Here is a 206,107-nt window from a genome sequence, read left to right on the forward strand (position 1 = left end):
ATGATGCATTCGCTTGCTTGCGCACCAGAGCAGACACCTTGGCCGTTCGTGGGCCACCCCCACCCACACAGCCCACTGGCTGCTCTGTCCTGTTCCCATTTCAAACCAGATGGTACCATCTCTGGTTGCTCAGCCACCGCCGTCCAAGGGCCTGGCGGCCCCGACTGTACCCACAGCGCCCGGCCTCGGGCTCTGCCTCCACAGTAAAGGTTATGGGACCCAAACTTCCTGCAGCTCCGCTGGCACGAAGTACTCCACTGTCGCAGGTATGCTCCCCATTCAGCTGCGTGGGCGTCTGGGCTGTGCCACTGTGGGGCGTAACTGCCCCATCCTTTACGCATCCAGCTATCGGGTGGGGGTCTGTGCCACCCAGGAGCGGAGGCCGTCATGCTCAGTCGCCAACAAGGGGCCGCCGGTTGCTTTTCAACCAGCAGGTATCACACCCAGCTCCCTTCTGTAACTGAGACCAAAACCGTCTGGGCTGTCACACTTGTCCTGACCTTTGCCGAAAGCCCCACCCAGACCCATCTTGAGTGACACATACGTGGAGCTCAAACGGTCGCCCAGGTCAAACACCTGCAAGGCTTGGGCCACCCTGTTGGTACATTTCGCAGCACAAAACTCATCTCTGCCCCGTGGTCCAGTCCCACGTTGCCCCCTTTCATGTCAGGGCACAGGATGGTCCCAACAACCGGGCTGAAAGGGGAATAAATGCCCTCCGCTCCCCTTGGAGTCCCCAGGACACTCTCAGGTCTCCCCCGGGGTTGGCCCGTATCTTATCCACAGCAGCCTCAGGATAAGCCTTGTCTTACCTGACCAGACAACTGCTCAGACTTGACCGACGATCCAGGCCCCTGCAAGTTGGCTTCATCGATTGCCAGCCCCGTGACTTCAGATGTGTTGCCCCGCTTCACACCAGCCATCCAGGTGAGTTACAAGGGCTCTGAGCCGTCCGTATGACACCCATCTCTTCTAGCTCAGCTGCAGTCCCCGTAATTTCCTCCTGGCCTCCAGAGAGAGTACTCTTTTGTGGTGTGCCTGCCTCGGAACTGGCAGCTGCCCAGGGGGAGGCTTAGCAAGTCCCCGCACCACTGCCTTCACCACACGTGCCCAGAGGCCCAGTTCCCCCACTGGAGTCTGTAACCATAGCCCTCAAAGCCCATCTACCCCTAGGTTACACTCTGGGATTGGGGACCCACAAACCCTGTGTTCCCTCGGTGTCACTCATCCGATTCCTAAGATAATTTTTTTTCTTTTTAGGGCCACACCCTCGGCACATGGAGGTTCCCAGGCTAGGGGTCCAATCAGAGCTACAGCTGCTGGCCTGCACCTCAGTCACCACAATGTGGGATCCAAGCCTTGTCTGCAAACTACCCCACAGATCACGGCAACGCCAGATCCTTAACCCACTGAGCGAGGCCAGGGCTCGAACCTGCGTCCTCACGGCTGCTGGTCAGATTCGTTTCCTCTGAGCCAGGATAGGAACTCCCCTAAAGGTAACTTTATATCATGCACTTTAATGCTGAGGCCACCACATCCATCTATATACAATCTGGGACCTTGGAATTTCTCCAGGCTGCCACGAGGAGCGGGTATAGCGAACTCCACATATGGCCACAGGTCCCCATCTGTCTCCTGCAGACGGGCACCTCCGCCTTGCTGCTGACTCTCCTGCGGCTGCTGCCACAATAAGGGATGCAAATCCAGTAACCTCCGCCTTTGCCCTGTTCAAAGATAAACAGGGTGTCCTCCCCCTGCGGGACTGTGGACACCAAACGGCCCTCCAAGCGATCCGCTCGTGCCCAACCTTTTGACTCCTTAATCCCCTCTTCGGGCGTGGCCATGCGCCGGCACTGCCATGAAGTTCTGATCTTCCTGGAGCTGCTGCCATAATTCTAGTGACTCTGCATTAGGCGTGCCATCTCTCTTGGTTCGATCCACCCCTGCCCCCGCGGGGTCTCTCCACATTTGGGTGCGGGTGGCTCACAGGCTTGTTCTTCCTCATGAAGGGGGTCCCAGCCTATCCAGTAACCACAGGAATCCCCTTCCCCTGGCGCCTGCTCTCGGCCTCGTCCCAAATCGTGGTGATTACTTCATCTCTCCTTCCCCCCACACGTGGAGCCGAAACGACTGTTCAAGACTCAAAAGATGCTGAGGGGCACTCTGCAGCACAAGGGCCCTCATTCCTGCTGCAAAACACTCATCAGACTCGTGAGTATTAACAGTAAACATAGCTTGTCGCAGTTTAAGTTCTCGTAACACCTGCCAATCCGGCATACCTTTGCCACTTAACACTTTTGGGTACCCCTCCCCTGCCCACACAGTCCGCACGACTGCTACCACCCAGTCCAGCAGGGAATGGCCACCTTGGCCTTGCTGCTGACTCTCCTGCGGCTGCTGCCACAATAAGGGATGCAGGGTCACCAAAGCCAACTTTTCAATTTCCTGGGCAGAATAATACCATCCACCCTTCGATCCCACAGTCTCAATAATCAGGCAGCCAGTGGTTCACCTGGCTGTTGGCGAAACTGTTTGCCCAGGTCCACAAGCGCTACCTGAGTGTAAGGGCGTAAGCGGTGAATTCTGTCGTCTGTGGGGGCTCAGCAGCATGACCCCCTGGGGCCATTGGCGGCTGTTGCTTCACCTTCTGAGTCACTACAGACTCAGCGGGGGTAGGAGCTTCCTCTTCCTCATCCGAAGGCTCTCTCATCTCAGTGGGGGTGGACGGGTCCTCTTGGGATCAGCACCCCTCCTGTCAAGTTTCCAAACTCTTGCTGAGGACAACCACTTCCTCCTGCAACTCTCATGCCCAGCAGATTCACTCAGCGTGGCCTCTGACTCTGCCTTCAGGGCTGTAAGGAACACCCACCCACAGCCCCGGCGGCCCAGCAGGCACTCTGCTTTTCCAAAGCCCACCCTGCAGGACTTCCTCTGTCTATACAGGGGACCGGTCCATCTCGGGCTATTCCCAGGAGGGCGCCCAGGCAGAGAAGAGGCTGGCCACCCAGGACCACATACTCTTGGGCAACCACCCTTCCACTCCTCCCAAAGGGCCCGAAGTCTCCATACCCCACTGTGGCGAATCCTGCCCACTACACCAATAGTATTGCAGTCGCTCGAGACCAGGCAGGTGCAGCCTGGATTCGGGCGACCTAGAAAAGGGCCCAGGCGCTGCAGGTTGGTCAGACATCCCTTTATTGGCATCGAAAAGCAGCACCAGCGGGGGCACGGAAAGTCCCTCTTACATCCCCCTACACAAAGCCGGTATTTGCCAAGACGTCATCGAAGGGGCAGCAGGCATCACATTCTACTGCGCATGCACCTGCATAGTCACTTTCAGGGAACACTTGGCTCCTTCGTCCCTCGCCGGGGCAATATGGCGGCTAGGAGAAAAGGGCCCGATTTCCTCCATTTTCCCTACAGATGGGCTCAGGGAAGCGTGACCCAGGAAGCCCTCAGGGCCATGCCGTGTCCTTAGCACAACGTGGTAGCAGGTCCCCACCCGCACTCCGCGGTGGCTACACGGAGCTGCCCCACCCGCCCCAGGCGGCGCTGGGCGGCAGGACTACAACTCCCACAAGACGCCGCGCTCCCCGCGGCCGCCCTCACGCGGGGCCGCCGAATCACGTGACCGCCGCCTGTCACGTGGCCCCCGGCGCGGGTCACGAGAACAAACACTGTCGCGGAGCTTCCCGGCCGCTGCTCTTGTGGTGGGACATGGCCAACGTCTCCAAGAAGGTGTCGTGGTCGGGCCGCGACCTGGACGACGACGAGGCGGCGCCGCTGCTGCGGAGGCCGGCGCTATCCGGGGCGCCGGCCGGGGAGGCCACGCCGCTGCTGAACGGGGCCGCGCCGGCGGCTGCTCGTGCGGTGAGCCCGGGGATAGGCGGGCGGGGTAGGGGCCGCGCCGCAGTCGCCGGTGTCGGGAGCGAAAATGTGCTCTGCAGTGCGGGGGACGGAGGCGGAAGCGAGCTCCGGGTTCCGCCTGGCAAACGGCAGGGAACCGGGGCCTTGGGGTTCTGGAGTCCTGGGAGACGTGCCGGGTGACTCGCGTGGTGGAGGAGCCGGCCCATTGCCCTCGGTGTTAACGAGTGCGGGAGAGCCCATTCGAAGCTCATTTATTTTCTCACAGTTTGCTCCGAAGTGGACTTAAAGGGAAAGTATATCTTCTTCTCAGGTGACTCCTCTTTTTTTTTTTTTTTTAAAGTCTTTGATAAACACATTAGTAGCTGTTTTTGTTTGTTTTTTCGAACCACCAGGAGATTTTAAGAGCTTAGGTTGCAAGGTTTGCTTTTGCTGTGAGAACCGGGGGACTCCGTATGTTCCTGTCTTTGCATGGAGCGGTAGAGGTCTTCCGGCAGTCTTAGGAATGACAAGTATGTGCACTGGTTCCCTCAGTTCAATGGGACTGAGCCCGAGGCCAGACACAGAAAGACAAGTCCCAGGAGTTGAAATGTGTTGTGCCTGGAAGTTTGTCTCAAGTGAATTTCCGGGTGTTGTGTTAACTTTGAGTTAATGGATTTTTTTCTGCTGGCTGCTTGGTTTTATTCTGTTTTGTAATTTTTTTTTCCTATCTTAGATCTGTCCTTTAAATGTTTGTAGAATGTTAAATGAGGAAGGGAACAAGCATTGGGCCTTTTTTCTAGAATTTATTTTAGGTTTCCTCAGTCCCCCAGAAATGCATCAGTGAAGGTCAGTCTGCTCTTTGAGGAGTTCCAGCTGTGGCTCAGTGGAAATGAATCTGACTAGTGTCCATGAAGATGTGGGTTCGATCTCTGACCCTGCTCAGGGGGTTAAGAATTTGGCATTGCTGTCAGTGTGGTGTAGGTTGCAGACAAGGCTTGGATCCCAAGTTGCTGTGGCTGTGGCATAGCTTGCAGCTGCAGCTTGGATTCAACCTCTGGCCTGGAAACTTGCATCCATATGCCATGGGTGCTGCAAAAAAAAAAAGTTTGAAAATGGTTTTAAGGGTTGACAGGTAAAGAGATTGGAGATTTTTGAGGCTGAACTGATTTACCTTGAGGCTGAATGTGCTCAGTTTCCCACTTCTCTTTGCTGATGGACACAGGGGCTGACTTTTTTTGGAGAGAGGCTGTCCATCTCTTTCCTTAAAACTCATTCCAGGAGTTCCCATCGTGGCACAGTGGTTAACGAATCCGACTAGGAATCATGAGGTTGCAGGTTCAATCCCTGGCCTTGTTCAGTGGGTAGGACCTGGCATTGCCGTGAGCTGTGGTGTAGGTCGCAGATGCGGCTCGGATCATGCGTTGCTGTGGCTGTGGTGTAGGCCAGCGGCTACAGCTCCAATTAGATCCCTAACCTGGGAATTTCCATATGCCTCAGGAGAGGCCCTAGGAAAGGCAGAAAAACAAGAACAAACAAAAAATCTCCTTCCTGTTAAAAAATTTTGCAAGCTTTTCTTTTACTGTTTAATTTGCTTTTAATGACAACTGATCAGCTCTTCTTAAACAATTAAAAAATAATTTTTTTTAAGGCCACCCCTGCAGCATTTGGAAGCTCCCTGGCTAGGGGTCGAATCCTAGCTGCAGCTGCCGACCTACGCCACAGCCACTGCAATGTGGAATCCAAGCCGCGTCTGTGACCTCCGCCACACGTCTCAGCAGTGCCAGATCCTTAACCTACTGAGTGAGGCTGGGGATCTAACGTGCATCCTCATGGACACTAGGCAGGATCTTAACCTGCTAAGCCACAACAAGAACTCCTAAAAAAAAGAATCTATTGAGTGCCCAGCTATGTGCGGTTTGCCTGGGACACAGGTGCATGACACAGCTTCCTTCCAGGCTTGTGGAAAAACAGGCCCAGGGCTCTGTGGGGCTTGCCTGCAGGTCTCCAAAGGCAGGCGAGGTCACCCTGGGTCCTGTTTTGAAGAGTGCCTGATTCTCGGGTGGGCGGCCAGAGGAGAAAAGATAGAGGATGTGCCCAGGAAGTAAACCCGGAGTGGGGAGTGGAGCCTGGGCAGAGAGCTGGGATCGACCTCCGGGGGTTGCTGCGGGCGTCGAATTTGGCTTCATCCCCTGGAGAACCCTGCGGGGAGCTAGAGGGCCCAGCCTTCAAGGCGCCTCCGTCCGCCTAGTGCAGAGTGGGGGGGAAGGGGGCACCGGGGCCTTGCTGCTGGGAGCTGAGCTCTGGACTAGCCGGGGGACGTGCTTCCTCACCTGCAAAAACGCTAACACACCTACGGGGCCAAGCAGGCGCCTCTCACAATGCTGGTAAATGTCACTCACTCTCAGTGGGATGGTCTTCCCCGCGGCTCTTCCTCTGGCTCCTCCACCTCGGTGGAGTTCCTCGCAGGGAGGGTCTGCCTTGAACCAGTAGGGGGGCCAGGTGGGGCGTCAGGTTGTGGTAGCCGATGGCTCGTCAGCTGCTCTCAGCCCAGGGCCAGCCACCTTGCATGAGTGTCCTGGGGCTCTAGCGTGAGCGCTGGTCCTCATCCTTTGGGGTTTGCCACAGGGCCCCCAGAGTTGGAGGGTTGCTGAGGAGGCTGCTCTGGGCAGGGTGGGGTGGCCCGAGCTCAGTCCCCACCTGTGTGGAGCTGGGCGCTCAGAGCCACCTGCGGCTTCCTCTTCCCTGTCCCCGGCCCCGGCCTGTCCTGGGTGTGGGGTGAGGGTGGGTTGGGCCATCAGGTGATGCCTGTCTGGCCCTGGGACAAGGAGAGGGTGAGATCAGCCAGCAAGTCATGGTCATGTGGATGAGCAGTGGGAAGTGGAGGATCTGAGGCTGCAGAGGGAAATCTGAGCCAGAAACAGTGGCCCTGGGGGCAGGGGTGGGTATGGACAGTGTTGGTAAACGCAGGTCACTTTCAGGGCCCTCAGCTTCTAGCAGCTCCGCCCGAGACACCCAGAGGGGCAGGAGCCTCAGGTTAGTATTTTTTTTTTTTTTGTCTTTTGTCTTTTGTTGTTGTTGCTATTTCTTGGGCCACTCCTGCGGCATATGGAGGTTCCCAGGCTAGGGGTTGAATCGGAGCTGTGGCCACCAGCCTACGCCAGAGCCACAGCAATGCGGGATCCGAACTGCGTCTGCAACCTACACCACAGCTCACGGCAACACCGGATCGTTAACCCACTGAGCAAGAGCAGGGACCGAACCCGCAACCTCATGGTTCCTAGTCGGATTCGTTAACCACTGCATCACGACGGGAACTCCCAGGTTAGTATTTTGAATTGGTTCGGGGGATCTTGCTTCTCTGGGAAGTGGGGTGTCCTGCCCTGGAACCTGGGTTTGCAGGGGGGCAGGGGTGTCAGGCACAGGTCATTACCATCCCCGGGTTCCTTGAGCTCTGCTCCATGTAAGGGAGCCCCTGTCCCTTGTAGGCAGCTGCCAGCATCAGGCAGCCCTGCAGTGTGTCCCTGCACGGCCCCCCTCCACCTACCCCAGCCCACTTTGGAGAACCCCGAGGGCTCCCCTCAGGCCCTTAGTAGCACCTGCCCAGGGCAGTGTGGGTGGCTCACGGTCTGTGGGGGGGGGGGAGGAGAAGACCCAGGCAGAGCCAGGCGGGGTGGAGAGGTGGGGGCAGGGTGGTCTCAGACCCAGTCAGAGGGTCCTGGGAAGCTTCCAGCAGAGGCCGCAGTGCTCAGGAAGTTGAGGCATCAGTGGGGCTGTTTTTGGCCGCCCCCGTACATCTCGCCCCGCTTTGGTTAGGCCTCAGCCTGGTGCTGCCTCTCCCCCTGGGCTGCAGGGGCTGGGCGCTGGGCTGGGGTTGAGCATGCAGCAGAGAGAGGGGGTGGCGAACTGCCTTTAAATTGTTTGTAAAACTTGTTTTCCCGGTGGTGAAAGTATGTAGCACAGTTACCTTCTTACCTGGTCTGCAGGTGCACCCAGCAGCATTACGGCCATTCGCACTGTTGTGCAGGCGTCACCACCATCACCTCCAGAGCTTTCTTTCTCTTTTCTTTTTTTTTTTTTTTTTTTTTTTGGCTTTTTAGGGCCACATGGAGGTTCCCAGGCTAGGGGTCGAATCGGAGCTGTAGCCGCCAGCCTGCGCCAGAGCCACAGCAACGTGAGATCCAGGCCGCAGCTGCAACCTACACCACAGCTCACGGCAACGCTGAAGCCTTAACCTACTGAGCGAGGCCAGGCTAGTTCCTTAAACACTGAGTCACGACAGGAACTTCTCTTTCAGTTCTTTTGAAAGCATGCAGATTTCACCTGGGCTGCTCTGTGCATCAGTAGAGGAACTACGAGTACGTAATATGCGTTGAGGAAAACAGGCGGACAACGCTAAATAAATCTCTAAACTTATAGTGAATGGTTTTTTCTGTCACAAGCGATAGTTCCTTAAAGACTCCCCTAAAAGCAGGAGAGAGACGACGAAACATGAAGGTCCTGGAGGGGCAGGGCCCAGGCCCGTCTCAGGGGTGCAGACCGCCTGCACCCCGGCGCCCCCTCCTCAGGCCCAGGGCATGGTTGAGCCTGGCCAGAGACTGTTTAGATGCCCAAGGAGCCACTTGTGGGGCTGACTGGGGCTCTGGGTGCCAGGCGCGGGGTGACTGACTCCTGCCATCGGTCAGCGGAACATAAGATAAAAATGCCAGGCCAGGAGTTCCCATCGTGGCTCAGTGGTTAATGAATCCGAGTAGGAACCATGAGGTTTCGGGTTCGATCCCTGGCCTTGCTAGTGGGTTAAGGATCTGGCGTTGCCGTGAGCTGTGGTGTAGGTTGCAGACGCAGCTCGGATCCCATGTTGCTGTGGCTCTAGCGTAGGCCGGGGGCCACAGCTCCAATTCGACCCCTAGCCTGGGAACCTTCATATGCCGCGGGAGTGGCCCAAGAAATGGCAAAAAGGAAAAAAAAAAAAAAAAGCCAGGCCAGGGAGTTCCCACTGTGGCTCAGTGGTAACAAACTCGACTGGGACTCATGAGGATGTGAGTTCAATCCCTGGTGTCTGCTCTGTGGGTTGAGGATCTGGTGTTGCCATGAGCTGTGGCATAGGTCGCAGACGGGGCTTGGATGCCGCGTTGCTGTGTCTGTGGTGTAGGCTGGCAGCGGCAGCTCCAATTCAACCCCTCGCCTGGGAGCTTCCATGTGCCAGGGGCGCGGCCCTAAAAAGACCAAAAAAAAAAAGGCCCAGGCCACCTCCACCGTGGCCTCTCGTGTGCCATGCCGGGTGGCAGATCGCTTTTCTGCGTTTCACAATCGCACTTTCACTTCTGCCCGTCTTTGCACCTCGTCTCCCCTGTGGGACGTCCCTGGAGCGCCTGCCGCGTGGCTGTGGCCGGGCTGGTGGCGCGCGCTTCTGAGTCCTGTGCGTCCGAGGGCGGAGACTGCAGGCCGCTCCAGGGCCAGGTTCACTGGAACCGGGGGCCTTCCGGTCCCGCGCAGTGGCCAGTGGGCCAGGCTTTCCTGCCTGTGCGTGGGGCCTGTCTCAGCAGGTTCTGGGGGTGGTTTCTGGAAGAAACACAACTGTCTCTCCACCACTGCGCGTACTGATGTTTCTCGTGCCAACGGCGAGAAGAGCACCGTCTCGCAGGGGGAGCTGTGTGATGGTCCAGGGAGCTCACGCCTCGAAAGGTCCCCAGGCATGGGGCGCGTGGTGACCCACAGGGTCTGTCCACCCCTGACCTGGGCCCTGGGCGGGGGGCTCGTGTGGAAGGAGGGCCTGTGCAGCGGGGGTCAAGTTGTGATGCAAGAGGGGAGTCAGACACACGTGCTCGGGGCCCGTGGGGCGGGCAGAGGCGGCAGTGATGTGAGGGTCGCCCCCCCACCGAGGGTGCAAGAGGCAGGCGGGTCTCCCTGCCCCTGGGGTGCTCGGGCTGCCCTCTCCTCAGCCTTGGGCTCCCTTGTTGGGAGCCGCAGAGGCCGCAGCCCTGGGAGACGAGGCCGCCCCTCAAGTGGCTTGCGGGGCATCAGCAGCAGCAGCCTGGCGCCCCCGCTTCTGCCCCCGTTCCTGCCCCACTTTGGCTGGTGCCCGGCTGCACCTGCGTTTCAGGGCGCACCGGCTCCTGTCTTGCCAGCGCGTGTGCCCGCTCACGGGACCACAGGCCTTGTGCATCTGAAACACACACAGGGGGCATGCCTGGGGGTCTGTCCGCCGTGGTTGACCGACGCCTGGGCCCAGGAGCCCGGCTCGGCTTTGGAAAGGTCCTGCCTGGGGAGAGGAGGCAGGCCTGACTGTCCTGCGACCAGTCCCTGCCTCCGCCCCTCGGGGTCAAGGAGGGGACAGAGGGGCTCCTGGCAGAGGGGTCCCGTGGCACTGGGTCTCAAGGACACAGGCATGGTCATCCCTCAGCGCTGGGCTCTGTCTCCCATCTGAGTGGCCGCAGAAGGGGTCGGGGGAGGGAGGTGGCCTGGGCCTCCTGTCCAGAGGCCGGACTTCTGTGCTCCCGGAGGCCATGGCGCCTGTGGGCTGATGGCCCCGTGGCGCGGCCTGAGATTCCTCTTCTGCTTCCAGTCGCCCCACGTGGTCCTTCCTCGGCTGGGACAGATGAGCAACGTGGAGCTGGACGACGAGCTTCTGGACCCTGTGAGTGCTGCTCCTTCTGTCCCATGAGCGGGAGGCTGGGGCCGTGGGGGCACCGGAGGGAGGGCTGCCCAGGACGTGTCCCCGAGGTGGAGCCTGGTGCGTGTCCGGCCAGGAACGATGAGTGAGCTGCTGGGGGCGGCGGCGGCTTGGACAGCGGTGGCTCTTCTCCTGCCCCTGGGCTGGAGCCGAGCTGTCTCCAAGCTGTCAGGGAAGCCTGAAACCTTCTCCCAGACTCACTACTGCCCTGCTCCCTGGGGGCAGCTTGTGGCCCCTCCTGTGAGTCCCTAGTGGCTGCCGGTGCTCTGTGCCCTTCACGTGCCAGTGGCCATTGACATATTTTGCATCTTCTTGGAGGAACTTTATCCAGATCCTGCGCATGTTCTGTAATCAGGTTGTTTGTGCTTTTGTCTTTTATTTATTTTTTTTTTGTGGCCACATTCACGGCATATGGAGGTTTCCGGGCCGAGGATTGAATCCCAGCTGCAGCTGCGACCTATACCACAGCTGTGGCAGCGCCAGATCCTTAGCCCACTGAGCCAAATGAGAAGTCCATACTGGGAGTTCCCATTGTGGCTGAGCTGGTATCCATGAGGATGCGGGTTCAATCCCTGGCCTCACTCAGCAGGTTAAGGCTCTGGCATTGCAGTGAGCTGTGGTGTAGGTCACAGATGCAGCTCGGATTTGCATGGCTGTGGTGTAGGCTGGCAGCTACGGCTCTGAGTTGACCTAAAAAAGGACTAAAAAAAGAGCACTCCGTACTTTCGCGGTTTCTTCTAAGAGCTCCGTGATGTAGATCTTGTACCCGTTTTTCACTCGTTTCGTTTATGGTGTGAGATGGGGTGCAGCTTCCGTCCCTTGCACGTGGATATGCAGCTTTCCAGGCCAGACCGCGCTTTCCACATTGAATGGTCTGGGCCCCCCTGTCATCACAGGTCCGCTTCTGAGCTCTCAGCTGGCATCTGTCCACCTCTCGGTTGGTCGTGTCTGGGCTGTTCGGTCTTGATGACTAGCTCTGTCATAAGCTTTTTGTTTTTTGAGGGTTTTTGTTTTGGTTTGGTTTTGCTTTTTTAGGGCCCCACTTGTGGCATATGGAGGTTCCCAGGCTCGGGGTCAAATCGGAGCTGTAGCTGAGGCCTACACCACAGCCACAGCCACGCCAGATCCTTAACCCACCGAGGGAGGCCAGAGGTGGAGCCCATGTCCTCACGGATACTCATTGGATTCTTAACCCACTGAGCCACGATGGGAAGTCCTGCAGTGAGTCTGGAAAGTTGGATGCCGAGCGTCCAGCTCTGTTCTCCTTTCTCGAGGAGGTTCAGCCGCTTGAAGTCCTTGTGTGCTGCCCGCCAGGCCCAGCCCATCACTGTCCTCGGACATCCCCGCTGGCATCTGCGTGGGCAGCACTGCGTCTTAGCATCACGCCTTCGACCTGTCAGTCCAGGGTGGCTTTCCATTGATTTAGGTCTCGAGTTTTCTTCCACCACATGTTGTAATTCTTAGCACTGGTTTTTTTTTTTTTTTTTGACCACACCCACTGCACACAAACGCCCCGGGCCAGGGATCCCACCTGCGCCACAGCAGTGACTTGAGCCACAGAGGTGATGACGCTGGATATTAACCTGCTGAGCCACCAGGGCGCTCCACACGTCTTGGGTCACATCTATCTTAGGAATAAGTTATTTCCTATATATTTTATTTTGAATGCTATTGTAAGTACAAGTTTTTAAATTTGGAGTTCCCGTCATGGCGCAGTGGTTAACGAATCCCACTAGGAACCATGAGGTTGCGGGTTCGATCCCTGCCCTTGCTCAGTAGGTTAACGATCCGGCATTGCCGTGAGCTGTGGTGTAGATTGCAGACGCGGCTCGGATCCTGCGTTGCTGTGGCTCTGGCGTAGGCTGGTGGCCACAGCTCCGATTAGACCCCTAGCCTGGGAACCTCCATATGCCGCGGGAGCGGCCAAAGAAGTAGCAAAAAAAAGACAAAGAAAAAAAAATCTTTAAATTTCACTTCCAATCGTTCAGGGCACGGAGCTGCGTTCCGTTCTTGTAGCGGGTCTCGCAGGCTCTAACCTCACTGAGTTTGTTCACAATGATGTCTTCTGTGCCCCTCGGGGGCGTTTCTGTCCTACAAGACCACGCCACTGGCAAAGAAGAGCCTCACGCCTTTCTTTCCGGCCTGGGTCCCTTTGGCTCTTTCCTCTTGCCTGACTGCCTGGTAGAGGCTCCCCGACGGCACTGAGCAGAGAGGCCGGAGGCTCCTGGGCCTCGGTCCTCACTCAGAGGATGCGCCTCGTCCCTCGCTGCTGAGCGTCAGGCTCCCTGTGGTTTTTTCGCGGGGCCCCAATCACGTCGAGGAGGCTCTCTCCGTGGCTGTGTGCTGAACGTTTAATCGCCAAGGGCCGAACGTTGTCGGACGCTTGTTCCGTGTCTGTTGAGGTCTTTGTGTGCCTTCTCTTTCTGTGGAAGCGGCATCCAGCTGCTTCTGTTGTAACACCGGCTCATCCTGACTGTCCAGACACCGCTCGAGGGGACGCGCTCCTTCTGACGCCAAGCGCCCAGCGTCCGTGCAGACCCACAGGCCCGGGGCTCTGTCCCGCGAGACACCCCCCCCACCTCGGTCCCGGCGTCCCCTGTGCTTCTGAGCAACCAGCTGTCCATCAGGGCTCCCCCGGGCCCTCCTCTGGTTCCACACCTTTGCCAGAGCACTCGGAGGGCTCCGAGAGGCTTCGCCTGTGTTTACGGTTCATCGTGAAGGCCGCCCCTCCAGAGCAGCCCAATGGTGGAGATGCCCGGGAGGCACCCGCCCCGGTCTCCTGCGTGTTCACAGCCAGAGGCTCCCTGAACCACCACCACCCCCACCCCCCCCCCCCCCCCCGTCTGGGGCTGGTGTGGAGGCTGCATCCCAGGCATGGCCCACTGAGTCCTTGGCCCTGGGAGGTTAGCCGCGTCTCCAGCCCCTCCCCATCCTGGCACAGACGCACTGGTACCCAGGATACGCGGAGCCTGGACGCAGCACAGAACATCCTTCCCATCTCACCCCACGGGCCCGCGCTGGCTGGTGCTCAGGTGTCAGTCCCGCCCTGCGTTCCGGGGCTAAAGCCCCTGGGTGCGGTGCTGCGGGACCTGACCTGCCGGCGTCCCCCGGGGGCTCGCATCTGTCGTTTCCTGCCTTGTGCCTGGTCCCACTTCCGTCGCAGGAGAGTCCCTACCTCGAGGGCTCTCGCTGGTGCTGGGTGGTCAGGCTGCTGCTTCCTCCGCAGGACGTGGACCCCCCGCACCCATTCCCCAAGGAGATCCCGCACAATGAGAAGCTGCTGTCCCTCAAGTACGAGGTGGGCCCCCCTCACCACCACCCCCACACACACACCAGCCTGAGCCCGGGGTCGGGGTCGGTCACCGTTGGGTCTGGTGCCCGTTCTGCAGAGCCTGGACTACGACAACAGTGAGAACCAGCTATTCCTGGAGGAGGAGCGGCGGATCAACCACACGGTGAGCCCGGCGGGTGGGCTCTGCTCTGCGTCTCTGGCCCCCTCCGCCTCCGGGCTCGGGTCGGGCTCGTGTCCTGAGTGGGAGCGGGCCAGCGCGGGCCCTGGACCCAGGGGGCCGAGGGCGGCACTGTGCGTGGCAGTGGCCGGTGCGTGACGGCTGCCCCCGCAGGCCTTCCGCACGGTGGAGGTCAAGCGGTGGGTCATTTGCGCCATGATTGGCATCCTCACGGGCCTCGTGGCCTGCTTCATCGACGTCGTGGTGGAGAAGCTGGCCGGCCTCAAGTACCGGCTCATCAAGGACAGTATCCTTCTGTGCCCCGTGCTCGCCTGGGCCCGGCCTTCGGGGATGGGTGGGGGCTGCGTGTCCAGGGCGTGGGCCGGGAGGTGTCCCTGCGAAGCCCAGGGAGCGCTCTGTCCCAGAGGCGGCGGCCCGCTGGGGAGCGGCACCCAGGGTGACACCGCACCACACTGCGTGGCCCTTAATGAGCCGCAGACATCGACAAGTTCACGGAGCGGGGCGGGCTGTCCTTCTCCCTGCTGCTGTGGGCCACGCTGAACTCCGCCTTCGTGCTCCTGGGCTCTGTGATCGTCGCCTTCATAGAGGTGGGCGGGCACCCCCACCCCCGACCCCGACCCCCCACCCCCAGGGCATCCGCCAGGGAGACCCACGGACTAGGCTGCAGTGAGGTCCTGCCCCGTGCCCAGCGGTTCAGCCAGAGCCGAACACAGGCGGGCCCCGCCTCCCCGGCCCTGGCGGCCGCTCCCCTCTGCCAGCTGGGCCCCCCACGCCCTCGGGCAGGGCAGCCCTGGGGTCCAGGGGGAGGAACCCCTCCTGGGGCATTGGAGGGAAGAAGGGGCAGTGTGCAGAAGCTTCACGCTGGGGCAGCCCGGTGCCCCCCGAGAGTGCTCGCCCCTCAGCAGGGGTATGCCCTGGGCCCCCACCCTGTGTCCCAGGGACTCTGGGCCTTTTCCCTCCCCCCCACCTGCAGCCCTTGCTCCCCTGAGTGGTTGCTCCTGGGACTTGTGGGGCTGGCACTATGTGGTGCGTCTCCCTGGCTCTGACAGTGGCTCACCCGGCCGGGGGCTCAGTGCTGTTGCCTCTCCTTCCAGCCGGTCGCCGCTGGCAGCGGGATCCCGCAAATCAAGTGTTTCCTCAACGGGGTGAAGATCCCCCATGTGGTCCGGCTCAAGGTGAGGCGCCAGGGCTCGGCCGGGGCTGCTTCGCCGGGTGAGCAGCGGTTCTCCCCCGCCTCCCCCAGACCCGGCTCTTTGCTGCTCACGAGCCTGCGGTGGACGTGCAGGCAGCCTTGACGGGAAGTTTCTGTGGCAGGTGGTAAAACGCCAAGGTGCTTACAGGTGTCTTACGTCAGGACTGTAGGTTGACTGGTGTGTTTTAAATTCCACTTGGATATAAATCTTTTTTTTTTTTGTTTTTTTTTGGTTTTTTTTTGCCTTTTCTAGGGCCGCTCCTGCGGCATATGGAGGTTCCCAGGCTAGGGGTCGAATCGGAGCTGTAGCCACCGACCTACACCAGAGCCACAGCAACGCCTGACCCTTAACCCACTGAGCAAGGTCAGGGATAGAACCTGTAACCTTATGGTTCCTAGTCGGATTCATTAACGACCAAGCCACAATGGAAATTCCCTGGATATAAATGTTTCTGAATGAGAGCAGCTGTGCTGAGTCATGAGTTTTCTTTCTGTAGAACTTTCCTTAATCCTGTTGTGTTTGATCTTCTGGAAACACACGGATTCTGAGGGGGTCAGGGAGGCAGCTTTCCTCCCATGGCCATTTTGGGCCTATGGTCGGCGCCCTGGCCTGGGGTTTGCAGGAGGCGTCTCTCCTTGCCCGTCTGGGGAGGGGGACCCTCGGGTCAGGGCTGCGGAGGTGCCGCTGAAGGAGCCAGGAACGTGAGGACTGAGGGGCGGCTGCCGCTTCTGTGTCCGTGTGCGCGGCTGCCGGGCCCGCGAGTCTGAGCAGGCTAGAGAGCACAGCCGCCCGCGCGCCCCAGCGTGTGCACCGTGGGCGGCCAGGCGGCTCGCCGTCGGCCTCCCTTCCCTGTGCAGTGTGTCGCTCGGGTCCCTGGACGGCACGTGGCCTTCAGTGCGCCGGGGGGCGTCTTCCTTTGTGTTCCAGACCCTGGTGATCAAGGTGTCCGGCGTGATCCTGTCCGTGGCGGGAGGACTGGCCGTGGGGAAGGTGAGGGCGCGGCCCGGCCTGCCCGGCGTCCCGTGCCTTTGGGGCGGGTTGGTGGTCCTGGAGCCCCGCTGAGCGCAGCCTCCTCTGCCTCCCAGGAAGGGCCCATGATTCACTCGGGCTCCGTGATCGCAGCTGGCATCTCCCAGGGCAGGTCGACGTCTCTGAAGCGAGATTTCAAGGTGGGTCCTCCCTGGGCCGTGTGCCCATGAGGTCGTGGCCGCCCAGGGCCAGGTGCCCCCACGCTTCCTCCTCCAGCCCTCTCCCCTCGGCCTCTGAGCGTCCCCGGCGTCCACTGCAGGGTGTCCTCGCTGTTCTGTGTGGCGTGTGTTTCTGAATGGAAGCGACCTGTAGCTCTGTGGTCTCGAGAGAGGCCGGGAAGGGCATGCGTCCGTCTGGCCCAGCATCGCCCTGAGCCACTGCTGACGTTGGGCTGCAGGGCTGTGTGCCTGCATCCGGCTTTCACCTCCACCCGCCCTCCCTCCCGGGCCCACCTCCACCCTTCCCGAGAGCAGGGCCTGGAGGCGCTGGCTGAGACCCTCTCATCTGCCCGGTTCAGATCTTCGAGTACTTCCGCAGAGACACAGAGAAGCGGGACTTCGTCTCAGCGGGAGCTGCGGCCGGAGTGTCTGCTGCGTTTGGGGCCCCCGTGGGTGAGGAGGAACCCCTGCCGCGTCTGAGAGCCGCCCGGCTGCCCGGCTGGGCGGGGCAGGGGCTGGGGAGGGGATGGGGTCGTCTTGGACTTCCTGGACCCAGGGAGCCGGCTGGGGCCGGGGGTGGGCCTCCGAGGGCCCGATGGCTGCCTCTGACGGGGCAAGGCACCCTGGGGTCTGGGCCTGGGTGGCACTGCAGGGCTGGCCACTGCTCTTCCAGGTGGGGTCCTCTTCAGCTTGGAGGAGGGCGCGTCCTTCTGGAACCAGTTCCTCACGTGGAGAATCGTAAGTTTCCAGCCAGGCAGCTGCAGCTCTGCGCATCTGTGGTCGGTGGACGCCCGGCTGCTGGCCCACCTGGTGGGCTCTGCACCTGGGCCTCCTGTGCAGCCGGGTCCCTGGTGTCCCTTCCTCTGAGCCGTGGGCCCTGTTCTCCTCCGTCCTCACCCGGACCCCAGGACCCCACACCTCCCCCCCAGCCTGGCCACAAGTCTTTGGCCTTCCTGCCCGCGCCTCCCCCGCGCTGGCCCGGGCCCAGCAGGTGCCATGTCCCCGCTGGGACGCCGGCGACACCAGTTTCTCTCCGCCCGCAGTTCTTTGCCTCCATGATCTCCACCTTCACGCTCAACTTCGTCCTGAGTATTTACCACGGGAACATGTGGGACCTCTCCAGCCCCGGCCTCATCAACTTCGGAAGATTTGACACCGAGGTGAGCCCCTCGCGCTCCTTCCTTTTCCGAGCAGGGCCAAGGCTGTTCCCTCAGGGTTCAGCCTGGGCATCGCAGCTTCGGAAGAGTTCTGCCTCCTGCCTGCAGGCTAGAGCCCTTGTCTGCCATCTCCAGGGGCCGGGGTGCCCGGGGAGGGCCGTGGGGTGACCCGGCCGTGGGGTGTCTCGGGCATCTGCGGTGCTACCGAGACTGGTGGCCAGAATCCTGGCAGCAGCTTTGCGGGGGCACGTGGGCGCAGGTGGCGTCTCTGGGAAGCCCTGGGTTCGCGCTGCCGTGGCTGGGACTGCACAGGGGAGCCGTTCCGGAGGCCCCACTCTCATCTGGGCCTGGCAGCACTGTTGGTGGGGGGAACGCGGGTCACGGGCCGTCTCTCTCACTCGTGGCCCCTCACTGCTTGTGGCCAAACGTGGGCTGTTGCTGCTGCCTGGGGGAGGAGCCGGGACAGCCGGGGCGCAGAGCCTGCCCGGCCCGCAGGCTCGAGGGCTTCTCCTCAGGACGTGCGCTCTCCTCCGCCCGCAGACCATGGTCTACACCATCCATGAGATTCCCATCTTCATCGCCATGGGCGTGGTGGGTAAGGGCGCCCGTGGGACCCAGGCCCAGCCCCGCTCCTGCGGCCGGAGGAGCACGGCCTCACTCCTGCTGGCCGTTCCAGGGGAGGCGGGGAGGGAGCCCGACCCCAGGGACTGGCACTGGGCCTCTGGTGGGAGAGGGCCGCTAGGGACACTGAAGGGCCAGGCTGCGTTCCTCACTCTGACGCCCCCGGGAGGTGAGCATCTGCCCGCCAGGCGTGTGCACGGCCGGCAGCCGCACCTCTGCTCCCAGTCCCCCCACGTGCCCCCCGCCCCCGCAGGTGGTATTCTGGGAGCCGTGTTCAACGCCTTGAATTACTGGCTGACCATGTTTCGGATCAGGTGAGCAGTCTGTTTAGGGTGCCAAGTGAGTAGGGGTGGCCGTGCAGGGCCCCTGAAAATGGTCCTGTCGTGGGCTCTGCACCCACGGGGCCGTGTGGAAGGCACGTGCCAAGCGCCCCCTCCACCGTGGTGTGGGGGGGGACAGACCTGTGCTATGGAGACGGTGGGACCAGCTGGGAGGGACCCGGAGAGCGGCTGTATCACGACCCGGGTGGAGGGCCCTGGCTTCTCACGCCCCTTCGGCCTGGCTTGCCCGGGGCGTCTTGCCCCAGCCTCTTCGGCCTGGCACAAGTCCTCCTGCCATCGTCAGAGCACCCTGGCTCTCTGAAAGCTTGGGGTTGCGTCTCGGCCTTTTTCTACTTGTCCTCTTGCACCAACGCAGATGCCGTTGGGGAGCGTCCCAGAGACCCTCTGAGTGTCCAGAGCCTGGGTGGTGGACCATTAAGTGAGCTCTGCCAGCCTCCCGATGGGTCCCGGGTGGCCCTCCTGGGTCCCCACCATGGCTGGTGGCGCCGCCCTCACTGCCCCACAGCTCAGTCCCCCCTGCCTCTGCTCCAGGTACATCCACAGGCCCTGCCTGCAGGTGATCGAGGCCATGCTGGTGGCCGCCGTCACAGCCACAGTCGCCTTCGTGCTGATTTACTCGTCCCGTGACTGCCAGCCCCTGCAGGGGAGCTCCGTGTCCTATCCCCTCCAGGTGGGCAGCCCAGGGCAGGGGCAGGCACGGGCATTGTGGGGGCCAGGGGTCTCGTCTGTCTTCCTGGAGGAGCGCCCCACAAAGTCTGGCAGGGGGCTGCAGGGGTGGGGCTTGGCCTGCGGGAGGGACCCATGTGCACGGGCTCACCACAGCGCCAGCATCTGTCAGTGACGAGCAGGTGGCTCAGTGGGGTCGGTCCACTCGGCGGGGTGGGTTTACTCGGCACGGAGAGGGCTGAAGCTCTGGCAGGTGCTCAGGGCGCGGTGGGCAGCTCTGCCCGAGAGAAGCATCCAGGACAGGCTTGCCCACAGACAGGAGCAGGTGGGTGGTTGGCGGGGTGGAGTGTGGGCCTGGGGCCCTGGGCTGACCTGTGCCGCTGTGCTTGGAGCCCCTGCTCTGGTCCAGGCCTCCAGGGGCCACGGTCTTGCTGTCCTGGGGGCCAGGCCTGCGGTGCTGGGGGGGCACAGACCTTTGCCTGTAGAGTGTGGGGGGGTGCTCGCCACGTGGGGTGGCAGGTTACCACGCGTCCCAGGGGCAGATGGGCCGTCCAGTCTCTGAAGCCTTGGCCGTGCGGGGTCTGGTGCGGTCTTGCCTCGGTTCGAGGGCAGTAGCTGACCCCAGTGCCGTGTGGCCATGTCTGGTGCTGCCCGGGCTGGGCTGCTGCGGCCCACCACCTGTTCCGTCTCCTGGCCTTGCAGCTTTTCTGCGCGGACGGCGAGTACAACTCCATGGCCGCGGCCTTCTTCAACACCCCGGAGAAGAGCGTGGTCAGCCTCTTCCATGACCCCCCTGGTGCGTGCCTGTGCTCCAAGCTCTGTGCTGTTGGCCCCCTGTCCCCGCTGGCTGTCCCTGTGACCGACCCACAGACACCGGCCCCGGGCCTGGCTGCTGGCTAAGTGCACAGAGGGCAGGAGTCGCCACCCGGCCGCAGGGCTGGGGTGTGCGAGCGTGGGGGCTGGCGGCCAGTACCCCGGAGGGCCCAGCCAGGCTCCCACGCCGTCTCCTCCTTTTCCTGGAGGCTGCCGTGTCATCGGACAGTCTCATTTGCCAGGATGAGTTTTCCTTCTGGGGCTGCTGGCCGGGGTCGCTCCGGGTCAGAAGCAGACTGCTGACTCCCACGGCATGGCCACCGCCTCACCCGCCCACACGTTCTAGCAAAAGTCAGGCTCTGGACGCAGACCTGCCCCCACGTCACCTGTCTCCATGCCAGAGGGGGCCTGAGGCACTCAGCCCGGTGCCACAGCCGTGCACACCCACGGGAGCCAGGGTGGCTGCTCTGAGCCGTGGCCGCCTTGCTGTCTGCGGGCCCCTGCCTCGTCCCCAGTTGGTTCCTGCCACAGACACCACCTCTGGGAACTGCTGATCCTCCTGTGTGCGTGCGTGCGTGCATGTGGAGCAGGAGTTGGCAAAGTTTAACAGACTTAAACATGAGGCAGAGCCCTTCCTGAGACGCACCCAGCGGCCGTGCGGCATCACCAGGCCTCTGGGTGGGGGGGCGCTCGTTCTGGGCTTTGATGGACGTCTTCCTGAGTTTGGAGTCACCGGGTGCTCGGCTGTGGCCGAGGTTCCTCCGGTTCCCTCCCCTGAGCCCTGGTGGTGCAGCCCTCTGCACACGCCTTCCCTCAGCCCCGGTCCCCGCTCCGTCCCCAGCTCCCCTCTGCCCCTCCTGCAGAGCCACCGTGCTCACACCTCCAGGGGCTGGGCCTCTGAGCCTGGCACCTGGCCTCTGAGGCCAGGGAGGCCGGGGATCGGGCTGGGGCCCAGAGGCCGTGACCGGCCGCAGGGCGGGCAGCCTGCCCAGGGCTGAGCCGTGTGGCTGGCCCCCTCTTCGCAGGCTCCTACAACCCCATGACGCTCGGCCTCTTCACGCTGGTCTACTTCTTCCTGGCCTGCTGGACCTACGGGCTCACGGTGTCGGCCGGCGTCTTCATCCCGTCCCTACTCATTGGGGCCGCCTGGGGCCGCCTCTTCGGCATCTCCCTGTCCTACATCACTGGGGCCGCGGTGCGTGCGGGGCCGTGGGGCCCAGGCAGGGTCGGGAGGGAGGGGCTGTGCCCGCTGCCGCCTGGGGCCTGAGGGCCGGAGCAGGAGTCGGGGTGCAATCCCAGACCCAGGGCCGCTGCTGCCTCCCAGCTTCCCCCTTCCACCTGCCTCAGTGGCGGCTTTATTTTTGTTTTGAGAATTTTCTGTGTCTTGGTTGTTCAGACAATACTTTAAAAAGCTGCAGGAGGAGTTCCTTGGTGGCCTCGCGGTTGAGGATTTGGTGTGTCACTGTCGTAGCCCCCGAACTTCGGGGAGCGCGGCCAAAGGGGCAGAGGCTGTGGGAGGCTCGCCGGCTCCCCGCCCCCCAGGCTCCGGCTCGTGTGCCTCCCAGGTTTTTCCGTGTCCTTTTCTAGTCCTTGGGTTTGGGGGGCTCTTTAAAGTGGAGATAAGCCTCCCGGACCCTGAAGCCGGGGTCGGTCAGAATGTGCACAGTTCGGTGGCTCTGCAGCACGTGCACAGGCCTGGGCAGCACCGCCCTTGTCTAGTTCTGGCCTGTTTTCAACAGCCCCTCGAAGAGGTCTGTCCACAGCCCCTGGCGGCCCCTGATCTGCCCTCTGCCCCCATGGAGGTGCCTCTTCCGCTCGGGGCAGATTCTTGGGGTCATGTCATGTGGCCCTTTGTGTCTGGTTCTGCCCGAGCAGTGGTGTTTTCAGGGCTCAGCCGCGTGGTAGCCCGAGGTGGATCGTTGCTCCTCTCCTGCCCGCGTGCAGTCCCTGAGCTGGGCACAGCGGGGTCTCTAGAGCTCAGCCACTGAAGCCTCAGGCTAGTTGAGTGTCAAGTGAGGGATTGGCCCCTGGGCCCGGTGGTGTGGGCGTCCCGGCTGTTTGGGGAGGGTCCTCCCCGCAGCTCTACCTCTTCCTTCCCCGCAGATCTGGGCAGACCCCGGCAAGTACGCCCTCATGGGAGCGGCTGCCCAGCTGGGTGAGTGTCGGCTTTCCGGGGCATCCGGGGCGGGTCACTGTCGTCCCGTCCCGTCCCCCGGTGCCACCTGGAGGGATGGTCCCAGGAGTGCTTGGGGACCACCGGCAGGGGACACAGGAGGGGCCCACGCAGCCGCCTGCAGAGGCTCGAGCCCCAGCACCCCCCCCACAGGCGGCATCGTGCGGATGACGCTGAGCCTGACGGTCATCATGATGGAGGCCACCAGCAACGTGACCTACGGCTTCCCCATCATGCTGGTGCTCATGACCGCCAAGATCGTGGGCGACGTCTTCATTGAGGTGCGGCCTCGGGAGGGGAGGGGGCGGGGACGGAGCGGGGCCGGCCCCGCCCCCTATCGCATGGCGTCGCCCTGCCCTCTCCGCAGGGCCTGTACGACATGCACATCCAGCTGCAGAGCGTGCCCTTCCTGCACTGGGAGGCCCCCGTCACCTCGCACTCGCTCACCGCCAGGTACCCCCGCAAGCCGGGCCGGGGTGACCTGGGGACGTCGCCCACAGCTGATTCTCCCGGGGCAGGGGTGGGGGTCGGGGTCTGTGGCTCCCGGGCCCTGGTCTGTAGACATCCTGCCCCCGACCCCTTCCCACCTGCGGAGCCTCGCTTGGGGCCGCGTGTCCGGAGCCCCCGCCCGCGGCGGTCACAGCGTGGCTCCCGCACAGGGAGGTGATGAGCGCGCCGGTCACCTGCCTGCGGAGGAGGGAGAAGGTGGGCGTCATCGTGGACGTGCTGAGCAGCTCGGCCTCCAACCACAACGGCTTCCCCGTGGTGGACGGCGCCGATGCCGCGCAGGTACCAACGTGGGAGCCCTGCTTTGGGGTCGGGGTTCCTGGGCTGCCCGGCTCTGCAGGGTCCGCGTGAGCACTGTCCTCTGGCCACGTGCCGGACACACCCACGTGTCCCGTGGTCACGCCCCAAACCGCGCCGCCCGCCGAGGCAGCGGTTTGGCCGGAACGTCCCAACACACCTGCACAGTGCCTGTCACTGCGGCTCCCGGCTCCTGTCACTGTGCGGAATGAGCTTTCTCAGGGCTGGGCCTGCTGCTCGCCCCTCGCAGGGGCTGGGACCTCCAGGCGCCTCAGCCCCTGTCCAGGGGTCCTTGCCCACTGCCCTCTCCGGGTGTTGGGGCTCTTGAGCTTGCACAGCCCAGGCGCCTGTGGTGGGGCCGGTGCCCATGTGGCGCCTGCCATGCAGTGTCACCCTGGCGCCACCGCCCAGCCCCCTGACCCGCCCGGGTCTCTGGCGCCTGCGAACGCTCTTTCCCTCGTCTTTCCCGCAGCCGCCGCGGCTCCAGGGCTTGATCCTGCGTTCCCAGCTTATCGTCCTGCTGAAGCACAAGGTAGGTTCTCGGGGCTGCTGGGACGCCGGGGACGCCGGGGTAGGGGTGGTGCTGGGCTCTGGACAGCCGCCCGCTGCCCGCAGGTGTTCGTGGAGCGCTCCAGCATGGGCCTGGTGCGGCGCCGGCTGCGGCTGAAGGACTTCCGCGACGCCTACCCGCGCTTCCCCCCAATCCAGTCCATCCACGTGTCGCAGGACGAGCGCGAGTGCACCATGGACCTGTCCGAGTTCATGAACCCCTCGCCCTACACGGTGCCCCAGGTGCGCAGGCGCGGGGGTCGGGGGTGGGGGCCCTCCGCAGCGGGGCTGTGCCTGGGCGGCGGTGCTCCACCAGCGGGTCAGGCTGCCCCTACCTTTCAGGAAGCGTCCCTGCCGCGCGTGTTCAAGCTCTTCCGGGCCCTGGGACTCCGGCACCTCGTGGTGGTGGACAACCGCAATCAGGTGAGCCGCGGGAGCTCCCAGACTGCACCGCCAGGGCAGGGGTGCCCCCCAGAGGCCGGGCTGCTGGATCTCGTGACGTGCCCTTGCTCCTGCAGGTGGTCGGACTGGTGACCAGGAAGGACCTGGCCAGGTACCGGCTCGGGAAGGGGGGCCTGGAGGAACTCTCTCTGGCTCAGACATGAGGCCCTGGCCTCAGCACCTCTTCTGGGCGCCCGCCTCGCTCCCCAGGCGGCAGCGGATCCAGTGTTCTCCAGATCTTGGGGACGGCCCGGCCTGCCCTCTGACACCCATGGGTTCCTGGCATTCATGGTGCCCTTCCCCCCAAGCCCCTTGGATGCCACGCGCCAGGCTCCCGTTTTCTCACTACCAGGAGTCAGTTGTGCAGCTTCTGCTCTCTCCTGGGGAGTGTGTCTGCACGTGTGCACGCCTTGCACGTGTGTTTAGCAGCTGGCGTGCTGGGCCCTGTGGGTCCGAGTCCATGGCCCCCTGCGCAGGGCGCGTAGCCTTGGAGGACCATGCTTTGAGGACCACCAGCTGGAGCCGGGGTGACTGGAGGCAGAGACACGAGCCGGATTGGGAGCCGGACTGCCTGGAGGACAGACCCCAGACTCAGCACGTGCACCCCGGGCCCCCCCTGCGGGGTGGTAGGGCTCTGCATTGGGGTCCCAGCCAAGGGGCAGAGCTGGGACTCTCCCATGGGTCTGGACCCTGCGTCCAGCCACACTGTCCACACCCCAGGGAGGCGGGGCTTCCCGCACATGGTTGTGCTCAGGGTCCCCCGACCCCGAGGGCTGATCTGGGGCAGCTCTTCTTCCAGTGTTGGGGCAGGTGGTTTTGGGGATGAACTGGGGAGGCCAGAGCAGGGGTCCACTCCTTCCAGGCTGGGTCATGGGGGAATCTTGTTTTCTAAAGTGACTCCTGTCGCCATTCTGTTGCTCTGACAAGGGACACGATGCCTTTGCAGTGGTTGGGCGCTACACCTCGGTTTTAGCCCTTTTTGAGGGGGTGGGCCTCCACTCCCTGGTGGGGAGCTCTCCGCGGGGGGCGCCAGGGGCCAAGTGTGGGGTCTGAATGGGAGAAATAAAGGAATTGTACCCAGACTGCTGGTGCCAGTGTCCTTGTTCCACCCGCAAGGCCACCGTTGGGCATCCTGGGATTCACGGGCCGGGGGCCCTTTCGTGTGCAGCGCAGGGAGGGGGCACGGGCAAGAGGCTTGGGGACCCACAGGAGGGGAAGTCTCTGGGCCCCCTCACCTGGCAGAAGGCAGGCCCCGAGCACCACGTCTTGTGTGGATGTCGGCTCCGAGGCTCCTGACCCACTGGACTCCGTCTCTGTGGGGGGCAATGCGTTGCCTCTGAGACGTTCACCTTGTCACCCCGTGGGCGGGTCTGGGTGACAGTGGAAGGCAGGTCCTCCCAGGCTGGACGAGGGGCCCAAGTGTCCACGCCATCCTTGGCCTCCGGCTCTTAGCGGTGACCGTGGGTTGAGGGCCTGCGTCAGGAAAGTTGCAGCTCCCTCTGGCCTCCTCTTACCTTCTCAATGGGGCTGCCGGGAGGTCGGAGTCACCAGTGCACCTGCTCTGTGGCACTGCCGGGCCGGCCCCATGGTCCCTGCCCTCGAGGCCCGGCTGTGGGACTGGCTGTCTTTGGGGTCGGGGGGTGTTCTGGGCTCTCGTACCAGAGGCCTGGCAGTTGCTCTAGGGCCTTCCTCTCCTCCCACCCAGGCCAGGCTGGGGGTCTCCCAACCTTGACCCGTAGCCCAGCAGCCACTGCCCCACCCCACCCCACCGCCGACTGGCTGAATTGGTACCCTCTCAGATCCTTCCAGAAATGGGCAGTTGGGGAGGTCCTGCCAGAATGAGGACGCTGAGGACTCAGGTTCCACTGGCAGTTGGGCCGTGAAGTCAGGAGGTTCTGCTGCAGCAGAGAAGGTTCCAGAAGAGCGTCCACGGTCTATCTCCCTTGGTTTTGTCCTGGAAGGAGACGTGAGGGCAGGAGCTGCTGCTTCATGCCCCCCAGGCTCCCCCAGGCCTCCAGCTCTGACTTTCCTGCCTCCCTCTATCCCCCCACCACCCTGCTCCCCTGTTACTCTGGGCCCCAACTCTGGGCAGCCACCGGGTGCTGGGCCCAGGGCCTCTTGGCAGCAGCAAAAGCCACAGGCGGGCTGTTTGAGGTGAGCTGAGGCCGGAGCTGGGGGCACCGTCCAGGGAGGGGCCTGCACGGGCGTGTGGATCACGTGGGACAGCTCCGTCTCCTGACCCCAGGTCCCCTTAGAGCCCCGGCACTCCCTCTGGCAGGTGCTGTGCCCTCTATTGCCCGATGCTGTGTGTCATCGGTCAGGGGCCTGGACCTCTCTGAGCCTGAGCTTCCCGCGTGGACAGCGAGAGCAGAACTCCCCCTGGGCCTCGCCGTGTCACCCAGTGAGGTGAGCTTGGCGGTCACGCTCACAGGGACCTGGGTCGCCATTTCCCTGGGCTTCATCTGGGGGCGGCCCCCCTCCTGTTGGCCCTGAAGGTGAACCCCAAGGTACTTGGAGAGCTGGCAGCCAACGACCCCCCGTCAGGGGCCTCACCCCCATGCCAGCTGAGCGCCGTCTGTCCTGAGGACCTGGGGCTTCTCCTGGCGGGGGCGCTGTCCAGCCCCGAGCCCTCGAGTCTGGAGGAGGTGGCTGAGAGGTGCGAGTCCAGCGGCCTAACATCCACCGCCTCCGTCCCGGAGCAGCTCGCACCTGAGCACCCGCAGCAGCTGGAGCAGTGGTGAGCCCCTGGGGAGCAGGCGTGGGGAGCCTCGCCTCAGCGCCCCGCACGCGTGGCCGACGCGGCCTGCTCCTCGCCCCTCAGGGTGGTGGACCTGCAGGCCGAGGTGGCGTCCTTGTGGGGACACAAGGCCCACTGTGAGCGAGCGACGCTGCGCCTGCTGCAGGAGCTGTTGCAGGTGCGAGCTCGCCTGCAGCTGCAGGATGCAGAGTTGGAGAGGCTGCGGCATGAGGTGCGGCAGGCGGCTCAGGCCCCCGAGAAGGAAGCCCTCCAGGTGGGGCACCGTCCCCTGGTGTCAGGGCAGCTTTTCCTGGACCCTGAGCCCCACTCGGCCCCTGCCGCCCAAGCCGAGAGCCTCGGCCCTCCCTGGGGCCCGGCTCCATGTGCGCAGGTCGAGCTGGGAGGGCCTCCGCCGGCCTGTCCGCAGCCCACATCCTCCGCCTTACAGTTCCCCAGCCTGCAGCACCAGAACCAGATGCAGGCCCTGGACAGGAGGTACCCACTCTCGAGGCGCAGGCCTAGCAGGAGGGAGAGGGGCTTGGGAAAGCAGCGGCTGATGCCAGGCTAGCCTGGGCATCAGCTCTGGGCTTTTGTTTCTTCCGACGTGGTGTCTGGCCCTGTAAGCAAACACACCCACAGCCGGACTCAGAAAGGTCTGGTTGCTGGGGTCTGGCAGCCTGTGAGCCTGGGGAAGGGGTTGGGGGCTTGCTGCTGGGCCCCATGGCCAGGCCTCTCCCTGAAGGCTGCCCAGCCCCGCTCCTAGCCACCAGGAGGGGGGCCGCGCAGGCCCCAGGCAGAAGCAGCTCTTGTGTACCAGGCTGGTGGAGGTCCGGGAGGCCCTGACCCACATCAGGAGGAAGCAGGCGCTCCAGGACTCTGAACGGAAGGCTGCTGAGCAGGAGGCCGGCCTCAGGTGGGCCCCTTGGGGTGGGGGGCTCTCTCTGACCCACTGAGTGGCGGGGGCAAGGGGGAGTCACCAAGGCAGGGCAGGCGTCCCCCTGGCCTCAGTGCCAAGCTGCTGATTGACGGCAGATCTCAGACGCAAGCCTGGGCCTCGCTCCCTTCCCCACTGGTCACCCCCACGGGAGAAGCAGCTCTCGGGGCCGAGCAAGGACACGGAGTTGGCTTCTGGCCTCTGTATGTTTACCCAGGCGGGGGTGTGCCCTCTGGTTCTGCGCCCCCAGTTGAGGCCCTGACCTGCATGGACTCTTGGCGTCCAGGCCCACCAGCCTCCCTCCGGCTGGCTGGGCTGCTGTGACCTGCAGGCATTGCCCTTAGGTTGGCCGAGCTGACTGAGAGACTGAAGCAGGAGGCACGGGAGTGGGAGGTGGCCTGCAGGGCCTTGCAGAAGAGCCAGGAGGCAGCTGGCCAGAGGGTGGACGTTGAGGTGGCCAGAATGCAGGTACCTGGGAGGCGGGTCGGGCCAAGGCAGGGCCCTGATGTCTGGGCATAAGTACCCTGATGCTCCCCAGCCCACGGGTCCTCCATTGGCAGGTTCTTCCCTCAGCCCAGCTCTCTTGTTTTTTTGTGTTTTTTTGTTTGTTTATTTGTTTGCCTTTTAGGGCTGCACCTGCGACACATGGAAGTTCCCAGGCTAGGGGTCGAATTGAAACTGCAGCTGCCAACCTACACCACAGCCACAGCAACGTGGGATCCGAGCCTTGTCTGCAACCAACACCACAGCTGGATCCTTAACTCGAATCTGCGTCCTCATGGATCCTAGTCGGGTTTGTTAACTGCCGAGCCACAAAGGGAACTCCCTCAGCTCTCGTTTTGTTTCTGTCTACGTGTTTGGACCCGGGGGCCAACCCAGGTCCTGTGCTGTGTCCTGCGGGTGTTGAGATGAGCTGATGTCTTAGGCAGTTTGTGTCTCCTCCTCGGGCACACGAGTCACACTGCCGTGCTCTGTGGCCACAGGTGACCACAGTGCCACATGGAACACGACCTCCATCACCCGGTCCTTAGCACTGGTGCTGTGTTGGCTCTGCTCCCCCACCCCGCCCCGCCCCCTGGGTGACCAGCACCCAGATGGAGAAATAGGCCCCTCCCTCAGCACGTCGTGCTTCAGTGCTTCCCTCCCCAAAGACGAAGCCCCCTAGTGGCCCTGCTCCCCGCCGTGTGTGCGGGCCCAGAGGGTGGGGAGGTGGGGGTGGGGGGATCCCCTCCGGACCAGCCCCTTCAGCTCTGCAAATAGAGGCCAGGGACTGCGCCGTGTCCCCAGCTGCCGCTGCCCACATGGCTCAGCTGCCCGGCTCCCGCGGCCCCTGCCACCCTGTGGGAAGTCACTGTCTTGGTGCCATCAAGAGGCAGGAGCTCCAGGAGGCGCTGAGCCCAGGGATTCCTGACGCCCCCGGGGCCGGGTCCACGCCCTGCAGCCGCTGCAGGGTTTGCGAACAAAGCTTTATCGGCTCATGGCCGTCTGTGTACTGTCGTCCCCAGCTGCCTCTGCGCTGGAGCCGCAGAGCCGAGGGCGATGACAGAGACCCTGTGGCCCGTGAACCCCAAACACCTGCTGTCCTCCGGTTCTTGACAGAAACAGGTGGCCAGGCCCTGCTCCGGGTCACTGTGCGTGGGGCAGGGGGCCCCGCAAGGACTCCAGGCTCACATGCTGCTGGGCTGGTGCCTCTTGCTGGAGCCCTGCTGGCCCCTGGGCGTGTGAGGAAGGCAGACAGGCGGGCTGGCCAGGCCCCGACGCCTCACCTTGACCCTGGGTGCAGCCGGAAGGAGCTGGGGGGAGGGGAGGGCTCTCCCGCCCGGGCCTGGAAGACGAGGCAAACTGAGCAGGCACATGTGTACGCAGACGGGCCACCCTGGGGCAGCTCTGGGCAGGGGTGGGGTCTGCTGGCCGCTTCGCCACCTCCCCTGAAGGTGTCTGCGGCCACTCAGGACCTCGAGGGTCCTGGCCCCGTGGAGCTTATCCTTGGGGCCCTTTGCAGCCCTCGTGCCTGGCCCTCTGGGAAGACGGGTGGCCCCTGCCTGCCCTGCCTTCCTTCCTAAGGAGGGAGTCACGGCCTGGCTTTGCAGGGGACACGGGACCAGGGCCCCTCCGAGCGAGGTGCCGGGCAGAAGACCAGCACATCGCGATGGCGCAGTGGGTGACGGGGACCCCCACGCCCGCAGGCACAGATGACCAAGCTCGGCGAGGAGATGAGCCTCCGCTTCCTCAAGAGGGAGGCCAAGCTGTGCGGCTTCCTGCAGAAGAGCTTCCTGGCCCTGGAGAAGGTGGGCACCAGCGGGTGTGGGGTGGCGCTCCCAGTGCTTGGCTCACATGGACACGGGTGGGGTCTCCGCAGAGGATGAAGGCCTCAGACAGCGCACGGCTGCGGGCAGAGAGCAGCCTGCGGCAGGAGCTGGAGAGCAGGTGGCAGCAGCTCCACGAGCGGGACGAGGAGCGCATGCAGGCCTTGCGGGGGCATTGCCAGGTACACAGAGTGGCAGGGCCGGCGGCGGGGGGGGCTCTGGGCCCGAGCTGGGGCAGGTCTCAGGCCGCCTCTGCCCGGCAGCAGGAAGAATGCCACCTTCTGGAGCAGTGCCGGGGCCTGGACAAGGCTGTGGTCCAGCTGACCGAGTTCGTGCAGCAGAACCAGGCGTCACTGAACCGAGTCCTGCTGGCCGAGCAGAAGGCCTGGTGGGTACCCGAGTGGGGCCTCAGACGGGGTGAAGGGAAGGCCCTGGCCCCCTGCCCCCGGCATCCTGAGCCCAGCAGGGCACCCTGGGGCAGAGAAGCTGCTCTTTAATGGGGGTTCCGCCCCTCCCCCAGCCTGTCAGTGGGTGGACGCAGCTCCATCTCAGGGACCCCTAAGGTCACCACTTATCCTGTCCTCCCCGGGGCCTCCTGGAAGGTTCTGAAGCCGGAAGCCAGGCTCCCTACCCTGGCCCAGTGCTGACGAGTGGGCCAGCGTTGGCGGAGGGCTAGTATCTCTCAGTGTCACCAACCCCCAGGGCTGCCAAGGGACACCTGGAGAACAGCCGGGCTGGGGAGCTGGCCGCCTACCTGCAGGAGAACCTGGCGGCCACCCAGATGGCCGGTGAGCTGGCCCAGCGAGAGATACGCAGTGCCCTGGAGCTGGTGAGGCGGCGGCCGCGGTCAGATCTCCTTGCGGGCCCCCTGCCCCGATGCAGGCAGCACACTCAGCCTGGCCCTCCGCAGCTCCAGGAGAAGAGCCAGGCTCTGGAGGTGTCCGTGACTGAGCTGGTCAGGCAGGTGAAGGACATGAGTGACCACTTCCTGGCCCTGAGCTGGAGGCTGGACCTGCAGGAGCAGACACTGAGCCTCAAGCTGCAGGAGGTGACGTGATGGGGCTGCCAGGGGAAGGGCATGCCTGGATGCGAGGGGTCCCGGCACCCGTCTTGCCAGCCCAGCAACTGTGCACAAGGCCCAGGGCAGCCCCGAGCCCAGAGCCCTCCTGCTGGGGGCGGGCGGCCCAGGGTCAGAGGCGGAGTGTCAACCACACAGCGGCTCCCTGGAGAGCGGGCATATCCCATACCACTGGCCCTTGCAAGGTGTGTCATCCCGCCAAGCACGAGTTCAGGGCTGTACGGTCACAGTCGTTTCTAGAGCCTCTCCATCCCCTGAAGGGGACCCTGGGCGTTCGCTGTCACGCCCCTCCCCAGAGCTGCTGTCTGTCCCTGGACGTGCCTGCTCTGGACGTTTCCTATAAACAGACTCGTCCACCGCAGCCGCTGTCACTGCATATCGCGGTTCGAGGCACCTCCACGTGGTGCCTCGTGTCACGGACGCCTTCCTCTTGCAGCTGCCGTGTGTTTCACCGTGTGGGGGGACCACAGCTTATCTGCTTGTCCCCCGACGGGCACTGGGCTGCTGCACTTTGGATGCCCTTGTGCTGCTGTGAACACATGTGTACGGCAGGGCCGGGTCCCCAGGGCCTGTCCCACGTCCCCCCTGCTACACGTGTGGGCAGGCTGCCAGTTCTGTGTCCCTGTCCATAACGATTCAAGGTCAGTGGGGGCGGGCCTGAGAAGGGAGTCAGGCCAGGCCTTCTTCTCCGGGATGCAGTTTTTTCTGTTCAGCCTGGCGGCCCTGCCCAGGAAGACTGGGGCCCCAAAGGGTGCCGGCCAGGCCATCTGGAGCTGTGTCCACTCCGTGTGGACGTGCTCACGGTTCAGCGGGGCCCGTGCCCTCCAGAAGCTCTGCTGTGTGGTGGTGGCCATCTGGGGTGCGACTCTGGCTCCAGCAGACAGGTCTGTCTGCCTGCCACCTCCCTCTCTGGGCGGGCTCCGGCCCTCACCGCGTGTCCACGCCTCAGGCACACAGTGAGTGGGAAGCCGCAGAGCAGAGATCGCGGGCAGACCTGGCGCAGTGGCGAGAGGAGGCCGAGGCGCACCTGCAGGAGGTGCAGGAGAAAGTGGACAGCCTGCCGCGGCAGGTGGGTGCTGGCTGGGCGGCCTCCCCTCCCCCGCTGGGCCGGCTCTGAACCCTCCCCCCCCGCCACCCACCTGCCCCTCCTTCCAGATAGAGGCCGTTTCCGACAAGTGTGTCCTTCACAAGAGCGACTCAGACCTCAAGATCTCTGCTGAGGCCAAAGCCAGGTGAGGCCCCCAGCTCCCGTCTCAGCTTGGCAGCGCCGACAGGAGCTGAGCTGGTCCCACCCAGGATGGCACTGCCATCTCAGAGCCCCCTTGCTGCGTCACACAGCTTCCTGACAGTGGTTCCCTGCCACGCCCCGTGCCTGTGGCAGCCGACCCCTCCCCAGCCCGGGCCTGGCCTCTGCAGGGGGCAGCCTTCCCTCTGTCACCTGCTGGGGGTCCCGCGGTCCCCACCGTGGTGGGGTGGCAAGGCCCATGCTCCGCCTGGGCCCCCTCCCCATCCCCGTCCCGCCCCCGGGACCTCCCCAGAGCCCAGCAGCCTCGGCCTCCTGTGCACACAGAGAGTTCGAGGTCGAGGCTGTGCGGCAGGAGCTGGCCGGTCTACTGTCCTCCGTGCAGCTGCTCAGAGGGGGCAACCCAGGGCGGAAGATCGCCGAGATCCAGGGCAAGCTGGCCACGGTACCCTGGGCCCCACCGCCGGCGCGTGCCGTGGGGTGGGGGGGTGTCTGGCTCAGATGGGGCGGCTCCTTCCGAGGGGCCCAGGCCTGCCTCCCAAGAAGCTCGGGTCCAGGGCACCCAAATGGCGGTGGGCGGGTCAGGCTCACAGCACGGCCATCCCACTGGGTGGCTCTGCGTGTCTCTGCAGGTGCCAAACGCTGGGGTGGCTCTGCAGGCACAGGGGGAGGAGCGCCCTGAGCTCTGGCGGGGCCCACCCTGTCCTCAGGCCGAGTGAGTGACACGCCCAGCTCCCCCCAGACGGGGGGTGGGGCGGGGAGGATCTGCGTGTTGCAGGCCGGCTCAAACAGAGTGATTGGGTTGGGGGCTGCCCCCCAGGGCTGAAGGCGCTGCTTTCCAAGCCCACAAACCCGGGCCGCGTTTAGTTTCAGAATCAAATGATGAAATTGGAAAATAGCATCCAGGACAACAAGACTATCCAGAACCTCAAGTTTAATACCGAAACCAAGCTGGTGAGCTCCCCCCACCCCCGGCCCCACGGGCGGGCCGCCCTCCTCTCTGACTCCCAGCACCCCCCGCCTCTCCCCGCCTGGCTACCCCCCCAGCTTTGGGGGCTGCCCGGCCATCTGTCCATCTGCGCGTGTGGTCCAGGCAGCATTTCCCGCTCGATGGGGCCCCAGTTTGGCCCGCGGGAGATGGATGCCATAGGCCGTCCCTCCCCTTCTGGTCCTGCGTCCTCAGCGCACGGAGGAGGTGGCTGCCCTGCGGGAGAGCATGATGCGCCTATGGAGCAAGGGTGGCCCCTGGGCCCTGACGCTGGGCAGCAGGCGGGTGCTCATGTCCCTGGTGAGGCAGCAGTTCTTCATCAAGGACGTGGCCCCCAGCGAGGGGCTGCCCCTGAACCGCTGGGGCGTGTACCAGGCTGTGAGGTGGGTAGCAGCAGCCGCCAGGCCCGGGCCCAGGGCTGGGGGAGGCCCCGAGGGCCGGGGGGCGGAGGGGGTCCAGGGCCTGAGCCGTATCTCCGGGCAGGTGGCTGCGGTGGAAGGCGATGCTCATGAACCTGGCGGCCCGGCGGAGGCCAAAGGCGGTCGGGGAGAAGCCCACTGGCCGGAAGCCCACCCAGCCACTCTCCTCCCTGGCCCCCTCCTGGAAATAAACAGCCGCCCCGTGCCTGTCAGAGTCCAGAGTCCCCCCATCCGGGGGCCAGCAGGCTTTGGGCTGCAATGTGCCAAGAGGACCCTTCCCCGGACTCCCCGAACCCCTGCTCCTGCCCTAGGCCCACCGCACCTGGGAGGTGGCAGAGGCAGCAGCTTTCCTGCCTTGAGGCAGGAGCCACCAGCGCCCCTGCTCCTGCCCTCCAGGAAAGCCTTGGCCCCCATAGCAGCTGTAGCTGGTCCTGCCACCTGCCACGGGCGCCACAGGAGGGGCCACCCTGCACCCGACAGGCAGTGCCGAGGGCTTCCCTTTGCTCTGACTGGAATCATGGGGGCTGCTCTGGGGAAATGGGGCTCCCCAGAGGGGGACACAGCATGTAGGCCTCCTGAGCCCACCACCTCTGAGGGGCCACAGCCCCTGCCCTGTCCTCCTCTTATGGCCAGAGCTTCTGGGCGGCCCTACCGGACCCCACCCAACCCCTGATCCTAGAGGTCCCACCTGAGCTGGTTGGTCCCCTGGTGGCCACCTTTCAGGACAGCACTTGAGAGTCCGGTCACCCTCTGTTCACCCCCCTGACCCTCGCTGGGCCGCTAGGCCTCAGCCAGCTGCACCCCATCCAGGGCCTGGGTCCCCCCGCCCGGCAGCTCGGGGCCGGCCTCTGCCGACCAGCTGGCCAGCAGGTCGCTGAAGTCGGGTGTGCCAGGGTGCAGCAGGCCCAGGGGGCTGGGCACCGGCTCCTTCCAGAAGGAGGGGGGCAGCTTCCTCTGGGTCATGGGGGTGATGTGGCCGTACTTCCGCTCCAGGGTTAGTCGGCGGCCCGCCACCGCCCGGGGCCCCGAGTACTGCCGCAGCCCGTAGTCGAAGAGCTCCGCCAGGGGCCCCAGCGGCTGTGCCCTGCTCCCACCGAGGCCCAGCCTGCACACCTGCCCCTCGGGGCCCCCAGGCGAGCAGACCCCAGGCTCAGTGGCCTCATCGTGGTCTGGGGGCTCGCCCTGGGCCGCGTGCACTGGGTCTGCGCAGGAGAGCTCCCTGGCTGAGCTGCTGGCCAGGTGGCCGTCCGCGTAGATGTCACAGCCATCTGGGTCCTGCCCCCGGCCCTTGCGGCCGAAGTACCGCTGGATATCGCCACTGATGAGCTCGGAGAACCGCAGCAGCTGCAGCGGCATCTCCGTGCTGCTGGGGTCCAGTGGGGCCGCTTCTGGGGCGGCTGTGGCCCATCCTGAGCTCCGGGAGGCCGGGCTGTGGCCCTCTGGCCCCTCGGCCTCCAGCTCCTCGTCCTCCTCCTCCTCCCCCTCGTCGTCCTCCTCCTCCTCCCCCTCGTCGTCCTCCTCCTCCGACGTGTCTGGAGGCACGGGGTCTGAAGGCAGGAAGGGCCCGTGGGATGCCAGAGGCAGCCGGAAGTCAGAGAGAGGCCGGATCACGCCCGCGGCCATCTCCTCCAAGTCCCGAGTGGTCGGGGCCTCTGGGGCGACAGGCACGGCTGCAGGACAAGACGAGAGGGGACAGGCTTGTGGTCAGGGCCCGCAGCCCTCCTAGGGGGATGGGTCACTGCGGGCTCGAGGGCCGTTTGTGCCTGGGGAGGGCGCTCAGCTCAGAGGCACTGGAAGGAGGCAGGCGGTGGCACCGGGCGGGTGGGCGGGGCAGGATCTGGGGGGGCTGCCGGGTGCCCTGTCCTGTAAGGAGGGCGGTCGGCAGGGGCAGGAAGGGTGGCTGACAGGTCAGTGCTGTTGGAGAGAGAAACGCCAGGAGAGAGGAGCAGGGGAGGTCGCGAGGGGCCTGGTCCAGGCCCTGGGGTGCCTGTGGGTTTGGGGTCCCAGAGAGCAGAGCGCGTGTCGGCTGCGGCTCTTGATAGCCAGGCTCGCTGGCACGGCGTCTGCCCAGGTGCCAGCAGGGGAGCCCCTTGGCCCCCGCATGAGTGTCTGTGGCTGGCAGGGTCCCTGAAGATGGCCACGCTGGGCCCGACTCTGTCCCCTGTGGCTTTGAGGAGCCTCACGGAGCCGTGGGGGTGAGCTCAGGGGAGGTGAGTCGTTTCTGCGTCCCAATTCTCATAAATGCAGCCCAAGTCCCAGGCTTCTGTGGGCTCCCTGTCGGGGGATTGAGGTCACGCTGGAGCGTCCCTAACCTGGGGCTGGGCTGGGGCTGATGGGACTGGGAGCGGGAGTTTGGGGGAGTTTCGGGGTGGAGCTGGCTCTCTCCTTGATTGATTCTGAACATGGGAGCCCCCAGCCCCCGGCGGCGCCTGGCTCCTCCACAGCAGGGAGGCAGGTGGGCTAACCCATTGGCAGAGCCCTGGGCAGGGAGGCAAGTGGGGGGTGAGGCAGGGCAGGAGGTTCAGAGAGAAAGAGGGGGCGCCCAGCTTGCCGGAAAACCACTCCCTGTCATGGGGGGAGGGGCCCCTCTTTCCCACCAGGGTGGCCCCAGCTCTGGGCTGCGGGTATGGCCACCATGGGGAGCCAAGGCTCAGGCGGCGACCTTCCGCTGGCTCACGCCTTCCGGGAAACCCGCCTCAGTGGCCCGTCCAGGCTCGGCCCTGCTGGTGACCCCTCCCGGTGGGCGGGTGGTCCCCAAAGACCACCTGGGCAGAGGGGCCCACAGCCTTCCCAGGAGGGGAAGAGGCCAGACTTCTGCGGCCAGCACCCTCCCCAGCCGCCCGGCTCCTACCTGCCAAGGCTGCAGCTCCCGCTGGGCGGGCCCGCCTCCACCTGGGCTCAAGCATTTATAGCCCAACGCCGAGGCTGGCCGGGCTGGCAAATATTTGGTGACTGCATTGTCATCGCAGACTGGGCAAATAGAGCCCGTTTGCTTTAGCGCCCGGCAACCAGGGCCCCGCGGGGGGAGCCTCGGCCTGCCCGGGGACCGTGGAGTGTTTGCCGCTCGCCCAGCTGCCTCACAGCCGGGGCCGAGGGCCCTTATCTGCGTCGCTGATGGGGGCCCGGACCAAGCTTTGTCAAATGGGCGGAAAATTAAATTTCATGCTATTTTGACTTCTGGAGTAGCCTTCTCTAGAGCACCCCCTGCTTGGGCAGCGCCCAGGGCGACCGGCTCCGGGCAAGCCGCAGGGCCTGCGAAGGCCGAGGCCCGTGCCTGCCAGGTGGGGCGCTTGGGCAGGTGGGCCCCTCCTGCCCCCCTCCCCCGTCCCAAGCTGTAGGTGCCTTTGCAACACATCCAGCCGGAGCTCTGCTGCCCCACCTGCTCCTGGGCTGCGTCCCCATCCCCAGGCTGAGCCACATCCCCCTTCTCTGGCTCCTTGTTTTGGCTCCTGTGCCTTCCTCGGAGGGGCTTCGCAGCCCCTCGGCCCCGTGGATCCTGCCTGGGTGCGTCCTCGCCCAGCCCCTCTGCCAGTCGCCACACCCCGCTGGCTGGTGACAGGGAGGGACCCTCTCTCTGGTCTGGAGGCCTGCAGCCCAAGCCAAGGGGCCCTCGGGGTTGGCTCATGCCGGAGGCTCTAGCGGGAAACCCACCCCTGGGCCTCTCTCCCGGCGTCCGGGGTCGCCCACAGTCCTTGGCACCTGGACGTGCAGGTGCGCCCCTCCAGCCTCTGCCCCTGTCATCCCACGTGGTTGTTCCTGTGTTCATGTTTCCGTCTTCCCAGGACACCTGTCCTTGCTGGAGGGCCCTCCCCTCCCCAGTCCAGTCCAGCCTCATCTTAACTTGGTCACACCTGTTAGGAAGAAGTGGCTCTGCTTCCACGTGAGGCTCTGCTCTGTGGATGCGAGTTTGGCGGACACCGTTTGGCCTCGTTGTCCACCAGACATGGCCCTTGCGGGTGCGGCTCCCAGGGAGCAGCCCCTGGTGCAGGCTGGGGGGACCCCCCAGGGCCACCAGGGCTGTGGGCCAGGATCTGAGGACAGGACAGCTTTGTGTGTTGCGGGCCCCGGGGCCCCGCGGTCCCTCTGGGTTCTGGATCGCCCTTCCAGCTGTGGAGGCTCCAAAAAGGTCGCAGAGGCCCCACGCACCCACACACACCCCCACACACACACCCTGGGTGCTTCCCCCTCAGCTTCAGGCTCCAGCACCCACTTTGGGGGTATGGCAGCACCCCGTTCCCCAGGGGGTGTGGGCAGACCCAGTCTTTCCAGCCCCTGGGCCTGCAGGGTGGCTCTGCCCCCGCTGAGCACGGCCAGTCGCTTCTTGGGCATGTGGAGGGCCCAACGGCTGCACCAGGACCCCTGGCTTTGGGGGAGGGGCAAGAAATGAAAAGTTCTGCCCCCCCAAACGGAAGCTGCCCCAGGCCAGGCTGGGAACCTGCCCTGAGCTGCTGATGTCTCACCACCAGGCTGTGTGCCTGAGGCAGGACCCAGGAGAGCGGTGGCCAGGGGCAGAGTGTGTGACACGCCAGGCCTCCCCGCCTATGGTTACGGCACCACTACAGCCCCTTCCCAGGGGAGGGGTGTCTGTCCGGCCTCCGTCCCGTGAGCCCAGTCCTTCCCCCGGAGCCTGACGTCAGGCCTGGCCACAGCTCTGCACCGACCCAGCACAGCTCAGCCGTCAGCCCAGACCGAGGGAGGCCGGAGTTGGGGTCCCAGCTGCCCCCCGCCACCAGCTGGGACCTCAGAACCCCTCTCTGTCCAGATTCAACCTTGCCCCCTGCGGGCCTGGGAGTACCCACCTGCGTTTCCCCCCCCACCCCAGTACCCAGAGCTGGACCTCAGCCGCTGCCCTGCCTGCTGCCGGGGCTGGGGCCGGGGAAGGGGCTGGAGACAGGCCGGGCCATGGTCAACTCCGCCTTGCCAGAGGCCGAGGCCTGGGAGGGCGCATGGCTGGGTCTCCAGCCGTCCCCCGTGCCGGGCCCCTGGCTGGACGGTCCCAGCTGGCGTGGCCGGAGGAGGGCTTCCTGGAGCACACGACACGGCAGGTGTTGCCCGGCTGAGCTGCAGGAAGCAAAGCTGTTCCAGCAGAGAGGACAGCCTGAAAGGACCCAGGTCGCAAGGAGCTGGCACCCTGGGATCGAGGGAGTGAGAATCGCTTGATGTCACCTCACCTGGCACAGGGGCCAGCGCGGGTGACGGGGAGGGACCCTGAGGTGCGTCGTGGTCCTAGACTACCTGTCTACGGTGTCTCAGAGGGAAGCAGTTGGTCCGGCGGGGAGGGGACGCGGCGCCAGCAGCAGCTGCTCACGGAAGGGCTGGAAGGGGCCGCAGGCCGGACCTAGAGCAGCCACCAGAATCGGAAAACAAGGGTGCTCTGCCCTGGAGCCTCCAGAGCCCAGCCCTGCACACACCTTGGTTTCAGGCCAGGAGACCGCCTGGGGCCTCGGAACGCCAGGGCTGCAGGATGAATCGGTGTTGTTTTAAGCCACTGGGCGCGTGCTCACTGTGTCAGCGGTGATGGAATACCAGGAAGCATCAGCTGGAAGGTGGAGTGGGTGGCCGGCAGGACCTCCAGGCCTGGCCCAGAGCACCGACCCTCCTTCTGGCCATAGGGAGCCAAGTAGGCCCGGGGCTCAGCTCTTCCCGGCATCGCTGGGGTGGAGTCTCGGGGTGAGGGTGGGGCTTTGATGGGGAGGAGGGCCTGGCGTGGTTATCACCCCCAATCCCACTTTTCCAACCCAGCCTCCGCCTCAAGCCCCAGTCAGGGGAACAGGGGCCATGGCAGGAGCTTAAGGTCCAAGGGGCCCAGCGAGCTGTCCATTAGTGCCAGCTGCGGGGAGACCGCCCAGGCAGCCGGACCCTTGACCTTCTCTGCTGGCATAATCCTGGAGAGCTTCTCGGCCTGACCAGAGGCAAGGAGGAAGCCTCGGTCCTGGACAGGGTTCTCGTACAGCGGAGAAGCCAGAGCAGACAGGTGTCTGGGGAGATGACAAAGGAGACCTGTGGTGGGAGACTGCTGCTACGGCACCAGTCCCAGCAGTCAACGATGGGGCCCAACAAGGCACAGGTGAGGAGGTGAGGGCAGGCGACAAGCATGAGAGGGACTGGAGAGGCGGGTCTGGGGGCTTGGTAGAGGTGTCTCCTGAGTCAGAGCCACACTTGAGCCAGACCAGGGAGGCTGAACTCCAGGTTTTGTTCCTGGTGAGGCCGGCTTGGGGTATGGCAGCCTGGCAGGCCCTGGGTCAGTGCTGAGATGCATGTTTCCAGAATCACTGCCTGCACATGTCCAGCTGGTGTTGGGTGGCCAGCCAGGGCCAAGCCGCTGACATGGGTGTCCCAAGCTCCCTGCACCCGTGGGGGGCCCCCGGGTGGGGCTGGGAGCTGTGCCACCTGGAATGTCAGTCTCGGGGCCTGAGCATATTCCCAGCATCTGCTCCCGTTGTGGGCCACATAGGGCCTTCAGAGCTCTGTGCCCACCCTGGAGCACCTGCTCCACCCCTACCCCTGCTCTCAGGCCTTGGCCCCCAGGAGGAAGGCTCTGTCCTGCCCGAGGTGGAGGACCTGGCTGTCCCCTGCACCCCATATTGATCTTCCCAGGGAAAATCAATAGCTCCAATATGTCAGCTCTCAAGTGGCCTACAGTAAATTACTCCTGCCATCAGGCACACAAGGGCTGCAGCCTCCCTCCCATTAGCGGGACATTAGAGCTTGTGTGAGGTTTCTCTGTGTGCTTTGAGATAATGAGGGCTGAGGTGTTGGTTTATGCCTGGGGGCGGGGGGGGGCCTTGGACAGGAGCATGCATCGCCAGCGGAGCTGGGCACCTGTCACCCAGCGCCCAGCCAGCCCCGGACACATCTGGTTGGGGCTTCTCCCCCTCTAGGCCCCGCCGCGTGGGAGAGTCAAGAGACCACAGCATTTGGGGCTGTCGTCGCCTCTGGTCAGCCGCCGCCACCGCCTGTGTCACTGGACAGCTGGGTTTAAGCACAGGGGAACCACAGCTCGGAATCTCAGCACGGGTCTCAGCAGGCGAACGGTAGAAAGGGCTCTGGTTGGTGGAGGTCCCGTCATGGCTCAGTGGTTAACAAACACGACTAGCATCCGGGAGGGCGAGGGTTTGATCCCCGGCTTCGCTCAGTGGGTTAAGGATCTGGTGTTGCCGTGAGCTGTGGTGTAGGTTGCAGACGTAGCTCGGATCCCATGTTCCTGTGGCTGTGGTGGAGGCCAGCAGCTACAGCTCCGACTCAGCCCCAGGCCTGGGAACCTCCATGTGCCACGGGTACAGCCCTAAAGAAAACAAAAGAAAAACAAAAAAAAAAAAAAAAAGAGAGAGAAGACAGGGCTGCGGTTCTGCGGGTGTTGGGTGAGGGCTCTGCTTTGGGTTGGGCGTCTGTCGTTCCCCTGGGGCTGCTGTAATGAAGGACCCCTAATGGGTGGTTTAAAACAACGCTGCCTCCTCCAGCTCAGGAGAGGAGAGTCTGCTCCTGGCCTTTCTCCCGGCTCCCGGCGAAGCCGGCTGCCCCCGCCGGCCCTCAGCCTGCGGCTGCGTCGCTCCAGTCTCTGCTGCCTCGTCACATTGCCCCTCTGCTGCGTGTCTCCGGGCCTTTTCTCTTCTCATAAGGACTCTAGGCCCTGGGCTTAGGGCCCGCCCCATCGAGCATGACATCGCTTCAACCCGTTACAGCCGCAGAACTTAGATGCCAATGGGGTCACGGGCTGAGGCTCCAGCGGGACGTGAAGTTAGGGAACACCGTTCAACCCAGTGCAGCATCCTAACACATCTTATCCAGAAGGAGGCAAGAAAAAGGGAAGCTCCAGCTGTGGCTGGTAAAGGACCAGGGTCCCTCCCCTCAGCCAGGATGGGGTACTTGGTCTTTGTTGAGGTTTGGGCCGTGTCAGATGCGATTATGGAAGGTGGTGTTTTGTCTTGAGCTGTCATGGTCACAGAGACCAGCCTATGGTCTCTGGTCCCACACTGCTGTTCCCTGAGATGGATGACGCCCCACGGGAGAACAGCAGGCCAGCTCCCGGACACCAGCGCCTGCTGTCCTCTCAGATGCCTCAGGATCCAGGTCCTGGCATCGGGCCTTCACCTAGAATGGGGACCAGTGGCAGCAGGAGCTGGGGACAGAGGGGGACATGTGGATGTGCTCATTCCCTCTTGTGGGTCTGCGTGCTCCTCCCAGGCTCTGGCCCCGGCGCAGCCCTGGGGACCCCATGGGCGGAGGGCATCCGCCACTGCCTCTGGATGGAAACACATTTCCACGCCACCCCCTCAGTCTTCATGCTGTCCCAGGTTCCTGCCAACGGCTTCCCAGCTATAGCAGCTGGCCTGGAAGCAGCCCCCAGCACACAACGCCCATTATTTCACAGCCAAGGACGGCCTGGCTCTAGAGATGCCCTCCAGGACGTCCTGTTTCTGTCACCCACCCAAGGCAGTCATCAAGACTGGGACAGGTTTAGGTGCCCTTGGAGGCTGTCCTGGCCAGGATGGAAGTCCCAGCCACTCTCCTTGACCCCCAGCTCTGCACCCACTCTGCTGTCCCAGGGTGGCTCCCAGATGCCCTGGAGCATACCAACCAAGTGGCTGCATTAGCTGCAGTCGGCAGCTCCACCCCTAACCTCAGGGCTCTTTGATCTCCACCTCCTCCAGGAAGCCCTACAGACTGCACACCAGAGTGATGGTGGCCCATTCTCCCCACACTTAGCACCCCCTCCTCCCACCCACAGCAGGTGCTCCTGGGGTTCCCGGTGGCTGAACTGGTTTGCCCGTGATTCTGGGTGGGGTTCTGGCATGGAAAAGGTGGGGTGGGGCCCAGTGAGAAAGGAGGATATGGGCACACAGGTGCCTCTGTTGACACAGCAGCTCAACACAGTTCTGGGTTTGGATCGGAGCCTCCGCCGGGCATCCGGGGTGGAGCAGGGAGGTCTCCCAGATGTTGCTGAGCTGGGAACCCTCCAGCCTGCCACCTTTGCTCACCTGTCTCTAGAGTTTCTGGGGGGCGAAGAATAGTGCCCATGGCTGGTGCTTCTCCCGCCACAAAGCAGGCGCAGGAGATCCTCCAGAGGCAGAGGTGCTGACCAGGGCGGCTGCACGTTACAGCTGCAACTAAACAGGCTCCCTCGTCATCTGGCTCTGCAAGAATGAGGTAGCTGAACTTCAGCGCCCCTGAGAGCAGTTCGGGGCGGAGATCAGGAACAGGGCACCCTGTGCTCTGGGAAAAACTGGCAGAACGGGCCTTCAGAGAGTTGGGTGTTTTCCGGAGATTTTATGAGTCCAGTTTCTTTCATCTCCTCATATCCAGAGGAGCACTGAGCTCATTAACTGAGACAACTGGGCCTCCAGACAAGCCGCGACCTCCTGCCAAGAATATATGCACTGACCACATATGCACTGACCTTCCTGATGCCTCTTTGGGGCACTTCCTCACCCGTCTCATTTTGCCAGAAATAAAACTTAACTCAATGCTCCCATTGTGTGTGTGTGTGTGTGTGTGTGTTTGCTGCCGACACAGTTCACAAGGTGGCCTTGTTATCTGATTTTGTCACTAAGTCACCCCCCCCAACACATCTCCACAGTCTGCTGGTGCCTGGCTCCTATGTGGTCTTCAGACAGGACGGCTCGGCAAAGCCAGGGCCAGTGTGCTTTGACGGCAGAGGCAGCAGCTTCGCTATGAAGAGACCTGGGGAACCCGGTAGACAGAGGCCCTGGACAGCCCGACTCCCGAAGTGGACGGGAAGTTTCCCCAGGAGCACGCGGCAGCCTCTGTGCACAGAGATGACGGCGTGCTAGGCGCTGCACACCTGGTTACGTTGGCCTCCCGGAGAGGGAGCTGTGTCCCACTTTCTGCCAGCTTCGCGGAAGCCGCGGGTGTGCCCTGCCGCGGTGGGTTTGGGATCTCGGCCCTGCGACTGAGCAGTGCGCGGAAAAGCCTGTCCCGCAAGCAGGGCAGTTTGTGTGCGCAGTTTGTGTTTCTGTGCGCAGCACAGAGCAACGAAGAGCGCCCGCGGCCACGGGACAGGGGTCATCAGTCGAGAGAACGAGATCTCTGTGGCTGAAAGTCCAAGGAAGAGAGCAAAACGGAAAGGAGTCGTCGAGGGGCTGCGTCTGTACGGCGGGTGGGGTGCGGAGTGTCAGCTCAGAGCGCCGATCTTGGGTGAGCGCAGCCGACCAGGAAACCCGCTCTGAGGCGAGCTCATCGGACCACCGCGCCAGCGCCCGATCCCCGCCCGCGGCCTCAAGCCTGGCTTCGAAGCCCAAGGGCCGGACCACTTGCTCCGTTTCGGGCCGATGGTGAACTACATTTCCCGGCAGGCGCGCGCGGCCGGCCGGGGGCGGGCCTGTGGCGGAAGAGGCCTCCGGAGGAGGCGGGTCATTTCCGTTGCGCGCGTGGGCCCCACGTTCTGTAGTCGTGAGCGGAGGCCCGGAAAGGCGCCCAGCTTCCGGCTTCGCGCGACGGAAGTGACGCAAACGCGGCGCGCGGCGGCGCCGAGTGTGGACCTGGGTTGCGATGAGCTGTGTCCGTTGTGGGCCGGCGACCGGGTGAGCTCCGCGCGGTCTCAGCGGGACCCAGGGCGGTAGCGGCGGGCGGGCGCGCTCACGGCTTTCTTTCTTCCAGGGCCCTCCGGGCACTGAGGCTGATCCGCTGGACTTCGCGAAGCCTGCATCAGCCCCCTGGTGGCCGGGCTCGAGAGCAGCCCGCGCTCGAAGGCGAGGAGGAGGACGACCCTGACCGTCCTCTTCAGTTTTCCTCCAGCGAAGCCAACCCGTTCCGGTGGACAGTGCAGCACTCCCTGGGAAAGGAGCAGCAGCGGCCCTGGTGGAGAGTGCTGCCCTTCAGCCTGTCAGTCATGGCTCTGATCATCTGGTGCTTCTTTAGGCAGGAGACCAGTGCGGACGGGTGGTTGAGACAGATATTGCAAGAAGAGGTGCCAGAGCCCGGAGATCGTTCTGAAGAGCGTTGCGACCTCGGTGGCCCACGGGGCGAGAACTTAACGGCGCGCCAGCAGTGAGGGAACCGGCATTCGCCTTTAGGCTTTGACGCGACAGAACCGGTCGCGTTTAACCGTTTCTGCCCTGGCTATGCGGGTTCCCAGACCGAAGGGCTTGAATGTCGTGCCTGGTCATGCTGACCCCTTGCAGGCAGAGAAGATTGGCTGCAGATCGCTCCCAGCTCCTGCCTGATGCTTGATGCCCGTCGAATACGCCCAAAGACATTACAGGTCCATAGGAAAAAGGTTGTGGTTGCAGCGTGTGCTGTTGGATTTGCGGTGTCTTTGCACAACATTATCATGTTTCCAGAGCCATGCTGGCGACACTTGTAGTCCAGTTGAACTTGCTTTCTGAGGCAGAATCACTGGCAGAAGGGTTTAAACCTGTTTATTTTACACTGGACTGTGACGTGTGTAAACTGATGTTAGTTTAACAAACTAACAATAAATTTTAACGTGGGAATGTGGAATTAAGCCAGTCCCCTCCCCCCGTTTTTCCGCATTCCTTAAAAAAAAGGAGCCCTCTAGTCTTTTCAGTTCCGTTGTCTGTCTTTGCATGCAGGAAGAGGAACTGAGGAAATACATGCAGGTGATGGAATACATTATCAAACAGTACCAAGAATAATGGGCTTTCTCAGATCTCTGCAAATTTTTATTTTTAGCAAAGCAACAAATTTCTGAGTACAGTAAAATTGACACATATTTCTCTTGACAAATTTCAGGCAATGTTTTTTCAGGGTATTTAAATGATATGTTTCTCAAGTGCTGCTTCGTAGGAAACCTGCTTAATTCTGAACTAAATGCAAGGTGCATAAAGGGAGGACTTGACTTAAGCTTCCAGTGAAACATCTTTTCTTGACACGTCTTTGGTGCCAAAGTTAACTGAAAATTTCTCCCCCTTGACTATTTGAAGGCCGCCAGCCATATGGCAATGTTCTGGTTCTCACAAGGCCTCTGTTGAAGTGCTCTAAGTGTCTGGCCTGCCTGGGTAAATTTTTTTTTTTTTTTTTTTTTTTTTTTTTTGTCTTTTTTTGCCATTTCTTGGGCTGCTCCCGCGGCATATGGAGTTTCCCAGGCTAGGGGTCTAATTGGAGCTGCAGCCTCCGGCCTACGCCAGAGCCACAGCAACATGGGATCCGAGCCATGTCTGCAACCTACACCACAGCTCACGGCAACTCCGGATCCCCAACCCACTGAGCAAGGGCAGGGACTGAACCCGAAACCTCATGGTTCCTAGTCGGATTCATTAACCACTGTGCCACGACAAGGAACTCCTGCCTGGGTAAATTATACTTGTCAGGGAGGTGGGGCTGAGATAAGTATATTCATTTTTTAAAGACGGAGAGACCAAGATTCGGAAAGATGGCTCTAATCCTAGCTCAGGCCACATGGTCAGTCCCAGTGGCAGCAGAGAAGTAAGATGTCCTTTCTCTGGCCTGGCCAGGTTTTGATCTGTTTGGTTGTGAACCGTTTTTTTGGAGCAGCAGTCATTCAAACCCAGATCCTTGCTTTATTCTCACTAGCTCCTGCAGGGAATAAAAAGAGTAAGAATTTTTTTTTTTTTTTTTTTTTTTTTTTTGCTTTTTTAGGGCCACACATGTAGCATATGGAAATTGCCAGGCTAGGGGTCGAATCGGAGCTGCAGCTGCTGGCCTATGTCACAGCCACAGCAATGCAGGATCCGAGCCTACACCCCACCTCATGGCAGTTACTGATACTTAACCCACTGAGCGAGGCCAGGGATTGAACCCACGTCCTCATGGTTACTAGTTGGGTTCATTACTGCTGAGCCACAACAGGAACTCTGAATTTTTGTTTTAATTAACTTTCAGGGAGTTCCTGCTGTGGCTCAGCAGATTGAGAACATGACATAGTGTCCGTGAGGATGCCAGTCGGATCCCTGGCCTTGCTCAAGGGGTTAAGGATCCGGCGTTGTCTGAGCTGTGCCATGGGGTAGGTCGCAGACACAGCTCAGATCCTGCATTGCTGTGGCGCAGTCCGGCAGCTGTCGTTCCAATTTGACCCTTAGCCTGGGAGCCTCCATATGCCGCGGGTGCGGCCCTTAATAAAAAGACAAAAAACGAGAAACTTTCATGTGACCAAAGCCATGTGATTTATCTGAACAAGTTAGACCCTAATTAGCAAAAGGAAGAGAATTAGAAACACTAATAATTCCACCACCTAGAGGTAATTGCTGTGAACTCTTTGTTGGGCAGGAGGAGCAAGTTATCCTTTATTTTTTATTCTTTTTAGGCCACACCCGCTTCATAGGGAGGTTCCCAGGCTAGGGGTCGAATCGGAGCTACAGCTGCCGGCCTACACCGCAGCCACAGCAACGCAGGATCTGAGCCGCGTCGGCAATCTACACCCCACCTCATGGCAGTTTCTGATCCTTAACCCACTGAGCGAGGCCTCGGATGGAACCCACAACCTCCGGGTTCCTAGTCGGATTTGCTTCTGCTGCATCATGACGGGAATTCCTACATCCTGACAGTTTTAAGATCAGTTTATTCCGCCTCCAAAGAAGCATTTTCCGGCTTGATTTTCTTCAAAAATATTGTAGTGACTTTTTGCCATCTTAATTTCCAGGCTTAAATGTAATGTGTGTAAAGCTAATTCATTTAGACAGTGAACAGAAGGTAGTCAGTCATCCCACCAGCAAGTGGTAGCTTTTGTTATTTTACTGTGTTACATGTACTGGAAAGTAACTCCGGTACTTGGGAACAAATGTATGGAACTGCTCTATCTTTGTTTTGTCACTTCACGTCTTTCACGCCCTGAGCAATCGTCAGAAGGACTGTCATTCATTCTCTTTCAGGTGCTCTTCACTTTTTTGCTAGTTGATAAGTCTTTCCTTCCTTCCTTTCTCCCTTTCTCTCTCTCTCTCTCTCTTTCTTGCAGCTGCACCCACAGCATATGGAGGTTCCCAGGCCAGGGGTTGAATTGGAGCTGCAGCTGCCAGGCTGCACCACAGCCACAGCAACTCGGGATCCGAGCTGTGTCTTCGACCTACACCACAGCTCACAGCAATGCTGGCTTCTTCACCCACTGAGCGAGGCCAGGCATTGAACCTGAATCCTCATGGGTACTAGTCAGGTTTATTACCACTGAGCCACAATGGGAACTCCTAACTGATAATTATATTTGTACATAAATCTTGGTCTGAATCTTTAAGGTGGGAGTTTCTAGAAATGTAACACATTATTTTCTGTAAAGGTCAGTACCCTTTCCACCTCCCAGCCACACTTCCTTCAAGGGTTTGTCTTGCTGCAGGTCACCGGCATTGGGGTTGCTCCTCAGATAAAAAAAAGTTGACCCAATCCATGGGCTCTTCCTTGTTTTCATCCGCATTTAAAGAGAATTACTGGAGTTCCCCGGTGCAGCAGGTTAAGGATCTGATGTTTTCACTTCTGTAGCTCAGGTGCAGCTGTGGCTGGGGTTTGATCCCCGGCCCAGGAACTTCCACCTGCCAGCGGTTGTGGCAGAAAAAAAAAGTTACCAGCTAGGTTGAACACTTAAAAGGATGTCTCCTATGCTGAGTGTTTACCACATAATGTACTCTGGACCTGAATTCTCTTTCCTGAAATGCACACCCTGCTTCCTCCTCCAGGGCCAGCAGAGCTGGAGCCCTGTTTGTGAGGCTTTGCGGCCTCCTGCCTCCCTCAGTTTCCACCCTCTGCATCCCACCCCCTCCACCCCCGCGGTGTTGGTGACAGGTGTGTCTCCCTTGCCTGCGAGCCTCTTTCTTGGATCCTTTTTGGTTCTATTGATACAAAATTCACATATTTTTCAATTCTCTCATTGAAAGTATACAGCTGAAAATTTTTAGTATATTTGCGGGAGGGGGGGTTAACCATTATCGTAGTCTAATTTTAGGACATGTTCGTAACTCCTAAACGACATCCAGGAGCAGTCAGGCTCCCTTTTCCCCCACCTTTCCCACTCCCAGCCCTAAGCAATTGGAGCCGTTCTCTCCCGTCTCAGCACCCAGCCCGGGGGGTCAGAGTCGTCAACGAGTGAAGGCGAGTGTAGCAGCCTGGGTGCGTTTCCTCTCCTCCCGCTTGCTCCATCTTCTCCCCCAGATCCGCGTCGCGTAGGGCGCTGCCGACTCGTGTAGAGCGCGCGGGGCAGCCGTGGTGGGGTGAAGGCGGCAGCGGGGCGGGGGGCCGAGCAGGTGCGGCGTGGGCCGTGAACGTGGATGCCTGCGGGCCGGTGCGTGTGGGGGCCACCGGCCGAGCCGGCGGGCTTGGGGCGTGGCGGAGCCCGGGGTGCGCGCACCCCTCCAGCGAGCGCCAGGTGCTGCAAGGCTCGCGGTGCCACCCTCTCCGCGCTGGGCGCCGGATGGGGGCGTGGTGCGAGGGCGTGGCGTGGCGGGAGGGCGTGGCTGTCCGGGCGGGGGGCGCGGGTGGGCTCCGCGCGGGGGGAGATCCGGAGGGGCGGGGGCGGGCCCGCGTGGCGCATGCGCGCTGCATTGTTTTGACTGAAAATGCCGTCGGTTTCGAAAGCGGCGGCGGCGGCGCTGAGCGGGTCCCCCCCGCAGACCGAGAAGCCGACCCACTACAGGTCAGTGCCCCAGCCGGCCGCCGCGGAGGCGGGGGCGAGGCGGGGGGGACAGCTCCGCGCGCCCCCGGCCCGCGCGCCCGCGCCCCCGCACCCCTGGGCCTGGGAGCCGCCGCCGGGTGCGGCCTGGGGCCTCGCGCCGCCCCCCGCCTCGCTCTCCCCGCCTCTCTGGTCTCACCTGCGGCCCCTTGGCCCGCCAGCCTCTCATGCTCCGCGCTGCGCCTGGGCTCTAGGCGGGTGGACTGCCATCCTACTCGGCTGCTGCCACATTTGGACAGGAGGCGGCGCCCAGGGTCTAGGGTGGCAGCTGGGCTTGGGGGCGGGGAACTGGGTCGGGGGTCTAGACGTCTGGGTTCGGGTAGGAGAAGAGCGCCTGGGGTCGTGGTCGGGGACCGCCGAGAATGCGCCTGTGGTCGGAAGTGGGGGACCCCGACTGGAGTTGGGGAGGAGGGCAGCCTCCGCCTGGGGTCGGAAATAGTACCGGGGCTTGGGGCAGCGGCTCTCCTAGAATCCCCGTATCGCACCTGAAGTTGGGGGCCGCGTTTGTGGTCTGGATGGGGGGCTGCGCATGGGGTCTGGGGGGTCGCACCTGCGGTCCGGGAAACTCTCCTGGGATGTGTGTGTGTGTGGGGGGGGGTGGCCGCCTGGAATCGTCTGGAGTGAGTGTAATGCCTGAGCTGCGCCTGGAGCCAGGAGTCCGTGTCTGGGTTCTGTGGGGTCTCACCTGAGGTCAGGGACCGTGCCTGGGATTGGCGAACCATGTCTGGGATCTGAGGAACGCGCCTGGGTTCAGGGGGCGGGGGGGGAGGGGGAGGCGGAAGATCGCACCTGAGGTCGGAATCACACCTGGGCAGCTGCGCCCGGGGTCGGGGGCCGTGCTTAGGATGGAGGATGGGGCTGGGCACCTAGGGTCGGGGATGGGACATCTTCCCTGGGATCCGAGGAACGAGCCTGGCCGGTGGGGGTGGGGGGTGGGGGGTGGGGAGGAGGGCGGCAGCGCGAGGGGTCGCGCCTGGGGTCCGGGCCCGCGGGCGCGCGGCGTCCGATCGCTGCCCACGAGTTCCCGGGCCGCCCGCCGGCGGCGGCGGCGGCGGAAGCGACCCGAACGCTGTTTGTCTTTTTAGGTATCTAAAGGAGTTTAGGACAGAGCAGTGCTCCCTGTTTGTGCAGCACAAGTGCGCCCAGCACAGGCCATTTACCTGTTTCCATTGGCATTTCCTAAATCAGCGTCGGCGCAGACCGCTCCGCAGGCGCGACGGCACCTTCAACTACAGCCCGGACGTGTACTGCTCCAAGTACGACGAGGCCAGCGGCGTGTGCCCTGACGGCGACGCGTGAGTGTGCGCGCGCGTAAGCTTGGAGGGCAGCGCCGGCTGCCCACACCTGGGCGGGCGGCAGGCTTGGGCTTTTCAGCACCTGGCACCTGCAGGGCCCTGTCGTCCCTGTGAGTTTTTCCGAGAACCACTGGTCTTGGGGGGCGCGGGGGGTGGGGGGACACATATCCCTGGTTCTCGGCCACTGCAGGAAGGACTGCCAGCGGATGCTGGATCAACCTGGCACGGTGCGAAACGATTCTGCCCCACCTTCTCTGCTTTTCTTGCATTAGAACCAACCCTTAGGAGATACACCTTCTGGGTTTAGGACCATTTTGTAGGCATCACCTGTTTTTTGGAGAGCGCCTGTGGGAATGTTTGCTCACATTATGCAAATACTTCTGGAAAGTTTCTTTTCTTACTGTTGATATGTTTAATTTTTAAGAAAAAAAGCGATAGGAAAGTTATTTACAGGCTATCATTTGTATCACCCTTTTAAAGTTTATGAAATGAAGGTTTTGTGGAGTTCCTGTCGTGGCTCAGTGGTTAACGAATCCGACTAGGAACCAAGAGGTTGTGGATTCCATCCCTGGCCTTTCCCAGTGGGTTAAGGATCCGGCGTTGCCATGAGCTGTGGTGTAGGTCGCAGACGCTGCCCGGATCCCACGTTGCTGTGGCTCTGGTGTAGGCCAGCGGCCACAGCTCCGATTCAACCCCTAGCCTGGGAACCTCCACGTGCCACAGGAGCGGCCCAAGAAATGGCAAAAAAAAAAAAAAAAAGAAAGAAAGAAAGAAAGAAATCAAGGTTTTGTTTTGGTTGATTTTTTTTTTTTAGCAAGTTTCCTGATGGTGTGAGGAACAGATGTCTTCATTTTGAAATATGTGGACGGGGAAAACAGGGGAAGCGCCAGGCGGATGGTATGTTCCTATAACCAGCAGAAATTGGTGGCAGGAACTGCTTTTTTCCAGTGGGCCCTTTGAGATGGGGAGGGCCCATTCCTTCCCACCTGGAGGTGAGGTGGCATCGGCTGTGCCCCAGGGCCCTCTGGATAGAGCGACTCATTCAGTTTCTGCTCCGTTCTGGGTCTGATGGGGGCTGCGGTGCTTCTGGTCTTCAAACCCTGATCCTCTGAGGGGAGGCGGTTCTTCAGGTGTGGCCCCTTGTGAGCCCAGCTTTCGCACGGCAGCACGGGGAGCCCCCTGTGAGTCTGTTCTTCGTTTTTGGAAATGCTTAAGCTAGGGAGTAAGCTTTTGATCTCCAGTGACCATCTTCTAAGCATTAGACACTTCCTGAAGGGTTTTTAGTTGAACACCAGAAAGTTACAGGTGTTGTGAAGGCAGCCTGGAGCCTGCAGCAATATTGTAGCCAGGTCTGCTTAGGTTAAGATGATGTGATGGTTTTGTGAAGTTTCGAAGTGGCATTGTTTGCAGTTCCTGTTGGGGCTCAGTGGTAACAAACCAAGCTAGTATCCATGAGGACACGGATTCAATCCCTGGGCCTGCTCCGTAGGTTAAGGATCCGGCATTGCTGTGGCTGTGGTGTAGGCTGGTGGCTACAGCTCCAAGTCAACCCATAGCCTGGGAACCTCCATATGCCGTGGGTGCAGCCCTAAAAAACAAAAACAAAAGAAATGGCATCATTTAATTGCTTCTTGAGCAGCTGTTTCTTGCAAGAGGTCTTCAGAAGAGAGAGGTTTTGGTCTAGCTGAGGCCTGGCCTCTGGCACCTCACTTCCCTTGGCCATGTCAGTCTCCTCCCTGAATCTTAAGTCCTGAGTTGCACCCCCCTGGGGGGGGGCACTGCTGACATCCTGGGGCAGGGATCTGTCACCTGGATATCTGACCCCATTCCAGAGTCCAGGATGGGGGACTAATTGGCAGAATTCATTGGTGATGCTTTTAATGCATGAAAAGAAAGTATGTCGTAACAGCTGTGTAGGGTTCCAGAGTCTGAATGTTCTGGTACTGACTCACCCTCATTGTGGGGGGTCCCCGTGGGATGAAGAGTGACACCTGCCTGTCATTTTATACTGGGCTCAAACATTAAGCGACATTGCAACTTCTTACTATAAAACATTAACATGTGGCCTAAATAGCATGCAGGTTATGACTGAGACGATTGGGACAAAGATGTTGCTTAATACTCTGTTTTGGATGCAGCCCATGCACCCGTACATGCAGCATGAAGGTACACGAGTCTCATTAAAGATTTTTTTGTGTGTGGAGTTCCCGATGTGGCACAGTGAAAACAAATACGGCTAGTATCCGTGAGGATGCGAGTTCGATCTCTGGCCTCGCTCAGCGTGTCCGGGATCCAGCATTACTGTGACCTGTGGTGTAGGTCGCAGACACAGCTCGGATCCAGTGTTGCTGTGGCTGTGGTGGAGGCCGGCAGCTGTAGCTCCGATTTGACCCCTAGCCTGGGAACCTCCATAGGCTGAGGGTGCGGCCCTAAAGAGCCAAAAAAAAAAAAAAAAAAAGATTTTTTGTGTGTGACTTTTACTGAGTATATAAGATGACTTGCTTCAGGCCTGTAGAACAGGCCAGACATCTCCCCAGGAATCTCTCCTTCGTAATGATTGCTCATTCCATAGGAGATGGATTTTCTGAGTTTGTCCTGTTGAATTTCATATTCTGGCTCATGCGGGGTTGCCATGGAATCTGTAAATAGATACTAACTTTTAGAGCAAGGAAAGGGGCTTCCTTTTATTTCAGTTCATGGGTTCTCCAAAGGTCTGTTTTGGTCATATATTGCTTTTTAGGGCCACACCTGTGGCACATGGAGGTTCCCAGCTAGAGGTTGAATCAGAGCTGTAGCCAGTGGCCTACACCACAACCACAGCAATGCCAGATCCAAGCTGTGTCTGCGACCTACACCACAGCTCATGGCAATGTCAGATCCTCAACCCACTGAGCGAGGCCAGGGATCGAACCCACAACCTCATGCTTCCTACTCAGATTCGTTTCCACTGCGCCATGCCGGGAACTCCCCAACCTATCATTTTGAATCATGAAATGTCAAAGAGCAAAGACCCTTCAGCCAAAGTCCTATGATGTTAAGCCTCCAAGGATATTCTGGGAACTTAATGGGCACAGGGTGGGGCTGAGCCATTGCGGGGGAGACCTCGGAGAGTGTTGGCACCCCGATGTCAACTCCTGTCCTAGACAGGTGGTCATTCTCCCCCCTTGCTGTCACCCTGCTCCTGGAGCCCTCTCCCCTGCTGTCACCTTCATTGGCTGGCAATCACTTTCCTCCCCCAGTGTCATACCCCTACTGTCATCCCGTTTCATTGGCAGGTAGTGGGTCATCCTTCTCTCACTGTCACCCTGCCAGTGACCCCTACCATTTGTCACCGCCACCCGCTGTGGGTGCTCAAGCTGTCAGCCCCACTATCATCCCCACCTCCCCATGAGTAACCCCCACCCCGCGTCATCCCCTTTCCCCCGCAGGCAGTCACCTTTCACCTCTGTCACCCCTCCTTCCGTGGCCCCTCCCCCGCCGTCACCCTTGCAGGCGGGCACCCTGTGGGCAGGAGGGCCCCCTCAGCCCAGGTGCTCCGCGGTCCTCCCTCCCGCGGCTCCCTTTGTTCTGGCGGACACGCCCCTTCCCCAGCGAGGGCTGCGATTGGCCGTCCGCGTCACGTGCGCCCCGCCCCGCCCCCGTGGGAACTGGCCTCCCCGCGCTGCCACCGACCCGCCTGGGTCTGCTGCTCTCAACTCGCCCTCCGCGGTGCCCCCGCTGGGAAGGCGCCTCCGAGCTTGAGGTCGGGCCCAGCCCCACCGGGTCGGTGTTTCCCACCTCGCGGATCACGTCTCAGGTATTTCATAGGCTGGGGCTTCGAGGAGAGCGTCGCTTGGCCAGAGGTTTCTTGGGTCCCGCCTCGTCCCGAAATCTGCACTGAGAGTGGCGTGCGGTGTGGACGGCTCCAGGCCCCGAGCGGGTCCCGCTCTCAGCGGGTCTTCACACCTGGAACCTAGGTGTGGTTGACACCTCCCACTAACTGGAGAACACGTGTGCGTTGTGTGCCCGGTGGTCAGGTGTTTACAGAGGTTGGTTCCGAGGCCCCCTTAAGGGTCTCAAGGCCCCTAGGGGAGCATTTTCCTTGAGAGAGGGTTGCGGCAGCCCCAGCTCTGGGGGGTACAGACGGACCATCCTTTTTCCTGATAACCTTCTTTCTGCCGTAGTCAGGCAACCCCTGGGGTGGCCCTTCAGACCCACGTTTTCTAGGTTTTTCTCAGACGCAGGCTTGGCCCATTGCTGTGTTACAACCCGACCGGTTGGCGCTAGGGATCTGCCTGGTTCATAGCGTTCCCTGCCATGTTTCACCCGGCAGGCCTGGCACCTCTCCGCACAGATCCCTCTTTCCTCACAGCACCTGGTGCCTCTGGGGTCCTGGGCCCAATGTCTCCTGGGCGGAAGATGTGTGTGTGTGTGGTGGGGAGCACTTTCCACCTGAATCTGGCACTGTGGGAACTTGCCGGCTTAGAGAAACTTGTGTGTCTGTCCTAGGCGTGGTGTGCCTGCCGTGTCACACTCATCCTTGGTCTGACCTGGCGGTGAGAGGTGCTCATAAGAGGTGCTCGTGCAATGTTTGATTTTAAAAAGTCGGTGTCCCAGGACCTGAGGCGTAGGTGAAAGTCTGCTCAGCTGAGGAGAGTTACAGCCTGTTGCTGTTTACACTGGTATTGGGTGAACTCTGCTTGGGCCTTGGGCGGAGGTGAAAGCCAATGGCCCGCCCAGACCTCGGAGCGTTGTGGTGGTGAGGAGTCAAGGGCTACTTGCAATCGAGAGGAAAACACAGGTTTTTTTGGTTCACAAGTCAGCGCCCTTAGGGGAATTGCAAGCAGGTGCCTCAGAGCTACAAGGGGGCGGGACGGAACAGGACTGGGAGCAGCTGTTAGCACTGGGCGTGCTAAGGCTCTGGAGAGGCTGGCAGGGAGACAGGTTCCTGGGAGAGGGTGGAAGCTTTGCAGGCACAGAGGAGAGAGCTGGGCTTGGTGTCGGGCCATGGTCCCTGGTAGGGAGTAATGAGGGGGTTGCTGACCTGGCTGGCACGCCCTTGGAAGCCAGAGGCTGGGAGGGGGTGTACAGATGGGCGGGGTCCACCTGCACCCCCCCCACCCCCCACCCTGTCCTTAGCGGAGGAGGAGGGGGCTCAAGCTTCTCCCCTCAGGCCCCCCCTTTTGGCGCCCCCACCCCTGAGCCACCCCTCCCCCAGTTGTCCGCGGCACACAGACCTTCCTTTTCCGTCTTTCTGTTGCCACTCATTTCCCATACCCACCTCAGTATGCTCGATTCTGGTGCAGTTCACACCTCCGTTATTTGAGTGCTATGTTCTGGTCCCCACCTATGCCCGAGCTCCTTGAGGCTCTGGAGAGAGTCGTGTTGTACCCCAATGTCCCTCTAAAGCCAGGGGTTCTCCTGGTGCAGCCCCCAGACCACAGTAGCAGCAGCAGCAGCAGCGGCATCCCCTGGGAACTTGCCGGCCCTTTAGATCCCAGGTTCCTGCTGGGAGCAGCGGGATCAGACTGTGCGGGGTTGGCAGGCGCTCCAGGCGGCTCTGGCCTGACTCGTTTGCAAACATTGACGCGTAGTGAGTCTGCATTTGTGGGTCCACTTTTGTTTTGGGTGTGTTGCGACAGGGAAGGGGACAATTTCTGGTTCTCCTGGAGACTGAGATGGCAGCCCTGAGCCCCGGCCTGGTCCCTTGTACCCCTTGCCTGTTCCAGCACTTGCAGAGCACGGCGGCGACCTGTGCGGGCTGTGTGCCACTGCCTCACACCATCCATGGAGCCCTAGTTGGGTGACTAAAGGTCGTGGATGGATTTGAGAACCTCGGGTGACACCCTGAATTTGTCGGGCTGCAGAAGGAGTCTCCCCGGGTCACGTTACAGGTGCTGTAGCATCAGTGATCCCACTGGTCAGCGGCACAGTGACCCTGGGGGCGGATGAGTGAACTCCTGTGGCGGGAAAGCTTCTGCCTGCCGGGCTGGGTTGACCCCTCAGGACGCCCCCTCCCCGCCAGGGCCTCTGCCCTGCCCTGAGGAGGGTCCCGGCGCTGCCACTGTGTTTTCTCTGGGGTTTTCCCTTTTGCCTCTTAGATGTTCTTAGAAGCAGCCATTTTCATTAAACATTCCCCAGTATCTTAAGCTCAGTTCATTGCTTTTCAGTCGTGTGACAAGCAGGAGGTGACATGCCCCGAGTGGAATAATAGCCCCCATTCGGTGCTCAGTGCTGGGGAGAGGGGGCCCATAACCTTGGCTGTGCTCTGGTTGCCGTGGCGACGGTACTGGCAAGGAGACAAAATGATGCTTAGCGCTGACCCCAGAGTCCTAGGGAGTGTCCGGAAATGGGGGGAGTGAGGCAGCCCCTCTGTTCACTCCCTGGAGCTTCTGGGGTGCCGGCAACCTCTGCCACACCCTGCAGCTGGCGCCTCAGCGGTGCTTGGGGTCCCATAGCACCTTTGCAGGGTGTCTTCTGCGTATAAACCTGTAGACACTGCTCCAGCTCTGGTGTGTGGGCCCCCTCTCCCCAGACTCTGGGATTCTTTTGCTTCACTTACAGTAGCTGTATGAGTATTTCTGAAGATCGGAATGGTTTTTTTAAAAATGGTTACTTTCCTATTAGCTTAAGTCCTATTATTTTTTTATTGCAAAACGATGTAACATTAGGAGCTCCCACTGTGGAGCAGTGGGTTAAGGATCTGATTGTTCAGGATGCTGCAGAGATATGGGTTTGATTCCCCGCTCGGAGCAATGGGTTAAAAGCTTTGGCCTTGTGGCAGCTGTGGCACAGGTCACAGCTGCAGCTCGGATTTGATCCCTGGCCTGGGAACGTCCACATGCTGCAGGTGCAGCCATTAAAAAAAAAAAAAAAAAGCCTGGCATTAAATTTGTCATCTTAGCTTTTTTCGGTGCACAGCTTAGTGGCCTTTGGTCCATTCACATTTTTGTGCAGCCATCACCCCCCCCACACACTTTACCATCCTCAGACCAAAACTCTGTCCCCAAGAAACAGCAGTGCCTTCCGTCCTTTTTTTTTGTTTTGTTTTTTGTTTTTTGTCCTTTTTAGGGCCGCATCCTTGGCATATGGAGGTTCCCAGGCTGGGGGTCGAATCGGAGCTGTAGCCGCAGGCCTGCACCGCAGCCACGGCAACACGGGATCCGAGCCGAGTCTGCGACCTTACACCACAGCTCACGGCAACGCCAGATCCTTAACCCACTGAGCGAGGCCAGGGATCGAACCTGCAACCTCATGGTTCCTAGTTGGATTCATTTCTGCTGTGCTGTGGTGGGAACTCCCTCCTCCCATAATTTCTGATGTGAACAGAGTGTATTCTTGTCCCCACTTGCGACGTAAACTGCAGGTGCCATGCTCCCTCTTCTTAGCGCGTTCCCCGCTCCTAGCTCAGGCCCCATAGACCGCCGCCGTCCTGCCGGCTGCACTGAGCTCGCCTGGGGTTCATTCCGCACCTCGGTGTCTCCGGCCATTGGCGGTTGTGGGTTACCTCTTTGGGACCCTCTGCCTTTGGGGATGGCGGGCAGAGGGTAAGAGCACCGTCCTCTGGGCGGTCCTGCGGCGGCGCTGCTTCCCGGAGACCCGTTTGCACCCCGCTTGCGCAGGTGGGCCTCCCCGTGTGTGGTCATCAGAGCACGGGAGCGCCTCTCACGCTGGAGAGCCTTTGCACTTTCTCTTTTGTAGATGCGTTATTTCTGTGCACACCGGTCTCTCTCTTTCTCTGGGTTTTTATTTATTTACTTACTTTTTGTCTTTTTAGGGCCGCAGCCGCAGCATATGGAGGTTCCCAGGCTAGGGGTTGAATCGGAGCTGTAGCTGCTGCGCCATAAGGCAACTCCCTCCGTGTTTTTATTTAATCAGCGACATCAATGTGTATTATTTATGTGAAAAGCCGGGGAGGGTTCCTTGTTCTAGATGGGGCTCCCTGGCCTGTGCTCGACAACAGCCACCTGGCACCTGTCTGGGTCATATACCGGTGCTTGTGGGAGGCGCAGGGCAGTGCTTGGATGGAAGGGAAACATGGAATGCGGCCCTGGAGGGAGGGGCTGGAAGCAGGGCTGCCTCTGTGCCTAACACAGTGAGCGCCCCATGCAGGTGCTTGCCCGGCCCACGCACACGGCCTGGAGAGGTTCCTCAGAGCTTCTCTTTGGGAACAGGAAGCAAACCGCTGAAGCCGACAGCTCAGGTCTGGGCACGCGGAGCTCTGCCTGCACACGGCATCCCTTTCCTGCGATACAGTTGTGACTGTATGTTTTTCCTTTTTTCACCAAGTGGGAAGCAAGTTTCCTAGAACCTGCTTTTTCCGATCTTTGGCAATTGGCAGTGACAGCTGGGGTTGCAGTGGGCCGTTTGCACGAAGGTTCTTGCGGGCATTGCTGCGTTTCCAGTTCTTGCCACTCACAAGGGGCACTTGTTCCCTGTGTGTCCGTGTGAGAGGCCCCCGGGGCGGCTGCGTTCGGTCCTCTTGATCTGGATGCTGTGCCTCAGCCGAGGGTTTGGGAAATGGCACAGGCTGTCCAGGTGTGACTTGACACGCTTTCCTGTAAGTGGTGCTATTTCAGGGCAACAGAGAGACCGCCTCGATCCTCCGTCTCCACTGGGCTCTGTTGAAAGTTGCGACACCTGGAGTTCCCGTCGTGGCGCAGTGGAAACTAATCCGACGAGGAACCATGAGGTTGCGGGTTGGGTCCCTGGCCTTGCTCAGTGAGTTAAGTATCCGGCATTGCCGTGAGCTGTGGTGTAGGTCACAGATGTGGCTCGGATCCTGAGTTGCTCTGGCTGTGGTGTAGGCTGGCAGGTGTAGCTCCGATTAGACCCCTAGCCGGGGAATCTCCATATCCCGCGGGTGCGACCCTAAGAAGACAGAAGACAAAAAAGTTGTGACGCCATCTATAAAACTTGCCATTTTAGGAGTTTCCTTCATGGCTCAGCAGATTAAGAACCTGACTAGTATCCATGACGATGCAGGATCAACCCTTCGCCTCCATCAGTGGGTTAAGGATCCAGCATTGCTGCAAATGACAGTGTAGGTCGCAGATGCGGCTCAGATTCTGCGTGGCGGTGGCTGTGGCCGGGAGCTGCAGCTCTGATTCAGCCACGAGCCTGGGCACTTCCATATGCTGCACCTGTGGCCATAAAACTAACAAGAGCAATTTGCCATTTTAACTTTTTTTTTTTCCCCACGGCCACACGGGGGGCGGGCTGCCGGGCCCACTGTGGGCTTGGCTTTTGCCTGGTTGGCTCCAGGGGCCCCGGGCACTTGCCCGGACGTGACCTCCTCTCTGTTGCCCTCATAGCCCGCGCACCCTGGAGCTCCCTGGGCCAAGCGGCCCGCGCTCCAGGCCTCTGTTCCGTCACCTCGCCTGGTGGCCTTCAGGCTGGGTGGCGCCTCAGCCATCCTTTCTTTCACTCTCAGTCTTATCCTCTCAGCTGCCCCCGGAGGTGCTCCAGCCTGTGGACACCAGGGGCAGTGGGCCTCTCCCAGATCCCACACAGGGCCCCCTGCAGTCGCTGGGCGAAGGGCCTCCATCTCAGATCTGAGACTGGCAGCCTTGGGCCCCGCGGGGCTGCTCGGAGGCCGTGGCACATCCCCTCCCATCCTCCCCTGTCTGTGGCTCTTGTCTGGTGGGACTGGCCTTGATGGGGGCTCCGTCCCTGCCGCCTCTGCAGCTGCCACCTACCGGCAGCGTGAGCCCCTTCTCAGAGCGCCGAGTGTGATTGTCCTGGGAGCACGTGGCTCTGGGCCTTGGCGCTGCCCGTGTGTTGCTGCTCCGTCCACCCCTCCCTTGTCTGCTCCCCACCCCGCCGTCCTGTCTCTCCGCCGCAGCCGCCGCATCCAGGCCCCCGCCCCCCGGGGGTCCCGAGAGCCTGTGGGCAGGGGTGGCACAGGTGGCCCGCCCCCGATCTGATGGGGGCTTTGGTTTCCACTTTGGGATCCTGGTGGTGTGTTTTCCGGCCCCCTGTCCGTGAGGGGTTGTCAGGGCTCTGAGTCCGGGCGGGGGGAGGGTCCGGGGCAGGGGCGAGTCTCGGTCCGGTGCTGCTCATCCTCCACCCAGAGCACAGGGACGGGGACGAGACCTCCCTAGCTGGGTGTGGGTTGACCCCATGGTGGCCCTGAGGCCCAGACCGTGTGTATCACCCTATCTGCGCAGGTGTCCGTACCTGCACCGGACGACGGGGGACACGGAGCGCAAGTACCACCTGCGCTACTACAAAACGGGCACCTGCATCCACGAGACGGACGCCCGGGGCCACTGCGTGCGGAACGGGCTGCACTGCGCCTTCGCCCACGGCCCCTTGGATCTGCGGCCGCCCGTGTGCGACATCAGGTGAGCGGGTATCCCGGCGGAGCCTGCTCCCCTCCCCAGTTGCAGGGGTTGCCCGCCCCCCTCCCCGGGTCGCGGGGATCGCCCGCCCAAGCAGCTGTTTCCCGGCCCTGATTTTGCTCTGAGGAGAGAGTCACCCGTTTCCTTCCTCCTGGCTCGGGTGCGAGGGGGCTGGGTGCCCGCCAGGCCTCACGGAACACACTCGGCTCTGGGACCGCTGGGGTTTGGGCCAAGGCCGTTGTCCCAGGACGTGCGGGTGGGGGTGGGAGTGCGGCGGAGGCCCTGGGCCCTCATCCAGGTGGCTCCCTGAAGTGACAGAAGCCAGGGGTTGTCCCCGCTCTGGGGGCCGGGCCGCCGCCGTAACCGCGAGCTGTTTGGTTGCAGGGAGCTGCAGGCCCAGGAGGCCCTACAGAACGGCCAGCTCGGCACTGGGGATGGCGTCCCTGACCTGCAGCCCGGGGTCCTGGCCAGCCAGGCCCTGATGGAGAAGATCCTGGGCGAGGACCCCCGGTGGCAAGGTAACCCCGCGGCCGTCTGTGTGGGCAAAATGCCTGCTTTACAGGTCAGGTGGGAAGGCGAGGCTGCTTCAGCCTCGGCCCCTCCAGTCGTCAGGGGCCAGCCAGGGTCCGAACGGGGCGTCTGGTCCCCTGGCTGCTCTGGGAAGGGGGCTGCGAGGCTGGCACAGCTCCTGCCAGGGCGTCGGGTCCCAGAGCCCAACTGGCATCACCAGCTGGTGCCTGCCCTGCGGCCTCCACCTGGCCTCCATGAGACTTATCAGAAACGGGAGTCCCTGGGCCCGTGTCCCTGACCCGTGTCCCCAGCAGCTTCCGCAGACGGAGGCTCTGGGCGTTGAGCATTTTCCCTGTAAAGTCCTGGGGACACCCACACACCTGTGGAGGCCTGTGCAGCGCCGGCTTTGCAGCCCTCGCTCCCCACACACGGTCCCATCGTGTTGGTCCCCCGCCTCCCCAGCCTCCGGCTGGCCTGTCCCTGGGTATTTGCTGAGGGTGGAGCACGTTCAAGAACAGCCCTCCAGGTGGTGCTGTCGCGATGTCTCCTCCACCCGCCTGGCTCTCCCGTGCCTGGATGTGCTTCAGGGCTGAGGTCTGCTCAGCAGGGGGGGTCCCCGCAGGAGTTTTCTTCTGCTCGCCCCCCACTTGCCCGCCCCCCCCATGTCCTCCCTGGGTCGGGGATGAATTGAGAAAGTGGCTGCCCAGGCTGGCTGGGCCTCAGGACCAGCTCCCGTCGCGTCTGGGGGCGGAGGGCCTGGCCCACGTGCATTTGGGGGGGCCACCGTGCCCTGGCACTGTCCCCTTTTGGGGTGTCCCTCTGGGCAGAAGCTCTGCACAGAGGACGGGCAGAGCCCACAGCTCCCTGCCTGCCAGCACCTCCGCCCAGGTTTATCCTGCTGGGAAGCTCCCCTCTCTGGTCAGCCCCTCGGCCTCCCTGGTCTGGGACCCGGGCCCCACGTGGGGGCTCCGGTTCGTGGGCAGGTGAGTGAGGATCCCCTCGTCGGCGCTGGGCTGAGCTTGAGAAGGGGAAGGGGAGGAGGCTCGCTGGGGATCCGGGATCTGTCCAGCATTTGGTGTGGGTCCTGCCTCGTCCCATTCTCGGTAAAGCCAGTGGCGCTGACCTCTCTTCCGACTCAGAAGAGTTGCTCCAGACTGTTGCTTCCACATGTCCATGTTTTTTAGCTTCTTCTTTTTTTTTTTTTTTTTTTTTTTTTTTTGGTTTTTAGGGCCGCACCTGCAGCATATGGAGGTTCCCAGGCTAGGGGGTGGATCAGAGCTGCAGCCGCCAGTCGACACCACAGCTCACAGCAACACAGGATTTGAGCGGCGTCTGTCCTACACCACAGCTCACGGCCATGCCGGATCCTTACTTAACCCACTGAGCGAGGCCGGGGACGGAACCTGCGTCCTCAGGGATACTGGTCAGATTCGTTTCCGCTGCTCCCCAGCAGGGCCTCCCGGGAACAGTTCCGGCTGATGTGACATTTGTTGCCATTGACCCAGGACTGATGCGTGGCCTTTGACTAAGGGCACAGCTTGCAGCAGGGGTCCCCTTTGTCCCACGTTCTCCAGGTTTGGGACCCCCCGTTATGCTGCTGCCCTGAGGCCCTCCGTGCTCGGCTGCTCGTCCCTCCGCAGCCCTGGCCACCACCCATCTTTCACCCCATCATCGTCATGTCATGAGCCGGGGTCACAGGGCATAGCCTTTGCACTTGCTGCTCTGTGTCCAGGGTCCCCACGTCATTTCGGGCCTTGGTAGCGGCTTTCTGCTCATTGCTGGATGATATCCCACGTCTTGGTGGACCTGCTCATCCGTCACTGCTGACGGGCACCCTGGAGCCCCCGTGTCACTTCTTCGTGGTTCACGTCACGCAGCGCAGGGCCTCGTGTCTGTTGGGAACCTTCAGTCAGTCCTTGGGAACAGATGTCTCACAATTTTTGGCGTTCCTGTGTGGCTCAGCGGGTTAAGGACCAGACTAGGATCACTGAGGATGTGGGTTCGATTCCTGGCCTCGCTCACCAGGTTAAGGATCTGCTGTTGCTGTGGCTGTGGTGTAGACCGGCAGTTGCAGCTCCGTCCTCTAGCCTGGGAACTTCTGTATGTCATGGGTGCAGCCCTAAAAAGGAAAAAAAAGAAAAATGTTAAAGTCACTTTCAGGGCCTATTTTTATTTCAGTTATGGCTTTTTTTTTTTTTTTTTTTTGTCTTTTTAGCTATTTCTTGGGCCACTCCCGCGGCATATGGAGGCTCCCAGGCTAGGGGTCGAATCGGAGCTGTAGCCATTCGCCTACGCCACAGCCACAACAACACGGGATCTGAGCCACGTCTGCAACCTACACCACAGCTCACGGCAACGCCGGATCGTTAACCCACTGAGCAAGGGCAGGGATTGAACCCGCAACCTCATGGTTCCTAGTCGGATTCATTAACCACTGCGCCACGACGGGAACTCCAGTTATGGCTTTTTAAAGCTTAACCAGGACTTCACTTTATTTGGAGGTAATCTTTAACATGCTTTAGTCTGGATTTCTATTTTTTTTTTATGGGCCACACCTGCAGCATATGGAGGGTCAGAGCTGTAGCTGTTGCCCTGCACCACAGCCACAGCCATGTGGGATCTGAGCTGCACTTTCGACCTACTCCACAGCTCACAGCAACACTGGATCGCCAACCCACCAAGGAAGGCCAGGGATCGAACTCACGCCCCTAGGAATACCATTCAAGTTCATTACCACCGAGCCACAATGGGAACACCCTGGATTTCTATTAATATGGGATAATCTTAGGATCAGGATGGCTGATATACAATCTAGCCTAATTAGTTAATGCGGCTTACTCAGACTTTTTTATGGCTTCATTTTGTTTTGTTGTGCTGTGGTTTCTAGGGCCACACTCATGGCATATGGAGGTTCCCAGGCTAGGGGTTGAATCAGAGCTGCAGCTGCTGGCCTGTACCACAGCCACAGCAACACAGGATCTGAGCTGCGTCTTTGCCACAGCTCACGGCAACGCCGGATCCTTAACCCACTGAGCGAGGCCAGGGATCGAACCTGTGTCTTCATGGTACTAGTCAGGTTCGCTAACCACTGAGCCACAACGGGAGCACCTGTCTTGTAACCTTTGACCTTGTTTACATATCTCTTTACATTTATCCCCAGTCTGGCCAGAGTTAGTGACACGCGTGAGGCAGGTTTAATTAATACTGGTGCAGAGTGTCCCTCGCTTGGCCAGGAGATAGTCACAAGCTAGCCTCTTGTCAAGACAGTATTTTCTGCTGAGTCCAGAGAAGGATGGGGGTCCTTGGAAGGCAGCCCTCGTGTTTGTGGACACGTCCGCAAGGGCCCCTGTGAGATTTTGTGCAGTCATTTCACGGTGTGCAGAACCTCCCCGAGGGGCTGCCGGTCCAGGAGCAGTCCCTACTCCTGCCAGAACGCACCTTCTTGCCCTCTTATCTCAGGACTGGTGAGAGTATGAAGGTTCATGCTTGGGTTCCTAGAACTCAACCAGCCGGGCCTGCCTCGTGCACGAATCGAGCAGTGTCTAAGCGATGGCAGCCTAGACCCCATCCTGGCGGAGTCAGGGCTGCTCCGATGGGCCCTCGGCCATCCCTGGGCTCCAAAGGAGCAGGTTTCCAGAAGGAGCACATGCCTGGTGCCCTTCCCAGGAGCTGAAGCACCCTCGTAAGAGGCCAGCCCGAGAGGGGGTGCCCTCGAGTGTGGGGGGGAAGCGCATCTGCATAGTGGGGGTCGCTGGGGCATTCTTGACTGGTGGCTTTTCCCCAGGCCTCAGGAGGCTGTACGCCAGACCTCAGACAAGCCGCGTCTCCCCTTCCCAGTAAGTGCGTCTCTTGTCTGGGCCCTGCATGTATTCAGGGCGGGGGCAGCAGTGGGTGAGGTTTCTGAGGAGTCGGTGCTGGGGCACCTTAACGGCGGGGTCACGGAGGAAGCATGGATCGGAGCCCCGAGCAGCCGCACGGTGTCGTTACCTGTTTCCTGCTTTGGCAGAGGCTTTTGAGGGGGCAGCAGCAGTGAGATGGGTCAGAGAGATGGCACTTCGCTGTCACTGCTTCATCCTCACCGCAGGTGTCAGTGCGAGGGGGGAGGTCTGGGGGGGACGGAACGTGAACGTTGAGAGTTTGTGCAGTAATTGCCAGGGCTGAGCTTAGCAGACCTGGGAGCCAAGGTGAGAGTGGGGTTGGCCTTTTTCGGGGGAAAAGTGTAGAATACCTTGAATCCACAGGCATCATGGTGGGGGTGGGGGGACCAGCGCAGGGACAGAGTCTGTCCACGGGCTGTAACCCGGAGAAATTTATGAGAGCGTGGACGCCCCATTCTGCATGGGGAGCTGCAAAAGATGGAGCAGAGAATAGACGTGACGGCCACTCCTCCCTGTGTCAACGTCCAGCCTGGACGGACGAGGTGTTTGCCAGAGGAGGACGTGGCCGAACGGCAGGAGCCGAGGAGGGCAGCGGCAGCGCCAAGGCCGGATGCGGCGCCTCCCACCGCGTTCCTACCCCTTGGCATGTGCCTCCTTTGGAAGAGCATCACGAGGGTTGGGACAGGTCCCACAGCGTTGGTGTGGGTGGTTCAGCACGTAGCTGACGTCATCAGCCTGGGACGGTGGCCCTGGAGGTGTTCCCTGTGATTTCAGGGCATGACGAGTGGTCACGGTGACTCGGCAAGAGCCTGTCCACTCGGCATCTCACTGGCCTGGCTGATCTCCAGCCTCTCAGGCTTTCACGGACGCCCAGTTCCTGGGGCAGAGAGTCCGGGCAGCCGTGGCAGAAGCGGGGGTGGTCCCGGGTGGCTGCGTGTGTAAAGCTTTGCTGGTTGTCCCCACTGTATGGCGTATTTCCCGTCCCTAAGGCGGGTCGTGGCGCGGGTGCCCCAGGAGGGTGCTTCCCACGCAGGGTCTCGCGTGGGCGCGCCGTGGTCTTCCTCGAGGGATGGGTCACATCTGCGCATGGGTGCACGGGGAGATCCCGCGTCGGTGAAAGTCTCCGTGTGGTTTGGTTTAACTTTACTGGAGTGTGGTTGACCCGCCACGTGGTGTCAGCGTCAGGTGGACAGCAGCCTGAATCGGTTGTGTGTGTGTGTGTGTGTGTGTGTGTCGCTAGGTAAGCGGGTAGAGACCCGCCCCTTCCCCCCGGAGGTCATCAGGGCTGTTGCCTCGTTCCCTGTGCTCTGCAGCAGAGCCTCGCCTGTTCTGTACCTGCTGGTGTGTCTGCTGATCCCATCCCCCTACCCCCGCCCCGTGGTCCCCCGCTTGGTAACTGTAAGTTTGATTTCAAAATCTTTGAGATTGAGACTGTTTCTGTTTTATAAATAAAGTTTTGCATCTTTTTTTTAATTATTATTTTTTAAAATTTCGGTCTTTTTTCTTTTTTTTTTTTTTTTGGTCTTTTTAGAGCCACCCCCGTGGCATATGGAGGTTCCCAGGCTAGAGGTCTAATCAGAGCTACAGCTGCCAGTCTACACCACAGCCACAGCAGCGCCAGATCTGAGCCGCCCATGGGAACACCGGATCCTTAACCCACTGAACGAGACCAGGGATCAAGCCTGCGTCCTCATGGATGCTTGTCGGGTTCCTTAACCGCTGCACCACAGTGGGAACTCCAGGGCAGGTTTTAAATCCCTGGGGCATAACCATCAGTACTGTCATTACTTCCTCACGTTGTGCGGGGTCCTGCCGTTCATGCGCAAAAATGCATCGGGATTCCGGGGCTCAGGGGTGCTCGAAAGCAAGCCTCTTTCAAGTCCAACACTGAGTGACGGGTCCTCGCGGGAGGATAGAGGCTAATGTGTCGGGTGCTCCGGAGTGAATCTCCTCCATGGCTTCGCTCATGGCCCAGAGGTGGTCGCTGTTGGCAGCAGGGGAGGAGGGGTGCAGGGAGACGGGCAGGGTCTTAAGAAGCCCTTGCGTGAGGACACTTGGGGGCCGGCTAGGGTGTTTTTGCTTAAGGGGAATTTTTTTTTTGAAATGTCAGTTATTAGGGGCAGGTCACAGCTTGACTATGCCTTTGCCTGTGGTGTCGTGGGTCCCTACTGAGAAATTAAACGTCTTAAGTTTCACTAGGCTATGAGTCAGGGCAAGGGAGTCTCGCCTATTTTGATGGATTGTAGCTCCCGACTCGTACGGTAAGTCCTTCCTAGGAGGGCAGTGGGGCATCCAGCACATGGAAGAGCGAGATGGCATCCTTCATTTCAGAGCGCACTCAGGGACTCAAATTGCGTCCCCTTCCACTCCCGTACACGGCATAGGTTTACCTTCGGTCATTCCCCTCGGCAGGTGTTCAAGACTGAGTCGGTGCCCCTGTGTTGACTAGAGAGTAAACCTTTTTACTTCCCAGCATCAGGGTCGGCTAAGGTTCCTCCTACGAGCCCCTGGGCCCCTTCAGTCTTCTTTTTTGTCATTTTAGGGCCGCACTCACAGCACATGGAGGTTCCCAGGCTAGGGGTTCAGTCGGAGCTGTAGCTGCCGGCCTGCACCACAGCCACAGCAACGCGGAATCCAGGCCGAATCTGTGACCTACACCACAGCTCATGGCAACGCCGGATCCTTAACCCACTGAGCGAGGCCAGGGATCGAACCTGTGTCTTCATGGTTCCTAGCCGGGTTCGTTAACGACTGAGCCACGACGGGAACTCCCCCTTCAGTCTTCTTCTTTCATGTGACAACCAGTGAGGATGTGGTGACGAATTGCCCCAGGTTTCAAAGACCTCGTCGCAGTGGAGAGAAAGGCTGAAAGCCGTCATAGCGCACACCACAAGAAGGGGCGCTCCCGGCAGGTAGGATGCCCCAGACGTCTTCGAGGACGCTAAGGGGCCCTCCTTCCGTCCCTGGTACTGAGTCTGCCCGTTACATAGATCAGAGGACGTCAGGGTTCCCATGTGGTGGCAGGGTGCCCGCTCCAGGGGGGAATAGCCTGTGATTCTGGAGAGCTGGTACCGCACGTCACCATGGGCGTGCTCGGGACTAGTCCCCAAAGGAGGCACGCCAAGGGGTGGGGGTGGGAGAGTCGGGGGGGCAAGGGCATCAGGTGGGATGGCAGTGAAACGGAGGGAGCAGCAGGCACGGCAGAGTGAGGGAGTGGGGGAGGGCTCGGGAATCTTGGGTGACCTGTCGGGGGGACGCCACTCACAGCAGAGGGTGGAAATGAAGACAACCCTTGGCTTGAGATTCCAAGACAAGGAGAGAGGTTAGAAGCAGACTCACGGGGCTCCCGTTGTGGCTCAGTGGTCAGTGAGCCAAGACAAGGAGAGAGGTTAGAAGTAGATTCACGGAGCTCCTGTCGTGGCTCAGTGGTTAATGAACCCGACTAGGAACCATGAGGTTGTGGGTTCGATTCCTGGCCTCGCTCAGTGGGTTAAGGATCTGGCGTTGCCGTGAGTTGTGGTGTAGGCTGCAGATGTGGCTCGGATCTGGCATTGCTGTGGCTGTGGCATAGCCTGGCCGCTGTAGCTCCGATTGGACCCCTAGCCTGGAAACCTCCACATGCCGTGGGAGCGGCCCTAGAAAAGACAAAAAAAAAAAAAAAAAAAACAACTCCCTTTTTTGGAGGCCCTTTTGTTTGGCAGAGCACGTGAAAAGCAGAACACAGGGCATCTTGTCCCTTTATTTTCAGATGCTCACACTAGGCCTCCTCCTGCAAAATGGCATTAGAATGGAGAGTGCCAGAAGTTGGCTGACTTTCCCTGTCTACAAACTGCGGCCGTGGTCAGGCGGGTCAGGCAGTGCTGCAAGAGAAAACCCGCTGTGAGCCCGCGCGTGGCTGTTTTCACTTAGAGACGATGCTCCTTCAAGGAGGGTGGGCCAGGGTGGAGGCGTGATCACACCCACCGGGAAGACGTCACTTCACTCAGTTTCCGGCTCCTGCGTGGCCCCTCCCAGGGCTGGTGGTGGTGCAGACCCCACAGTTTTAGCCCACACCACGCGGTCTCGGTGCTTCCACCTAGACGTGGCTAAGTCTGGGGGGGAGGGATGTGCAGTCTAAGAGAACCTTAGTTCTAAGGGCTCCTCCTCAGTCAGCGAGTCTGTGTCCAGGATCCCCCAGGAGGCTGTAGGAGACGGCTGGGGGTGTGTGTGCTTTTCCGCAGGCGGCCCCTGGACAGAGGCTAAGGGGGCAGTGGGAGGTCGGGGCTCTCCAGCCAGATCAGTAACTCAGAGAGCCTCCACGGCAGCCACGGAGATGTGCTCAGGACGGGTTGGCTCATACTCGGGTGCAGGTGAGCAGGGAGGTCACACGCCCATTTGGCATGTGTTCAGGTCACTGTGCACTCAGCTACAAGGACGCCAACAGTCAGGGTGACTTGGAGGTCCGTTTCTTCTCTCCCCAGCAGGTAAAGTAATTTTCCTGAAATCTGGGGTGGAAAAAGGCGGGGTGGGGGTGGGCAGGTGGACTTGAACCTTGAGCATGGGATGCTTGAGAATAGAATTTTGGTCGCGGGCAGTGCTCGTCCTTGTGCTCTCCCTCTGGACAGTCCCCTCAAACTTCTGTCTTCCTTTTCCATCTGAGACTCTCCCTCTGAACCGACCACTGACCAAACACAGGCCATGGGAATGAGGGGCGGCCCGAGGTCCAGGCAGTTGGATAGACTGTCGAGAGTTCTAGCAGCCTTTGGCGTTCCCGTCGTGGCTCAGTGGTTAACAATTCTGACTGGCATCCATGAGGACATAGGTTAGATCCCTGGCCTCGCTCAGTGGGTTAAGGATCCAGTGTTGCCGTGAGCTGTGCTGTAGGTGGCAGTTGTGGCTCAGATCCCGCATTGCCGTGGCTGTGGCTGTGGTGCAGGCCAGTGGCTACAGCTCCAATTTGACTCTGAGCCTGGGAACCTCCATGTGCCGCAGATGCGGCCCTAAAAAGCAAAAAAAATCAAATGCGTTCCAGCAGCCTTTGGAATCTGCAGAGGCAGAGATCTGAACTCCGACACAGTTGACTGGATATTGTGCGTGCCGTGTTCCAGAGTCAGGCGGGCACAGTGTGTGGCATCGAGCACTGGCCCAGATGGTCCTGAGTGGACACGCCCATGGAGAGGTTCCGTCCCAGACACCTGCCACTTGCGGGTTTTGTGAAACGTTCTTTTTCTTTTCTCTGAGCCTCTCCCTTCTTTCGTGCACAGATGAGGGAAAATTAGGAGGGCAGGAGTTCTGGAGTTCCCATTATGGAAACGAATCCAACTAAGAACCACGAGGTTGCAGGTTCGATCCTTGGCCTCACTCAGTGGGTTAAGGATCTGGCGTTGCTGTGGCTGTGGCATAGGCCGGCAGCGGTAGCTCCCATTAGACCCCTCACCTGGGAACCTCCATGTGCCGCAGGTGCGGCCCTAAAAAGACAAAAAGACGGAAAAATAAAAGAGGAGGGAGGCTCATTTGGAGTGGGTTTGGCTCACTGACCAAGAAGAGTGGTGAAGGATAGGGAGGAGTGATGCCGTGGCCGACGGTGAGAGAGAAACACACCCCCTCTGGAAGGCGCCTCCTTGTCAGCATTCAGGGGCACAGCCCAGGGCAGCCCCAGGCTTGGTGCGGAGGCAGGAGGCAGGGCGACCACTCTGACTTGTCGTTAGAGAGAACGGCCACCAGAGGGCGCTGAAGCGCCAGCCAAGCCTGGCAGCCTCCTGCCTTTGGCGGGCACTTCTGGGCTCAGAGATGGGGTTCCGGATGGGGGTGGTGGAGCCCCCAGCAGGTTTCCAGACAGGAGGGGTAGGTGCCAGGCGGCCGCTGACCCCCCAGTCCACACCCACCCGGTCAAAGGGATACGTTGCTCCCTGCCCACCTGCGTCACTGTCTGGGAGCTCAGCAGCCCACAGTCCCACCGTTGGACAGGCCTTCGGGGGTCTGACTGCCGCTGGCCTCTCCAGAAGCAAAAATCAGAATCCCTAAGCAAGTCGCGGGCTTGAGCTTCAGGTTTGCACGGCCTTTGGCCTCAGGCGAGCTGGGCTGCTGGTCGTGAACGGAGGATCTGAAGGCTGCGCCCATCCCGGTGGCCAGTCTCTTGAGGGACCTCGGAAAACCTCCCCCGTCTCCTTGCATTGGTGTCTCTCGGTCCTTTCGTGCACCCCCGAGAGGAGCCTCTTAACCTAAAGCCGGGTGGCGTAAAACCAGGGCCGGGAGGTGGCGTTTGAGGGCGGCTGGTGTTGGGCATCATTGAAAGTCGGGGTGTTTTCTGGTGATTGACCTGAAGGTGGGTGGCAGATAGGGTGCCGGGAGGGGTGAGGGGAGGCTCCGAGAGAGAATCACCCCCCACCCCAAAGCTCTCAGCTCTTTCTCAGAGACAGAGAGGTGGGAACTGAGGACCCAGGGGCTGGCGAGCTGTGCACACAGAGCAGCCACCTCTGGGGGCAGAAGGACGGGGTTTGAAATGTCCACAGAGCTCTGAGCCACGGGGGGTGAGGAGCCCTGCCACGGCCCACCTGCTGCTTGGGCTTGGCGCGTCCAGGGCCAGAGACAGAGGGGAGGTGGGCACTGGTGCAACGTCCAGGGAGGTGCCCAGTGAGTCGGCGTGAGTGGCAGGTCGCTTCTGACTCTCAGGCCCCAACGGCCTCTCCTGAGGGCGGCTGCAGTGTTGTATGTTCTCGATGAGGGGTCGCATCCCTGCTGACTATGGAGCCCAGAGACCACACGATCTGGCAGGTTGGCTGGGGTCTCGAATGCCTTTGGATCCTCCAGCGGTATAACCTGGGAGGGAAAGGCCTCGGCATCTGTCTGGAGGCAGACTTTTGTCGGGGGTGGCGTGAGCAGAGCAGTGCGTGGGCACCGAGCGGCGTGGGCATGCGTGGCCCCAGTGTTGGTGGCTGTGCTCATCCCCGGGTCCAGCTCTGGAATTTCTTCCCAGGTCTCCCTTGCATTCGCCATTCGCTGAAATGGGGTCTTGTGGCTCGAGGCGAGCAGCCGCATCTCCAGCTGGAGACCTGAACTGAAGCGGGGTCGGCTGCGGGCCGGAGTCGTTGCTTGGGGGTGGGGAGAGAGCCCCAGGGGACTCGGAGCGAGAGACACAGCCCTCTGGAAGGCGGCACGTGGCGGTTCTCGGAGGGGGAGGAGGATGGACGCGGGCGGCCAGGTGCGCCCTGCAAGGGCGGTCCATCCATGGGTTTGCTCGGTAGGAGGCAGGGCTCTGAGTCATCATTAGAGAGCATGGCCGCCAGCGGGCACGCAGAGCGCCAGTGGGCACGCAGAGCGCCAGCAGCCCGGCAGCCGATGGGGACTGGTTCATCCCAGCTCAGTGGTGGGGTTCAAGATGGGGCCGGTGGATTACCCCAGACATGCCCAGCGAGCAGGGGTAGGTTAGGGTTCGGCTCCGACTCTCCAGTCGAAATGGACAGTTGGGGCTCAGCAGTTTAAGACCCCAACTAGTATCCATGAGGATGCGGGTTCGATCCCTGGCCTCGCTCAGTCGGTCGGGGATCCCACATGGCTGTGGCTGTGGTGTAGGCTGGCGGCGGCAGCTCCAATTGGACCCCTAGCCTGGGAACCTCCATATGCCGCGGGTGCGGCCCGAAGAAGAAAAAAATACTTTACGATTTTTATTTTCTTAAAATCGTCTTTTCTGTTCAGACTCCTGGATCTCTCCCTCCCTGTGCTGCTTCGTGGTTAACTTCCCCGTCCTTTAATCAGTAATTAGGAGCCTGGCGTGGCTAGAGCACGGGGCCTGGGCCTGCACCGCTGGCCCTCCGCTGCTGCCTGGGTCCCCCCCACCCAGGGGGTGTAACTAGAGACAGCGGCGCTTGTGAAAAAGGGGGCCAATTGCTAACCAGCCCGAGAACGGACGGGGTTTCTAAGAATCTCCTCTCGTCGGTGACGGCTTTTAAATGACCCCTGGCGGCTTTCTGTTTGATTTTTGCTTTGAGATAAAATTCAGGTAACATGATAGCGGCCTTTTAAAACAGACTGGTTTTTAGAGCAGTGCTGGGTTCCACACTGCGGTGAGTCCAGGGAGTTCTCCCGTCCCCGCTGCCCGTGCACACGGCACCCCGACTGCTGCGGGACCTTTGTCACAGCCCGCGAGCCTGCTTTGCCGTGTCAGCGGCACCCAGAGTCCGCCACGGACGTTGGGGTTAAACCGACCCCAACAGTGTATCTGGGCTTCAGTCGTGTGCAGTGTCGCGCGGCCGTCCCTTTCGTCTGGTTCGTCGTCTGGCCTCCGGCCCCGCGCCGACGCCCACTCGTCCCGTCCTGTCTGTGCCTTCGCCTGTTCTGGTTGTGTTTTCACACGTGTGTCTTCACACGTGTGGCATCACATGGCGTGTGTCCCTGTGCTGCTTAACTCGCCAAGCATCGTGTTCGTGCTCACCCGCGTCGCCGCGCGTCCCCGCGCTTAGCTCCTTCGTGTGGCCGAGGGGCCCGACTCGGTGTCTGTCATCTGCGAGGGTCGCCTTTTTGCTGTGCGGCTGCTAGGAGCCCGCGTGGGACCCTCTTTTTCAGACACCAACTTCGTGCTGGGCAGCTACAAGACGGAGCAGTGCCCCAAGCCGCCGCGCCTGTGCCGCCAGGGCTACGCGTGTCCGCACTTCCACAACAGCCGCGACCGGCGCCGGGACCCCCGGCGGTTCCCATACAGGTGAGCCTGCACCTCGGGCACCGTCGGGCCCCGTCGATTTTGGGGGCGCGGGCCCAGCCCAGGGTGCCCTCTGCGCTCGCACACACAGCCCTGTCTCAGGCAGCAGCCGCTCCCCTTGTCCCTCTGGAGGATCTGGAGCCCAGCCAGCTGGTGCCCGCGTGGCAGGTGCAGTGAGGGCATGGCTCATGTGTTTCCCCCTCGGCCTCCCTCCTCTGACCTGTGTGCCCCTGCCGGCCAGACAGCCTTGCCAGGCTGAGTCCCAGGACCCACGGCCTGATGTCCTCAGGCTGGTGGGTTTGGGCCCACCGCCCCCACCCCGGGTTGCACGCCAGGCAGCCCTGGTCTCTCTTCCAAGGCCATCTCCTCTGCGCTCCAGCTGCCCTCACCTGGGTGCCCACCTCTGCCAAGGGTTTGGATGGACGCGGCACTGGGGGGAGGTGGGTGCTGGCGCCTGTGCCCCTGGGCTGTCCCTGGCTCCTTTGGCACCCAAGCTCTGCGTGTGGTTGTTCTTTGAGGGAAGAGCCACTCTGGTCAGTTGATGCCACTTTGCATGCCCAAGAGAGCCCGAACTTTCAAGTGGAAAGGTTGTGTCTTCACACGTGTGCCCATGGCCGTCGCCATTCCTCCGAGTAGTTTTGGAGCAAAGGGACAAAGAACCTCCAGATGTCACCTGGAGAAGAGAAAGTGAACTTACTGTGTGTTGAAGGGATAGAAAATTACAAAAAAAAAAAAAAAGCCCTTTTTCCCAGATGATATCTTATTTTAAATTTTTTTTAGGGCCATGCTCGCGGCATAGGCACGTTCCCAGGCTAGGGGTCCAATTGGAGCTACAACTGCCAGCCTGCACCACAGCCGCAGCCATGTTAAGATCTGAGCCACATCTTTGTGAGCTCACGGCAATGCTGGATTCTTAACCTGCGGAGCGAGGCCGGGGATGGAACCTGCAATCTCATGGCTCCTCGTCGCATTTGTGTCCGCTATGCCACCACGGAAACTCCTCAGAGGGAAGTTTGAAAACGAACCGCGCTGCAGTGGAGCTGGAGGAGGTCCCGGGGGCGGAGGGTATTGGTTGTGGGGTTTTCATGTTGAGGGACCAGACGGCTCACGTTCAGCTTTGGAACAGTCTCGCTGGGAGACGGGGTGTGCTGTGCGCTCGCGCTGTGGGTGCCTGGTGGCGTCCCCGAGGTGCTGGTCCCAGCGGCCTAGGTGGCTCTGACTCAGACTTGCTGTGTGTTTGTGGAAAATAAAACGGGCTCCTCAGGCTGCTGTGCCTCTGCCCACGCTGCCGCTTCCTCGCCCGTCCCGGTGAGGCACGTGCTGGCGCTTCAGGGCCACTGGCTGTGACCCCAGCGCGGAGGGCGGCCCTCGTGGCCGGAGCATAGCCTGTCCTCCGCTGACTCCTCCTTGTCCCGCAGGTCCACCCCCTGCCCCAGCGTGAAGCACGGCGACGAGTGGGGCGAGCCCTCCCGCTGCGAGAGTGGGGACAGCTGTCAGTACTGCCACTCCCGCACGGAGCAGCAGTTTCACCCCGAGGTACGCTCACCCACCGCCTGGGCCGAGGCTGCGGTGACCCGGGGACCAGCCGCAGGCGCGGGGATCGGTGGAAGGACTCGCAGCGCTCAGCAGCTCCGGCGCCTGACCCCGAAGGGCCGCGGTTCTCGCCGGCACAGGAGCAAGGCGGGGGCGGGTCGGGGAGACCTGGGGAGACCCTGCTCCCGCTTCCAGCAGCTTCCAGCCGCGCCCCCTCCCCACCCCGTCCCCGCTGGAGTGGCGCTGACGTGCTGCCTTCTCCCAGCCACCACGTGTGGCGGGACTCGGGGCCATGCGCGCGGTGTCGCAGTGCTGCCAACCGGGAAAGTCACCCAAGCCTCGGCATCTGGGCTTTTCCCGGGGGTGGGGTCGCAGGAGCGGGTGACCTCAGTGTCCAGCCCTGCAGAGGCCGAGCTGATGCCACCAGGCCTGGGCCCACCAGACGTCACAGTGTCCCTGTGCAGGGTGGCCTACAGCCCCAGGTAAACAGAGAGCCAGCCGGGCCCGACATTCCAGGGCCCCAGAGAGCACTTTCGCGGGCCAGTCAAAGCCGGTCCTTCCTTGGGGCTGTGCGGGTGTGGATGGGAAGCCGAGGAGGGCGGGAACCCTTTGCGGCACACGGGGATTTGTGTTGGAAAGGAACCCGCACAGCAGCCCGCTCAGCCCACGGAAGCGCATCCGAGCACTGGGCCCCGGGGCCCGGCCGGGTGGGCGGGCGAGTGCAGGCCGGTTCGCAGAACAGGAGGGGCCTTGAGGGGGCAGCGGGGAGGGGGTGGAAGGGCCAGTGCCTGGCAGGGTGGGGCTCCTGGACGCAGGGACCAGGGGCACCTCAGGGCCAGAAGAGTGTTTCCTGCTCTGGAATCTGCATGCTCGGGCGCCAGCGCGGGGGGTGGGGGGCGGCGGCGCCTGGGCTGCGGGCGGTGGCCCGAGTCACCCGCACCCCCCGACCTCGACCTCTCTCTTAAGCCCAGTAGTGGTTTCCAGGTCCTACAGCCACAGGCTCTTCTGGTTTTGTTTCCTCATTGATTCATTCGGTTTTTAAAACCTGGGAAATATTTTGTGCATGTTGATACCAAGAGTTTTTATTTTTTAAAATTCCATTAACTTTATCATATTGCTAGTTGTACAGCCATCGTCACAACGTTTTCAGCACTTCGATTCCAAACCCCAGCCCATCCCTCTCCCCCCACACCCTGTCTCCTTTGGTAGCCATAAATTTTTCAAAGTTTGCGTGAGTTTCTGTTGTGCAAAGTTCATTGTATCCGTTTTTCAGATTTTGCATGTAAGTGAGAGCATGTGACAGTTAGGTCTCACTGACTGACTCCACTGAGCCTGATAATTTCTAGGTCCATCCTTGTTGCTGCAAATGTCATTATTTCATTCCTATTTATGGCTGAGTAATATTTCACGTGTGTTTGTACCACATTCTGGATCTACTCCTCTGTCGATGGACATTTAGGTTGTTTCCATGTCTTGGATACTGTAGACAGTGCTGCAGTGAACATTAGGGTACGTGTATCTTTCCGAGTCGTGGTTTTCTCTGGATAGACGCCCAGGAGTGGGGTTGCTGGATCATGTGGTCATTCTAGTTTCTTGAGGCATCTCCATCCTGTTTTCCATAGTAGCTGCACCAATTTACATTCCCACCAAGTGTAAGAGGGTTTCTTTCTTTCTTTCTTTCTTTTTTTTTTTTTGTCTTTTTGCTATTTCTTGGGCCGCTCCCGTGGCATATGGAGGTTCCCAGGCTAGGGGTCGAATCGGAGCTGTAGCCGCTGGCCCAGGCCAGAGCCATAGCAACGCGGGATCCGAGCCGCGTCTGGAACCTACACCACAGCTCACGGCAATGCTGGATCGGTAACCCACTGAGCAAGGGCAGGGACCGAACCCGCAACCTCATGGTTTCTAGTCGGATTCGTTAACCACTGCGCCACGACGGGAACTCCTGTAAGAGGGTTTCTTTTACTCCACACCCTCTGCAGCATTTATTGTTTGTAGACTTTTGGATGATGGCCATTCTGGCTGGTGGAAGGTGGTATCTCATAGTAGTTTTGATTCGCCTTTCCCTGATAAGGAGTGATGTTGAACATCTTTTCATGTGTTACTTGGCCATCTGTGTCTCTGCTTTAGAGAATTGTCTGTTTAGATATTCTGTGCATTTTTTGATGGGGTTGTTTGTTTTTTTGATATGGAGCTAGAGCAGGTGTGTATACATTTTGCAGATTCATCCCTTGTCACTTGCTTCATTTGCAAAGATTTTCTCCCATTCTGTGTGTTGTCTTTTCATTTGTTTAGGGTTTACTTTGTTGTGCAGAAATTTTTAAGTTCAATTAGGTCTGTTTGTTTTTTATTTTATTGTCATTATTCTAGGAAGTGGATCTGAGAATATATTGCTGTGGTTTATGTCAGAGTGTTTGGCCTATATTTTCCTCTAAGAGCTTTACAGTATCTTGTATTTAGGTCTTTAATCGATTTTGAGTTTATTTTTGTGTATGGTGTTAGGAAGTGTTCTAGTTTCATTCTTTTCCATGTGGCTGTCCAGTTTTCCCAGCACCACTTATTGAAGGGACTGTCTTTTTTTCGTTGTGTATTCTTGCCTCCTTTGTCATCACTTTGTTAACCATAGGTGCATGGGTTTAATTCCAGGCTTTCTATCCTCTTCCACTCATCTAGATTTCTGTTTTTGTGCCAGTACCACACTGAATTGATGACTGTAACTTTGTGGTGTAGTCTGAAGCCAGGGAGCCTGATTCACCCAGCTCAATTTTTCTTTCTCAGGATTGCTTTAGCTATTCTGGGTCTTTTGTGCTTCCAAACAATCTTTTTTTTTTTTTTTTCTTGTTTTTTTAGGGCTGCACCTTCAGCATATGGAAGTTCCCAGGCTAGGGGTCAAATTGGGGCTGCAGTTGCCAGCCTACACCACAGCCACAGCAACATGGGATCTGAGCCACGTCTGTGACCTACACCACAGCTCACGGCAGCACCGGATCCTTAACCCACTGATCGAGGCTGGGGATCGAACCTGCCACCTCCTGGTTCCTAGTCAGATTTGTTTCAGCTGCCCCACGATGGGAACTGTGGAACTCCTCCCCTCTTAATTGATGTGGTCTGGCCTGACGTCAGACTTTCCCTAACGGCAACTCTGGACCCTTAACCCCCTGAGTGAGGCCACGAATTGAACCCACATCCTCATGGATACCAGTCAGGTTCCTTAGCACTGAGCCACGATGGGAAATCCCAAACAGACTTTAAAATATTTCATTCTAGTTCTGTGGAAAATGTCCTTTGTAGTTTATTTGCTGGGGATTGTATTGAATCTGTAGATTGCCTTGGGTAGTGTAGTCAATTTGACAATATTGATTCTTCCAATTCAAGGACACCGTATGTCTTTTCATCTGTTTCTATCTTTTTTTTTTTTTTTTTTTGGTCTTTTTGCTATTTCTTTGGGGTCTAATCGGAGCTGTAGCCACTCGCCTACACCAGAGCCACAGCAACGCGGGATCCGAGCCGCGTCTGCAACCTACACCACAGCTCACAGCAACGCTGGATCGTTAACCCACTGAGCAAGGGCAGGGATGGAACCCGCAACCTCATGGTTCCTAGTCGAATCCATTAACCACTGGGCCATGATTGTAACTCCAGTATTTTATTCTTTTTGATGTGATGGCAAATAGGATTGTTTCCCTAATTTCTCTTTCTGATCTTTCATTGTTAGCATTAGAAATGCAGTTGATTTCTGTGTGTTAATTTCGTATCCTTCACCTTTACCAAATGCACTGATGAGCTCTAACTATTTTCTGGTAAAGTCTAGGATTTTCTAAGTATAGTATCATGTCATTTTTTTTTTTTTTTTTGGCTTTTGTCTTTTTTGTTGTTGTTGTTGTTGCTATTTCTTGGGCCGCTCCCGCGGCATATGGAGGTTCCCAGGCTAGGAGTTGAATCAGAGCTGTAGCCACAGGCCTACACCAGAGCCACAGCAACGCGGGATCCGAGCCGCGTCTGCAACCTACACCATAGCTCACGGCAACGCCAGATTGTTAACCCACTGAGCAAGGGCAGGGACCGAACCCGCAACCTCATGGTTCCTAGTCGGATTCGTTAACCACTGCACCACGACAGGAACTCCTATCATGTCATTTGTAAACAGTGATAGTTTTCTTACTTGTTTCTTTGCTATTTGGATCCCTTTTTTTTTTTTCTTCTCTGATTGCTGTAGCTATGATTTCCAAATTTATGTTGAATAGTAGTGGCAAGAGCAGACATCCTTGTCTTGTTCCTGATCTTAGCAGGATTTCTTGCAGCTTTTCACCATTGAGAATGGTGATAGCTGTGGGTTTGTCATATGTTGCCTTGATTATGTTGAGGTAGGTTCCCGCTATGCCCACTTCCTGGAGGGTTTTTGTCAGAAATGGGTGTTGGATTTTGTTAAAAGCTTTTTCTACACATCTGTTGAAAGGATATGGTTTTTATTCTTGAGTTTGTTAATGTGGTGTGTCACACTAATTGATTTGCAGATATTAAAAAATCCTTGCATTCCTGGGATGAATCCCACTTGATCATGGTGTCTGATCCTTTTACTGCATTGCTGGATTTGGTTTGCTGTATTTGGTTGAGGATTTTTGCATCTGTGTTCATCAGTGATATTGGCCAGTGATTTTCTTTCTTTGTGGTATCTTTGTCTGTTTTTTGTGTCAGGGTGATGGTGGCCTCATAGAATGAGTTTGGGAGTGTTTCTTCCTCTGCAATTTTTTGGAGTAGTTTCAGGAGGATAGGCATTAACTCTTCTCTGAAAGTTTGATAGAATTCACCTGTGAAGCCATCGGGCCCTGGACTTTTTATCTTGAAAAGTTTTTTTGCCTTTTTTTTTTTTAAGGGTTTTTTTTTTTCATATTTTTTTTAGGGCCACACCCATGGTTTATGAAGGTTCTCAGGCTAGGGGTCGAATCAGAGCTGTAGCTGCTCACCAAGGTCAGAGGCACAGCAGTGCTGGATCCAAGCTGCATTTGTGATCTACACTGCAGTTCACAGCAGTGCCAGATCATTAAGCCACTGAGCAAGGCCAGGTATCGAACCGGAAACCTCGTGATTCCTAGTCGGATTCATTTCTGCTGCACCACAACAGGAACTTCTTGGAAGTTTTTTAATCACAGTTCCAATTCGATACTTGTGATTGATCCATTCATCTTTTTTGTGTCATCTTGGTTTAGTCTTGGAAGATGATACTTCTCTAAGAATGTGTCCATTTCTTCTAGGTTGTTTGTTTTATTGGCATAGTTGCTAGTAGTGGTCTTGTAGGATCCTTTGTATTTCTGTGACGTCCATTGTGACTTCTCCTCTTTCATTTCTAGTTTTATTGATCTGAGTCATCTCTCTTTTCTTGGTGACTCTGGCTAAGGGTTTATCAATTTTGTTGATCTTTTCACAGAACTAGCTTTTAGTTTCATTGGTCTTTTCTATAGTTTTCTTCATTTCTATTTCATTAATTTCTGCTATGATCTTTATGCTAACTTTGGGTTTTGTCTGTTCTTCTCTCTCTAGTTGCTTGAGGTGTAGAGTTAGGTTTTTCACTTGAGCCTTTTCTTGTTTGCTGGGGTAGGCTTGTATTGGCTACAAACTTCCCTCTTTGAACTGCTTTTGCTGCATCCCATAGCTTTTGGATTGTTGTATCCTTCTTGTCATTTGCTTCTAGATATTTTTTAATTTCCTCGATTTCTCCAGTGATCCATTGGTTGTTTAGTAGCATGTTGTTTAGTCTTCATGTGTTTATAAATCTTTTTTTTATTACTCAAATGAATATATCACATCTGTAGTTGTATAATGATCATAACAATCCGATTTCACAGGATTTCCATCCCACGGCCCAAGCACATCCCCCCACCCCCCCAAACTGTCTCCTCTGGAGACCATAAGTTTTTCAATGTCTGTGAGTCAGTTCTACAAAGAAGTTCAGTCTGTCCTTTTTTCAGATTCCACATGTCAGTGAAAGCATTTGATGGATTCATACAATCCATTGTATGGCTGACTTCACTTAGCATGATAATTTCTAGGTCCATCCGTGTTGCTAAAAATGCTGGTATTTTGTTATTTTTAATGGCTGAGTAATATTCCATTGTATATATGGACCACATCTTCTGGATCCACTCTGTTGATGAACATTTAGGTTGTTTCCATGTCTTGGCTATTGTAAATAGTGCCGCAATGAACATTGGAGTACATGTGTCTTTGCGAGTCATGGTTTTCTCTGGGTAGATGCCCAGGAGTGGGATTGCTGGATCAAATGGTAGTTCTATGTTTAGTTTTCTGAGGCATCTCCATACTGCTTTCCACAGTGGTTGTACCAACTTACAATCCCACCAACAGTGTACTAGGGTTCCTTTTTCTCCACACCCTCTCCGGCACTTATTGTTTGTAGACTTTTTGATGATGGCCATTCTGGCTGGTGTAAGGTGGTACCTCCTCGTGGTTTTGATTTGCATCTCTCTAATCATGAGTGATGTTGAACATCCTTTCATGTGTTTCTCGGCCATCTGTATGTCTTCTTTGGAGAACTGTCTGTTTAGATCTTCTGCCCATTTTTTGATAGGCTTGTTTGTTTTTTTGGTATGGAGCTGCAGAAGTTGTTTATAAATTTTGGAGATGAATCCCTTGTCCGTAAATTCACTTGCAAAGATTTTCTCCCATTCTGTGGGTTGTCTTTTTGTGTTGTTTAGGGTTTCCATTGCTGTGCAGAAACTCTGAAGTTTTATTAGGTCCCATTTGTTTATTTTTGTTTTTGTTGTCAATACTCTGAGAGGTGGATCTGAGAAGATATTGCTGTCGTTTATGTCAGAGAGTGGCCTATGTTTTCCTCTAAGAGTTTTATAGTGTCTGGTCTTCTATCTAGGTCTTTAATCCATTTGGAGTTTATTTTTGTGTATGGTGTTAGGGAGTGTTGTAATTTCATTCTTTTCCATGTGGCTGTCCAGTTTTCCCAGCACCACTTATTGCACAAGCTGTCCTTTCTCCATTGTATATCCTTGCCTCCTTTGTCATAGATGAGTTGGCTGCAGGTGCTTGGGTTGAATTCTGGGCTTTCTATCCTGTTCCACTGATCTATATTTCTGTCTTTGTGCCAGTACCATGCGGTTTTGATGATTGTTGCCTTGTAGTATAGTCTGAAGTCCGGGAGCCTTATTCCTCCAGCTCCGTTTTTCTTTTTCAGGATGTGTTTGGCTATTCTGGGTCTTTTGTGCTTCCAAACAAACTTTAAAATATTTTGTTCGAGTTCTGTGAAAAATATCCTTGGTAGTTTGATAGGGATTGCATTGAATCTGTAGATTGACTGAGGTAGTATAGTCATTTTGATAATGTTAACTCTTGCAATCCATGAGCATGGTATATCTTTCCATCTGTTTGTGTCATCTTTGATTTCTTTCATCAGTGGCTTATGGTTTTCAGAGTACAGGTCTTTTGTCTCTTTAGGTAGGTTTACTCCTAGGTATTTTATTCTTTTGGATGTGATGGTAAACGGAATTGCTTCCCTAATTTCTTTTTCTGCTCTTTCATTGTTAGTGTATAGAAATGCTGTCGATTTCTGTGTATTAATTTTGTATCCTGCAACTTTGCGAAATTCGTGGATAAGCTCTAACAGTTTTCTGGTAGAGTCCTTAGGATTCTCTAGGTATAGTATCATGTCATCTGCAAATAGGGATAGTTTTACTTCTTCCTTTCCAATTTGGATTACTTTTATTTCTTTTACTTCTCCGATTGCTGTGGCTAGGACTTCCAAAACTATGTTGAAGAGTAGTGGCAAGAGCTGACATCCTTGTCTTGTTCCTGATCTCAGTGGGAATTCTTTCAGCTTTTCACCATTGAGAATGATGTTCGCTGTGGGTTTGTCGTATATGGCCTTTATTATGTTGAGGTAGGTTCCCGTTATGCCCACTTTCTGAAGGTTTTTATCAGAAATGAGTGTTGGATTTTGTCAAAGGCTTTTTCTGCATCTATTGAGAGGATCATATGGTTTTTATTCTTCAGTGTGTTAACGTGGTGTACCACACTGATGGATTTGTGGATATTGAAGGATAAGTCCCACTTGATCACGATGTACAGTCCTTTTAATGTATTGTTGGATGTGGCTTGCTAGTATTTTGTTGAGGATTTTTGTATCAATATTCATCAGTGAAATTGGCCTGTAGTTTTCTTTTTTTGTGGAATCTTTGTCTGGTTTTGGCACCAGGGTGATGGTGGCCTCATAGAATGAGTTTGGGAGTATTCCTTCCTCTGCAATTTTTTTTTTTTTAAGGGTTGCTCTCATGGTATATGGAGGTTCCAAGGCTAGAGGTCAAATCGGAACTGTAGCTGCCAGCCTATGCCACAGCTCACGGCAACGCCGGATCCTCAACCTACTGAGCGAGGTCAGGAATCGAACCCACAACCTCATGGTTCCCAGTCGGATTCGTTTCCACTGCGCCACAATGGGAACTCCCCTCTGCAATTATTTGAAATAGTTTCAGAAGGATAGGTGTTAGCTCTTCTCTAAATGTTTGATAGGATTCACCTATGAAGCCATCTGGTCCTGGACTTTTGTTTGTTGGAAGTTTTTAAATCTCAGTTTCAATTTAAGTTCTTGTGATTGGTCCATTCATTTTTTTCTATTTTGTCTAGGTTTAGTCGTGGAAGATTGTACTTTTCTAAGCATTTGTCCATTTCTTCTAGGTTTTCCGTTTTATTGGCGTGTAGTTGCATATAGTAGTCTCTTGTGATCCTTTGTATTTCTGGGATGTCCGTTGTTACTTCTCCCTTTTCATTTCTAATTTTATTGATTTGAGTCCTCTGTCTTTTTTGCTTGATAAGTCTGGCTAGGGGTTTATCAATTTTGTTGATCTTTTCAAAGAACCAGGTTTTCGTTTCATTGATCTTTTCTATGGTTTTCTTCATTTCTATTTCATTGATTTCTGCTCTGATCTTTATGATTTCTTTCTTTCTGCTAACTTCAGGTCTTGTCTGTTCTTCTCTCTTGAGCTGCTTTAGATGTAAAGTTAGCTTGTTTATTTGCGCTTTTTCTTGTTTCCTGAGGTGGGCTTGTATTGCCATAAACTTTCCTCCTAGAACGGCTTTTGCTGCATCACATGGGTTTTGGAGGGTCGTATCTTTGTTGTCATTTGCTTCTAGGTATTTTTTAATTTCCTCTTTGATTTCTTCAGTGATCCATTGGTTGTTTAGTAGCATGTTGTTTAGTCTCCATGTGTTTGTGTTTTTTGCAGTTTTTTTCTTGTTGTTGATTTCCAGTCATATAGCGTTGTGGTTGGAAAAGATGCTTGATATGATTTCAATTTTCTTAAAGTTACCGAGGTTGGACTTGTAGCCCAGGATGTGATCAATGTTAGAGAATGTTCCGTGTGCACTTGAGAAGAATGTGTATTCTGTTGCTTTTGGATGGAATGTCCTATAAATATCTATTAAGTCCATCTGGTTTAATGCTTCATGCAGGGCCTGTGTTTCCTTATAGATTTTCTGTCTGGTTGATCTGTCCATTGCTGTAAGTGGAGCGTTAAAGTCCCCCACTATGATTGTGTTATTGTTGATGTGTCCTTTTAAGGTTGTTAGCAGTTGCCTTATATATTGTGGTGAACCTGTGTTGGGTGCGTAGATATTTAAAAGTGTTATAACATCATCTTGGATTGATCCTTTGATCATTATGTAGTGACCTTCCTTGTCTCTTAAAATATTCTTCATTTTAAAGTCTATTTTGTCTGATAGGAGTGTGGCTACTCCAGCTTTCTTTTGATCCCTGTTTGCATGAAATATTTTCTTCCATCCTCTCACTTTGAATTTGTATGTGTCCCTAGAAGTGAAGTGTGTCTCTTGAAGAAAGCATATGTATGGGTCTTGTTTTTGTAACCATTCAGCCAGTCTCTGTCTTTTGGTTGGGGCATTTATTCCATTAACATTTAAGGTAATTATTGATATGTATGTTCTTATTGCCATTTTATTAATTACTTTGGATTTGTTTTTGCTGCTCTTTTTTTCTTTCCTTCTTTTCTTGTTCTTTTCTGCCTATAGAAGTTCCTTTAGTATTTGTTGTAAGGCTGGTTTAGTGTTGCTGAATTCTCTCAGCTTTTGCTTATCTGTGAAGGTTTTGATTTCTCCTTCAAATCTGAATGAGAGCCTTGCTGGGTAAAGTAATCTTGGTTGGAGGTTTTTTCCTTTCATCGTGTTGAGTATATCATGCCACTCCCTTCTGGCCTGCAGAGTTTCTGTTGAAAAATCTGCCGATAACCTCGATAACCTTATCGGGATTCCCTTGTATGTTATTTGTTTCTTTTCCCTAGCTGCTTTCAAGATTTTCTGTTTGTCTTTAATTTTAGTCAGTTTGATTAGTATGTGTCTTGGGCTGTTCCTCCTTGGGTTTATTTTATATGGTACTTGTGCTTCCTGGATTTGAGTGAGTGATTCCTTCCCCATGTGAGGGAGGTTTTTTGGCTATTATCTCTTGGAATATTTTTTCTGTCTCCTTCTCTCTCTCGTCTCCTTCTGGCACCCCTATAATATGGATGTTGGTGCGTTTAATGTTGTCCCAGAGTTCTCTGAGACTCTCTTCATTTGTTTTCAATCTTTTTTCTCTTTTCTGTTCTGCATCCATAATTTCCACTAATCTGTCCTCCACCTCGTTTATTCGTTCTTCTGCCTCCTGTATTCTGCTGTTAGCTGCTTCTAGTGAATATTTTATTTCAGTTATTGCATTTTGCATCTCTTCTTGTTTAAGTTTCATATCCTGTATCTCTTTGCTCAGTGTTTCCTGTAAGTTATCCATCTTTGCCTCCAGTTTATTTCCAATGTCTTGCATCATCTTCATCATCAACAGTCTAAAGTCTTTTTCCTGGAGGCTAAGAATCTCCTCCTCGCTTAGCTGTTTTTCTGGGATTTTTCCTTTCTCCCTCATCTGGGTTATAGTTCTCTGTCTTTTCATTTTTACAGGTTTTTGGTGTGGTGACCTTTTTACAGATAATATAGTTGTAGCCTCTCTTACTTGTGATGTCCGCTCCCCTGTGGCTGAAGTCAGTATGGGGGGGCTTGCTGTAGGCTTCCTGATGGGAGGGGCTGATCCTGCCCTCTGGTAGGTGGAGCCGATTCTAATCCCTCTGGTGGGTGGGGCTTAGTCTCTGGATGGGATTAGAGGCAGCTGTGTGCCTGAGGGGTCTTTAGGGAGCCTGTGTACTGAGGGGGTGGGGCTGTGATCCCACCTGGATTGTTGTTTGCCCTGGGGCTTCTCAGTGCTGACTGATGGGTGGGGCCAGATTTTCCCAAAATGGCCACCTCCAGAGAAAGGCAGCTGCTGAATATTCCCGAGAGCTTTGCTTTCAATGTCCTTCCCTTAAAACAAGCTACATTCACCCCTGTTTTCCCAGGATATCCTCCAAGAACTGCAGTCAGGTTTGACCCAGATTCCTATGGAGACCTCACTCTGCCTTGGGACCCAGTGCATGTGAAAGTCTGTGTGCACCTTTTAAGAATGGGGTCTCCGTTTCCCCCAGTCCCGTGGAGCTCCTGTGCACAAGCCCCACTGGCCTTCAGTGCCAGATGCTCCGGGGCTCTTTCTCCCTGTGCCAGATCCCCACACTTGAGAGTTTGATGTGTGGCTCAGAACTCTCACTCCTGTAGGCGAGTCTCTGTGAACCAGTTAGTTTCCAGTCTGCGGGGCTTCCCACCCAGGAGGTATGGGGTTGTTTATATCACGAAATCACCCCTCCTACCTCTTGATGTGTCCTCCTCTTTTTCTTCTGGAGTAGGGTATCTTTTTTAAGGTCTCTGATCTATTTGGGTGGAGAATCTATTTAGTTGTGAATTTTGTTGTTTTTAGGAGAGAAGTTGAGCTCCAGTCCTTCTATTCTGCCATCTTAATCCCATCTATGAGTTTGTATTTCTTGCATTTTTTTTGGTCATTGTTGGTTTCTAGTCTTACAGTGTTGTCAGAAAAGATGCTTGGTATGATTTCAGTTTTCTTAAATTTACCAAGGCTTGGTTTGTTGCCCGGAGTGTCATCTACCTAGAGAGTGTTCTGTGTGCACTTGAGAAGAATGCATATTCTGCTGCTTTTGGATGGAATGCTCTATAAACATCTGATTAAGTCCCTCTGGTCTAATGCATCATTTAAGGCCTGAGTTTCCTTGTTCATTTTCTGGCTGGATGATCTGTCCATTGCTCTAAGGGGGGGTGTTAAAATCTCCTGATATTACTATACTACTCTCAGTATCTCTTTTTAAGGTTGTCAGCAGTTGCCTTATACACTGAGTTGATCCTGTGGTCAGTGCATATATGTTTACAATTGCTATGTCTTCTTGGATTGATCCTTTGATCATTGTGCAGTGTCCTTCTTTGTCTCTTATAATATTCTTTGTTTTAAAATCAGTTTTGTCTGATATGAGTATTGCTACTCCAGCTTTCTTTTGATTTCCATTTGCATGGAATATTTTCGTCCATCCTCTCACTTTCAGTTTGTTACATGTACCTAGAACTGAAGTGGGTCTGTTGAAGGCAGCATGTCTATGGGTCTTGTTATATCCATCCAGCCAGTCTCTGTCTTTTGGATGCAGCATTTGGTGCACTTACATTTAAGGCAATGTTTGATATGTATGTTTTTACTGCCATTTTATTAATTGTTTTGGATTTGTTTTTGTTGGTCTTTTTTCTTCCCTTGTTCTATTGTGGTTTGATGACTTTTTTTTTGACATTATATATATTTTTATTAACACATTTTTTTAAATAATCTTAACTGTTTTTTATTTCCCCAATACAGTTTTTTTCTACTCTGCAGCATGGCCATCCAGTTACATGTACATGTACACACTCTATTTTCTCCCATTGTTGTGCTCCATCATAAGTGACCAGACATGGTTCCCAGCGCTACACAGCAGGACCTCATTCTTAATCCCTTCCAAAGGAAATAGTTTGCATCTGTTAACCCCAAGCTTCCCATCCTCCCATCCCTCCCCTCCCCCTAGGCAACCACAAGTCTATTCTCCAAGTCCATGATTCTCTTTTCTTTCCTTTTTTTTTTCCTCACTTTTATCATTTTATTTTTATCTATTTTTTTATTTTTTCCCACTGTATAGCAAGGGGATCAAGTTATCCTTACATGTATACATTACATTTTTTCCCCCACCCTTTGTTCTGTTGCAACATGAGTATCTAGACATAGTTCTCAATGCTACTCAGCAGGATCTCCTTGTAAATCTACTCTAAATTGTGTCTGATAAGCCCAAGCTCCCGATCCCTCCCCCCCCCTCCCTCTCCTGTCGGGCAGCCACAAGTGTGTTTCCCAAGTCCATGATTTTCTTCTCTGTGGAGATGTTCATTTGTGCTGGATATTAGATTCCAGTTATAAGTGATATCATATGGTATTTGTCTTTGTCTTTCTGGCTCATTTCACTCAGTATGAGAATCTCTAGTTCCATCCATGTTGCTGCAAATGGCATTATGTCATTGTCTTTTATGGCTGAGTAGTATTCCTTTGTGTATATATACCCCATCTTCCGAATCCATTCATCTGTTGATGGACATTTGGGTTGTTCCCATGTCCTGGCTGTTGTGAATAGGGCTGCAGTGAACATGCGGGTGCATGTGTGATGACTGTCTTTAGTGTTGTGTTTGGATTGCTTTTTCTTATTTGTGTGTGTATCTTATATAGATTTTTGGTTTGCAGTTTCCATGATTTTTTTTTTTTTTGGCCTTTTCTAGGGCTGCTCCCGCAGCATATGGAGGTTCCCAGGCTAGGGGTTGAATCAGAGCTGTAGCCACTGGCCTACGCCAGAGCCACAGCAACGCGGGATCCGAGCTGCGTCTGCAACCTACACCACAGCTCACAGCCACACCAGATCCTTAACCCACTGAGCAAGGCCAGGGACCAAACCTGCAACCTCATGGTTCCTAGTCAGATTGGTCAACCACTGTGCCACGGCGGGAACTCTTCCATGAAATTTTGATATAGGAATATATATATGATATATGTAGATATATATGATTATTTTCAGTTGTTGGTCTCTTAACTGCAGGTACATCTCCAGCTTCCTGCGTTTGTACCCTCCTTGTCTCAGGATTTCCGGTTTTGGTGGCGTGTCTGTGTGGGGATGACTTCCCGCCTTTACTGTCTGTGTGACTTCGCTGGGGAGCCTCGTCATTTGTATTGTTTTTGTTTCTAGTTGTGGCCTTTTCTTTTCCACCTGGAGACGTTCCTTTAGTATTTGTTGTAAAGCTGGTTTTGTGATGCTGAATTCTCTTAGCTTTTGCTTGTCTTGAAAGCTTTGGATTTCTCCTTCAAATCTGAATGAGAGCCGTGCTGGGTAGAGTCATCTTGGTTGGAGGTTTTTTCCTTGCATCATGTTAAGTATAGCATGCCCCTCCCTTCTGACCTTCACAGTTTCTGCTGAAACATCTGCCGAGAACCTTATCGGTTCTGTGTATGTTGTTTGTTTTTCCCTAGCCACTTTCAGTATTTTTTCTTTGTCTTTAATTTTGTTCCGTTTGATGAATATATTTTATATGGTACTTGTTGTGCTTCTTGCATTCGAGTGAGGGATTCCTTTCCCATGGTAGGGAAGCGTTGGCTATTATCTCTTTAAATGCTTCCTTTGGCCCCTTCTCTCTCTCTCCTCCTTTTGACGACAGATGCGGGTGCGTTTAATACTGTCCCAGAGTTCTCTTAGACTGTCTTCACTTCTTTTCAGTCTTTTTTCTTCCGCATCCACGATTTCTGCTAATCTGTCTTCCATCTCACTTATTTGTTCTTCTGCTTCCTGTATTATGCTGTTGGTTCCTTCTAGTGTATTTTTTTTTTATTTCACTTACTGTGTTTTGCATCTCTTCTTGCTTAATCCTTAAATCTTCTATGTCTTTGCACAGTGTTTGTTATAATTTATCAATCTTTGCCTCCAGTTAATTTCCAAGGTCTTGAATCATCTTTATGACCATCAGTCTAAAGTCTTTTTCATGGAGGTCAGTGATCTCCAGATCACTTAGTTGTTTTTCTTGAGGGGGGGGTTTGTTCTCTTAGCTCAGTCACAATTCTCTGCCTTTTCACTGTGTATAGATTTTGGGTGCGCTCTCCTTTTTGCCAACAATGGGGTTGTCACCTCTCTTGCTTCTGGTGTCGGCCCCCCTTGTGGCTGAAGTTGGTGGGGGGGCTTGCTGCAGGCTTCCTGAAGGGAGGGGCTGCCGCCTGCCCCCTGGTGGATGGAGCTGATTCCTGTCCCTCTGGTGGGTGGGGCTCTGTCTCTGGATGGGATTAGAGGTGGCTCTGTGCCTGGGGGGTCTTTAGGCAGCCTGTTTGCTGATGGATGGGGCTGTGTTCCCACCTGGTTTGTTGTCTGGCCTGGGGTTTCTCGGCCATAAATGGGTGGGGCTAGACTTTTCCAAAACGGCCCCCTCTAGAGGAGGTCACGCTGATGACTGTTCCCGAGACCTTTGACTCCAGTGTTCTTCCTCCACTGGCTCTCAAGGCCAAATGCTCCAGGGGCTCCTCCTCCCGACGCCGGATCTCCAGGCATGGGAACCTGATGTGGGGCTCAGAACTCTCGCTCTTGTGGGTGAGCCTCTGCGACAGTTACTTTGCAGTCTGCGGGCTGCCTACCTGGCAGGGTTGGGATTGTTTATATCACATAATCACCCCTCCTCCTGTCTTTATGAGGCCTCCTCTTTGTTTTTTGGAGTAGGATATCTTTTTTTTTTTTTTTTTTTTTTGGCTTTTGTCTTTTTAGGGCTGCACCTGGGCATATGGAGGTTCTCAGGCCAGGGGTCGAATTGGAGCTACAGCTGCCGGCCTCACCACAGTCACAGCAACACCAGATCCGAGCCACGTCTGCGACCTATACCACAGTTCGCGGCAACACTGGATTCTTAACCCACTGAGCGAGGCTGGGAATCAAACCTACAGCCTCATGGTTCCTAGTTGGATTCGTTTCCCCTGGGCCACAATGGGAACTCCAGGATATCTTTTTTGATAGTTTGCGGTCTGTTCTATTTAAGTCGTTCGGCAGCTGGTTGTAGTTTCGTTGCTTTCGTGCGAGAAGGTGAGCTCCAGTCCTTCTGCTCCACCGTCTTCATCCCCAAAAGATTCCACTTGACCATCCTTTCTCTGGTTGGAGGGTTTCCTTTCATTTTATGCCCGAGTCCTCTGCAGTTTTCGTGAATGTATTGTTTTCTTTTGATTTGTGGTTGCCCTGTTTTTCCGGTATGTTAACTCCTTCCTCGATCCGCGTGCTTTAGCCTGACTGTCGCATAGGCTCAAGCAGATGCTAAAAAAAAGTCTAGATTTTCTTCCCTTCTTTTTCCACATTTTATGACTCCGATGTCCTTTTAAACCTTCGTATTTGTCCTTCTGCTGTTCCTTGTGTTTGTCGTGGCGTTTACAAATGGATGGGGCTTGGAACTCTCCCTCCTGTGGGTGAGCGTGTGCCATGCAGTTACTTTCCCGTCTGTGGGCCGCCCACCCGGCAGGAAGGGGGTTGCTTCTGTCACATCCTCGCCCCTCCTGCGTCTCAGTGCAGCCTCCTCTGTCTTCTGAGGCAGGACATCTTTTTTGGTAGTTTGCAGTCTATTTCGCTGAAGGTTGTTCCACAGTTGGTTGTAGTTTTGTTGTTTTCATGAGAGAAGCTGAGCACCTGTTCTTCTGCTCCTCCATCATAATCCCCTGAAAATGCTGAAAGACACGTTCCCATCTCTCCTGCCGGCCATGCCCTAGCCTGGACCCTTCTCTCGTTCCTGCTGCATGTCTAGCGGTTTCCTCCCAGGGATATCTGAAACAGACAGCCTTCTTTTCATGGGTGCTGCGTCCCTACAGACTTGGGACTTAAAACCCATGGGTACTAGTGAAATTGAACTTTAGCTGTTTTTTTTATTTTTTTATTTTTAAAGGACCACACCTGCAGCTTATGCAGGTTCCCAGGCTAGGGGTCGAAATGGACCTGCAGCTGCCAGCTTATACCACAGTCACAGTGATGTAGAATCTGAGCCGGGTTTGCGACCTACACCACAGGTCACGGCAACACCAGATCCTTAACTTGCTGAGAGAGGCCAGGGATTGATTGAACCCACATCCTCATGGATAGTAGTCAGATTCTTACCCCTGAGCCATAAGGGGAACTCCCTGAGTTTGTTCTTTGTGTCATGTGAGTATTTCAGCCATGACTTTTTTTTTCTTTTTTTTTTTTTTTAGGGCTGCACCTGTGGCATATGGAGGTTCCCAGGCTAGGGGTTGAATCGGAGCTGTAGCTGCCCGCCTACACCACAGCCACAGCAACACGGGATCCAAGCCGCATCTGTGACCTACACTACAGCTCACGGCAGTGCCGGTTCCTCAACCCACTGAGCGAGGCCAGGGATTGAACCCACAACTCCATGGTTACTAGTCGGGTTTGTTAACCACCGAGCCACGATAGGAACTCCCAGCCGTGACATTTAATAGAGAAGATAAAAAGCACCTCTGACCTCCAGCTGTGAGCCTGGTGCTGCGTCAGGACTACCGTGACGTTTACAGCAGCCGGGCCACCTGAGCCTCCCACCTCGCCTCATCTCCAGCGTGTCTGGGTGTGTGTTCGTGCACACACTGTGTGCACACATGTGTCAACTCAGGCTCCAGCAAGACAAGATACAGGGAAGTTAGGAGCCGGGCGCTGCAGTGAAGGAGCACGCAGCTACGCCAAGGGGGACCTGGTCTAAAAGTCTGGGCTTTTTCTTTCCCTGACTGCGTATTCTGTTGAGAGGTCGTCTGCTTTGAAATGCACATAAAATGACACAGCCTCCTCATATATTTAGTTCTAAGTTGGAAACCTTTTGAAATTGCTTATGTTTGTAGCCCTTAAATATTCTGTGCAGCGAGTTACCATTGTGGCTCGGTGGTAAGGAACCCAACTAGTATCCAGGAGAACATGGGTTCAATCCCTGGCCTCACTCAGTGGGTTAAGGATCCGGCATTGCTGTGAGCTCTGATGTACATCGCAGATGTGGCTTGGATCTGGCGTTGCTGTGGCTGTGGTGTAGGCCAGCAGCTGCAGCTCCAATTTGACCCCTAGCCTAGGAACTTCCTTATGCCATGCGTGCAGCCCTAAAAAGACCGAAAAAACAAAAAAGAAACAAAAAAAAACACCTCCGTGCAGGCGCTCAGGCGATAGTCGAAGAGCGACGGAGAGTGAGTGGCATCTCTGGCGGGGAGGGGCTGGGTGGCAGGGGTGATTTGGGATCTGGGCAGAGGCTGCGAGGGCATCTGGGGCTGTGGTCCCTCCTGGGCGGGCTGTGCTGCGGGAGCCAGACCCCCGTGAAGCAGCCTCAGGTCCGGTTGTGGAGCATACGCATGTGGCGCTCAGCAGGCATCTCTTGAGCACCTGCTGTATACCAGGAACTGAATCAGGTGCATCTTTCGGGAAATGCCAAGGGGACAAGTTGACTTGGTGTGTGGTTTCAGGGACAGATGCTGCAGGGGTGGCCTTGGGCCCAGAGTGCTCCCCAGGCTGACCAGCCCTTTGCAGGCCAGGGTGCCCCCGACCGCAGGGGAGAGAGGGGCGGGGGGGTGGGTATGCAGCCTCCCCACCCCTTTTCCAGGAGACTCTGTTCTGATTTCATTCCTAGTTCTCTGCATGGGGACCAGCCAGGTTTCCAGTCCAGCCTCTCTGTGTCGCTTTATTTTTCCTAGATCTACAAATCTACCAAGTGCAACGACATGCGCCAAACTGGGTACTGCCCTCGGGGCCCTTTCTGTGCCTTCGCACACGTGGAAAGTGAGTACCTCCATCCCGGAGCAGCTGGGAGGGTCAGGGCCGGTGTCAGGGCGGTCCTGGGAGCTCGTGGTCCCGAGTGCTGCGGCCAGGCTCGGGGTGGGGGGGTCTTGATGGCCAGATGGGTCCATGAAATGCCCCGAAGGCAGAGATGGCCTTGGTGACAGGAATGCACAGACACGGCCCTTTCTCACTGTTCCCAAGTGCTTCCTCTTAAAGCTTTCGAGTTCGGGGTCCAGTTCTTAGGAGCACAGCTGCAAACTCTTATTTTGCTCCTGTTTTAATTTTAACTAGGGGTTGGGGGGCAGCTTGTCCAGTTGAAATTTGCCATTGTTTTCTGCTGTTTTGAGTGTCAGGATTGGCACCGGGAGATGGGCGGGTCCCGGGCAGGTCCCGCGGGTCCAGCCGCCCTGGTCGGCCCCCCACTGCCCTCCCAGCCCCAATCTTTGGTTTCCTTTAACCGGTGCCTCTGCGCCCGTGGTTCTGTCACCAGCCGCAGCCACTCCAAGCCCACTGCCCCCTTTCTCGGCAGAGAGCCTTGGGACAGCCAGCGACTGGGGCTGCCGAGACCTCGCCTCCGTCAGCGGCCCCGCGGCCCCCAGCGGGCAGCCCGGACACGTAAGTGGTTGGCACCCCAGGGAGGCGCCCACTCTGCTGCTGGGTTGAACCCAGCTCTTAGGTCCGTGGGGGGTCGTGATCTCTAGACACATGGTTGGAGGCGGTCTGCCCGCAGGGTTGGAGGCTCCTTAGTTGGAGAAAAGCCTAGAGAAGCCCTGGCCCGGTGCACTGGCCCGGCCTGGCCTTTGCCAGCCTTGCACCTGTCGGCCGTGTGCAGGGCTGAGTGTGAGGCAGGGCCCAGAGTCAGTGGGGCCCCCACAGGGCAGGCCGGGCCAGGCCAGACGGTCCCCAGTGAGGCTATGCGGGCAGACCCAGGTAGGGGTCTCATGAGTTAGGACTCTTGTGCCCAGTCAGGTGAGGGCACGGTGGGGGAGGCCCCGTCCCGTGTCCTCCCCAGCCCCCTGTGTGGTGGTGGGTCCTCAGGTCCGCCTTTCATCTCCAAAGACGACCCTTCTCATCACCCGTGGTTTTATCTGTCCTGCTGGTGTCACCAAGGAGCTGGCCTCCTGGGATTAGTCCTAGGAAGGAAACTGGAAGAAACTCAGGCATTTCCCCTCCTGACTGTGTTTTCACTTGGTACTTTTTTCAAAGAAAAGGCTGGGGAAGGTGAGCACAGTCTAGGTGGGATTTGCTCAGCAGAGTACCACCAGGCACACATGTCATCACTGCTCCCGCACAGGGGGCATGGGGCGGGTGGCGGCAGCGCTCGGCAGGGTCAGGCCCCCGCCCTTCCTCACCTACTTGATGGCTCCCAGGGCTGTGATGGCCATGGCTTCAGGCAGTGGTCAGAGGGACACCGATGCGGCTCCCGCTGAGGGTGATGAGGCAGCAACCAGGGTGTGGACGGAGGACCTGGGATCCTGCAAGAGGCACCAGGGCTGCTGGGCCTGCAGCAGGATAGTCTTTTGTCGTCTTGTCGTTATTTTGCCACTTAAAAGTTACCATGCAGGACTCGCAGTGGGTGCAGGGCAGTGGGTGCCAGGGCTGGGGGAGGGGCGGCCAGCCCTCTGAGCTCCTGGGAAGTTTCCTGTGTGGGTGTGGGGCTGGATAGAGGCGGGCCTCACACAGCCCTGTGCACGCGCTCAATGCCACTGAATCCTTCACTTTTAAAAGGTTATGCTCACCTCAATTTAAAAAAAAAAAACAAGAAAAAGAAAAAAAGAAATGAAACATCCGAGTGGGGCCAGCTCTCAACTGTGGGCCCTGTGCGCGGTCAGCCCTTGCCTGCTTGGTGTTCGGCTCCAGCTGCGTGCAGGCACCTGTGGCCGATCGGGAGCCCTTGGTCTGGTCCGTCTCCCTTGGGTCTCTGGTTGCACAGCCTCTGGGGGAGGGCCCGGCAGGGTCCCTGGGGGCCTGGACGAGAAGGTGGGGTGGGTGTTGTGTGCCAGGGAGGGGAGGTTTCTTGTTCTCTGTGGGTCGGCCCTGCCCCTCCCCATGAGAATCTTCATTTGTGCGGGCTCCTGTGGTGAGTTCCCGCTGCTGCTTCTCAGTGTAGAGGGTGGGGTGAACATACAAACCGCGACCCTCGCCATACATCCTCCCCCACCTGCACCCCGAGGGGTGTCCTCGCCTGTAGATGTGGTCCTGGGTTCGAGGAGTCTGTCTTGGCTTTGAATTCCTCCTTCACAACTGGGGAGAGGGACTCGGCGTCCTCCCCGTGTGCACCGGCCTTGGGCCTGCGTCGCCGTGGGCAGCCCCCTCTCCTCCGTGCGGCCAGAATTGGCCACTCCCCGTCCCCTGCTGGCAGCCTCACTAGACACGCGTGATGAAATCACAGAGCGTGGGTATGTTGGTCTCTGTGCCCGGGTCTCGACACAGGCCTCCAACTGCTCAGTGCTCTTTTGCTCCCGTGGCGGCTCCTGGCAGGAAGCCTGGCAGGGAGGGCGGGGCTGGGTCGAGAATCCGTCGGTTGTGGGTTGACCGATGAGTCTTCCTAAAAAGCTCTATTAAATAGGAGGTTTGGAGAGCGTCCAGGTCGGCGGACAGCTCTACATGCGGGCTGGGCTGGGGGCCCAGCTCCCTGGGACGGAAGCTCGCGTGCTCAGGACCATGCCGGACCTCGCCCGAAGTGCGCCTCTGTCTGGCTGGCTACCTGCGTCCTTTGTCCCAGCCGCATCGCGTGATGCACCAGCGAACGTAGCTGTGTGTCGGCCTGAGTTCTGTGAGCTGTTCTGGAAAACGGTGGGAGCTGATGAGGGCGTCATGCAGACCCGGGTTGACAGCTGGCCAGTCAGAAGCCTGGGCGCTGCGTTGGAACGGGGGGCGGCGTGCGCAGTGCAGGCGAGTCTCGTGTCTCGTGGGACTGTGCCCTCAGCCGGGGGCTCCGCGCCGACCCCAGGGGTGTGCATCACCCTTCCTCTGCCGTGACTTGAACCGCCTTCCTGCAGGGCTGCCGCTGTATCTGGCTGCGGACATCCCGGATGCCTCCCGTGAGGTGGGGAGCAGGCCCAGCCCCGCAGCTGCTTGAGGGGGACCGCGCCTGGATTCGCCCAGCACAGGTCCTTGGTCCCCCTGAAGTGGGGCTCGTGGTGTGCCAGGGTAACCGTTTTCATGTGAACAGCAGCTAGGTCTGGAACTTTCGGGGGAAGAAGTTGAAATCCTCCGAGAAGCAACTGCCGAGTCCAGGCTCCTGCCGCTCGCCGCACCACAGGCCAGTGATTCGAAAGACATTTTCTTGTTGGGGCAAGAAAGAGCGACTTTATGTGGAAATCCAGCAGCCCCAGAAGCTGGTGGACCAGTGTCCCGACGAATGGAGGTAGAATTCGGGCTTCTTCTATACTGCAAGGGGGCGAGGTGGGGTTGGCTATTGCAGATTTCTTGGAATCCTCCGTCCTCGCAGCTGTCTGCCTGTCTGGTCGCAGTGATCCTCCGGTAGGACAAGCGGTAGGCCCCGTTCTGCACCTTTCTGTCTCTGCGCGTGGAAGAGCGTTAGGCCTTAAAGAATGGAGCCTTAGGAGGTTCAGGCTACAGGCACCTTTCTCTTCGTGATTAATGTGTAGCAAAAGCAGCAGAACACAAAGGCAAAAGTAAAAGAAACATCCCATTTAGAATCAGGTTTGTTCTCTATTACAAGGAGTCCATTTAAAAAAAATTCAGGCTGGGGGCTCCCGCCGTGGCACAACAGAAGCAGCAGAATTGGCAGCATCTCTGGAGCAGCGGGATGCAGGTTTGATCCCTGGCCTGGCGTGGTCGGTTAAGGATCTGGCGTTGCCACAGCTGTGGCTCACGTCGTCATCGAATCTCATCCCTGGCCCAGGAACTCCATGTGCTGCAGGGCAGCCAAAAAAGAACCAGAAAAAAAGTCAAGCACAATATCAGTGCGCACCATCCAGCGCTCTCCTGGGGGACCAAGACGTCGGAACACGCTCGTCTTTCCTGATGTTTTCAGCGGAGGCCCAGAGGGACTTTGAGCATCCAAGGAGCCTGTGGGACCTGAGGCGCTGGGGTCAGCTCAGGCTGCCTCTGGTCCGGGGCTTGGGGGCATTTGGTTTGACTGTGACCCTCTGGGATTGTGTCAGCTGGAGTATTTGGAGACTGTGGGAGCCCAGCAGGGATCCTGCTGCTCTCAACAAGCTGTTTCCGTGTTTTAAGGCAGGGCGAGGCATAGAGGGCCGTGTCCTTTCCCTGCTTGCTGGGTCTCCATCCTCTGACGGCAGAGGGAACTGTGAGAGAGCGTGCCATGCTCTGCCCGGGCAAGCTGCTCCCACCGCCCCTCTGCCCCTTCCAGCAGGTTCTGGTGCCTGTGCAGCACACCTGCTGCTTCCTGCACGCTCCTGTGTGGTGGGGGGTTGCGGACGCCGCAGGGGCAGGCCCAGGGCCGAAGCAGGAGGGACGAGGGTTGGGACCCTCTCAGGAGCTCTGGGGCCTGCCCGGGCTGGGACTTCATCCGAGAGGCGAGCAGAGCTGTCTTACAGCACAGCTTCTCCTTAGAGGGAGGGTCTCAGGGGTCTGTAAGGGCCTTTGGAGGCCGTCACCCATGTTGGGGGGTGGGGGTCACTTCTGGGTGAAAGGAATGTAAGGAAACCAGAGATACCGGATGGCCTCGGGGTTGAGCGCGCATTGGGCGTTGGGCAGGAGGAAGGGGCCCCGGTCGGCAGGGCTGATGGGGACATCGATTCTTCTCTGCCCTCCGCTGGCTTCTCAGCCAGGATTTTCCCACGTGCAGCAGAGGGGGGAGAATGTTCCTTCTGGCTGGAGTTCCCTTGCGGCTCAGCTGTAACTGGACTAGTACACATGAGGATGTGGTTCGATCCCTGGCCTCACTCAGTGGGTTAAGGATTTGGCATGGCCGCAGGCTGCGGTGTAGGTAACAGATGAGGCTCGGGTCCTGCATCGCTGTGGCTCTGGTGTAGACCTGGGAACTTGCATGTGCCGCAGGTACAGCCCTCAACAAACCAACAAACAAACAAAAGATGTCCCTGCTACCCTTTCAGGTTCGGTGTCTGGGGTCCTGCAAATTAAATCGACCAAAGACAGATTTCCAGGAGAAAAGCTTTCTCACTTAGGCATTTGGAGGCCAGACCTGGGGGTTATTTACGCTTTTGACAAAGAGCATTAACTTGTTGAGAAGTGGCAGGATAAAAGGGATTGCTCCCGCCGGAAGATGCGGACGTGGGGCATAATGGGAGATGAGTGCCAGTCCATTGAGTTTGTGCCGCAGCTCGGCCTCCTGCAGCATCCTGGGCGACTAGAGTTCTCTGGGGTTGGTCTGTTCTATTTCTCGTGGGGGAACCTTCTGGAGGTTCTGGAGGGGAAGGCAGAAATGGTCTTCCAGGAAGTGATCCTTTGCCGCACGCAGGTGCGGGGCTCCCCAGGTTTCCCCGGCTGCAGCCCTGCCCGGGGGGCTGTGTCTGGGGTTCGTCCCCGTGGGTCAGAGAGACACAGACCAGCCAGGAGGGCAAAGCCCCACGTCGGGGGTAGGAAACGGAGTCCAGGAACACGGACCAGAGGCAGCAGGTTTGAAAGCCTCTTGTGTTTCCCGAGACTGAAGTCCGTGCTGTTTTCTGTCTTTGGAGCCAAGCTGAGGTGTCTGTGTGTGTTTTTAATAAGCTGCTTTTTCTTCCAACAGCCAGTGCTTTTTGTGTTGCAGACCAAGTGGAGAGACTCACCTGCCGAAGGCAGCCAGAAAGCCAGCGAGCAGGACAGTAAGCAGGTAGCCCTGCGTCGAGATGTCGCGTGCCCTGTGCAGCCGGACCTCACCGCCTGCCTGCCTGCCTTAAATGCCTCCCGCCGGGGTCCCCCCGCCTGCCCGCCCCGCCCCGGGCTGTGCTTACCCTTCTCTGTGACGCAGCCTGTTCTTTCCGCCCTGAAGCCGTCTCTTCCGTGTCCTGTGTAACGTTGTAAACCACGTGTCATACCTTGAAAACCACAAAACCAAAAGCTCTTAAAAGCTTGCTTCGCAGGGAAGCACTGACGGAGGTCCACTCAGCCTGGAGCCAAGCGTGAGGTCGGGTGGCCGAAGGGCCGGTTCCCCGCAGGGCCTCCATCCCGCCCGCAGCCCGTCTCTCCGGGTCGTCTTCCCTCCCCTCTGTGTCCCGACGCCCCCTTTCTGTCCGGACGTCCGTCCTGTTGGTCAGGACCCACCCGAACAACCTGGTCCTCACGCGACGCCTCAGTAGAGACCCTGACGGCAGGCGAGGTCCCGCGGGTCAGGACCCCGAGTTCTGGGGTCACAGCTGAACACGGCTCGGTCTCCCTCTCCCGGGTCACACCTGAGGTGGCAGGTGGCCAGTGCGTTCTTTCGCCTTCGCAGGAGGCGCCGAGGGCTCCCTCTGTGACCCGCCCAGGCCCCTGCGAGTGGGGCCCTTTGTCTCTGTTCTGCCCCACCGGCTGCCCGTCTGCTGGTAAAACCGAGCTGTTCGGGGGGACAGGTGGCTTTCCTGGACGCTGGTGCCCTGAGCACACGTGGCCTCTGTGAAGAGGCGGAGAGAGACATCCATGCCTTGGCAGACTGGGCCCGCCGGCTCGGCAGTGCCCGCCCTCGGCTGGTTGTCACTGCTCTCTGCTCTGAGCTTTGTGTTAAATTCCCAAGTAGGCAGATCCTTGTGGTTCCTCTTCGTGCGGTTTTCTGGCGCCCCTGGGGGATTTGGGGGCACTTTTCTTCTTCAGGCGCCTCTGAAGCACATTTTGACATGAGTAGGTTGGTTCAGAGTAAAAATACAACCTGGTTACCTTGTGATTCTTTTTTTAAGAGATTGAAATTGAGAAGTTGTGCATTAAGAATGTGAAATGGGGAGCTCCCGTTGTGGCTCAGTGTTAATGAACCTGACTAGTATCCATGAGGATGCAGGTTCGATCCCTGGCCTCGCTCAGTGGGTTAAGGATCTGGTGTGGCCATGAGCTGTGGTGTAGGTTGCAGAGGCAGCTTGGATCTGGTGTGGCTGTGGCTGTGGCGTAGACTGGCAGCTGCAGCTCTGATTTGACCCCTAGCCTGGAAACCTCCATATGTCGCAGGTTCAGCCCTAAAAAGACAAAAAAGGCAGGAAAAGAACCTGAGGGTGAAAGGGTAACAGTAGCACAGTCAAGAGGGCACGTGGCTGTGGTTTCAGGGCCGAGGAATAATGGCCAGGAAAGGAGTGGGGTGGGCGAGCTCCCCGAGCCGCGGATGGGACCCCACGCCGCCTCAGGCACACAGGGCAGTTCCCTGGGTGCGAGCAGCCCCCGGTCCTCGGGCGCTGCAAGTGGGCTGGCCAAGTGCCTCCACAAGCTGCCTCTCGCCTGCGCCCCGAGCCCCCTCTGTCCCGTCCCAAAGCTGGGCTCCGGGGGAGGGGGCCCTAGGGGAGCAGCATTGGAAAGCCAGCTCTCAGGACCCCCAGCCCAGGTCAGCAGGTCTGGGCGTTTCCCCTAAGACCCCCAAGGGTCCTGCTCCATTTGAAGGGCTGACTGGCATGCCCGGGGACAGGTGACTCCGAGGCCAGCACGGTGGCTCTCATGGACCAGTGGTGCTCAGAGGCCACTCTGGGGACCGCTACCCTGCATGTGGGCGCCATCTGCTCCGGCCAGTGCTGGCTGCGTCCCTCTCCCGGGGTCGGCTGCAAGACTGTGCCCCTGGGCCCCAGCACGGCCCTTGTTTCCGGGGCCTCAATCACTGCGTCCGGTGGGGAGCACAGGCTGCCCAGTTCGCTGCTTAGCCCAGCCCGCTCCCCACTCTCATCTTCCTTCCTGGGTGGTCCCTTCCTTAGAAGCCCCTGCTCTCGCTGGGTGAGCGACACTTGGTGGGCAGTGCCCAGGGCAGTGGCCTCTGAACTGCATCTCTGCCATCGCTGCAGAGTCGAGGCTCCAGGACCATGGAGGTGCTGCCCACGGAGCCCCCAGGACTTGCCCCGTCCTACCCTGGGAGGCAGCCAGTGGTGACGCCCGTCGGCCCTGGAGCACATGGCCCCTGGGGGGGAGGGTCAGTCCGTGTGTGCGGAGTCGTGATCCTGAGTGTCTTGGGGGCTCGCGTCTCAGGGAACACGCGGGCTCGCAGAGCTGCTAGTCCGGGGAGTCCCCAGGTCACCGCCAGGTCCTCAGCACACGAGCCTGTCTCTGGCCGTGGAGGTTGCTCTTCTCCAGCCTGTCACTCCCAACCAGGCAGATGGGAAGCTTCCTGATGTGCGATCTGGGTGATTTCATAGATGCGGCACCCGGAGCCTGGGCCGCAGAAGAGAAAATAGATCAACTAGACGTCACCAGAATCAAAGATGTGCGCATCCGAGGACATTGTCCGCAGAGTGAAAAGACAGCTCACGGAATTGGGAAAATGCCTGCAAATGATGTGTCTGGTAAAGGTTCCTCCTCAGAACATAACTTCTTCAGCTCAGCATCAGCACAACAAGCAACTCTATGAAAAAGTGGGCAAAGCCCTTGAGTAGACACTTCTCCAAGGAAGATACACAGCTGAGCGCACAGGGAGGGATGCGCAGAATCACCAGTGGGGGAAACGCAAACCAAATCCGCCGTGAGGGGCCACTGCACGCCCACGAGGGACCGGCCACCGTGAAAAAACAAAGCACAGAAGAGCAGGTGCTGGCAAGGATGTGGAGAAATTGAAACGGAAGCTCTTGTGCACAGCGGGGAGGAGTGTAAGATGGGGCAGTGTGGTGGTTCCTTGAAAAATTAAAAATAGAACGAATCCGACTAGGATCCATGCGTTTGTGGGTTCAATCCCTGGCCTCGCTCCGTGGTTAAGGATTCGGCATTGCCGTGAGCTATGGTATGGGTCACAGATGCAGCTCGGATCCACAGTGGCTGTGGTGTAGGGCACCAGCTTTAGCTCCAATTGGACCCCTAGCCTGGAAACCTCGATTTGCCGCGGGTACAGCCCTGAAAAAGCAAAAAGATATATATATATATATATATATATATGTATATATATATATATATACACACATACATACATACACACACACACACACACACACACACACACAGCTGTTGATCTAGCAATCCCATTTCTGGAGCAATGCCTTGAAGGGGTATTTGCACATCTCCAATCACAGCGGCCTTGTTCACAAAGCTGAAGGGTGGGAGCAGTTCGCGTGCCTGTTGGTGGATGAGTGGATAAGCACGATGGGGTCCGTCCATACAATGGAATACGATCCAGCCTTAAAAAGGAAGGAATTCTGGAGTTCCCGTTGTGGCGCAGTGGTTAACGAATCCAACTAGGAACCATGAGGTTGTGGGTTCGATCCCTGGCCTTGCTCTGTGAGTTAAGGATCCGGCATTGCCGTGAGCTGTGGTGTAGGTTGCAGACGTGGCTTGGATCCCGCATTGCTGTGGCTCTGGCCTGGGGCAGCGGCTACAGCTCCGATTCAACCCCTAGCCTGGGAACCTCCATATGCTGCGGGAACGGCCCAAGAAATGGCAAAAAGCCAAAAAAAAAAAAAAAAAAAAAGGAATTCTGTCACATGCTACAACACGGGTCAACCCTGAAGACTGTATTAGCTCAGGCTGCCACAACAAAATACTAGACCGGCTGGGCTGAAATACCGCAAATCTGTTCTCTCACAATTTTGGAAGCTGGAAGTCTCACATCGAGGTGTGGGCAGGTGCAGTCTCCCCTGGCTTGCAGGTGGCCAAGTCCCGCCATGTGCCCGAGTGTCCTCTTTGTTCCTTGGGCACCCAGAGTCTCTTCCTCTTCTCAGGAGGACAGCCGACCTATCAGGTCAGGACCCCCTCCTGTGACCTTGTTTAAGCTCAGCCGCCTTGAAGGCTCGCTCTCCAGATGCAGGCACCCAGGAGGTTAGGGCTTGAACATGTGGATTTGGGCAGAGGAGAGCTTCAGTCCGCGGCAGGGACCTCATGCTCCGTGAGCCAGACCCAAAGGACACGTCCTGTGTGACCCTGTTTGCACGAGGTCCCTGCAGCTGTCCGATTGTCACAGAGACAGAAAAGAGAAGGGGGGAGTCCCGGGGCTGAGGGGAGTGGGGAGTCAGCGTTTAACAGGACAGAGTTTTGGTCTGGGAGGATGAGAAAGAGGATGGCGGTGAGGGCTGCACAGCCCCGTGAACGTGCTTAACGCCGCTGGACTGTACGTGTAACAGCGCTTAAGGCGAGGCGTGCTATGTTACAGCACTTTGTCACCGTGAAAAAAAGGAAGCCAGGCGGACAAAGCTGGCATGGGCGGGGGCATGGCCCCCACCTCGCAATGTTGGGTCTGGCTCCCCTGGTGATGGAGGACCCCATGCTCGACCTATCCTGGCATGTCTGTGCCCACCGTGACCGCAGGAAAAGGGCCAGCTAAGAAGCTGCCATCAATCTTCAGGGGAAAGTGTCATTTGGTATCTTCAGGGGGCACATGCTCCTGCAGGGTGACTTTTTCTTTTCGGGGCTCTGCCCTCAGCACATGGAGGTTCCCACACTAGGGGTCGAATCAGAGCTGCCTCTGTGACCTACAGCACAGCCACAGCAACACCGGCTTCTTAACCCACTGAGCGAGACCAGGGATTGAACGCACGTCCTCATGGATACTAGTCGGGTTCGTTACTGCTGAGCCGCGACAGGAACTCCTGCAGTGTGACTTTGTCGGGATAGAGTCACAGTGGACACTGGCCAGGCTCTGAGCGTGGAGTTTGTCATGAGGGGGTGGTTCCTGTGGGTCCGCCTCGCCTGGGGATGGCGTGCAGGCTACAGACGGAGGGACGGGGAAGGCCTGTGGCCACAGTCTGTGGGGGAGCAGCTGGGCCACCTCTGAGCCCGAGCCAGGGCGAGCTGGGGGACAGTCTCCCCAGACTTGTGTTGGCTGCATTGCTGTTTGTACGTTTTGGCCTCAGATGTGCAGGGGCAGTCAGTTCCGGGGTCTCTGCGCCCTCGGGGCGCAGGGGGCCGTCCCGGGGGCTCTCTTGACCGAGCCTCTGTTAACCCGGCAGAGACTGTGAGCGCCGAGGTCTCGGGGCCGGGGATGCTGCCCTAGAGGAGCCAGCCTGTGCCAGCCTGCTCTCTTACAAACTGTCCAGTGCCATCCCCCTTCGGGGGTTTCACTCGGAGCCCCTCCTCCTGCACTGGGTCTTGTAGCTGCTCCCCCCCGCCCCATTAACCTTTTGAGGCAAAACCCAGAGGACATTGCACTTTGCTTGAGGATACCTTGTGCCTCCTGATTTCCTAGGGACCCGGCGAGTGCATTTCAGACACGGCTGTGCCTGGTGTGGGCAGCCCTGTGGTCTGACTTTGTAGCTCTGCCTGCTTCGTTTTTATCGCATCCTTTTCTGTGCACAGCGCCCGCCACACGACTGCCTGCTTATCCGAGGCTGTGCCAGTTGGTTTCCTCTTGAATAGAGGTAGTGTCAGCTGCCCTGGTCTCTTTCTTCCGTTGAGTAGCGAGGTCAGAGGAGTCTCTCATCAGTGTTTTCGGAAGCAGCGCCAGCTCTCTGCTCGCGCTGTGGTGGGTTGTTTCTCCATGGCCATGTGTGCTTCTGAATGGCGTTTTCTGCGGGGCAGTTCATTAGATGGGAACTCCCTGGATGCATTCGTCCCCGTCCCTTGGTGATTGACAGCTCGTGACTCTGCTCCCCTGGTCATTGCAATGAACCAGACGTTTGAAGCCCCCCTAGAATATCGGGAAAGGTAGTCGACTTCCTTTGTTTTGTTCTGGAGAGAGAAGGTGGCAAGCCTATCTGTCTTGATTCTGGAGTTTTTGTTCCCCCGTGTGTCCTCTGTCACTGTGCTGCTGTCATGTTGCTGTCCCCGCAGCAGGACACCGGCTCATCTTGTGTCTCTGCACAGAGCCACCTGGCGGTACTGGCTGTGGTTCACCCACTCGCTCCCAGCGTGAGTTCCAGTGTGGCGTCCAGCCTGGCGTCCAGCACGGGCTCAGGCGGCTCCTCGCCCACCGCTCTGCCTGCCCTCTCGGCCCGTGCGCACCCGCTTGACCCCACCGGCAGTGCCGTCGAGGCAGTTCCAGGTAAGTCCAGCCTGTGGTCCTGTCCCCCTGAGCCTCCTTGCCCTTCCCTTGCCGCCCCGGGCCTTCTCGGTCACCTGCCACTTCGGCTGCATGGCTCGTGGTCCAGGAGATGCCTGCCAGGCTGGGAGCCTGCGGTTGCAGAGGGGCGAGGAGCTCTCCGCAGGGCAGCTGTATGGGCCCCAGGCAAGGCAGCATAGGCAGTGCCAGCCAGCCCAGAGACCATCTATCAGGAACAGGAGGCTTCAGAGAAATGATATGGAGGGGGGGGGGCAGCAGGGGCACCTGAAGGAGGGGACAGTGGTGAGGGTGGGGAGTTAGGGATGAGGTCACAAGGCAGTGGGCACGCTGCCAGCTGCAGAGGGGTCCTTGGCCCTTGGGGGACCTGTCTGGTGGCTGGATGGGGGCTCAGAGCCGAGGTTGGGGCTCTTATGAAAGTGCAGGGAGGAGTGGAGCTGGTGGTGAGATGGCCGGGCCATCCTGGTCCCTGGGCCCCCTTAGGCCTCATCTGAGTGGCGGGCACCTGGCTACCCCAGTAATACCAGCCTCAGTTACAGGAAGTAACAGGAGCCTCAGAACTGCCTGTCCTCTGGCCCCAGGAGGGGGACCCTAGCTGGCCTTTCTCTCTTAGGAACCCGGAGTGCACACTCCACCCACTTTGGGCTAACAGGTGTAGACAGGATTGTTTTTCCCTGTAGTTTCTTTCTGGTTGTATCCTTACTGAGTAGAAGGGCTGAACTCTGAGATGAGCACCTGCTGCTCCCAGACTTTCGCTTTAAAAAGGAAAACTCAGATGGCCGTGGACTCAGCAGCCACGGGCAGATTTCCAACCCCGGAGGGAGGGCAGCGAGACTAGATAAACGGCGGGGAGATGGAAGGACCTGAGGGCTGTGGGCACCCGACTCTAAGGGACCGCTGAGGGCAGAGGTCATGGCCTGTTGATGCTGACCCTCACGGCATCGGACTGGGCGTGTTTCACCGGAGCGGGCGCAGCCTGAGCCTCTGCCGCCGCCGGGCAGCGTAGGAGCTGCCGGCCAGCAGCAGGGCTGGGGACTTGCCCCAGAGACCGGTCGCCCCTTTCTTTTTACCTGAGCAAAGGAGCCCTGCCCCGCGAGCGTTTGCACACGACCTGAGCCCGGTGTCACTGCCCGCGGCCTCGCTGCGCCGAGGAAGTGACAAGCCCTGCGGGGGGGCTCGTACGCGCGCGCGCAGCCTCGGGAACGGGGGCCGCCGCGGACCCCGCGCGAGCAGCAGCCGCCAGGTGCGAGGGGCGGAGCCAGGGCGGGGCAGCATGCGGTTGGCGTCTGTCTCGGGGCGGGTGGGGTGGGGCTTTGGGGCTTGCGTCACGGGGCGGGGCATGGAAGGGGCGGGGCGATGTCGGATGTGTGTCATGGGAGGCGGGCTCAGCGCGGGCTGCGTTTGAATTGGCGGTGGTGGCGGCGGCCACAGCGGCGCGGGGCGGCGGCCGGTGAGTCAGCATCGTCAGTCCCGCGCCGTCGGGGTGCGGGTTTTCGCTTCCCGGAGCTGCAGATCGGGTCGCGCACCTTCTCCCCACCCCAGGTGCGCCCTCCCCTCACCCAGGTGCGCCTTCCCCTCCACCAGGCGGGCCATCCCCTCCCTGCAGGCGGGCCATCCCCTCCCTGCAGGCGGGCCATCCCCTCCCTGCAGGCGGGCCATCCCCTCCCTGCAGGCGGGCCATCTCCTAACCCCAGGCGGGCCATCCCCTTCCGCAGGTGGGCCAACTTCTCTCCCAGATGAGGTGCGTCTCCCCGTCTTCTCTCTCGCGCTCCACCCCGCACCGATCCCCCACCCACCCCCGCGCCCCGTCCTCCCTGAGCTCTACTGACCAGTCCCAGGGCGCAGGCCAGGTGACAGCCAGGGATCACTACCGAGATTTTAGGGGTTGTGGAATGAGCTGCATGAAACATTCTCTCTTCAGGAGTCTGCGCTGCAGAGGTGCTGCTGGTTCCCTGCGGGGGCGCCAGCTGGGCTTCTCCAGGGAAGCCTGCCTCAGTAACCGAGGTGGGTCTCTCGCTCCCTGCGGAGGATGGGGTTTGTGCCTTGTCTTGCTGCACATCGCTGCCCGCACAGTGGAGACTCAGAACTGCCTTGAGTGCTATGCCAGATGCTTTTCCAGCCTCTAGTCCGGGGAGGAGCAGCCCACCAGGGGGCATCCTGGCCCCCCCCCCGGGGGGGGGTGCAGGGGTGCACCTCCACGTCAGGGCTTCCCCATTCTGGCCTCTTAACTCTGCTTACTGTTTGCATTATCTTTGTGTGTCTCCTGGCCCTGGCGATCTGGCCACCTTGAAAGTGCTGTGTCATGTCAGGAACTGAGCTCTGCCAGGACTATTACTCAGCAGCTTTCAGCTAATTTCTCATGAACACCTGGGTAGTTCTTGGCATTTTGGTGAGGAGGGCTCTGGGTCAGATGGCACAGTGTACAGAACTTGGATCACGGAGATCTTGAATGTTAAAAGTCCAATGTTGCTTTGTGAGAACATCTTGGAAGACCTGGGTCTGACCTCAGGCAACAGCGAGGTGTGTAGTAGGACAAAAGAAATAGTGCCGGCAAAAAAGTGGGCCATGATGCCTCCGGGGAGCCCCTGCAACCACCCTGTAGCCTAGATAGTCTGTGGTTTGTCAGAGGGCTGGGCCTTGAACTGTGTGCCCTCTGCACCTGAGGGGGACAGGGCAGCAGGTGCCCCTTTATGCTGAGTCATGGGCTGGGGGTGGGGCGTGGGATGAGGTGCCTCCCTTTGGGGTGAGAGAGGGCCCCCCCATTTTCTGGCCGTCCCTTTGCTGATCCTGCTTCATGTGCTTTGTTATTCACAAAATGTTCCTCGGGAGTTCTCCTGGCCCAGCGGAATAAGAACCCAATTAGTATCCAGGAGGATGTGGGTTCTGTCCCTGGGCTTGGTCACTGGGTTAAGGATCCAGCTTTGCTGTGGCTGTGGTGTAGGCTGGCGTCTATGGCTCCAATTCGACCCCTAGTCTGGGAACCTCTATATGCTGTGGGTGCAGCCCTTAAAAAAAAACTCTGCCAGCTTTGAAGCTAACCACCTCTGCCCTGATTCCACCACTCCTGGTGTGAAGGGCTATGTCCCCAACAGCAATTGGAGACCTCAAGCAGAGCAGATGTGGGGCCACAGAGGGAGGCAGAGAGGCAGCGGCAGGGCAGGTGTGCAGGAGGGGGGTTAGGGTGCCTGCCCTCAGCGGGTGAGCCCGCACGTCTGGCAGCAGCACAGTCTGGGCTGAACCTGCACAGTCTGGACGACATGCAGGAATGGAGCAGGTGGGTGCTGTAGAGAAGGGTTTTGGAGGCTGAGCAGGCATTTTCTCAGGACTAGTGGGGCTAACAGGAGCTGTGCCAGGCTGCAGCCCACAGCAGTATTGTGGCTTTGACACAGGAGGAGCCATTGCTGGGTGGGAAGGCTGCTTGGGCAGGTTGCAGGGGCAGCAGGGGTCCTGCTGGAAAGTGTCCACCAGCCTGCCATGTTTCTGGGAGGCAGGACTGGTGCCGTGAAGGGGTTGGCATCACAGAAAAGTCACTCCTGGGACACAGCAGATTTGGGGCGGCACAGCCTGCAGAGATGGCTGGAGCTCGGGGCCCTCCCGGGTGTGTGTGGAGGGAGCTGGGGAACTTTTGCACAGCACCTGTGTGCAGAGTTCCCTAAGTGGCCATGCTGGGGGAGGGACCCTGCAGCTTCGCACTGCAGGAGCCCCATGTGTTCAGGAGGGGGGCGGGCCCAGAGGAGGGAAGAGACACAGAGGGACACCGGAGGCCAGGGCTGCCTGTGACCAGATGGGTTTAGGGCTTGAGGACCAGGCCGGGGCAGTTTGGAGAGTGAGATGGAAACTGGGGAAGAAGAAGGGGGTCGGTGGCCCGGGGTGGATTTGCGTGAGGAGCTGTGGGGCGCTCGGGTCCTGTGGTCACATACTTGGGAGGAAGTGGGAGCCGCAGGCTGTACCCGCTGTGCAGGGCTCACAGCGACAGGAGGCAGGTGGGTCCGCGGAGGGCCCTGCGCGGTCTGGGCCCCCAGGTCTATGGGAGGTGCCCACTCAAGTGCCAGAGCCCAGCCCAGAGAGCATGGCTGGGTAGGGTGTCTCCAGGTGGTCTCCATTGTCAGTTAAATTATGCCCCTTGCTCAGATGTGATCAGCCCCAACCCTGTACCTAGGAACGGGACCTTATTTGGAAAGGAGCCTTTGCAGGTGTGACTGAGGTGAAGTGAGGTCGCTGGGAGGGGCCCCGATTGGCTGACTGGTGTGTCAGAAGGAGGCAGTTGGGACACAGACCCGCGGAGGGAGGGCCACGTGCGGAAAGAGGCAGCTGGGGTGATGCTTCCCCAAGCCGAGGATGCTCTCCCCGCCACCACCGTGAGAAGCAGAAGAGGCAGGACAAAGGGTCCCTGGAGCCTTGGAGGGAGCCCAGCTCTCTGCACCTTGACCTCCACCTCGGGGCCCAGGCTGCGAGGGGGTGGCCACCTGTTGCGAGGTGCTTGGTGCTAGTGGCCCTGGGGTGGTTCCTCCTGCGGGGTGGGCAGCAGTGGGGGAGGCCCCCCCGGCCAGCGTTGCCCAGGCTCCTCCGTGCTCCTGGCCGTCGTGGGCAGCGGGGCCAGGACCTGGTCGGGTCCACAGGCAGTGCCGGAGACAAAACAGGGAGGGAGACAGGCTCAGGGTCCGGAGCAGCATCCGGTGGGATCCCTCCCAGGGTGCCCTCCCAGGGATGGGCCTTTGGTCTGGGTGGGGAAGGGCCGGGGCCACCCTCTGGGCTGGACCCCAAGTTTGCCCCACTTGCATGCGGCTCCAGACCCCTCAGAATCTCCTGTCTCCCGCCCAGTTTTGCCAAGTGCAGTAAGCATGTCTCTCGGCTTGGAGGCAGCAGCCTCCCCCGGCCGTGGTCTGTCTCAGAGTCACAGTCTTGTCGCCTTGCCCTGTCCACACTCGGGTTCGAATGCAGCCGTTTGGAGCCACCCCAGCCTCCCACGGCTCTGCTCCTGGGGGTCTGGCTCAGCCCAGGGCGGGATGCGGTCGGAACCCAGCATCCTCCCCTCCTGGCGGGGCTGGCGCCCTGCTGCTCGCCTGACACTGTCCGGGGACCCTGCCTCCTGGCACCAGGCAGCTGGGGGCAGGGCAGGGGCGGAAGGCTGACCTGGAGCAGGCAGGTCTGACGAGGGTCGTGTGGCACCCCTAGGCTGGGGGATGGAGGGGCCCTCCTGTCTCTGGGAGGGTGCTTTGGGAGAGCGGACCCCAGGGGTGGGGTGGGGGTGCGACCACCGTCTCCTGTGGACCTGGCTGTGCCTCCGTGCTGGGCAGGTGGCTCTGGTCCCCATGTCCCAGGAACTCCTGCAGCCCTTCCCTGGCCCTCGGGCCCTGGGCCACACCTTCCCTGAGTCAACCCCGTGGGGCGGTGGGAACTTTGAAGCCTGGCAGGCTTGACCTCAGCCACCCCAGGATGGCTTCCTACTCAGTGCCAGGTCCCCAGGGCGCAGGGCTCCAGGACCGAGTGTCAGATGGGGACAGTGGGAGGACGGACGCCACCGGCAGAAAAGGGTTTCTTGGCAGGTGGTGGGGGACAGTGATGAGGGGCCGTGTTCCATGTCCCATTTCTTGGACAGTCAGGTCTGGGGGGCACTGGCTGCCAGCAGAACGTGCCTGTGGGCGGGCCCGGCTCGGTGCCCCTGTGGTGACCTGGCTGAGGAGGTGAGTGCAGGTGCCACCTGTGGTGTCTTGTGAGCCACTTTCCCGCGGATGTCACCCTCCTGGCATTGTTTTTCCTAGTCAGGCTCTTTCTGTTTCCTCGGTCAGACTCCGTTAAGTTGAGTCCGATGAGGCCTGTGTTGCTGAGGCTCCAGGATAGGTCCCCGCCACCCACAGAGCCTGGCTTCTCCCTGAGCCGCCGCCCTCCTGGCCCCTGAGGTGACGCAGGCTCTGTCCCACAGGATCTGCATTAGACCTTCACCTTGGTGACATCAGCCTCGCCGCCCAGGATAAGGAGCTGGAGGAGCACGACGGCCGTGACCTGGGACCCGCGGGTGAGCGCCTGCCGCTTTTCCAGGCTGGCCCTTGGAGCGTCCTTAGTGGTTCTGGGGTGGCGGGGTCCCGTCTCCTTGCCTGCGGCCTCTGCAGAGGTGCGGGGTCGGGCCTTCCCAGCCTTTCTCAGACGTTTGCCCGTTGCACTGGCAGGAAGACCACGATGGTAGCATCATAAGTGCAGTCATTTCTCACTTTCTTCTGATACTAAGAGGGATCATCTCCGGGGACCTGAAAGTCCTGGGACCACCGTGCCCACGGATAGGCCGCCCGGGCAGGGCCTAGCGGGTGTGTCTGGCCTCTGCCAGCACCCCCGCTGAGCCCCGCACCCTGTCTGAGCTGTGAGCGTTGTGGTCACACCTCACCTGGGTGCCCACCCCACCACCGTGCACCTGCTCCCCCAGCTCAGGCAGTGCTGGGTGATTCCCGGATGGAGGGACCGGCTCCGTGTCTGGCCCAGGTGACCTCTGGCTAACCTGGCCCCTCTACTCCTGCAGGTCAGAGGTCGCTGGGGGGCTCGGCACCTGTGGCCATCCCAGGCTGCTTGCCCCGCTCCCCGTCCCTGCACTCGTCGTCGTCCCTGTCTGCCTCCCCACTCAGCTCCCTCTCCCAGTCCCTGTCAGGGCCACTCGTCTCCTCGGCCATGACGCCCCCCCAGCAGCCGCCACCCCTCAAGTCAGAGCCCAGAGCACTGGGCCCCTCGGCCCCGTCCTACAGCTCCTTCGGTGAGTGGGCTTGGCGGGGGGGAGGGGGGCAGCCACGGCGCATCGGACCCTCTGTCTCTGCTGCTCAGGAGAAGGTGCCCCGGGGGACCTGGGGTTTGCATGGGGACCTCTGTGGGGCCTCAGTGTGCCCGGGACACACAAACCTGCCTCACTCACTCGCACGTGGCATCCTGAGGCTGCCATGTGTGTGATGTCACCAGGGACTGGACGCTCAAGCAGACGGATTTGCAAAAACAGGACACTTGTTTTGTTGAAAAACATCACCTACCTTATGCGATCTGTTTTGTTTTAAAAGAATTGATAGGAGTTTCTGCCGTTGCTCAGCAGGTTAAGGATCCGGTGTTGTCTCTGCAGTGTCCCAGGTCACTGCTGCAGCTCAGATTTGAACACTGGCCCAGGAACTTCTATATGCTGCAGGCAGCCCCCCCCCCCCCAAAAAAAATAGAATCGCTTTTTTTTTTAAAAAACTTACTTTTTTAGGGCTGCACCCATGGCATGTGGAGATTCTCAGGCTAGGGGTCTAATTGCAGCTACAGCTGCCAGCCTACACCACAGCCACAGTAACGCCAGATCCGAGCTGTGTCTGTTACCTACACCACAGCTATGGCAACGCTGGATCCTTAACCCACTGAGCAAGGCCAGGGATTGAACCTGCAACCTCATGGATGCTAGTCAGGCTCTTAACCTCCTGAGCCACAATGGGAACTCCACATTGCTATTTATCTTGAAGTATGTTTTAATTTCTCATGCCACGCATATGTCAAGGGATGTCACCCATGGAAACAAAAACTCCGCGGGGTCCTCCAGATTCTAAGTATGTAAAGGGTTCCGGTACCAGACTCCCCACACTGAGGCCCCCAGGCGCAGCCACAGGAGCCTTGCAGCCGTTTCCTTTCCAGGAGGGGCGCGGGCGTAGTCAGCCGTGGCGCCCGGGGGCCCAGTGCCTATGTGCCAGGTGCTTGGGGGGTTCCAGCGCAACTGAGCTGACACCTGCCGCTTCCACACCCAGGTTTGAATGGTGTCCCCGGCAGCATCTGGGACTTTGTTTCGGGCAGCTTCTCTCCCAGCCCGTCCCCAATCCTGAATTCCGGCCCTGCAGCCTCTTCGGGGGCGAGTGCTAACAGTGCCGAGCTGGCCCGCGTCCGTCGGCAGCTGGACGAGGCCAAGAGGAAGATCAGGCAGTGGGAGGAGTCCTGGCAGCAGGTGAAGCAGGTGAGCCTGGGGAGGGCCTGCGGGGCAGGCGGGCGGGGGTGCGGCCGGCCCCGCCACTGCAGCTCCTGGGTTTCAGGCCTGTGACGCCTGGCAGCGGGAGGCCAAGGAGGCCAAGGAGCGGGCGCTCGCGGCCGACAGCGCGCGGCAGGTGGCGCTGCAGAAGAAGGAGGAGGTGGAGGCCCAGTTCCGGAGGCTGCAGGAGGAGCTGGAGGGCCAGGGCCTGTGCTCGGCGCTCCCCGGGCTGCGCGGCTGCGGCGACATCGGTGCCATCCCGCTGCCCAAGCTGCACTCGCTGCAGAGTCAGCTGCGTCTGGACCTGGAAGCCCTTGACGGGGTGAGTCCCGCGACACTTTTCATGAGGCCGAGGGCTGGGCACGGAGGGGGGGCCCGGCCCAGCGCAGCTCCCCTCACCCCCGCCTCCCTCCCTGGAGCCCGGGCGTGCCCTGGGGCGCCTCCCTGGGTCACTCTCTAGGGTCCCGTCGTCCCCCCCCCCCCCCCCCCCGTCTTCTCATTCGTCCTCGTTCCTGGTGTTGCATGAAACCTCGGGCCTCGGCACATCCTGGGGCCTCCCAAGGGCTCCAGGCACTGCCTCCCGCCCGGTCCCCCGCCCCCTCCACAGCCCTTCTGGTGGCCGCCAGCCCGGCTACCCGCGCCGCCCACCGGCGGCTCCGGCTCTGGAGCTGCGCCCCCCCGTGGGTCCCTCGGGGAAGCGCCTCGCAGCCCCTCTTGTGCTTCCCGGGTGGCCCCGCCCCCTGCCCCGCCCTGCCTGACCCCCTCCGCCCCCGTAGCCAGGCCCCGCCCCCTCGCTCGCCCCTGACTGCGGCTCGCCCCGCAGGTGATCTTCCAGGTCCGATCGAAGCAGTGCGTGGTGTGCGGGGAGCAGGCCCGCGGCACCGTCCTGCGGCCCTGCCAGCACCACGTGCTCTGCGAGGCGTGCGCTGCCGGCGCGCCCGAGTGCCCCTACTGCGCGGGCCAGCCCCTGCCATGGTGACAGCCGCCGCCTCACCCACCGGTGCCACCGAGGTCGGGACCCCGGCCCATCCACCCACCCGCGGTCTCGTGCTCTCGTCGCCAACCCAGCAGCCCTGCGCGGCCCGCCAGCAGGGGACTTCGCGGGCGTGTGCGCCAAGCGCCGTGACCGGATCCTGGGGGGTCGCGGTCGAGAAGCACTTTGCAGCCTGAGGAGTTTGGGCGGACCGTCCGAGTTGCTATGAGCTGCTTTTAGGTTCGTGTTTTTAACATACGGTGACATGAAGCTTTACACGTGTACTGTGAACGTGTGTCATCCGGTCTTTTAGTCCATAGTCCGTATGTGTTTTCGGGTCACATTCTGAAGTTAGCCTTTGGAAGCGAGCGTTGATCTGGTGAGAAATGCTTAGATAGGAGTTGGACCGTTTTCAAATGAAGTGCAAACCCATAGTGTTTCTAGCAGAGGGACTATCACGGGACGCGCCCCTGCAGGCGGTTTTAACTCTCCCAACACGGCCCGTGAACTGCAGCGGCCGCTGATGCCCGCGGGCTCCCACGCAAGTGCCTGTGCCTGGGAAGGGCGGGGCGGCGGGCTGGGGGTCCCGCCAACTGGACAAGGTGCGCGCCAGCACTGTGACGGCCGCGGGCCCCCGCTTCCCAGAGCTCGCTGGCAGGCATCCCAGCCTCCAGGGTGACGCTGTCGCCTCATCTCTTTGTCTAAGTGGCCTATTCGCGTGACCATGACGTTGGGGAGGACCTGGCCGCCGTGGGGGGTGGGACGGTGGAAAGGCTGCTGGACACGGGTTGGATCTTAGGGCAGACATGTCTTCCGCATCTGCTTTGGGTCCTGGGAGTCTGGGAGGAAGTGGAAGTGTCTGTCGTTGGTCCAGACTCGGCGCTTGGTGAGGCAGACGTAGATGGGCACCGCAATCGCCCAGAGTCTGCCACTGGGCGCAGAGCAGGGACCAACCCATCCCGGAAGGGACAGGGACACGCCCCACCGGCCCTGGGCTGTGCCAAAGACTTTATAGATAAGAGCATTTTTGTAAGTGCAAAGTGACTAAGTTTTTATCAGTGACCAAATTAGAATGTATTTATTATAGTGAGAGGTTTCAAGCCTGTCTTCACGAGACAGAAAGGAGAGCTGACACTTAGAGGCCGGTCCATGGAGCGCGCAGCGGGCCGGCTGCCGAAGGGGACAGACTCGGCTGCCGTAGTTCGACTTGGTTTTTAATTCTAGTAATGATTGATTAGCTCTTAGAAATTACGTATATTTTGTGCTACTGTTATCACTGTTTAAAATTATTTTTATTAATATTTATGCACCTGTTTCCCCCTCCAGGCCTTTGGCCTTTTGAGGGAGAACAGGGTAGTTTTATTACCAACATCCAGCCTGGACACTTTGCAATTGTAAAGGAGAACCATGAAGCTTTAGGTGTGTTCATAAGCTACTCGGGTCAGTTCTTGCTGGGGAGCTCGGCGGACCAGAGGGCCGCGCTCCCGGCTCCCACGGCTGGGGCGGGGCGGGGCGCGGCGCGGGCCGAGAACCGGGGTGCAGTGGGAAGACCAAAGAACCACCCAGACTCCATCCTGGCCGCCGGGGCCACCCTGCACAGGCCTCCCAGTCACAGCTCGGCCAGGCCCGGCGTCCCAGGGCGTCACTGTCCTGCTTGCGGGTGGTGGGAGCGCCGGGTGTGGGAGCGGGAGTGGGAGTCACTTGGTGCTGGGCGAGGCCCCGGCTCTTGCTGCCCACCTCTTGTCAGCTCACGTGTGTTCGGTGTCAGCAGGAGACCTCAGTGTGGGAGCCCCAATCCATACATTTGCTTTGAGTATTTAGAGGAGAATGTTACCGGAATGGAGTTTTAACCCAGAAGGTATAGTATTTATAAGGTGTAATCATTTCCTTGTCGTGAACCGTTTAAGTGTAACACTTGTTAAATTTTTTACACTATAGCATTTATGCAATGGTTTACAGAATTCATGGAGTTATTTTTATCAGTATGGATAAAATGGAAATTAAAAATCTTTATCATCTTGTCTGTGTCTGGAAGAGAAAGCGCGCCCTCTGGTGGGGACTCCCCACATTGCGCCTCGCAGCCTGATCACAGGTTGTTGGCTCGCAGCCCCGGGTCGCCGCGCAGGTGCTCTGCCGTGGGGTCTGTGGGTGTCTTGGGGCCCAGGTGCTCAGAGATGTAAGTTTCTGCCAAAACACCAAGTGGCAAGAGGAAGGCAATGCCTCGCAGGTGGCAGGTCCCAAGGCGGGCTGGGCACCACCCCAGGCACCACTGACCTGCAGGCTGCGTGTAGGGGATGCCGTGCTGGGTCAGCACGCTCCGCAGCCTCTCCAGCTCCGCTGACAGGGCTTTATGTGCCTAGAGCGTGAGTTCCAGGGAGAAGTCAGGCCCTTGGCAGGAGGCCGTCCAGCCCCAGGGAGGCCCCGCCGGTACCTCATGGCAGCTCTCCAGCGTCTCAAACACCAGGCCCTTGGCACCCCTGTCCTGCTGCGCCTGCTCGCTTTGTTCTGGGGCCTTTAAATAGCCAGCATCCTCAAAGATCGACCTGAGCAACTTCTCATAGCCCTAAAGGTGGAGGATGAAGAGGGAGCACCCAGCCCGGGATAGGGGGACCACTCAGCGGGGGGGCACCCACCCTAGCCCTTCACCTGGGATGTGATCAGCCCGTCCGCCAGATCCTGCTCCACCTGCTCCCACCTGTGCTGCAGGGCCGCAGGCAGGGTGGGGTACACTGAGGAGCCAAGAGAAACCAGACTGAGTTGAGCCCCTCTGCACCCCAACGCCCCTGGCCAGCCCTGGTGCCCACCTAGCAAGGAGTGGGGGTGGCACACAAGGGGCGTCTCAAAGGTCAGCGCGTAGACACAGGTGTGTGGCTCGGACACATGGGCCAACCGGTTGCTCTTGCCGCAGGTAAGCTCCACCTGGGGGTGGGGGCGACACCCAGTGAGTGGGTGGGTGGGAGGAGCCAGGGGCTGCCTCCGCCCCCCCCCCCCCCACAGCCCACCTTGCTCTGCCGGCTCTGGGAGTGGCAGGAGTCGCCGTCTCTCATCCACATGCCCCTGAAGGTGTTGTTGGCTATTTCCCACTCGTGCCAGATGCTGGGGAGAGGCAGGGCGCGTGAGCTGGGGGTAGGGGGGAGAGGGCGAGAAGGGGCTGCAGCCACCCGCCCAGGCCCCCACTCACCCGAGGATCCCGCTGTAGGCGTTCCAGCGGAAGGTCTGCTCATGCTGGGTCACGTTGTGGAATGGGCAGAACTCATACTTGTACCTGGGGGCACAGCCGCTGTCAGGGGGGTCCCAACCCCATGCCACACCCACCCCTCCCCTCACTCACGTGGCCTCCACCAGGCTGAAGCACTTGCCGGAGAGTCTGGAGAGATGCCCGGGCCCTGGAAGGGAGAGCAGGATTTGCTGTGCAGAGTGCAGAGAGCAGGCCCGAGGCACCCACAGAACCAGGGCTATCCAGGAAAAGCTCCGGTGCTTGCACGTTAATGCTGGAGCCAGAGAGCATGGGTGACACCAGCCAAGTACAGGCTGGGAAGCTCCAAGGTCCCATCCCTCAGAAGCATCGAGAGAACCCCCAGAAACCAGCTGAGCTCACCCCCCGGTGGTTCTGAGAAACATCTGCAGCAACCAGCTGAGCAGGGCACAACCATGCCTCCGCCAGGCGGAAGGACGAGTCCCGGGGCCTGTTCACTGGCCCTCATGCTGCTGCCCCAGGCTGACCTGTGCAATGTCCCAGCCAGCAGGGGGCTGCCAGGAGGGCTGCAGGAGGCAGGGTTACAGGGAGACACCCACAACAGGCCATGCAGGGCCCAAGGAGAAGCTGGGGTGAAACTCCCAGAGCAGCCGTGCACACATGGCTGCCCTCCCGCCCCCTGGCTCCGAGCATGCCCAGCCTAGTGGTGAAGGCTGCCTCTCACAGGGCCAGGCTGCCAAGGCCGACAGTTTTCAACAAAACATCACAAAGGAACCATGGCCTCTTCAGAGGAAAGCCCAGACACGGGAGTGACTAAAGACTGTTACACAAGTGTCTTCTATGTGATTAAGTAGCTGGAGAGAAAAACAAGGAACTCAAGAATATCAGGGAAATGATACGGGGGCAGAGACGTGAACAGCACAGAAGGGAACCCACAAAACCTGGAGCTGAGGAATACAACTGTCATCGATCCACGAGAGAGACGTGGCGAGGAGACAGCAGGGCACGCTGGGGGAGAAGGGCAAAGACTGTCTGAGGAAATGACTTTCCCAGTTTGATAGAAGACATGAACCTACAAATCCAAGGAGCACCCCGAACTCCAAGAACAATAAACCCAAGGAGACCCACACCACACCAAGAAGAAAAATGTCAAAACCCAAGTCTAAAGCAGCAAGAAGTGACCTGTCTCATCAAAAGGTCCTTAAGGTCATCAGCCCGTTTCTCTGCTACACCTCAGAGGCCAGAGAGCAGTGGGGTAAGAGAAAAAACTGCCCACTGAGGAGCCTACATACGGGAAACTATGATCCAAAAATGAGGGCAAAGATAAGATAAACGCTGAGGGCTTTCATTTCCAGGCCTGCCCTGGCATCCTGGCAGTCACCTGCAGTAAAGGCAGAGACAGGGGAAAATGCTAGAGCAGTGCTGTGATTCTGATCTGCAGATCTATAGGGTTTCAAAGGCAGATGCAAGTATTGGACCAAGATGGCAGTTTGATAAAAGGAAAGCCAAGAAAAAATTAGAAGATTCATTAACCAAAGTGAAAGCTGAGCTGCAGACGATAAGCAGAATAAATAGTGCAGAAACAGCAAGTGAGTGACTTGGAAGATAAAATAATGGAAATCTTCCAATCAGGACAGCAGACTGAAGGCAGATTTAACAAAGGAAAGTGAGGCGTCCCTCTTGTGGTTCAGCAAGTTACAAGCCCCACTAGCATCCATGAGGATGCAGCTTCGATCCCTGGCCTTACTCAGCAGGTGAAGGATCTGGTGTTGCTGCACGCTTTGGCATAGGTCACAGACGTGGCTCAGACCCTGTGTGGCTGTGGCGTAGGCCAGCAGCTGCATCTCTGATTCGACCCCTAGCCTGGGAATTTCCATATGCCAAGGGCACAGCCCTAAAAAGACAAAAAAAAAAAAAAGCAAGGTAAAGAGATTTCTGGGATAATATAAAGGTGCCAATTTATATGTAATGGGGTCCCAGAAGGAGAAGAAAGAGAAAGGGGGACTGAAAATGTATTTGAAGAAATTATGGCTGAAAACTTGCCAAATCGAGGGAAAGAAGGAAACAAATATCCAGATACCAGAAGCACAGAATCCCAAACAATTATGCCACAAAAAGACCTACACCGAGACATGCCTATTAAAATGGTAAACGTTAAAGATGATAAGACTCTCAAGGCAGCAAGAGAAAAAGAGTGAATTACAAGGGAACCCCCTAAGGCTTTCAGCTGATTTCTCTACAGAGACACTGCAGGCCAGAAAGCAATGGCAAGATATACTCCAAGTTCTGAGAGAGAAAAATCTGCCACCTAGAACACTCTCGCCAGCAAGAATATAACTTAGAATAGGAGCAGAAATAAATAATTTCTCAGACGAGCAAAAACTAAAATAACACAGCAATATTAAATCTATCCTAAAGGAAATACTGAAGGATCTCTCCTCTAAAAAGAATCAAGAACACATACGAAGGTGGAGGTCACAACTGGAAAGCAATGACTGAGCCACTATACAGAAGAAAAAAAATTTTGACACCAATGACAAACACAAGAAACAGCAAAAGAGTAAATGCGAAGATGTAAAAACGATCAAAATCACAAAGTGTGGGGAAGGAGCGTGAGAAAATGTAAAATCTTTTTCAGAATCTGTTGGAGGCTATGTGACTATCAGTCTAAAGCAAGTGGATTTAGGAAAAAGGGTTCACAGACTTGAAAAACCAGGCAACTACAAATCAAATCCAAACAACACATTCACAAAAACCAAAAAGAGGACACAAGCATAAGATAAAAGCAAATCACCCCCCCAAGAAAAAAGGACAAAGGAGAAACACAATGAACTTGAAAACAAGGTTTAAAATGGTAATACATACACATGCATCAATAATTACCTTAAATGTCAATGGACTGAAGGCTCCAATCAAAACAGAGAGTGGCAGACTCAATTTAAAAAGGAGTTCCCATCGTGGCACTCGGAAATGAATCTGACTAGGAACCATGAGGTTGTGGGTTCCATCCCTGGCCTCGATCAGTGGGTTAAGGATTCAGCATAGCCATGAGCTGTGGTGTAGGCCGCAGACACGGCTTGGATCTGGCGTTGCTGTGGCTCTGGTGTAGGTTGGCGGCTGCAGCTCCGACTGGACCCCTAGCCTGGGAACCTCCATATGCTGCGGGTGCGTCCCTAGAAAGCACACACACAACACACACACACACACCACACACACAAAGAAAGCCTACAATATGCTGCCTATAGGAGACCCCCTTTAGGGCAAAGGACACACATAGATTAAAAGGGGATGGCAAAAAGGTACTTCATGCAAATGGAAAGAGCTGAAATGCTCGTATTAGACAAACACAGACATTAAACTAAGTCCGTAAAGAGAAAAAATGGACACTGTATAATGATAAAGAGATGACTTCACCAAGAGGCTATTACACTCATACATATATGCCGCAATACAGAAGCACCCAAATACAGAGAGCAAACACGAACAGACATAAAGCGAGAAACGGATGGGGACGCAGTGGCAGTGGACCTTAAGACACCATTCCCATGAATGAAAAGCTCTCTGAATGAAAGCAACAAGGCAGCGGAGCTCCCACACGACACACTGCAACAGCCGGACTCAGTGTTTCCACGACATCACATCCAAAATGACCAGAAATGCGCTGTTCTCAGGTGCACACGGACCAACAACAGGGCACAAAACTACCCTCAAGAAATGGGAGGGAATTATTTCCAGCATCTTTTCTGCCTACAACAGCATCAAACTAGAAATCAACCACAGGAAAAGAAATGAGAAAAAAAATGACTGTATGGAGAATAAACAACATGCTACCTAAAAAAAACCAATGGGTAAACAAGGAAATTTTTTAAAAATGTAAATACCTTGAGGAGTTCCTGTTGTGACTCAGTGGTAATGAACCTGACTAGTACCCACAATGACACGGGTTTGAGACCTGGCTCTGCTCAGTGGGTTACGGATTCAGCATTGCCATGAGCTGTGTTGCCGGTTGCAGACACTGCTCAGATCTGGCACTGCTGTGGCTCTGGTGCAACCTCTAGCCTGGGAATCTCCACATGCTGGAGGTGCAGCCCCAGAAAGCAGCAGCAGTAGTCATAACACCTTGAGACAAACAACACTGCAAACAAAACATCTAAACGAGGCAGCAAAAGCAGTTCTTGGAGGAACATCCGTAGTGCACAGGCCTTCCTTAACACCAAGAAAGGGCCTTCCCGCTGGCGCAGGTTGCAGCTGTAGCTCAGATTTGGTCCCTGGCCCAGGAACTTCCGTAGGCCACAACTGTAGCCACAAAAGGGAAAAAAACAAACCCAAGAAAATTCTCAAATAACCTAACCCACCACATTAGAGAATTAGAGAAAGAAGAAACAAAACCTAAAGTCAGCAGAAGGAAGGAAAAAATAAAGATTAGAGAGAAAATAAATAAAAGAGGTTTTTTTTTAAATGGAAGAAAATCAATAAACCAAGAACTGGCTCTTTGACAAACCTCTGGCGAGGCTCACCAAGAAGAGAGAACTCACATAAATGAGATAAGAAATGAAAAAGAAGGAATCTCAAGTGATACCCCAGAAATATAAAAAGTCGTAAGAGAATACCATGAACAGTTATACGCCAACACGTCTGACAGCCTAGAAGAAAGGTACAACTTTGTAGAAACAAGTAGCCACCAAAGCTGAATCAAGAAGAAACATAACTTCAACAGGCCACTCACTAGAAGTGAAACAGGATCTGTAATTTTTTTTAAAAAAACCTCCCTATAAGTCCAGGACCAGATGGCTTCACAGGCAAATTCTACCAAATGTACAAATTAGAACTTAACCGATCCTTCTTAAACTATTCCAAAAAATTGAAAAGGAGGGAACACTTCCAAAGACACTCTGTGAAGCCACTATCACCCTAATGCCAAAACCAGGTACCACCAAGAAAAGAAAATTTTAAGTCAACATGTTTGATGAATACAGATGTGAAAATTCTTAACAAAACTAAATCCAGCAACACCTAAAAAAGACCATACCAACTCCCACTGTGGCTCAGGAGGTTAAGAATCCAGCGTGGTTGCAAGCTGTGGTGTAGGTCCCAGATGTGGGTCAAATCCGAGCTGCTGTGGTGTAGGCCAACAGGTGCAGCTCGGATTTGTCCCCTAGACTGGGAACTTCCATATGACGCAGGCGGGGACTTTAAAGCAATGATAAGAAGAAGATGATTATACTGTGCACAACCATGTGGGATTCACCCCAGGAGCACTAGACTGGCTCAGCAAATGCCCATCAAGCAATGTGATACACCACCTTAATAACACAACTGAAAGCCACGGGGTTATCACCATAATGCGGAGAAAGCCACTGACAAAATCCAGCATCCGTTATGATAGAAACTCTTAAGCAAAGTCAAGAATCCAGCACTGAGACGGGATTAAGACGGTGGAGTAGAAGGACGGCTGCGCACCTTCTCTCAGGAAAACAACCAAATTCCAACCAACTGCTGAACAACCTTCAACAAAATAGACTGCCAACTACCAAAAAAGATATCGATGCCGGAAGACAAAGAGGAGGCCATATCAAGACGGTAGAAGGAGCAATTACATCATAGAAACAACCCCATACCCCCCAGGCGGGCAAGCCCACAGACTGGAAAGGAAGTGTATCCCACAGGCTCACCCACAGGAGCCAGAGTTCTGAGCCCCACGCCAGGTTCCCACGCCCAGGGACCTGGCGGGCGGGAGGAGGAGCCCCCGGGGCATTGGGTGTGGAGGGGCAGCAGGGCGTGTGTGCAGGAGCTCCCCCGGGACTGGGGGACACGGAGACTCCATGCTGGAAAGGCCCACACAGGCCTTCCTGGGCACTGGGTCCCAGGGCCAAGGAGAGACGCCCCAGGAATCCGGGTCAGACCTGCCTGAGGTCCCTGGAGGATCTCCTGGGAAACGGGGCGACCGTGGCTTACCGTGGGGGAAGGTCTAAGGTCGCGGGCACAGTCATCAGTGTGACCTCCTCTAGAGGGGGCCGTTTTGGAAAAGTCTACCCCCACCCATTTATGGGCGAGAAACCCCAGGCCAGACAACAAACCAGGTGGGAACCCACCAGCCCCACCCAAGGACCCGCTGCAATCCCGCCATCAATCCCGCCATCCATCGCCATCACACAGCCACCTCTAATCCCAGCCGGAGCCAGAGCCCCACCCACCAGAGGGACAGGAATGGGAGCCACCCACCAGGGGGCAGGCGGCAGCCCCTCCCTTCAGGAAGCCTGCGGCAAGCCCCCCCCCACCCACGTCAGCCACACGGCAGGGGGCAGACACCAGAAGCAAGAGAGGTGACAACCCCAAAAGGAGAGCGCACCCAAAATCTATACACAGTGACAAGGCAGAGAACTGTGCCTGAGCTAAGGGAACAAGGAGAACCAAAACTAGAAAACCAGCTAATCGATCTAGAGATTACGAACCTCCATGAAAAAGGACTTTAGACTAAGGATAGTAAAGATGATTCAAGAGCTTGGAAATAAACTGGAAGCAGAGAGTGATAAGTTAAAAGAAACACTGAGCCAAGAGAAGATTTAAAGATTAGGCAAAGCAGAGATACAGAATACAGTAACTGAAATAAAAAATTCACGAGAAGCAACCAACAGCAGCACACAGGAGGCAGAAGAAGGAATAGGTGAGGTCGAAGGAGACTCGTGGGAATCGCTGACCCGGGACAGAAAAGACAAAGCAGCCTGAAGAGAAGAGATGTTCTGAGAGGCCCTGGGACGACATGAACGCACCAACACCTGTGTTCCAGGGCGGAGGTGGGGGAGAGGCCAAGCCGGAGAGAACGTCTGAGGAGAGGGCCGGAAACGCCCTGACGCGGGAAAGGATCCCCCATCCAGACCCAGGAAGCACGACGGGTACATACAAACCAGCAAGGGGCACCTGGGATGTGCAGTGATCTGGGCGAACAAAACCGCAGACACGGTAAAGCAGTCCGGAAAAGAACCAAATAGCACACGAGGGAACCCCAGTAGGGTTCTTGGCTGCTTTTTCAGCAGAAACTCGGCAGCCAGAAGGGAGCAGCACAATGTACTGAAAGGGATGAAAGAAAAACACCTCCAACCAAGATTCCTTTACCCAGCAAGGCTCTCATTCAGATTCGAAGGAGAAATCCAAAGCTTCAGAGCCGAGTAAAAGCTGAGAGAATTGAGCACCCCTAAACCAGCTCCACAACAAGTACTAAAGGAACTTCTCCAGGTGGAAAAGAAAAGGCCGCAACTCGAAACAGTGTCACAAGTGACAAGGCTCCCCAGGAAAGGCACACATACAGTAAAGGCACTAACTGCCAGCAAACCAGACATCACAACAGAAAACCCAATCCCAAGAGAAAAGACGAATGGATTAATTCCAAGAACTGACCTTAAAACCGTGATTAAAAACTTCCAACAAGGAGCTCCCGCATGGGGGCAGAGGAAGCGAATCCAACTAGGAACCATGAGGTTGCAAGTTCGATCCCTGGCCTCGCTCAGTGGATTAGGCTCTGGCATTGCTGTGGCTGTGCTGGAGGCCAGCAGCTGTAGCTCGATTGGACCCCTACCCTGGGAACCCCCACATGCCGCAGGCGTGACCCTAAAAAGCAAAACAAACAAACAAACAAAATCCCCCAACTTCCAACAAACAGAAGTCCAGGACCGGATGGCTTCCCAGGTGAATTCTATCCAAAATTTAACACCTATCCCCCTGAAACTACTCCAAAAAATTGCAGGGGAAGGAACACCTCCAAACTCATTCTATGACGCCACCATCACCCTCATACCAAAACCAGACAAAGATACCACAAAAAAGAAAATGATAGGACAATATCACTGATGAACACAAATGCAAAAATCTTCACCACAATACTGGCAAACCAAACCCAGCAATGCAGTAAAAGGATGGTACACACCTGATCAAGTAGGATTTACCTCAGGGATACAAGGACTTTTGAATATCTGCAAATCAGTCAGCGTGATACACCACATAACAAACTGAAGAATAAAAACCATATGAGCCTCTCAATAGGTGCAGAAATAGCTTTTGACAAAATCGGAGTTCCCATCGTGACGCAGTGGTTAACGAATCCAACTAGGAACCATGAGGTTGCGGGTTCCATCCCTGCCCTTGCTCAGTGGGTTAAGGATCCAGCATTGCCGTGAGTTGTGGTGTACGTTGCAGACGTGGCTTGGATCTCACGTTGCTGTGGCTGTGGTGTAGGCTGGCGGCTACAGCTCCGATTAGACCCCTAGACTGGGAACCTCCATATGCCGCAGGAGCGGCCCAAGAAATGGCAAAAAGACAAAAAAAAAAAAAAAAGCTTTTGACAAAATCCAACACCCATTTCTTTCTTTCTTTTTTTGTCTTTTCTAGGGCTGCACCCACGGCATATGGAGGTTCCTGGGCTAGGGGTCCAATCGGAGTTGTAGCTGCTGGCCTACACCACAGCCACAGCAACGTGAGACCCAAGCCACGTCTGCAACATACACCACAGGTCATGGCAACACCGGATCTTCAACCAAGTGAGGCCAGGGATAGAACCCACAACCTCATGGTTCCCAGTCAGATATGATAACCACTAAGCCACGACAGGAACTCCTCAACACCCATTTCTGATTTAAAAAAAAAAAAAAAAACCTCCAGAAAGTGGGCATGGAAGGAACCTAACTCAACGTAATAAAAGCAATATATGACAAACCCACAGCTAACATTTTCAATGGTGAAAAGCTGAAAGAACTGCACTAAGATCAGTATTAAAAGAGGATGCCACCACTACATATAACATAGTTTTGGAAATCCTAGCCACGGCAATCAGAGAAGAAAAAGAAATAAAAGGAACCCAAATTTTAAAGGAAGAAGTAAAACTAACACTACCTGCAGATGTCATAACATTATACTTACAAAATCCTAAAGACGCCACCAGAAAACCGTTAGGGCTCATCAATGAATCTGGTAAAGTTACAGGATATAAAATCAATACACAGAAATCAACTGCATTTCCATAAAACTAACAATGAAAGATCAGAAAGAGAAATTAGGGAAACAATCCCATTTACCATTGCATCCAAAAGAAGAAAATACCCAGGAACAAACCTTCCTAGAGAGACAAAAGACCCGTACTCTGAAAACTATAAGACACTGATGAAAGAAATTAAAAATGACACAGAGGGAAAGCTATACCATGCTCCTGGATTGGAAGAATCAATATTGTCAAAATGGGAGTTCCCATCGTGGCACAGTGGTTAACGAATCCGACTAGGAACCATGAGGTTGCGGGTTCAGTCCCTGCCCTTGCTCAGTGGGTTAACGATCCGGCGTTGCCGTGAGCTGTGGTGTAGGTTGCAGACACGGCTCGGATCCTGCGTTGCTGTGGCTCTGGCGTAGGCCGGTGGCTACAGCTCCGATTTGACCCCTAGCCTGGGAACCTCCATATGCCGCGGGAGCGGCCCAAGAAATAGCAAAAAGACAAAAAAAAAAAAAAAAAAAAAATTGTCAAAATGACTATATTACCCAAGGCAATCTACAGAGTCAATGCCATCTCTATCAAATTAACAAGGGCATTGTTCACAGAACTAGAATGAAATATTTTAAAGTTTGTTTTGGAAACACAAAAGACTCAGAATAGCAAAAGCAATCCTGAGAAAGAAAAACTGAGCTGGAGGAATCAGGCTCCCTGAATTCAGACTATATTACGAAGCTACAATCATCAAAACAGTACAGTACTGGCAAAAAAACACCCAGAAATACAGATCAGTGGAAGAGGACAGAAAGCCCAGAATTAAACCCATGCCCCTACAGTCAACTAATCTATGACAAAGGAAACAAGAATATAAAATGGAGATAAGACAGCCCCTTCAATAAAGTGGTGCAGAGGAAAATGACAGCTACATGTAAAAGAATGAAATTAGAATACACCCTAACACCATACACAAACGTAAATTCAAAATGGATTAAAGACCCCAATACAAGATACTACAAAACCCTTAGAGGAAAACATAGGCCGAACACTCTGACATGAACCACGGCAATTATCTTCTCAGATCCACCTCCTTGAGTAAGGACAATAAAATAAGGAAATAAACAAATGGACCTATTACCTTAAAAGTTTCTGCACAGCAAAGGAAAACCCTAAACAAAATGGAAAGACAACCCACAGAATGGGAGAAAATACTTTCGAATGAAGCGACTGACTAGGGATGAATCTCCAAAATATTAAACACCTCCTGCAGCTCAATACCAAAAAAACAACCCCATCAAAAATGGGCAGAAGATCTAAACAGACAGTTCTCCAAAGAAGATATACAGATGGCCAAAAAACACATGAAAATATACTCAAGATCACTAATTACTAGAGAATTACAAATTAAAACTACTATGAGGTACTACCTTACACCAGCCAGAATGGCTGTCATCCAAAAGTCTACAAACAATAAATGCTGCAGAGGGTGTGGAGTAAAAGAAACCCTCTTACACTTGGTGGGAATGTAAATTGGTGCAGCTACTATGGAAAACAGTATGGAGATTCCTCAAGAAGCTAGAATGACCACATGATCCAGCAACCCCACTCCTGGGCGTCTATCCAGAGAAAACCATGACTCAAAAGGATACATCTACCCCAATGTTCACTGCAGCACTACATACAATAGCCAAGACATGGAAATAACCTAAATGTCCATGACAGAGGACGGGATCAAGAAGATGTGATGCATGTACATGTGGAATATTACTCAGCCATAAACAGGAATGAAATTTGCAGCAACATGGATGGACCTAGAAATTATCACGCCAAGTGAAGTCAGTGAGACACAAATATCATATACTATCACTTACATGTGGAATCTAAAAAAAGGATACAATGAACTTCTTTGCAGAACAGGAACAGACTCGTAGACTTGAAATGAGGTTGGGGGGGATGGGCTGGGGCTTTGGGATGGAAATGTTGAAAATCAGGTTGTAATGATTAAGTTGTGCAAATATAAAGTTCACTAAAACAAACCCTGTTACTCAAGTGGGTGTGGACGGAACATACCTCACCATGATAAAAGCTATTTGTGACAAACCCACAGCCAGTATAATACTTAATGGAAAAAAGCTGAAAGACTTCCCACTAAAATCTGAAACAAAATAAGGATGCCCACTCTCACCACCACTTCTATTCAAATAGTATCGGAAGTCCTTGCTACAGCACTCACATAAAAAAGTATCCAAATTAGAAGGGAAGAGGTAAAATTTATCATTCTATGTAGATATGATAGTATCTACAGAAAACCCTAAAGGCTCCACACAAAAACCACAAGATCTGACAACAGAATTCAGCAGAGCTGCAGAACACAAGATCAACATTCAGAAATTGGCTGCATCTCACTGTACTAACAATGAAGTCTCAGAAAGAGAATATAAAACAAAAGACAAAAAAAAAAAAAAAAAAAAACCTTTTAAAATTACACCAAAACAAAAAAAGTGCCCCCAAACCTAGGAATAAACCTGATGAAGGATGTAAAAGATTTATACACTGAGAATGATAAAAGAAATTAAGGATGATTCAGGGAGTTCCCATGTGGTGCAGCAGAAATAAATCCAGAAAATAAAATAAAATAAGGAGAATTCAAAGAAATGGAAAGATACCATACGCTCCTGAACTGGAAGAACTAATACTGTTAAAATGGTGAGTTCCCGTCATGGCTCAGCCAAAAAGAATCTGACTGGTAACCAAGAAGATGCAGGTCCCATCCCTGGCCTTGCCTTGTGGGCTAAGGATCCGGCGCTGCTGTGCGCTGTGGTGCAGGTTGCAGACACAGCTCAGACCTAGCATGGCTGTGGCACACGCTGCTGGCTACAGCTCCAATTCAACCCCTAGCCCAGGAATTTCCATATGCTGCAGGTGTGGCCATTAAAAAAAAAAAAAGGAAAAAGAACCTGGAGAATGGGAGAAAATATTTGCAAAGGATGCAACCAACAAAGGCTTCATAGCCAAAATATACAAACTCACAGAACTCAACAACAAAATATTAGACAACCTAATCAAAAGCGGAGCAGAAGACTAAACATTTCTTCAAAGAAGACACATCGATGGCCAGTCGGCACCGACAAAGACGCTCGGCATCACTAATTACTAGAGAAGCGCAAGTCAAAATTACAGTGAGGTACCACCGCACACCCGCCAGAACGGCCATCGTTTAAGGGTCTGCGAATAACAAATGCTGGAGAGGGTGTGGAGAAAAGGGAACCTTCCTATTCTGCTGGTGGGAATATTAACTGGTACAACCACTACGGAAGACAGTATGGAGGGTCCTCCAAAAACTACATCCAGAAGTGCCGTGTGATCCCGCAATCCCCCTCCTGGAAGCGTATCTCAACAAAACCATAACTCAAAAAGACACGTGCACCTGTATGTTCATGGCAGCACCATTCACGACAGCCACGACACGGAAACAACCTAAACGTCCATCAAGAGATGAGCGGATTAAGAAGCTGTACTTACAGACAATGGAATACACTGCGCAGCCATGAGAACGAATGAAATAACGCACCTGCAGCAACACGGACGGAACTAGAGACTCTCACACCAAGTGAAGTTGGTCAGAAAGAGAAAGATAAACACCATATGATTTCACTTATATCTGGAATCCAGTGCAGGGCACAAACGAACCCTTCCACAGAAGAGAAACTCATGGACTTGGAGAATAGACTCGTGGCTGCCAAGGGGAGGGGCTGGGACTCGGGGGTCAGCAGATGCGAACTATCACACTGAGAACAGATAAACAACGAGGTCGCCCTGGACAGCACAGGGAACTATGTGCAATCCCCTGGACTAAACCATGGTGGGAAAGAATACAAAAATGTACAGAGTTCCTTGGAGTTCCCGTCAAGGCTCAGTGGTTAATCAATCCGACTACGAACCATGAGGTGGCAGGTTCGATCCCTGGCTTTGCTCAGTGGGTTAAGGATCCGGCATTGCCGTGGACTGTGGTGTAGGTCAGAGATGCGGCTCGGATCCCGCGTTGCTGTGGCTCTGGCGTAGGCCAGTGGCTACAGCTCCGATTGGACCCCTAGCCTGGGAACCTCCATATGCCACGGGAGCGGCCCAAGAAAATGGCAAAAAGACAGGAAAAAACAACAAGGAGTTCCTGTCGTGGCTCAGCAGTAATGAACCCGATTTGTATCCGTGAGGATGTGGGTTCAATCCCTGGCCTTGCTCAGTGGGTTAAGGATCCGGCGTTGCCGGGAGCCGTGGTGTAGGTCGCAGATGCGGCTCGGATCCCGCATTGCTGGGGCTGTGGTGTAGGCTGGCAGCTGCAGCTCCAATGAGACCCCTTGCCTGGGAGCCTCCCCTGGGAACCTCCACATGCGGCATTTGCAGCCCTAAAAAGCACACACACAAAAAACCGCCCACGTTCCACTAATAGAGGAGGAAGAAATGTTAGACGCCGCGGGAATGCAACAGACAAACCCCAGGAGCGGGGAAACACTAAATCACCGAGGTTTCCCGCTGTGGCAGCATCTCTGGAAGCTGGGCAGCACAGTGACAGGGGCAGGGACCTGGCATTGCCTCAGCTGCAGCATAGGTCACACCTGTGGCTCGGATCTGATCCCTGGCCCAGGGGCTCCATGCGCCACAGGGCGGCCAACAAAAAAGCAAACAGGGTCTCTGCTGGTTGATTGGGTTCTAGGGGAGATGGCAGCAGCCGCAGCGAGTCGAGGGATCCGCGCCAAATTGGGCCTGCGTGAGATTTGCATCCATGTATGTCAGCACTCTCCTGGCAGCCAGGGCGTCAGGACTTCATCGAGAAACACTGTGGAGCTGAAGAAGGCGAACCCCGACCTGCCCATCCTCATCCGCGAGTGCTCTGATGTGCAGCCCAAGCTCTGGGCTCGCTACGCGTTTGGCCAAGAGAAGAATGTCTCTTTGAACAACTTCAGTGCTGATCAGGTAACCAGAACCCTGGAGAATGTGCTAAGCGGCAGAGCCTGAAGCCTCCACTAAGGATTAAGAGCCAAAGCCCCAGCGCCAGGACTCTGCTGGACTGAGCACAATGTGGAGAAACGTGTTCTGTTCTTTTTTTTTTTTTTTTTTTGTCTTTTGTCTTTCTTTTTGTTGTTGTTGTTGTTGTTGTTATTGTTGCTATTTCTTGGGCCGCTCCCGCGGCATATGGAGGTTCCCAGGCTAGGGGTTGAATCGGAGCTGTAGCCACCGGCCTACGCCAGAGCCACAGCAACGCGGGATCCGAGCCGTGTCTGCAACCTACACCACAGCTCACGGCAACGCCGGATCGTTAACCCACTGAGCAAGGGCAGGGATCGAACCCGCAACCTCATGGTTCCTAGTCGGATTCGTTAACCACTGCGCCACGACGGGAACTCCCGTGTTCTGTTCTTTATAAAGCTTGTGCTGAAAGTGCCGCCTCTGGATGTTTTGTTCCTTGTTCCACCCTCTTTGCTGGGAAACCTGGACAGCTGCATGCAAAGCAATGAAACTAGAACACACCCTCACACCATGCACAAAAATAAACTCCAAATGGCTGAAAGACTTAAATATATGACAGGACACCATCAAACTCCTAGAAGAGAACACAGGCAAAACACTCTCTGACATCAACCTCATGAATATTTTCTCAGGTCAGTCTCCCAAAGCAATAAAAACTAGAGCAAAAATAAACCCATGGGACCTAATCAAACTGAAAAGCTTTTGCACAGCAAAGCAAACCCAAAAGAAAACAAAAAGACAGCTTTCAGAAGGGGAGAAAATAGTTTCAAATGATGCAACCGACAAGGGCTTAATCTCTAGAATATATAAACAACTTATACAACCCAACAGCAAAAAAGCCAATCAATCAATGGAAAAATGGGCAAAAGAGCTGAATAGACATTTCTCCAAAGAAGATATACAGATGGCCAGCAAACACATGAAAAAATGCTCAACATCGCTGATTGTAAGAGAAATGCAAATCCAAACTACCATGAGATACCACCTCACACCCGTCAGAATGGCCATCATTCATAAGTCCACAAATCACAAGTGCTGGAGGGGCTGTGGAGAAAAGGGAAGCCTCCTGCACTGCTGGTGGGAACGTAAACTGGTACAGCCACTATGGAGATACTTTAGAAATCTATACATAGAACTTCCATATGACCCCGCAATCCCACTCTTGGGCATCTATCCGGACAAAAGAGACACATGTACCCACATGTTCATTGCAGCACTATTCACAATAGCCAGGACATGGAAACAACCCAAAGGTCCATCCACAGATGACTGGATTCGGAAGAGGTCGTATATATACACAATGGAATACTACTCAGCCATAAAAAAGAATGACATAATGCCATTTGCAGCAACAATGGATGGAACTAGCGACTCTCATACTGAGTGAAATGAGCCAGAAAGACAAAGACAAATACCATATGATATCACTTATAACTGGAATCTAATCTCCAGCACAAATGAACATCTCCTCAGAAAAGAAAATCATGGACTTGGAGAATAGACTTGTGGCTGCCTGGTGGGAGGGATCAGGAGCTTGGGCTTATCAGACACAACTTAGAGTAGATTTACAAGGAGATCCTGCTGAGTAGCACTGAGAACTTTGTCTAGATACTCACGTTTCAACAGAACAAAGGGTGGGGAGAAAATGTAATTGTAATGTATACATGTAAGGATGACTGGATCCCCTTGCTATACAGTGGGAAAATAAAAAATAAAAATAAAAAAAGCAAACAAATGGCAGAGAAACAGGGTGGGGGACCCAAGGTACACGCGGGTCCACGTCAAAGACACACAACACCGACCTTCGGCCCCGACTCAGACGGACCGGCCACGGATCAGGCCCTTATGAGACGACATGGGAGATACTCACAACATCGACCCTGGGGCTCTGCCCTTGACAGAGACACAGACTAAAATGTTGCAAAGGAAGTAAGCGGTGAGAAATTTGTTTCCAGTAAGCAGGGTGGCAGGAGAGAAAGAAGGGCGAGGGCTGGGCTGGGTGCGGGTGCTCACATACCTCCTCCAATTTGGGGTGTGCCTGAAATTGTCCCAAACACACCCTTTTGTTTATTTGTTTAGGGCCACACCCGCAGCATCCATATGGAGGTTCCCAGGCTAGGGGTCGAATCGGAGCTGGAGCCACCGGCCTACGCCAGAGCCACAGCAACCCGGGATCCGAGCCGCACCTGCGACCTACACCACAGCTCACAGCAACACCGGAACCTTAACCCACTGAGCGAGGCCAGGGACAGAATCAAGTCCTCATGGATACTAGTCTGATTTGTTTCCGCTGAGCCACGACAGGAATGCCTCCTGACAGTTTTGACGTGTTTTCAACAATGAGGAAAAACTCACGATTGATACGTGCAACAAGACAGATGAAGCCCAAAAACATGCTGCTGAGAAACACGCCAGGTGTGTGTACTCGCGACTCCATCTAACTGACATCCAAGCGCAGAGGAGACTAATGCACACCAGTGAGGAGCTCCTGTTGTGGCTCAGTGGTAACGAACCCGGCCAGCGGCCACGAGGACGTGGGTTCGATCCCTGGCCTCGCTTGGTGCATGAGGGATCCAGCACTGCTGCTGGGAGCGGTGGTGTAGGTCAGAGACACAGCTTGGACCCTGAGTGGCTGTGGCTGTGGTGTACACTGGTGTCTACAGCTCCAATTCCAGCCCTTGCCTGGAAATTTCTATATGCTGCGGGTGCAGCCCTAAAAAAGCAGACAGACACACACACACAGCAATGGAAGCCAGAGAGTGCTGGGGGGAGGGGGCGTTAGAAGGGGACACTGCACTCTTGTGGGCGATGGGAATGTTCTTGGCCTTGTCTTGGGGGCGGAGACGACAGAGACGTGCTCCTGGTTTCTAAACCCCATGTCAACTACCTCGCGATAAAAACAGGCTTCAAATCTAAGCCAGTGATGTTCAAAACACAGAAAGAAGGCAAAGAAACACTCTTCTCACTGTTATTTTTATGGCCACAGCCAGGGCATGTGGAAATTCCTAGGCCAGGGATTGAATCCCTGCAACCACAGCTGTAACCTACACCACAACTGTCGCAACACCAAATCCCTTAACCCACTGCAGCACCAGGCCAGGGACCAAGCCCAGACACAGCAGTGACAATGCTGGATCCTCAACCTGCTGAGCCACCAGGGAACTCCCATCTCTCTGCTTTTCCTTCTGGCGGGGGGGGGGGGGCAGTGAGCACCCACAGCCTATAGAAGTCCCCAGGCTAGGGACTGAATCCGAGGTGGGGCTGTGACCTATGCCACAGCTGCAGCAACACCCAATCCTTAACCCACCGCACTGGGCTGGGGACTGAACTGGTGCCTCCACAGAGGCACGCTGGATCTTTAACCCACTGCACCACCTTTCTCCCCATTTCTTTGCTTTTCTATCAGATGTTTTTCAGAGTAAAAGCGAGTCCAGGTTTGTTTAGACTGGGCGCTCACAACTGTGCCGGTTCTCTCTGATCTCACGGCGCCCCTGCGGCCAGTCCCTCCGGCCCCCACAGTGCCTTGCTCAAGGCCTTATCTGGCCACTGCTTTGCAGAACCCCTCTTTCCCCAAGCCCAGTGCTAAGAGCCACATGCCTTCGTCCCCTTCCACTTCAGCTTCTAGGCTAAATTCATTTAATCTTTTCCTGAAACCCCCCCCCCATTTAAAATGGCAACCCTGGTGGGGGAAAAAACTGTAATTGCAATGTATACATGTAAGGATAACCTGACCCCCTTGCTGTACAGTGGGAAAATTAAAAAAAAATTAAAAAAAATAAAAAAATAAAATGGCAACCCTGCAAAAAAAAAGAATAATAATAACTAAAAAAAAGGAGTTCCTGTCGTGGCTCAGCAGTTAACGAATCTGACCAGCATCCATGAGGATACAGGGTCGATCCCTGGCCTCGCGCAGTGGGTTAAGGATCTCTCAATGCCATGAGCTGTGGTGTAGGTTGCAGATACAGCTTGGATACTGCATTGCTGTGGTGGTGTAGGCTGGCGGCTACAACTCCAATTGGACCCCTAGCCTGGCATCCATATGCCATGGGTGCGGCTCCAAAAAAAAAAAAAAAAAAAAAGAGTATTTGGAGTCTTGGAGTTCCCGTTATGGGTCAGGGGTAACGAACCAACTAGGATCCATGAGGATGAGGGTTCAATCCCAGAGCCTCCCCCAGTGGGTTAGGTATACGGCACTGCCATGAGCTGTGGTGAGGATCACAGAATCGGCTCAGATCTCGCGTTGCTGTGGCTGTGGTGTAGGCCAGCAGCTGCAGCTCCGATTCAATCCCTAGCCCGAGGACTTCCACAGGCCGCAGGTGCTGCCCTAAAAAGCCAAAAGAAAAAAAAAAAAAAAAAAAGAGTACATGGCGCAGCAGAAACGAATCTGACTAGGAACCGTGAGGTTTCTGGTTCGATCCCTGGTCTCACTCAGAAAGTTAAGGATCCAGCGTTGCCGTGAGCCATGGTGTAGGTCGCAAACTCGGCTCGGATCTGGCGTGGCTGTGGCTGTGGCGTAGGCTGGCGGCTACAGCTCCAATTTGACCACTAGCCTGGGAACCTCCATATGCCATAGATATGGCCCTAATCAAAAAAAAAAAAAAAAAGCCAAAACAAAAGAAATTTGGATTTGGTTTTTCTTTTTTTAAATAGTGATTTTTATTTTTTCTATTACAGTTGATTTCTTTTTTTTTTAAATGGCAGCACCCACAGCACCTGGAAATTCCTGGGCCAGGGAGTGAATCCGAGCCACAGCTGTGACCTCCACTGAAGCGGCGGCAACCCGGGATCCTTTAACCCACCATGCTCCACCAGGGATGGAACCTGGCGACAAGGTGACCTGAGAGGTTGCAGTCGGGTTCTTAACCCACCGCATGACAGAAGAAACTCCTGGATTCCTGTATTTACTAATCATTTAACGACCTACCAATTGCACTTCTGCCATGGGCCTAAGGAGATCATTCACCTGAGTGTAGAAAGAGGCAGCCCCCAGGGGGGATGTGCTCCTCAGCACTGTTTCTAACGGCCGAAAACCCTAAACACCACCCCGCTGGACAAGAAAAGGATGCAGAGCCGAGTTATGAAACACTGGGCACCAAGAGCAAAGAGTGAAGACCCACATCTACCAGGAAGACGCACAGTGAAGCGAGGATAGCAAACGAGAAAACATGTACCGCTCAAAAGGGGAAGGCAACGATCAGAAATTACTACACTTTTTTTTTTTACTTGTAAACTTATGCATGTAAAAGCATAAAAAACGTCTGGGAGAACAAACACCAAACTGTTAACAGACTTCACCTCTAAAAAAAAAAAATTAAGGGTTAAGTCTAGGGTAACTCCTCGACTTGGTACAATAACGTTCTCGAACGTTGGCGCTCACCTGACATGGTTTTAGAAGGCCGACAGAGTGCATGAGCCTCCAGGCCTTAGCCTTCAGGGCCCCTCATCCCAGGCTTCCCTTCCCTCTCCCGCTTCCCTGGAGCAGGCCCCCGAGAGTTGACGCCGCCCGCCTGGTGGGGAAGCCAGGCCGGCTCCCTGCTCCCTCCGGGCCCCCGAACTCACCAGACACGGGCGAAGGATCCCTCTTGGGCTGGAGGCGACTGGTCTGGGGCATGAACGGGTTGTTGAGGCTGGAGGAAGCAGGAGGGTCAGGGAGAACCGGGTCTAGGCCGCCCCGCCCCGCCCCGCCGCACGCCGAGAGGCCGCTCACCCGAACGTGTTGGGCTCCTCCACCACCTTCATCTTGGCGGCACCTGAGCGCGCGGGCCCTGCAGAGAACAGGTGGTGAGGACGCGGGCGGGCAGCGCGGGGCAGGGACGCGGGGACGGGAAGAGGGCTCCGGGGAGCAGGGTACTAGGCAGCGGCGGGATGCGCAGGCAGTCCGGACACACTAACCGCGTTCCGCGAGCCCTAGCAGCAGCACAAAAGCCGCCATCCTCGCAGCCATGGCACCGCGGCCGCGCGTGATCACGTGGGCGCCCGGGTCACGTGAGCACGGAACCGGAAGTGGCGCCCGGCTCTTGCGCAGGCGCGAGGCCCGGCTGCCCGCGGAGCTGTGAGCCCGCGAGCCCAGGACCCCGCTGCTCGCCATGGGCCGCCGGAGGGCAGCTCGCGGGCCGGGGGCCGAAGACGGCCACGCTCGACGCCCCGCGGGCCGCTCCCTGGAGGCCTTCGCCGAGGAGGTGGGCGCCGCGCTGCGTGGTGAGTGCGGCGCGATCGGGAGAGGGTCGGAAGCCCAGGGCCAGACTGTGGAGCAGTGCCTGAGACCATGTCCGCTTCTCTGACCCGTGCAGCGTCCGTGGAGCCAGAGGCGGCCGAGGACGAGGGCAGCCCGGGCCCGGCGCGGCTGCCTTGCGCGCTGGCCATGTGGGAGCTAGGCCACTGCGACCCCCGGCGCTGCACTGGCCGCAAGCTGGCCCGCCTGGGACTGGTGCGTTGCCTGCGCCTGGGCCAAAGGTTTGGCGGCCTCGTACTCAGCCCCGTGGGCTCCCAGTACGTGTCTCCTGCAGACAGGTAGGCGCGAGAGGAGGGGGTGTGGGAGCAGGGATTGGGCAGGGTGCCTCCCCGGACTCCTTCGTTTTGTTGTTTTGTTTCCTTCGTTTTAATAAGCCCCTGACTGTGGCGCATCCTTCCTTTCAAGGCTCACCTATTCCTATTGATCTGTTTGGCTTACCTCATTGCTTAGTGCAGAGCCCAAAATGTAGCGCACTTCAATAACCGTTTGTTGAGTAAATAAATGAGCTTTCTCAAGGAACACCTACCCCTAACTGCCTCAAAAGCCTGGCTCGTGAAGGTTTTTGGAGGTGTCTGGGGTGAGGGAATGATGCCCCTGAGTCGCCAGGGAGGCCAGTCTCCAAGGACATACCTTACCTGGGGCCAGAATCACGTTCACCCCTATGCTGCTTCTGGCAGACAGTTGGTAGCACAGTCTGGGGTCGCTGTCATCGACTGCTCCTGGGCCAGACTGAATGAGACACCGTTTGGGAAGATGCGGGGGAGCCACCTGCGGCTCCTACCCCACCTGGTAGCCGCCAACCCTGTGAACTATGGCCGGCCCTGCAGGCTGTCCTGTGTGGAGGCCTTCGCTGCCACCTTCTGCATCCTGGGTGAGTGTCAGGGCCTTTAAGTCCTTGCCCTGTGGGGTTAAGGTAGCAGGAGAACAAACAGCTGGCCTGCAAGTCTCACCACCGCCCTGGGAGCCCTTTGTTACCCCGACTCGTCCCCAGAGAATTTATGGTCCATGTGGAGGCCCAGATGGGCAGCCCATGAGCCTCCCTGTGGAGAAGGAGTTAGTGGGCTACAGAGGCAGAGGCTGGTGAGTGGGCATGGGCTGTCTGGACCATGGGATGGTGTGGGCGGGACTTGTAGTTCCTAGGACAGCAGGAGCCAGCAGCATGGGTGACGGGAGAAGGGCTGTGCACATCCTTGGAATTCCTGCTTCTGGCACCGACAGGCTTCTCAGACCTTGCTGTCCTTTTGCTGCGGAAGTTCAAGTGGGGCAAGGGCTTCCTAGATCTGAACCGCGAGCTCCTGGACAAGTATGCAGCCTGCAGTGGCCCAGAGGAGGTGTTGCAGGCAGAGCAGGAGTTCCTGGCCCTCGCCAAGGAGCACCCAGAGGAGGAGGAAGTCGGTGAGGCATGGCATAGACACAAGCCCTCCCGGGTGGGAGCCAGGACCCTCCAGGCCTGCCACTTCCTTCGAGAAGCCTGGGGACTGAGGGACCTTCCTGCCAGGCTGTGGGACACTTGGCTCTGAGCCAGGCTCACCTACAAGTCACTTTCCTCTTTGATTCCTTGGTTCAGATCCCTTTGACGTGGATTCAGGGCGAGAGTTTGCAAATCCCAACAGGCCCGTGGCTGGCACCCGGTAGGTCCTTGGGATTCCTAGCTTGGTGGCACCTGAGACCCAGGGCTTCTCTCTGCCTCTGGCCTCAGCCCCTCTTGCTGTGGCGTGTGGGGCGGGGGGCTAAACATCCCTCCCCGCCCCCGCCCCGGGCTGCTTTTCTGTCTCTGGAAAAGGAAGGGTGGCATGTCCTGCTGCAGAGGTTTGGGCTTAGAGAGTACAGGCTTGAGGCCTCTGTCCTCAGCTCAGGAGCTCTGAGGAGTGAGTGGGCCCCAGGGGGTCGCCTGGGCCTGGCCAGTAAGAACACACCCTTCCCCCCATCCCCCAGGCTGCCCGTGGACAGGGCGGACAGCAAGAGTGAAGGTGAGTCTGAGGAACTCGGGCCTGACCCTGAGGACGGGGGAAGTGGCAATAGCAGCTGCCCTGAAGAGGAAGAGCTGCCACATCAAGGGGCTGAGGCCAGGGTCCCCACAGAGATTTGGAAAGGAATCAAGAAACGGCAGAGAGAGTGAAAGCTGCAGACGTATATTTTTGGAGGCCGAGTGACAAGAAGCTCTAGAGATGACAGCGGGACTTGTGGGAACACACACACGGGCCTGGCAGCCTCAGCCCCTTGCAGCTGTCAGAGGACCGGACTCTTGTTTGTTCTCCCAGCGCTTCTCACACAATCTTGCTCTGGGTCCTGCCGCAGAGACCTCCCAATGAAGCTGTAAGCCAAGGAGACTCCTTTGCTGCGCTTGCCCTGGGGATTTGGGCGGGCTCTCAGCCTCCAGTAAGGCAGACCTTGCCTGCCAGCAGCCTGGGCATGGGGCTGGGGTCTGTGCTTACACCAGACAGTTGGCATGGAGCCCCTTAACTGCCCCCCCCAGCCTCCCATGGTGACCCCAGGGGACCCTCTCCTGGGCCTGTGAGCTGGGTAGGGTCTGGGGGCCTGTGCAGCTCTCAAGAACATCCCCCTCCACATGCCCCCTGGGGTGGAGGGTCCCCAAAGAGGATAGGGACACTGCTGATGGTCACACACTCCTTCAAAGCCTGGGCTATCCAAATTGAAAACCCAGGCTGCCTGCCTCTCCACCTAATGAGGCCTTGCCCTGGACCCAGACAGACGGAGGCCAGAGCTGCTTTTAGGACAGGGCTCTCCCCCGTGGGCACGGGTGACGTCTGGGGGGTGTTCTCGGCAGGCTGTCAAGCAACATCCCTGGCCTCTGCCTTCACCCACTCCCAGGTTGTGGCTGGTACCGCCTAATGTCCCCAGAGGGCAGGGCCGCCCCCCTGAGAACCCTTCCCTGAGACTGGTGCCCTGTGGCCCTGTGGGGGTGGAACCAGAGGAAGGTGGGGCAGCTCACCTGGTGGCCAGGCCTGTGCTCTCTGCTCTGAAGGGGCAGCTGCTGGTGGGCCCCGCTGAGGCCGCCGCCCAGATCCAGTAGGGTGGGGCTTACCGGGCACAGAGGGTTCACAACACACACCACATGGACATGGCCAGGGCAGATGGGAGCCAGGGAGTCGGCCACAGCATGCACACGTGAAACGGGAGGGGCCGCACAAGCCCTGGCTGCACAAAGCTGACCACGGGGGCCTGGGGAGGGCCTGGCCCACGGCCCAGGGATTCAGGGGTCCGCCTCCATGTACTTCTCCAGCTCCTTGAGTCTCTTGACAAACTCCTGCGCCTCTTTGTTGGTGCGGCCCTCCAGCATCCTAAGCGCAGACCTCACTGCCGGCAGGCGGGAGGGCGGAGCCAGCGTGAGCCCCCGCCCCGCCCCGCCCCGCCCCGCCCCGCCCCGCCCCGCCCAGCAGCTCACTCACCCTGGGCTCTGGGCCTGCGCAGGTGCAGGGTGACTGGCTGCCCCGCCCTCGCGCTCCCGCCCACCAGGGGCCTGGCGACGCCCCCGACGCTGCCCAGGCCCAGGGCCGCCTCCCCTGCGAAGTCGTTGGTGGACAGCCAGTCGTGGTCCATGACAGTGAAGAGCACACAGGCGCCGCGGCGGCGGCACGCCTCTGCTGGCACGGAGCTGCGGGGGGCAGGGGAGTCACCTGGGGCCCCGCTCCCTTCTCCCGGCGGGCGGGCGGGCAGGGCCACTCACAAGTGGAAGAGCTCGTCGTACACGGGGTGCAGCGTCCGGCTCTTGACCTGGGTCCTCTGGCTGCGGACCAGTGGGAAGAGGTGCGGCGGGCCCAGCTCCACGATCACAAAGGGGTCACTCAGGCCTGGGGACAAGGCTGTGAGCGGGATGCGACCCCCCTCCCACCGCCCCGCCCCGCCCCGCCGCACCCCTGCCCCGCACCGTTGGCGTCCAGGGGGAGCAGGTCAGCAGCGTGCAGCACCTCCACCGCCAGCCGCTGCTCGGCCGCCTCGTAGTGGCAGCGGACGCTCAGGCGCCCAAACCGGTTGTGCTCCAGGGACCTCTGTGGAAAGGCCGGGGGCCTGTGAGCGCAGCTCGCGGGCTTCCGGGGGCGGGACCTCGTGCGGGCTGCCGGGCCGCACTACCTGCTTGAGCTTGTCCAGGTAGTACTGCTCGATGCACTCCCGAGTGGAGCACTGGTGCAGCCGCAGCTCCTCCTCCAGCCTCTGCAGGAAGGAGGCAGGCGCCTGGTGATATGGGCAGCTGAGCGCCGGGCCCCACTGCAGCGCGGGGCGGGGCTGAACTCAAACTTGGATCTCTGGCTGCGCACCTCCCCTGCCCCTGTCGGAGGTCCCCAGATCAAACCTCACCTTATAGCTTCCGTCCCTCAGGCTCTCCAGGGGCAAACCCTGGCCCTCAGCGTGGAAAAAATTGACCAGGGCCTGTGGTGGGGCGAGAAGGGAGAGCTGTCAGGGGGGGCCCGGTGAGAGCTGGGGACCAAGCGTGGAACAGATGGAGCCCGGAGCAGCATGAGCACCCAGGACAGAGCCACTCACACCTGGGGCGGGTGCATCAGAAGCCCCCAGGAAGCCTGGGAGATGCTGGTGCCTGAGGCCGGCCAGCCAGCCCTCAAAACAGGTGGCCTGGGGGAGGAAGTGCCGCCCTGGGTGGCGGGAGGAGCAGTCCAGGCTGGGAAGGCCTGGCAGGGGACCGTGGGGCAGCTGGGAAGGATCAGCAGCCTTGTCACCCTGGGCCAGTGTGGGTCAGGGAGGACCGGGAGCTCCCACAGGAAGGGCTCCTCCATGCAGCCCTACCTCCAGGGTGAAGTGGAAGCGCCCGTAGAAGTCGGCAGACACGTCTTGGTTTGCGCCCAGGGCCTGCAGAATGGCCTGCAGGAGCAGCTCCCAGAGCGCCTCCAGCACCCTGCAGGGACACTCAGCATCGGTGACCCGACCTGAGGCCAGCCCTCCTCCACCTGCCCCCAGCCGTACCTGCTCAGGTTCTCCTTCACCAGGGAGGCATTCAGCAGAGCCAACTTCTCATCCAGGTACTTCAAGAGCGGGGCCACGGCCTGCAGGCAGGACCGCGAGTCTGGGCTGCACCCCGCCGTCCATTCCCCACCGTGCCCCAGCCCTCAGCTGGCCGGCCGCTCACCTCGTCGTTCTGGATGGAGTCGGGAGACAGGCTGACGTGCTGCACGTACTTCCTGATGTCGCTCACCATCTGAGGGAGGGGGGCGCTCAGCACCAGGGGCGCTGAGCGGAGGGGGCAGCCAGGTCCCCGCCCCACAGCCCCTGCCCACCTTGGAGGTCAGGTGTGCCGTCACGGTGCGGGCCTCGCGCTGCAGGTCCTCCTCCAGGGCCTGCGTGCAGCTGAGCAGAGGCCGCGGGAGCACGCCGTCGGACCCCGCCGCCCCCTCCGGCCACACCAAGCCTCGCAGCGCCTGGCCAGCCGTCTTGCGCAGGAGCTCCACGTCGTTAAGGACCGTGCAGAGCTGGGGAGGTGTGCCAGCTGCAGTGGCGGGGGGGGGGGGACCCCGCCTGGCCTCCTGCCCCCACCCCCAGCCTCCGCCAACGGGCCGCCGGCTCACTGGCTCGCTCACTGCCTCGCCCGCGGCCCCGGGCTGCGCGTCCACCTTCTTCCGCAGCAGCTCACTGTAGAAGACAGCAGCTTCACACAGGTCCTGGGGGAGGAGACGGAGCTCGGGGCTAGAGGCCATGTGCCTCTGCCCTGCTGCTCCCCAGAAGTGGAGGAGTGCACGGGCCTCCTCCTGGGCCGCAGTCCCCACCTGACTGAGTTGGGTGCCCAGCGCCTGGGCTTGGGCAGGGTCTGGCCAGGCCAGGCGGGCCCACAGCTCCTGGATGTGGCTGAAACAGAGGCTGGCGGTGGCTGCGGAGCTGCTGTGCTTGGAGGAGGCATCCATGGGCTCCAGCTAGGAAGCGAGAGGAGGCCGGAGTCGTGGGGGTGCCCCACATGAGCCCAGGGCCCTCAGGCCTGGGGACTGGCTCACCGTGTCCACATCCACAGCTTCCTGCAGCCTCCACTTGGCTTGGTCCCGCAGCACCTGCAGCCAAAGCTTCACGGCGGGCAGGAATGGGGTGTGGATGCCAGCCAGGGCCAGGGAGCGGCTGTCCCTGCAGGGGGGGCCAGTCAGAGCTCACCCGACCCACACCCCTGGAGCCAGCACACCCAGGCTCCCCGCCTAAGGTGGCCGCAGGGCCGGAGCCCCTGGGCTTCTCTCCCAGAGCCCTCTTAGAGGAGATGGCGGGGCAGGAGGGGCGGGGGACCCACCGGCCTGGGATGCTGCTCCAGAAGCGCTGGATGTCTGCCAGGGTCAGATAGAGCTCAAAGAGCCCCGAGGCCACCTCGAGGCTCATCTTGGGGCCCAGCTCCTCCGTCAGCACCCACGCCTCTTCAGCCACCTGCTCCAGGGTGGTGGGGTCAGGCTGCCAGCAGCCAGGAAGCCCAGGCCCCTTCCCCCCTCCAGCCCCCTCCTCACCAGACGCTCCAGCTGCCGGAAAGTGAGGGTGAAGATGTCGACCCGGATGATGCTGCAAAAGACACGCCTCAGACGGCTGCTCGCCCGCTGCTGGCCCGGGGCAGGGGCAGGGGCAGCGGGCAGGGCCCTGGCCCCACCTGTGGAAGAGGCTGGCGTAGATGCCGTAGCAGGACTGCAGGTCCTCGTAGACAGTGTCGGCCAGCTTGACCAGCCCGGCAAGGCGCTGTGGCCCCGGCTGCAAGGAAGCCCAGCACACTGACCTTTCGGCCTGCACCCACCCTCTGCCGCCCGCCACCCCCCGCAGACATGCCCTCCCTGGGCCGCACCTGCTCGCGAGGACTCAGGGTGTTCAGGAGCTCCTCGTACCACTCACGGTTGCCTCTCTGCAAAGGAGGCCACCGAGGCAGCGCAGTGAGCGGGGGCAAGGCGGGCAGGGAAGTGTTTGGTACAGTAGGTCCAGGCCGGGGGTAGGGGCACAGCCAGGGCGGCTGTGGGGTGCAGGGCAGGGACTGAGCAATTAGCCCAGACAAAGCCACCAGACGCACCTTCAGGGCAGCGGCAATGTCCATGTTTAGCTCTGTCTCAAAGGGGCAGATCTCAAAGGCAGGCCGGAAGAGCTGTAGCTTGCCAAGACACCTGGGCGAGGGGCCGCCAGCTGACTGGGGGCTCCCCACCCAGTCCCCTACTCCCAGCCCTCGCGCCAGGTCTGTACCCACTTCAGCAGCAGCTCTAGACGGTAGACGGCTGTGCTGTTGGTGGCGGGGAAGTAACTTCGGAGCTGGTGCAGCAGCTGAAGCCCGAACTCAGAGAAGGCAGAGAAGCTGTCAGCCAGGCCTTCCTCCTGGGGGCACAGCACCCTTCAGAACGGACTCCAGAGCGCCCTCTCTAAGGCGGGTGGGGCCAGCTGACGCGCAAGGCTCTGCCCTATGGAGAACCCTCCCTTCCCGGGCCCCCAACCCCACAGGCCTCACACTCTGGCCTCTCCAATTCCAGCCTCCACAGCTCCCCCTGGAGGCACAGATGCACAGAGCGCCTTTGCACCGCCAGGTGTGCCTTCTGCCCCATCTCCGTCTGCCGCTCGAGGGGCTGAAGCAGCACGGCCTCCCTCCCCCAGGACTCCACCCCGGTCTGCGCTTGCCTTCTCCTGGGTCCTCCCTTACCCCCCCCCCCACCCCGCAGGCTGTGCACCCCACGAGGGCAGGACGCTGGCCGTCCCTGCCCGCCCCGGCCCGAACAGCCCCACAGCACACTCTCCAGGAGCCGTATTTTCAGCCCACTTGACCGAGCCCACCTGCTCCTGGGGCAGGGAGGCCGCCTCCTCCCAGTGCGCCTGCATGTCCTCCAGCAGCCCCAGCAGGTAGCCGTAGTCCAGGGTGCGGGTCTGATGGTGGCGGCTGCTGACCTGCCAGTGCCTGGGGGGACCCGGCCCAGCTCAGGGCCCGGCAGCCCAGAGAACCCGCGACCCTGCAACTCACAGAACAGCCCCTCTCCGGGCCCTGCCCCCGCGGCGCAACGTCGCCGTCGAAGCCCCGCCCCTCGCGGCGCGGCCCCGCCCACTCACAGCACCGCCAGCTGCAGCGCCGACAGGTTGCTCTGCGCGCCGTGCAGGCAGAGGACCGTGGCCGCAGGTCCGCTGAGCTCGCCGCGCCAGCTGCTCGAGTTGGGCTGGGGGACAGGCCGGGCACTGGTGGAGGCCGGAGACCCCCATCCCCTCTCGGCCCCAGTTTCCAGCCTCCCCCGCTCGCCTTCCCCAGGCCGCGCCTGGCTGCCCCCGGATCCCCAGGGTGGCGCTACCTCCTCAGTTCGGTGCTCGAACTGCAGCAGTCGGCTGAACAGCAGCAAGTAGGACTGGAAGCCCGACCGCCCGCGCTGGCTCATGCTCGTGTCCCTCTGGAACGCAGGGCCTGCCGGTCACCAGCCCTGCCTGAGCCCACGGGCTGGGGCGCAGGGCTGAGGGAGGGGGTCTTCCTTGGCGCCCTACCTGTGTGGTGATCAGCTTGAGGACCAGCTGGCAGTCTCCCTGCACGCGGGAGGCACTGGAGCGCGGCTCCAGTTTGAACCAGCGGTCCTCGCCAGCCACTGGCACCTCCTGGGGGAAGGGGGTTCAAAATGGTTATTCTGCCTCCCTCTTCCTCCCACAGACTGTCTGTGGGACCATAGGGAGGACAGAGGCCTCTGCTTCCCCTGAACAATGGGGACCAGCACAGGGAGCGCTTGGGAGTGCCTGGACACAGCCAGGAGGCTGTCCCTCTCCCGCTCCCCCCAGCATGGTGCCCTCCCCCCCAGCAGCCCAAGAAGGATGGGAAACCCTTGAGGGATCACAGGACATAGCCACCAACTGTCTTCCAGGAAGGTGAGCAGGTGTGTGCAGCTGTTGCATGAGTGAAGCCCCCACGCCCACTCACCCGGACAGGTATGTTGAGGCACCCCAGGAAGTCATCCGTGTGGTCCTCCGTGGGCCCTGCTGTTCCATTTGCGCGGGCGGACTTGACAATCTGTTTGAAATACCTGGGCACAGCAGGGGAGGCCTCACACCTGTGGTCCCCGAGGAGCCACACCCCTGGCCCTGCGGCTGAGCTTCGCAGTGTCTGGGAACACAAGGGTCCCACCTGCCCTACCTGCTCATCCCCTTCAGCCCAATGACTTCATTCAGCTTCCTGCACGCTTCCACTAGGGACACGTCGTCGTCGTGATCCCTGGGGGCGGGGGGAGGGTGTCTGGCTTGTCCCGAGCCCAGCCTGGCCCCAACTGTCCCCTCCCACTCCCCCCAGAGCAGAGGCGTGCATGCCCCCCTGCCCCGCAGGGCACAGGGGCCTGTACCAGATGTCCAGGTGCAGCTGGTCCAGGTTGACATCCTTGATCTCACTGCAAGGAGAGCAGAGAGCAGGCCCGTGAGCGGCCAGGGCCATCCCCGGCCCAGGGCTGGGGCAGCTCCTGAGGCTCCATCTCCTCCTCTGGAACGCAGCCATGTGCCCAGCCCCCTGGTTCTCTGGGGGCGGGGCACGGAAACCACAAGTGGTCACAGCTGCCACATGCATCCCCAGGCCTGGCCTGGCACTGCAGCAGACCCTGCCCAGCCGTGCGGCCACCCAGCCACACAGGGGGCCTTACAAGAGGAAGTGCTCCTTCCACACGGGGTTCAGGGTGCTGCTCTTGACCTCGGTGACCTGGATGCACTTGGCTGGCAGCGGGCCCCCCCGCTTGCTGCCCTTGCGGAAGCTGAAACGCTGCTCCTTGTGTGCGCCCGCTTCCCGCAGGGTGTCCGAGGCCGGCAGGATGCCCAGCATGCAGTACGGGTCACTGAAGCCTGGGACACAGAGAGTGCCTCAGCCCCGGACCCCAGGCACCCCGCCCCCTCACGGCCCTCAAAGCGGGGGCAGCCAAGGTCCCCCCGCTGGTCCCACTTACCATTGGGGTCTTTGGCCAGCAGGTTCTTGGCACGCATGACGGAGACTTTCAGGGCGTAGGTGGGGGCCTGCGGGTGGGGGGGCTGCTGAGGGCCTCTTGGGGCTCAGCGGGGACCTGACACGGCCCCGCCCTGCGCCCCCGCCCCCCGGTCCCTGCGCACGCGCACTGTGCTGGTCGGCGTCTGCCCGGGGAAGGTGGCAGCCTCACCTTGGCCTTCCGCACGCGCTCCACGGCCTCGGCATGCTCCTCAGGGCTGGTGCCGAACACCTGCGCATAGCGGGCCGGTGTGAGGGCCCAGGAACCCCTGAAGTGGGGCTGACCATCGTCCGGGGGGCCTCCCAGGGTAGGAGGAGCACGGAAGGGTCAGGAAGAAAGGCACGCTTGGCCCTCTGCTGGTTTGTCTTTTCTCCCGTTTCTGCCCCTTGCTGTGTGTGTCCTCCGTTTGTCTGTCTGTCCTTTCTCATGTTCTCCGTGTGTGTCTCTGTGTCTGTGGCCTTCTGTTTGAGTGTGTTTGTGTGTCTGTCCGTCACTCCATCTTTCCAGGCCTGCTGTCAGCCTGCATGTGTGTCTTCACCCCCGTGTGCATGTGCTGGTGACATGGGGCAAATCTGTCTGTTTCCGGTGATAGTGACATCAGCGGGTGGGGGGAGCGTCTCACCTGTTGAAGGTAGCTCAGGAGGACCTCCTGGTCATCCACCTGGTCGGGGCCCATGGTCCCTGCGCGGTAAAGGACCGTGTACAAGGCTTCCTCGTAGAGCAGCTCCACCTGCAGGTGGGGCAGGCTGCTGAGTCCTGGCCACAGGGGAGCTCGGGCTCCTCCCGTCAACCCGCGTGCCCCGCCCCCAGCTCAGCCCGCACCCTGCCTCTGGGCCTTTGCACCTACCGCCTGAACAGGGGGTTCCTGCTCACCCCGACCTCTGCTCGCTTCCTTGGGGAGGCCTGGCCCACCCACCCCGGGACTGGGGCCCAGCACACGGAGGCTTACAGCCCCTCCCTGGGGCCAAACCCCCATGTCCTTTACCTCCTCCTGGGTCAGGGCTCTTAGGCCACGGCTGGCGTCCACGGGCTCTGCGGGGGCTGGTGAGCTGCTGCGCAAGAGGACCTGTGAGGGGCGCAAGGGGGAGGCCTCTGCAGCTCCTTGTGACCCCCAGGCCAGCTCTGCGGGGAGTGCTCTGGGGAGGGAGGGGGTTGGAGTGGGGCCTGGCACGACGCCCCACGCTGGGCGGCAGCACCGTGCCCTGTCCACACCTCGGGGCCTGGCAGGCCCTGTCGGCCTTCCCCCTTCTTCAGGATGAGGCGCATCTGGGCAAAGAACTCCACGCCATCTCCCGGTTTCCTGCCAAGAAAGGCCAGCCTGGGGTCAGCAGACCCTCCCCAAACCTGCAGCTCACAGCACGTGCCAAGGGGACCCACCAGGTCCCTGCACAGTGCACCTGCTGGGCTCCCCCAGAAGCCATGGTGGGCAGCTGGTGTGTGAGGTCCAGCCAAGGAAAGGAGGGCACGGGCTGGGGGGCACCCACCAGGCCCCAGTGGTGGGCTCCCGTGCTTCGGCGCCGCTGCTCCCCGGCTCCCCCTCGGTCCTCCGGCGGAAGGAAGGGCACACCTGTACCTGCCTGAGCACGCTGCTCTTGATCTCCAGAAGGGTGGACATGGTGGGCAGCCTGTGGGCAGAGAGCACAGCCCCGGCCTCCGTCAGGCCACTTGTTCGCTCACTGGCATTGCCATACTGTCCCCTGTAATCCCATCAGATGCCACCTTGAGCAAGTAACGAATGAGACAAAACCCAACAGAAGCCGTGCTCCTGGCTGCCACTGGAAACAGAGTCCTGACTGGCCCTCGGGGGTGTGGGGGGACAAGGTGGTACTGCTGGGGGAACAGTGGCTGGCAGAGGGCACTCAAGGCCTGGGTGTGGGAAGGAAGAGGCCATGGACTATGCTGGGCACCAAGGGGGTACATGTGCTCCTGCTGGGCGACCTGAGGCAAGTCGCTGGGTCTAAGGCTTTGTGTCCCCTGCACAGAGGTGATCCACTGCAGGGTGGCTTGAGGACGTGGCAGGGCAATAGGAGGTGAGGGCAGTGCCAGGCAGAGTCCATGCTCCATCACTGGGAGCTGCTGGGTGGCAGGGGTTCTGCCACACTCTCATTCCCCACCCATCCAAAGCTGGGACCCCGGCTGCTCCCCTGGGGTCCTAGGACAGCATGACAGCAGGTGCCCGGCTCCCCTGAGAGCTGTGCTGGGGAGACGGAGATGGGGGCGGTGCCCAGCTCACCCAGCCACCATGGCCCACCCTGGGGCCAAGTAGGCAAAGGCCCCACAGGAGGCTCAACTCTCCAACTCTCGCAGGATCCCCACAGTCCCCATCCTGCAGAGGAGCCCGGTGCCACGGCCACTGGAGCTGTGGTCACTGTGCCCAGGACCTTCCCGCCCCCGGGGGCAGAGCCTACACCCTTCTGGGAAGTGTGGGCTGGGGGGCCACAGCCCCTGCTCCCTCTCCTGTCCAGTTCCAAGTACTCACATTGCCATGGCAACCGAGCCACCAGGCAGCGTCCTGCTTGGAGCAGCCCAGCTGTCACACTGGGACCAAGAGGGATCCTTCATCAAGTGAGGAATGGGGCCTGGGCCTGGCACCCCCTGCCCGCGTGCCCTCTGAAGCCACCTTGGTCCTAATCCTTCCGGTCTGTGTAGCCAGAACCGGGGTGGGGCTGGGGACTGAGCAAAAGGGCACCTGGAGTAGCAGGGTGACCAGGCCCTGGGATGCCCCTGAGGGGTGAGCGGCCCCCCAGCCTTCGCTGTTACACCGCACTCCTCTGCAGCTCAAGGTCCCTGCAGACCCCGACAGGAAAGGCAGCATGAGAGCTAAGCCGCCCAGGGCCCTGGAGCCTCCCTCTTTCACCGTACGGCCCCGCTCAGGCACCCGCCTCTCCCCTGGGTCAGGCAGCAACCCTCTGTCCTGGGGCCCCGGACCCCAGGCTGGTCCTCTGTCCCCCTGCGGACAAACATCCAGGCAAAGCAAAGGTCCCTTGCAGGGCCACCTCTGCCACTCGGTGCCACCGTTCAGGCTTCCTGCCCAGGCTGGCTAGCCTCCACGTATAGGACACAAGATGCTCCCCTTGGCCCACGTGGGGCCTTCCCACTGTCTGGGTCCCCTCCTTGTCCACCACTGAGGGCCCCCAGGTCAGGCACGTCAGTCTGAGGGGGGCGCTGTCATTTTCATCAGACAAAATAGGAAATGGGGGCCCGGCCAGATCCCAGGCTTCTTACCCCATCTCAGGGGCACAGACCGTGCACCCCCCCTCCCCTGCCCCGTGTGCCCACTGCTCAGGGACCACGCGCGTGTTTGCACGAGTCTCCGTGTCACAGCGCTGCATCTTCCTCAGACTCCTGCGCTGGCTGGCAGAGCTGTGGCTCAGGCTTCCTGAGCAAGCCGGGTCTGTGTCTGGGTGGTCCAGGCTGCTGTCCCTGGTCAGTGACCCCCTCCAGCTCTCAGACAGCATCTCGCCCTGCTCCCGCTCCTCCAACCCTGGGCCTGTGGGGCCCTGAAGGTCTCATCTGGCCAGACCTAAGTGCTGGGGACAGGGAGGGCAGTGCTCCAGGCTCATCCCTCACACCTGGCGGGGCCTCCCCAGGGAGTCTCCCCAGGGAGTCCTCCTGGGCACTCGCTTCCCAAGAGCCAGACGCGAGGTCCCCAGGGGACTGGGTGTCACAGGCCCCCTTCTTCTCCCCATCAGCCCCCCAAAGCCAGGGAGAGCCACTGCCTGAGCTGTTGCCGGGGCAACCACCAGCCGAGTCTGCGTGTGACAGGGGCTCCAGGGCTCATGGTCCCGGAGACAAAGATGACGCAGGAGCCAAGCAGCCTGAGCTGCAGGTGGGGGGCTGTCTCCATGAGAGCCAAACATTCAAACTCGGGGGTGGGGGCCCCTTCCAGGGGTAGGGGCCCCTTCCCTGCTAATCCTCAGACTGGCTCTGCAGACGGGGCGCTGCCCTGGCCCCTCACGTCGATGAGGAAACTGAGGCCCAGGGCTGGGAACCAGGCCCGGGATGGAGAGGACGTCTCCCTGGCTCTGGTGTCCAAAGGCTGGGCTCTGGGCTCATCCTGGTTGGGGTCCAAGGGAGCTGGCCCCCCCTCTGCTGAGCCCCTCCCTGCTCCCTTCCTCAGCCCGTTGCCAGGAGAGGGACAATGGTGGTGTCTGGGTGCAGGTGTCCAGGAGAGACGGCTCATCCAGGGTGCTCAGAAACTCCCTCTGTTGCCCTGGAGACCCCGGGCCTGAGCCGCGATGACCTCACTGCTCCCACCAGCCGGGGGCCCTGGGAGCTGGCACCTCCCCAGAGCTGCCATCAACAGCGGGCCGGGGGCCGACCCCCAGGAAGCACACTGGCTCCAGGGGCCCTCAGCCTGTATGGGGCAGAGTGAGCTGGGGACAGTGCTGCAGGGGGGCCCCAGCTATCCGAAAGGCCCTCTGGGACTCCTCCCCGAGTTCCTTGTGTCTCCATCCCGGCTCGTGCCTGGTCACCAACTCCCAACTGTCCAAGGACGAAAGTGAGGCTGGCCAAGGAGGTGAATGGCACACGGATGCCAGGGCCCAGTCAAAAGGGATAGGCCTCCCTGTTCCCAGGCTGTGCCCAAGGCCCAGAGTTGAGTGGGAAATGATGGCGCTGCAACGGGGATGTCACTGTCCCATTTCACAGTCCGGGGCTCAAGCCCAGGACTGGAAGCCAAGCTGTCTGTCACCTGTTAGCCCACTTGGGGGCTGGGGTGGCATGGAGGCAGATAGGTCGGGGGCAGATAAGCTGAGCGGGAGAGCCGGCTCTGTCTCCCTAGTTAGAGTTCCCGGTGGCCAGCTGGCCACCTTTGGAGGGAATAACACCTTCAGGGCGCTGGGGCCTTCTTACTGAATTGGGTCCCCAGAGACTTAGTGGGAGGGGGTCCCCTGAGGCTGCCCCCGGTGTGTAGAGGGGTGGCACGGTGTCTGCCCCCACCAGATGGCTCTCCCTACTCCGAACTCTTGGTCTCCTCTTCCCAGCCCAGCCTCCACCTGGAGCCTTCTCTCTGCCTGCAGGATTTCCTGCTCCCATCTCTCCCAGGCCTCAGTGACACCCCCTGGGGCTCCCCTGCACACAGCAAGGTGGCAGTGCCCTGATGCAGGTCATCTGGTGCTGCTCCCTGGGGTCTCGTGCCCGCCCAATCCCTGGGGAGGGGGCCTGGGAATCTGCATTTCAACCAGCTCTGAAGCCTGAGACCAGCTGTGAAAAGCTAGCTCAACACTCCCAGAATGAACGCATTTAAAATAAAATGTCCCATTCGTTCTTCCTCTGAGGTCCCCACCCACCCACCCAGCCCCGCCCCCTCCTACCTGAATTTACTCACCTGTCCATGCAGCGGTCCTCCCTCCCACTTCTCTCAGTGACATCCTCTCTCGCCCCCCCTTCCCCCCTTTCCCGGGTGCTCCCCTTGGCAACCTCGGGCCCCCCCTTAATTCTGTCGGGGTGTTTCATTGGTGGTTGGTCCAGGGGCAGTTTGGAAGCCTTGTAAGGGCGGTTTTTTTTTTTTTTTTTTTTGATCCATCCAGACCCCTGGGGGGGGGGGGTTTGGAGAAACAAGGGGTCCTGCCAATATTGGTGTCAGGGGGAAGGGACAGGGCGCTGGGGGCACCTTCCTCCCTGGAGGGTCGCCTGGGAAACCCCGCGAAGCCTCTCTGGGGTCCTGGGCCCCGCCCCACCTGCGGTCTCCCCGCGGGATTGCGCTCCGGGTGGGAGCTGGGTCTCCTTGCGCAGCACGGGAGCCGGTGGGGCGCGGTGGTCCTGGCGAACCGCGGCCCCCCGGGAAGGGAGGTCTGGCCCCTTGGCCCTTCCGCAGTGCGCACCCCACTCCCTCCCGGTCCGGCTCTCGCGCTCCTAGGGGCGCAAGAGCCAAGTCCGAGCCCGGCTTCGCTAAGCGTGCTCCGGCCTCCGTCTCCCCGGGGCCGACGGCTCGTCCTGCCGACCTCCCGGCACCCCCGGGGTGGCGACGAGCGCGGCGCGGGAGTCGGACAGGCTGCGCCCGTGTCCGTCGTGGGGCTCCGCGCCGAGCTTCGACGTCCGGGCGGAAGCCCGCGGCACTCACCGTGCGCCGGGCGGCGGAGGCGAGGGGAACGGGCTCCTGCGGGCGCGGCGCTCGGCCCCGGCTCTGGAGACGCCCGGGACGCGACGCTGCTCGCAGCCGCCCGCGCCGACGACTGCGATCCGCGGGGCCCAGCGCGGAGGCTGCAGGGGCCGGGGGCGGGGCCGGGTCTGTTCGCCCCGCCCCCGCCCCGCCCCCGCCGCAAGGGCCCGCAGCTGGACGCAGACGGCCCAGGGGCGCGCCGGGCAGCCCCCTCCCCAGGGGGCGTGGCCTCGGGCTGTCCGTCAACCCACAGGTGGGTGCGGCCGAGGAGCTGGCCCGGCTCTGCGGCAGGACCCCCTCCCGAGGGCCCCAGGGAAGCCAGAGTCGCGGAAAACCGGCACGGCATGCTTGGGTCCGCAGCGCAGACTTTTCTAGAAGAGCTGCGCAGTCATCTCTGAAGTCGCCCTCCTAGCCCAGCGCTGTCCCCAGTACCAATCGGGAGCGGGGCTGGGTCTGGGGACTCCGCCACCGCGGGCTTAACGGCTCCTTTTCTCAGGGGGGACTCTGCCCCTCGAGCGAGGGGGTCGTGCAGGCATCATCCCCGGACACCCACAGCAATTCGCATCACCTGTTGGTGATCAGCCGAGGTGGGGCCACACGCTGGGTCACCCAGCCGGTCGGAAACCCGCCCCACCCTCGGCGCCCCTCCCATGCACCGTGGGCACCTGGAGAGCCTGTAAATACAGCTTGCTGGGCCTGCCCCAGATCTGCCGGGTGGAGGCCCTGCTATGGGACGCTCCCCCCCCCCCCCGCCGCCCCACTGCACTTGGCCAGCCCTGGGGCCGCTTAGAGGTTCTGAACTTGGCTGAGGTGCACAGGGCCCCTGGATCCCAGCCCTGCTGGACCCTCTGAGAAACTCGTACTCGGAGGGTCAGACTGGTTTGGAGAAGTTTTCACCCCAAAGGATCTCATCTCTAATGGCAGGACTCCTGGCCGGGTGGGGAACAGGCAAACCTGGAAGCAACTTCAGCTCAGTTCCAGAGGCAAGGACAGCTGGCTCTGGGTTGGCCAGGGGTCTTCCGTCAGCTGGGCTGAGGAGGGGACAGGGTTCCAGCTGCATGCAGGGGGCAGCCCACTGTGAATAACTGTGGCTGTACCTTCTTCATCCCCAGCCCAGAGAGGACCCGGTGCCCCCCTCCAGCCACAGGTGGGGGTGGACACTGCTCTGATGGGGCGAGCACCTGTCTCAGCTTCCAGATCCAGACTCACAGCCACGCTGCCAATTCCTGTCTGTGCAAAACAGGACACAGAGCCATTGAGGAAACAGCCCTGCAGGTTGGGGGGACAGCCCTGCGGGGTGAATTCTCCTTCTAGAAACTCTGGCGCCAGGCCCTGCTTCCATCCTGACCCTGTACAGCCAGGCAGATGTGGCGGAGGCTGGGGGTGGGGGGGGGGTGTGCTCAGGAAAAACACAAGGGCTGGGAAGATGAGTCAGGCGAGCAGGGAGGGAGACCCGGACCCCATGCACCAGCAGCCCCCGATGCCCTTCTGCAGGTTTGGGGACCAGGGGAGGGACAGCCAATGTCCTTCCCTGGGGATTTGGCAGGTCCTGAGCCAGGATCTTGGAGCTGATGCCCCCCCAAAGCCTGCAGTCTCGCGTCATTGGCAGGTTCTGCTAACCTGTTGGAACACAGCCTGGTTGCCATGGTGACCATAATGGCTTGGGGTGAAGAGAAGAGAGTCCGCAGCTGCTGTAAACAGGAAGTTAGGAGGGGCAGCGGCCAGGGGAGGGAGCACCTGCTCAAACCCCATCCCAGGCGCCGAGGGGAGGCAGGGGGCTTGGGACCAGCTGCTCGCTCTGGCTTGTACAGAACCAGAGGCTTGTCCAGGGCCACACAGCAGCAGGGTGGGTCCTAAGCCCAGCCCTGGGCCTCAGTTTCCCCGGGAAAGCGTAATCCCCAGGGCCCTTCCCTCATAAACACTTCCCGAGGAAGCTGTGAAGGCCCCCTTCTCCCTCAACCTCCTGGAGGGAGGCAGGTCCTCCTTCCCTGCAGCTCTGCCTTGGGCCTCAGTCTCCCTTGCTGGTAAAGCAGAGCAAACAGCCGCAGAGCCCACTGCTCAGCGGGAGGCCGGGGCGGGGTCCGCGCGAAGCCAGTGCTGGTCAGCGTTAGCTGTCCTGGGGGATGGGAACTGCCACCACTGACGCCCCAGACCCTCTAGTGGCCTGGGGAGGGGCTCTTTGCTTCAGGGACTCAGTTTTCGCCTCTGCAGATTGGAGGTGTAAGCTCGGAGAGAGGGGCCCCCTCGCCCCGTGCCTGTGCCCCAGACCTTGCGCTAAGGATTAACCCTGGCGCTTGCCCCAGGTCCCCCACAGCGGTTCTGAGCTGGAGGGGCAGTAAGGGGCATGGGAACTAGGGCCCTGCCTCTGGGGGTCAGGCTTCGGGCTGTAAAGAGTCTGGCAGGCTGCAGAGTGGCTTGTCCTCCTTAGGGCCAGGAGAGAAGCACCAGGCTCTGGATAAACACTCCGGGTGCCTGCTCCTCGGCACCGAGATGAGGCCGCAGAGATGAGGGGCAGCGGGTGAGTCCCGGGCGCGGCCGTTTCTTTTAAAAACGCAGGTACTCACCCCCTCTGGTGGCAGTCGCCGGAATTGCAGGCACAGCCTCCACGTGGTCAGGCTCCTCCCACGGCGCTCCCACCCCCATAGCGCCTGTGGGGAGAGAGCCGGGGGTGACAGTTTGAAGCCAGATCTTAATTCTCTGCTCAAGAATTGAACCTGGGCAGCCTGCATGAAAACCAGGAATCCCAGCCACTGGCATAGCTAGAGGCCAAAAGCAAAATTGCCCTGGTTTTTGCCCCCGGTTGAAAGCAAGACTGTTTCAAGGAGACAAAGTGTAAAAATAAATTTTATTGTTGGAAACACAGTACAGCCAGCGAGCGGAGAGCAGACCAGACTCTGGACTGTTCCGCGAGCAGTGCACCAGAGAGGGAACGTAAACCACTGAGGTGGGGTAGTTCGTCCAGGTCTTTGTCTTCCTTTAGCCGATTAAGTTGTTTTATCTTTCACACCTGACCAGGCCCAGGGCCCTCCCTGATCTGTGTGCGCATCTCTTGGCCAAGATGGAGTCCAAAGCAGAGCATGGCGGGAAGGTTATGTAGACTGATCATGGCCAGGCATCCCCTCCCTTCCTGACCCGGAGGGGTCTCTCTGCGCATGTGTAGTTAGTTGGGGGTCTCCCGGATCCTGAGGAGGGGGAGGATGTGACCTCTTTGTTCTTCTGTCTTCAGCCCCTTTTCTGATCCTGTCATCACTGCTGTTTAACAAGTGCACAGAAGACAAGTGCCCGCTATTTGCCTTGTGCCTGTTGTTAGCAGAGGTAGGTGGCCGGTTGCAAATGTTTATCCCGGGGCCCACCTATCTCCTGCCTCAGGAGGATGATGGCGGGGCAGGGGTAGGGTGCTGGTGGAGGGGGAAGGGAGGTGGACCACAGGGAGCTCGTGGGCGCCCAGCCCGGGGACCTGGGCAGGGTCCTTGTTGCCCCGGCCTGAGGATGGTAGCAAGCTGTTCCCTTGCCTGTGTTATCTGTTATCCGCGGTGGTTCTGCCAGTCGGGGGCGGTTCCTGGTGGGAGGGGGCTGGTGCAGGTTTGGCTTCCAGCCTGGCGCCTGGCTTCCTGGGGTGCACCCACCAGAAGCCCAGTGGGGTCCTGCTGCCAGCACCTGCCCAGGCTTGAGGTTTGCATGCGGCTGGGGGTGAGGACCGAGCAGCAGCCCAGCTTGGGTGCTGCAGGCGGGGAGTGGGCTGAGAGCCTGGCTCCTGTGTGTGTCCCTCTGCACACTGGAGGCCGAGGCACTGGCTCTGTGCGGCTCCAGATGCTTCCCTCTAAGTCAAGAAAACTCCCTCAGGCAGGTCACCTCTATGAGAGCAGAAGTCTAGGGAAGGAAGGACCCTGGAGGGGCCCCGGGACTTTCTCTTGCTGCACCCTTGTTATTTCGCTCTTGGAGCTCAGGTAAAACTTTCCTGACTGATGCCAGAGCCTCTGGGCCCAGTGCCAAGCCCGTCAGGTCTGGGGAACTTTAGGTGGAGGGACGCAGGGCTCCAGCCCCTCCGTCAGTCCTGCGGGCTCCGCAGTGAGGGGACAGTTGTCTGGAGGCCTCCAGATGAGCCTGCTGGGCCCCTGTGGGGCAGGACAGCCCCGGGCTCAACACCAGGGTCGTCTGGGGACAGATCCAGACCAGTGCTCCTTGGGCCCCTCCCTGCTGGAGTTGGCTTAGACTGGTTCGAGCCGGCCCAAGTCAGACCCTCTAACCTGGCAACGCGTCGTCATGGCAACCTCAAACCGGAGGCTGCCCATCGGCCGGGCCTGATCTGAGTGAGGTAGGAGGGCCCTGGGCTGCGGAGTCAGGGACTGAGGCAGCCTTGTGGGTGCAGACAAGTGTGAGGCCACGCACGGTGTTGGGAGGCCAGGGGGGACTCGCAGGGCCCCAGAGTCCAGCCAGGAGCCCAGTGGGCTCCAGCAGAGAGCCTCCTGGGGAGAGGAGGCTCCCGCCTGGCTTCTGGCCAGGTTCCCCCTCCGCACCTGCGTTAACAGCCTGGCAGAAGCCAGTCCTGGACTCACTGTCCCAGGGGCCCGGCCAGGGTCTGAGCCAAGGGCGCACGTGCACCTTGGCACCGTGAGGGCAACTTCCCGGCTTCCCAGGGAGGTCCACCCTGGCGGCGAGAGCCGCCCCAGGGGCTCAGGGAGCAGAGCAGGACGCGCACCGTCTCGGCCGCCCACGCCTGGGCTTTACGGGGGAGGAGGGGGGACTCCACCTTGGCTCTGGGGATTGTCGCCACCTGCCACTTGCAGGCCACTGAGTGTCCCGTGCTGGAGGCCTAGGCGGAAGGTGGCGTCAGCAGCCCCTGGGCAGGTGGCACTGAGCAGATGGGGCAGGAAAAGAACAGGCAGCAGTTAGTGGAAATGTTTTAATTAGAGGATGTTTAGATACAGTGGTTCATCTAAGGCCCACAATTCCTCACTACCCGACGCCCCAGGCCGAGGGCACCCCCTTCCCTCACGGCAGAAGTAGCATGACCACAGCTCATTTCTCGGGTTACAAGAGTCACACCTTTGCTAAGCCAAGGCCTGTGGCACAAAAGGACATTTCATTAACTGAAGTCACACGACAATGTGCTAGAAACATTGGTTACTTTAGAATGCTTTAACTAGAAAATATATTGAATTTCCATATATATTAACCATATACACGTGTAACTATGACTAAGAGCAGCTCAGTTGTCACAAAATAAGACGTCCTGGGAGAGGCTACCCAAACACCAGCCGCCGGACGCCCCTAAGGCCAAACGCATCACAGACCTCCAGCCGCGAGCTCAGTGACTCGACCAGTCCCCGCTCCGTGAGCCAGCAAGGTGCTGGGGCCCCAGAGCCTTGGGGCCCTCGGGCTCGCTCCCAGCTTTCCTTGTGACCCTGCCGCCGCCAGGCGCTCCTCATCAGGGCCCAGATGACCAGTCCTTGAGCCCCCGTGGGGATCACCCCACCCCGCCACATGGGGGCTGAAGCCACGGGTGCAGGGCTCCGAGGGTCCTCAGGGTGGGAGTGGGAGGCCAGCTGGGGCAGACGGGCTCCGGGCCTCCAGTCCAGGCAGAGAGGCTGGGCCCCATCTCAGCAGGGACAGACGCAGGGCACCAGCCCAGCCCTCTCTGCCACCTCCCGCTGAGCCAGGACCCTGGGCAGCAGGCTCAGGTTCCGCGGTGTCTTCTGAGAGCGCCACTCGGGCGGACCAAGTCCAGATGCTTCTAGAGCGTAAGGGGGTGTCGTCCTGCTGCCAGGACTGCCTGCGCCCGGCGGGGACGCTGATGCGCGAGCAAGGTGGGGCACGGCACTAAGCAGAGGCTCTGTCGCTGCTGGACAGGAGGCCACGAGCCCCCACAGGCTGGGCTCCATCGCTGGGGCAGCCACCAAGGGAGCGAGCTGCTTGTGCGGCAGTCCTCCCTGGCGTGCAGGCTGCGGGAGGGTCTCGCCGCCAGTTCCAACCTGACCAGACCTGGACGCTCCGGCGGGTGCTCCGCCGCCAGGAGCCACATGGGAAGGGGGTACCCAGGACTATTTACAGAGGGCGGGGCCGAGCCTGGGGCGCTGGGCACACTGAGGCCACCTCCTTACTCTTAATGATGATAATGCCACAAAAACCTTTATATAAACAGTTTATTTACTCTAAACAGCAACACAGACAAACGCCATATAAACACAAAGGAAGTGATGCGGAGACGCGACGCTGGCTGACTGGATCCGAGGCTCGTAAGCAACACAAGCCAGGCTCTGGGAGGGCGGCGGCGGCGGGGGCAGGTCTGATTTTCTGTCGTGCAGCCAGCTGGAGGCTAAGTGCAGCTCTAGACGGTGTGAAGCATGCCTGCATCCGCGAGCAAAGGGGACTAGCTCCTCGGGACTCATCCAAGTATAAAAGTTTATAATTTTACAGCAGTTGAAATACTGACATCAATATTAAAATAAAAGCAAGTTTTACATAACAATCAAAAATACAAAAGACTGAAGGAAGAGACCCTGTATGAAAAACGGGGCGATTCTGCGAGTCGAGACTGTGCCCGTGGCGGAAATGGCAATGGCGCCCGCCCAACCCTCCCCGGGTGACCAGGATTGCAGAGAGCAACGTGAGATTCGCCAAATGCTGTAAACAAGTTCTTGCCAAACCAATCCCTTCCTTTTCATGATGCCACAAGGTCGCTGCTTATGAGGGAGCAAACTTCTTGGCTTGTGCTCGAACCCTTTTCTCGTATTCCACTCTGTTTTGGCTGAGGAGGTCAAGAGAGAGACGGGTTAGAAGGCGCGGTCTCGGGGCACCGGTGCCAGGGCAAAGCGGGGGGACAGGGCGGCCCCGCGGGGTCACGCCTGCAGTGACCGGCAGCTTCCTTCTCTCTGTGAAGCAGCGCCTGTCACAGCGTCACTGGAAGGGCCAGACGGGGAAGGTGTCTCAGCACCAGGCCTGCCCTCAGCTCAGGGCCCCGGGGAAACTTGTGGCAGCTTACGCGGGCCGGGTAGGACCTGGGCTGGGCTCCAGAGTGAGAACCCCTGCTGAGAAAAGGGCCGAGGACATGACAACAAGGACAGATGGGGCTCCTGCATGCCTGACACCCTAGTTGAGAAAGCTGAGGGTCCTTCCGAGCTCTGCAGGCACGGCCCCTGGCAGTGTGGTTGCCTGTAGCTCCCCAGCTGTGCCACAGCACACAGGCCCTGAGCCCCACCCTGCAGCTCTCTGGGGAAGGGTTGGCAGTGCCAGCGCCAGGAGAGGCGGAGCTGGGGAGCGAGGCCACAGGATCAGCCTCTGCAGTGGTCTGCGCGGACCCTGGCCCTGGGCAGAGGCAGCAGGCTGGGAGAAGCAGGGACTGCCAAGTCCAGCTCTGCCGTTTACCAAGCGAGGCTGGGATGGGGCTGCAGGCACCTGCCAGGCAAGGACACGTCCTGTCACCTTCTGGGAGTGAAGGGATAACAGCATCGGTCAGGTCACATGTCCAGGGTACCCAGGAAAAGGCCGCTAGCCCTGGTGAGCGCCAACCGCCCAGCCTCGGTGCCTGACAGCGTGGACCAGTGCCCACAGCACTGTGGCCACCTGCTGTCTACACGGGCGCTGCTGTCAGCCTGGGTGCCACGCCCCAGCTCTCCGTGTGGGCCTTCTCGGCCGCAGGGGCTCGGCCCAAATGCACACCCAGCGCCTCGTGTACAAAGAGCGGATGGGAGGCTGTAGAGACACCACGCGGCCCTGGCTCAAGCTATCTGTGCGCCCATAACGAACCTGAGCTCCACTAGGGTCCCTGAATCAGCTCCCCGCTAGAATCCCCTGGGGGGAGCCCCTCCCCCGGATTGGGACCTGGCCCCCTGGGTCAACCCCGGGTCAGGACCCTGGGGTGCTGGCTGCTTGGCGCGTCCCGAGGACAGTCGCAGCCCCAGCTTCCCTCCCTCCCCCGACCCACTCCAGGAACAGGCACCTGCCCGGCCTGTCCCGGAGGCCAGCCCCTCGGGTCCCAGGCCGCTGAGGCACCTGGGGAGTGTCGTCGGGAAACTCGCGCTGTCCCGTGGGCAGATGGGACAGTGGGGCTCAGAGCCTCCGGCCTGCCTAGGGCCCGTCCAGCCCAGCTCTGAGGAGAACCAGAGCCAAGCCCGGGGCTCCAGGTTTAACCACTGCTCGCCCCCAATGAGTCACAGGCCTCCTCCGTCAGCGTGGATGGTGGACGCAGGGAAGGCCTGGGCACGGAGGGGACATCAGAGCAGCTGGGTGGCCAAGAGTGGCCTGAATCCCTGCCCCATGGGAGCACGGGAGGCACCACACCCAGGCTGGACCAGCGTGTGGCAGGAGCGCCAAGGGGGGCAAGTCTGGGTCCCTGGCTGAGCTGGGCTGCGGGACGCCCCTTTTTCAGGGCCCAGGCCCAGGGGGTCATTCCCTGAGCTGGACCAGGGCTGTTAAGACCTCACCTCCGACACAAAGCGGCCAACACCCGAACGCCGCCCCCCGCCCCCGCCGGCCTAGAGCAGAGACTCCAGGCGGCCAATGCGAGGCTGCACCAGGTGGGGCCGGAGCGCTACTAACCAGTAGATCGTGTAGGCCTCTGCTTGAGCTGGATCTTGGATATTTGGTTCATTTAGAAGTTCCTGTATTCCTAACAAGATCTGCGTAAGAGACAAAACAAACAGCCCAGTGGGAGGCTAGCGCTTTGAACGGCAAACCTGCCTAGGACAGCGGCCTCGGTCCCGGAGACCAGAGGCGGGCGCGCGCTGTGTACCTGCTTAATCGTGATGGCCGGCCTCCAGTCCTTGTCCTCCTCCAGGATGGACAGGCACACCGTGCCCGAAGGGTACACGTTCGGGTGGAATAACGGCGGCTCGAACTTGCCTGGGGCACAGGGAAGGAAGCACAAGCGGTCAGGGGGGCGGGGGCACCTGGCTGGTCCCGGGGCCTTCTGTGGAGGACTCCTCGGGGAGGAAGCTGGCCCCGAGGCGGGAGGGGTGGGCCCGTGCCTCCCCGGGGGGCTCGGAGGGACCTGTCCTCCCGGGACGCGGCAGGCAGTCTTCGACTCGGGAGGATGGGAAGGGGCCGAGGCGAGCGTCCTGGGGGCCTCCAGGCAGAGGCTCAGAGGCCCTTCGAAGCGAGCGGTTGTTTTCAAGGCAGATCATCCTGCGTCGCGACAGAGGCGGTAAGGACCCCGTGTTCTCTCTCACGGACACTGACTCGGCTCAGGCTTCCTTGTTCCCATCTGGGGCACCTTCCCCTTGTCACTTTAGTGCAGCAGGTGTAGCACAGCTTGATGGACTGACAAAAACAAACTCACCTGCTCACACCAGCAGCTTCAAGAAAACTCCCCCCATCACACACCACCCTGCCTGTCCTGTCACCCCAGCTCGCAACCCCCCGAGGACTCCTGGCTCTCAGGGTCATGTGTGCAGTTCCCACACCCGTGCTGTGCGGGCCTTGTTGGGGGAAGCTGTGCCGAGGACTTGCCCACAGCGCCCGCCGCAGGGGCGCATCTGAGCCACAACAAAGCTGTGCACGTCCCTCGAGGCAAATCCTGATGTGTGCGCATTTTTTTTTTTTTTTTTAAGGGCCGCACCCATGGCGTATGGAGGTTCCCAGGCTAGGGGTTGAATCAGAGTTTTAGCTGCCAGCCTACACCACAGCCACACGGATCTGAACTGTGTCTGCGACCCACTCAACAGCTCACAGCAACGTCAGATCCTTAACCCACTAAGTAAGGCCAGGGATCAAACCGGTGTCCTCATGGATACTCATCAGATTTGTCTCTAGTGAGCCATGACGGGAATGCCAGTGTGTGCGCACTTCTACGGGAAGACACTGGCTTGCACGGTGTCTCTGCTGAACCTGCAGACACCACTGCTTTCCAACGGCTGTGCCAGTGTACAGCGCCAAGATGCTGCCAGCACCCGTGGTTCAGTCATGGCATTCGGCCACTCTTGCGGTTCTGCTTTGCGTTTTCTGGATCCTCTTTCACTCCCTGCGATGCGGTGACTGCTTCCTTGCTCAAACCTTGCATGCTTTTCTTGTCGACACTCCTTACACACGCGGGACGCAGGTCCGTTGTCAGTTATCTGCCTCCCAAACGCCTTCTCCTACACAGAGTTCATCTTTTTCTTTCACTTTTGGTGAAACCTCTGGTGCCTTTCCGTGAACACCAGTTCCCAACCCAAATATAACCTGAGACATCATTCTTGTCCCCACCCAGAGAAGGTGCTGGATGGGCAGCGGCACCGCCCCACCCCACCCCCAGCTCGGGAGGGGTGGGCGCGCCAGGAAGTCACCTCTCGACTCCCAACACTGCCCGTCGTTGCTTGGCCTGCCGACGCCCCGCGTGAGCGCCTCAGCATCTGGGGGACACTTCAGAGCCTCTCGCCTGTGCCGCAGATGGTCCGCTGCTGACCTGTCCATTCGGCACGACACCTGGGCTCCTCCATGAGCACCGGGTCCCAGGGTGGCCGCAGCAGACGAGCCAGAGACTTCCGGGGGAGAGTTCGGAACCGACGTGAGCCCTGAGCCGGGCCCTCCCACTCCGGCCGCAAATGGGGCCGGGAGCCAGGTGCAGCACCCTCCCCTCCTGGCTGTGTGCCGCCCGACAGGCGATGCCAGGGACAGACCGGAGAGAACTCACTGACGAGCGCGTGCTGCCCCCTCCACTCTTGCTGGCGACTCCCGGTCGAGGTGGTCTTGATTTCAGTTCGGTCAGCTCATCACTGTCCCCAAGGGGGTGACGGCGGGGGAGTGGGGGTGCTCCAGGTGCTTCCCCGGTTAAACGCCCAGCCGCGAACATGAGCAAGAGGTTCCCCCACTTGCTCCGAAGCTGTACTCTTTTGGCTGCGGCGGCAGTGGGGCACCTGCGGCTGCACCTGCAGCCATGTGAAGGTTCCAGGGCCAAGGACAAACCTGCGCCACAGCAGCGAGGCCAGGTCTTTAACCTGCTGGGCCAGCAGCTCAGCCCTGATGCTGTACTTCCCACCGGGCACTGAGATGCCACGCAAGAGCCGTTCTCCTCGTCAGGGCCAGCCCGCCCTCCCCGTGCCCGCAGCCCCACCTGCCACCTGCAGGCCCCGGACGCAGATGGCCTTTCTGGGCTCTGCTGCGCAGACTGTGTCTCAGTCGCTGTGTCCCCAGAGCAGGGCCGGCCTGGGTCCCCTCACTGGGCGGGCAGCAGCCTGAGCCCCAGCTCCGCCCCCTCATCTCCAGAGCCCTGGCTCTTCTGGGCACTTCCTGCTTCTCAGTCTGCCTGACGGTTCCCAAGGGCTGCTGGCACGGCGACCAGGGTCAGGCTGGACCTGCAGAAGAGCCCCAGAGAACGGGCGTGTGCACAGTGGCCCGACCCACCAGGCACCCAGGCAGCCCCTGGCCCTCGCAGACGCCTCGTCTTCAGCACAGCAGTCTCGAGAGTCTCTTGCTGGATGTCATCCACGCTGTTTGACGCTGCTTTAAATGGTGGCGTTTAGGAGCTTGCATCTGCTGCAGTTACATGAATAGATTTTTGCAAATTCGTCTTTTATTCAGCACCCCTAGGACAGACTCGGAGGAAGATGGTTTGCAGTCCCGTCTTCCTTCCACTTGTGCTGCGGGGATTTCGTTGTCTTGCCCGGCTGTGTGGGCCTGCCATTCCCCACAATGTGGAGCGGGAGTGATGAGAGCAGCTACCATGTGTATCCCTTCTTCCTTTTGGTCTCTTTAGGGCCGTGCCTGTGGCACATGGAGGGTCCCAGGCTAGGGGTCGACTCAGAGCTGCAGCTGCTGGGCCTCCACCCCAGCCAGAGCCGCAGCCATGCCAGTTCCAAGCCGCATCAGCAACTCACACCGCAGCTCACCACAAGCCAGATCCTTCACCCAATGGGTGGGGCTGTACCGGCATCCCTGTGGCAACTGCTGGGCTCTTAATCTAATGAGCCACAATGGGAAGTCCACGTTTCATCTCTTAAACAGAGACGTTCTGTAAGCTAAGACGTGCACGTGGCAAAAAGCCCTGAACAGCAAAGAACCCCCTGAAATGAAGTCGGTCCCCACTCCAAGGCGGTGAGTCTCAGAAAGTCTGCTTGTGCCGTTAAAAGACAGCACACTTCTCTCCAGCCAGCCGAGTCAAGGCTCTCACAGCCTGCCAGGCACCCTCCACACGCCAGGGCAGGTACCAGGGCACTCCATTCACCAGCCAGTGCGGATCTCCAGCGACAGAACCCTCCCGAGTTTCGCTAAGTAAACGGGTTACTGCGTCCACCACAGCAGAACCGCAGGCGCAGCCTCGGCCTCTCTTCCCGCCGCCCGCTCTGCCGTCTGCACAGGCAGCTTGGGCCTGAAACCCCAACCAGCGAGGAAGTCCCCTTGGGGGGCGGCTCTGGTCCGCGGTCCTTCAGCGCGCACGCCGGCCCAGGGCGGGAGCTCATCCGCCGGCGGGAAGGGCCCAGGAGGCCCCCGGGGTGGGAGCTGGGCCTGTTCTGAGTTCCCCGGGCGCCCATGGAGCTGCGGGGAGCAGGGCACATACCTGAGGCCCCACAGGCCCAAGCTCTCTGAGGACCTCGGTCCCAGAGGAATGCGGCCGACGCTGAGGGATCTGGGAGGACTCGGCTCTACTCACATTTCGGCGGTGAGGACGGGTAGTCGTCTTTGAACAGCATCCGCAGTTTAAACAAGCCTCCCTCCCACGGCGTCTGCGGGGAGGCAACACTCTGTTAGGTGAGCAGGGGTCTCCGCGGCCGGTCTGGCCCAGCAGGGGCTGCGCTTGCTCCCGCCGTGCCCCGGACCGAGAGAACCCCGCCGACCCACCCCGCGCACCGTCAGGGCCTCCGTGGGCCCCAGGAAGAGGTGCCAAGGGCCTTCCCTCAGGCCCCCGGGTCCCCCTCCTGCGCGTCGAGGCCACGGATGGAGGCCACGGAGCCTCTCATCACCCAGCACAGAAGGGGGCGCCTCCTTCCTCCTGGGTCACCGCACTCTTCCTCCCAAATGCTTGCCATGTGCCGGTCCGAAGAGACCCGGGCACACTCAGATGGGCCGAGGGGCAGCCCCGTGGCCAGGCATGAAGGGCACGCTGGGCCCCACACAGCCAGCTCGGTGGCCGACGCCCGGCCTCCACACCCAGGGGCAGGCAGGCGTCCCAGGGAGCGTCACCCCGGCCAGGCTGCCTCAGCCTGGGCACCTCCCTGGCCCCCGGCCGCGCGGCGCCTCCCTCCCCATCTGCCACAGCCCAGGTCCTACCTGATTCAGGACATGCCCAGGGACCACCTGTCATCCTGTCTTTGAGGTGCCCCCCCCCCCACCAGGGACAGGACCAGGGCTCACGTGACCGTCCCCAGCGTCCCGTACACCTGAACCCGAGCCCTCTCGGGGGCCCCCTCTTACCCCCTTCTTCCCGGGAATGGCGCACTCCCAGTTCATGAGGTTCATTGTGCCGTCGGGGTTTTTTGTGGGGACAGCCACGAACCCCTGCGAGAAACCACACAGGCCCGTCAGCGCCGCGGCAGTGGCCCCCCCACTCCCAGAACAAGCCCTCTGGCTGCGCTGCAGGGGCCAAAGGGCCGGCCCGTGGGCACGAGGGTCTCCGGGGAACCGGCCCGCGCCCCCCGCCCCCCGCCGAAGCAAAGCTTTCCTTACAAAGGGGTGGTCTTTCCTCCAGGCCTTCCTCTCCTGGGCGAGTCTGCTGAGGGCGATCCCCGACATCTCCAGTCCCTGCAAGAGACGTGCGGGGTGAGCGGTGAGCCAGGGCGGCCCGGCCTAGCAGGCTCACGTCCAAGGAGCAGGCCCCCAAAGGGCCCCACCCGGCCCCACGCGCCGCCGCCCCGCACGCTGCCCTGCCCGCCGGCTAGACGCTCGCGCCCCTGGGTCCCGGCCTGTGCAGGTACCTACCGGGTCAACCTCCCACCCCCGGAGGGGCAGAGACAAGACCCCGGGCCCAGGTCACGGCTGCTAGAGGCCGCACAGGGAGGGGACACCGTGTGCTCCCAGCAGCCACCTGCACGACAGTCCTGCCTCTCCGGCTGTGCCGCCTGCCGGAATGAAAGGGACCCCACTTTCACCACCAGACCCCACACGAGGGGCAAGGACAAGACAGGAGGTGTCGAGCCCCTGAGCCCTGGGAAGCCAGGGGCGGGGCCGCATCCTTTGCTGCAGCTGGGGTGCTGTCAGGCCACCAGCACAGAATCGGGGGCTCGGAATCTAGGCTCAGGCCCCGCCGGGAGGAAGGGAAGCAGAGGAAAGCTCCCCGGACAGAGGGCAGCTTAAGGAGGGCAAGGCCAGCACCCCGCTGCGACTGTCGCCAGGCCTGAGCGTCTTCACTGGCCCCACCCCAGGATCACTGCCACTTCCGCTGCCAAGAGCAAACCAAGACTGCCTCCCATTTGCTTTAGGAAAGACGACAAAAAGGGGAGCAGGCCCACTGGAGGGGGGCTGCTGGAAAGCCTGCTCATTCCTCGTGTGGGGCTCCCCCTGCACCTCCGGACCACAGACCCTCCAGGCTTGGTGCCCGCCGCTTCCGCATCACGCAGGCCAGGCACAGGGCGCTCGACTGTAACCCCTGCTGTCCCTGAGGACGCAGCCCTTAGGGGACACAGAACTTGCTGGAGAACTTGACCCTCATTGTGTCCAGTGCTCCTCAGTGTCTTTGACAATGTTAAGGATCCTCAGGTCAAGTGCTTCCGCTACGCAAGGCTTTGACAAGTCGGCGGGGGACCTGGGGGGGGCATCCTGGAAGCACATGGGCAGCGGATGCGGCCACAACGTGGCACTCAACCAGTCAAGGCCAAACTCCTGCTACAGACGGCACCGGAAACCAGCCCTGCCAGCCCTGTCCCAGACCCAGGACCCCAGCCTCAGCACAGCACTGCCGACTACCAAGCCTGAGAAGGGAGGATCCAGAAAGTACCCCGCCGCCGAGGGGGGGCACACCTCAAACACAGGGGGTCCGCCCGCCGCCTGCTGCTCACAGCAGCCCCGGCCCCCTAATCACTTGGCGCGCCCAACCCCACACCCCTTTTGGCCCCAGCTGCTCCAGCAGCACAAATCACACCTTGACCCCACATCTGCTCCTTGGCTGCTCTGTCGCCAGGCCCCCAACACAAACACACCCCTGTCTGTGCAGGAGGGTGGGGCTGCGGCAACCATTCAACCGCAGACCAGCAGGTCGGCGAGGCCGGGATGGCAGCCTCAGTGGGTGTTTATGACACGGACGGGCCCCAGGCCCAGGGGCCCCATGGAGCCGGGAACTCTGGGTGTCCTTTGGGGATCACCGTGGCAGCCTCCAGCACGACACAGGAGCCCGGGTCTCGGAAGCAGGGTGAGTTAGTGCAGACCACCGGACCAACTGCATGTGGTGCACTGTCCACAAGCAGGTGTGCTCGTGCCACCATGAGGAACAGAGACGGTCAAAACTTGAAGCCCCTGCCACTCAGGAGGCATGGGAACAGGTGCAGCTCCACCCCAGCACTCTGAGCACACCTTCCACAGGCTCTCACCCCGCCAGGCTTCAAGATTAAGTCCCAGACAAGTAACACCAGTCCTGCACCCAAAACAGAACAGCTTTTTTTTTTTTTGGTCTTTTTAGGGCGGCACCTGCGGCCTACAGAACTTCCCAGGCTAGGGATTCAATCAGACCTACGGCTGCTGGCCTACGACACAGCCACAGCAATGCAGGATCCAAATCACATCTGTGACCTACGCTGCAGCTCACAGCAAGGCTGGATCACCGAGCGAGGCCAGGGCTCAAACCTACGTCCTTATGGACACTAGTCGGGTTTGTTACCACTGAGCCACAATGGGAACTCCCCGCCTGGGATCTGTCTGTTCACACAACACAAACTGAGGAGAGACAGAGTTGTGGCTGTGCAGAAGGCCCACGCAGGAGGAAGACGTGTGCTGGGAAGTGCTAGGTGCCAGGACACAGGAAGCAGGACGATGGCAGGGAGGCACCCGGTCCTACAGGGTCAGGTGCCCGCGTGGGCACAAGCTGCAGCAATGCAAGGGACTGTTCCAGGCGGGCTCACCAGGAACAGAAAGAAGAGCCAGGAGGGTCACTGGCTGCGAGGGCCAGGGACCGCCCAAGGGAGGCGGGGGCAGTGACCCCGAGTCTGAAAAGCTTTCCTTCCCTTGACTGCCTCCAACCCTTCACTTTTTTTGGTCTTTTTTTAGAGCTGCACCTGTGGCATATGGAGGTTCCCAAGCTAGGGGTTAAATTGGAGCTGTAGCCGCTGGCCGACACCACAGCTCAGCAACGCCAGCTCCTTAACCCACTGAGCCGGGCCGGGGACCGAACCTGCATCCTCCGGGATACTAGTCGGGTTTGTTAACCTCTGAGCCGGGACGGGAACTCCCCAACCCTTCACTTCTAAACAGAACCCTGCCCCACCCACTCCAGCAGCTAGTGGGGCTGCCCCTCCCGCAGGGCTTGAGGAATCTGGAGGGTCTCTGCAGCCCCTGGGCAGCCAGGGCAAAGGCGGCAGCAGGCGGACACGTCTGAATTAACGGAGGCAGGAGTCCAGCAAGCGGCTGCTCCCCGTGAGTCTGCACCTGGCCAGGCGCTGACCATGGGTCATGAAGGCCCAGGGCACCACTGTGGACACTGAGGAGCCATGGATACTAAATGGGCAACTGAGGCTGCTCGGGGAGGAGGGCAGGGGTCACGGCTTGTCCAGGATGCAGACCAGGCCAGGGGGGCCATCCTGAGTGCTGCCTGCCTGCTGACCGTGCGCCAGCACCCGGCCACAGGCCACCTCTTCTGCTGACAAGGGACAAAGTTGCCTCTGCAGGCTGTCCCAGAGCCCAGCTGTGGCTGCGCCAAAGGTAATGGGGGGGGTCCCACAGGAACTCCTGCCTCCCCTTCCTCAGGGGTGCCAGGGGACCAGACCAGGCAACAAAAGGGTGAAGAGCCACAGGCCCAGGCAGAGAGGCCTGGCCTTCCCTTATCCGGGAGAAAGCACCCAATTTGTTACATTTTAATGACAAGGGGAGCTACTCCTTCAGAATCCCACTTAAAATTAAATCTGCCTTCCCCAACCAAGAGTCACCCGAAGCAGCTGAATGTTAGCAGACACTCCAGAGATGGACATTGTTAGGATGCAAGGATGAAATACCCACGAACCGCTAGCCTGCAGGACAGCAGCTGGGATGTCCAGGCAGATTCTGGAAGTCTCCACGCCACCTTCCTCCAGAGTGAGCTGTGCCTGAATCCCCTCTTCTTAGATCACACGCTGCGATTTGACAGCAAAGCCTGCAGAGCCACTAACTGGCTGCACATGCGGGCGAGATGCTTCTCTCTCCCAGCCTCAGCCTTCTCAGCTGTGCGATAAGCCACAGCACTGTGAACTCACGGGTTGGCCCAGGGTGAAAGTGAGCAAGGATCAGCAGCCCAGGATGGGCCCTTCCCACCCAAACATCAGCTTCCCAGGGGGAAGGCATTTGCTTCACCTGATGCAGGCACCCTGCACTCGGGAGACTCTCCAGCCCAGGTGCACGCCCTGTTCTTGCCCGTTTCTGCAGCCAGGCCCCAAATCCCGAGCAAGACTATCGCAACAAGATGCAGAGTTCACCCCCTAAACCACCCGGCGGGCCATGAGCAAGTCAGGGAAAACTTGGGATCCACTCCCCTCTTCTGGTGGGAAGACTTCCAACCCAAAAAGTTTTCCTTAGTAGCAAGAAACGTTTGAGGTTAGGGGTCTGGAAAGGGCACCAACTCTGCAAACACAGAACAACAACTTTGCAACCCGAGGAACTAAGCTTGTTTTCAAACCACACAAACCAAACCAGTGAATTCTGTGATTGAGAGGCAGGTGCAGGCCGTTACCGCGAGCCCAGCTAATCATTCTCTGGCCTTCCTGCTCCTGGCTCAACTACCACTTCCAGCCTCCGTGCACTTGGTACAAAGCAGTCCCAGGAGGAAAATTCCCCGTCAAAGGAAGCGCGGGTGCCCAGGGTCCCACCAACTGCGGCCGAGGCTCCGGAGGCGCAAGAACTCGGACTTGTTTTGATTTACAGACACCACACACCACCCCCAAACGGGCCGGCGCTGCCGCAGCGCGAGGCTTTGCGCTCTTTGTGCGATGCGTCGTCTCCAGGGCTGGCACACGCCACAGGTTCGCGCGCAGACCGTGACCCCGGAAACGCTCCGCCTCGGCGGAGGGCTCGGCGCCCGCTCGCGCTCCTGTCAGCGCAGCCCGAGCGGCGGGCGCCGTCTGCGGCCCGGCCGCGATGCGACCCGCCCCGAGCGCGCGCCCGAGTGGACGCCCCCGCCGTCTGGGGCCGCGGAGCCCAGCGGGCCGGCCCACGCCGCGGCGTCAACACACCGGGGCAGGCCGGTTCCCGGGAGCGGGCCCGGCCGGGCCGCGGGTGGAGGGAGCCCGCCTGGCCGGGCCCGACGGCGGCGGAGGCCCCAGCCCGACAAGGCCCGGTCCCCGGCCCGCCCGTCTCGCCGCGCTCACCTCGGGCGGCCGCGGCCCGGCGAGTGAGGCGGACGAGGCGGCGGCGGCGGCGGCGGCGGCGGCGGCGGCGCTCCTTTGTCTCGGGACTTCCCTCCCGAGCCCGCTCCGCGCGCAGCCCGAGCGCTCGAGGACCCCGGCGCGGGCGGGGCGGGGCGGGGCCTGCGGAGTCTGCCCGCCGCGCGCCTGCCCCGCGCCCCGCCGCTGCCGCCGCACGCCCCGCGCCGTCCACGTCGCTGTGCGCCGCCCGCCGCCCGTGCCCCGCCGCCGGGCGCCCGCGCCCCGGGCCAGGCCTGGGAGCCCAGCCCCGGGGGCGGCTTTCCAGTCAGGCGGCGCCCTGGACACCTGTGCCCTTAAAGGAGCCGCGTCCCTTATGTGAGGGAGCGTCTGCAAACTCCCCTTCGCGGGGCCCGCGTCTATCCGAGGACACGCCGGCGTGCGGCGGGGCAACCAGGAGGCCGAGATCTCCAAGGGCCCCCCGGATGCCCCGCGGGCACCTCCCCGGGCACGGGTCCTGGAGGTCTCCTTGGGGCTAGGGCCCGGGGCCGGGGAGCAAAGATCATTGAGGCCTAGGGATCCCCGAAGCGTCGCAGCACGGTGACAACCCCTCGCGCGCGGCAGGCCGTGAAACTCCTTGCAATTGGCCAGTTCGGGGCTCAGGGCGGGGCGTCTGCCGAATCTGCCCAATGAGCTGACCCCGTACAAAAGGTAGCGTGGCTGCCCGACCGATGGGAGGAGAAGAGCGGACGCTCCCTAACCCAGGGCTGGCCCTGGGGGAATGAAAGGGAAAACCTGACATTACTAATGGAAAACCTCTCCAACTGCAAGTTCTGCTTCTGTAAGCCCCGCTTGCTCAGCGCCCCCCCATGATCATGTGACCACTAACAGACCCACACCTAAAGCTGGAACATTCCCTGCCGCCGGCTCCTCCAGTTCCCACTCCGGTCCACCCCTCCAAGCGTGGACCCAGAAGAACTGGCCTGTAAAAGCCTGTAGCACCCCTGTTCGGGGCCTGGGTTCTGGAGAGCAATCTTCCCCAGGCCGGCCGGGTATGAGAGCTAAATTCTCCTCCTCTCCCAGTGTCGCTTGGTTTCTCGCTGGTCGGTGCTGCACGTGGAGCTGTAACATTTCTGGAGGCCCCAGCGAGACCCCAACCGTTCTGGCCCTTTGAGCCACCGGGGCTGCGGTGAAGCTGCAGGAAGGCTGGGGAGCTCCGGAGGCGAACGAGGCGGTGCTCCACCCGACGGTATTTCGGGTCCTCCTTCGTGGCGGTGCTCCAGTCCTCCCAATGGCCGAACCCCAACCGGACTCGGTGGAGAGACGGACCAACTCCCAAGCAAGACTAGTTAAAGCTCCGGAATAAGGTAAGGCCCCGAGGCCAGTCCCCGTCAGGTCCTGCCTACTGGCAGAAGAGGAGACCTACGTCTTCCAGTCTGACGACCCCAGGAAGGGACCTCCCAAGGGGGAGGTCTGTGACGGCTGAGTGAATGCATGAGTGACTGTGGCCTGATACGATTGCATCTCAGGTTCAGTTGTGTGGCTCCACTGTTTCCACTACGGGGTCCCAGTGGGTCCTAACCTGCGGTTCCATGGTAACCTCATACGGTTTACAGCTGCGTGGGACTCTGAGGATTCTCTAACCTCCCTGCGAGTTGGATCCAGGTTCGGGGTTTATACGAACCAGCCAATTGCTAAGAGGCACCTAAACTCCCTAGAGAGAGGTGGCCAGGCAGACATCTGAATGTGTGCTCCATGAAGGGGCATCCCCTCCTTGTCTTGCTTGCCACAGCCTTGCAGGGGGAAACCCAGGTGGGATATTAGCCCTTCGAGACCACCCTCACATGAGTCGAAGACCCCTTTGCCCTCGGCGATTACAAAGGAGAGGTTCTTCAAAGAAATCTTGAATTTGACCTTATCCCCAGAAATCCAGGAATCTTGGCCCGAATCCTGGGTGGACCTCGGGATTGTTCATTCTGCCTGCTCTCAGAACCCCAGGAGCTGAGTAAAGGGGATTTTTGGTTGCAGCCACACTAGGAGATCCCCCTTCTAGTCCACCTGCTTTGTCGTCCACCCACCATCCTGAGATCGTGTTACGTTAGCTCCAGATTCAGGGAAGACTGCATCCAAAGACCCTTGAGTTTCATTGAAGCCTTAGAATATTCCCAAGAACTCGCCCCAAGGGCCAAGACCCGGAGTGGTTAGCATCCTTAGTGGCAAAGCAAGTGCTTGCCCCCCGGCACCCCTCCCCCGCCATAGAGTGGGCGGAGCGGGGGTCGCTCTGCTTTGGGGAGTGGAGGAGGCAACAGTAAAAGGGACATCCGCCACGGAAACTGAAGCAGGCTCCTAGCTGTGGGCAGTAGATCAGGACCTAACACCACGGGGGCACCTAAATCTAAGCCCACGGCTTAAACTGCATGATCAAGAATTTCAAGAAGGGCTTTTGGGGGGACTATGGCGTCGGAATGAACCCTGGACAACGCCACACCCCGTGTGAGCCAAAGTGGCCCTCCTTTGGAGTGGGATGGCCTTCAGAGGGCACGCCAGACATGCCCACAGGAAGGGCGGCCTCTCGGGTGGTCACCGACACCCCAGGACACCCCGATCAGTTCCCATACATAGGACTTTGCCTCCCTGGGTCCGGTTCTGCACCAATGGCCAGGGACAATGTAGGATCCTTGTGGCCCAAGCGCCCTCGGAAAAAAAAGAAGGACCGGCTAAACCTTTCCTACAAGGAGACCCAGGAGACGACACCCCTCCAGCCCCGCCGCCTCCGCCCTGTCTTCCCACGGCTCCACCCTTTCTTGTGCAACCACCACCCCAACAGTTGCCAAACAGTCCACCTCCCTCTGTGTCTCCACCAGTCCCACAACCGCCATGGGCCCCAAGTCCAGCGCCAAAGGGAAGACGACTCCGCTGGGCTCAGCAGTCCGCACAAATGACTGCAGCCTTCCAAGCTCCCCTGTGGGAGATGTGGGGCCCCCAACAAGCAAATGGTGATGGCGCTGGGCCCTCCCGTTCTCTATTACCAGCCCTTCAGCACAACCGACCCCCTGAACTGGAGGCGCCTCACCCAGCTCACTCCGAAAATCCATCTTCCAAGCCCACCAGCCAACCTGGGGCGACACCCGTCAACTCCTCCCTACCTGCGCCAGCACCAAGGAGGGGTCTGCAAGTGGCTCCACGGACAGCCTCCTGCAGGCACCCTTGACCTTGAGGGGTGGGCACAGAGGGCAGCTCCAGAAAACAGACCTGACTGGGGCTTCAACACTCAGGCCGGGTGGGCGCCCTGGGGTGCCGTCGGAATGCTCTCCTTCACGGCTGCGGGCCGGAGCCAAAAGCCACCCATGTGACAAAGACGACGACCGTGCTGATCCAGAAATCCGACGAGACACCGACGGACTTCTACGAGAGGTTGTGTGAGGCCTTGCAGACCTTCCCTCCCTTGGATCCTGAGGCACCTGGGCATCAGCGAATGGTTAATGCAGCCTTTGTGGCCCCGTCTTCCAGCCACATGCTTGTAAGACACAAGTTGGACGGCTTAGCTGGGATGAACGCGTCACAGTTGCTAGAAACAGCAGGGAAGGTTTTTGTGAGCCAAGATGGCAAGCCCTGCGGGAAGCCGGAAGGCAGATGAAACGAAAGGTGTCCCTGAGGGCGGCCGCACCAGGCAACCCCGAGCCCAGCAGGTGGCCTCGGCCACCAGGCAGAAGGGAGCAGGAAGGAGCCGCCCTTGAGACGAGGGCAACGTGCATGTTGTAAAGGAGATGGGACACTGGAAAAGCAAACGCCCGCAGCAAAAGGGGGGCCCCCTGAGAAAAGGAGCCTCGTCCAGTGGAGGAAGGTGCTGAGCAGAACCGATTGGGCACGGCCTCAGCGGCCTGGGCTGGAACCAAGTCCGCGCACAATCCGTCTTTGCCTTCAGTTTATCTCCAGTGTCTTGCATCATCTTCAGCATCAACAGTCTCAAGTCTTTTTCCTGGAGGCTGAGAATCTCCTGATCACTTAACTGATTTTCTGGGGGTTTTTCCTTTCTCCCTCGTCTGAGTTATAGTTCTCTGTCTTCTCATTTCTATAGGTTTTTGGTGTGACCTTTTTACAGATAATAGAGTTGTTGCCTCTCTTGCTTCTGGCATCTGTCCCCCTTGTGGGGGCCTGCTGCAGGCTTCCTGATGGAAGGGACCTGGAACAGTCAGATCAGGGGACCCTGGACTCCTTGCTCCTGGGTCCCTGGGAGCCCGCGGTTGAAGTGATGACGGGGGACCAACCGGTGACATTCATGGTGGACACTGGTGCTGGACACTCAGTAGTGACCAAACCGTGGCTCCTCTTACTCAGTGACAAACGACCATTGTTGGGGCCACTGGAATGCAGGCCGCTTGCCCGTTTTGTGGGCCCAGACCTGCCAGCTGGGGGGCCACCCAGTGACTCCCGAGTTCCTGTGCATACCGAGTGCCCCATCCCCTCCTGGGAAGAGATTGCCTGACCAAACTGGGGGCCCAGATAACACTTGCCCCTGGGAAGCCGGTGAGTCTCATGCTGGGCAAAGAGGGGGCCCTGCCGATGGCAGTAACTCTACCACGCGGGGACAGATGGCGACTCTATTGCTCAAAGGAAAGCGGGATAAGTCCCACGGCCCTCCTGGGAGAATTCCCCCTGCTCTGGGCCGAGAAAGGGCCCCCTGCGATGGCCAAGAATCATGCGCTCGTTGTGGTGGACTTAAAGCCTGGCACCACCCCCAGCAAACAGCAACAGTACCCTCTAACACGAGAGGCACATCCGGGATCCAAGAACACATTCGGTGATTGCGAGACGCCGGAATCCTGGTAGAGTGCCAGTCTCCATGGAATCCCTCCTCCTACCTGTCAAGATGGCCAAAGGGTATGATTACCGACCAGTGCGGGACTTGGGCCCGGTTAGCCTGCAGCCATCACCACCCACCCGTGGTGCCAAACCCCTGTCCTCTCTTGGGGCTGCTGCCCGCTCAAGCAAGCTGGTTCACCTGCCTAGACCGCAAGGATGCCTTCTTCTGCCTTGGACTAGCACCTGTCAGGCAGCCACTGTCTGCCTTCGAAAGGGAGGCTCCCCAGACAGGTAGAAAGGTCCAACTAACCGGACACGGCTACCACAGGGCTTCAAAAATTCACCCACTCTGTCTGGGGAAGCACCAGCCCGAGATCTAGCTGCCTTTCCCAGCGGGGCCATGAACTGTACCCTCGTCTAGTGTGTCATGGATCTGCTACTGGCAAGCATTCCCCAGAAGGATTGCTGGGAGGAAACACGAACCCTGCTAGCTCTGCCGTCTACCACAGGCGAGGAGGCGTCCTGGAAAAAGGCACAGACCTGCAGACAGACAGTTAAGTACCTCGGGTTCATCACCTCAAAAGGACATCGAGCCCTCGGGCGAGAGGGCAAACAAACCACCGGCTCCGTGCCTCCACCGTCTACCGAGGGAGAGGTCAGAGAACTCCTCGGGGCCGCGAGATTCTGCCGAATTTGGACCCCCAGGTTCCCTAGCAGAGCTAAGCCGCTGTGTGAGGCTGCCGCAGGCTCGGGTGAGGAACCCTTGAGGTGGAACAAGGAGCAGGAAGAGGCCTCCGAGGAGGTGGAGGGGCTGCCAGATGTAACACGGGAGTTCAGTTTGTTCATCCATGAGAAACACCGCACTGCACGGGGTGCTCACACAGACTCTGGGGCCACGGCAACGGCCAGTGGCACATCTGTCCAAGGGTTGGATCCAGTGGCGTCAGGATGGCCACCCTGCTTGCGGGCGCTGGCAGCCACAGTGGCTCTGGCAAGGGAGGTGGCCAAGCTCACCCTGGGACAAAACAGTGATGTCCCAGCGAGGTCCCACACTCCGTCACCGCTCTGATGAACAGCCAAGGACACACGTGGGTGACCCACTTGAGAAATACAGCCAGGGCCTACTCTGTGAAAACCTCAGGGTCCCCTTGGAAACAGAACGGACAATAAAGTCAGCTTTCCTTCTGCGCGCCAAGCCCGGCCAACCCCATCATGACTGCGAAGAGATAATGGACAAAGTCTACTCACGCCGACCAGACTGGACCGAAGATGCCCCAACCTGGAACTGTTCACGGATGGAAGGAGCTTCATTCAGGAGGGACGATGGAGAGCAGGCTAGGCCGTGACGACGCTGACAGCAGCACAGAGGCGAAGCCCTCGCCCCAAGGTCGGTCAGCAGAGAGCAGGACCGTGGGCGTGTCCAGGCATTGGGGTGTGTGCGCGGGGAAAGCCAACCTGCATCTACACCGACTCCAGGTGTGCCTTCGCTACCTGGCACGTACACGGGGCTGCCTCCAAAGAAAGGGGACTGCTGACAGCTGGGGAGAGGAAATTAAAGCCAGGAATCCATCCTCCAGTTACTGGAGGCGGGCTGGGACCTTCACAGGTGGCTGTCCTACACTGTTGGGGACCCCAGAGAGGGGCTGATCCTGTCAGGAGAGGAAACTGACTGGCCGACCAGGCTGCCAGAGCAGCCGCCCATTGACCCAGCCTCCCGCTTGGACCCAAACCTCCAAAGTCCTGCTAGCCCCAGAGCTGCCCACTTCCCCAAAATATCACCAGGAGGAGGACCACTGGGCCCCAAATGAAGGGGGGATTCAGGCAAAGGAAGGCTGGGGAAAACTGCCAGACCAGCGACTCTTCGCTCCCAGCTCAGGGGCAACACAGATGGTGACCCAGGACCATGAGGCGACCCACCTGGGAAAGACAGCCCTGGAAGGGCTGCCGAGCCGATGCACCTTTATCCCCGGACTCCCTGCACTCTGTGCTCAAATCAGCCACAGGCGTACCACTTGCGCCCAAAACAACACAAGTCAAGGACCCAGGCTTAACCCAGGAACACAAGCCAGAGGTACGGCACCCTCTGAAGACCCAGAGAGGTGGACTTCACCCAGGTCAGCACTGCCGGGGCTACGGGTACGTACTTGTGCCGGTTGGCATCTACTCAGGATGGGTGGCAGCCGTCCCCACTCCGACCGAGGGAGTCAGGGCCCTGAGGCGAGAAACAAACCCTAGATACGGACCGCCCCTCCCCGTTGGATCCAACATTGGACCTGCCTTTGTGGCAGAAGTGGCCCGAATCCAAACAAAGACCTTGGGGGTAAGGTGGAAACTCCATGTCACATACAGAGCACAGAGTCGAGGGAAAGTGGAGCAAAGGAACCGGACCCTCGAGACCCGAGCCACGCTCCACCAGGAGATGCGACTGCCCTGCATAGACGTGTTGTTCCGAGCCCGAGGCAGCCCGAGACCCTTTGTTATTCCCCGTTAGAGATCCTGTATGGGAGGCCTCCCCTGGTCATTAAGAGGGGGTCTCCAGCAGATAGGGGGTCTGGAACCGACCCGGCACAGCCACAGCTTGGGAAGGGTACTCGGACACATCCCTGGAGAAACCCTAGAGAGAGCACCCACCCTGTAGGAAACGGGGTGTGTCCTCAGCAGCCCCGGGCAGTGGGGTGGGTCAAAGACTGCAAGACAGAGCTGCTCCAGCCAGTCTGGACAGGCGCCCACATGGCGATTTGGGCACCTCCACCTGCCACCAAAGGTGCAGGCCTCACCCCGTGGGTCCATCACAGCAGAGTCAAGGGGGCTGCACCCACGGCCGACACAGACATCTGGGTGACCGCCCGGCCCCCCGAGGATCCCCTCAAGATCGAGTTCCAGAGGTACCCGTCACCGTCACCAGAGAACGTCCACCCTGCTCTGGCCACCCCCGGAAGCTGGTCAGTCTGTGTGCGGTGGAAGCTTGAGAACTTTCCACGCGGGACCCGAAGGAGACCCGTGCTCCGGTGGGGAACGCTAACCACTGGGGTACCTCACCCTCCTGCTCAGGGGTGGGCTTTATGCTGTAACCCTCACGATGGGGCCATGGTCCCCGGCCACTCCTCTGTGGGCGTATTTCCTGTCTGCAGGTCTGTTGGGAACTGTCCTCCTTGTGGGCCAAAAGGAGTAACGAGTGTGGGGACAGTTCTGTGGATGGCCGCCCTTCTGGTCATCGCCAGCCACGGGAAGGCCGCTCGTCCTTGGCGGGCCGTAGTTTCCCAAATGGCAGCCTTGGCAAACGAGCCGGGGTGCTGGGCCTGCCTATCAGAAGACCAAGGGTGGAGTTCCCATCGTGGCGCAGTGGTTAATGAATCCAACGAGGAACCATGAGGTGGCGGGTTTGATCCCTGGCCTTGCTCCGTGGGTTGAGGATCCGGTGTTGCCGTGAGCTGTGGTGTAGGTTGCAGATGCAGCTCGGATCTCGCGTGGCTGTGGCTGTGGTGCAGGCAGGTGGCTACAGGTCCGATGAGACCCCTCGCCTGGGAACCTCCACATGCTGCGGGAGCAACCCAAGAAAAGGCAAAAAAAAAGAAAAAAAAAGATGACCAAGTATAGTATATCCACTGCCCCCCTCCAGGCGCACCGGCCTCGCTGGGAGATATGAGGTCCCTAAGCCCATCCGTGAGCGGATTCTCGGTGACCTTCCGCAATGAGACCAAGAGCACGGGAGCTGGAAGAGCCCCTCCCGCCCCGGGATGACCGAGGAAGCAGGTCCGCAGACACAGGGACGTGTTAGGGTTTTGCCACCAGAGTGATGGGGAAGCTGCCTGTGTGTTTTCAGCACCTGGAGGCCAAAGGAGGGGAAGGGAGGCTTCCGAAAACGGCAGTTTCTACAGCGAACCCGGGTGGGCGTCTTGGAATGGAGATGGCGGCACGATGTCTGTTACCAGGGGAGAGATGGCGAAGGCGAAGGTGCCAGTTCACGCGGGGCGGCAGCACCCAGAATGCAACCAAACGGCCGGACGAGGCTTTCCGGCCCCAGGCAGTGCAAAGACAGGGACCAGCCAGGAGGTCACGGCGCCGGCCGACAAACAGGGTCCCTCCGACCCCCAAGCGCAAGTGATACAGACCACGCCCAACACCACGCGGTCACACAGCTCATATTCCGGAATCCGGTTTGCCAAAACCTCCTCCATGCACACAAGCAGATGGATCCCCAGTACAGCCCACTCTGTGTAGACAAGTACGTCTCAGGGTGAAGGCCACAGAGCCTAAAGTGGGATGAACCTTGGGACCCGTTCATCCACCCAAGAGATGTGCTCATATCACATTCAAGAGCACGGGTGCGAGGGTCCACAACCGGGGTGTCTTAAAGGGAACGGGATTCTGTCTCCTCTGCGGGAACAGGCTGTAGGAGAGCTTACCCCGCAGGTGGAGGGGAAGATGCAGCATAGTTTTCGCCCTGCCAGAGTTACAACTTAAAAGTCCAACACAAATGGTGGCCTCAGGAAGCATTGGTTTTTTGGGTTTTTTGTCTTTCTATCTTTTAGGGCTGCACCCGCAGCGTATGGAGGTTCCCAGGCTGGGGTCCATTCGGAGCTGTAACTGCTGGCCTACGCCACAGCCACAGCCACAGCCACAGCCATGTGGGTTCTGAGTCGCGTCTGCAACCTACACCACAGCTCACGGCAACGCCAGATCCTTAACCCACTGAGTGATGCCAGGGATGGAACCCACAACCTCATGGATGCTAGCCGGGTTCATTAACTGCTGAGCCATGACGGGAACTCCAGGAAGCATTCTTAATTTGGGATCCTTCTTGGAGTGGGCTCATTCTTCCCCAGCCAGTGCAAACCCCTGAAATAAAAGGTCCTACCTGGCTGGAGATGAATGGACACAGTGGAGGGGGACACGGTCACGGCAGCACCTTCTAGAAAGCCCAGGGGCAGGACATTCTTTTTTTTTCTTTTTTCTTCTTTTCTTTCTTTTTTTTTTTTTTTTTTTGTCTTTTTGCCTTTTCTAGGCTGTTCCCATGGCATATGGAGGTTCCCAGGCTAGGGGTCTAATTGGAGCTGTAGCCACTGGCCTACACCACAGCCACAGCAACGCGGGATCCGAGCCATGTCTGCGACCTACACCACAGCTCACGGCAACGCCGGATCCTTAACCCACTGAGCGAGGCCCGGGATCGAAGCTGCAACCTCCTGGTTCCGCATCGGATTCGTCAACCACTGAGCCACGACGGGAACTCTGATGTTCCATCTTTAGAGGATGATTTCGGTTTGCTGGAAAACCCCTGTTAGAAAGATCTGTGCTTAACGTGACTATAATGCCTCAAGAATCGTGGAAGGCCACTGTAGTGGCCATAGAAGCCCAACAACAAGGACTCGACTCCTTGGCACAGTGGTGTTACAGAACGGACGAGGGCTGGATGGCCTTACTGCCCAGCAAGGGGGACTCTGTGCTGTGTTAAATGAATCCTTCTGCTTTTATATAAATGCAACATCGCAGGTAGAAGAAAATCTGACTACCCTCAGAAACAAATTAAAATAATAGATAACATAAAACACAAATAGGAGGAGCTCCCGCTGTGGCTCAGCAGTTAGCAAACCCGACTAGCATCCACGAGGACGTGGGTTTGATCCCTGGCTTCACTCAGTGGGTTGAGGATCCGGCGGTGCCATGAGCTGTGGTGTAGGTGGCAGACGTGGCTTGGATCCCGTGTGGCTGTGGCTCTGGTGGAGGCCAGTAGCTATAGCTCCAATTAGACCCCTGGCCTGGGAACCTCCATATGCTGTGGGCGTGGCCCTAAAATGAAAAGACAAAAAAAAAAAGAAAGAAAAAACCCAACACAAATAGGAAAGGGAGGTTGGTTGGGGCTTTACTGTCTGCATTTGGGTCCCTCTGGACCAGGGTCCTGCCCATAGTAGGACCGTCATGATGGCCCCGTTGGCCCTGCTGTTCGGACCCTGTGTTGCCGGTGCAGCCGCGGGGTGGCCACCGCACGTGCAGAGACAGTGAGGCTGCAGACGACAGGCCGGGATCGCTGCGTCCCCCGAGCCCCACAGACTCAGGTCACTATAGTCCCTTAAACGCAGCAGGTGCAGGGGAATCTCCCAAAAGACCTATGCTCATTCCCAGGTTGAAAAAACATCAAAAGCGGGGAATGTAAGGGAAAACCTGACATTACTAATGGAAAACCTCTCCAACTGCAAGTTCTGCTTCTGTAAGCCCCGCTTGCTCAGCGCCCCCCCATGATCATGTGACCACTAACAGACCCACACCTAAAGCTGGAACATTCCCTGCCGCCGGCTCCTCCAGTTCCCACTCCGGTCCACCCCTCCAAGCGTGGACCCAGAAGAACTGGCCTGTAAAAGCCTGTAGCAGCCCCTGTTCGGGGCCTGGGTTCTGGAGAGCGATCTTCCCCAGGCCGGCCGGGTAAGAGAGCTGAGTCCTCCCCTCCCAGGGCCGCTGGGTGTCTCGCGGGGCGTGGGAGCTGCCAGAGGGTGGGGGCAATCCCCGCCCCTCGCTGCCTTCTGGGTCTCGGGTCCGCTCTGACCCGTGTATGAACGCGGGTCCATCCCAGACTCGCTGGGCGCCTCCCCGCCCTGTGGCTTCTGCGCCCCCTCCCCCCCTCCCCCAGCTCAGGGTGGGAGAGGGCGCTTTCCAAGGTCAACCTTCCTGAATCCGGCTCGCTTTGGGACCTGGTGGTGGGAGGTGTCCCAGGCTCACGATCTGGGCAGCACCTCCAGAGAGGGCTCCTTGGTCCCTGGACAGCGGGGGCGGGGGGGGGTCCATTCATTCCCCTCTCCTCCCCCCTCGGTCTCCCCCCATCTCTCTTCCTCCCTCCATTTACTCCATGGCCTCCACCCCTTTCTGGCAGATACTGCGGGGTGACCTGGGGCTGGGACCCTGGGGCTGATGTCCTTTGGCCCACATCTGGCCCAAAGCTCTCAGCAGGTGCTCAGGGGATGAATTCCATGTGTTCGCAGCCAGGCTGTGCTCCTGGGAGTACAGTGAAGACAGCCACAAGCCCTGAGATGGGGTCTCTCCTGCTGGGCTGGGGAGGGGGTCTACCGAGGGAATCTCCTGGTCAGCAGAGGCCCAGAGAGCAGGCCCGGTCATAGGTTCTGGGGTCCCAGGTATGAAGGTGGGAGGGCCAGGCTCCCAGGTCTCTCCTAGGCTCCCTCCAGGGGGACTGCCCACTCCGGGGTCCGCGCATTGATGCACCATGGGCCTGGTTTGGGACACTTCATCCCTTTACCCATCTGCCCTGGCAGCTGCTGGGCTTGGGGGCTTGTCGGGGACACCTGTTCTCTGGGCTCCCAGCCCTGGCTTGCCAGCTCTGAGGGGTCCTGGAAATGTGCATTGGAACAGGTGCTCAGGTGGGCCGGCCACACAGCTCCTGGCCCTTGAGCTGCACTTTGAGAAACCCCAGGAGCGTGAGCCTGGGGTCCCCGTGCCATGTTTCTCATGAAGTTCCCAGGAGGTTTGCACAGGGCTGCGCAGGGAAGGTGCTCTACCAAGCAGCAGTGGCCAGTGAAATGGGGTGGCTGTTGCTGGATGAAGGAGAGGAGAGCCAGGGCCTGTATAGGCAGGGGTGGCAGGGTAGTGACCCAGAGGGGTGAGGAGGGTGTCGTCGGAGGAGGCAGACTGGATATGGCATGTGGCCGTGGAGGACCTGGGCCTGATCCTGTGGGCCCTGGGGAGCCATGGAAGGTTGTGGAGCAGAAGATGCCAGGCAGGGTCCTGGTGCTGTGCTCGCGTGCGGCTAGAGGCTACCGGGTGATGGGGAGACGTGGCCCTTAGCCCCGGTTGCTGAGTTCCAGGCAGCAGAGAGAACTCCCGTCCTGGCAGAAGGTGGCTTGAGGTCCTCACCATCCGAGGAGGAGAACACAGGGATTTGGGGAGGGAGGAGGGAGGCTGGGGGTGGGCAGCATCTGGAATCTTCAGCCCAGAAGACTTCTGTGAGCAGCCTGCACCCCCACACCCAGGACCCCCTCCTCAGTCCTGCACAAATACTTCTCCAGCATTGCCTGTCCTTGAGAAAGCACACTGCCTGCTGTCGATGGGCCCGCATGGCAGGGAACAAGGGGTGATGGCCAGAAGGTGAGAAGGCCCCCCACTGACAACCAACAAGAAAGCAGGGACCCTACGCCTGACTGCCACCAACAGCCAGGGGGCCTGTAGGAGACCCGAGCCTTGGATGAGGACAGGAGAAGGCCACCCTAGCCTTCTGAGAACCTGAGCAGGGCTTCCAAGCCAAGGCTCCTGAAGCACAGACCCTGAGATAAACAAGGTGCCTTGCTGGAGTTCCCTGGTGGCCCAGTGGGTTAAGGATCCAGCATTGTCCCTGCTGCGGCTCAGGTCACTGCTGTGGGATCCCTGGCCAGGGAACTTTGCATGTTTACGGTGCAGCCAAAAGAAACGGTGCCTTATTTAAAGCCACTGAGTTTGTGGTGACTTGTTACACAGCATTAGCTGACGGATGCACCTGGTTTAGACGGGGAGGTCTCTGAGGAAGGACTTACAAACAGACCTGTGGGGAGGATGGGGGTGGGGGGCAGAAAAGCTTTCCCAGCAGGAGGGGTGGGAGGTGGGGTGAGTAGGGAAAGGCCAGTGTGGCTGGGGCAGTGAGAGTGAGTGGGGCGGGGAGGAGGGGCAAGACCAGTGGAGTAGGACAGGCAGTTGGGATCACTGATATTTCTGCTGTGCTGGGGAGTTTGCTGTGCCTCAAATGCAACAGTTCCTGTGTTGGGGGGGGATTTCTTTTTTCTTTTTTAGGGCCACACCCACAGCATATGGAGGTTCCCAGGCCTGGGGCCTAATCGAAGCTACGACTGCCAGTCTACACCACAGCCACAGCCACGCCAGATCCTTAACCCACTGAGCAAGGCCAGGGATCGAACCCACAACCTCTTGGTTCCTAGTCGGTTTCATTTCACCTGCGCCATGACGGGAACTCCCGAGAGGCCAGGGTTTGATTGGGTCCAGCTCCCTGGAGAAGGGGCGGGCTTTGTGCAAGGTCAGTGGATGTGAAGCCCTGGGGTTGGGTTCTGGCTGCACCAGGTCCTGTGCCCACCGTGAGGGTAGGGGCGGTGTGATGGGGAGGTGCCTGGATGAGGCAGCGCCCGAGCTTGAGTGCCCCTGGGTGCCTGCTGAGGGTCACGCCATGGGCAGGTGGGAGGTTTGTGTGCAGAGGCTACTGTTCCAGGGGCTGCGTAAAAAAGAGGAAAATCCACACACAAAACCATGAAGTTGGACCCCTACCCCGCACCACATGTAGAACTAACTCGAAGACCCAGACATGGAGCTAAAACTATAAAACTCTCAGAAGAAAACAGGGGAAAGCCTTTGTGACACCAGACGTGGCGATAATTTCTTGAATGTGATACCAAAAGCACAGGCAGTTAAAGGAAAAATGTAATTTAAAACTTTGTGGGAGCTCCCGTTGTGGCACAGCAGAAATGAATCCGACTAGGAACCATGAAGTTGCAGGTTCAATCCCTGGCTTCGCTCAGGGGGTTAAGGATCCAGTGTTGCCGGGAGCTCTGGTGTAGGTCGCAGACATGGCTTGGATCTGACGTTGCTGTGGCTGTGGTGTAGGTTGGCAGCTGCAGCTCCGATTCGACCCCTAGCCTGGGAACCTCCATATGCCGTGGGTGTGGCCCTAAAAAGCCAAAAAAAAAAAAAAAATCCCCCAAAAACCAAAACGACTTTGTGCATCCAAAATCATTATTAATAGTAAAAACACAACCCACAGAATAGGAGAAAATATCTTTAAGTTACACACCTGATGGGGGTTAATATTCAGAGTATCCCAAGAACCACTACAACCCAACATCAGCAAAACTAACCTGCTTAAAAACGGTCAAAAGGTCTGAAGAGACATTTCTCCAGACATACAAATGCACGTAGTAAGCGGCTTGGCCCCAGGCACGAAAGAAATGCAAACCAAACCACCTTGATACATGGCCTCACACCCATTAGATGTTTATTATAAAAACAAACATCAAAACTACCATGAGGTACCACCTCACACCTGCCAGAATAGCCATCATCAGGAAATCCGCAAATAACAGATGCTGGAGGGGGTGTGGAGAAAAGGGAACCCTCCCGCACTCTTGGTGGGAATGTAAATTGGTACAACCACCCTGGAGAACAGTGTGGAGATTCCTCAGCAAACTAAATATGGAACTACCATATGACCCAGCAATCCCACTCCTGGGCATATATCCAGACAAAACTTTCCTTGAAAAAGACACATGCACCTATCTGTTCATTTCAGCTCTGTTCACAATAGCCAAGACATGGAATCAACCCAAATGTCCATTTACAGATGATTGGATTAAGAAGATGTGGTACATATACACAATGGAATACTACTCAGCCATCAAAAAGAAGAAAATAATGCCATTTGCAACAACCTGGATGGAACCAGAGATTCTCATACTAAGTGAAGTAAGTCAGAAAGAGAAAGACAAATATCATATGATATCACATATCTGGAATCTAATATATGGCACAAATGAACCTTTCCATAGAAAAGAACCTCATGGACTTGGAGAACAGACTTGTGGTTGCCAAGGGGGGGGGGAGGGGAGGGACTGGGAATCTGGGGTTAAGAGATGCAAACTATGGCATCTGGAGTGGATAAGCAATGAGGTGCTGCTGTGTGGCACTGGGAGCTCTATCTACTCACTTGTGATGGAGCCTGATGGAGGATAATGTGAGAAAAAGAATGTGTACGTATATATGTGTGTATGTGTGACTGGGTCGCTTTGCTGTGCAGTAGAAGACTGACAGAACACTAAACCAACTATAATGAAAAAATAAAAATCATTAAAAAAAAACAAGCAGGAAATAACGAGCATTGGCTGGAAGGCGGAGAATTTGGAAGCCCTGTGCATTGCTGGTAAAATGGCGCATTTGCTGTGGAAAGATCTGGAAGGTGGGAGGGCCTGGGGCTTGGAAAGGGCAGTCTCCCTGGATGAAGGACCTTGGAGGATGAGGAGCCCCATCTTTGCAGGGGGTGCTGGGGAGGCAGTGGATGGGTGCTCCATCTCCTCTAACCCAGCTCTGGTGCCCTTGGCTTCCTCCTCCAGAGGCTCCCACCCCCGCCCCTGCCGCTGCTGGGCTGTCCAGCTGCACTAAGGACACCCCTGAGTCTCCGAGGGTCTCCCTGGCTGTAGCTCAGCCAATCCAAGCTTCCCAAGATATCCCTAAGTAGCAGTGGTCTAGCTGTGACAGGTCCTCCTGCTCCCTTTTCCAGGGGCTCCCCTTGCAAGCTCCCCGAGGGAACCCTCTGACCCCCAAAGGGCCTGAGCACCCCTCAGAGACCGACTGGCCCTGCGGGAAGCAGAGGGTACTTTCTAGTGGGAGTTCCCAAGCTGGGACGCTGGGGCCGCGGGAAGGGGTCCCCCATCAGTGCACCTGTTCAGGGTCCCCAAGCTTGCCTGCCCCTGGTCCACTGGATGGTTTTGTAATTTAGAACAGAGAGGAGCAAAGTCTGGGACTGTCTCTGTGTGCCAGCGCGGTGACTGGCCGGTGTGACTGCTTTCCTGGGCCCCGGATGAGAGGGAAGGTGGTCAGAGGAAGCCTAATACTGCCAGTCACCAAATCACCGTTGCCAAAGAAAGAGGCTGGGTGCTCGGAACCAGGCAGTGGGCAGAGACATTCTGCAGTGCGCCGCTCCCAGTGCCCGGGCGATGGGACCAGGAGAGGGTGGGTCTCTATTTCTGGTCGGACCTGGCCAGCAGAGAGCTGAGCCGCCAGGGTGAGAAATATCTGGTCGCCACGAGCATTTCTGAGACTGGAGAGTAAAGGTCGCCTGGGGCAGCAGGGACGTCCCCCTCACCACTGCGCAGAAACACCCTGGCACTACCAGAGCTTGGCCCCCAAACCCCGTGAAACAGGTGGAGGAGGCAGTGGAGCAGAGGCGGAGGATGGGGGCAGCCTTCTCTCCCCAGGTGGCTTCCCACCTGCTCTTACCCTCATTCACTCTCCCTGCCGGTTCACTGAGCCTGGGACCAAGGAGTTGTTTGGTTTTCTCTCTTTGCAAGACGGGAAAACATTTGCTAATGCAGGACAGTGAGAAAGGGGGGGGGGGCGGTAAGGAGGGAGGGAGAGAGCGAGAGCAAGAGAGAGAGCAACCTAGCGCGCACGCCCTCGCTGGGCACCCGGTGTAGGGAGGTACCTGGCGCCCACCGCGGCAGGTGCACACACTCATGGAGGCCTCGCCAGAGCCCTCCTTTCAGCCCCAGTCTTGGTTCAGCATCTCCCCCCGGCGCCCCATCGGACTAGGCCCCCCACATCTCCAGAGGCTTTCTGAGGACCCTGCAGCCGCCGCCTCGCCCGTCCTCGCCCATCTGGGCCGGTCGGGTCTCCTCCTCTCGGTCTCCCAGCGCAAACGCCGCGGTTGAGGCCCAGAGCTGCTCCCGCACACCTGCGCCACTCCTGCCGCCGGGCCTCTGCTCGCGGTCCCCTCCGCCGGCCACCCCTTCTCTCCCGTTCCCCAACCCGGCAGCCACGGGGCCCCCTCCCACCTGCCCTTCCTACCTGTTCCAAACCCCAGCCCACGCCCTGCCTCCTCCCAGCGCTGGATGGCCTTGGCCCCCCGCGAGCTTCAACCCTCGGGTTGGGGGTCTGCCTCCCAGCCTGCGACCAGGTGGCGGAAGGAGTTTTGAAAGTGCCTGGAGGACAAATGAGGGCAAGACGCTTACCTGGGCTCGGCTTCTCCCGCAGGGACAGCGGCGCCTCCCCGCCCGGCGCGCGCGGCCGCCAGGTGGCAGCAAAGAGCCGCCGCCCCGCCCCGCGACCCCCGTTGGCTCGCTTAGCAGGTGAAGAAGCTGCTGAGAGGAGACTTCCCATCGCAGCTGGGTAGGGGCTGTCCTTATGCTTTGCTCCCACAGAAGAAGGGCAAGCTGAGCATGCTCGGAATTTGAAGCCTGATTGTGGTACCTGCCCTGATTCTCACCTCACCTGTCCTGACTTGTGAAGGGGCGGGGCGGGGGCGGTACCTAGACTGGGAGAGGGGTTGGAGGAACCACAGGGGCCCAAAGGGGAGACTTTCTCTTTGTTTTATTTATTTATTTATTTGCTTTTTAGAGCCACACCTGCGGTATATGAAGCTTCCCAGGGCCAGGGGTCGAATGGGAGCTGCACCTGCCAGCCTACACCACAGCCACAGCAACGCCAGATCCGAGCTGTGTCTGCGGGCTACACCACAGCTCATGGCAACACCGGGTCCTTCACCCACCGAGCGAGGCCAGGGATCGAACCCACGACCTCATGGTTCCTAGTCGGATTCGTTTCTGCTGCGCCACAGCGGGAGCTCCCAGGGGAGTGTTTTCTTCAGGCACATCCTCCACAGGCCAAGCAGGCAGGGAGAGGGTGCTGAGTGAATCCATGAAGGAACAAAGGAATGGTGGGGGGGGGGGCTCAGAAAGGGGAGCTCAGAGCCCTAGGAGCCCAGAAGCTGTGTTCCCGAGGCCTTGCGGGAAGGAACCGGGAGAAGGGGGCAGGAGTATTCTGGACCTGCCAGATCCTGCGGAACAGCAGGGCATGGGGGGGCCTCCTGGCAGCAGTGGGTGTGTGTGGAGTGGAGCATGGGGCTTGTGAGGTGGAGAAGGCCCAGCCTGTGCCCCAGCCCCAGTCCTGCATGCTGAATGCTCAGGGGGTCTGGGTAGACCACAAGCCGTGGGGCACAGAGTGCTAGTGCCAGCTCTGCCCTGGGAGACCCTGGGAAGGTCATGCCTTCACAGCACCGTGTCATGTGGCCCAGGCCGTAGGGCCACTTGGGCTCACCTGGATCTGCTGCAGGGCCCTTTCCTGCAGACGTGGCAGGCGCTTCTTGCTGATCCCACCTCCAGAAGCCGGAGGTGCCACTGAGCACTGTGCTGCTTTGTCGGGGGCAGGAAAGGCGTCCTTTTTCTCGGAAGGGATCATCTAGAGGCCCCAAAGTACCGTGCCCTCAGCCCCTTGTCCTTGATCCAGGCCTCCGGCAGGCGGGTCTTGCTGAGTCCTGTCATGAGGTCATCGATGTAGTGGACCAGGGGGTGCTTTTAGGGATGCCTGGGGGCCAGACGTGCTCCCCAGGTAAGGCCTTCTGTCCTCGTGGCTGATGGGGACTGGGAAGAAGCCAATCCCCAAGGGCTCCCTGGACGGCTGGTGCTTTGGGGGAACAACCGGAGAGGGGCCAGCTGCCCCCTCACACCCCCCTCCCGGCCTGCGCTCAGCGCTGAGCTGTGGGGGCCTTTCCCAGGGCGCCGGGGCCTGAGCCCGGAGCCGCGCTTGCAGGTGGGTGGGATACGCGGGCAAGCTTCGGCCGGAAGTTCGGGACCCCGTTAAGCTGCTTAAAATGAAGGGCCTGCAGTTACTCTTCGTAGCCACACGGGGGCGCCCGGGCCGGCAGGAGGGGAGTGGCCAAGCGGGCCTGCGGGTGGGACCCGTCTCCTAACACCCGGCGCCTGAGCGGGTGGCGACTTCGCGCTGAGCCGCCCGGGGGAGCTGTGAACTCCACCCACCACTTTCTTCTTTCTTCTTCTTCTTCTTCTTCTTTTTTTTTTTTTTTTGTCTTTTTAGCTTTTTAGGGCCACACCCGCGGCATATCGAGGTTCCCAGGCTAGAGGTCTAATCAGGGCTGTAGCCGCCGGCCTGCACCACAGCCACAGAAACAGGAGATCCAAGCCTCGTCTGTGACCTACACTGCAGCTCACGGCAACGACGGACCCTTAATCCACTGAACGAGGCCAGGGATCGAACCTGCAACCTCATGGTTCTTAGTCGGATTCGTTGCCGCTGCACCACCACAGGAACTCCTTCACCCACCACTTTTTATTTTCCATGGTTGGGTGGTTTTTTTGTTATGTTTTGTTTTGTTTTTAGTTCCGCACCCACAGCATATGGAGGTTTCCAGGCTAGGGGTCCAATCGGAGCTGTAGCCACCAGCCTACACCACAGCCACAGCTATGACAGATCCGAGCTGTGTCTGTGACCTACACCACAGCTCAAGGCAGTGCCGGATCCTTAACCCACTGAGTGTGGCCAGGGATCGAATCTACATTCTCACAGATGCTAGTCAGATTCATTTCGGCTGAGCCACGGCAGGAGCTCCCCAAAGACTATTTTTGAATAAGGTCCCATTTTGAGGTTGGACACGATTTTGGGGGGACCTAGTTCCCGGGAAGAGAAAGCTTCAGCCTTTCCTGAAATGCTCTTCTGCTTGATTCGGCCGAAGGTGGTGTCTGAGGATGGCACTCTGGGTGTCACTGACCCAACCAGCAGGAGGTGTGGCCAAGGATTTGACATGGGCGTGATGCAGGGTGGCACATGGGCAGGGCCAGTAAGGGACCTGTCCCCCCAACCCCCATCCTGCAAATCAGCCTGGCTCCCTAGGTTACTCTCAGACAGGAAACTTCTGATCCATACCATCCCTGCACGCCTACCTGTGGACACGTGGTGACCCGCTGCTTCCTGCAGGCTGGCGGGACACAGACACAATCTTGCTGGCTGAGCCCACAGCCTACACCAGGCTGGCTCCGTATCCTGCTCCATGGGTCTGACAAAGGCTGGACGACGTGTACCCTCCCCGACCTGGCGCCTTCCCTGGACGGTCCCTGCACTCACCCCCCGCCGGGCCCTGTCTGACCCTGGAGCACCCAGGATGCTTTTCGCGGATCAGGTTCCAACCTGACAAGTCCGGATGAGCGGCTGGTTGAAAAGGCTGCCCTTTAGGCCGTGTGGGGGTCCAGCCCCTCCCCATGAGGAGACCACAAGAACTCCCTGCAGAAGCTTCTGGAAGGGCAGAGTCCGCCTTCAGGACCCCACCCCCACCCCCGCCTCGCTCTCGTTTCTGACAGCAGTGTAATTAATCACATTCCAGCATTCATTCAACATGTGAACAAATTTAGACAAAATGTGCAGAAGGGAGGCGGGGGTCAGGACCCCGGGGAGCAGCTGCCTTTGCTCTTTGCTGCCCCCTGGTGGCCACGTCCCGCCGGCCGGACGCCCTCCCCTGGTAGGTTTCGCTTGGGGTCCGGGGGGCACGAACTGAGTGTGCCCTCTGTGCCCAGCACCTGTCCCCCACGCCCTAGGGGGCCCGAGACAAACCTGGGACACGGCCCTGCCCCCAAGGACTCTCTGGACAGCTTTGGGGGGACGGCTGGAGAGTGGCCGCAGTGCATGGAAATGGAGCCGAGAGCTAAGTTGTGGGGACCCCTCCCAGGGCACCCGGTTCACCAAGGCCGGGGCGCTCCTGTGCGTCCGTGTCCCCATGAGGGACCACGCTGGGGGATACAACTCCCCACACCGAGGTCTCGCTGCTCCCAAACCGCCGATTAAACTGCAGCCCAGCTCGGCCCCTAGACCCCGCCCCCTGCCCTCCGTCCTGCGACCCCGCCCTCCTCTGAGCCAGCCCCCCCACCCCCTGCCCACCTCGACCCCGTCTTCCATCCCCGCCCCTGCTCTCCGTCATCTGCCCTCCGCCCTGCGATCTCCGCCTTCCTCCAACCCCTGCCCTCCGCCGCCCCCCCGCTCCCCTACGGCCCCGCGCTCTGCCCTCCACCCCCGGCCCGTCATCCTTCGCCCCCAGGCCCCTGCCCTCCTGCCCCTGTGCCCTCAGTCCTCCTACTCCGCCCCTTCTGACACCGCCCCCGCCGTCAGCCCCCCTCCGACCCCGCCTTCCATCCCCGCCCCCTGCCCTCCGGCCCCTCCTGCCCGCCCTCCGCCTTCGTCCGACCCCGCCCTCCGCCCCCTGACCCCCTACGACCGCGCCCCCTGTCCTGCAACGCCCCCATCCCCTGTCCTTCTCCCTCCGCCCCCCGCCCCCTGCCCTCCGGCCCCTGCCCTCTGCACTCCGTCCTCAGGCCCCTACCCTCCGACCGGCAGCCCCTGCCCTCCTCCGACCCCGCCCTCCGACCCCTGACCTCTGCCCTCCTCCGCCCCCGCCCTTCGCCCCCGCCCTCCATCCTGGATTGGTTAGGAAGCCACTGATGGGGCTGAGGTGGCCACGAAGGAGCAGCCCCCCACCTCTGTCACCAGTTAGCAAGTGCCTCCCCGCTGGGGGGCCGGGTGGCTCATCGTGCCCAGCACAGCCCACCTGGTGGCCCTGTGCTTGGGGACAGCCCAGAGTGACAGCCCAGAACAGAGGCTCAAGGTGCAGGTGACAGCTGCTACCACCATGATGGGCAGCCAGGGCCCCTCCACAGTTCATATGGACCCCCTCAGTTACACCCGTGGACCCTGGGACTCACCTGGTGGCACAACCCCCACCCCCTATCCCTGCGGGTCTGAGCTCCGTCTGGTGACGTGGACTCTCAGGCAGGGTGGCTGCCCTGTCCACCTGCCATCCCACTTGATGGGGGGGCAGCAAGGACGTCCCTCATCTCCCCTGGCCCCCCTGGCGACACAACAGCCCTCTCCTCCTGGGGGTCCATGTCATTGTCCCTACCAAGAGAATGACACTTCTTTTTGCGCCCTGGCCTCTGGACACAAAACTGCAGCACGGCCAGCATGTCAGCTGCAACTCTGTGAACGTGAGCGCCTTTGAGGGACTGGGCTCCCCCCTGCAGAGTCCAGAGCAAAGGGCACCTGGAGCACAGGTCCCCCACTGAGAGTGACAGTGGGCGGCCCTGGCCCCCTCCACGGCCTTCACGCCCTGATTCCTCTGCTGGGGACACAGCTCCAAGACAAGGACTGGACTCGGTCCTGGAGGACGTCCTGGCCGAGACATGACCTGCGTCTCTTGAGTGTGACCAGCAGGTGCTGGGCCGTGGGCCCCCCTCTCCTACCTCCTAACCTGCAAAGTGGGTCCGTGTGCTGGCGCCACCTCATGTGGGACTCAGACACCCTGCAACCTTCAGGCCGGGGTGCTGGCTGTTCTCTGCAAAACCACGCGGGGACCCGTCATTCCCGTGAGAATGAACCCCTGGCCCCTCTGGGAGTGGGAGGGGCCGCCGTCCACACGTCTGGGCTGGGGCTCGGAGGCCTGGGTCCAGGATGTGGACAGATGTCGCCGAGGCTGCAGGTGCCTCGACCATCAAGCAACGCCTTTAAGGCCGCTCTTAAAACCACACGCAGGGATGCAAAGAACGAGCACATCATTAACGAAGACGGGACGTCTCAGGAGAGCAAACCAAACCCCAGGCCCCAGAAAGCCAAGAACGGGCCAGAGGCTGTGTTCCTCTTCTTCCTGAGCCGGGGTCCTTTCAACCGACCGGCCTTCTCTTCGCCGGCACACCCAGGCTGGCCCTGTCCCTCCCAAAATGGTTGCATCTGTTGAATGATCTCTCTCATGGGGTTTTGTTGTCTCATGATGGTATTTGGAAAATTCTTTATACGTTCCGGATACACACGTTTTATCCCATGCAGCTCTTCTCGTCCTGGGACTCTTTGCTCCATTTCCTTCCAAGTGTTTTTTGAGGAACGGAGGGTTTTCATTGTGATGAAACCCAATGCGTCACAATTAAAAAAAAAAAATCATGCTATATTTTGGCGAGTAGCTCCCGTGAAATCTTTGTTTCATCCTTTCCCTGTCTACATTGGCTTCTCTCCTGTCAACTCACATTTCCAGATGTGTGTCTTATACTGCCCTTGATACGGGTATTTTCGCTGGTGAGGCCACCCCCTTCCCACGTATGCAATTGTGAATACTCTCAAACTGGTGTCCACTGCCTGAGGTTACTAGTTTCCATTGCTCGCCTCCTTCTGCTCCTCCCCTTTCTCCTAGGACAGCTAGGCATCGTTGGCTGCCTCCACAAGACGGTTATCTGCCTGGCCTTCCTCCTGGGCTCCCCTCGCCCTGCATCTGTCATCTTGATCTCATCTAGACTGTGAATTCTGCATTTGGGTGCCTAGATCTCCCTTTTGGGGTGCTATCTCTCTGCCAAAGATAACAGTCGGCTTGATTGTGCTCTTTCACTTCCTTTGCCGAATTTATCTCTCGCAACATTTGCCCTCTATTAGAGCTTGATCTCAAACGGTTCACAGGGTTGGGATGTGGTGTTTCTGAGAACACGCTGACGCGGCTCTCATCCTCCCCGGCCGTTGGCTTGGTTCTCAACCATCCCCCCTCCCCTTCAAGAGGTTCCTTAAAGGTCAGCCTGCCTCTGCTGCTGCTGTTGCATCCTCTGATACAACACCCCATTTGGGTTTTTTTTTCCAAAAGATCTGTGACCTCTGGGAATGTGAGACCCGGTCAGGATCCAGTTCCACCTGCCAGGCTCACCTGCCGGGCTCACCTGCCCGGCCTTGCCCTGCAGGATGCCACCGGCTGCCATGAGTTGGGAATTCGGGGGAGGCACTGTGGGGAAGCGAAGGGAGCTGTGGGCGGGAGGAGGCGGCAGCCGGCCATCTGGATGGAACTAGTCCCCACGTGGGTGTCGGGAGCTTTTCTGCGGAGGCGCCTCTGGAGCCAGTGGGACTCGGCTTCCCTCCCGAGGGACTAGGGAGCTGCGGGGAGTTTCCTCACCAGCCCCTCTGTGGGGCGCTGCCCAAGGCCCAGGCCCTGAGCCAGAGGAGAGCAGAGCCTGCAGAGGGACAGAAATGCTGGCCGGCAAGGCGACGGCGCCCGGGGCAGGACTCAGGGGGCGAGGATCTCTGCGTCCCGCCCGGGGGGCCTGGCTTACGGGGGGGCCGTGCCCTTGAGGATGGGGGGAGGAGGAAGGCCACCAGCTCCTCCTGGTCTCAGCCGGCACGTTTGGCGAGAGCTGAGTTCCGAGCTGGTGCCTGTCGCCAGGACGGGATTTCGGGGGAGGACGGGACCTGAGGTCCTTTCAGGCTGAGCACAGAGGGAGGCCGTGGCTGTGGGGGCGGGGTGGGGGCCCAAGCGCAGGCCACGTGCTGCCCCAACTGGTCTCATCCCCGAGACGTGGACAGCAGATACCCAGGGGCTTCCCAGAGGAAGCGGTGGGACACCCGGCAAGCTCGGAACCCTGGTTCCCGACTCCTTCGTCCCTGGGCTGTGCTCTGGAAAAACATCCAGAGGGGCCGTTTTGCACCTGCGCTGGGCAAAGCTGAGAAGCTCCTACCTGGAGGTGGGAGGACCAGGGACCCAGAAGCCCTCAGGCCGACGCAGGGAGGTGTCTGGTCGGTGGCGCTGGAGGGTGTGTGGCTCCCAAGCCAGGCCTCCCGTCCCGTGAGGGTGAGGCGGGCAAGCAGGCCTGGCAATGTCAGATTTAAATGGAAGCGCTCTGTTAAGGTTGGTGGTGGCAAGAAGGTGGACCCAACCAGAAACCTCACCAGCTTGAAAGGAATAACCGGGGTGGGGACCTCCCTGTCACCATCCAGCAAACGTGGAAGCGGCAAGACTGGTCTCCCCACGACACGTGCAAGCGTGGGACGCGCGGGAGCCCCTGGAGGCCACCGCACCCCTGGAGACACCAAGCTGCCTCCCCGCAGCACACATGGAGTGAAGACACTGGCTCAGACGGCAGTCATCAAACGGTCCACCATCAAGAGTCACTGGAGAGGGTGTGGAGAAAAGGGACCCCTCCTACGCTGGTGGTGGGAATGTAAACTGGTGCAGCCATTATGCAGAACAGCATGGGAGCACCTTGCAAAACTAAAACTGGAACGGCCAGATGCTCCAACGGTCCCGCTCCCAGGCAGAGAGCCTGAGAAAACCGCACCTGAATGTTCAAAGCAGCAAAATTCACAATAAACAAGCCATGGAACGCATCTCAATGTCCAGCCACTGACGGAGAAAGAAGATCTGCTACACAGACACAATGGAATATTACGCAGTCAGCAAAAAGAATGAACAAAGGCCATTCCCAGCAACATAGATAGAACTAGAGATTCTCATAATAAGCGAAGTCAGTCAGCAAAAGACAAGCATCCATATTATGTCACTTAGATGGGGACATCTAAAGAAAATAGGACAAAAGAACTGATTTACAAAACTGAACCAGACCCACAGACATAGAAAACAAATATGTGGGAGTTCCCGTTGTGGCACAGGGGAAAGGAATCTGACTAGAAACCGTGAGGTTTGGGGTTCAATCACTGGCCTCTCAGCAGTGGATTTTTTTTTTCTTGCGGGGTGGGGGGGGAAAGCACACCCAAGACATAAGAAGGTTCCCAGGCTAGGGGTCGAATCAGAGTTGCAGCTGCCGGCCTACACCACAGCCACAGCAATGTGGGATCTGAGCCGAGTCTGCGGCCTACACCACAGCCACAGCAACGCTGGATCCTTAACTCCTCGAGTGAAGCCAGGGATCGAAGCTGCGTCCTCACGGTTACTAGTCAGATGCGTTTCCACTGAGTCACGATGGGAACTCCGTCGGCACTGGATTCCTAAGCAGCAAGCGCTGAACCTGAGCTGGGTAACGCTACTTCCTGTCATGGGGAGGAGGCTGCTTTTGGTCTGGAGAAAGCCAACGGGCAGACACAGCTTCACCTGGTTCCCAGGGGAGCCCAGGGGAGTGTGTGTGCAACCACCGAGCTGTGAGATCCTCTTACCCGGAGAGCCTGTGAGCTGCTGGGATCTGCTGGCCCAGATCTGTCTGCCCGTCTCCCTCCCCGGAACCGGAACCGCAGGTTCAGCAGGAAAGCTGCCCCGCCCCCCTCTCCACCTGCTCTCAGGTCCTGGGGCCCTTTGAAAATTTCAGCAGGAAGTGGGCAGATGTGCAGGCGCTTCTCCGCTCCTGAGAAGCTGTTTCTGGGCATGTGAAGCTCCCAGGCTGGGGTTCCAAGTGGCAGGTGCCCTTGGGGTCTGACTCAGCCCTATGTCCAGGATGGGGCGCCTCAGCCTTCTCAGAGATGGGAAGGGGCTCCCTGCTGTCCCTGAGCCCTGGGGTCCTAGAGGTGGTCAGGCCACCAGCAGTCATGGGCCTTGAGGCTTCACAGTGGATGAGACAGTTCTTTCTGGAAGCAGGAAGGAGGCCTTCTTTCTCCATCAGATGGTGCCGTCCCAGTGCCCCGGAGACACCACGTGGAGCCCAGTTGCCCATCAACATGGAACCAGGAGGGTAAAGGGATCTGCTGTCCAGGCAGAGGCCTGTGGGGTTGCCCTCAGGGGCCCCAGGTGCAGTGGAGGGGCAGCCAGCTGAGCAGGACCCCACCATCCCCGCCCCCCCAAGCAGAGCTGCCCAGCTACAGACACAGCCCCCACCTGCAACTTTATGCCCACTGGCGTGTCATGTGCGGGTATCTGTGTGTCCTGGGTGTGTGTGCGTACCCACACGGGTGCATTCATTGTCAATAGCCCCGGTCCCCCTCAGCCTTCAGAGGGGCCAGGAGTGCACTCAGGTACCCAGGGGAGACCACCCACAACACGGGGTCCTGACAGCTGCCTTCCTTCAGATTTCACGCCGAGTCATCACACGTCCCTGGGGCTCCAAGTGGAGACACCTCCCAGCAGTCTGTCCTGGGCGGCCTGTCCCCAGCTGCCAGGTCTCCCCTTCAAAGGCTGTCATCATGGGGAGACCCTGTTTATGCCTCCAGGATGTGTGCGACTGCACCTGAGACAGGCCCCACGGGGCACCTGCGGGCACTGGACCCAGGCCCGCTCTGGCCTCCTGCCAGATTCCAGGGGCCTTGTGCAGCACGTCCGGCTGTGAGGCCTGGCTACGGGACACCAGGGGCACCGAGGGTCAGGCCTGAGGATGACTGAGACTGGGGAGCTCCCTGCCCCCCCACCCTGGCCCTGCCTGAGACCAGTGTGGACAGAGCAGCCAGCCCCAGCATGGGCCTCTCAGCATCCCCTCCTTTCTGGGATGGGCACCCTGGCTCAGCTGTGAGGCACCCCAGGCTGACGGGGGGCCGGGGGCCAGAGACAGGAGCTGGGCGGTGCCCTGCATTCCCACCACGTCTCTCCTTGTAACCCCATGTGTGGGGGGGGGGGGCGTGGGCGGCCCAGTGGAGCCAGGGGCCTGGAGGGTCTCAGGTACAACTTCCCTCCCTGGGGTGACCATGGGGCGGCTGGGAACTGTGGCCAGAGATGCATGAAGGAGCCTCAGGGCCTCAGAGCAGCCCAGCCCTCCCCCGCTTCTGGGTCTTCCTCCCTGAGCCCTGAGGGATGCAGGCCTGGGGCTTCCCTCGGGAAGCTCAGGGGCGCACCTCCTGGCTGAACTCCCCTCCCTGGGGAGTTGGGAGAAATCCCTCTGTCTGTCCTGAATCTGGCTGTCTTTCCTCAAGGGCACCACCTCCCTGGGCACATGTAGCAAGCCCTCTGGCCTCCAGGCTCTGTTAGAGGAAGGCTGGCAGCTGGGGTCCAGGCAACAGGCAGAGGACGGAGCAGGGAGCAGGGAGCAGGGCGGGGCGGGGCTGGGCAGATCCCACAGACCTCCCTCCCCTGATGCTTTCCCCACCCCACAGCCTCAGTACAGGCCCCATGACCCCCACGTGCGGGACAGGGTAGGCCCCACAGGCCCTTGGCGACCCCACCCAAACCCCACTGGCTCCCAGACCCATCCTCTGCTGCAGGCTGTGGTCACGGGTTACGTGTTCCTGTGAGCCCCTGACAGCCCAGGGCGCACACCCAGCACTGGGCCAGGACTTGTAGCCTCTGGCTCTATGCGGGTAACTGGGAGGCCTCTGGGCTGTGGAGGGGACCTGGGGGCTGTGCCCCAGGCCCACAGTGTGTCCATGGGTGCCTGGGGTCCAGAAGAGCAGGACTATGAGCTCAGGGCTGAAGGGCAGCTGCTCACAGTTCAGCCCCACCTCTGCGTAGACAGCCGCCCTGAAATACCAGCCGCCCGTTTCCACTGCGGGAGTCCCCTTCCTTCCTTGATTTCTCTCTCTCTCCACAGCCTGAGCTCATGGCCATGGCTTTCCCAGAGGGACCCATCCCTGCAGGGAGGCCCCGGGCTGCTTCCTTCTGCTTCTGCCCAGGTACCCGTTGGCCTGCCTGGTGAGCGTTGCTAGACAGGCATCCGTGCCCCTGGCCCCCCCAAAGGCGTGCACCTCTCTGGGCACAGACCACAGCCCCGTACCCACTTCCTGTGTCAGAAGGATAAATGCAGGTCCTGGGGGACAGAAGGAGGGCAGAGCCATGCGGGCCCGCACAGAAGGGGACCCTGCTCCCCCGCAAAGGCAGCCTGCGCCTCCAGCCACCCATCCTTCCCAGAAGCTGGTGCTGGGAGTCCAAGCTTCCCCGCCAGGCCCCCCAAGGATGCTGTGGCTGCTGTTCCTGACCCTCCCCTGCCTGGGGGGCTCCGTGCCTGTGACCCCAGGTGAGTCTTGCCCCCATCAGTGCCCTAAGGCTCCCGGACCGTCCTGCTCCCAGGGCCAGCCCCCTGCAGGGAGGGGCCACCCTCTTCTGAGAAGCTTCCCCAGCCCCTGAGCTCCAGAAACGTCTTTGTCGGGGTCCCTTACAGCCCCGTCCTGTGCTTCCCAGGCCGTGGCCCCAGACATGAGCTGGTGGGCATCGTGGGGGGGCATGACGTCTCAACCTGGAAGTACCCCTGGCAGGTCAGCCTGAGGAGCTACAGGGCGAAACTCGGCCGGTGGATGCACCACTGTGGGGGGTCCCTCGTCCACCCCCAGTGGGTGCTGACGGCCGCCCACTGCGTCGACTCGTGAGTAGTGCTCGCCCATCCCCAGGGCTGGCTGCGAGCGGGGCAGAGGGCCTGGCGGGGGGTGGCTGCTATGGGTTTCTTCGGCCCCCGAACCCCCGGCCCCCCACCTCCAGGCACAACCTGAAGCCCCAAGATGTCAGGGTGCAAGTGGGGCAGCTGAAACTGTATGACGGTGACCAGCTGACGAAGGTGAAGCAGATCATCCGCCACCCCAAGTACCTCGGGTTTGCCAAGGGTGGCGCGGACATCGCCCTGCTGCAGCTGGAGGCGCCCCTGACACTGTCTGCTCGCGTCAACGTGGTCGGCACCCCGTCTGCCACGCTGAAGGTCCCCAAGGGGAAGAGGTGCTCGGTGACCGGCTGGGGTAACATCAAACACAACTGTAGGTGCTTGGGGCTGGGGTGGGGAGGGGTCTTTCCAGAGAGTGGCTCCCCCATGGACCCTTTGGCCCCTGGGGGGATGTGCTGCCCGGGTTCGGGCAGGAGGCTCCTGAGACAGGCCTCAGGACCCGGGCTCCAACCCTGGGCTGGGGCCCAGCCTCGGCTGCAGCCGCCTTGGGCTCTGACCCCCACAGCCGGAGCACACAGGATGCGGGGAGGAGTCCAGGGTCACTGAGTTTGGGTGACCTGCCCAGGTCCCAGGCTCCTCTGTTGCTGAAGCAGACTCTGTGTGGAGAGCCCGTGAGTCCTGACCTGCTGTCCTCAGCCCCCCTGTCCCCAGGCATGTGGAGCCCAGGCTCCGGCCGACAGAGTCCTGCATCCTAAGGCTGGAGAGGCATCTAGACCAGAGAGGTCCTGTGGTCTGATCCTGAGGGCAGAGGCCCTGGGGAAGCTGAGTCCTGGGGTCAGGGCTGGTGGTGGGGCCCCATCCCCTCCACTGATGGCACGGGAGCCCCACCTGGAGAGCGGACCGAGGACCTGCCCTCACCCAGCCCACCCCCCACAGTGTCGCTGCCCCCGCCCTACCACCTGCAGGAGGTGGAGGTGCCCATTGTGGCGAACAAGGTCTGTAACAAGCACTACAGGACAGGTCCAAACAGCAAACCCATCAAGGCCGACATGCTGTGTGCGGGGAGCAAGGGCCTGGACTCCTGCCAGGTGGGACCCCAGACATGCCCCGGCCTCCATCTCCGCCCTGCCTGGACACCCCATTGCAGGGCCCGTGGGAAGCGCTTGCTGAGGGCCGCCTTTCCCCACAGGGTGACTCCGGGGGCCCCCTGATGTGCAGCTGGAATGGCACCTGGGTCCAGGTGGGGATCGTGAGCTGGGGCAGAGGGTGTGGCCTTCACAACTTCCCGGGGGTGTACATCCGAGTGATGAGCTATGTGTCCTGGATCTACCAGTATGTCCCTCGGTCCCCGGGGCCCTAGCTGGGGCCAGGTGACCGCTACTGGAGCGGCAGACCCCCAATCTCCGTCTCTCCGCACCTGCCAGCAGGGCTGGAGCTGGGCAGGGCAGGGCACCCCAGATCCTGTCATTAAACAGTGTGGAAGTGGCACTAAGGCTGCCTGTGTGCTTGGACCACCGAGCGGGGGTTGGGAGGGGTCCTTGGGCCGGAGAGGAGATGAGGGGAAGGGAGGGGAGGGCCCCACCTTCCAGGGTCAGATGCTCTCGGCTCCTCCCCCAGCATCCGCAGCTTTGCTGAGACTGCTGGGGCCTCAGTCCCAGGCTGCCCTCCCTGACCCAACAACTCACTAGGGAAGGGCCCCATGGGCGCGTCTGGCTTCTCTGGCTCTTTGTTATGGGTTGCGTTCTGTGGGTCGCCTTGGACACGTGGCCTCAGGTGTGCGGAGGTGAGTTCCAGTGACACTGGAGGAGGTGGCTGTGGGGCCTTGGGTCTGTGGAGGAGACACCTGGGGCGGTGGGGCCCTGGGGGGGACAGGAGAGTCTAGGCCCCTGACTTTCAAGCTGCTCTGCCTGGAGCTGCCCCCCACCTGGCCCAGCCCCCCAGGAACCACATGAAGAACCCACTCTGTGGAAAGGAATGTGGTCTCTGTCCCCCGTGGGGCCCTGGGTCACCCTCCTGGTGTGGCCTGGGGGCCGGGCAAGGCCCAAGGCCTCCGAGCACAGAGCCCAGAGGAGGGACCAGGGCGGTGGGGGGGTCCCAGGTCAGTGCTCCCAAGGGCCCCGTCATTGTCATGGGCCTGAGCAGAGAGGAAATTCCAGATCAGGAGGCACCTGGCTGCCCCTCACCCTGATGTGGGGGGGGGGGACTGGGGGAACATGAATCTGTTGCTTAGACATTCCCTGCCACCCCCCACCACCACCTGCAGGCTTCAGTCCATCCACACCTTCCCGAGATGCCCTTGGGAGCCCCCAGCCTCCTCTCTCAGCCACGGGCCCTCCCTGAAGTGCCACAGACCCACCCCCATCCTCTGCCCACTGTTGGCAGCTGTGACCCACCCCATAGGTGCCCTGATGGCTGGAGGTGTCCCCCAGGCCACCTCTGCTGACTCTCAGGTTCCCAGGGGTCCAGCAGCTTCCAGAATGGGGTGGCGACAGGCAGGAAAGGACCCCCTTTCCAGACCTGTCGAGGGAGGCTGGTCACAGGGCCACAGAGCCTACCACTCACTGGCAGAGAGTCCAGAACAGGTTCCTGTGGAGACAGAAGTCCCTGGGTGGTTGCCGGGGGCTCTCTGGCCGTGGTGATGGGGTCAGGGTGATGGTGAAAGGACTTCTTTTCAAGGGGGTGAAAACGCTGTAAACGGCAATGGTGGCACACCTGTGCCCTTTGCTCCACTGCCTCATACGCTGGCAACGGGTGAAGTGTGTAGAATGGAACCTCCAGCTCAATAAAGCTCTTTAAAACCCCCTGAAAAGCAAACTGACAAAAAAGAACGATCCCACAGCTCTCATTTCCACGACCAACTTGCAGCTGCACAGAGACCCCTGTGTTCACGGCCTGGGACGGGGTGTCCAAAGGCACAGCCACCAGGCCCACAGGAGCCCCTCAGGCTCAGTCACCTTGGGCCCCAGTGCCCAGCCCTTGCGAGTCTGGGGAAGCGCCACGGAGGGATCTGGGTGGTGCTGGCCGCCCTGCCGTGTGGTCAGCAGCCATGCTGGTCCCAGCAGCAGTTGTGGGGGGGCAGCTCCTGGTGTCCGTGGTGTCCTCCCGCTCCCTTGGCCCTGACGTCCCAGGGCTCAGGACCGAGCACTGGGTCATGATGCCCGGACCCTCCCATCCTTAACACCAGATCCTTAACCCAATGAGCATGGCCAGGGACCAAACCTGAATCCTCACGGATGCTCATTGGGTTCTTAACCCCTGAGCCACCATGGAAACTCCTTAGTAATTGCTTTATTTATTTATTTATTTTTTTGTCTTTTTGCTATTTCTTTGGGCCGATCCTGCGGCATATGGAGGTTCCCAGGCTAGGGGTCGAATCGGAGCTGTAGCCACTGGCCTACACCAGAGCCACAGCAACGCGGGATCCGAGCCACGTCTGCAACCTACACCACAGCTCACGGCAACGCTGGATCGTTAACCCACTGAGCAAGGGCAGGGACCGAACCCGCAACCTCATGGTTCCCAGTCGGATTCGTTAACCACTGCGCCACGATGGGAACTCCAGTAATTGCTTTAAATGTAAAGAGACAACATGCTCCAATCAAAAGACAGAATGCCTGAATGGATACCGAAATAAGACTTGCACATCCGCTTCCTGCAGGTGATTCACTTCAGAACTAAAGACACCCACAAACGGAAAGTGCGGTGACGGTGAAAGGCATTCTACCCACGTGGCAGACGTCAGGGCGGCAATGCTTACATCATACAAAGCAGACTTTAAAACAAAGACTGTTGCAGGAGACAAAAAGGACAGAGCAGCCCGATCACAGGATTATTCCAAGAAGAGCTAACGCTTGTAAATACACATG

At 58.8% G+C, this 206,107-nt stretch overlaps 10 protein-coding genes, 5 long non-coding RNA genes and 1 pseudogene across 81 annotated transcripts; 9 read left to right on the forward strand and 7 right to left on the reverse strand.

The window, feature by feature from the left end:
• Nucleotides 1-812: 812 nt before the first annotated feature.
• LOC106507362 (uncharacterized) lies at nucleotides 813-3,273 on the reverse strand. The gene is made up of 3 exons (XR_014841069.1): nucleotides 3,070-3,273; nucleotides 2,556-2,752; nucleotides 813-1,003 (listed from the first exon to the last, which is right to left on the reverse strand). It is a non-coding gene; the product is annotated as an uncharacterized LOC106507362 (long non-coding RNA).
• Nucleotides 3,274-3,647: 374 nt separating this feature from the next.
• On the forward strand, nucleotides 3,648-25,013 carry CLCN7 (chloride voltage-gated channel 7). 2 transcript variants are annotated; one of them, XM_003354661.5, is made up of 25 exons: nucleotides 3,648-3,870; nucleotides 10,409-10,480; nucleotides 13,743-13,814; nucleotides 13,906-13,971; nucleotides 14,140-14,272; nucleotides 14,464-14,573; nucleotides 15,081-15,161; nucleotides 16,107-16,169; nucleotides 16,265-16,348; nucleotides 16,726-16,819; nucleotides 17,040-17,104; nucleotides 17,410-17,526; nucleotides 18,064-18,118; nucleotides 18,398-18,458; nucleotides 19,017-19,155; nucleotides 19,854-19,947; nucleotides 20,990-21,159; nucleotides 22,068-22,119; nucleotides 22,291-22,418; nucleotides 22,505-22,590; nucleotides 22,797-22,926; nucleotides 23,414-23,473; nucleotides 23,557-23,733; nucleotides 23,833-23,913; nucleotides 24,009-25,013. In XM_003354661.5, exons 1-25 carry the CDS (start codon nucleotides 3,718-3,720, stop codon nucleotides 24,093-24,095), a joined length of 2,430 nt encoding a protein of 809 aa, XP_003354709.3. In that variant the 5' UTR covers nucleotides 3,648-3,717; the 3' UTR covers nucleotides 24,096-25,013. The 2 variants fall into 2 exon arrangements, with proteins under 2 accessions (XP_003354709.3, XP_013843253.2); XM_013987799.3 differs by lacking the exon at nucleotides 3,648-3,870 and adding an exon at nucleotides 7,056-7,167.
• On the forward strand, nucleotides 24,392-36,810 carry CCDC154 (coiled-coil domain containing 154). The gene is made up of 16 exons (XM_085020106.1): nucleotides 24,392-24,557; nucleotides 26,338-26,668; nucleotides 26,753-27,163; nucleotides 27,486-27,581; nucleotides 27,947-28,070; nucleotides 29,789-29,890; nucleotides 29,962-30,090; nucleotides 30,172-30,296; nucleotides 30,611-30,737; nucleotides 30,819-30,956; nucleotides 31,936-32,055; nucleotides 32,142-32,218; nucleotides 32,557-32,674; nucleotides 33,097-33,183; nucleotides 33,413-33,600; nucleotides 33,701-36,810. The coding sequence occupies exons 1-16, from the start codon at nucleotides 24,392-24,394 to the stop codon at nucleotides 33,825-33,827; spliced, it is 2,466 nt and encodes an 821-aa protein (XP_084876232.1). The 3' UTR covers nucleotides 33,828-36,810.
• Nucleotides 33,147-42,901, reverse strand: PERCC1 (proline and glutamate rich with coiled coil 1). 2 transcript variants are annotated; one of them, XM_085018116.1, is made up of 2 exons: nucleotides 42,615-42,901; nucleotides 33,147-35,306 (listed from the first exon to the last, which is right to left on the reverse strand). In XM_085018116.1, exons 1-2 carry the CDS (start codon nucleotides 42,652-42,654, stop codon nucleotides 34,417-34,419), a joined length of 930 nt encoding a protein of 309 aa, XP_084874242.1. In that variant the 5' UTR covers nucleotides 42,655-42,901; the 3' UTR covers nucleotides 33,147-34,416. The 2 variants fall into 2 exon arrangements, with proteins under 2 accessions (XP_084874242.1, XP_020942511.1); XM_021086852.2 differs by lacking the exon at nucleotides 42,615-42,901 and adding an exon at nucleotides 36,488-36,542 and having other exon boundaries at nucleotides 34,417-35,306.
• On the forward strand, nucleotides 38,715-42,624 carry LOC146404606 (uncharacterized). Its single transcript, XR_014841067.1, has 3 exons — nucleotides 38,715-38,849; nucleotides 39,059-39,703; nucleotides 40,518-42,624. It is a non-coding gene; the product is annotated as an uncharacterized LOC146404606 (long non-coding RNA).
• A 1,221-nt stretch (nucleotides 42,902-44,122) lies between the features above and the next one.
• UQCC4 (ubiquinol-cytochrome c reductase complex assembly factor 4) lies at nucleotides 44,123-45,096 on the forward strand. Its single transcript, XM_003124722.5, has 2 exons — nucleotides 44,123-44,177; nucleotides 44,254-45,096. Exons 1-2 carry the CDS (start codon nucleotides 44,146-44,148, stop codon nucleotides 44,645-44,647), a joined length of 426 nt encoding a protein of 141 aa, XP_003124770.1. The 5' UTR covers nucleotides 44,123-44,145; the 3' UTR covers nucleotides 44,648-45,096.
• Nucleotides 45,097-49,085: 3,989 nt separating this feature from the next.
• Nucleotides 49,086-117,150, forward strand: UNKL (unk like zinc finger). Of its 50 annotated transcripts, none has more exons than XM_085017963.1 (16): nucleotides 49,086-49,189; nucleotides 50,311-50,630; nucleotides 51,335-51,417; nucleotides 60,669-60,845; nucleotides 61,227-61,360; nucleotides 73,772-73,907; nucleotides 75,323-75,440; nucleotides 94,099-94,183; nucleotides 94,674-94,798; nucleotides 99,867-99,950; nucleotides 106,001-106,178; nucleotides 112,117-112,209; nucleotides 112,705-112,932; nucleotides 113,942-114,144; nucleotides 114,221-114,478; nucleotides 114,980-117,150. In XM_085017963.1, the coding sequence occupies exons 3-16, from the start codon at nucleotides 51,380-51,382 to the stop codon at nucleotides 115,133-115,135; spliced, it is 2,013 nt and encodes a 670-aa protein (XP_084874089.1). In that variant the 5' UTR covers nucleotides 49,086-49,189; nucleotides 50,311-50,630; nucleotides 51,335-51,379; the 3' UTR covers nucleotides 115,136-117,150. The 50 variants fall into 50 exon arrangements, with proteins under 50 accessions (XP_084874089.1, XP_084874095.1, XP_084874099.1 ...); XM_085017969.1 differs by having other exon boundaries at nucleotides 99,888-99,950; XM_085017973.1 differs by having other exon boundaries at nucleotides 94,713-94,798.
• Nucleotides 53,250-57,377, reverse strand: LOC146404607 (uncharacterized). The gene is made up of 2 exons (XR_014841076.1): nucleotides 53,923-57,377; nucleotides 53,250-53,861 (listed from the first exon to the last, which is right to left on the reverse strand). It is a non-coding gene; the product is annotated as an uncharacterized LOC146404607 (long non-coding RNA).
• On the reverse strand, nucleotides 62,538-68,896 carry LOC146404608 (uncharacterized). Its single transcript, XR_014841083.1, has 2 exons — nucleotides 68,828-68,896; nucleotides 62,538-66,825 (listed from the first exon to the last, which is right to left on the reverse strand). It is a non-coding gene; the product is annotated as an uncharacterized LOC146404608 (long non-coding RNA).
• GNPTG (N-acetylglucosamine-1-phosphate transferase subunit gamma) lies at nucleotides 116,403-138,276 on the reverse strand. 4 transcript variants are annotated; one of them, XM_021086863.2, is made up of 11 exons: nucleotides 138,211-138,276; nucleotides 138,026-138,083; nucleotides 137,878-137,945; nucleotides 118,461-118,515; nucleotides 118,311-118,394; nucleotides 118,132-118,225; nucleotides 117,934-118,048; nucleotides 117,776-117,858; nucleotides 117,561-117,692; nucleotides 117,404-117,475; nucleotides 116,403-117,313 (listed from the first exon to the last, which is right to left on the reverse strand). In XM_021086863.2, the coding sequence occupies exons 1-10, from the start codon at nucleotides 138,260-138,262 to the stop codon at nucleotides 117,437-117,439; spliced, it is 780 nt and encodes a 259-aa protein (XP_020942522.2). In that variant the 5' UTR covers nucleotides 138,263-138,276; the 3' UTR covers nucleotides 116,403-117,313; nucleotides 117,404-117,436. The 4 variants fall into 4 exon arrangements, with proteins under 4 accessions (XP_020942522.2, XP_003124805.5, XP_005655207.3 ...); XM_003124757.7 differs by having other exon boundaries at nucleotides 117,404-117,485; XM_005655150.4 differs by having other exon boundaries at nucleotides 118,311-118,409.
• Nucleotides 131,988-132,490, forward strand: LOC106507363 (NADH dehydrogenase [ubiquinone] 1 alpha subcomplex subunit 2 pseudogene; annotated as a pseudogene). The gene has a single exon (XR_014841046.1). The product of XR_014841046.1 is annotated as an NADH dehydrogenase [ubiquinone] 1 alpha subcomplex subunit 2 pseudogene (transcript).
• Nucleotides 138,277-138,347: 71 nt separating the features above from the next.
• TSR3 (TSR3 ribosome maturation factor) lies at nucleotides 138,348-140,880 on the forward strand. Of its 2 annotated transcripts, XM_005655151.4 has the most exons (7): nucleotides 138,348-138,516; nucleotides 138,609-138,828; nucleotides 139,228-139,421; nucleotides 139,769-139,945; nucleotides 140,118-140,181; nucleotides 140,486-140,520; nucleotides 140,632-140,880. In XM_005655151.4, the coding sequence occupies exons 1-7, from the start codon at nucleotides 138,405-138,407 to the stop codon at nucleotides 140,667-140,669; spliced, it is 840 nt and encodes a 279-aa protein (XP_005655208.1). In that variant the 5' UTR covers nucleotides 138,348-138,404; the 3' UTR covers nucleotides 140,670-140,880. The 2 variants fall into 2 exon arrangements, with proteins under 2 accessions (XP_005655208.1, XP_003124772.2); XM_003124724.6 differs by having other exon boundaries at nucleotides 140,486-140,880.
• Nucleotides 140,662-154,618, reverse strand: BAIAP3 (BAI1 associated protein 3). Of its 6 annotated transcripts, none has more exons than XM_021086855.2 (35): nucleotides 154,505-154,618; nucleotides 149,925-150,065; nucleotides 149,653-149,740; nucleotides 149,426-149,506; nucleotides 149,063-149,170; nucleotides 148,612-148,671; nucleotides 148,405-148,471; nucleotides 148,108-148,303; nucleotides 147,817-147,861; nucleotides 147,615-147,692; nucleotides 147,402-147,504; nucleotides 146,978-147,085; nucleotides 146,791-146,886; nucleotides 146,558-146,661; nucleotides 146,288-146,408; nucleotides 145,713-145,837; nucleotides 145,542-145,632; nucleotides 145,323-145,379; nucleotides 145,134-145,231; nucleotides 144,997-145,048; nucleotides 144,789-144,919; nucleotides 144,508-144,631; nucleotides 144,286-144,429; nucleotides 144,088-144,180; nucleotides 143,800-143,991; nucleotides 143,652-143,720; nucleotides 143,489-143,568; nucleotides 143,312-143,420; nucleotides 142,868-142,939; nucleotides 142,643-142,723; nucleotides 142,440-142,560; nucleotides 142,260-142,362; nucleotides 141,961-142,166; nucleotides 141,504-141,868; nucleotides 140,662-140,864 (listed from the first exon to the last, which is right to left on the reverse strand). In XM_021086855.2, the coding sequence occupies exons 2-34, from the start codon at nucleotides 150,053-150,055 to the stop codon at nucleotides 141,765-141,767; spliced, it is 3,438 nt and encodes a 1,145-aa protein (XP_020942514.1). In that variant the 5' UTR covers nucleotides 150,056-150,065; nucleotides 154,505-154,618; the 3' UTR covers nucleotides 140,662-140,864; nucleotides 141,504-141,764. The 6 variants fall into 6 exon arrangements, with proteins under 6 accessions (XP_020942514.1, XP_020942515.1, XP_003124771.3 ...); XM_021086856.2 differs by having other exon boundaries at nucleotides 140,662-140,899; XM_003124723.6 differs by having other exon boundaries at nucleotides 142,239-142,362.
• Nucleotides 154,619-156,216: 1,598 nt separating this feature from the next.
• LOC102162074 (uncharacterized) lies at nucleotides 156,217-161,026 on the forward strand. 2 transcript variants are annotated; one of them, XR_014841075.1, is made up of 4 exons: nucleotides 156,217-156,389; nucleotides 156,972-157,061; nucleotides 157,770-157,858; nucleotides 158,387-161,026. It is a non-coding gene; the product is annotated as an uncharacterized LOC102162074 (long non-coding RNA). The 2 variants fall into 2 exon arrangements; XR_002342455.2 differs by lacking the exon at nucleotides 156,217-156,389 and having other exon boundaries at nucleotides 156,956-157,061.
• Nucleotides 160,669-190,480, reverse strand: UBE2I (ubiquitin conjugating enzyme E2 I). 5 transcript variants are annotated; one of them, XM_005655131.4, is made up of 8 exons: nucleotides 172,936-173,037; nucleotides 168,374-168,513; nucleotides 168,122-168,196; nucleotides 167,870-167,953; nucleotides 167,109-167,181; nucleotides 163,275-163,384; nucleotides 163,082-163,161; nucleotides 160,673-161,291 (listed from the first exon to the last, which is right to left on the reverse strand). In XM_005655131.4, the coding sequence occupies exons 3-8, from the start codon at nucleotides 168,185-168,187 to the stop codon at nucleotides 161,228-161,230; spliced, it is 477 nt and encodes a 158-aa protein (XP_005655188.1). In that variant the 5' UTR covers nucleotides 168,188-168,196; nucleotides 168,374-168,513; nucleotides 172,936-173,037; the 3' UTR covers nucleotides 160,673-161,227.
• Nucleotides 190,481-201,710: 11,230 nt separating this feature from the next.
• On the forward strand, nucleotides 201,711-203,729 carry LOC396700 (tryptase). The gene is given in 5 exon segments (NM_213794.2): nucleotides 201,711-201,887; nucleotides 202,052-202,232; nucleotides 202,346-202,614; nucleotides 203,178-203,329; nucleotides 203,431-203,729. Coding segments are annotated over 5 exon segments (834 nt in total). The 5' UTR covers nucleotides 201,711-201,826; the 3' UTR covers nucleotides 203,602-203,729.
• Nucleotides 203,730-206,107: the final 2,378 nt, after the last annotated feature.

This window comes from Sus scrofa, chromosome 3 (genome assembly GCF_054392235.1).
Source record: "Sus scrofa isolate SSC_HxYL_T2T_F1_AM1 chromosome 3, Sscrofa_HxYL_maternal_Yorkshire_Landrace_v2.0, whole genome shotgun sequence".
In the NCBI taxonomy this organism is placed as follows: domain Eukaryota; kingdom Metazoa; phylum Chordata; class Mammalia; order Artiodactyla; family Suidae; genus Sus; species Sus scrofa.

What these genes read in the sequence shown, in the direction of transcription:
- CLCN7 (XM_003354661.5), top strand. Translation starts at nt 3,718, where the DNA reads ATGGCCAACGTCTCCAAGAAGGTGTCGTGGTCGGGCCGCGACCTGGAC. An exon ending in TCGCACTCGCTCACCGCCAG is followed by an intron (nt 22,591 to 22,796) that starts GTACCCCCGCAA and finishes GCTCCCGCACAG; the next exon opens with GGAGGTGATGAGCGCGCCGG. An exon ending in ACGGCGCCGATGCCGCGCAG is followed by an intron (nt 22,927 to 23,413) that starts GTACCAACGTGG and finishes TCTTTCCCGCAG; the next exon opens with CCGCCGCGGCTCCAGGGCTT.
- CCDC154 (XM_085020106.1), top strand. Translation starts at nt 24,392, where the DNA reads ATGGCCCCCTGCGCAGGGCGCGTAGCCTTGGAGGACCATGCTTTGAGG. An exon ending in CTGGCCGAGCAGAAGGCCTG is followed by an intron (nt 30,297 to 30,610) that starts GTGGGTACCCGA and finishes ACCAACCCCCAG; the next exon opens with GGCTGCCAAGGGACACCTGG. An exon ending in GGCGTGTACCAGGCTGTGAG is followed by an intron (nt 33,601 to 33,700) that starts GTGGGTAGCAGC and finishes ATCTCCGGGCAG; the next exon opens with GTGGCTGCGGTGGAAGGCGA.
- PERCC1 (XM_021086852.2), bottom strand. Translation starts at nt 36,542, where the DNA reads ATGCTTGAGCCCAGGTGGAGGCGGGCCCGCCCAGCGGGAGCTGCAGCC. An exon ending in GGGAGCTGCAGCCTTGGCAG is followed by an intron (nt 35,307 to 36,487) that starts GTAGGAGCCGGG and finishes CTTGTCCTGCAG; the next exon opens with CCGTGCCTGTCGCCCCAGAG.
- UQCC4 (XM_003124722.5), top strand. Translation starts at nt 44,146, where the DNA reads ATGAGCTGTGTCCGTTGTGGGCCGGCGACCGG. An exon ending in CGTTGTGGGCCGGCGACCGG is followed by an intron (nt 44,178 to 44,253) that starts GTGAGCTCCGCG and finishes TCTTTCTTCCAG; the next exon opens with GGCCCTCCGGGCACTGAGGC.
- UNKL (XM_013987783.3), top strand. Translation starts at nt 49,113, where the DNA reads ATGCCGTCGGTTTCGAAAGCGGCGGCGGCGGCGCTGAGCGGGTCCCCC. An exon ending in GAGAAGCCGACCCACTACAG is followed by an intron (nt 49,190 to 50,310) that starts GTCAGTGCCCCA and finishes TTGTCTTTTTAG; the next exon opens with GTATCTAAAGGAGTTTAGGA. An exon ending in GCGAGCAGGACAGTAAGCAG is followed by an intron (nt 99,951 to 106,000) that starts GTAGCCCTGCGT and finishes GTCTCTGCACAG; the next exon opens with AGCCACCTGGCGGTACTGGC.
- GNPTG (XM_005655149.4), bottom strand. Translation starts at nt 138,262, where the DNA reads ATGGCTGCGAGGATGGCGGCTTTTGTGCTGCTGCTAGGGCTCGCGGAA. An exon ending in GCTAGGGCTCGCGGAACGCG is followed by an intron (nt 138,084 to 138,210) that starts GTTAGTGTGTCC and finishes TGTTCTCTGCAG; the next exon opens with GGCCCGCGCGCTCAGGTGCC. An exon ending in CCCAGAGCCGGCAGAGCAAG is followed by an intron (nt 118,049 to 118,131) that starts GTGGGCTGTGGG and finishes CCCCACCCCCAG; the next exon opens with GTGGAGCTTACCTGCGGCAA.
- TSR3 (XM_003124724.6), top strand. Translation starts at nt 138,405, where the DNA reads ATGGGCCGCCGGAGGGCAGCTCGCGGGCCGGGGGCCGAAGACGGCCAC. An exon ending in GGTGGGCGCCGCGCTGCGTG is followed by an intron (nt 138,517 to 138,608) that starts GTGAGTGCGGCG and finishes TGACCCGTGCAG; the next exon opens with CGTCCGTGGAGCCAGAGGCG. An exon ending in CCCAGAGGAGGAGGAAGTCG is followed by an intron (nt 139,946 to 140,117) that starts GTGAGGCATGGC and finishes TCCTTGGTTCAG; the next exon opens with ATCCCTTTGACGTGGATTCA.
- BAIAP3 (XM_085017930.1), bottom strand. Translation starts at nt 150,055, where the DNA reads ATGTCCACCCTTCTGGAGATCAAGAGCAGCGTGCTCAGGCAGGTACAG. An exon ending in ACCTGGACAAGCTCAAGCAG is followed by an intron (nt 142,561 to 142,642) that starts GTAGTGCGGCCC and finishes GCCTTTCCACAG; the next exon opens with AGGTCCCTGGAGCACAACCG. An exon ending in GCGCAGGCCCAGAGCCCAGG is followed by an intron (nt 141,869 to 141,960) that starts GTGAGTGAGCTG and finishes GCCTGCCGGCAG; the next exon opens with TGAGGTCTGCGCTTAGGATG.
- UBE2I (XM_005655133.4), bottom strand. Translation starts at nt 168,187, where the DNA reads ATGTCGGGGATCGCCCTCAGCAGACTCGCCCAGGAGAGGAAGGCCTGG. An exon ending in GGAGGAAAGACCACCCCTTT is followed by an intron (nt 167,954 to 168,121) that starts GTAAGGAAAGCT and finishes GGTTTCTCGCAG; the next exon opens with GGGTTCGTGGCTGTCCCCAC. An exon ending in CCCGTCCTCACCGCCGAAAT is followed by an intron (nt 163,385 to 167,108) that starts GTGAGTAGAGCC and finishes CCTGTGCCCCAG; the next exon opens with GCAAGTTCGAGCCGCCGTTA.